Source organism: Condylostylus longicornis, unplaced genomic scaffold (genome assembly GCF_029603195.1).
Source record: "Condylostylus longicornis isolate FDR11 unplaced genomic scaffold, ASM2960319v2 ptg000011l, whole genome shotgun sequence".
NCBI lineage: Eukaryota > Metazoa > Arthropoda > Insecta > Diptera > Dolichopodidae > Condylostylus > Condylostylus longicornis.
Window position 1 is genome coordinate 815588 of NW_026577980.1, and position 288358 is coordinate 1103945.

At 27.3% G+C, this 288358-nt stretch overlaps 14 protein-coding genes across 26 annotated transcripts; 7 read left to right on the top strand and 7 right to left on the bottom strand.

The window, feature by feature from the left end:
* Window positions 1–5376: 5376 nt before the first annotated feature.
* Window positions 5377–11433, bottom strand: LOC129619201 (uncharacterized). 2 transcript variants are annotated; one of them, XM_055534334.1, is made up of 12 exons: window positions 11323–11409; window positions 11201–11271; window positions 10494–10961; window positions 9237–10233; window positions 8821–9096; window positions 8491–8723; window positions 7890–8431; window positions 7724–7827; window positions 7216–7515; window positions 6575–6728; window positions 6001–6077; window positions 5377–5880 (listed from the first exon to the last, which is right to left on the bottom strand). In XM_055534334.1, the coding sequence occupies exons 2-9, from the start codon at window positions 11215–11217 to the stop codon at window positions 7312–7314; spliced, it is 2841 nt and encodes a 946-aa protein (XP_055390309.1). In that variant the 5' UTR covers window positions 11218–11271; window positions 11323–11409; the 3' UTR covers window positions 5377–5880; window positions 6001–6077; window positions 6575–6728; window positions 7216–7311. The 2 variants fall into 2 exon arrangements, with proteins under 2 accessions (XP_055390309.1, XP_055390310.1); XM_055534335.1 differs by lacking the exon at window positions 11201–11271 and having other exon boundaries at window positions 11323–11433.
* Window positions 11434–12020: 587 nt separating this feature from the next.
* LOC129619301 (transmembrane protein 98-like) lies at window positions 12021–13058 on the top strand. The gene is made up of 3 exons (XM_055534489.1): window positions 12021–12241; window positions 12298–12420; window positions 12561–13058. Exons 1-3 carry the CDS (start codon window positions 12096–12098, stop codon window positions 12949–12951), a joined length of 660 nt encoding a protein of 219 aa, XP_055390464.1. The 5' UTR covers window positions 12021–12095; the 3' UTR covers window positions 12952–13058.
* A 343-nt stretch (window positions 13059–13401) lies between these two features.
* LOC129619210 (ATP-binding cassette sub-family F member 2) lies at window positions 13402–16406 on the bottom strand. Of its 2 annotated transcripts, none has more exons than XM_055534348.1 (5): window positions 16311–16406; window positions 14697–15885; window positions 14457–14641; window positions 14043–14394; window positions 13402–13974 (listed from the first exon to the last, which is right to left on the bottom strand). In XM_055534348.1, exons 2-5 carry the CDS (start codon window positions 15876–15878, stop codon window positions 13852–13854), a joined length of 1842 nt encoding a protein of 613 aa, XP_055390323.1. In that variant the 5' UTR covers window positions 15879–15885; window positions 16311–16406; the 3' UTR covers window positions 13402–13851. The 2 variants fall into 2 exon arrangements, with proteins under 2 accessions (XP_055390323.1, XP_055390324.1); XM_055534349.1 differs by lacking the exon at window positions 16311–16406 and adding an exon at window positions 16044–16188.
* A 1654-nt stretch (window positions 16407–18060) lies between these two features.
* On the top strand, window positions 18061–20961 carry LOC129619222 (elongator complex protein 2). The gene has a single exon (XM_055534366.1). The coding sequence runs from the start codon at window positions 18190–18192 to the stop codon at window positions 20569–20571; it is 2382 nt and encodes a 793-aa protein (XP_055390341.1). The 5' UTR covers window positions 18061–18189; the 3' UTR covers window positions 20572–20961.
* A 2766-nt stretch (window positions 20962–23727) lies between these two features.
* LOC129619296 (uncharacterized) lies at window positions 23728–50799 on the bottom strand. Of its 5 annotated transcripts, none has more exons than XR_008697852.1 (16): window positions 50568–50799; window positions 48752–49934; window positions 45059–45121; window positions 43720–44061; window positions 43123–43657; window positions 42865–43042; window positions 42439–42613; window positions 33756–34181; window positions 31967–33643; window positions 31767–31882; window positions 28831–28912; window positions 26872–27489; window positions 26372–26811; window positions 25744–26315; window positions 25534–25669; window positions 23728–25353 (listed from the first exon to the last, which is right to left on the bottom strand). XR_008697852.1 is itself a non-coding variant. In XM_055534480.1 (16 exons), the coding sequence occupies exons 2-16, from the start codon at window positions 49910–49912 to the stop codon at window positions 25258–25260; spliced, it is 6417 nt and encodes a 2138-aa protein (XP_055390455.1). In that variant the 5' UTR covers window positions 49913–49934; window positions 50568–50799; the 3' UTR covers window positions 23728–25257. The 5 variants fall into 5 exon arrangements, 4 of the variants coding, with proteins under 4 accessions (XP_055390455.1, XP_055390454.1, XP_055390456.1 ...); XM_055534480.1 differs by having other exon boundaries at window positions 25737–26315; window positions 48959–49934; XM_055534479.1 differs by having other exon boundaries at window positions 25737–26315.
* A 4660-nt stretch (window positions 50800–55459) lies between these two features.
* Window positions 55460–71779, top strand: LOC129619298 (juvenile hormone esterase-like). Of its 3 annotated transcripts, none has more exons than XM_055534483.1 (2): window positions 55460–55577; window positions 69851–71778. In XM_055534483.1, exon 2 carries the CDS (start codon window positions 69857–69859, stop codon window positions 71489–71491), a length of 1635 nt encoding a protein of 544 aa, XP_055390458.1. In that variant the 5' UTR covers window positions 55460–55577; window positions 69851–69856; the 3' UTR covers window positions 71492–71778. The 3 variants fall into 3 exon arrangements, with proteins under 3 accessions (XP_055390458.1, XP_055390460.1, XP_055390459.1); XM_055534485.1 differs by lacking the exon at window positions 55460–55577 and adding an exon at window positions 59115–59237 and having other exon boundaries at window positions 69851–71779; XM_055534484.1 differs by lacking the exon at window positions 55460–55577 and adding an exon at window positions 69278–69320 and having other exon boundaries at window positions 69851–71779.
* Window positions 71780–78695: 6916 nt separating this feature from the next.
* LOC129619217 (inositol-trisphosphate 3-kinase A) lies at window positions 78696–100627 on the bottom strand. Of its 2 annotated transcripts, XM_055534357.1 has the most exons (7): window positions 100502–100627; window positions 99348–99467; window positions 96690–99090; window positions 80215–80464; window positions 79876–80144; window positions 79696–79806; window positions 78696–79568 (listed from the first exon to the last, which is right to left on the bottom strand). In XM_055534357.1, exons 2-7 carry the CDS (start codon window positions 99449–99451, stop codon window positions 79260–79262), a joined length of 3444 nt encoding a protein of 1147 aa, XP_055390332.1. In that variant the 5' UTR covers window positions 99452–99467; window positions 100502–100627; the 3' UTR covers window positions 78696–79259. The 2 variants fall into 2 exon arrangements, with proteins under 2 accessions (XP_055390332.1, XP_055390334.1); XM_055534359.1 differs by lacking the exons at window positions 96690–99090; window positions 99348–99467; window positions 100502–100627 and adding an exon at window positions 83418–84874 and having other exon boundaries at window positions 78704–79568.
* Window positions 100628–109143: 8516 nt separating this feature from the next.
* On the top strand, window positions 109144–119947 carry LOC129619273 (uncharacterized). Its single transcript, XM_055534445.1, has 6 exons — window positions 109144–109415; window positions 112461–112826; window positions 114509–114658; window positions 114734–118173; window positions 118447–118540; window positions 119058–119947. The coding sequence occupies exons 1-6, from the start codon at window positions 109248–109250 to the stop codon at window positions 119115–119117; spliced, it is 4278 nt and encodes a 1425-aa protein (XP_055390420.1). The 5' UTR covers window positions 109144–109247; the 3' UTR covers window positions 119118–119947.
* Window positions 119948–125938: 5991 nt separating this feature from the next.
* On the bottom strand, window positions 125939–139493 carry LOC129619262 (uncharacterized). Of its 4 annotated transcripts, none has more exons than XM_055534432.1 (8): window positions 139239–139493; window positions 132638–133410; window positions 132372–132498; window positions 129385–129508; window positions 129231–129307; window positions 128772–129153; window positions 128058–128692; window positions 125939–128006 (listed from the first exon to the last, which is right to left on the bottom strand). In XM_055534432.1, exons 2-8 carry the CDS (start codon window positions 133397–133399, stop codon window positions 126985–126987), a joined length of 3129 nt encoding a protein of 1042 aa, XP_055390407.1. In that variant the 5' UTR covers window positions 133400–133410; window positions 139239–139493; the 3' UTR covers window positions 125939–126984. The 4 variants fall into 4 exon arrangements, with proteins under 4 accessions (XP_055390407.1, XP_055390405.1, XP_055390406.1 ...); XM_055534430.1 differs by having other exon boundaries at window positions 132638–133544; XM_055534431.1 differs by having other exon boundaries at window positions 139105–139493.
* A 1070-nt stretch (window positions 139494–140563) lies between these two features.
* On the top strand, window positions 140564–142493 carry LOC129619281 (uncharacterized). Its single transcript, XM_055534458.1, has one exon. It carries the CDS (start codon window positions 140688–140690, stop codon window positions 142284–142286), a length of 1599 nt encoding a protein of 532 aa, XP_055390433.1. The 5' UTR covers window positions 140564–140687; the 3' UTR covers window positions 142287–142493.
* Window positions 142494–142663: 170 nt separating this feature from the next.
* LOC129619304 (uncharacterized) lies at window positions 142664–143562 on the bottom strand. Its single transcript, XM_055534492.1, has 2 exons — window positions 143381–143562; window positions 142664–143320 (listed from the first exon to the last, which is right to left on the bottom strand). The coding sequence occupies exons 1-2, from the start codon at window positions 143541–143543 to the stop codon at window positions 142692–142694; spliced, it is 792 nt and encodes a 263-aa protein (XP_055390467.1). The 5' UTR covers window positions 143544–143562; the 3' UTR covers window positions 142664–142691.
* Window positions 143563–144157: 595 nt separating this feature from the next.
* On the top strand, window positions 144158–149047 carry LOC129619197 (sterol regulatory element-binding protein cleavage-activating protein). The gene is made up of 9 exons (XM_055534320.1): window positions 144158–144666; window positions 144745–145053; window positions 145211–145382; window positions 145445–147055; window positions 147107–147742; window positions 147792–147960; window positions 148017–148228; window positions 148336–148690; window positions 148746–149047. The coding sequence occupies exons 1-9, from the start codon at window positions 144530–144532 to the stop codon at window positions 148922–148924; spliced, it is 3780 nt and encodes a 1259-aa protein (XP_055390295.1). The 5' UTR covers window positions 144158–144529; the 3' UTR covers window positions 148925–149047.
* On the bottom strand, window positions 148980–149701 carry LOC129619198 (UPF0587 protein CG4646). The gene is made up of 2 exons (XM_055534322.1): window positions 149371–149701; window positions 148980–149237 (listed from the first exon to the last, which is right to left on the bottom strand). Exons 1-2 carry the CDS (start codon window positions 149621–149623, stop codon window positions 148999–149001), a joined length of 492 nt encoding a protein of 163 aa, XP_055390297.1. The 5' UTR covers window positions 149624–149701; the 3' UTR covers window positions 148980–148998.
* Window positions 149702–150073: 372 nt separating this feature from the next.
* Window positions 150074–153352, top strand: LOC129619228 (golgin subfamily A member 2-like). The gene is made up of 3 exons (XM_055534372.1): window positions 150074–150225; window positions 150392–151462; window positions 151763–153352. Exons 1-3 carry the CDS (start codon window positions 150178–150180, stop codon window positions 153146–153148), a joined length of 2505 nt encoding a protein of 834 aa, XP_055390347.1. The 5' UTR covers window positions 150074–150177; the 3' UTR covers window positions 153149–153352.
* Window positions 153353–288358: the final 135006 nt, after the last annotated feature.

The following is a 288358-nucleotide window of genomic DNA, read 5'->3' on the forward strand; positions in this document are numbered from 1 at the left end:
TCAACATAAATATGTATTTGTATGATTCGTATACGATATACATAATTATTATTAGACCGTTTTTGTTTTTTTTTTATGATACTTTGTTCTACTTTTTTTCACTTTCTAATATGTTAGAATATTAGATAGTTATGAATGTATGTATGGAATTGTTCTAATTATAATAATAAATAATGATTGTTTTGCTTGTTAAAATGTCTACAGAATAACCTTAATTATGACGGCTGTCAGAATTATTGTGATCAAAATACTTTCTTTCGTTTAAAAAAAATGTGTGCTAAGTGATCTTTTTGATAAATTATATTATGTATGTATATGTATGTACATATGTATATGTTATACATAAACATTACTTAAAACGTATTGTATTGTAATTAAATTTTAAATTAAAAATTAATTGTCAGCAATAATTACTAATTAATTAACTAGTAAATTTCAGATTTTTCGCATTTTTCTTTTTATTTAAGTTGTACAATTTTTCTCACCTTCTGCATACAATGTATTATTGCTAAGGAAGCGCAGTATACAGTGGAATCCGCTTATAGTCAGTACTGTTTATAGTCATAATTCGGTTACAGTCAACAATTTCGTTGTCAACATCTTTTTTATTATATTTTTATGTATTTTCATTTGTTTATAGTCACAAACGTTTATAGTCACATACGGTTATTGGATCGTATTTTTTGTGAACCATATTGCTTAATTCATATATTTGACGTCGCTTATAGTCACATACTCTGAACGCCTTGTTTTTTAAAGCGGTAAGTAGTTTTACTACCTACTTTACGGCAAATAGTTTAATTACAATATTTGTTGTTGAATTTGTAGCGGCAAATTTTGTAACTTAAATATTTTTTTCTGTCACATTTGTGTACTTAATTTGAAATTAAATAAAAAAAAAATAAAGTTTTGAGTTTTATTTATAAATTTTTTTTTTCTACTGACGCTTATAGGCATATGATGCTTATAGTCACACATTTTTATGAAATTTTTTGTGTGACTATAAGCGGACTCCACTGTACATACATATGAGTGTATGTACAGTGTATAATAATTATAAGTATAATAATATTAATTATATGTATGTATGTATGTATATAACAAGCCTTTTTTTCTTTTCTTTTTCCTTTTAAGCTAAAAGAGAAGATGAAATTGTAATTAATAAATATGCATAGTAAGCTTTGGTTTTTCTTATTATTAAAACTTAATATTACATATTATTTTGCTTCACGTGAACATACATATATACGTGCATATGTATGTACATACATACCTATGTATATACATAGATATCTAACATTATAATATTTAATGCAGTAGTGTTTGATAAAAGGGTCCTTGAATTGATCGTTTCTTTTTTTATTAGATTGTACATACATATATACATACATACGTATGCATGTACATAATATTACGTAGATAAAAATTTCTTCCAAATTAGTAATGATTTTCCTTTTCTTCTTTTTCTTAATGTTATTGTTAGTTATTTCTTATATATGTATGTACATATGTATATTTTAATAATAAGAATGACTGACTGTTCTTTTAGAAAACCCTTGAAGAAATAAAAGAATTTAAATGAAGAATAATGTGAACATCGAATATAAATTTAACTTTTTCAACACGTTTATCGTGTCAAGAAGCAAACACTTAAAATTTCTATACATATCCGTCTCCTGTTTTGCATATTATACACACATTTGCATACACATTATCTACATACAGCGTATTTTCTGACTTTGCAAACTTACATGTCAATAACCGATTATTGACTGATAGCGATTAAAAAAGTAAGATGTATATGTACACACAGTCCATTTATGTACATACAATGTTATACTTACATATGTGCATAATGTTAATATTTAAACTTAAATTTTCATGTATTACTTTGATTTAAGGACATTTTAATTCAAATATTGTAAAATGTATAAATTCCAGAATTACCATAATAAGAGATTATGTTTGAAAAATGATGCTTTTTACCAAAACCTTAACACAATTTGTAATCGTATCTGCAAGGCTGATACTTTTCAAGGAAAGTAAAGGATAAAGATTGTTACCATCATCATATACATAAACCATTGAGCGTCCTAGACCAGGTCGAAAGACTATTTACAATGTAAATTAGAACTAGATTTTGTAAACTCGTATTGGATCAGTTAAATATTTTGCAGATATGCCGTATGAATTCAGTAAAAGAATATTTATTAAAAACTTCATTAGAACGGTTATCAAAATTATCAGCGGCTGAAATATGGCTTTAATAATTACATTTAATATATTATGTACATATATAACAACATGTAAATATTCTACCTTGTACTCAGAAAAATAGTGCGATAAAAATAAGCACATTATATTATGAGTTTCAAATTTCAGAGAAGATTATGGAAATAATTTTATAGAAAAATTTTATATATGTAAATATAAGTATGTATATCCAAGTAAATGAAAGATAGTGTCATAGTTCCGAAAGTGTACTCGGATTGGTTAATCACACCTGTGATTTCAGATTGAATTCTCTATTAATAATTTCTCCAACTAGGAAAAAGTTCACGCAATGTAAATTTCTAAATACCTATTAAGAAAAATTTTTTTTTAATGAGAGAAATTTAACTCATATTTTAAATTTATTTATTTATAACAATAATTATATTATTATTTTTTAGTCAATAGTGAAATTTAGCTTTTAAAAATTGGAATTGGAACATTTTTCTTTAGGAAGGAAAATTAAAAAAATATGATTATTTTTTTTTGTTTTTGATACTCTGGACGTTCAAGATCAAATCTCGTATGTAACAAAAAGTTTTTAATTTCCCACACCCCAAAAAAAAAAACAAAAAAAAAAATTTGAAATAAGCCCAAATTGAATATCAAATTATAATTAAATTTGTCAATGTTACGGCATTTAACCATGCAGAACGACATTTTCTATTTACTCTTTATATTGTATGTGTATGTTCATGTATAATTTTATTTTATATTATTTTAAACTTCATACATAAGCACTTATTTATATTATCTACTCTAAATTTTATTTTCGTAACTTTTTAATGCTATATTTATAATTATTTTTCGATGCTGTCGCTAAACACATGAAAAAAAATAATGACATGAGAGGCAAATTTACATACCTATAAGGTATATATGTATAAAAAATTTGAGAACGCAGTTCGGAATCAAATGAAACCTTAAATAATAACAAATTTGAATAAACTGAAATTGTAGAGCATATTCAGACTTGTGAACCTCTTTGCTGAGAAAAGCATGAAAATCAAAAACGATCTAACAGAACATCAGAGTCTTTGCTACATTTTTATGTTTAGCATATATGGTATAAACCACATATGCTCCGAGATGCATTATTTCTCCATAAGAAGTAGTTTGATTGTTTTAAAATTATTTGAAAGTACTGCAATGGCAAACCGTCCCAATGTGCGCCTTACGTTGTCCATTGCTTGTAATGCTACAAAAAATCCTTGTTCTTTTTTATGTAGCATAAAATACGTAAAACTGAGATAGAAAACTCAATTTTTTCGAAATTTTCAATTAAGATACAGAAAACGAATTATTTTAGGGGTATGGTTCATTCATTACTGCGAAAATTATAATTAGAATACAGAGTATTATAGAGACTTGTTGCAAGTCTAATATGTATTTAACTAAATTAAAATTTAGTAAGAATTATATAAGCATAGTAAGGGCACTATATATTTTTTTTAATATCTGTGGTACTAGCTAAACACATTACATATCTGAATATTTATCTCTTACACTCAATTGCAGTAGAAATACGAAATTACATTTATTTTTATTAAATCTTTTAGTTCCGAAACTTTCATAAAGAAAAAACTAACACAAAAATAATTTTAATGAAAACTTTTATTTTCAAGTATAATTAAAAAAAAAAATGGCTTATGTTTTATATGTATCTAGGTATCTATGTATTTCAAGTTGAAATCATGGAAAATATTAAATATTGATGTCCAAATTTACAACTGAAACTTTATTTGGGGCTCTGCGTGGTGGGTACTAGTGCTACTGTATTCTGAAACGATAATCTTAAAGACTTTTATTTGTTTTTAATTTTAAAAGAAAAAATAATGTGTATATGTGTGTATTTTATTTTACTAAAAATTTTCTAATCCACTTCTAGAGTTGTTTACGGACAGCCTTTAAAAGAAATTTAAAAAATTTTAATTTCTTTATTTTAAAACATTCCAAACCATGATCAACATCATAAAAATTAATTATGTGATGATTTTTTTTCTGTAAAATAATTTAAATTTGCGATTCTTATCTTATTTAATCCTTAAAAGTCCTGAAACTAATGAATGTACTACGCTTCCGTAATAATTTACTCATGTAATTTTAAGGAAAGAGAATACATGAAACTATGTATATTTTATTTTGACATCACGTAAGAGAGGAAGGTTTAACATCATCTAAGAGAGGCAGGTTCTTATATTATAACTGTTTAAATCTTAATTTATAACTGTTCAAAATAAAAATAGTGTATGTTTAAACACGCCTAAAAGTTATCAAAAATTCAAAAGTTATCAAAAAGTCCTTTAGGAACTCTCTTACCGGTTTGCCAAACGTCTATATTCACTAAATAGTTTTTAAGTTAAGGCACATTTTTCGAAATCTAGGATATGACATGAAATATAATTGTTGAATAGATTATTGTTGAAGCTAAAATTTAAAGTTTCCAATTTTGAAATAAATTTCCAAACAAAACTGTAGAGCTTTAAATCTTTTGCAACATTAGGCTCTTTTGATTGTTTTCTGCATCTTATCGTCCTCACAGTATAAGGTGTGAAGTTCCCACAATTTTATTTAGGTCTTTGTATTCCAGTTTTCTAGCTCCTATCCCCATTGATAACTTTAATCTAATAAGTAAAAACAATATTTAATCATTTGAAAAACCATGCCTTTAATTAAAACGATATTGGTTTCGTATCCAGTGCGAATCGGAAAATAAATATGTTAATTAATTACGATAGCATTAATAATAGGAGTTCCAAAACGAAAATTGTTTGTCGACGAAAATACTATATTACGCAGATTTGAAGCACTTGGAGAAAAATAGATATACTGCCCACAAATCCGTTTTTAAAAAGAAAATATTTCTATTAAATCAAGATATATGGTAACTTTGTGGCACCCGCCATTACATCATTCCAATATACCAATATGCATTTCTTGCTATTTTTTGGTGGGTACAAAACACCCAACTGGTAATAATTCATTTTAGTTGACACCTTTAATAGATTTTATTATTTTGCTCGGTAGTATTATTTTTAATTTTTGCTTTCTACTCAAAAGGGTGTCACCCAATGACATGAATTCATAGGCCGTTTTAATCAAAAAAATCATTTGTAAATGATTTAAATTATTTAAAAAGAAATATTTTACTTTAAAAACTCGAATTTTTTAGCTCAAAGGTATTTTACGAATTAAGTTTTACAAATAAAAACAATTTATCATAGTGAATAACTTCTTTTTTTCAACAGATGCAGGCGTTCACTTTGATTTGATTCAAAAATAAAAGTGCTAGTTTTAAGCTAATTGTACTGATTGAGTTCCTTTGTGTTTTTTTTTTTTTAATTTGGAATTTGAGTTTTTAGGGAATTTCATATATAAATTGATACTAATGGTTAATAATTTCAATGCGATTTAAAACTAGACGAAAAAGTAATCATTGACGTTCTATATATAAATTAAATTTTGGGGGTTTTTGATCTTTAAATTCTAATTAAAAAAATATATTCTCTTACGATTTCAGCATAATATTTACATACATGTGAACTCAATGCTCAATATGGAATGATTAAGCTCATATTCTTCACTCTTTGTATAATGTACGTTGAACACCTGTAAAAAAAAATTAAAAAATAAAGAAAAAAAAAAAACATTTATCAAACATGATGCGTTAAAAATTTTTTTTTCTTTTATCATAATAAAACAAAATTTTGAAAACCTCTTTAAACTTACGATGTAACAAAAAAGACGATTCTTTCAATCAACCATCAAGTATTTAAAGCAATATAATACTGCATTCATCAAATTTTCTGGAAACAAAAGTATAATTAGAAAAAAAGATTTTTAATAATAAATTTTTCATAATAAAAGGACATTAGTTCCGGACAAAAAATAACGCAAATTTATCAAAATTTCAGAATTAAAGTCTAAATGCTACGATATTGTCTATATAAAAAATAAATAGATATTAAATATGTATTACAAAATATTTATAATTTTTGTATATAATTCAATTATAATTATGTATTTAAAATAAAAAAAAATAAGTTTATAATTTATATTTTTCGAATCAAATTAGAACTAAAAATTATTTTGTCAGTTTTGACAAAAAATTACTCTCTAATATTCATCTTATTTAAATTAATATATATACACATATCATAGCAAATAATTCAATTATTTTTTAAATTCAATGTTCATTTTACACTGTAATTAATTTTATTTCCTCTATAAAAAGTATATTAATATATTTTGATCTTATTAAAAAAAAAAGTCAAACTTTTTTTGTTTTTTAATAATTCACTACCTCTCACTGAAAATGTTTGCCAAACAAAGCACAAATGATCTGCACTTATTTTGAAGAATTTTTATTTTTTAATTGAGAATTTAGTTATACGTATTTGCACATAGCCTTGTTGGCATTATCTGACATCATCTCTTTAATTACAATTTGGCATCTTCTGGAAAATATAATTTAAAAATATTCATAAAACATATAAATAAATATCTTTCAATTAAAACAAAAATTGAACTACTATATTTATTCCATTTGTATCAACCAAATACATATATGTTTGCTAATTAAGGTTTTGAAAAATTCTATCAAACATCGTTTTATTCCTATATCTGTTTCTTTGATAGAATTTATAGATTATTTTTTTAATTTAACTAAATAAAAAAAAAATTATAAAACTAACCAAAAACTAAAAACCATTCTAATATACATTTTTTTTTCTTTTTGTGTTCTGTTTTATGAGTGTACATGAAATTTATAAAAGATTTTTTGAATTCTTAGAACTAATAACTAAAGAATAACATTTGGAGTTTAATCGCTTTTAATTTTTTTTTAAGTCTGCTAAAATATTGAAAAACTATTCGATTATTTACTATATAACTTAAATTAAGATTTTATTTTTATAAAGTTGTTTTTTTTTTTATATTATTTACATGGTTTATATGTATATTTTTTCCCAGAAAATGCTGACTTAGAAAGCGCAACATTCCATTACAATCATAAAATTGATATATTTATCCAGTTGTAGTTTACATTTTTTCTAAAATAAACGCATGTGTTAAAGCTTGATTTAATGAAACTCTCTTAGCAGGATCTAAACAGAAAATAGCATCCAACAAATCCTTCAATTGTGTAACTTTTCTATATTGATCATCTGGTAAATTTTGATCTGCTATAAGCTCCTGTTGCAAATTTCGAATTTGCTTAATTACTGGGATTACAACAACTTTTTCCTATCGAAGAAAAACAAATGTATTTTGATATATAATTGATTTTCCAAAATATTTATACACTTATAGGCATCGTACAAATTTTTTAATTTTACTTTAATTTAAAATATTGATGATAATAATTAAAAATGTAACAGAGACTTTTATAGAAAAATAATTTTTTTATTTCACAGGCCGCAACTAAATAAACATTAAAAGAAAAAATACTTACTCTTTCTGTGATTTTGTCAATTTCATGATAAAGAAAATTGCAATTTTGGTCAAAATGTTGATCTCTAAATTGTCCCTTTCTTATTACCTTATTTGGTATTTTGCCTAAAATCAAATATGAATGTATAAAAATTATTTCGTTTAAGTTTTACGAAAAATCAAATTACCTTTTAAATCCATAAAATATTTTAACATTTGATTATTACTTTTTCCACTAAAAAGAATTTTACCAGTATACAATTCGTATATCGTGCATCCCGCCGACCACATATCAATTCCATAATCGTACTGCATTCCAAGTATAATTTCAGGAGCTCTATAAAATCTTGATACAAGATACGGCGTAATTTCATTATCGCTTACAGTAGAAGCTGAGCCAAAATCACACAATTTTAATATTAAGTGACTTTCATTTACAAGAATATTGTCAGGTTTTATATCGGCATGCAAAATACCAGTTTTTTTAAGCAATTTTAGGGCCAATAACAATTGCTGAGTATAGCTTCGAACTGCTTTTATATGCAATCCAACATTTTTACCATATTTTTTTAATACTTCTCTTAAATTCATAGCCAATGGTTCGAAAACCATGCACAAATGTTGTTTATGAAAGAAATGACGATACAAACGTAAGCAATGAAAACGGTCTTCTGGATCTGCGTCGTTTAATTTTTTCAAAATTTCCAACTCTCGAAGACCTGTTTTATGCCTAAAATTAAATAAAAAAAATTAAGTTTTTTAAAATATTTGAGATCTATGAATATTTACATTATTTCATTGTTTCGTATAATTTTTACTGCAACGTTTGCATTTCCTCTTGCTTGATCTCTAGCTCGAACAACGTTACTAAATACACCTTGGCCTGTGTACCCATACACAGTATATCTGTTATCCAAGATTTCACTTATACGAACTCGATAGTATCCTTCAGCATCATCCCAATTGTCTGTTAGGGCTGGATTTTCAATTTGATTTTTTGTAGAAATTATGGTGTTCGGAGACTGAAGCCAAAAAATTTATTCAGTGAAAAAAAAAAATAATAAATCAATGAAAATTAAGAGAAATTTTTTTTTATCAAAATAATAAAAGTAATCTTACATCGAAATTCGAATCGACATCTTGATCTGCAAACATATCCCATTCATTCTTCTTCGAGCTTATTTTGTTATTTTTATCTTCTTGTTTCGTGTTTGTTTCAGATTCTGAAATATTTCTATTATCGCTATTACTATGTTCTTTGTTCTTTTTTAAAACGTCATCTGGTTTAACCTTTTTCGGCGGTGGGGGAGTTAAAGACTCTTCCTGGTGGACTTCCGACTTTTCCATGAAATAATTATTAGTGTCAGAAGAGATTTCTGCTCCAGTACCTAGTTTCTGCAAAAAATGGATTAGAAAGAATGAGTAAGGTATTTAAAAAACCAGTGGTTTAATAATTTAGCTCATAAATGATTCAATAATTAACGAGGTAGTTTTTAAACATACATTGTCCAAGTAATTTTACTAATAAAATTTACCTTTAAGAGCTCTTCCCTCCGCTTTCTTCGCAATTCAATAATTTTCTCTTCATCATCGGTGTCACTCTGAATATCTAAATCCACATCAATTACTGAATTTTCACTACTTGAAGCTTCAGGCTCTACTTTTTGACCTTCACTTAAAGAATCTTTGTATTTATCTCTTTCCGTTCGTCTTCCACGTTCTCTACTCGACCGGTCGCGCCTATTTCGATCGCGTTCGCGGTCACGACGTTCTCTCTCTCGTCGCATGTCTGATTCTTGTTTACTTCTGCTATGACTTCGATCACGTACACGCCTATCACGTTCTCTATATCGATCATTTTCTCCCTTATCTCCTTTGTCGTAGCGGCTACGCCTGCGATCATAGCTTTCATTCCGACGTAAGCTTTCTCTTCTATCTTCTGCACGATTATCTTCTTTGTTTCTATAATCACTTTCACGTCTATAATAATTACTGTTATAACTGTTACGATAATTAGTTTGTCTTTCGTAATCATAATCCCTATGCTTCTCTTTTTCCTTTTCTCTTTCTCGATCTCTTTCGTGAATTAACTTATCTTTTGCCTTCTCTGTTTTCGATAACTTTTCTTCATTTTCCTTTTTGTTATACTTTTCTCGTTTTTCTCTTTTTTTAACAATTTTTTCTTTGATTGATTTTTCTTCAATATTTGTAATAGGAGTACGATTGTCGTCGCTGGAGCCATCTAAAGAAATTACATCAGGTTTATCTTTAGTTTTGGTGTTGTTTAGAACTAAAGTTTTTGGTAATTCAATCTTATGTGGTAAAACGTCTAAAACATCATTCTCATTTTTATTAAAAAGTTGGCTCGTGTCTTTCTCTTTGTTTTGATCGTCTTTATTATCTTCTCCTTCTGATTCTGACATATAAGCACCTAAACTAGCTTGCAGAAGTGCTTTTTGCCGCATTAATTCTTCTAAGTTAAGATCATCTTCTATAATGGAAACAGCAGGACTGTTTATGTCAGGTGGAATTCTAAATAGAAACGTTTTTATATAGCATTAATTTAGTATTTTACATGGTCAGAAATTTAAACATTAAATTGTTTCACAATAGTTAAACGAAAATTGGAAAAAATTAAAGCTATATTGCAATGATGAAAACTATTACAAACATTTAAAGAATATTAAAGGATTAATAAGTTTTCAAAAAAATTAAGTTAAACGCAAATTTTTTTAGGGCTAAAAACATTGTTATAATTGACAAAGTAAAATTTAAAAAAACAATGAACTTACACTGGGCTTTCAGATCCAGATGAAACAACTTCCATTGTAGGGAGAACTTTCGCTTTTAATGTCCTTGTAATTTCTTCAACAAGACTGCAAGGGTCAGTCGAAACATTTGGTTTCTTAATAATTAGAGGTTGTCCATTCTGTTTTTCAATTAATGTTAATAAAGAACTATCTGTTGATGATTTTTTCATTATTTCACTAAATTTATCTCCAATTGTCATTGGTTTCGGTTCATGCTTTTTTAAATAAGATTTATCAACTTTCTCCTTACTGGAATCAATTTCTTTAGTTTTCTTTTTATTTTTTTTGTGTTTCTTATGACCAGGTCTATTATAATCAGTATGATTATCCATTACTTCGCTTTCCATTCTGGAACCTTTTTTGTGCTTCTTATTTTTTTTATGTTTTTTCATTTTGAAATCAGATTTAGGATACCTTTCAGTATTTAAAGCATCGAATGCAGAATTTGAACTAGTAAGTGCGAAAACATTATGTGCGTACATGTGTATCAAATTACATAAAATTATAAGAAAAAAAAATAAATTTATAATTTGGAAAATATTTTTGCAATTAGAATCTTGAAATTTTTATTAGTTTAGAAGCATAAGTAGTTTGATTACAATTGTTAAATATTTGATGGATATTATGTATAACAAAACAATTTCGCTTTTCACTCTTGAAAAAGGAACAGCAAATATGTATGTACTCACTTTTCCTCTGAAGACATTTTGAACGTTTTTGATAATGGTTTTTTTCAAATTGTTGATGAATGCTAGTACAACTAATAAATCATTTAAAATGAAATATATAAAGATTTGTTGATATAAATTACCATTAAATAATATGTATCTCACGAATATAATTAATATGACAAAAATTATTAAGTTGTTCAAATTAATTTCAGAGTTTTGCTTTTAATCTGAAAATGTAAAACAAAGCCGTCAAAGTGGAACTTAATATTATGTGGAACGAAGTATTGCCATTAAAAATTGAAAACCTTTATTCTTTTGTCATCAGTCATAATCTACGTTTACAAATGAAAAGTCATGACGTTTATGTTTGACGTTAATTCTATACATTTCTCCAACAATTTTAATCGTAATTTTATATGAGATGTTTTTTACACACAAACAGAAAAATATTTTTTTTAATATGATGTCGACCACCTAAAAGCTATAAACATAATTTGTACGCAAAGCTGCGCTAGAAATTTTTTACACATGTATTCAAGTTTTAAAATTGTTTCACATGTATAACACTAATGTGAAACTTCATCATACAAAATTGCAATCAACAACAAAATTTATATCAAATTTTGAACTAAGCGATATCCACTCGTTATGTTTTTTCATATACATAAACTTACTTACATCTTACTCTTAGGATGCGAATAAACTTTATTATGTATGTATACAGATTATGAGTATTGTCAATGAATGTAGGAAAAGTGGTTTGCGCATTGCGCAACTCAAATAATTGTCAATATTTGTATGTATAGTATATACTTTTTTCATAATTTATACATATACACAATCTACATGAATGAAACAATTATTTAGTTACTATTGTTTTTATTTTAGATTTCTGTAGATTTAAAAAAAGAAAATGGAAAATCAAGCTATGGATTTAACAATAGCAGCTGCTATTGGTGCTTTGGCTGCTATATTCTTTGGCGCACTTATAGCATTGGTTCTTGTTTGTAAAAATTCAAGGAAAAAACAAAATTGGGAGCGCTTGGACTATAACTCAACGTAAATATTTACATATATAATTATTAGAAATGATCTTAATTAATTTCTACTTCAAGAAATTTAAAAAAAAATAAAAAACGTAAAGAACCAGAATTGGCCTTAGCCCTTTGTGATATTGGTCTGGGAACTGCGTTGGAACAAATAATAAATAATCAACAATGGGTGGATGATGTTTCTGGGTAAGAATTTTTAAATATGAATATATACAAATCATTTAGTAATTATAAATATGTACACACTTTTGAAGCAGTTTTGTAATCAACTAGTGGTTTATGAGTATTTATAGATCTACATAGTATAAGCGTTATTTTTTTTTTAGACTTATCCCTCACTGTTTATCAATATTACGGACATGTCATAGCTTAACAGAAATGTTAGCTAAATTAGCAATGACCAAAGGACCAGTTTTAAAAGACTCTGCTAATCGTTTAATTGAAGCGGCAAGAAGAATACCGTCAAGAGTAGATGATGTAGTACAAGCAATGTATCCTCCTTTAGATCCTAGGCTTTTAGAAGCAAGAATGGCAGCTTTAGTTTTAGCAGTGGGGCAACTAGCTTTATTGACACAATCCACCGTTGGTGTTAATAATAGTTGGATTGACAAGTCCTTACAAGAAATGGATCAACTGTTAACAGTGCTTAGAGAAGCATGCAGCGAAGATATTGATTTAAAATATAGTGATTATTCTAGAAAATTTGCATTTGTTTAATAAATTTAGTTTATATTTATGATACATTCAGGCATATCTGAAAAAGGTATGTTACAATTATTTAAGTATTTCATATGTTATAAGTTGCCGATAAAAGAATAAAAATATTAAATAAGTCAAATAGTTCATTTAAAATATGTAAGATAATTGCAGATGCACTTGAAAATTAGAGCTTAATAGTAGTCAGTTTGATTTATACAACGATTTGTGTATCATTTCCCGATATATGGCAAATATTAGGAAATGTTGTCATTAATATTGCGAACGAATCATTGTACCGTCTTTAGTAGGCTTAGGGTTGAGTTGCCCACCATTGTTGTTGAATAGACAAATTATTGGAAGTTACTTTGGTTATGTAAGATGCCCGTAAGTGATTGCCCATTTTACAATATACAGTTTAAGATTTACATTATGATTTAAAAAAGTTAAACGGAATATAAACAAAATGACTTCATTTAAACATGAGTTTTTATTTCGAAAGTTAAAGTCAGCATTTTTTCTTGAGTTCGAAAATAAAATAACGTATTTTTGCTTTTTCCGGTTACAATGATTTTAAATTTATAAAATTATTTATTTCAGAAAAAAGTTGGAACATTTTTTGTTTGTTTTCCAGTTATTTGTTAAATTATTGATAATATATTATGTTAGTTTTATAGATATACATAAATATATTTAAAATTTTACTAACTCCAAATTGATCACCAGATGAAAAGTTCTACTATTTATAGCAGAAAACATTAGTTTCCACAGTGCGTTACAAAATAAAATACATAATTTGAAAAGGTTACTTGGATAATATCAAAAAAAAGTTATAATTAAGATAATAATCAAAATTTTAGCTAAATTTTGTATCTATTTTTTAATTACGTTCTCTATTTTACGAAAATGTGCAAAACTTATTCATTTATTTTTTTTCTTTTCTTCTTTCATAATTCTATTCTTCAAGTGTTCCTTGTAGTCTAGAATATTACCCTTCCATTTTGTAACAGTTTGATTTTCACAGACCCAAATTTCTTCAGCAACCTAATTTTAAAGAATAAAATTTAGAATATCCGACAACAATTTAAATATTCCAAATTAAGTATTTTTACCTGATTAATCAATCTAAAATCGTGGCTTACAAGTACCATTCCACCTTCAAAATCATTAATAGCATCAGCCAAAGCGTCAATAGTTTCCATGTCTAAATGATTTGTGGGTTCGTCGAATAGTAATAAATGTGGTACTTGCCAGGCTAGCCAAGCAAAAACTATACGACAACGCTGACCGTCAGAAAGTTGTCTTATTGGACAAACTTGTTGCCGTCCTGTTAAACCATATCTTCCTATGATTTTTCTCATTTCTTCCTTCTCCTTTACCTCTGGAAATGCTTTCATCATGTATTCCAGTGGACTTACATCAAGATCAAGCAGCTCATGTAAATGTTGGTGATATCTTGCAATTCTGCAGTGACACAAGTTTTAATTTATTGAGAACTATTTTGCAAATAAAAATTTATCCTATACCTTAAATGAGAGTTTTTGCGAATCATTCCTGAAGTAGGTACTAGATCGCCATAGAGAAGTTTTAATAATGTACTTTTTCCGGCACCATTAGGGCCTACTAAAGCCAACCTTGTATCTAAATCTATACCGAATTCTAAGTCCTTGTAAATCAAAGGGGTATTCTCATTGTATCGGAAACTAACATTCTACAAAATATTAACGATTTTATTATTTATTTAACAAATATAAAATATTTTTTACCTGGACCATAATAACTGGTGGAGGAATTGTTCCGCAAGATGGGAAATAGAAATTTAAGGCCTTGTCTTCTATGACCCTTTCAGTTAAACCTTGTGCAACCATTTTAGCTAAAGTTTTTTCTTTTGATTGAGCTTGTCTTGCCAACTTGGCTGAACCATGACCAAATCTCGCTATATAGTTTTTCATGTGGGCAATTTGATCTTGCTCCCAATTATATTGTTTCATTTGATTTTCCAGAAGTTCTAAGCGAGTTTTCACAAATGCATCATAATTGCCGCCAAAGTATTTTAATCGTTTTTTGTTCATATGAATTATATTAGTACAAACACCGTTCAAAAAATCTTGAGAATGTGATATTAAAACCAAAATGCGTTTGTATGTTTTTAACTCTTCTTCCAACCATACACATGCATCTAAATCTAAATGATTTGTTGGTTCATCCAATAACAGCAAGTGAGGTTTGACGAATAAAGCTCTGGCAAGAGCAATCCTCATTCTCCATCCTCCAGAAAAATCTTTTGCTTGTTTTTGTTGCATTTCTTTATCAAATCCCAAACCGTGAAGAATTCTAGCGGCTTTTGCCTCAGCACAATCGGCCGCAATGTCATCCAAACGTTCATATACATCCATTAATTGCTCTTGAGACTCATCATCATCATTAGTGATCAATTCTTCAGCCAACTTTTCTAATTTGATTCGTTCTTCATCCACCTCCATAACACATTGCAAGGCCGTTTTTGAACTAGCAGGAATTTCTCTAGTCAAATGAAATATGTCGATGTGATTGGGTATTGGAACTTCGCGATTACCTAATACTGAAAGCAAAGAAGATTTTCCACAGCCATTTAAACCAATTAAACCATAACGTCGGCCGCAATTCAACTCTAACATTGTGTCTTGCAAAAGTTCACTACCGAAAAATGTTATTGAAAAATTTGCAATTTTTATATCTCTCGATTTCTCATGAAGCGCCCAAGATCCAGTACATGCTCGAGCTTCGGCACTGATGCGAGCTTCCTCTTCTAGTTTTGCACAAAGTTTTTCCTCCTCTGTTAATTCTACAGGCTCGGCAGTACCATTTTTTTCTTTATTGATTGTTCCATTTTGTTTATTACTTTGAATTTTTTTGTTACGAGCATCCTTTTTCCGTTGTGCTTCACGTTTTTTTGCATCTGAAGGCATAATTTATCTGCAATAACAATGATTTATTAATTTTATCATTTAAACAAAGATTTATTTTTTGTGTTCAAAAAACACTTATTTTCACTTTGCATTGAAGATGCGCAATACTAGCTCAACTAAATACATATGTACAATGCATTTTCATTGTTCGTGTTCATATTTTACCTTTTACGGAATTATTAAATTCCAGGTTATGTTCAGAAACGAACTATTGTCCTTGACAAAGTATAACTAGTTTAATATAATATGTATTTAAAGCCAATATTATTAAGTGTAAACTAAATTAGATTTAACAAATATTTGGAAGAATTTTTATGATCGATTTTTTTTTTTGAATTATTGGAAACTTCTCTTTCTAGTTTCCCCTACGTGTAAATAAATGAAAATATTTTTAAATTTTGATATTTATTAAAATTTTCAATAATAACCAACCTTAATTTAATATAAAATCCGCTAGAATTTTTTTACTTCACGTGTACTTGCAGAAAAATTTTTCAAGAAAAGAAATGTCAATCAATAATTTAAAATTTAATTTTTTAGATCAGGGTTTAATAATAATAAGGTCTGCTAGATAACTTTGACGTTTGAAAATATGACATCACCGTGAGGAAATCTTGTAAATATTTATGGTTTTCTTTAAGTAAATTTCTGTTTTTGTTTTTTTTTTTTACAAATATGTAAATTGATTATTAAAATTATTTAAGTTAGCATTTTGTATAGTTTTTTTTTCATTGATTGCATTTATTTATTAAAATGTCTTTATCTTCATATATTTTTTTTATCTATTCGCTTTATCTTTGAGTCTGTTACTCTTATAATTTGAATATGTATACAGTTTTTTGATTATATTTAACTCATAACTTATTATTTTTTTTTTCAAATTTAAAACAACTTGTTTGTATAACTTCATATACAACTACGAACAATATTAAGTAACTCTCCTGATGACGTCACATTCGTTCAAGACGACATATATAATCGATAGATGTTAATATTATAAGATCATGCAACTAGATTTATGTTTTGTGAACAGTTGTACCAGTTGAGAAATTTTAAGAGCCATTTTAGTTCATATTTCAAATATATATCAATCAAATCAGCTAAAATTAGCTACATATTGAAACTAAAGTTTTTTATGAATTTTTTTTATTGTAAAATTTGACATTAAATACTTGTTTTACATTCTATTTTTCAATCTACTGTCTATCAATATTTAGGATTTGAAAGCAGATTTATGTTTTTGCAGTTATTTTACCATACAAAATTTTTAAGGTGTCAACCTTTGAAGTATTACTTTGCATTTCGGTTTTTTCGCGTAATTTGCCAAAGTTTGAAATTGTAGCCAATCATTTGAAATGAAATGCATGTTAGCCATTGATACAAAATTGATATTGTGTTGTTACAAAACTAATAAAAAACAGTTTAAAATTATAAAATGTGCCGAATGTAAGGTAAATCAAGAAAATTGAGCCACAGCAAAATAATCAAAAATGGTTTACACGGGCCAAAATGGCAACACTATTTATTTACTAACATAAGAAAAATTAAAGGTAGATTTCCACTCAACATCATGCAACTTTATCAGACGTGCATTTGGAATGAATTTCAACCATAATAAATTTGACGTTTTAAGCAAATCTTGAGTTGAATCTGAGAGAGAGAAAAAATGATTCACTGAATATGAAGAGAATGACAAAATTTCAAATTTTTATACAAATCCATTAGTAACACAAATCAAGAGTAATACAAATATGAAGTTACAGAAACGGCGAATTCCTCTTTAAAGTTTAAAACAATTACATTCGTGTGTATATATAAAAAATGAGCAGAAATATTATAATTTTACAAGTGATAAAAAATACTTGCTAAAAATTTAAGTTTCAAATTACGTATTCTCTCTATAACTCTATAATAAATTTATTAGCCCATTTTTAAACCAAATTTTGCGAATCTATTTTTAAATTTTGTAAAAAAATCTATTTTTAAATTAAAATCTAAATTTTTAATAGTATTTAAAAAATAAGACGTTTTTTTTATATTCTACCTACGTAGATTCCTAAATACATTCGGAATGCAGCGTGGGAAATATCGATAGTCGATTCACAAGTTTGTACTTTTACTATGTCGTGGTTGCATCCCTTCAATATTCCAAATGCAGGTTATGTGTAAATGTCAATTTTGGTTAATATTAAAAAGAACTACATACATATGTACATATTGTTTTTTTTTCTATTAGAATGTGAATCAAAAAATTAATATTTTGTATTTATTTTTCAACATAGAAAATATATTCGGGTACGGGTTAAAGATAATGAAAACAGAAAATATTTATACTTCCGTTGCTTGCAATCGAACACCTGCCTGTTTAGATTGGGGAAACAATGGTCTTGTTGTGTATGGAGCATGTTGCGGCATTTGCTTGCTGAACGTAGAATTTCAACAATCAGCTAAGATAGTAAGAACCTTCGTAAAGCACGAGAAACCCGTGAATTGTGTGAAATGGATACGAAGATTAAATGGAGAAAAGGTAACAAACTTTGTATCTGGCGGAAGTGACGGCCTAGCTATTATGTGGGATATTTCTGACGAAATTACCTGCAACCCAATAATTTTAAAAGGTCATTCAAACGCGGTTTATTTAATCGATGGAATATATAAGGAAAAAGAGATTTTTATAGCCACAGCTTCTTCTGATTCAACAGTTCGATTATGGTCTATAGTGAGTGAAAATGCTGATTGTTTTCAAATATTGAATCTTGGAAAAGGAATCTGCCTAGGATTGGTTGTTTCTATATTGCCAAAATATAATAAGGCAATTCTTGCAAAAGCTAGTGATGATAATAGCATTTCAATTTGGGTAGAAACTGACATTCCAGAGAAAAGTAATTTTCAAAAATTACATAACTTAAAAGGTCATGATGACTGGGTAAGAGGGTTGGATTTTGTCATCACAAATGAAAACGATTTATTATTATGTAGTTCCTCTCAAGATACATTTATTAGGTTATGGAAAATATCACCTAGAACAGATGATGAAGAATGTTCAAATAAAAAAAAAGGAAATAATGAAATCGAAATTGAAGAAAATTTGTTTTCAGTCTCGGATAATTCATATAAAAATATAACAGTTGCCATAAGTGTCGAATCGGTTTTGCAGGGACATGAAGGTTGGGTTTATGGTGTCCAGTGGTATAAAAATAGTGAAGGCATTATTAAACTTTTATCAGCTTCGATGGACAAAACTTTAATAATTTGGGAATTTGATGCAGATATAGGAGTTTGGACTGAAAGATTCCGATTAGGTGAAGTTGGTGGAAATTCCTTAGGCTTTTTTGGAGGTAAATTTTCTTCTGATGGCAAATCTATAATAGGTCACAGTTTTCAAGGAGGTTTGCATATATGGAAGCAGTCTGAAATAAATGAAAGTGTCTGGGAACCAAGGATAACGGTTTCGGGACATTTCCAAGAAGTACGTGATCTATCTTGGGAGCCTGGAGGAGAGTTTTTTTTTTCGGTGTCTGCCGATCAAACAACAAGAATTCATGCTCCATTTAAAAGAACTGATGGCGAATGCAGTAGTACATGGCATGAAGTAGCACGACCCCAAATTCATGGATATGACATGCAAACCATTGCTACTATCGGTAGATACAAATTTGCAAGCGGGGGAGAAGAAAAAATTATAAGAATGTTTCAAGCAACAGTTGATTTTATTAAAAACTTCCGATCTATATGTAAAATTTCGACGGATCAAGAAGGTGATGAGATACTTGAAAGTCTACCTAAAGGAGCGTCGGTTCCGTCCCTTGGGTTATCTAACAAAGCAGTATATATTGCAGAAGAAACGAGTGAAGAAAGGCCCTTGAAAGATGAATATCCTGAAAACTATTATGCTTCAGTTTCTTTGAAAGCTCCTCCTCAAGAAGAAATTCTAATGCAAAATACGCTCTGGCCCGAAATTCATAAACTCTATGGTCATGGTTTTGAAATCTATGCTTTGTCGTCCTCGAAAAATTCCAAATGGCTTGCCTCTTCATGTAGAGCAACTTCTGCCGAGCATGCACATATTTTACTTTGGGATACGGAATCTGGAAAACATGTACAAAAATTGATGTCGCATCAGTTAACTGTGACCCAATTATGTTTTTCACCAAATAACGAGTATCTTTTGTCAGTATCTCGTGATCGAAGTTGGACTTTATTTCGAAATTTTTCAAACAACGGTGAAACGAATTTTATGCTAGAGGCGAAATCTGAAAAATCTAATGGGATCCATACTAGAATTATTTGGTCGTGTGATTGGTCTCATGATTCAAAATTGTTCGCTACATCCTCCAGAGATGGCAAAGTTGTTCTGTGGATCAAAGGAGAAACGGAAAGTCAAAACAGTTTAAAAAAATGGAAAGCGTTGGAATGTCTCGAAATTCCTGGACAATCAATTACTGCGGTATGTTTTGCTCCACATTATTTCAAAGACAATGAAAACGAATATCTAATAGCTATTGGATTTGAAAGTGGAAATATAAGAATTTACAAATTTTTTGATACTTTTGAACACATACGCACAATTCCAAAAGAAGAAGCACATCACCTAACAGTGAAAAAATTACAATTTAGTCCAAAATGTGGAAAAATGCTATTGGCTAGCTGTGGGGAAGATAATTTTGTTAGGATTATTGAACTTAAATGTTGATTTATCAGTAAACTTTTTGTCATTAATAAAATATTTATAGTGAAAGTACGGGAATAAATCAGTTAAATAATTCAAAATTTTTGTAAATACATATGTATATTGTTCTTGGTCTACCTTTTTGATAAAAGTGCTGTTGTAGATATAGTAAATATATATAAATTTCTTGCTATTTGCTGTATGTGCAATAAACCTGATTTATAATTAGTGAACAATAAATTTGGCGTCTCAAGATTTAGCCTATATAACCGATTTACTAAAATATTTTACTAAATATGTCTCAAAATACTATTAATCTTGAATCTAGACACAAATATAAATTATAGTTCTTAACAGTAATGTAAATTAATAAAAAATTAAAATTAAAAACCAAAATAAATGCTATTAAAGCAGGATTATGCGTATTAGTTTCAATTAACACAAATTATTGATTATATCAAAATTTTCCAAACTCTTCAAACAAGTACAACGTATTAAAGATACGAATGATGATAAGAATTTTATACGCAACAAAGAAAAAAGGTCGTACGTATGTGAATTAAAGAGAGTATGTATTGGAAATGTTTGTTTTTTGTTCTGAAATCTTTTTTTTGAACTTTTGAAAGCCACGTAATGTAATAAATGGAACAAACAGTTGATTGAAATATCCTATAAGAGTACCCCGAAAAGAGTTCACTTCACCATGTTCTAATTTCTATAAAAACACACAAAATAATTTACTTTTAGAGAAAAATAGTATTCTAACAAGACCCTAAAACTACTTGTTTTTCGATCTATTGCCTGTTCAAAAAAATAGGTTCCAATTTTTTCTTCATGCTTATAACTTTGAAGTCGTGCAACATAGATAGAACAAGCCTCTATCAATTGTACTCACTAATACGATTTTTTGCTGGAAATTGATCAAAGAATAATCCCTAAAGACCCTGTATATGTATAATATGTAAATTGCAATTGGAAAAAATTTAACATATTTAATTTTATTTTTAAGATTTTTATTTTTAAAAGGTATCACTCACAAGTTTTTTAATTATTTCTAAAATTAATTTACTTTGTTTTTTTAATTAATTTATTAATTATTATCAATAACAATTTTCTTTATCATAATTTTTTTATTTATGTATTTTGAAATTAAAACAATACACTATTGTTTTTCTCCTGCAATATTTCTGATTTTAAAAAATAAAAAAGAAGGTTTCAATCGCGTTGTTTTTGTGTTTTTCAAATGCTTAATAACGTAAATTGATAAATAGAAACTGGGCTTTTTTAATTCTGTAAATAAAATCTTATTTGAAATTAAAAAAAAAAATTAAAACCGTTCTGTTCAAATAAAAATATTTCTTTTGAGAATTGGCCGAACTCTAGAATGCTAAAGTACCTTATCGATTCCGTTTATTAAAACCAAACTTATTAGTATATTATGGGAAATCTCCTTTATGGAAGTTCATCCTTTTAAAAATCATGAAGATTTATTTATATATGAAAGTACATCATATGCATAAATGTTACTTTTAAGATGAAATTCGAATAGTTATTTATTTATTTAGGTGCATACACATTTTTCTTATTAAAAGAAATATTTTTCATTTGAAATTTTATTATTTACATATTATATTATAGTGTTTATACGTATGTATGAATATATATTCTTTACATTATATAATATGTAAATTATATCAATAATATTTTGTTATGTTTATACATTATTCATTTATGTACATATGTATGAACGCTAGGTATTCGAGATACGACGTTTTTTGGTACCAAAAATATAAGTAGTATTGTAAGTTGAGTTGTCGTAAGAGGAGGGAAAATAATATATGAAAGCAAAAATGTAGTTTTTCAATTCTATGTTTAATAAAAATTAAATATAAAATCGATATTATATAAAAAAATATAATACAAAAACAAAATTACATATCGCCAGCTTATTCTAATAGCAAATTCTTATTCTAATTTTGCGCTACTTTGTAAATAAAAATTAAATTATATACATACATAATTTTCATTAATGTTCATCCGATATTCATCCTATCCATTAATAATGTATAAATGTTATTATACGTTATTCAAATTGAAATTATACAAGTATGTATGAAGGTAGCTATAGGAACAGGTTCATTAAAAATTTCTATACATAAAGTATAGTCTTATGTAAAGTAATTTTATTTTTAGTAGATTTATGTTAATAAATCAATAAAAAGTAAAAATAATGCAAAATTTTTTAATTTAGTATCCCGAAATTTATGTCGCAATACGAATACAAAAATGACTAAAATTATATTTTGTCGTAAGTCGAAATGTCGTATTAGAAGACATCGTATCTCGAGGAATCAGTGTACTTATATACATAATAAATGTATGTACTATTGATTAAATATAATGTATGTTATTTATAATATATTTAATCAATGTTTACTCAAATAATATTTTTAACTATTTCACATTTTATTAAAGAATTTCATGATTGGCCCATTTTTTTTACATATTCTTCTTTTAAATAACTTGTATAAATGTTATATATGGGTGTGAATATAATTAAATATGTAAGTGTTTGGTATCTAATGCCAAATTATATTGTTTTATAAAAATTTTTTTTTTATTTATTATTTAAAAGCTTTTTTAATTTCAAAAATTTTTTTAATTTCTAATATCACAAACCTTAAAAATTAAAGCCGTGAATATTTTTAACAATTTTTACAAGTTTTGTTTTTTTTTTATCTCAAAGTTAACAGAAATAATGTTTTTGTTTTGAATTTTTTTCTTTTTTGTTTACAATTTTCAAATGTAACGCTAATATGTAGCGTTGCTTTGCGCGAATAACATTGTAACCACAACTTTTTTTTTTTACTTCGAAAACATATTTTAAATAATTTAATTATAATAATATATTATACATATTTTAAATAATTTTAAATAATTTATAATAAATAATTTAAAATAATATTTTAATTATTTTTTGAAATGACATATAAAAGTTAGTAATTATTCGCAATAGATTAATTTAGTTCTGCAAAAAGAAATATTTAAATCCAAAACTATATCTTATAGGTAATTTTTTAATGTCGCATCTGACATTGTTATTTGCGCGACGGCGCCCAATTGTTATTTAATTTGTTCAAAAATAGAAAACACATTACATGATATAGAGTTACTTTAAAATATAAAATATTAGATAAAAAAAAACTTAGTTTTAGGTTAATATTGGTAACTGCAATTATTATATCGGTTGCAAATCCCATAAAATTCTATACGAAGAGTTACGTTAAGATACTATTGTGTCGATTAAATTATTAGAAAAAAGGAGGGAAAAACATAATAGTTTTAAGTTTGATTGTTTTGTTTAAAAATGACGTGATGATGATACTTTTAGGAGAGACCAACAACTATTATCCCTAATTTTTCAATGTTCAAAAAATTCTTCGAATTAAACTACTTACATATACGCGAGTACATACATACTTTGAACTTTACATTCAGCCCCAACTGTGTAAGTAAAAAATAACTTTCCTATTTTTTTTAACTTAAGCTGAATTAAATAATAGTTAATAATTAATAAAATCGTTTTTAAAATTTTAACTGTATAAATTAAATAACAATAATATTATTAATAAGCTATTTTTAAACAATTGGAATTAAAATTTTAATTTAGTTAAAAATAAATTCTATATGTATTGTGTTATATTGACTAAACTTAATCTATATATGAATTTTAATTAATAAAAATAATTCTATTTGAATGTTGCGAGTAAAATAATTAATTATTTTGTCTACAAATGATTTTAGATTTAAAATTATTATGGTTCTTATAAATTGTGATTCAGACTTAATTGTGATTCATGCTTTTTCTATACATTGGTATAATATTTTAACCGATGAGCATTCCAAACGGATGAAAAATTGAAAATTATTTTCCAAATGACGTGATTTGGCTTGTTACTATATATACGGGTAACTAAAACGAGATAATTCTTCCATGTTGGTATTGTCCACAACATATACACTATATTTCATTACGATACTAGGAATTTCATATTAAGAAAATTTAAAAAAAAAATGCTACTTTCTTATTGCTTAGATATATCTTCAATTCCAATAAATGTAGAATCTAAAAAAAATGATTAAAAATGAATTGAGCAAACAAATATTTAAAAATTTCGAATACCACATTATGGTAACAATTAGAGTATAGTTTCTTTTGTGCATTTGGAACTCTTTATAGTAATATAATCTTCGAATTGTTCAAGCATAATATAAATATTTCAAATAATTTTTCCGTTTATAATGGCCATTATTCGTATATACGAAGGACTTATACAATTATAGCTATGTTTGAATCTTAATTGTAATTTCCATAAAAATTTACAATAACCTAAATCGAATTCCAAAAACTTATACCGTCACGACGGTATGATACTTATTATTCGATTTTAAAATACATATATACATCAACTCGTATCAATATTACAAAGCTGATGCACCCAAAAAATTTTTAAATTATAGGAATTTATTAAATAAAAGTAATACTTTTGATAACAGTTTTTAAAGTGAACGTTTTCAATTTCAAATCTGGTTATTTTCTATGATTTCATTATTGGAAAATTTTTAATAACTATAATTTTATAATTACGCACTACATGAAAAAATTTTTAAATAAAATGGAAAAAATTTATGAAGGAAATATTTTTTATATTAACTAGTTGAAATTTCCGAAAATTGTGAAACAGAATTAGCTCTGCGTCTTTTCGTTAACTGCTTCCAAAATCGGCGATTTAAAGATGGTTTATCCTGTAATTATATAATTAATATGAAAATTTTATTAGTTACAATACACAATTTAGAAAGACGTAATACTTTTGATCAAAATACTTTTGTGATCGAAATGCAAGATAAGTAAAGTATTGGTAACTATAATAGAATCATAAAAAGTTATAAAGTGATGATGGTGAATAGTTATTTTATACTTACATTATCTTTTCTAGGAGATAACAAACTACTAAGACGACGACCTGGCGTACTACTTCCAGTTGATTCACTAAGAGAATTTTGTGATAATATTTTACTTAAATGATTTTCTGAATTTCTTCTTAACAAAAAATTGTACCTGAAAATTTATACATAAATTTGTAAAAAATTTATTTATTATTATCTTATACATTTTTAATGTTTACAATCTACTTGATCTTCCGATTCCTCTATCATTTCCACTTCCTATAAGGCTATCGCTGTCACTGTTATCACTTACTGCCATTGCAAAAGAATTTCTTCTAATTGTTGTCGTTGTTACAGTTGTCGCTTGCGATGACAAAACAGTCGTCATCATTGTTGTCGCGAGCTTCGAGATATTTTTCTCCTTCACTTCGTATTGAAGACTCTTCGCTGGTGATCCACTCCTCAATTGAGACATGCAATACATCTTCTCTTGTTTCGCTAAGAGCTCTAGATCGCTTAATTTGCTCCCGTCGCTGCTGTTGCTGTATTTTCTTTGCTTGTTTTCGTTTCCGACGTCGTTTTTGATTTGATCCACAAATACAGAACTGTTCCATATATTTTGATTTGTTTGACTTTTTTGTTCCTGTATTTGTTGTTGACGTCGTTTGACTGTTGGTGTATCCATTTTGGAATTTCGCTGTTGACAAAACGATATGACAGCCTCTTTTGGCTGAATTCGATTTGTCGTAGAACGGTTCAGTGTCGCTCGATTCAGCAAATCTTTTCCCGTTCGCCGATGATATGTTGACAGATCGTGCCTGATTTAAAAGAAAAAACTATACTAGCAAATAAAGAGGAAACAGGACAATTTTACCCTAGAATTCTTGTTAAGTCGGGACCAGGATTGTAGCTTATTAAATCTTCGTCCCCTAGAATATCGTGATTGAGGGCTAAGCGCATTTCTAACCGAGGGCTTAAACGAGAGAAATTTTGTGCACAGTCCATATCGTCTTTTGCCGTTTCCACCGAAATTTTCTCGGCTTGTTGACGGAATTGTTGGGTCAGCGTACCCTCTTTCTTTAAGGTATTTGCTGATTTCTTCTCCACTTGTACTAGCTCCGCTTTGCTCTTTAATATTTCGTTTTCGGCAAGGCCTATATTTTCCACAGAGTCTTTTGTATTGTATGCACCCTTTTGACCTGTGTGTACAAATCGGTCTAGAAAATGGTCTATTTGATGCGTTGTCGGGGGTCGTTCGATAGCAGCCCCCGAACCAATATCAGCAGTATCGCCAGATTTTTGAGGAAGCTGTATCTATAATAAGTATTTTAATTCTATATTAAGTTGTATTGTTTTCAGAAATCGCCAACTTACTCGATTGTTTACTGTTTGAACACCAGTTTCTTCCAAATTTTGATTTGATTTGGTTAAAAGAAGACGTCGGGGCGGCGGCGGAGGAGGTGAAAATTTTGGATTCTTCATTGGTGCCGTTGTTTGCAAACAAACTTCCCCTACTGATATAGTACTTTTCTCGTTGCTCATTGTTGTAGTAATCGCTGATGTCTTCAAAACTCTCGTCATCGTCAGAATCGGAGCCGTAATTCCACTCTGTTTTTGATTTAATGGTTGTTGTTCTATCTTTGAGTTCAATGGCTCTTTCATTGATATCGATTGTTTTGTTGCTTCGGTTGTTGTAGAAATAGCTGTTTCCCGCATCGGTATATTTTTCGTTGTCATTGTTGATTGTTGTGGCGAAGATGTTATTAAGCCTGCTTCTCTCATCATTAAAAAATTCCGTTTTTGTATTTGCATTTGCTTTAGACGCAATTGAATCGTTATCGGTGTCAATTTTTCTTCTTGAATCGTTTTTTTTTCTATTTTCTTGAAAGTTTGTTGTACTGGAACTGATGTCGCTATCGCTTTTTCCGATTCTTCCTCGCTTGAACTTCCACTGGAACTTTTTAAATCGTGGCCATTTGCCGCTGTTTCCCCCTACCAATTTTTGGGAATAGAATTCAACTAATCAATTCTGGAATTAATTTCTTATTGATTTTATTATTTTTGTTTGTTTTTTTTTTTTTGTTAACATTGTAGCAAGGCAAATTGGTATTATATTTATACTTTAATAGAAAATTTTAAAATTGCTTACGAAAGAAACAGACGTGAGCGCATCAAAATATGAAAAATTTTTGTTTAATATTAGCAGACCTAGGGCGTGCGTCATAATTATAAAAAATTTATTCTTAAATTGCATATAAATTCATAAACTATTGCAATTTTATAATCTCACTACAGTCACTATAACGTTCTAAAAAGATATGAAAATAAAAACAAAAAAAAAAAAAGTAATGATGGCTAATGAATTTATGATGATTATTATTCTGATTGTATGTGATTTTGGATGGAAAGTTATAAGTATGTATGTATGAAAGTTATAAGTAATAATTTTGAAAAGCATACTCTTTGAAATTACGCTGCAGCGATTCCAAAAAAATTGAGATTTATTAGTATTATAACTATTAGTTTAAGAAAAAATACCCGTTTGACCTATTGCATATATTGAAAGTTTAATGTGAAATAAGCGCCCTATAAGCGAAATTATTAACTACTTGCTAATGTTTGGCAAAGAAGCTACGGTGTAGTGTAATCACAGTAAAACATTTTTTCGATGTACGTTTTTGTTTTCGAGTTTTCCTAAATATATAAAAATTACTTTAGAAACCATAATTTGCAGTTCAAATTATTTTGTCAACAGCATTTAAGAAGTTTTCTCATGCTGCAACTTATGAAAACATTATCAACAATTAGTTTTTAGAATTTTTAGTTTTTAGATTTTGAAATTGAAGAATTCGGAATTAGTTTTTGAGATGATATCAAAGTGACATCGGTGATTTTATTTCAACTTTTTCAAATAAAATTTTGACAATTTAGATTACTTAAATTTTTCATTTTTAAAAAATATTAACAATATTTTAATAATATCAAAATTTTTTAATAATTTTGGATAATTTACAAGTTCGAATACGATAATTATTGTTGATTAAAATACTTTTCAAAAATTTTGAGTTTGCTTTTTTATTTTCCTTCCATCCTAATAATATATTATAAGATTGTGTTAATAAATGAAGTGAAAATTAAATAATACTTTAAAAGCTTTCTAAAATATTCAACTGAAATTTGTAACACTAATTAAGACCTACATAAAATAATAAATGATGAAAATAATTTAGTGAAATTAAAAACAAAAATGAATTGTATGAAAACTCTATATAAAATATAATTATATTAAGTGTGTTGTTTTGAAAAGAATACTATCCTGCGAAATTGACCCACCTTTTTTATTTCTTCACTTTCCAGTTGAGTTTTTTCTTCATCACTTTCGGTTTCTTCTTCAAAAAGTGGCTCTAAACGTCGCCTATAAACACGTTGTAGTGATTTTTATGATAATGTTGTAAAATATATGTAAGTAATGTTTAAAAAAAAAAGGAATCACTAAAAAAAAACTCTAAAACATTTAAATTTTAATGTAACAATAATTTACTACATTTATTTTATAAAATCTATTAGGTTAAAAGGTGATCACACACATAAATATATGTATGTATATATTGTATATATATATTATAGTCAAGAACGGATTATTTGTTTGAGAATTTTATGTACTTACGCAGGTATTTATCCATATGTACCCATAAATTGAATTTTTTAATAAAAAATTTCTGAAATGGCTTTCTTTTAATGGCTAAAAACTACTAACCACATATTTCCAAAGTATATACTCAATGCCTTTTTTATTGTATTTTAAAAATCCATCTGCACTCATGCTTATGTGCATTTGTTACAAATTGAGATTATGTTACTGGTTTAATACATTTTTCATAATTTTATTTTCAAAGTAATGCTGTGCCATTTATTAAAAGATATTGGCATTAATTGCCAATGATATTGCAAATCTAAATTGATTTGCCATTATACAAATTGTCATTTGGGAGTGTATTTTTGTTGCACTCAAAAGTTTTTGTTCTTATCCGTTAAAAATTACATTGTTTCATATGAAACGGAACACGCTAATTTAAAACTGTGAAAGTTTATGCGGTTATTGTACATATCAGTTAAGCACTTATTCGTTCTTGACTGTATTTTTAATTAATAAGTTTGCAAAATTTTTTTATAGTTTTTGTCAGATTTTATATTTAATTATTTTTTATATAAATAATAATTATATTCAATATTATTTATAGTTCATTTGTTGAATACCGTTTTGATTTAAAAAGTGTGGAGATAATGTTCACAGCTCAACAGGTATTTAACGTCACTCCTGTCTGTTTTTTTTTTCTGTTTTAAATTTTAGGTTGAATTCCGTTCCTGTGTCAAATAGTCAATATGACATAGAATCACATGACTTTAAAGTTCGAAAAAATTGAATTTTAAATTTTTCATTTAAAAACAAAAAAAAAATTTTTTAGGTGACGTAATAATGTGGTTTTCTCTAAAAGCAAAAAACCTGTCAAATGAGCTTTAGTTTGGTATTTGATGAGACATCTTGTATAATGAGAAAAATAAAGTACAGGTATTGCAAATGTCTTTCATATCAAACATCTACAATAACCGTTAAAAATAATGTCCCTTTTCTGTTATCCAAATGTTCAATTTAACAACCAAGTTTCTCTTGCATCAGATTAATGATCCGGAGAAGAATCTCGGACGTTTTCCATTAATGCAAATTAGTATGTAAGTCAGTTTTGATTCTTATAAATGAAATGTTAAGTTGATAAAGCGTTTGCTTAGTTTCCTAAACGATTATTTTTTTTTATTTTTTTCCTTTTTGCGTATTATGGTTAAAAGTAATAAACACTCTGTTTGAAATCTATGTAATTTTCTAGAAAACTATAATACATTAAAGTATAATGCATGATGACCAGCTTATGAACACTACTAAAACTATTTTTTTTTTATTTAAATTTTAAAATAATAGAATTATTTAAATTAAGTTTAAAATTTTTTCCCTGTAATTTTTATTTCGAAATTGAAAAGTTGTATATTTACGGGTGAGTATGAATATTCTGCTACCTTAGGGTTATACTAGCCTTACATAAATCCATTAATTACTTGTGTGCGTATCATTAAATTCAACAACAGTTTAAGGTTAATTATAGTGTGAGCCAATTGATTGCTGCTCTTTCTTGTTAAATTTAAAACAATTTTTGTTGGGAAAATAATAAATATTAAATATTAAAACTAATATTAAAACTATTTCTATTAAAATTACAACTATTTTTCATCATGTAATAAGGTTTATAAAAATATTTAGTAAAATTATTTAACTAGTCTGTTAACTACGGTATGAATTTTAAATATATAAAAAGTACAAAATTGTATTTAAGCTACAAAATATGATTTAATTATTGTAGGTTCTAATTAATAGTATATTTTAAAATTTTATTAAAATATTTATTTTTAAAAAGAAGATAGTATTACAAAAATAATGGACGGGAAATAAATTAGTAATTACTCTAAATATTTTTAAATATAAAAGTAAAAAATTGTAAAGCTAATTCAATTTTATTAATGTCTTGAATTTTACATTAAGACATTTTTTACTTAGCTGCCCATATTAAAACAAATTTTTTCTTGGTGTTTAAATTTTCAGTATGTGCTTATAATTTCTAATGCATTAGAAGTACATTGAAATGTTTACAGAACATAACATAACAGATGACCGGAACATAATTTAAGGGTTGTCCGTAAGAAATACACACATAGGATGTGATTGTAGGTAGGAATTCTCCAGAGCCTGGATGCTAATAAGGCAGATTGAGCAGTCGCCATTTCACCATTTCTTCTAGTAGACTAAGACATTGGAAAAAGTTGATAACCATATTCCGATGATTGTAATAAAGAAGTTATTGTAAACTGCTCGGGCGAGGGAAGGTGGATGCTCGGTTGCAAAGAATAGGTGAAGGCTCTGCAGCAAAGTGGTGCTGCTTGTAACCTGTGGAGCAGTGAGTTACTCAGTTTTTTTTTCTCAAAGCTCCTCAAAATTGACAAATTGCAGGCATTTTTTGTAATTGTAAAAAACGGCTGTTAAATGTATAAACCACCAAATACCTAAGTTTCGGACCTATTAAAAATGTGGCACTCATTTTTTTATACATACAGTAAAATTATATTTCACGAATCTTCTTAAATCGCAGTTTGTTTATTTTGAATACATATTTGAAAATTAAATATTTTTTTAATTAGAAAAATTTTAATATTTTATTCCTTACCGTGGTAATAATCCTCTGATTGTACTAGCAGTCATCGGTGGTGCCATTAATAGTTCGTCCATCATCAATTCGGTATCATCATCGTCATTTAATGACCCACTTGATTTTGTTGGGGACTGAAATTATGTTTATATGTATACAAATGAATGTTTCATGATTAAACATATAAAATTTTTTGTTATGATTTTTGTTCATTTTACCGATTGTGTTAAGTCAGAATTTGGCATTTGAAGATCATCGTTATCTCCACCACTCGTTGGCGTCCCCCACACTTCTTCACCAGAAGTGCATTCTTCTAATTGCTCTTCTTCATTATCATCATTTTCAGCACTCCATCTACCTAGGTATTTATCAATGAAAGCTCTTGATTCTTCAAAAAATGACATTTTCCCAGCAACATATGACCCAGCCTTTGATGTCCAATTTCTTAAGGTAGTTTGCTGATGATTTGCATCAAAAATTTCTTTAGTAATCACTTTGATGTCTTCTTCATCGTGCTCTAAATCGTTAACATCATCGTCATCGTCTGTATTTTCAGCGTTAAGATTTTCATCTCCAGGTAACTTTTCTAAACTTGATAGAGTTCCGAATCGTCTTAAACCTGTACTCATTGGTCTATAAGGTGGATCTTCATCGAGTGGTGAATCATCAGGTGTATCATTAATATTTTCAATTAACGGATGAATGGGTATAGTTTTAGGATTTAAATTTTTATCTAATTGAAACGTGTGAGATTGCGAAGATTGATTATCCCAAATATTAATACAAGTTTTTGATAATGTATTTTCGGGTGTAGGTGGCACAACGGAAATTGTAGGAACAAAGTCATTTGAATTCAAAAGCTTTGCAGCTGGATTTAATTGAGCTAATCCAATTAGTACTAAAGATAAGTCTTCGTCGCTTTCTTTGTTCTTGAAAAATTCTTCCTTCGCAGTTTTATTGCATATACATTTACAATGCCGATGCAAATCTTTATCACGTGTTAAAATGTTTTTATTGGATGGGGAATCGCTTGAAGACTTGAGAGGAATTTGACTAGACAATATTGCTACATCTTCAATTATTTTACATGTCTCCTGTTTCAGCTCATCTGGACTTAAAGTAGTGTTTGAAAAATCTTCTGGGGTGCATTTACAATTACATGGAATATAATTCTTATCGGATGTATTTATAAATTTCTGACATGCGGAGGATTTCATAAGTAACGAAGATAAACCTAAAGCTGGTGATTTTCTTGTTGGCCCAAATTGATTTTTATCTTTACTAGGTATATTACTAACTTTTTGCATCATTTTTGTGTTTTGATCAACATTTGTGTCTTTTATCGAATTTAAAATGTTTGCAGTTGATGAAACTGATTCTGTTGTTGTAGTTTCGGTGATAGATTTTAATAATGATGTACGAGATATTGATGTCATGGACTCTTCTGTAACACTTCTTGATATATTGCCATTTATTATCTGTGTCGTGGTGATTGGAACCGACGCAACTGAATTTGGATATGAACGAGATGTTTTAATTAATTTTTCACTTGATTTATTTAATAAAATTTCATTGCTATGATGACTGCGATCACCAGTAACAGTGCTAGATTCACTGGAAATACTACTACCTCTAATGATATCATCTTTAGGACTAAATGCATCATTAGACATGTCTTCTACTAATGAAGATGATATCGTAGCTAATCCATTGAGTTTACAACAGCGATTAGGCGATGCTTGGCTATGTTGGACTTTTAGGGAATTAGACAACAAAGGTGGTGAAGATGGTGCTTCTGATGATTTTAATAATGATTGTTTACAATTTTTATGACAATGACGGCATACTGATAGCTTATCTATTATTTTTGGATTTGGACTGGAACGGACTGTTATCTGCGGGAGGTAAGGGTGTATATTTTTTTTGCTTATATAATGATGAGAGCTTTTGACAATAATTAATTACAATATTATATTTATAAAATTTAATCTTGAGTACATGACTTACTTGACTATCTGACGTTGTACTTCTGGACGGGCTTTTTACTTCAGAGTCAACATCACTAAAAGCGACTTCTTCAACACCACTCAATCGTTTACCTCCAAATGCACGATGTACTGGTTTAACACCTGGATTTTCTTTTGCAAAATTCAATTCTTTTGTACGTTTCTCTAATTGTTCTTTGGTCCAAAATGTAATTTTTTCTTCCTCCTCTTCCTCAGATACAAATATATCTTCTTTATCTAAGTTTTCATTTGATTGCATTTGCGTAATTGCTACTAAACGTGCCTGTTCTTGTTGTTTATCTAATTGACCTTTCATCCAATTTGCTAAATGTAGTGCACTAGCTTTTGAAGTACCAGTTTTATTCAAAATACGGCATTTTTCATCGATTAACGTTTCCATATGTTGAGCAACATTTATTTTGCGATGCTATGAAATTAAGAAATTTGGAATTTTCTTTGATGTAAGATTCTTTTTTAACTAAAGGAAGTGAGGTTTCTAGTATTTAAAGGGAAGTTTTATGGGGTATATATGCTCAAGGAATAATATGGTAAAATATATTAAACTCAATATCCAATATATTTTGTATTATATACAATGTTACAGTTCTGTATTGCAAAATTAATTTTTGTTAGGATCATATAAATTGAATAATCATGATTATTTTACAGCATTATTGCGTCTTGTTTTTCTACTGAAATGTCACTGAATTTTCTGCACAATAAATTGTAATTTTATGCATAATATAACTTTAAAGCATTTAAATTTGTGTTGTTGTTTAGAAGAAAAGCGTAGTCTTGTTCACTTCACAATTACAAATACAGTTTTAGCTAAAAACCGAATGCATTAAGCTGTCTTAACTTGTAAGCATACGTAAGTGAGAAATTTTGTATTCTTTAAAAATTCTTCTTGACAGCTTTAATTATTAGTTGTTAACGCAATTTTTAAATTTAATCTCATTACAAAATATGTATATTATTTATAACTAATATTAAGCAACTAAGATTATATATATTGTTAGTACAATATCAAAATGTGCGAAAAATTTAAATATGTCGGTTTTACGAGGATAATGCTTAAAAGTTATTGCACTTTATGTAGTATGCGCGGACTACTTCTTAAGTTAAACTTCTTTATTCTTTAAAAATATGTTCTTCATAATTGAATGGAATTAATTTACATACATATATAGTTAGTGTTGTTTAAAGTGCCAGAATATTTAATACTATTTAAAATGAAAAGATTATACTTTTTACAGAATTTTTCATTTCAATGCGCAAGGGACAATAAATTACATGACAATCACGTGAATCTGATAATACATAATATAAAAATGTCAAATTGCTACTTATGTGAAAATATAAGATTATTTTAATTATTTACAAATACATAAGTGTATTGCACAGGTTTTGTTGCAGATGACATAATTGGAGCTTATTCTGGGTATTGATCACTAAGTGATAGTTGCGGTATTTATCGTAAAAAAATTGAAAAAAAAATTATTACAGACATGAATCATTTCTGTAAATGAATTTTGTTTGTGTTTACAACAATATCAAACTTTTACGATAATATGTCACATACTTATTTGATACTCAGAATAAGTCCCTATTATATAATAATGAAAAAAGCTAACTCTGAAAAATTGATTTATGATTAGTTAAAATGATTAAGAAAGGTTAGTTTTTTTTAGAGGGGAATGTAATGATAAAAAAAACTCTTAATGCTGTGATATTATTTTTTTTTTGTTATTAACTTTTGTTTTTAAGAAATAGCTATTACGGCTAGAAGAAATTATGTATGTACATATGTGTGTATATATTAAGAATATGAATTATATTTAACTTGTTTTTCTATATCACTTTAAAATTAGGGCTTTTATAGAGCAATTTAAAAATTTTTTGCTTGTATTGAAATGGTCTTAGCAAATATTTGAATTCGTACATTCGAAACATAAATATGAATAGATTATTGTTGTAGACGAGCGTTTACGAGGTTTTATTTGAAATACCGAATAGCTAAGTGACAGTTATAAGTATTTGTCGCTAAACTTCAATTTTGTTATTGTAAGCACAAAACAATTCATACAAATGAATCATGTCTACAATAAATATTACCATCACTCTATGATTCGATAATCAGAATAAGTTCTTGTAAAACATACATATATACCTATGCACATTTAATAACACATGATTATGAATATTCATAAAAATAAAGCTCATATTTTTAAATTGATAAATGTTAGATTTCAAAATTATACACACATCACAAAAGAACCAAAAAAAAACTGTGATGGGCTCAATGAAGGAAAAAAAAATTATTTACTTATTGATTATTAAATATTTTTTTTTATATTTAAATTAAATTGGAAAACAAAACTACATATACATGGGGTCTACCAAAATGCAGATTTTTCAATGTCAACAATCAAAATTATATTTCTGAATAAGTCGCGTTTATATTAAATTTGCATTTTTGTTTAACCCTGCATAGTAACATTAAAAAAACAAAAATTAAATTTTGTATAGAAAAAAAAAAATCATAGATAAAAGAAGGAAATAAAATAAAATAAATATTTATAAAACAAATAAAAAAATTTTAAAATATACGTACATTATGCACGTATGAAAGAGATAAACATCTTCGATTAAAAACGCTTGTTTTATTTTAAATATTATTTTTTAAATTAAATTTTTTACAATGAAAAAAAAAAAACTCGAATTTTAAAATTAAAATTATTAATGTAATGTTATTTAATTTTTTCATATTGTACATTTTTATGGAGCAAAATTACAAAAAGGTATTTTATGCTTAATGTGAAATGAAAAATATACTCTCTGACTTTAAAATTAAAATAGTACGGTATTAATACACAATTCAGCAATTATCACTTATTAGCTGAATTTTGTAGCAACATAGTATTATTGCTATTTTTAAAGCCACAGATTAATGTATATAAACATTGTATTTAGATTTAATATTATTTTGTTTCATTAAATTTATGGATGAAAATTTTTGATACTTCAATGATCTTAAAAGTCAATATATAGATTGGGAAGACATATTGTATATATGTAAGTTTAATTATGAAATAGAGATTTACATAATATGATTTGCTTTAAATTTCTAGTTAAAAACGTTAGATATAAAGAAAAACGGTATTGAACAAACTTAAATATTAAATAAATATATACAACTTTCTTGTATTGAAAAATATTGAGGTTGTTCACTAGTTTTAATCTTCCTAACTAAACATAACTTGATCTTTTTCAAATAATTTTCATTAACTACAATAAAACATAGTTTAGCATTACACGGATAAATGTAAAACTCTACTTCATATTTGTTATAAGTGACAACAGCAATGCTGAAACAAATTTTGTCAAATATAACAATTTGTTTTTTGTTTTTATTTTAGTTTTGCTTTTATGTTTTTTTATTGCTTCTATATTTTGTTATCGCATAACAAAAACGTACGTACATGTAAGTATTCAAAATCCTCGAATGTATATACTTATCCGTGCTCTACTGTATATATGTCTATGAAATTAAGTGCAATTTTATTATTTTTTTTTTAAATCTATTCATTTCACATAATAAAATATATTTTTTTTATAATTTAATTTAATTTAGTTCAATTTTATGAAAATAACAAAGAAACAAATTTTTCTTCATATAAAAATAAAATAAAATTAAAATAAAAACATTTAAATTTAAATAAATTTTAATGTGTATATTATGTGTGTGTATGTTTTTTTTGAGTCCATCACAATTTTTTTCTTAATTAATTTTCATTATTAATAATTATTTTAATTTCATTATTTCATATTTTAGCAAAATAATTTATTAATGTTGATTTTTAAGCAAAGAAAATTAAATTAAACAATGAATATGAAAAAAAGGAAATATAAAATTGTGAAAAAAACTCACAAGCGTTTTTATTCAAAGAAATTTATTTTTTATTTTATAATAATGTGAAACATTTGTTTTCTTTCTTTTTATATTAAATAAAAATCAAACTATTTTGGTGTTTTTAATAAAGATTAAAAAGTTGAAAAAAATTAACAAAAAAAAAAAATTAAGAAAAATAGTAAAAGATCTACTTTTTATTTTTTTTTTTTTTGATTTTTTTCAATTTAAATAACAAATCTAAACTAAAATACAAAAATAAACTTATACATTTAATCTAGATGTGGAACATTTTTTTTATATTTTAAGTTTGAATTTTTTCATTATTTTTCATTAATTCTATTTGATTTTTTAGTGCATGGTTCGTTTTACTTTTTAATTTTAATTATAATATATTTTTCAAGCTAGATTTATATTTCATAACTAATTGTTAAATTTTTTGATAATTTTAGAATTTGGCAACTATACTAGCTTTAAAATATGTTCATATACAAAAAATTGACAGGCTAATATCGAAATTGCAGTTGTATGGTATAAATCAATGGATGTCAGCTAAACTTAGTTACATGGTACAAATATTTTGACGTTATATTAGATGAAAAGTTTATACGGGAACAACTAATTGGATACTTTAGCCTATTTTATGCTGCAGTAACCTATACTATTTATATTTTGGGAAACTTGTATAAGAACAACATTAACATAATTCAAACGGTGCAAAACAAAGCTATAAATAATTTATTGTGATATAAACTCAGTAGGAATTCATATGAACAATAAAATATTACTATTTAATTTTTTAGTGAATGTTCATTTTACTTTTTAATTTTGATTAAAATTCCTCTTGCAAAATTTTGTTCACTGACAACATACGAAACTAAATTTTGACTAACTAAAATATATGCACCATAGTTAAAAAGTCTATGAACTGATAATATAAGCATGATATTTTTTATTTTATTGTAAGTTATTTTGACCATTGATCCCTTAGAGATTAATGCAGTTAAAAAATTGCTAGTATTTATAATTTTTGCAAATATTTTGATTAGATACTTATATGACTTTAAACATGCGATGCAAGTTTAACCGAATAATTCATTTAAATCTAATTACAAAATATAAAACTAGCTTAAATTATGAAAAAGAAATTTGTTTAATAACTTTAATTATATGTTTAAGAATATTTTGTGTATCCATTTTGGAATGATAATAATGAGAATACCTAAACTGATTTGTACTTTAACTAAAAATCAAATAATTTTTTTTTAATCAGCAAATAATCTGTGACTTTAAAATTGGAACAATACGGCCTTCATAAACAATTTTGTAGAATTACAATTTTATTGCAATTTTCAAATTATAAAATGTCAGCTCAGAATTTCAGAGGTTTCAAATAATAAAATTGTTTTTTATTTATTTGTGAGTTAAATCTAATCTTCATGTTTCGAAGAGTTATTTTAAAGAATAACAATTCATAACATATAGGGGGGCATTTACAATTTAATTTTGACATAAAAAATTATACGGCCCCGGACATTATTCCGAAAAAATTGATTATTCTTATTCAAATCGAACGATATATGTAAAAATAATAATTTTATATGATGTTTGTTTGTAATTTTTCTTAATTAATTTTGTAGACTTTCATTAAAAACAAATACATACACATCGTCTACCAAATCTAACGTCAACTTGACTTTTTCAGTAATTGAAACTCTACTGCTGAATAATTGAAGTTAATTTTAGATCCGCATTTTAGGAGACTCCCACATATGTATGTACATGTATATCTACACATTTTTATCTTCATACTCTTACATATACGTATGTATGTATATTATTCAAAAAAAAAGATAAAAAAATAACAACGTGATCAATCATTTTGCCTTTAAATTTAAAAGTGCCATATATTAAATTCCTTGATTTCAAAAATGCAGTTGTTATACGGTATAAATACACAATTCAGCAAATAATACTTATAAATTTAATTGTATTTACAAGTTTATAAACACAATTAAGTTTATAAGTTAATTTAATACAGACTTATACTGCAATTTTGAAGTCAGTCATTACTGTGAATAATTTAAACGTGCTTATTAATAGAAGTTGCCAAACTAGATTTATACATATAGCTCATATTATATTCTACATTCCACAATTTCCTAAGAAATTTAGCTTTTCAATTTATTAATTGTTTAGAATTTATTAAAAGAACGTACTTGCTGCTTTAATTCTTTTTAATAATTAATCTATGCGAACAACAAAACTAATTGAGACAATATTTAAGTTATAAGAAATATCAAGCGGTGGCTTTGTAAAACATTAATAAGTTCGAAAATATTGGGTCTTTAATTAGGTTTTATTTAAAATAAGAAAGAAGTATGATGAAACTGTTACCCTATTTTAATTAAGTATATATATATTACACTGGTTTAATCCGATGCGGAACTTTTATTATGTCTTTTTCATAGACATTTTCGCGTATAATAAATATTTGAAACAAATTTTCAATTGACATAAATGAAATTGCTTTTGTACAATGTACATATGTATATGTGTAATTATTATAATTTAGGGGATAAACAATTTATAGTGCTGTTGAAATATCTACAGGAACTTTTGAATACTAAATCTTAACAATTTTAAAATAGTGAGTGTTTATACATTTATATACATATACATAAAATCTTAAAACTATATAATTTTCCAAATTTTTTCAATAATTAATAATATCTAAAAAAAATAGTTTTAAAATGTGTCAAAATTTTTTATACATATGTTTTGAATAATACGAAATTTAGAAGAAAAACCTGTTCATTTGAAAAAGAAATCAACTCACTGACATCTTTTTTTATAATTCTTGTAGACAAAAGTTAGCAAATTAACCTGTCAAAACCAACTATTGTACTATTGTTCTTAGTAATTTGAAGGGGCAGTATGACTTAAGAGAGAACGAATTCGATGTACATATAGGAAATAGAATCAGCTTGATTGTAGCTTAGCTTTTTATTTCGACCGCTTGTAAATTGGTGTACAGACTGGCGGATAGATGGGTCAAAATGAAACTGGAAGCCATAGTTTTTTAATATAATCTAAAAATTATGCACTTATTTATATGGGTTAACCAAAATGTTAACCTTACATCAGAAAAAATGCAATTAATGAAATGGCATTCAAACAAAAACTTTCAATTATAAAAGATTTAGATTAATACAGTTGCTCAAAATCACTTTAACAGTTATTGAAATTAGGTATATGAGCGTTTGATAAAATTATTTTTGGTAACGTTAAGACTTAAATAATTCTAAAAACAATGAATTAATGATCTCACTGATCAACTTTTAAAAGCCACTTGACGATAAAGAAAAAATCATAGATCTAATGAATCAGGTGGTGTGGGACGCGTTGGAAGAACTCCAAAAGGATCATCATCACCTAAAAATACACATTCTTCAACATCTGTATCAAAAGACGGATCCATATTTAGCTGATGAAATTCTAAATCCAATTCCAAAAGATCCCATGATCCGCCATATGTTGCCAATGGTATTCTTTCTATTTTAATAGCATTATTGAAACAGCCATCCTTTTTTTCATTTTTTTCAATACTTTTAGCTTCGTTATTTTTATTTTCAGGTTGAATTTGATTATTGTGTAACGCATTTAAATTTGATTTATTTTGACTGTGCTGATGATAGTTATGAGATTGGTGATGAGTGGAATGAGTGGAAACAAAATCATTTGAAAAACCATCAGAAAGACATCGGTTTGAAGAGGTTGGAGATATATTTGGAGTTGGAGTTTCTGGTGTGGCTATTGATAAATGTGTTGAACTATTTTCATAATTTTCTTGAGTTTCATCTATAAATGAACGGCCTACAGAGCTTAAACTAAATTCTAAAAGGGGACGTGGATTATTGTTTGTTGAAGTTGTTGAATTTGAAATAATTGATTGAATTGAACGTAACGGTGCATTGTTAGCAGCTATCCATTCTGCATATGTTCCGCGTTCATTTGCTAAATCAATTTTTTCGGAATCAGTTAATTTTTTTTGAGAATTAAGATTATTTAGTGTTTCAGGAATTTCACATATTGTTTCCGGAATCGCTGTTAATGATTTAGTACTATTTGATTGTACTTCTAATGGAATTTTGTAGCTTGAACCTGTTTCTAATGAAAATAGTGAGTTATAATTACTAAAAGAACTATTACTGGAATTATAAGTACTTTTTGATTTTTGTGCTGAATTGACTAATTGATTACTTTTATCGACTAATAATTGATTTTGAATTTTTATTAAATTACTACTATTATTTAAAACTAATGATGGTGTACTTTGGTATGATGTATTATGATGACCTGCCATTGAAGTTGCAGGTGAAATAATTTTAGAAATGTAATCATTATAACTGTTATATGGACTATTAAATGAGTAAGTAGCTGTTGTATTTATATTCTGTGTTCCAGTTGTAAATGAAGTTGTTGTAGCTGTTGCTGTTACTGTTGGTATTGTTGATGTATTTGTTGTTGTTAAGGTATAGAAAATTGTATTTGGATTTATATTATTATAAGTTTGATTTGGTAGCTGTTTGTTTTGATCATTTGAAATTAAACGTTTATTATTATTAAAGTTATAATTATTATAGCTTTGTGATAAAAGTGTTGAAGCCAATTTTTGCAAATTTTCATAACTTCCGGGATCAAATAATTCTCTATTACAATTAGTATTTTGTAGAATTGATGTTGAAGTAGATATCTCATTACTGAAACGAACCTGTTGTTGTTGTTGATTTTTTAAATTTAAACTATCCATTGAAGTTAATTTAATGGATGCAATTGATGTGTTTGTAGCTCCAATATCACTCAATGGTACTAAGGTATTTAAAACATCTGGTGAATCTAGTGGACTCGATAGTGGCGTGGAACCTAATGCAGCATTCACTAAAAAACTAAAGAAATAAAATATTAAAAATTGGAATATTTGGTTTTTTTTTGTATCTAAAGAAAATTCGGTACAAAGCAAAAAATTTTTTTTTAATTTTACAAATTTTCAATATCTTGTTAATATGTAGGATAAATAATGTAAGATGTAAACTCAATCCATCTTTTAAACAAATTCGTTATTCAAAAATGAATGTATGCAATGAAAGATAAAATTTTTGAAGAGATTTTAGATATTTATGTTTGCTCATGTACTTACATTTGTCTTTGTAACAAGTTTTGCCAAACTGCTTTTAATTCCAGCGATGGTGCTCTTAAAATCAGACTTTTCCTCCTTGTATTTTTTTTAGGTGTTTTTGTTAAGTCAGGTGCACAGTAAGCTGTTGGACTTTCTATGGAACGCCCATTTGGATCCACAGTAATTCGGAATTCTGTGTCTAAAAGTCACATATAAAAAAGAAGAATTTACGATATAATTAATTTTATTTGAAATTTATTTTCTTTATATTATTTATACTTTTTTTTCTTATGTTAAAACACGAATCAACTATATTGGCAATTGGTAATGGCTCTTCAGTGATGAATAAAACCCGATCACGACTAACTTTAGCAAATACAATAATATCACTAAATAATAACGTCCAATATGGTTTAATTGATCGACCTTCAACACGTGAAAGATCTCCTCCAAAAATCCATTGGCGACCTTGTACGGCCAAAGTGAATGGTTTACATCTAGTAAATACCATTCTTGCTTCTAAATCTTGTAATGTTAACAATGGTCTACCTTCCCCTAAAGGCTCCATTAGACCACCTCCTACTGTAATTTCACGGTAAGCAGCTTGTAATTCATTAATAACACTCGTAAAATTTTTGTGCTCTTCACTATCCACATGACAATGTGATGATAATAATTGCATTAATTTTAAAATTTCACGAAAATGTTGAAGTGGTCTATGTATTAACATAGTTAAATCAGGTCGTCTACGTGGCACTTGTGGTTCTGTAATAAATGACACAAAATCTGATCCTGGTTGTCGTGATTTATTTACCTAAAACGTTAATATTATGTCTATAACAAAAATTAAAATTTTTAAATCTTTTTCAAAATTACCAAAACACAATCGGCTCTTTTAATTCCATTGCAATATTTTTTGTAAGCTGCACATATAGCTGTCGTTTTTGATAGATAAACTCTTGATGTAAAATTCATTTGTGGATCTTGTTCATTATTTTCGTTAACTAACTGTTCTAAAATGTCTTCAGATATTCGCATTAATTCATCTATATTTTGAAATAATGTTCTGTGATCATTAGGCGAAATTAAATCTTTACGCTCTTGTAACGGTGTTATGAATCTTTGGATACCAAATTGTATAGCGCCAACAAAATTTTGTTCTCTACTTATCAGCTGAAGTAAAAAACGTTTTCTCAAATCTGTTACTGGACCTATAGACTATATCAAGAAAAAAAAAAGGAAAATAAAAAGAAATTGACACAAATAATTTTTTTTTTTCATTTGTCAAAATAATAGATTGAAGAGTGCTGACTGTGCTAAATTTCAAAAACTAAATAGTGTTGTTTTTCTATAAACAGTTTATATAAACATGATTGTGTGCTATTTATACAATGGTTGTGAGTGAAAGTGACTTAAATATATCGAAATTTTTATAAGACAATTATATTTTAAGCATTATTGTAGCACATGATTGGTTATGGTGTTGTTAATTCCATAAAAATGACAAGTTTAACAAATTGTTTTAAATTAAACAATTTAAAAATGTGCCTTATAGCTTTGTGTATAGCTAGTTAATAATGGTATACAGAAGACAATTTTGGTAATTACAAAACGAATTCCTTTTTTTGAGGTTATTGAGTAATAGTATTTTAATTTAAAATAAAAATGTTAATAGGAAAAGTAGTTCCATTGTGTAATTGCAAAAATTGTCTTCTGTATATCACTACACACTGCCTATATACACAATGCTTATGGTTAAAAATCTACATTATTAAGATAAAGTAACAACATTTTTCTTAAATTGTTAAAGTCAGAATTCAAAAGCTATGGACACTGTCAACTTTTTAGCCTTAATACGTTCTCTTTGTGTATGTGTTCAAGAACTGCCAGAGTTTAAATTCAAATTAAATATTTCTTTAATAGTTTTGTGACACCCTTATGATGAATATATTTATCATGTAATGAAAAATGAATTGTTATGTTTCCGATATTTTTTTTGAAAATGCATTTGTTTTTTTTTTTATGAATGTTAGTTTTAATTTCATAATATTTTGGAAATTTTTACTCTTTTGTATTTGTAAGAATATAAGCTCTAAGAGGAAAATTAAAAACTCTCTATTACATATACAGGATGATAATATATCTGATGATACAGTTATTGTCTGAATAATTATGTAATACATTTAAAATTTTTTTGAGAGACATTCAAATTAACCTGATTTGGAATTTGTCCATTTTTCTTTTGTTGTTTCAATAAAAGAAGTTTTCTGCGCTCAATCTAAAAAAATATAATTTTATAATTAAAATTACAAAATTAAAATTTATTGCATGTTAAATATTTTGAAATTTCACAAATAAGTAAAATTAAATTTTCAGCTAATTTTTTTTTAACAGACTTAATTACAGATGAATTAATAATATAACGATTAAAATTTTTTTGATATTTAAATCGAAATTAGATCGAGACTTAATAAACAGAAGCTGTGAAGTACAAAGAAGCTGAAAATTTAGATGTTGACTATTAATAAAAATAGAAATAGTAGCAAGTTAAAGGAATCTAAATTAGATTCAAGAAAATTTTTTTTTATACCGGAATCAGAACTCTTTGAATAAATATTTCATTCTACAAGTATCGAGCAGTTGATAACGTCAGTTCTACGTTTTCCCGACTATATATTATGTATGACTAATTGATTTTTAACAAAATAAAAGACGAAAATAAATTGAAAAAGATAAACCATTTTTGGAATTCCCATCTGCTAAGTTAAAATAATTCATTTTAAAGGGTAAACAAATAATGTCTCCTATTCAGGAAGTTAAGGAGATTTTCAAAGAAGAAAAGAAATGATTTGACTAGAATGCTGGAAGGCTATAAAATCAGATCACAAAACAAAAACAAATAATTACTGGTTATCTAAATAAGAACAGCAAAAAGTGGTACATTGACATAACTGTCTGGCTAAGGTAATGTCCGCTTTTTAAAAAAGTTGAAGTGTGCATTAATAATAAAAATATGGACTGTATACGAGAATCGGATAATTTTGTTTTCAAAGTAAAGTTGCTTTAATAATTTCAAAAGTAGGTGACCAATGAGATTAATATCCGACCGTGAAATTTAGATCGAGCAAGGAGAAATTAACTACTACATTACCAAGTTTTTTCTTTGGCTGGCCTTGGATTTACCATGAAAACTTAGGATTTATAAGAAGTTTCGTATTGTTTATGTGCGCAATCCCAATCCCCATTAAAGATTCCAAACACTAGTCTAACGTAGAAATGCAAATCACTTGTATTAATTTAAACAAGATAATTATTATAATTTACCAAGTAAATAATTAATTAAACCTCAACAATAAGTATATATGAAATAAATTAATAAAATTATATAGATATTAAATATATTTTATTAAAAAAAAATCATAATAAATTAAATAAACTTAAACATATGTACATATATATTTATATATATATATATACATACATATATATATAAACATATAAATATAAAAAGGACTAACAAAACATCAGCTTTAAAATGATCAAATTTAAAATATATATATATATATATATATATTTATATAAGAATGCCGTAATAATTGCGAATAAATAGAGTGAAATTAATTTTTAAAAGTAACTTGAAAACATTTTTTTATATAAGATTTTAAAAAATTATTAAGTAATTTTACAATAATATTAAAAGAGTTGTAAACTCAATTGTAATTATAATTTAATGGAATATAAGACTAATAACATGTTTATCTAGAAAAATGAAACATAATTTAATCAATAATTTTTTTTTAAAAGGATGGCGAGGTATTTGAACCACATTAGAAAAAAAACTTACTTACAATGCTTGTACATAACAAAAATTAAATTATAATAATCTTAAATACTAAATGATAAATACATAAATATAATAACATATTAAAAATTAAAACTTAATACAAAATAAATAAATTATTATTGCGCAAGAAAATTACAAAAAAAAAAAGAAAAGAAAATTTAACAAATTTTACGTAACTTAAATTTTGAAAAAAACTTAAAACAAAAATTTCTTTCATTTACTTTATAAAGTCTCATCATATATAAAATTAACTTAATATATAACACATTTTGTGTGCATGTATGTTAAATTAACTTCCCTGATTATCTTAATGAATTGCTACTGATTTAGAATTAGATAAGTCAGTTTCCGAGATTAAAAAAAAAAAAAATACAATTTTTGCAAATATTTAATTATGCCAAACTTTCTTTTATTTTAAAAATAAATTCTTCAGTTAAAAAACGATATGCATTGAATATTCTGTTGAAGAAAATATATGTATGTGGATAAAAGTGTAAAAAATTTTATAAAAGTAACCATCATTCTTCAAATTGTTTCAAAATTAAGCTATCGCAATTAGAGAAGTAGAAATGCGATGTTGCGTAAAATTTCTGAAATGTTTTATTTGCAATGGTAGTTTTCAAAAAAGCTGTTCCACATTTTTAAAAGCAGTACTTTACAGTTTGAGCAGTTCTTATTAAACATATACACTGCAATCTAGTACTAAATTATAACTGCGGTTTCAGAAGAACCTGGTTCTACAATCTAATGCAATTTTTTGTGATTCATTAACCCTGTATGCAACGATAAAATAAAGATATATATATATGTATGTATATATCACTATTATACTAATTTTTAAAAAATCGGCCCAATATTTAAAATTTTACACAATATTAATTAAGTTTAGAGGTTCAAGTAACATAATATGATGAGTTTCAATTAAAGTAAATGTTATTTTTTACATAAATTAAAATAATAACTATGTAAGTAGATATAAATTAAATTTTAAGCGTATATCTTGCCTGTTGTAATAATGTACAATTTGTGAGTTTTTCATTTAAACATAAAAGTTGTAATATTATAAAATGAAAATTAACAATAATATAAATTTTATATGTGCTTTCAGTTAAATTTGTAGTTTTATAGCAGAACATGATAACCGCATTTACAGTATACATTATGTATATGAAAAAAAATAGGTATAAAAATTTTTTAATAACAAATTAATAATGAAACCTTAGTCCAATTGTAATTTGCTTAGTTCAGAGAACTGAAATTTAATTAAGAAGATGAATTTGAAAGTTTCAAGGTGAATTAAGATGAATATTAAAAATTTTAATTTAAGATATTCTAACTGAGAACGAAACAAAATATATTAGTGATGAATTTGACGAGAAGTACAATTTGACAACTTTTCCTGTTAACAAGTTCCATAGTAAAACTACAAAAATGTCAAAGTGTAAATACAAATAAGATTAAAAATTAATAGCTAAATATTTAAACCTATAACATCTTTCAAGTTAATTTTCTGTCTTATATATTTATGTACAAAGCTGAAATGAAAGTCCTAAGGTTATTTAGTTGAAATAAAATTAAGCAGAGAATTTCTTATTTTTTTTTTGTTTGGAATTGCCTAAAAATAGAAGTATGTACATTTCAATAAAATATTTAGGAGTCTATAATTCGTTCCATATAGGTAATTAAATATTATTCAAAAAAAAACAAAAGGTTTTTATGTTATTCAATCCCATTAATTGGTTCAAAATACTTTGGAATTTTTTAAATCATTAAACTGTCAGTTTCATTTAAGCGTTAATAAAGTTGTTTTCTTAAAACTATTACTATTTACATAATCCAATTAAGTCCTTAATGTTTGTCCTTTTCAAAAACATCATAATATTATAATGTGTATAAACAAAAACTTAAAATAAAAAATCAATTAAAATCTCTTTTAAAGTTTTTCACATTAAAATAATAGTATTTGAATATATGTAGGTACATATATAATAGATTTCCTTTTTTTCCGTTTCTTAAAAGATATACAATATAAATTTTATATCAAACTATAACACCTTGTCCTACCTCTTTGCTAAATGTGACCTGAGGTAACTGTAATTTACGTTTAGTAGTTTCTAATGATGCATTTGAACAAGCTATTGAACTACGTGGTCCACAAGTTGTTAAACCACTTTGTAAATTTAATGGTCCAGGATGTCTTAATGCTGGTGATCCAGAATAATCAGTTGTACTAGCAATACTAGCTACCCTAGATTTATTTAAGCCATTTACCATTGTTGTTGAATCACAAACAGAACTATTTGTTGCTGCTAAAACACCGCTTAAACCAGTTGAACGGGTTGATGTTATTGAAGTTAACGGAGGTATACCAGATGACGGTTGTCGACGAAATATTTCTAATGTTAAATTATTACCTTGCGATCTAATTAAGTTTAAAATATCTGCCTCTGGCATTGTAACAACGTTATGCTTATCAACAAATATCACATAATCGCCTGGTAGTATACCGCTTTGAGCAGCTGACAAACCAGGTTCAATTTTTTCCACTCTGGGTGGATGTGTCCATACTATTGAAAAACCAAAACCACGTTCAGAAGTTCGCGTCAGACGTTTTGTTACTGTAAATGGAGTTCGACCACTTAATGATTTTGGAAATGTTGATGTTCTACGTGCTGATGATGTTGCATTTATTGTATTACTTGTTACTATCGAGTTAGCACCGGTACTAGCAGCACTACTCGTTGATACACCTGGCGCTGTTATATTATTTAATGTATCAGTCGGTGGATCAAGTTCCAAAAATCTTAAAAATAAATTTTCATCCGCATCACGTTGATGAATTGCTTTTTTACTTAAAATAACTTGCCCAGTTTGGCCGTCAATAGCATTTGCAGCTGCTGATGCACTATCTATACTAATAACATCTTCATCCTCTAGACTTACTGGACGATTTGTATCTAAATTTGTATTTAATAATAATGAAATTGGTTTATTATCAGCAGCTGCAGCCATTTCTGTTGAACTTGTCGATATATCTGATACAGAATTTTGTTGTAAATTTGTTAAATTGGCGTTTTGGTTTTTGGATGGAGTTGTTAAACTTTGATGAATATTTTGCGAAGTCAACAATATTGCTGGTGTCAAATTTGATAAACAATTTTGAGTTTGCAATTTGTAGGATCCATTTATTTTTTCATGTCTTAATGAATTCAATGAAAATGACATACATCCTAAAAATTCACTGCGCCTAAAATTGAAATATTTTAATTAGTAAACTGAATATTTGTAATAAATATTTGTAAGTAATAACTGGAAAAGTATTATGGAGACAACTTTCGCTTCTACAGCTCTCAGACATTGAGTGCATGAAAAAACCTACTTGGTAAATACTTCCCAGTAAGGATTCAAGTATTGACTACTATTTGTATCACTCGCACCCTGTGTTGTTGTTCTTCTGAGGTATTGGATGCACGTGTTATTAATAGATTACGAGTTTCGTGCACCATACAGTTCTGTAGCGAGCTAAAGGACTTGAGTTCTGTCCAATTAGACCATACTGCCACATTTATATTTAACTCTTACTGTTGTCAGATTCGGTAAATTACAAGACAGGCTACACTATTCCGAAACTTGATTTCAAGAAAAATTTCGTTGCGATTTTTCGACAAGAACGAAATAGAAGAATGATAAGGAATGAAAAGGACGAACCTTATTAAAAATGTGAAACAAGTGTTAAATTTTATTCTAAATTTTATCAGCTAGGTGATGTAGCAGCAAAAATTAAGAAGCAATATTATATTTGGTAAAGAACACAGAGTTGTATTTAAAATTTTGATATATTTCTAGCTTATAATTAAAATTTGATATTATGTATACTTACAAATAAAATTTTCATAGTTCAATTTCATTTTGTCTAACGCAATTTGAACCGTGATTTTTTAAAATTGTGACTGCTTTTACCGTTTAATTTTTCTTTGATTTTTTATAACTTGTGCATATTTGACACTAAAATATTTATTTATGTGTATACGATAACTTTAATAAGTTTCTATGAGTTCATTTTTCTAAATGTTATATCTTTCATTAATATACATATAAGATGTTAGATTTTCATTTTATTCGCTAATTTTTTAAAATTTTTTTAGTTTTGTTTATATTATATATTAATATATGTTAATATAATCGTAGATGACGTATGCAATCATTAGCTTTTATTTTTGTTAATCTCACTTTATTTTTAACCTACTTTGTAAATTTTCTGTAAAAGACCCAAATGGCTAAGTACATATTTTATAGAATAATTAAAAAAATTAAGTATTTCGAAAATAATAATATTATAAATTTAAATATGTATAAATATAACACTTTGTATTAACAATATATATCTGTTTGTACGTCCTAATCAATAGTGTATTAATATTAATCCAATCACAATGGAACTTTGAATTTTTTTTAGAAATATCTATAAACTCTGAAAAATAAACTGATTTTTCGAGTCTATAAACCTTGTCATACTACAAAATTGAAAATTGAAAATATGGAAATATGCAGAAATTGCAGAAAAGGTCTTCCCGAAATCTATTGTTTTATGTTTTAAGAGATTGTTGAAAAAAGGCCTGTGAGGCCAGAATTTCTGAAAATTGTTCAGAAAAAAGCGTAATATACATAGTTCTATATGCAAAATAAAATGCATATAAATTTTATTTTTCGAAAAAAAATATTAAAATGTGCTTGGTTTTATACCTAACATGTATGTATATTAAGACAAAAAATTGTCAGAAAAATTGACAATTGAATATTTTGATTTTGTATCTTCTGAAGTATATATAGCATACATAATATAAACGGTAAGCAGTGTGATGGGAAAATCTTCCAAAAATTTCTCCTTTGATAAGCTTACAAATTTTATTTTTAAAGAAAAAAAATTCTAGCAATAATCATTTTTTGATATATCATAAACATCAATATTGTGGAATGTGTTCTTATTTGTCAAAATGATACTTCAAAATATATCAAAAGCTTTACCATTTTTTTTTCTGCTTTTCAACAACATAAACGCTTGTAAAAGCTTTTCATTGTAGTAAAACAAAGTTATTTAAATGTTATTAAATTTTTTTAACACTGCATTTTGGAAGTTGGGGTTAATTCTCTCGTGTCACTCCCCAATTAGTGAATGTGTATGTATGTATGTACATTGGAGAATAATTTTTTGTCTCGTTTGTCTTAAATTTTATTTAGTTCAATGTGATATTAATTTCATAGTTTGTAGTGTATACACATGCAGATACTGATGTAATATAAGAATGTTACTATATATGTATTAGTTATTATACATTATTATATGTATATATATATATATATATATATTATTATGTATATATATATATATATATATATATATATATACAATAATAATATAAGTATTAATCATATTTTTTCATATACAAAAATAATTATTAAAATACATATTAGAGATCGCGCGATAAATTTATCATTAAAAATACTCATGGTATACTTTATGTATTATACTTATATATATTGTATCATGCTTATTTATACGACCAAATACAATTAATTTAGTTTATTATTTAAGCAAACTTTATATTGCCTACTATATTAGTTATAACATCAATTGTAAAACACATTTTATATCAATCAGTTAAATGCAAAATTTGAAAACAATTTTTAAATAATATTTTTTAACAAGATCCTCGGGGATATTGTTTGATAGAAGTTAGATGACTTTTTTATTATTTTCATTAAACAACACTCATAAAAACATTTTATAAGTGTACATCCTCCAACTTTCTTAAAAAAAAAAATAAGATAGCGTTTACACATCAAACTTTGGTTTAGTATTTTGTTTGATAAGAATTGAACGGCTTCATACAATATTATTTTCGTTTCAAATAACATTCACGAAAATTTGAATAGACCCATTCAAACATTAAAAAAATTTTCATTAGATCAAACAATCCAAGACAAAGCCGTTTATACATTAAAACATGAACAATGTTTAATGTGTAAACGCTACCACCCTTAAAAATTATAATAATAATTTTTCATGAGTTAAACTCTTGACTGTTTTCAAGGAGTTTTGAAAATTCGAAAATGTTATAAAAAATATAATTTATTTTGTTATAATATTTACATAATATATGTATGTATGTATTGTATTTAGAAATAAGCTTTATTTATTTTATTTTTTTATATATACATTTTATTTTTATATATAAAAGTGTATGTATATAAGTTCATAAAACTGTTAAAACAAAATGTTATATTATTGGAATAATATTTTAATTGTTGAAATTTTTTTAGTATGTTATAAAAAATTAGCTATCCTTTATACAAAATTTTTTGGTATATACATATATATTTAGCACACTTTTAAGAATTTTTAATTTAAAGTACTTTGTCATAAAAACAAAACTTTTAATAACTGTTATTCTTAGCTTTTCAATAGTTTTACTTAATTGACCTTTCTACATGCATAAAATATACATATATATATAACGTAGTATATTTTATGCATGTAATGTAATATATACATATATATAAATATGTATAACAAATTGTATTATAATTATGTCTTTTGGTTTTTTGTAAAGGCCAACCAAAAAAAAAAAATAAATAAAAAAAAATTGAAAAATAGGTTCAAAGTTTTTTTTATTCTTTTTCAAAAACTTTTAGATCATTTTTGTAGAAAGCAATTTTTATTTTATTATTTACTTATATTGTATAACAATTTTTGTAATATATTTTTATATGAACATAACATACACATATACATGCACATATTTTTATGTACTCATAATAAAATTTTTATTAATATTTTATAAAGAATTTTTTTCTAATATACTTTTTATCTATGTATTATAATATATTCTACATTATGTAGATGCATAATCTAATGTTACTTCTGTATTATATTATATTTGTTATATTAAATTCCCGTACGACTTTTCTAAAAATTTCACTCAAAATTTTTTTTATTTTAAAAGATACATATAGGTACATTTTTTTTCTTCCTTGAATTGAAAATATATTATTTTCTATATAACTATATATTAATAAATGTATTATGTATTTTTATTATTAATTAATTATATAATTTAAAAATAATTAAGGCCGGAAATTAATAATTTTAATATGAGCTTCCTTTTTTTAATAATAAGGAAAATTTTAATTTAATTAATTTTTAATACTTTAAAATTAATGAAAAAAAAAAAACTTTTTTTTTTTTCTTTATTTTCTTCTCTATAAAAAAAAAAAAAATTTTTTTCTTGTGTCTCTTGTATTTTGTAACGGTATAGTGACTGAACGCGCAATGACAAAAACTAAGAATGGTGAAAATAATAATTTTTCTTTAAATGCAACCTGTATAGAACGTTATTTTTTTTTAGTATTTTTTTTAACGAATATGGATTTTTTAACGAAATTGTGTGTCGTTTTTTTTTCAAAACACCACCACTATCGGCGGGGAAATATGGTAGCTAAATTTTGTAAATATACAATACAAATAATATAATAAAATACAATGCAACTAAAATATTCAAAGAGAAAGTGACAACTGAAATAAAATTGTGTAAAAATCTCTCAGGAACAAACACAATGTGATTTATGATTGGAGAAACTTGTATGATTGGACCAATTTGTATGATTGGACCAATTTGTATGATTGGAGAAAATAATTTGACTGGAAAAAATTGTATGATTATAGGAAATTATATGATTGCGAAGAAATTTGAAGGAGAACTTAGTGTGTTTGTTCCTTATAGTGAATATAATATAAATTTACATAAATATAATATTGTTACTAAATAAGCCCCAGGCCGACATGTAATTCTACAATTGCTGCTACTTGATTTTAAAATAATTACGCTTATATCTAAGCAACTAAATTTATTGCGTCAATGCAAATCGATTACGTTCACTAAAAATTGTAAACAGTTTGTAAAAAACGGTTTATTTGCTTAATTACATGTTATCACACAGTTGCATGCGTGCACGTTTGAGTATAAACCTATGAAATACAAAAAAGCAATCAAACAGTCAGATTTAAATTCAAAAAAGGTCAGATTTAATATTTATCTAATATATATAATTATTTAATATCATAAATATATATTGATAATATTTAATAAATTAATTAATTATATGTTATATTAATTATTTATAGATTGACTTTTATGATAAACATATAATATTGCATTATATAAGATTTAAGATTAAAAGTTCAAAAGTATAATCACGTTTTTTTTTAAGAATTCATCCCGTAAACAATAGTTCCGTTATTTTCGTAATACCCAGTTTTAATCCTCGTTAATATACAGTTGATATAAATTGTGTGACGATTATAGATTTAATACAAATAAAAAACTTAAAAATGAAATAGAGGAATCTAATATTTTAAAATTTAAATGAAATGGTAAACCGCTTCATACCGTTAGAACAATAATACCAAAAAGGCCCCAACGAAACCATTAATAATGCTCAAATATTTTCCTAGTAAAACATTTTTTGAAAAAGTAGGGGAATTTGTGACAACCGATGAAATAAATTTTTACGACAAATAGAGATTAACTTTTGATTTTTATATATAGTTTTTATACTCTTTTTCTCGTATGCTCTTCGTTCGTACGTCTGAAAGCGCCAAATGCGCAAAATCATTTTTTTGTAATCCTAGAATTTTTATTATTAGATTTTTCAATTTACCCGCATAGAAAACTTTTTATTTAATTTGTTTTTACATAAAAAAAAAAAATTGAAAAAAAATTCAGTTTTATAACTTCTCTCAATATGGTACGACGATTTGTAACTGAAGCCCTATTGTTTTGAGCAATAAAGTCAACATATTAAAATAAAACTTTGATCGAAATTTGTGCAAGTAAGTTATACAAATTGTAAGCAAAACAAAAAAAAAAAAATAAATTCACAAATTTGAAAATTTTATCATAAAAATAATAAAAAATAATGTGGAGAACAATATTTGCTAACAATTTCTTCATACCACTGCAATTCAGTTGATGGAGCATCCGCTTGGAAAGCGGTAGTTCGAGGAGAAAAATTAAAAAATTTTTCTGCAGTTATATGAAAAAATTTCATTGTTTATTTCAATGAAAATTGTATTTGATTATGTTACATAACAATATTTCTAAGGATCTCTAAGGATTGTGAAAATTTCATTTAATATTGTTAATCACTTGGTACATTGTTATCAATTTTTAAATTAATATGATATGTTGCCCCAGAAATTGTTCAATTAGAATGGATCAAAAACCGTATAAATCTTGTAAATTAATTAACTACTGATTGTGAATTCCGTAATCACGCCAAATATGTAATATCAAAACTAAAACAATGTCATTTTTTTAATAGTGCTTTATGACATATTCAGAAAACATGAATTTATAAGGTGGGAACAGAACTGTATTCAGAAATTTCAAAAAATTAACCAACTTCTTTATACAAAATTTGAACACCTTTATAGTTTTCTAATTACTACTTCTTATACAACCAAATGTCCAGGTTAATTTTTGGAAACTAAATTATTTTAAGAATAGTATATAAGTTATTCGAACCGTTTCTTAAATTGAACCTAAATTAGATAAAATTCTTGGGACAACGGCCATGTTTTGCAATTTTTGGGTTTTCGAATTAACAACAACAATATAATTTAATCGACTCTGATTTCGTTTAAATTGAAATATTCCACAATAATTAACAATACAGAATATGAATGATACAATAAAGCTATATTATATAGTATCTAAGAAATAGGTTCGTGAAATTGGCGATTCATACTCACTTCAAATTGCGATCACGATGCCAAACTGTCAATTCAATTCTTCCATTATCTATTTCATCTAGATTATTGTTTTTTAATATGAATTTAAATCTATGATTGAAGTAAGGGCGGTTAGAATTTCGATGAACAGCAGTACGTTGACAAACATTTTCCTGTATCCGATGATTTATTTTTAAATTTGCTTTAACATATGCATTTATATTTATGCTTCCGTTCGTTCTTTGCAGTTCGCGGCATCTAATTACTACAATATAACAAAAATTTTTTGAATTTAATTAACTAAATCAAAAAAAATTACTCTTTGTTTACCGTGTACATTCAATTTGTTATTTTCAAAAAAAATAGCTAAATCTAATGATCCTTTAACGTATGGTGTACGACAACTTGAAGTCGTTGAACTTGCTATGGAGCTTCTTTTACTATTACTAAAATATTCTTCATCTGAATCTGGTGAAAATTTTAAGCATCTTCTTATCGAATCAGTTTTATCTTTAGTTGGTGTTGAAAATCCTTGAGGATTTTTATATTCACTTGTTTGTGGGTATAAATCTGTTATTGCAACGCAATCTTGTGGGGTGTCTAATTTAGCTAATTCTTCAGCTTTATTTTGATCAAAAAAAACTTCTTCTGGTGTTTTTGGGCTAGGTATAGATTTTGCTAATGTTAAGCCAGTTAATTTTTTCTCTTTTTGTTGTGATTGATCTTTTAATAATGAGGATTGCATTTTGTGCTTACGTCTAACGACTCTTTGACGTTTTAAATGTGGCGGTGTTTTGACTTCCATTTCGTGTACACTTACATCATTATACAAATCATTTAAAGAGTCATTGATATAATTGTTGTTTTCATTGTTCTTATAACATTCCTTTATTGGTTTTATATAACTTACTTGTACATTTCGTTCACTTTTTGCACTGTTAATGATTGCATCCAACATTTTATCTAACGTAGTATCACCAATTTTTGAAGAGCTTAAAGATTCTTCAATTAAAGTATTCTTACTTTTTTGTGCTAAAGAATCTATTTGTGTAATTTTTGCTATTTTGTTGGAATGCGATGAACTTTCTTTTCGAAAGATTGGCGATGTAAATGGTAATATTTTTTTCTTTTGAGGTGAATCTTTGTTCGAATCTGGGTCAAACCTTAATTTCACAGCATGTCCTAGCTTAGGTCTTTTCGGACTAGATGAAATTGATGTTCGGTTTGGAGATTGTTCAGTGTTTAACATTTTAAAGTTTTTTATATTATTAGTAGTTTGATTATGACGGAAAAATACATCTGCATTTTCTTTATTTCTCTCTTCTAATCGTAAATTTTGTTTAACAGTAAAGCCTATAGTGCGACGACGATTTCTAATTTCATTAATTTTGGTTATATGTTCAATATTTGATTGTGATAAGTCTAACGTTGTCGAATGTCGCCTTTTTATATATACGTCTCTATCAGATATTTTATTACCATAAACGTTAACATTTCTGACGGACGAAGTGGCAGTATTTCCTTGAATTGTCCACTTTAGCATTTTCAGTTAACTAAAATAAATTTAAAAAATATAAAAAAATTAAAATTTTTTAATATATATTTTAATAGGTTTTAAAACTAATAAAATGTGAATATTATACATGTAATAATACACAATAACAATAACAATTATTTAATAAAAATTTAATTAGTTATTCTGCCATCGTAACAAAAATAAAAATACTGCTCTCTAATATTTTGCAAACTGTTACAATTTGAAACTCATCCGAGTTGCCGTATAAGAAAAATTCACCACGAAAATGAACGAAAAAGTCATTTCAATTAACGGTGAATTTAGGAGATTAATTCAGCAACCTGACTTGTTACCAATTTTTACAGAAGTACATGCATAGTTCCTAATTAGTGTTAGTAGAACTACATGCACAAAACTTAGATTTGATGAAAGACTAACTTAGATCTGATACGAAGGTCGTTGTGTAAACACAGGTATTGATGAAACGTCAGACAGCTAAAATTACATCCTACCTATTAAATTTTATTGAACCCCCAATAAAAACGAAAAAAAACGCTGCTGCTCTTTATGTAATAAAAATTTAACATGATACAAATCGGTTTAATTTTCCACTATTTGACATACGAAGTTTTCATCATTTTTAAATATTTTTATAATTGGATCTCTTTATGAAACAAATATTAAAAAACATTTTACTTCAATTTTAATATTAATAATAAGCTTCAAAGCTAGTTTAAAATGAAATGATTAAGAAATAACTAAGTTAGTATAAAATATATGTTAAAATTAATACGACTTGTCAAAAAATTAAATAATTTTAATAATTGCGATTTATACAATATTTCGCTTTTACAAAAGCCAATTGTGAGTAAAATAAAATAAATTCACGGAGCCACTTTGGAAATTACATAATATATCATAAACGATTCAATTTGACGCAAAGTGGCAATGATTGATACAGCAAATTATTTTAATGATGCAAAAATTTATACACAACGATGTAAAAAAAACACCCCTGACACAAAGAAAATTGACTTGCTGTCTTTTGTTTTGAATTTTAGATTTTCTTTTTATTTATAACTTAATTTCTTGACGTTTCAATTTTGTTTTGGCACGGATTTGTTTATCTTATCTTTGAGTTCTTTATATTTGGGTTAATGCAGATATCCATTAATTGTAAATAGTTTTTTAATAAGTAATTGAGTGATAAATGTGATAATTCAAAACAAATTGAAAAATTTCAAGTAAGTTCACTATTTTCTAGAGGCATTTGAAAAATTAATAAATTAAAATGTATTTTGGGAGTAGTCCTTTTTCGGCTTTTAAGTGCAAATTATATTAAACGTTGCTAATAAAATGAATTACAAATGTTGAATTTATTGAATATGAATTTATGTTAATACAAAACAGGAAAACAATAATGTTGTATGTGCAATATATTTTTGTGGAAAAAAAATCATAAACATATGATACATGGACTACCGTACAAAAAGTACACATTTTCAATCAAAAATCGAAAAACAGCTGAGTTATAATTTTTGAATTTTGACAGTTTGGATAAATATTGGACAGTTTTTACTACTAATACATATCACGATAATATACTACTTTTATAAATAGATTTTGTAATATGTATTGATTATTGAATTTAACAATTTTCGAAGACCACTTTTACAATAAAAACTAGTAACTCGAAAATTTAAAGATTTTAAAGGTACTTTTGAAGAGAAAGGAATAAAACCGAGTTCGTAAAGTTTCGGTTATTACTTTAATGAACAATTGTACTTTTATTCTAATATAGAAAATCTGTTACGATATTCTGAATTAGAGAAAATTTTGAAGGATTATATAGATTTAAATAAATAAAAATTCAAATATAATATCCTCAATATCACATTAAGTTGAGCTCAGTCAGTTTTTCCTTATTGTTACAGAACTGTAAAATTCTGTTCTAATACATCTATTGTAATAAATTAAAAGGATTCGATCACCTAAATCACAAAGAATCCAAGAAAGTAAACACTTCGTAACAGTCATGATACTGTATATACCTACATACATTCATTTGTACATATTGTATGTGTATACATATAATTTCCGCATGTTTTATATTTTTAGTCTGTGCTGGGTATTAAATCGAATTGAAAACTTTCTTTTCTTTCCCTAATCTGCAAAATGTAAAAAAGGTAAAATTAAAACAATAATGTCAGCATCCTTTTTTCTTGATTGTGGATGTATTTTGATTTGGATTACTTTTTATAAAGTAATAAAAATAAAGTCTTGTTTAAATTAAAGAGGCAATTTTAGTTTGAATTTTATAAATAATATTCAACTTCCAATTAAACCTAAATAATGTGCGTATATATGTATTCGAATCACCTTTTGATATATATCCAGGTAAATATAAATTTTCCGAAGCAATTTAAATGGTAACAAAAGACAATACATAATATAATGTTCATTCCAATATTTTCTTTCTTTTTCAAAAATTAAGAAGGGATCAATTCGACAAGAAAAGGAAAACGAATTTTTTAGTTTTGTATAAGCTGTAAATTTGTAAAATTGTTCTTAAAAAGAGGATAATCGTTTTGAAAATTTATATGAAAGTATTCCGATCACATTCAAAAAATTTTAAAACATTTTAACTTTAATCTTGGAACAAAACGGAAAATAGTTATTTTAAATATAGTCTTGATTAAATTTACATTTTATAATGAGGCGATCGTATTAATCAGTTTTGCTTGTCAATAACTTACATTTCTTAATTAAAAATGAATACAATTTTACATAAATTACGATATTGTATACGATATTAAAGAAATTTACGCTTCAAAAGGCTCCAATTATTTCGATAAAACGATTATGTATAGAGAACAATAAAAAAATTTGAAAAATTTACGTATTAACAAAAATTGTGATCCGACCATGGTCAGCGAGGCGTATGACATAATTTTGACGAATATGAATTTTTGTTACTTACGATTGGTAAATTCGCCTGAATTTTAAACGTATGACTGTGAAATGAAAATTCTGCTTAAGAAGCTTACAGCAAATGAAAACAGAACAAGGCCCACTTTCCGAAGCGAAATGTCAAAATTCGTATAGAATGCACATAATATATAAATGGGACTATCTAAAATGAAGCAAATTTACCAAAGCGAATTTAAATAACCTAAAATTTATTTTATCGGTGGCGATTATTTTAGTGACATTTTATATTAAATACGAAAAGCGGAATTTGCTGTTCTGCTCTTATTCTGTGTTCAATCTGACGAAAGAAATGATTCACCGATCATAGTTTAAAATGTTACTTAATTCGTCCGATTTATTCAATTCGGTTAGTCGTTCTCAAAATTTTTGGAGAAATATGAATTTGCCATTTTAAAACATAAGTTGCAGCTATTGTCACATACATACTTTTCTTCGAAAAAAAAATTCTTTTAAGTAGAATTAGTTGTATATGAAAAAAGTGTAAAAACACGACTTGTGTCTTAGCATTTACTATCTTAGGATTTTTGGTCTTTTTTCTTTAATATAGTGTAGTTTTTTTTTGGTACCTACACAAAGTATAAGCAGATGTGTGTTAAATCGTCCGTCGCAATTTTCTCTTAATATTCTTATTGTTGTCTTTTTAGCAAAATAGTAGTCTTTTTTTTTGCAATGATTTTCTTAACTGCTTTTAGAAATTGTTGAGAAACACAATAAATACATACATATATGATATACCTATAGGTATTTATTATATAATAACGTTTATTTGGAAAAATATTCAGTTTATTCGTTAAATTTTCTTATGTTATTAAGATTAACAAATGCAAAAAAGATAATGTTCTCAAAAGTATACTATTCGCGATCTTTGCAAATTTTATTTCAAAATGTTAGTAGGTACTCGTACCTATATGAAGATCAAAAATATAAAACTTGATCCAGTTTATGAGAGGATTATACATACATATTTAAAAGTACTCTACTGTTTATCTTCTTATGATTATACTTTTGTGGTTTAAAAAAAAAAGATGCAAAACTTTGCGAATTTTTTTTGTTCTTTTTTTTTTTTTAAATTTGGCGGGAAATAATTTTTTTATATTCTCTTTAAGTTGAACATAAAGTGGGCATATGTACATGCATATGTATGTAAGTATATTTTATTTCCCGAAATAAAAAAGAATATTATGGATTTACTTTTATGGATATTTGATCAGAAAATGGACAATTGTACGGATATAAACACGGTACATACATACATACATAAATATACACGAATTTCAAGTATTGAATTGGGAATTTTAAAATACAAAATAAAATTTAAATGGCCATTCAGGGCAATTATTAAATATGTGCATTTTTAATGAATTATTACCAAAAAAATTCGGAATAAAAGGATCAAGCATTTAAAAAAGAAAAATTTTTATAATATGTAGGTATGTAAGTATGTAATTGAATTAATTAAAAAAAAAAAAAATTTGTTTTTTTTTGTGTGTCTTCTTTTATTTTTGCACGTGAGATCTTTATTTTTTTTGGCAAATATCTTTTTATTATACAAACATATGTACATATGTATGTATAGTATGTCAATAAATATACAAAATATACATATTGTGATTATCAAAACAAAATTATTGTAATAATTTACGCGAATTCTTTTAGTTTAATTTATTCGCTTTTTTATATTTAAACTAACTCTTGTACGTTATAGTTATAATGTAGGTATTTACATAACCATATTTGTAATCTATTCATAATCAAGTTAGTATATTATGTATGTACATACATATGTACACTATTCAGCCCGGACATAATACTTGTTTTTCAAGTTTTTTTTTTCTTATTCAAATAAGAATATACAAAATACGGAAAAAGGACCCATAAGATATGTTGTGGCAAAATTAATGCGAATTGCAAGCGATAAACAGAAAAGGACATCCATAAATAAAATTAACGCACATATATGTTCACATATGTACATAATAAAATATGCGAGATGAGTAAAGCACAATGTGTTTTTTACCATAAAATAACAAAAAAAAAACATGAATAAAAAAATTTATTTCTCTTTATTTTTTCTTTTAGGTTTTAAGTTTCCAAACAGGAATTCTTAGCAATGAAAATAAAAGAAAAAAATATTTATGTATTTCCGAAATTTGCACAAAAAAACATAAAAAAAAACAACTACATTTTACTGCTGATTCGCGCAAATAAAGATTAAACACACAAAATAAAAACAAATTCACAAGAATCACAAGAATCTTATAATAATATAAAAAATAAATAAAATTAAATACCAATACTGTATGTATTGTATAAAGAATGTTCCGCGATATTATGTATGTCGTAATATTTCAAGAATTTACAAATCCCGAAATAAAAAAAAAATAAACCGGGGGTCTAGTTTGAGATTTTTTTATATTTAAAAGAAAACTTGAAAAATATTCTATTTCATTGCCAAGCCCTTCGTATACTGTTGCTATAATAATTTACCTTACTTTTTCTATAATATTGTAATTAAATATTTATATGTTTACAAACAGAGCACTTTAATTCCCTGTAATTCTTACTTGTTTCAACATACTTGAGTAGCCTTAAATAGATAACAATTGATTAAAATTAATCTAAAAAATTTTAAAACAGACTCAAAAATGTTTGTTGAAGAACTTGATACTTGCCTAAAACGCAACTGCTTTGAATTTAGAAACGAGATGTACAAAAAAAACGTCGAGAGTGTCGATGGACAACTCAGTTTCATCACTTTTTATCGAACTATTTATGTCGAAATTGGAAAACAAGATGGACGAAGAAGGACCGATGCCTAGGGTACGGATGCGGTATATTATATATCTTTTCGCAATAGTGGATAATTTTCGGAAAATAAATAATGATTATTGTTCAACGAATTTGATAAGTAAGCAATTAAAAAAACACAATATCTGTATATGAGACCAGCAATAAATATCAATTAAGGAACTTGTATAATTCGGCCAAGGATATTTTGAAAATACATGAAAAAATGTATATATAAAATCAAATACAATTGTTGCGACAAATTTTACATATAGCACAAATTAAACGTGCAAACTAGGAGTTAAAAGGAATTTCGATTCAATGGTTGTCAAACACATTTACGAACCGGATCATAAAATTACCGAGGGAGATCTAAAGGTTATAAAAGAACTAAAAATAAAATGCAGGATAGCTTCATGATAGCATAGAGATATACAAATCTAACAAGGACTACTTATTGAACACGGATGCAATTATGCGGCTTTGCAGCTATTTAAATTAATTAAGGCTCAAAATAGGTATCATTTTAGTTCTATTAGAGTGCAGTTTAACTAACTAACATCTCTTGCAGTCAAAAATTCAATGACGACTTTAATCAAGTCTCTTAGCTATTATATTGTGTTTAAAGGAACAATATTAATTATTACTTACACAAGACTTCATATATTTAAATCAAGAATATATTTTTTCTTTATGCAATTCTAAAAAAATTCTTCTTCATTTTAATTTCGTCAGGAACCTATGTGTATGCAACATACATACATATGTAAAACTGGTTCATTTTAAATGAAAATACAAAAGATGAAGAAGAAGAAGTGACTTTCAAGCTGTGTTTCAAGTTTAATACAAATCACCATATTATAATTAAAGAAGCATCATGACACAATAATTTTCTTTAAAATCACGTTGAATGCATAAATAAATTTGTTTTTTAAATGAAATATATAAGGCATGTAATATGTAGTTAAAAATATAATATTAATTACAATATATGTATGTATATGTGACTGGGTAATGATGAATGTGACTATACGACATTATTGCTTTAGAATGAAAATTATTTAAAAGATTGCTTGTTCATAACAATCAAATACAAATTTTTTGCAAATTTTTTATTGCATTGAATAAAATTTTTTGTTGTGATAGTCAAAGTAAAATAAAAATTCGCGTAAATTTTCTTAAAGAAAAGACAAAGGCTTATAAAAACAACATTAAATTGCAAATTAAAGAAGTAAAGCGAGGTCCCTATTCATCAAATATATATATATATTTTTTTTTTGATGCGATAAGAAATATTATTTTGTGTTCCCATATATATTAGCGTGTATACACATTGAAAGGGTTTTTAGATTTCTGCATAACTTTGCATTTATAATAGCCGTTTGCATTCAAAGGACGATTTTTGTTTTCTTTTGTATCCAGTATCCTTGTTTTTGTTATTTTATTGTTTTTGGAATTATATACAAGTATATGCATTAAGGCAGAACTCAAAGGAGTCTCTTCAGACAAATACTAACTATATGTGCATTAATGTATGCTGTTTTTTTTAACAGTTTACTATATAAAGCAAAAATTTCAATTAAAATTTTAAATTCCTTTCAGATTCCAGATTTAATTTGATTTTTTTTTGGGCAGAAGATTATAATGAAAACAAAATAGAAGAAAGGCAAGAGTTTTGTGTCCATTTTAAAAAATAAATATGCTGTGGATCGGGAATATTCAATATATATATACCTAAAGTAGATATAATTTACAATCATTAGGTGATCATTATATTTATTAGGTAATATGATGTATTACATGTATTACTTTTGAGAAAATATAGTAGAGATACAATATTAGACTTTTTATCAATATGATTTCATATTGTCAGAACAAATGAGAGTCTCATACAAGTGTTATCAAACATATTGATAATGAAAAACAGCTTATAGAACAATATTATAATTATAACTAGTTGCGAAAAAAACTGAAAACTCGTATAGTCATATTTTAATGAAGCATAGTCAAACGGTATTCGACAAAAATAATTTTAAATGGGGAAAATTAAAAAATGAAATTTAGCCTAGATTATTTTTCTATTCTAGATTATTTTATTTTTCGATTAAGAAATCAAAAATGATAAATTTTAAAAATATCGCAAGAACGAATTAATTTTATATAAAATTTGCTAATAAATATAAAGATGCAAAATATAAATTTTGCCAGCATTTTTAATTCCTGGCGCTTGAACTAATTGATCTAATGAATTTTAACTGTATTGTTTAGTTTATTAACAAATTTCTGTATTACAAAACGATTTAATTTTCCTGATTTTTAATTAAGGTGTTCCATATATATAAAATTTGTATGGTATTTGATGCAGACTTTCCTAAGCTTCTTAACTTACTACGAAATATTAAATTTAAATGCTTTGTTATGCAAAGATTTTTTTATTTTTCACATGAAAATCATGTTCAAATAAGAGCGGGCTTTATTTTATTCAATATCGTTTGTGATCGTAGAGAAAAACATTTTTTTTTTCAGCTGATTGCCTTTTTATATAGTTTAGTTTTTTCTACCTGAATATTATATATATATATTTTTTTTGAACATCACCGAAATTTAATTCGAAAAAAAAAAAATTAACTTAATTTTTAACAATTCATTTAACTACCTGAGTTATGATGTAAGGATATGTACATCTGGCTAAGAAAGGTAAACATACATTTTACCTTAAACATACAGTTTACTTAAAGAGGGAAAGATACGAAACTTATTAAGGGAAGAAAATCTGGGATTCCTTTTTATTAAAACTATTTATTTTTAAGGGTGAATATATTGATCGATATTGTAAATTTTTATAGGTATGTAGGTAGATATATGTCTACTTAAAATTATAAGATTGATTTTAAATTATGAATTATATATATGTTTCTACCTACTACTCATTTCAAATTTATACTCATTTGTTCGCTTGATACTCAAAAATTTCTTATTTAAATCAAACAATATTTTTCTTATATGTTATTCAATAATTAAATTTCTTCCCAGAACATTTAGTACATTTTCGTAAAATTTTCAAAATTAAAAGCTAGCTGTAAAATGTGAGTTTCAGAACGAAATTCTGTACTTTTATCCGATATATATGTAGATGTATGTATGTACATATTGGAAAATTTCCAGTTTTTCTTGAAAAATGTGCGAAAGTATTAATCTACTCGGCAATCCATTTTAGTTTCTAAAATTCGGTATTTATACATACTTTTGCAATTACAAGTCATAATTGTTGAATAATTCAAAACATTTATTGTGTACACAATGTTTCGGAAATCAAGAACAATTTAAATTATGTTATTGTTATAAATATACATAATATATAATAAGTTAATATATAAAAAGTAATATAAATTTGCATATATATTTACCTTATATTTTGTGTATTATATTTGTAATATCCTGATCTCTGCTTCCAATAAAAAAAACACAATGTTAAATGTATATGAAGTAACTATGCATTCACTATGAATTTATTTAATTATTTTTTTCATATAAGCATGCCAGTTTATTTCTATATTTATAACAATTTTATAACAGGCATTTTTACCGTTTATTTTTTTTTAATTTCCAAAATATGTGAACAAAATGTTTTGTTTTTTGATTTAATCGAATAAATTAATTTTTAAAAAAACGTTATTTATATTTATCCATTTGTATTTTACACATAAAATTTTATAAAAACATATTTTAATTATATAATAATCACGTTATACGAGAAATATCATAATACCCGTCCTATAACTTCGTGTACATGTACATCCGTTCACTAAGAGTAATATCACACGATTGATTCAAAAATTCTTCCGGTATTCATCAAAACTTACCGGTAATAATAATCAACAAGAAAAAAAACTTGCTTGAAAAAAAAAATGTATAATAATATTATGATGTGTACAAATATCATACACTCATCCAAATGTATATACATATGTACAATCATATTTTGTATGAGGATCACTATAGATTTTGTTACTAGGGGGTGACACACGAAAGAGTAATTGCATGCAATTGTAAAAAAAAAACATTCAGTCCTATAATACAAATAAATTTTTTCATATTCTTGTATTATAAAATGTCAAAGTTTGTGTGTGCAATTGTATCTACATTATATACCATAATTATGCTCTCTTGGGTAACTATAGGATTATATACATACATATATAACGTGTTATAAGAACATTAAATACAATAAGGAGCACAACAAGAAAGTGAACCAAAAGAGGACCAAAAAAAAAAAAAAAAAACGAATCACAAAATTCATGAAATGGAATGAAAAAATTTTATTATAATTATAAAAAAAAATAAAACTAAAGCCTTTTATACACATATTACGTACATTAGGACACATATGTACATACATACATATAATTTTAACTTAAAAATCACTGTTAAAATACAAAAACAAAACTGAAAAGAGTATTTATCTTCTTTGTATATCCAATCAAATCTTCTTTTTACCTGAACTTTAAGAATGAAATATTCTGAACTAGGTACATGTACATATGTATGTATGTATATTTTAATTTTAGGCAATAACGGGTTTATAAGAAATATTTTTTGTTTCTGCAATGTTCTTAAATCTTAACTTATATCCCTGCATATGCATGTATGTATGTACGTGCATGCAATATTTATCTATTCAAACGTTTTAAGCTCCTAAAACATACATACAAATATACATACATATTATGACTGTATGGATATGGATATATTGTTTTTTTTTCCCTGAAAGAAAATGGGAAGAATTTTTTAAGTCCCAGGTAAATAATTTTTTGACCTTGATGTTTTTGAAAATAAAATTAATTAGCAAAAAAAAAATATTTTTTTTGAGAGAGAGAAAAATATACCTAAAATCTTTTCAGAAAAAAAATTTTTTTTTTGTGTGCTGTGCTGTGTGTACAAGCTCGATATCATATGAATTCGTTCAACAAGAAAGCAATTTTTTTTTCAACTTTTTCTCCAGTTAATTTGTCTTTTGTGACAGCGAAACGAGCCATTTAATATTCCATTTATTATGTATGTTTGTATAATTAAAAGCGGAAATCAAATGACAGTTCGAACCTGACGCATTACGGACAATTTCGATTGAAAACGTAATTAAAAATTAATTAGCACTAGAATTATAATAATCGAATTCATTGTAACGGTAGCTCAAAACAAGACAAAAAACAAACTCATTCAAATGTCATATGATTTTTGTTATTTTACTCTTAAAGTTGGATGACTTGACTATTCCATGTGGTGAGATTAACTACTAACTTTTAAATTCAATAGTGAATGAGTTAAAATCGAAAAATATGAGATTTTTTGTCGAAATGTAAAAGTATAAATTTAAATTAATAAATTTTAAAATATTTTTTTTGCAAAATAAATTTTAATGCTATAAAAGTTTAATAAAATGTGTATGACTTCTAGAATAGCACCTGTTACCGCATTCAACTGATAGCTTTATTTGATAGATGTTATTTGTAGCTGCTAGAATAAGAAGATTCCTGTGTCACTATCAACTGGTAAGTGACACGACTCTTGTATTAATCCAAATTATTTTACACTGGCACTTGAAATGTTGTACTCATTTTACTAATTTTTTTTTGTTACAAACGTGGTTATCTTTCAGTGCAATATAAAAGTATAATGTCAGTTTATTTTCATAAGAAAAAATTTAAGAAATAACTCACTTCAACTTTAATTTTTGACAAACAGCTAATTTTTTTTTAAAACTGTGTAGCATTCCCAATCATTTATACACTTTCAAATAAACCTAATAAAAGAACGGAAGTTATATAACTCACTTATTAAAAAATAATAGCCTTCGAGAGTAGTTTTAAAATAACTGAGTTGTTTTTGTTAATGCCAAAGTAGTTTATTGTAAAATTGTGCCCACTTGTCAAAAAATTAAATATCTATAGGTTTTATTTTTATAATTTAATATTGATTATTAGTTTCTAATAAATAAATTATTAAAAGTTGTTATTTATTAAATATTAAGTACTTGTTTTTAAAAACTAATACTATTTTATTACTTTTACTCTATTTTTAGAAAAATATGTCAACGATCGTTACGTTAGATTTACCTCAGGGTAAAATAATGGGAGAAAAAGTAATACTCTCTCATGAGAAACTATATTACAAATTTTTTGGAATTCCATATGCTAAACCACCAGTTGGTAGTTTAAGATTTCAAAATCCCCAACCTCTTGAGCACTTCCCGAAAGAGCTCTTAGATTGTACAAAACAACCAAATTCTTCACTTCAATTCAACGCTTTTACTAAAGAAGTGACAGGTTCCGAAGATTGCCTATATTTAAATGTTTATTCGCCAGATGTTACAAGCGAAAATAAGTTTCCAGTTATAGTTTATATTCATGGGGGAGGATTTATGACAGGATACGGCAACCGACATATATTATATCCAAAATTTTTGATAGAGGAAAACGTTATTTTGGTTACAGTCAACTATAGATTAGGTGCTTTTGGATTTTTAAGTTTACCAGATGGTGGCATTTCGGGAAATTATGGTCTTAAAGATCAGCAGTTGGCTTTGAAATGGATTCAAGAAAACATCACATCATTTAATGGTGATCCAAAAAATGTAACATTATTTGGTCAAAGTGCCGGAGCAGCATCAGCTCATTTTCATTTTTTGTGCAATGAGTCCCGAAAATATTTTCATAAATTAATATGCCATAGCGGTTTGGCCACGATGGAATGGGCAATATCTCAAAATGCACAAGAAAAAGCTTTTAAACTAGCAGAATGTCTTGGTTTCACAGGAAATGCTGTTGATACGGCACATTTTCTTCAAAAATTTGAAAATTCACATGAACTTATTGCAAGTATGTATAAGGTGCTGTCAAAAGAAGAGAGGGGACACTTTTTAAGGCTTCCATTTGGTCCAGTAATCGAATCACCGAATAGCGAGAAACCATTTATTACTAAAAATCCAATCGATATAATAAAAACAGAACAATTTGCCGAAAGTATTCCAATTATAATGGGTTATACATCACAAGAAGGAATAATGCTAATGGCCTATAGTTCGAAAACCGTCGAAGAAATTGATTTAGATTTATCGTGTTTGATTCCAAGCACAATATGCGAACCGGAAAGTCACCAATGTAAAAATATTGTAAATAAAGTTCGAAAATTTTATTTTAATGGAAAATCCATTGAAGATGTTAGTAAGTTGTGCGAAGCTTTGGGAGATATTTGTTTTGTAGTTGATTTTCATAAAACTGTTGAGCTTCATAATGAATATCAGTCTCAATCGCCATTATATTGTTTCAAGTTTGCATATGATGGGAAATTAAATTTTTATAAAGTACGTTACAAATACGAGCACATTAAAGGTGCTTGTCATGGCGATGAATTGTATTATCTTTTTTATCCGAATGAAGCTGCTGAGCATGTGCAACCAAGTGAACAGGATTTACAAATGGTAAAAACTTTGTGCAAAGTTTGGACTTCTTTTTCAAAATATGGAAATCCTACACCAGACAAAAAAGAAAAATGCTCTGAAAATATTGATTTTGTTTGGAATCCGCTATCAAAACTTGAAAATAAAAAGTTTTCTTTCGATTGTTTAGAAATAGATAACAAATTTGCAATTGTTAAAGATCCCGATGGAGAAAGAGTTGAGTTCTGGAAACAATTATTATTTGAAACCAAAAGAAATTACTAAGGTGAAATTTATTATGAATTTGATATGGTTAACAAACTGTTAGTTTTCCAATCCCACCAAACCAAAATCAAGAAATGTTTAATATCTGTATATAATGTTGATTTTTATACAAAATAATTTAACTAAATAAAAATACATTAAAAAAAAGCAAAAATACAACGTTTACTCACAATTTGCTTGGTACTACAAAACGGTTCATTACTTTAAATTTAAAAATTCCATTTCTTGTTTGATTTGTACTGTTTTTCTGGTTAATTGTAAAATAAATATCTTCAAAAATAAATAAAGTTAAATTTCAACGGCCAAAACAAATATTTATAAATATTTATAAATTACTTATTATGTTAATAGATATTTAACTGTGTTGCATTTAACTGCTACATTTTTAATTAAATTCTAATTAGAGAAAAAATTAAAAATATGATCTTTAGCGATTAACCAATTTAAAAAATGATTTGACGATGTCACTTTTATAATAGTTTTTGACATTTATGTGTTAGTTAGTGTTTACATGTAATGACAAAATCTATGAAATAAGACAAAGTCGTGTATGTAAAATTTCTTGAGAATAAATAATGGCGGCTATTTGTTGATAGTTAGGAGCAGCGATCAGCTGACTGTTTTATGATTATAACTTCCGTAACAAAATTTTTAAATTTTGACGAAATATCTGAGCGCCATCAGAAATTTCAGTCTCAAAAGTAAACACTAAACAGTAATAGACTTTATCTATGATTTAATATAACATTTATATGTATTATGTCGTATTTGTAAACAGTATCTTACATTAGAACGTTTAGAGCTAACAATTCGTCTTTTTTTTACGATCAGAATATAACCAGATCGGTTCCACATATTCGAAAAAAAACTTCAGATTTCACAGAGCATATTTTGAAGCTACTGATTTGAAAAACTTATAGCTTAATTGTGTATCTCGCTTTTTTAGATACTTTTTATTCACTTTCAATGAGAAAAAAAGAATTCTCCTTTTTTCTAATTGATATTTCATTTTTCTAATGAGATTACTCATTTTTTCAATTGGATTTTATTAATCTTTCTTATATCTATTTAACTATTGAAATTAACATCTCACTTTCAAAAACAAATTTCCTATAAATTAAAAAAAAAACAGATACATAATACCGAATAATTCTTCTCACTCGAAGGTTACGTTATACAAATACATGATAATTATTCACTTTCTTCTCACTTGCCCAGTAAAATAACTAGTTAAACGTTAAGGCTTCCAAAATTTCAGATCAGAGATTACAAAATTTTCTCAATCGAGCAGAGCGTCGATCACAATTTTTTTTTGCATAAAATAGACAATATTAAATATTTGTAGGTTGACAGACAATACGAAAATTTGTTTTTCGCTTACATTTAAAAAACATCTCAATTTCTACTTTTGTATTTTACTCACCGTTGACAGATATTTCTGGTATGTCAAAATTTTACTAGAAGGAATTTCATCGCGCTAAAAAATTCAATTATTTTGTGAAGCAGAGTTTACAAGTTCTTAGTGATATGTTTTGTGCGCACAAAAAATCTAATTAAATTTTTCTAATTGGAAAAGGAAAATAAAAGTGTTAAGTAAATAGACATTTAAAAATTACTAATTAGAAAAATGTTTCCTTAAACTCATATGTAAATTGTTTTTGTATTCATTTATGTGTATGTACATATATGCATACTAAATTTTGTTTTAAATTTCATATTCAACAAACGTAAGTTTTACATGATAACAAATTATAGAGACCGATTCCTAAGGGATATTAAACAATAGTGATAATTTTTATCATCCTAAATTTTTGCATTTTGGTTTTTCATTTTGAATATGGATAAAAATTTAACAAGAGTTTACATTCCAACCATGTATGTACATACATACATATGTATATGTACACATGTACGGAATGTATTTCTGAATTTGAATGTTTCACAAACGTATGTATGAAAGTAAAAATTGCAAATTTTTTATACATATGTATATGTACATATTTAATTGATAAAATATATTTTATGCTCAAAACCATAAGGATTTCTTACATTAAAATATTTTTTTTTCAATTTTCATTCAAAAATAAGAGTTTCATATTAATATAAACTGTCGTTCATATTTTACATTGTGTGTATTGAATTTTTAATTGCATTATGTACATACAATGTATGTAATTAGAAATTCAGTCCAGTTAAGATTTAAAAATTTTTGTATTTCGAAATTTCCCGAATCTTTAGAATTGAAAGAGTTCAAGGAATCGCAATTCGAATATATCGGCTGAAATAATTTTGATGAAAGTTTGTATCTAAATTAACTGAATTGAATTAATCTGAAAAATGAACTTTTACTACTTGCATTTTTTACTTTTTTGATAATTTTTAGGAAAATATTTAACAGATTATATTGAAAAACTTATTTATATGTGTTAGTATGTAGAAGTTGCTGCTGATAATAAGGAAATTCATCTAGTTGATCAAGGCAATCCTGTGTAAGCAAAAGAACTTTTACTAGAGGAAAATCAATTGATCTAAAGTGAACCTTATTCAAAACGAGATTTTCATTTTTATAGATACCTATACTTTTTAACAAAATTTAACAGGTTTCTTAAAATTTCAAATACTTAATTTTTAAAAATATAGAATACTAGCGCCTATCTACTTACATAAGAATTATATAAATAGGTAAGCATTTCTTAGTTTATAAAATTGGTGATTCAAAATTAAAAAAAAAATGCCTTGTATTTATATAAGAATTTAAAGAAGACTTAATTGCAAGCGTATAATTAGAGAATTTTGTGTAAAAATGGGAAAAACTTATGAACGTTTTTCTCAATTCAATTCCTTGTTCTGATACGAAAAATGATCAAAAAAGGAAATTAAAAAAAATAACTGGTTGTTATAATAAAGGAATACCAATATTATGTGTATGTATTTGAAGTTGGATTTCATTATGGCATTATAAAAATTAAGGTTTGGACATTGGTATTTATTCTATTCTTTTCTAGGTATTAGTGTAATGGTGCTTATATGCAAAATTGTTACGTTGGCCAATTATTAAGGAAACAATGAGCTCGGTGAAATACAAATAAAAGGACTTGTTCCTATATTGTCTAGACCTGGATATTTTTAGAAAAGTTATGGTGTAGTTAGTCATATATGAAAAACGTGGAATACATAAATAAAATTGGAATATGTAAATGTGGTGAACTGTTTTAGATGTGGTGGTATTTATAAACGTGTTTCCTGTAGAAATTAATGTAAGAAAATTTTAAATAGAATTAGTTGATATCATACCGTCGTCGTTAATGTCAAACAATTCTTATTGTAGCAGATACTGTAATATGTGTCTTGTTTAATTAAATAGTTTCTGGTAAAAGTAAAATTAAAAAAAAATGTTAAAGTGGACATCAAGTAATAAATTATACGAAAAACATAACCCAAGTCTTACAACTTCGATTGAAATACAACAAGAAGATAAACCCAGATTAAGATGTTCCACTGGCAAATCCTCAAATACAGAACGTGGAGTTACTGTTTTGGGTCTAAGCCAAACATCACATAGAGAGAATATTATGAAGTCGACACGAACTGAAAAGAATAAAAATTGCAAACAATCTTTAAATTGCACTAACTTTATTTCAACACCATTGAACGAAAATACGCAAGGTTCAAAAAAATTTAATTCATGTGCTATCAATAATTTTGAAGAAACACCTAGAATTTTCAAACGTGAAGTTTATGCATCAACATTACCTAAATATGAAGAAGAATATTCTCCAAATAATTTAATGATACCATCAGGACAAATTATTGCAATGCGAGGATTATTACCAGATACTTTTTTAGCTAATAAAAGATATTTGAATACAACACTACTTACACCACAACAAAATATTTTTATCGATGATAATATACTAACGAAAGAAAATCTTCATTCAAACGATAACAATAAATCATCAAGTACTGGTTATAGAATAAAAAGTAAAGCAATAAATCGTTATAATTCAGTTCAATTCAGGATGAGCCGTTTTAGGAAAAGTTTTCTACAAAAACGTAAATTAAATTTTGAATTAAATGAAGATTCAGTCGTTAGTGAGAAGAATCAGAATTATACGATTACTGATGATAGAAAATTAATTAATGATAAAATAAAAGAATATAAAACATTAATAAGAAAAAGTACTAATTTACGACGACGTAGACAGCCACTAAATTATAATCAAATAAACGGTGATGATTGTGAATTGTCACCTTCATATACACCTGCTGAAGATCCTGCAAACGATTTAAGTTTTAGTGAAAATAAAAAGAGGGAAATTAGTAGAATTTTACATAGTCAAAGTAAAAATAATAATTATACTAATGTGCCTATTAATAATAATAAGTTCGAATGTTCGGAAACCAATATTAATAATAATTATATTCAAGTTGGTGTAGCATCGCCAAGCATTTATATTTGACATTTTATAGAAAATTGTTACGAATATGTAAATTGTGTAAAAATGTGTTAATAATTTTAAATTAAATGTTTAAAGCAATTATAACTATTATAAGAAACTCAAATTTTAATGAATTTTTAAATATCAAAATTTTATGGCAATACTGCCGTTTCTTTATTTTGAGTTTTGCAATAAAAAAGTGGGTGTCATACTATTTTTTTATAAATAAAGAGTTTTTTAATGAAAATACTAAATGCATTTTATTCGGAAATATTTAAATATATTTGTTTGAAACAAAAATATAAAGCTATGGTGCATAATATTTGAATTTAAATTTTATAATTTCATTGTTGTACTTGTATCCTTACGCATATAATACATGAATATTTCTGTTAAGAGTTTTGTCAAGAGTTAAATTTTCAGTTGATTGTTGACCATATGGTCTGTTTTACGTCCATTAACGAATTTGTATCCTGTTCAAAAATTAAAATTCACCTACATAATTCAGCAAATGTACATACATGTGCTCCCACGAAATACGGCATAGTAAAAAAAAACAATTGTCAAGTTAACATATAAAAACTTTTCACGCTCTACTGACCTTATATATATTCATTTGTATGTATATCGTTTCCTTTACATTTCGTTTATTAAGTATGTACAATTTTACAAATATTTTAAGTGCATAATATACATATTTAATGAATAATATTAAATATTCATCGCAACATATTCTTTATTAAAAAAAAAAAAACAAAAAATTAAAATAAATTTTCTTAAATTGTTCTAAAATGCAAAACTATTTTTTATAATAAAATTATTTTGGTTAAAAGGAAATTAACAGGATCAAACAAATGGTTTGTAAAGTAGCACTTTTCCTTTAAATAAGCGAATAGCTACACTTTTTACAAAGGGTTAACATAATGATCTTCTTCAGAGCTACATTAAATAAGTTAGTTGGATGGTTCTTTAATGTGGGCGGTGCGAAAGGTCTGCCTCAATTACAACAAATATGCCATTTTGCTACCACTACCCTGTTAACAGGGAATCGTCATTGAGCATACGATTATAAAATATATATCTACACCACTCGATTTCTTCAAGTGACCAGTCTGACCCTATCTAGAGTCCAACACTCAAAGGGATAGTAAAAAAAGGGGAGGGAAAAAAATGAATATGTAATTATAATTTTCGATGGCGAAACATTTGCCGTTAATCTATTGTATAACAGAAATTCGGAATAGCTTGCAGTTGTTGAAGATTGAAAATGAAAATTTTACTAATTTCATGAGGTGCGAATTTAAAAGGAGGAGGAGGAAAAAAATTTTCTAATGAAATAAATTATTTATCAATGCCTGTCTAAAAAATTAAAAATTAAATTTTAAAAAACAATATTTTTTTTATAATTTTTAATTATGAATTTCAATTACTTCAAATAGTTAATACGGCAGTCTTATGTTTGTTGATGACTTATGACTTATTACAGTAATTTCTTGTTTTTCAGCATTAATATAAAGTACGAATTGCTTTTGTTTCAAATATAAAGCAAAATGAGTTTATAAAAAATTTGAATTTTCACAATTTTGAAGAACAATAAAAAAATATTTATACGAGTAATGGCTAATATCATCATATTATTTGAAAATTAATTAAATTAACATTCCATTTGAGTACTCTTTATAAGACTAATATTCCTTTTACTTATATTAACAATTTGGTTATCTGAATTCCTTTCTGATATTTATTAGTTCATAAGTGTGAGCCTACAATTGTCATACAGTTTTAAGAATAGTAATGCGCCATGTTGGGCTTTAATAATACAAAGGGAAATTATTGGACAAGTATAATAATATTAGTTTATCGATTTTAAAACTTAAATAAAAAAAAAATTAATAAATATGCTTATTATTAAATAAAACACATATTATGGTATTTTAAATAATATTTTATATAAATTACGAAATTGTTTGGTACTTTTCATAGTTGTCAACAATTTGGCGTTCGTCTGAAATAATTTTTATTAATCATTTTAACGCTTCAATCAGGATTTCGTGTTATGATGCAAGCGAAAAAATTTACAGAAATAAATAAAACAGCGCAATCATTTTTTTCGGCTGCAAAGAAAGCCAAAAATTCTTATATTGCTATAATTTTTGTAATTTAAAAAATGTCCGAAACGGAAACAAGGTACTAAATTAAAAATATATAAATGAAGTTAAGTTTTTAATAACAAATATTTTGTAATATATTTATAATTTTATAATACATTTATGTATCTCATAAACGTTCCTTTTATCAATTTAATCAATGACAAATGCAAATAATTTCAAGGACTTCAAGCAGTTGACAACTATGAAAAATACGTATATCTAAAGGTATACCGTTAATTGAGAGTAAATGTTTTCAATATACATTTGGTATCTAATATAATATATTACATAATTTAGTAATTTATATCTACTTTTTAATAATTAACTTAAATATATAATCAGTTTTCTTATGGCTATTAATAATTTTTTTAACTAAAAATTTAATTTTATGACTAACTTAAATCAATGTATACACGATGTGGTTTCAATATAATGCTTATAATGTGACCCTTATGCATACTTATAAATGGAAATCTGCACATTTTAATTTTCAAATTCAAAAATATTTAATAAAAATTTAAATGCCTAATATATTAGGCATAGTTTATCATTTTTTATAACATGAATAAATAACATGAAAATAAATATTAATAATTAACGTTACTAAACTTTTACAATATGACTTAATTTTTAGCTTATTATAATCATGATAAACTTGAATATATATACATATTATGTATACGTGTTTAAAATGTAATATGAATGTAAATAAAAGCGTATATTTGTGTTTGAAATGTATTTTTTATGCAATTAAAAAAATATCTGACAACTATACATGTGCAAAAAAAGTTTTGTAACTTTTGCTTTGTGCCTTTTGATTAAATGATATACAAATTTTAAATTAACTTGAATATACATACATATTTCATAATACCATCGATTATATAAATATGTGTTTATTGAAATTTCAATTAAATAAAAATTCAACTTAATTTAAGTGATCATTAAACATAAGTCAATTAATTAATTTAAAATTTATACTTCATAAAAAAATTGTCTGTGCAACATGTTTTAGTGTCTAGATAACATGTTTGATTGAATGAATTATTGCATTTGCTTAGTTTCTAATTTGAATTTACATATCCTTATATTTGTTTTTTATTTTAAAAATTAATTCTAATTTATAGTGTTATAAATAATTTAAATAAATAATGCGTATTGATAATAATCCCCTAAATTTTAAGATGATTTTTCATCAGAACATACATCGTTGCATAATTCTTGATTTATTTTCGTAAAAAGTTCAATTAAATTATTAATACCGATTAAATAACCATCTTCACGATTTCCAACTTTCCAAGTTGTATTGTGATCAATTTGATAGTTAACAGGTAATGAAACAGTTTTTGCAAAATCTATTAACCAAATATTTGCTTGCTTTTCATCATGTACAAATAATAAAGATGATCCAATAACTTCATGAGTTTTAAAAAAATCTGAACATTCTAAAGTTGCTCTGATTGCTTGCAGCCTTTGAAGATATCTTGGCTAAAAAAATAAAATTAAGAAAAAATTTTAATTTAAATTAGAATCTTTAAATTTCATTATAATTCAGTTCTTCGTGAAAGTATATAATGGACTATCTTAACAATTTTTTATTTAATATACAACTTACAACTGAATGTGGAAAATTTTCAACAAATTCTTTAAAAGCTGCTTTTATTTGTTCTTTTGTTTTTGTTGTTTTAAAATCTTTGGAGCTAGTACCATCACTTTTTTTGATTCCCTATACATACATACAAAATATAAAAGTTAAAATTTTCCTTTAACAATATATACATAAAATATAATTTACTTCAATTCTGAATCCTAATGTTGCTGTACTAGATATAGTTTCTCGCCAAACCATATATCTTGGTTTTGTTACACCTTTTGCTTTGTGTTCTTCATCATTGGGCGCACATGGATCAATTTGAATCATTTTTTCATACATATCCTTTCTTAATTTAGGTTTTTCTTTAGCTTTTAATAATTCTTCCTCTAAATAAGTCCGTACACCTATTTTACAGTCCATTACACATGGTTGATTAAAATCACTAAGAAGATCTTGTAATTGTAAGAATACTAAAAATAATAAAAAATTAAAACTATTTACAAAAAATGAACATCTTTTTTATTAAAATTTTTAACTTACATTCTCCATCTTCACTGGTTACTTGTCCTTTATATTCAGGTACATATGGTCGTAGTACATCTTTCATAAGAATTTGAAAGCATATCTCTTCTTTTCGACAAAATTTTTTTAATACAGTGCCTTGTTCCGGACCAGCTTTGAAATTACCCTGATGGCCTGCCAGTTGAACCCATGGATATCTTTGTTTTTTATATGTTTGAAAGAATGGTGTCCATTGTACGATATTCCGTATTTTTCTCCAACCAGAAGTCTAATGGAGTATAAGAAAAGGATAAAATAATTACATTTCAAACGATTTGTTTTTTGTATTTTTCGTATAACGTAATTAATAAACTGGAAATTGGAAAAGAGTCTGCAACTTTCAAACACACTATTTAAAATTATTTTAACAGTTCAACAAACTTTTAAAACTTTTTTTAAAAAACTAAATTCTATACAGTTGTAATCATATGTTTTAACAATAGTAGCTTACAAAAACAGGCTAGTATAAACAAACACAAAAAAAAACATTACAGTTATTCAAAAAGGTAATAAATTTCTGCAAAGAAGCTGCTTTCCAAATTGTGGAAAAATTTTCAAATCAATATGCGTAAATATATGCGCTATAAATGCGTGTATATAAATAATGTAGCGCTAAAATGAAACTGGAAAAAAAGGGTTTATACTGGATTGAACTAAAAATATTTTATTTTTACCAAATTTTATTGATACAAAGCAGAAATTAATAAAAAAAAATAAATATAATTGGTAAAACCAAAACTTAAAAAATTAGAACTTTACTAAACTTATTTATATAATTTGAAAATATATATACGAGTACGTACATATACATACTTGTGCCTAATTCTAAAGTAACTTTTAATATAAATGTGTATGTATAAATCTATATCCTCAAAAATATTTTTCTGTGACGTAATTGGCACAGGTATGTAAATAAGCGTCTCAGTTTCATTCGTATAAAAACCACAAAACTTTAGTGAAAAACAAAAAAAAAAATGATAAAAGAATAAAAACACAATTTTCACCACAAAATGTGGTGAAAATATTAAACTAGTGGTAAATGTAAATTTTATATTGTGATGTCTTAAAATAATCTGCTGTTTGAGTTCATGAAAAAGTATTGAAAATTTCGAGTTGGAAAATAAAAAAAAAATTTTTCGACATTTTAGAAATTTGAGTTTGAAAATTTTTAAATATGTATACTAACATTATTATTACTTGCTTATATAATTTTATTTTTGATAATTATTTTTTTTTCATAACTAACGGCCTGTGAAACCTATACACTTCATAAAGGCAGAATGCTGTTATAAATACACACATAGAAGGATATAATTTTTTAATATTTCAATAAATAAATTTAAGTAGACATCGCTATACAGATTATCATTCATTCTTGCTAAAACGGGACACGAACGTTTATAGGCAAATCCTATAGCAAATTTTCAATAAACACTACAAACAAACATCAACACCCACTTTACAAGCATTATATCATCGATAAAAGAATCTTGGCGTTTCGAAAAGGACCTTGAACAGTTTTTTAGTGCCGAAATAAAAATATGTATTCCAATCATTACTAATTTTATTAGTTACACAATCACTTAATTTCAACTTTTACCTTTCTATTTAATAGTGAATATCTTTGTCTAATTCGAGTTATTTTTGACATTAACGAATAAGAAAATTTTACATCATTTTACATGAAAAAGTATAAGAAAACTAATTTTTACTTGAGAAAATTGAGGTGTTTAGTAAATAAAAAAGCGCAATTAAAAAAAAATTATTATTATTTTTTTTATTTATTTTCTGTATTTAATACCAAGTTATAAATTATATTGGTGTCAAGACAAAAATACCCAACCAAATTATTTGTGAAAAGAATTACTAGGCGATTATTAAGTTAACCAAAAAGAAAATTTTATTAGAAATATTTAAATCGCTGGAGTTGATCTACGTATAAATTATGCATTTAATTAAGAATATTATTCGGTTAAAAAAAAAAAACTTTCCATTTAGAATTGCGGCGCGTTATTGTGTTTACAAATCTCCTGTTTAGTAAAACACAAAATAATGTCCAGATGGCCGTAACGTTTTTAGGTAATCAAATTTTTACTTTTAAAAAATGCAATCATAAATAATAACTTGATATATTTTTGCCTAAAATTCTTTCATCAAATTAAAAATAATCAGGTGACTTTATACATTTTCTTTCGCACCTTTAATACTTAGACTTCAAACAGTCTACTAAGCGTTCGGTAACATGACAGAATTGGTGTTCTTTTCAATAACTTAATAATATTTAAGAATTTAAATATTAATTTTTTTGTGATATGAATTTTGTCATAATATGTCAATTTTATTCATATGTCTTTTTGTGTTATGTCATTTTAATCGTATATAGATACATATTTTATTTTATATAATTTTGGCATACGTAATTTTGTCTTATGCAATTTTGTCATGTAACCAAAATATTACACTTTTATTGAAATACTTAAATATACTATAAATGACGTCATTAAAAAAATTAACTATAAGTAGGTAAATGTTGAAAAATCACCGAACCGTTTACATTTAAACTTAGATACAAAATAAAAATTTTTTCTGTATTAAAAGTTTATTCGCGTAATTTTTAAACTCCAGAAACTTAGGTATATTAAGTTTCACTTTTCAATGGACACGGCAAATTTATGTCATGTTATATATTATTAAAACTTAAATTAAAAAAATATATATGTATCTGCTTTTGCAACTAAAATTTCTCATAAGTACCTACTTGATTTTATCAGCCAAATTTAAAAGTATTGAGGGTTTGACATTTATTTCCTATATGAAAATTTTAGACCATCTACCGGAAAAAAATGGTCGTTACTTCTGCTGTTATCTTTATAATGGACTTCTGTATATTTGAATGTAAAAAGGCATAGTTCTAAACCATGAAAAAATATCTAGATATCATGAATTATATCTAGATGAATTTTATTTTGCCTTAGAAAAATTCATGTAACTGAATTTTTCGTACAATTTACTCAAAAAAGTCAAATTCGAATTACTTCATATCATTAACGCATGACAATACCGAAAATAAACGTAATCGCGCAGAGTTTCGTAGTGTAAAATTGTTTTTTTCAATAAAGGACAAATTGTACAAAGTTTTTGTTAATGTTAACAAAAAAAAAACAAAAACACACAAAGTTTACCTTAGGTTTTTCATTTTTGGTAACTGGTTCAACAGGTACATCAGAATCCCATTCTGAGCTTAAATCATCACTAGATGCATAACCATAATCTCTTGGTATAGGAACTTCTAAAAGGGAATTTGAATAAGCTGTATAACCGGGACATAGATTATTTGAATTAACTATTGAACACAGTGTTTGATTCATTAAACTTTTCTTTCCTCTTTGATTATGTATATTTTTTAATTTACTACTACTGCTACCATCACCACTGTCACTTGCATTTAATTGATAATCTAATGATAATTTTTTCGTTGATTGTGATATACATGATACAGAATTATTTATACCACGTGCTTCTGCAAAAGCTTTACTACATTTATGTAAAAGATTTTCTCTAGATTTTTTTCTTAAAGTCTTTTTCACCGTATTTGCTGTTTTTTCATTTTTCATTATTAAATTTTCATCATCTTCCTCTTCTTCAATTTCAATAACTTCTTCATTACAGTCTTTATTTAGTACAGATGATGTGGTTGCTTCTTTTTTATCATCAATTTCAGATTCAAAATCTTCAAATTGTATTTGATCATCAATGAATTTTAATTTATGAACTTCTTCTGGAGGTATATCTGGATAATGTAGTAGTTTAACAGTTATTTTAGCACCACTATCAGTAAAATATACTTCTTTGGCACTCATTTTATCAAAATCTTCATATATTCTAACCTGTGGATGTGCATAAATTGACATTTTCAATTTATATTTTGAATATTTTCTTTAAAAGTTTTCCTTGTTTCTATTTGAAAAAAAAAAAAGTTTCTATGGAAGATATTGTGTCCCAACTATATTAAACTAGTTTTTGTTCTAAAAAATTGTTTTTATACTTCACTAGCGATAACAAAGTTTACTTCTTGCCTGTTTGTTTTACTTACATAGAATAAAATTAGTTCTCTAATTAGCATTTCAAATAAATAAAAATTTTTTTTGTATTACACTCAATTTTTGAATCACGTACAATATTGTGTGTTTAAATAAGTATCAAACATGATTTGTAAAAAAGATTCATATTGTCTTGAAAACTTCATCTTAATTTACACAAATTTCTTAATCAATCCAAAAATGTAGTCAAAATAATTTTTTTTCTATAAAGTATAGAATCAAAAAAACATATTAATAAATATTGTCTATAAGACTAAATACACACAAACATATTATTTATTTCGTATATGAGTAGGTATTCCGATCTCGTGTAAAAACGAATTTCCCCGAAAGTTGAGGTTTTTATGCTTAATATGGAATCAAAACTTTTGTCAATTTTGTAGCTGATTCGCCAATTACTTTTTTTATATGCAACGATAGTCTTACGTTGATATTCAACCAAAACCAAATATACAAAGGGAACAACCTTAAATTGCAGGAAAAAAACTAAAATTATATACAAAAAAATGGCCATTTTCTTGAATACAAACTAACCTACATTCACAATTAAATTGCTAAATAAATTTACGTTAGATTGGCATTTATGCAGACCTTTAATAAGTGAGTATGTATTTAAAATCCCGAACTTTGTTTTCACATGCTAGTTTTTTTGAGACGTAATGAATACAACATGAAACCGTTATGTTTTGTTTTTTCACGAATACTGTCATCTTCTCTTAATATACATATATAGCATACATAAATATTCACACCAGTATTATAGTAATGTCGAGATTATATACTTAACAAAATTTACAAATATGAATAAATAGCTTAATTTTTATACAACTTGAGAACTTTCGCCGTTAAAATCTACATACATACATATATTACATACATGTAACGTTATAATTCCTTATGGCAGTGTCAACAAATTAAATCAATATAGGCTATATGCGCATAATGTAAGAGTTTAAATTTTGTTATTGATGTATGTGCATACATACATAATAAGCAAATTCTTTGTTCAAGTAATAAATAACAGATATATTTTATGCATACTTTGAGTTAAATGAAAAAAAAATATTTAAAATAAAATATTTTCAAATCTTTGAGGGTGAGGATAATTGGGAGTTTTAAAAAGAATAAGTTTGCCGCCGTCGCATCGGATACATAATAACTGTAACAATTAACAATATCGTCAGGGATTTCTGCAGTTTTGTGCTCGGAACACGGATACTATAGAGGCGTATGTGGAAGCTACAATAAATCGCGAATGGCTGCGGTGGTTGAAGGACTGTCCTCCTGCCTTCACCCGATACTCCCGAAATTATAAATCTACAACAACAAACAAACGCACAGATTAACAGAAACTAGAAAATAAAAATCCCACCAACAACTTTTCATATAAATGTTTGCCTAGACGAGTTCATCTTCGTATGATTCGCACTGTCAAAATGTTATTTGACCTTATGTATGTACAAACTCTAACTTCAATTCAAACACTAGTTTGAAATATTTTATTAGAACAAAGTTGTTTTGTAAATCGTCCCCAACTTCTTCTGCAACCCGAGTAATTTATCGATTTATACCACAAAGTATGCAAAATATCAATTGCGGGCGGTCAATTTTTGCAGCACTGCAACCTCTATCGAACATTAATAAAAACCAAAATGTACCAGTACGCGTCATCTTACAGCAATATACCGTCGCCGTCATTCGTATTTTCTATAATTGACTGGTTTCCGTTTATTGATTCATGATATTTTTAACAAAGTGATCGTAATTTACGTGATAAAGCATTTATCGAAATTGTTGGATTTGTCTGCAAACAAACCGTTGTTTTAAATTTTGTTATAAAAAAATTAATTTACTATTGAACACCCTATAATTTTTGGATTCTGTTTTGAAATACATTTTTTTTAATTAATTATTATAATTATCTATTTGCATATATGTATGTATGTATATAAATTTTAATTTGGATGTTATGAAATCTAAGTCGTAATTTAAATTAATATAATATGTGCAGATGTATGTATAAACTTATAAAAAGCAAACAAATGTACACCCATCATACGGCGTGCATGCAGAAATTAAATGTAGAAATTTTATGCATGTACGTTATGTACATGTATATGAAATAGTTATTCACTCTTTGATGCAAAAGTCCTCGTGTAAACACAAATAAAAAATCGTTCAAAGTGGCTAATTACTATTATTTTAATTATTAAATTTTCATCATCTTCCTCTTCTTCAATTTTAATAACTTCTTCATTACATTCTTTATTTAGTACAGATGATAATAAGGTTAATTTTTTTAACAAAATTTGTTAAATTTTGCTCTTATTCTAGTAGGATCATCATATTCTTGTGACTCTTCTTTATTTAGTTCATTTTCAATAAATAATAATAATTTTTATTTAAGTACCGCGGAGTTCCGCAAAATAGCTTCGTTTAAAACTATAGGTAAAACTGGATAAAATTGTGAATAAATAAACTATGTATACATATAGACATATATTTGTGTGACTAATTATGTGTGAAAAAATATTTATTAAATATTGACTCAACCAAACATTGGGGAAAAAATTTAAAATATTCATAAAGTGTATTTCAACCGCGAAATGTTGAAATTTAGGTCTCGAGAATTTAAATCCGTATATAAAAAAAAATTACGTATCTGATTAAGGGTTTGATATTACATACGTATTAAATGTTTTAAAGCCACGTATTATTAGCAAAACTGCGCTGTTAGAGAATATGTATAACGTACAGAATAGAATATATTGAATCTATGAGTAGATGAAAGTTACATAGAGAATGAGTAGCAAAAAGATTTTTCTCTGCGGCCCCTAATGTAATGGAGAAGTGCAGACTGTTGGCAAGCTATTAAGATTGCCTAATCATTGCTTCTATTTGTGTTGATAGGCACTGTTCAAGTAGAATAATATTTCCCACCAATTTGGGTTGCCAAATGTAGTGAGTCAAAATCATTGTTTTCTAAATCATTTCGATCAATCAGAATCCATCCTCTCTCAATGTTTCGGCAATACGTTTTTCAATACATTATACTTCTCCGGCTCGCTGTTAAACAGCAACCCACATTTTCTCCAATTGCCGAATGAATTTTGCTTTTGGTAGCAGTACTGAAGCTTTTCGAGAATTACCCACATGACCTTGTGTTTTTTTACCCTTTTGCAGAAATACCGGCAATATAAATTAACATTAGCTGTATAAATAAATTTGGTTATATACTTAAATATGCATGTGTGTGTAATTATAATTTTTTGATTACAAATCAATGAGTAACGGTATTTTTTTTTTAAATTTTGTGTTTTAAATTTTTATTAAACTGCTTATTCCACAATATATATGTTTCACTATTTCCGAAACAATTATTAACAGAACTGTTTTTATATTAATTTTTTTTAATTTGCTTATTTTTTCGCTGCTCACTGTTAATAAGTGATAAAAAGTGCTGATAGTGTTTTATTTTCTTATTTTGTTTTTTATGTAAAACACAAATGAAATTGAAAATATTAAATGTGCACACACATATACAAAATATGTATATTTATACATATTCTGAGTAATTTTATACACAGGGTGATTCTGTGAAGAGTTGAAAATAACACCACCCAAAATTTGTACAAATTAGTGTTAATTAAATAAATACAAAAAAATTCAAAATTTATATTGCTCCCATAAATTAATGTTAATTGAAAGTCATAAAGTCATATTATGGAAAAAAGCGAAAATAGTGGCAAAAATTTGAGTTTATATTTTTGAATAAAATTTTCGAAATTTTGGAAATACAAAATCTTTTTTCAATCTCCTGATTTAAAATTGAATTATAAAATGAAAGTCAGAAACAATACCATGTTAAATGATGACACAAAACAAAAATAAAAAATTTTAAAGATAAAAAACTCTATAACTTCAATGTCCGTTATTTCGAAGCCTTCAACGCTTGAACTACAAAACGAGGTAATGTAATACTTTACATCGAGACATTTTTTCTACCAGAGAAGTAGAATTACTATTCCAGCCTCGATTACAACCCTCTATGGTTATAATAAGTTCAGAAATTTCACAATTATAATTTTTGTCCTGAACTTCCAAAAGTTTGCCTAACCGTAAAATATTGTTTAAAACCGTGTATTTCCGAATCCATCGAGCTGTGAGAGCTACCTCTAAGCAAAAATTATAGCCATATTCGGTTTTTTATATAGTTAAATCACGGTGTATAATGTTCTATACTTTATAGAATCGCTCTGCCTACATACTATGTAATATATATATATATATATATATATATATATATATTTATGTTTATTTATATAATCTAATCAATCAAAAGAAACGAATATAATTAGTTAGTGTTATGCTGAACTTTTTTTTGACTCGCGATCAAGAAAAATGAACAATAAAGAATAATTTACACGCACGATCACGTTCAACACTTTTTCTGAACTAAAAAAATTTTTTCCTCTCTCAATTTTATTAAAAAAAATTATAGTACCTATAGGAATATAAGGAATTTATACCATAAAAGCTTTTTTTAAGGCGACTAAAACCGATTTATATGCTTAATAATTTATAATGAAAAACCAAAAAAAAGACCTAAAGACATACACATACATAAATACATAAATCTATTCCGGCCGGAGAAAATATATAGAGAAAATTTGTAAAAACATTGTTTGTATGTAAGTCTGTATCCATAAAAAGTGAGAAAAATTCCTACAAAAGCAAATATTTTGCCCGCTTGCCGATGTCATACTTAAAATTATAATATTTTGTACATATTATCATTATTATACCATATTAATGTGAGAAAAATGAATGTATGTATGCATATAGTATAAAAATATTTATATAAATATTAAATTAACATATATACAAATATACAAATATTTTTGTTATTGATTCTTCTTACTGCGATTTCCGCAACCCACAAGAAATATGAGACAGCAAATTTTTATGAGTTTCACAACGTAGTCATTCATTTAATCTTTTTTAAGTTTTCATCTTTCTTTCGTTCATTATGTCAAAAATATCAGTAGCGTTTGCTTTTAATTTTTAAAATAATAGATATTAATTTCGAGTTTTTCACAGCATACTTGTACGAAAGGTCATAGGCCTTGTGAAGCTCAATTGCAGTCTTTGTACACACGTATGTAAAAACTCGCCCTTATTTTAATGTCTTCGGAGTCCTAATTCGGATTACCGACTTAATTTGAAAACTATACTTTCCGATCTTCTAATAAGCTAAGAAAACAACAAAAAATCGGAAAAGTTCTAAAAATTGGCATAATTTTCCATATTCAAGTTTTTCGGCAAAATCTAGGAAAAATCAGTACTTTTTTTGAACACAGTTCAGTACCCAAGATACAAAGCTTTACTACACAGTCTGGTAAAAAGAATTATGATGAAATATTTCTAATGATTATGTTATATGATCATTATTTAATCGACTTGATCAAACGCTATGATCAAGTATTATGACGTTTATGATTGTGTGGTTATGATATTTCGATTTCATATTAAATACTATATATGATCAAACAAATTTTTGATCAATTATGATTGATAACAATTATTTAGATCACTGACACGTGATAAATCAATATGAATGAAACTTTCTTTTATGTAAATTCGGTTAAAGTATATTTCAAATGGAAAAACTGCACTTATTAAAAATATGGTAACATCCCTGATGAATTGTGAATGAAAATTAAACAAAACAAAGCTTATACAGTAGTAAACACACACAAAATCATATGCACATTATTACATGTGTCAACATTATACGAACAATCAAATACATCGCAAACAAAAGCAGAATTTTTAATTGAATAACAGAAAAAAACCAACCGAAAAAAGTACAAAAAAGTCAATTAATATTGTATTATGACCAGATAAGTAATTTCGTGACGTCAATGAAAACTAAATAACTTTGATCCAGCTTTATAATGTAATGTGATGTGGATTAAATAAAACGCCACAAACAAAAAGCTATTTTTCATTGAACTTTTGTCAACATCAACAAATAAAACTTTCAATATAGATAATAGATGTCTCTTAAATACATAAATACATATGTAGATATATGTACATATGTGCATGTGTGTATACTTAAATTTGCAGACATAAATACAAGACAAGAATATCTTACATTAGAAAAATAATTCACAAAAAATTTGGGGAAAAGAGATTTGCAGCCGTAGACTCGTCTACAGAAGACATATAGCAAAAACAACAAAAATTTGATCACGAAATGAAAATTTGATCATGAAAATTGAACACGAAATCTAGATTGCAAATATTTATATAAATCTATGTTTTTTTTTGCCAAAAAACGACAAAAAAAAACCGGAATTTTTGTTTAAGTACTAACACAAAAAACGTTTTTAGCAAGATGTTAAAATATTTTTTAAAAAATAATTATTGTCTTACACCACTTCGTTAACGCATAACATTATGCTATAAAATATTGCATACTTTTAGGATATACAAAAAAATAAATGAAGGAAGTGTTAACATGATATGATCGAATTAGACGGTTTGAGGCACGATACATAATTAGGTTAAAACTTAAGAATTCTACAACAACAATTGTAAAATTTAAAGACCATTATAAGTTTTGAGCTAAGTTCACCAAAAGTGAATTGTAAAAATTAAGTGCTAGTTTAGCGTAGAATATGCTAGAATCCTATTTGAATTGGATTTGGTCGAATTGTTCGAGCCCTGTTTTTGAAACCATTGAAGGCAAAATATAAATATTAAATACTTAATGTAGTCGGTTATGTGTTGATTATATCAAAATTTTTATATTACTTCTACTGTAACAGGTATATAATACCATTATTATTATTATTATTATTATTCCCTGAGTGACGTCAACAATGACCTCGCTTATAAAACATTTTTTTTTTTTAAATTTGAAAAGTTATAAAATTATGTAAACTATATAAAAAACAATATTTCATTTGTTGGTCACGATTTGCTTAATTCTTATAATAGCAAAAGCCGAATATTATATTGTTTGCTACAATATGTGATAACGGTTATATGTACAAAATTAGAGGTTGGACCTTTAAACACTCGCCAGGAAGATTTATTGAGAAAACGGACTCTAACTCTTAATTAATTTTTTTTGTTGAGTGACTTTTTGAAGTTAGGTGACGTATTCATGAGTAAAAATTTTGGAGTGAAATTTTGTAATTTTTTGGTAGGTCCGCGGACGAAAATTTCAAAAAAGATTCTTAAACGTTTTTCGAATAGAATATTTTGAGTGCCTATATGTGTACAATTTTTAAGTGTTTTCTCAAATAACATTTTGAGTTTTAGAAGAAAAGCAATCATTTTTTTTTGTAATTTTAATAATAAATTTCGATTTTGATGACGTAGGAAAAGATGTGACATCATTACAATGTCATATAACTAATATATACTTAATACAAGTAACTAATGATAAAATTATATGTGTTAGAAAAAATATACACCTATGAGAAAATAAGATATTTTAATAAAACAATAACTATTGTTTCCACATTAATCGTACACATCAATTCAAATTTCAAGATTAATTAAGAGTTATTAAAATAATAGCAACATCTGATTGTTTCTTTACGATGACTGGAAGCAATAATATAATAATATTTTTATTATTTAATGTAAAATTTATCACAGAAAAATAAATACTTAAAATGTTCATAATTATATAAATATTTAAAATTACGCTTGAACTTTCCAAAGAACGCTAATATTTTACTTCTCATTCAATTTCGTATACACAGGTACAATATAATTAAAAAAAAAAATTAATTTTTTTTAATTTATTTTTATCTTAAAAAATTTTATATACACACTGCATTTTATGTTTAAGATATACAATAAGATAACTATATTTTATCACATTTTTGGTATATTAAAAATATTTGCTCAGATAAAAAATATAAATATTATATATAAACATACATACACATGTATGGCCGCAAGCGCGTTTATCAACTCTTTTCACCATTATATTTTGTTTAAAAAAATATTTATTATAATATTAACTTTTTAGTTATAGTAATTTATCAGAATAGTAAATAATATAGAGATTACAATGTTTAAAAGCAAAAAAAAAAATTTAATAAAAATTTATTGTAGAAATTATAATTTAGTTTAAAAGTATAAATTAGGACAAAATTTTATAATTCAGGTTTACGAAAAATATCGGAAAATTTTGAAATCATTTTCTATAAATTTTTAAAGGATATGTAAAGTATACTTAATGTCAAGCAAGGTAATTTTTTTGTAATGTCAAGTATACTTAATTTTTTTGTCGAATATACGTATACGTATGTATTGTATAGTATTTAATTCTTTCCATTATTTTGACAAAAATATAAATTATAATTTAAAAAATTCTTTACTGTGTTTTTTTCATAATAAACAAAATAAATTATATAACATAAAACGAAAACAATAAAAAAATTTAATATTAGAATTATTGAAATAACAACAACTGTATGTAAGCATATTTACTAAATGAGAATAATAATGAGTTATTATAACATATTACTCTCAATCAGCGGTTACATATTGTATTATAAATATGCGTATGTATTTGTAAAAAAAGTTTTCCTTTCCCTACATAGCGTGTGTTAACATCTAAAAAGATTTATTCAATTATTTAATCACTTTTTAATTTTTGCTTTTTGCTCTAGAACTCAAAACAGAAAAAAAAATTTCAAATCTTGTGTATACATAACCATACTATATGTACATATTGTTTAAAATTCACATTTTCTGTCAAAATATTGAATATTTGTACATATACAGTTAGCCACAGTGAAAATGATAAAAATTATTCTATAATTGTAAAATTGGAAGTCAACAAATTTTCATTGCAGATACATATGTTAACGATAATTTGAAAATCTGAAGCTTTCTTTTTACCAGAACGTCTTTGAACTATTCTTGGTTAGCTTACACTTAATTTTAGTTTGCTGTTTAAAAGCTGAAAAATGTTTGGTCATTCATCCTGTATAACAGTTTTAAGATCTATTTTTTTCGGAACTTTATGATTTCGACCGAACTACATAATTAATTAATAACGTTTATCAAAAACTCTAGATCATAATCAGCTCAAGAATTTGTATAAGCTTAAGCTCATAGTAACCCTCAAAAATTTGTATTACCTGGAGATAGTTATATAGAAGCTATGATATATAGTAATAATAGCAAATGTTAACAGTGAACTGCAATCTCCATTATAGTCGAAAGTATTATTAATATGTATTAAGACAGCTAATTATAGTTTAAAAGGCTTAGTATCCCAAAAACTTCTTAAAACAAGCATGTAAAACAAAATAAAACTAAAAGGTAAAATCAAGTTCAATACAATCAATATACAGTAGAGACAATAAAAGTGTATACATCTCAAAACTACCATTTAGCTGGACCGTCATAAAATACTAACATTTAGCATCAATAATTAGTGTAGTTAGTATACAAGTCAAATAGATTAAGTTATTATTAAACATATATAAAAACATATGAAAAAAAGTGGAACAATGCAAGGATGCAGAGCAAGAACAAGCTTAAAAATAAATGTTAACTCACTAACATCATAACTACACACCCGAAAACACAAATGTCTAGTCACTGTCAAGTAAAACAATGCCGCGGACCAAACTGTCCTTGAGAACAGACTTGCCTGCGAACCATCCAAGTGATTTTCTTATATCTATCAATCAGAAGATTACGCGGGCAGGATGTGATGATATCGCTATGTGATTTGGATAACACAGCTAAAAGGTATGACGCACTGTATGCACTAAGTTATCGGAATCATTGCTTTACATAATTCATACATGCATACATACATATAGTATTAAAATCACTTAATGTTTTAAAGACAATTGAGACCGTGACAGGGAATATACTTAATTATTTTTTATATACATACTGCAATACAAATATATGTATACGGTGTGAGATTATTACATATTACGTTTATAATAAAGTTCATTATTCAAAATTTTCTTTTGACATGTATAACTCTCAAAATTATGTTACGTAAGTTATATATGTTATGTGACTTTCTATATGAGATCTAAATAGCACTTATTAAAATAAATTGTGAAAGAGATATTTACGGAAAGTTTATCGTTGAAATATAAGTTAAATAAATTAAGTAAAAACAAATAGTATACACGCTATAGGTTAAAGTAATGTCTCTTTATCATAGGGGTATCAAAATAAAGATTAGTAAATAATTGTCAACATTTTATATTTTGACGTTAGTGATGACATATGGCAGAAAAAAATTGTTTTTCGAAACCTTGAAAACAGTATGTCTAACCTAACACAATTATTCATACATATATATTATATTATTTTTCGATATATGTACATATGTATTATAAAATTTGCCGAATTTTTCGAAATAGTCGAGTGACTATTAATCGCTGAGTATTTTAATTTTAAGTATTTTTCTATAGGTAATTTTGGGAATACTGAAACTGACAATTTCATATTTTGTAGAAATTGCATTATGTCAAAATACATTTAAGCAAAAATATTCAAATTGGTGACCATAAAAAATGTCATTTTAAACAATGATAGCTAGTCATTATTTTTAAATTCCCTTATAAAATTGAAAAAGCAAAACGAATTATGTGATAGTTTTTTTTTACGGAGTATGTAGTATTCTAAGTACATATGTATGTACATATCTAAACAAATTAATTTTTTTTTAAATAATGTATGAATTCACATATCAAAAAAATATAGATTAGCAAAATGTTATCATCTTTTATGATGACGATAAAATAAAAAAAACTCAAGCTTAATATCAACTAACTGTGTATATGGAACTTCGAGTAAATAAAAAAAAAACTATATTAATATTAGCTTAATAAAAAATTCAATTGACGTCACAGATTTATATTTAAGTAAATTTTTGATATAGAACAGTGGTTTTTTTTTTAAATTTAATTTGATATCTAAACTTTTCAGTTGTCACTGAATCTTATTAAAACGACGTTTGATGTTTTGAATTTTTAGTTTTATAATAAGAAGAAACAAAATGAATATAACGGACTAAAAGCAGAAAAATACTCTATCACGTATCACCTGTAACACTTCGGAACTGTTTTCTGGCACCGTGCGCTTAATATGTACTAATTCAACAGTACATTATAAAGAAAAGTTTATCGGAAAAAAATATTTCCAAAAAATCAGAACTTTTTAAGTTTATTTGAAAAGGCGTGATGGTACCATCATGTTTAATGTCATAGAATCGCAAGAGTTATCAAGTTACAAAACTGCCATCTATTAGCGCACAATATAATTGGGCTTTTAATAGAACACAACTTAAGTGTACTTTCGCCAAGTTTTCGAAATCTATTTTTGGCTTGAAAACAGTTTCCAAGAATCTCTTTAAATAAATATTGAAAAGCTGTTCAAGATCTTTTCAACGATAACAACAATGGTTATTATTAGTGTGCTTTGATTTTAACGCCGAATAATTCGTAACAATTTTCTAACCCTAAACATAAGCGTAATCCAATTTTTTTAGCATTTTCTAACAGACTTCTTTTAAATACCGGTCGGCTTAACTTTTTAGTAGGAGATATAGATTTTACTCACATTTTTTAAAGATATTTTTCAAGATGTGGGTCAAATTTCGAAAATTCCTACACAAATTCAAAAATTTTCGGAACACTTTCCGTAATGAAATATATGAACATGTTTGTTAAATTTTAATCACTCACCCTCTATATCAGATTTCAGACGCATACAAAATTAGCAACATTTAATGAGTGCGTCAATCATATCGTGTTGCTTATCAAACTTATTAGTTTTACTATTTTTCCGCTATATAGACTGTTTTGACGTAATTACAGCTAATACTTAAAAAATTTTTGTCATATATATTTGATTTTGACAGAAAATGTATTTAAAATATGTTTTCCTCTTATCTATTTTAATACATTTATAGATAATTTTAAAAGTAATAAAACTGAAAAATTAAAACAAATTTTTTTCTTTTTATATTACAGAACAATTATTTTAATTACTTAAAATATTTATATCCAATTTTTGTATAACTTAAATCACAGTATATTTGGAAAAGCGACCTCAGATATACATTTAAAATGTGTAAAAATACATACTGCATAATTCATAATACTTTTTTTTATTTTGAGATTATTTAAACTCATTAAATCTTATTTAAACTTAAAAACAAAAAAAAATATGCAATTAAGAGTAAAATTTTCTCTTAATTATTAGACTACATTATTATAATTTTGCATTTTTTATTAATACTTTTTATTTTTTCATTTTTTTTTAGCAAAAATTATATCATACCTTCTTTTTAGATGACGTCTCTCTCTTGTTATTTGTTGTATCTTCATGAAAAATATCATCAGAGCAATCATAACTACTGTCGCCACCTTCTTCATCTTCATCACAACTAATCTGTGATGAATTACTGCATACTGAGCAATCTGAATTTTTACGGAAAATCCTTGTTCGTATACCATTAATATAACAATCTGCACCATCTAAAGCACTTATCGTTGAGCCACAATAATACAAATTACTACATGATGAAGCACCACTAACATCTGATAATGCATCATCTTTTTCTGTTGTAGCAGTTTCGTCAGAAGATCTACGACGCATTCTTTGTTTACGAAAATATTCAATTTCTTCAAGTGTTATACCACATAGAACATCATCAGAATAATCAGAAACGACAACAGATGGAGTACGTACATAACGTTTTGCACCATATTCGCTTGAATTTGTATATTCACTACTACAACTTTGAGCAGATTCACGTCTTGAAGTGTTTATTTGTCCGATTTCATTTGGAATTTCAATAATGCGCTCTTCAATTAGTACTTTACTGGGAACTGCTGTTTGACTAGTAGTTGCTTTTTGCTGTTGTTTTTCTTTTGTCTCGCTTGCGCATATATTTGTTGTATCTGGCAAATCAATAGGTTGCGGCAACGGTAAAAGTGCTGCCCGTAGTGGAATATCTGCTATTGTAAGTGTGTTCCTCCTTTCTTTGCTATTTTGTTTATAAATTTTTTCAGGGAGGAAAAATGATTCTGTTGATTTTCTACGATCAATAAATGCAAGACAAGAAAAATCTTCTTCTAATCCCAAAGCTGAATCATGACTTGTAGATCTCGGTACCTTTTTGGATTTTCTCGTATAATTTCTTAATATATTTTCTTCGGAGTCAGAATAACTTAATTGTCCAATTAAACAACCTTCATCTGAAACAGGACTTATTGTTTTACTTGAATATTCCGTAGTTAAAGATTCTGTGGTTGGTGCTGGTTCTGTTTTTTTAATGTCAATCATTTTTCGAGAATTTAATTTAACAGCGTTCACAATTTTTTCCTCCTGGAATTTTTGTACACATTTCTTTAGATCCGCAATTAGTGGGGATGTTTTAATATTTTCATAAGCAAAATTTTTTAAACAATTTTTCAATTTATTTTTAACCTGTTGTTTCAGATGAAGTTTCGACTTAAGTTTTCTACCAGAAAAATTTGCAAATAAATCCAATTTACGTTTAGTGAGTAACGGTCCTTTCTGAGAAATTGGTTGAAAAATACGAAAATCTTTTTTTGAGCGTTTTTTATTTTTTAAAAAATTTTCAACGTTTTCGTTGAATGTTTCGCAACTTTCTGCTGATTTTAAAAAGCTGTTATCAATTTTTATAATATTATTATTTCTGATGTGCTGACGTCTAGCCCGATTAACAGTAATATCACGACTAATTTTACTCACATAACTGTTTTTATTGTTATCTTTTATATCGTTGAGATATCTATTTTTACTCTGAGAATGAATATTTACCGAACACGACGATGACGATGACGACGACGTTCTTAATAATTCATTTAATTTTGTTGAATACATAGAAAGAGGTGATATTGTCAACGGTGCTAATATATTTTTTTGTGTTTGAAAACCATCTTTAAGCTTTGTAATAGTTTTTCCATTTTCATTTTTATTTATTCTCACAGAAATAAAATCATTAATTCGTGTTTCATCAGGTGTAATTTCAGCGGTAATATAATTGTGCCTTTCTTTATCATATTCTAATTGAGAATTAGATGTATTAGTAAAAATTTTTGAAAATTTTTGTTCAATAGAACCATAATTGCTAAGGTTGTAATTAGTGCTATCTAATTTAACTTTTTCTGTAGGGTTATTGTCTTTAAATTGCATTGAAGTACAATTATTTCCTTTAATCCCAAATGCATTATAATTAATGTTTTGAATATCTTTTGTTTTCATTTTAACTTCTTCAGATTCTGACTGCAGTTTTTTATAGTTATTTAAAAAAAATTTCATATTGCTTTTGTTTTCATTAACATCATCTGATTCATAGATAGTTTTATTTGATTTTTCATAAGTTTTAGACATTAGAATATCTGGTTGAGCTTTTGTTCTTATCACATATTTATTGCTGCTGTCAGGTTTCGAGTTTATGTTTTTTTCATGTTTTTGTTGTTTTTTAAACTTGTTTGAAAAGCTTTTTGGAAAAAAATGTGTGCCCTTATTAACTGATGCTTGATTTATGATGTTGTTTTGTTTTTTCATTTCGGATTCAATGTTCTTATTATGTAATTGTAAATTTGCTTCAGTTAATGTTGATGGTAGCTCTTCAGTTTTTTCATCAAATTTTCCATTTGAATTTGAATTTTTTCTCTCCGGGAAATTTGATAAACTATAATAGAATTGTCTGCAAGAACGAGAAAAAATAACTTTCTAAATATTTTTATTATACTGTGTATGCTGTTATAACATTTGCAATTGCAACACGAAATAAAATTTTACAAAAATACAATCTCAAATTTTAGCAAATTTTTAATTGTGATTTTTTCTTTTTAGATTAAGGTACTTAAAATTGTTGCGATTCCCTGATATAGTGCTACTAATATAATACATGCATATATCTATCATACTAAATTTAAAAAAAATAAATCATAAAAATTTTACCTATGCATAAAGGCCCTTTCTTTTAAACACTGCCTCAAATCTTCAGCTAGACTCTCAGGAGTTTTACTTTTAACAGTTGTAAACGGTATATTTGATGACGACATCGTAATTTTAAAATATCTGAAAAAAGGAAAAATATTTTTACATTTATTAAATATTTTCAATTTTATTTTTACATTTATAAGGTCGCTAAGCTTAAGCTATAAGGTTGATAAGCTTATTATTTCTGGGAAAGGGAATCTATATTTAATACAATAGGGATATAATAGATAGGGCAAGCCTAAAATTTTTGACATTTGGTGTGCACATTGTTGAATAACATTTTTTCTGGTTATTGTGTTCAGGTATGAAAAATGCTATTACATGAAGCATATTACATAAAGCAGAGACATTCCTTGAGCAAAGTTTCCTTTCTTGGCGCAATAAAATTATGTGTATTTTAAAATTACATTTGAAAAATGCCTACTTAAGTATATGTTATACATATTTATTTTTTAGACAAAATGCTAGAGTCGTATACCAGTCGGTGTAAATATACGCACCAATTCAAAAATATTTTGCACTGTTGCACCAACTCGTGAATACCCCTAATATGTATCTGCATAGGCTTTATATAAAACTACTAAAGCAAGGCAACATTTCAAGGATTTGATTTTGTGAAAATTTTGACAAGAAAAATTCCGAAATTGCACTCTTCAAATATTAATAAATATCATCATGCGGCGTATAGTTTACAAATAAGACGAAATGAATTGCTCACCACATGAAATCGGTTGAAAACTAAACGTACACACACACCTAAGTGCAAAAATATACTTGCATACATTCATAAAATCATCTTATTCAAGCAATCCTCCATATTTTTACACTAGCCGCTAATTTTTCCTTTTTTTTTTTGAAAAAATTACAATATTCTCTGTATATCGTTGAATAATGTTATAAAATTGTCATTGCACGCATTATCTTTTATACTTTCTCTTATTTTTGATTTTTTAAGAGTTTTTATGTGAATTTTTAGAACTCGGGCTTTTAAATGAGAAAATAGGGGGGATTGTGGAAGAAAGAGAATTAAAGTTTAATAAAATTTCAAATTTATTAGTTAAATATACATAGTTAAGTTTAGAATTATTATTTCACCTTTAGAAAATACTTACATATACGTTATGTATTGAACAAATTATTTTCATAAATTATTTGTTGAGTTCAAACACTAATTTTATTAATAAAAAATGTAAGTACATACATATATATATATACACATTATGTATGTACATACAAAATCACATATCATATTTTTATATTATAATAAAATACATATATGCATATATATATACATACATAGATCACAATTATTTCATTCAATTTTTTAAATCATTAAACACACATTATACATCCTAAAATATAAGCTATTTTATTTTTTGGCTTGCAATTATCATAAATACAGGTATATATTATGCACATACAAATATACATATGTAATTAATATAATTCATTAGAACAATTGATTATAACACAATTTCATATACACATACCGTAAAATAGGGAGACGTCGTGCGTAACGCAAGTAAACCCGAATGAAACACTTGTTTATTTAAAACGAAAAAAATATTACCGATTACCGTAAATGATTTAAAAAAAAAAGATAAACTGTAATAAAAAAAAACAAATAGTATGTACATGCGAGATAATAAACCTTCCATTAAAATCGTTTTAAATTGACTAGTTTAAGTTACTCAGTTGCTAAATCAAGTAGATAATTTCATTTCGTCTGCCTTAATAAAAACGTACATTTATTAAATGTAGAAGAGAGAATAACAAACAAATAAATTTAGACAGATGCAACATAGTATAGTTCCATATGTACATATGTGTATCGTATACGTACATACATATATGTATGTACATACAAGCTTATACAATTTCATTTGAAGAAATTGTATTAAAAACCCGTTTTCTTATTACTTAAGCCATAGTAAAATAAAATAAAATTATCAATAACAAATCATAAAAAATTAAAAAAATTATAACTTCCCATACATACATGCACATATATATGTATTTATGTATAAATTTTGGTTTGGATATGCTTTTAATTTTTAAACTTATATGATTATTAAACTTACTCCTTTTCTAAAAAAAAAAACAAAAACACAAAAAATCTGATGTGGTTAGCACATAACACAATCTATAGGTATATTCCATACACTAGTTCCGTAGAAATAAGAAAAAATGTAAAATCGGTCCCTTGTTCGGTTTCCGAGCCGTAATTTTTTGAAAAAATTTAAAAATACGTCGTTTTAACAGCCCAAATTTAAATATTAAACTTCAAGGAAATTGTTTAATTATTTCTCTTTAATTTTTCAACCTAGAAAATGGTTCAGTTCCAAAGGCTTGACATATTCCAAAAGCTGATCAGTCCGCGACAAAGCTGAAATAAACTCGAATATACAATTTCGTCGTAATCGGTTCCTTCGTACTTTGAAATATACCCGCACATACACAGACTGATAGAGCAACACCACTTCAAAAATAGTTAATTTAGACTTTCATATACCATGGAGAAATTTGGTGCCATCACATCACCTCCCTTATTGAATGCAGTGGTAAATAAAAACGAAAACAAGTTATATCTATATATGTACATACATACGCATCTAGTATATACATTACTCTAACAATAAATAAATCAAAAAAGAAATTTTATTTGCAAAATGCGAATTGCATACTATTTTTTTTTTTGGATAACTAGAACATCACATACATAATATATACGTATACATATAAACATACACATAATGTATACCTTTATACATACCTACACTAAAAACTTATGCTGGTATAACACGTTTGCCTTCATTTAAATATTGCGTTACGAGGTCTACAATTCGCAATTCAATTGTAAAACAATTATTTTAGTACGTGCTAAGCGACAATAAATAATTAATTATATAGAAAGAGAGTGAAAAAAATATCGATGTTGTATTTTTGTATGTATGTTTGTGCAGATTTAAATATATTTTCATAATTATAATTAACTTTTCTTTCTTAAATTATTAAAGGAAAGTTAATTATAATTAAGTAATAATAAATTTATATAATTAAGTTAATTATAATTATATAATAAATTAATTAAATTTTCAATTATAAAAATTTATAATTAATCAGATCATTTTGAATCCCAGGCTGATTGAAGTTGCTATCAAACATTAATTTGAAAAAGTTGACTATGCTGATTCAACGCCCTTTACTTAAAATTAAAATTAAATATCATTAAAGAACGCAAAACACAGTAACGATGCACATTAAACGCTTTCAAAACATTTATACAAATTGTAAGCCCAAGTCTTTAGTATTTTGAGATAAAAAACTATTTCATCGGATTAATTAATTCACTCGCCCAAGCTTGTTGCATAAAGATTTACTTAAAGTGATGCTCAAGAACACATATGGTAATATTTTTTCAAATATGTATATATGTATATTTTATATATTGTACATATTCATTAGATTAAAACATTCAGTAAACATACACATATACATTTCAAAATACAAATTAAATAAACATATTTTAAGCTGAATTAAAGCTTTATTCCGTTCTAATACTTTATTAATTTAATTTAATTTATGTTAAAATATTCACTTCTTCTGGATATATTTACCCATATACCCATACATACATATATAATAATTGATAATGATTACTTGAACCACTGAAAAATTTGTTTGATTAAAAAAAATATTTTCTTACATAAAATAAAGTTTTGAATAGTCGAAAAAGCATTTTAATGGCAACAATTTTGGCCACTAAAATACTTCTGAAAGTGGTTCCTAATAAGGAAGCTTTTGTAGAAGTTACTCTCCTAAGAGGAAACTGAAAAAAAAGTTATCAATAATAGGTAGCATACATTTTTGTTTTGAATGGTTATTAGTAATTAATTGTGACCTTAATAGTAATTAAATGTCCCGTTGTGCTTGAGTCACAAATCATAATGATGAATTTGATCATCAAAAAGATGTTTATAAATAAAAAAATTGTCTCAAAAAATTACTCATAAACGAATATTTTCCTAAAATACAATGTACAACTCATATAAAATTTATACAGTAAAATACATAAAAACTATACTTATATTGTTTAAGCATATTATTTAAAAATTTCGCCAATATAGAGGACCCATCAAAATAAAAATACTTAAAGAAACACTCAAAAAAGTCACTCGAAAAATTTCACAAAAATAAAATATTGCTCAAAAAATTCTACTCATGAAAATCGTTAAAAATCACTCAAAAATAAAGTTAAAAATTCAGTCTTCGTTCAGACTACGACAAAGTCTATTACCATTTCCACGAAAATTTTAAAAGTTTCTTAAACTTATATTTCATGTGTTTACCAATTAAATACTTCCGAGAATTGCACATAATAAACTGTTTTCTATTTTTTTTATTATTTTAATTCTCTTATCTTCTGTGCAATGTCCCAGCCTACATATTTGTTTGGTTAAATGGCAAAAAATGTTTGATCAAAAACATTCTGCAATCATACAAATTCGTAAATGTAAAATAAACATACAAACATTTGTATTATGTACATTCATACATGTTTTAATATAAATTATTCTAATTAAATTAAACAACTATACATATACAATTATGTTTAAGTACAAAAGTATGTGTAAATATTTACCGTTATTTAAACACAATATAGCAACGATTACTCGAATAATAATCCTTTTTTATTTAGAATGTACCCAATAAAGTATAAATTTTTTTTCTCTCTCATATTTCTCTTGCAATTCCAACTACAAAAAAAAATTTCATTTGCGACAAAATTATTTCTATATCAAAAATGTCGTAACTCAAAAAATAAAAGAAAAAAACGGGTACATTTAAAGAGCAAATTAAACACAGAAAGGAAATTTTTTGTTTTTTATTTTTTTTTTTTGAGTAAATAAATATGTGCGCATGTATATATAAATAATTTATCCTTCCGTTTTATTTTATTTTAGAAATTTTCCCCTTTCGTGAATATTGGCCTTTTTGAATATTTTACCATTTTCATTAAATTGTCTGCAATTTTACTTAGTATTTCTCTTATATTATGTATACTACATATATATATATACCACATGCAATTATATTATTATAGTATTATAATAATAGTATAATATTATTACTTACATACTTTATAAGTATCTATCTATCCTAACCACCCTTCGTGGAAAATACTATAAATATTTTTTTTTCTTTTTTGTATATATTTATAAATTGATTTTGAAGTTAGTCTTCGTTTGAATAAGGGATGTTAAATAACGTGCCGTGCCGGTTGCAAATATTATTATTAATTTATTTATTTTTTAAATTCTTCTTAAAATGTCTTTAAAATTAAAAAAACTTTTAAAATTAATATAAAAAAATTTTTAAAAATATTTTAGTGTTATACTTGCATTGCATAAAATTTTACATACATTTTTATGTGGATATTATATATTTGTACATTATATACTACAATATACGTATATATAGAGAGAAGATATGATAATTTATTGTGTGTGTGTATTCATATAAACTAATATACATATATGTATATAAATTTTTCGTTAAAACATAAAAAGAAATAAAATATAGAGAAATTTTGTTTTTAAAATTAAAATTAACAAAAAAAAAATACACTAAATAAATTAAAAACAAAAAAAAATAATTATTTTTACTTATAAATTAAAAAAATTTAAAAAAAAAGATTAAAGTATGTCTATATAGTTAATTGATTTTTTATAAAAAAAAAAAATAAAAAAAAAATGCACATACATAGAATTGTAATGAAATAAATGTACTTGAATTTTTCACTATTAGTATATACTACACAACAATATAGGTATCTATATAGAATTAATCATAGTTATTGATATATAGCTATATATATATGTATGTATGAATGTATATATATGTATATATTTACTGGTAAATATATTGTAAATTTATGTATGTACATCCATTTATTATATATATGTATATATATATATATACATATATATATATATATATATATATATATATATATATATATATATATATATATATATATAATATGTACTCGTACAAAGGAAAACAAGTAAATATACTTATATTTAAATAATAAATAGTTTTCTTAACCAATTCAGTTTGACTTCTGTACCATCGTCTTATAAAATACGATACTTACATTAGGGTATTCATAGTTTAATCATTATGTACAACTATAATTTAAATATAACATAAAAAATTTTAATATAATGAGATATAAAAAAAAGTATGTATATATACATATTTATGCCTATATTAATAAATTAGAAAATAATATTATAAATGTAATGTATGCAATAAATAATAAATAAAATAATTAATTTTGTAAATGTGCTCCACTAATAACTTAAAAATGACTGCGTTAAAGTAAGCCAAAAACAAAAGCAAAAAAAAAAAAAAAAAAGAAAAAAATTCAAAAAGAAAAACCAAGGCTTAGAAAAAATGTTTTAATGTCAAACTATGATATATGTATGTATATATAATTAATACATATATATATATATATATATATATAAAAATATATATATATATATATATAAGAGTATATTTAAAAATTGGTGACAGATATATATATATATATACATAAGTATATACATAATATAGTACATTTGTATATACGTACATACATAAAAATACACACATTTTGTGTTTAATAAAATATTGCCGAGTTAAAAAAAAATATATGTAGTAAATTTTTGAAAAATCGATAAATCGGTGATGCTTTTGTATAAAATGTATATTGAAAATTTCGTGATAAATTTCGTGTTTGTTTTTACAAACTTAAAATAGTTTTACACGTTCCAAGATTAAATATTTAAAAAAAAAACACACAAAAATATTGTATATTTTATACAATATAATAATATGCATACTAAACAAATATTATAATTACTAAATAATAAACTAATATTAAATTAATTATATACGCTCTGTACGAGCTGCTCAATTTATAGTTCATTTGAGATAAGTTTGAAATAAATACTCGCATACATATAGACATATATATGTATGTTCATTAATAAATACATAAGAAAATTTATTTTTTATTATTTTTGCACTTTATGTATATGCGTTAAGTATATACATAATAGTGTATTTTTGGTTCAAAAGCCAACATACTTTTCATATTATTTAATTGTCACACATTATTTTCTCAACCAAAAAAAAATTGTTCCTATTTTAATTAGAATAATATTACAGTTATAATAGTTATAACAGTTGTAATAATTATAAGAGTTGTAATAATTATAACAGTTATGATAATTATAACAGTTAAAATAATTATAGAAGTTAAAATAATTAAATGTAATAATTGATGTCTTAAAATTTAATTCAATAAAAATTGATAATATTTAGGTATGTACATACATAATATTGTTAAAATTATCTTAGGTTTTGCTTGTAAGTATATACATATATGATATACTTCTTACATTATGTATTTTGCCTTTTTTTCTATATATTTTTTATATAGGTATATACATTATATAAATACATACATACATACACATTTTTACAATTTGTTGTTGCTCGGATTTTTTTGTTTTGTTTTTTTAAATTAATTACAGAAATAATATTAAATATACATAATTATATTATATATATACAAATATAATGTATAATTAAATTTCATTTCATACCCATGTCCAACTTTTTACTTAAGTATGTATACATATGTACAATATATCATGCAAATATTACTCTATCTATAAATTATAATAAATAGAATTCCGTAATACATAATATATGTAATATGTGTAAGTACTTACATATATACACATCTATGTTTGTGTGCTGCATATGCTTGAAAAGAAAAAAAAACAGTTCATTACTCTATTTATTCCAATTGTTTCTTTTTTTTTTTGTCTTTTTTTTTTTTGTTCTTATAATCCTATTTAAAATCCTTTTTCAATTTTTGCAAATAGATGCAAAAAACTATACATACATTCTTATACTATACTACACTAATATACATATAATATGTACATACATACATACATGCATATCTGTATATTTCTTTATGTATAAAGATTAAAGTTGGTTAACATTATGTGTATGAGGAAGTATAGAAAAAAAACTATAAAAAGATGAAGTTAAAATTATACATTTTAAGTTTTAACCCATTAATAATTATGCTTGCAATGGAATTATCATTGTCCATTATCAACACATATTTGACAATTGGTAAAATTTAACAATAAGTAATTGATGTTTCGATTTATGATTGTCAACTATTTTTTGATTGATAAACTTTTTGATATTGTGAATTAATTTTTGAGTGATGTTCATTTCATAATAAATATGTTGTAATTGTGAATAATTTTTTTTTAATTAGTTTTTGATTAATAAAAGAGTAAATTGTTTCAATGAGTTTTATAAAATTTTAAATATAAAGTATAAGTAAAAAGTTGCTACTTAATTAGCTTAATTTAAATTCAACGAATTAGAATTGTTACAAGAATAAAAATGTTGCAATTTTCATTTAACTAATAGTAGTATTTCACCTATTATGAGATCTTTTTTCAGATAACTATATTTTTTTCAAAATTTCATAAATTTTTCGTAGCTCTACCATATGCAAGAGGAAGAATATATGGAGTAATTTTATTGTTATAACCTCATTATTATGTCTGTGTTTGTTTATTGATTTAACCCATTTTCGCCCGTTCCAAAATATTTCATTTATTTCATTTCTCCATTAGAATGCCAGTTTAATCAATTTACTAAAAAAATGTGAAATAATTACATGTTTGTAATTTAATCCTCAAAGCTCACCTTTTGCGTTTATTTTTGTCTCATTAACAAAGGATTTGGTTTTTGAATATTTTACTTTGAGCATATATAAGAGGAAAACACCATAATCTTTCACAATTTCCGAAATATATTATATTTTAACTATAGGGTAATTTTTTTAACTTTTCACTTTTTAGCATTATTATTCAAAAAAAAAAAAAGCTTGAAATTTCATATATCATTACTTTTTAAGTTATTTTGAAGTTGTATCAAATTTTTTTATTGTGCACATTGGCAGGCATGAAGACAGTTTTTTTTTATATTTTGTAATTTGCATGTATGACATTTTCTAGAGTTGACTAAAATTCAAATTAAAAAATGCTAGAAGAGAATATTTGCCATATTATTTGCGAGTGTCTTAATTTATTAAACGTCTTGTAAAATATAAAGGTGCCATATGCATCTCTTAGCCATATCATCTTAACAAACATATTCACAAGAGTTTTGAAGCTGTTATGGGTATTTTATCTCTTTTTTTTTAATTTATATCTCTTAAGAGAGCAATTTTGCTTATATTTGTTAAACTGAGTTTTTTAAATTTGATTTTCTTAACTCTCTGGAACTACTACATACCCGAATTCTCCCCCTTAAGCAATATGCTTCTTAAAAAAACCCCAAAAAATCATCCTTCTCCCCACTTTAGAGTTTTAGAGAAACTGTAGTGAAAAAGTATTTTAATTTTCAATAAAATAAAATCCTATAACAATAATTTTTAAAAAAAACTAAAAAATCACTTATTACTACAAATATGTATATGTCTAATGTATGTATATGTACTTGATTATGACTGTGACATTTACTTGATATGCACATCAAATCCTTGTATTGAATGAAATGTAGAGAAGTACAAAAAAAAATTATTATTTTTTGATATAGTGCTGCCAATCATAATATGCACTCATAATATGCATATAATTAAAATTTTACTGTAAAATTCTAAAATGAGAAAAATATAAGATTTTGTTATCTACATCAAAGAAAAATTAAAAACTAAATAATTGTGAACATTATTTAATAATTTTGTTCTTAAAAAATTAAGTCGGAAAAATGCAAAATTTTGATCCTCGTAAACAAAAACGTTTAGGTCCAGCTCCAATAGCTTCTTTTGAAAAATCATTCGAGGATAATCAAACACATCAAGATCCTGAAATTGAAAATATTAGTTCGAGTGCTTATGAAACACAAACAAGTTTAAATACTGATAAACAAAAAGGTGTAAGTAAATTGATTGCTTTAAATTTTTTAATTGTCTTGTTTTGTTTTTTTGTTTGATGTTATAAAAGTCTACAGGGATTTGCATAATATTCCTAGAATATTATCTATATATATATGTATTTACTTATTTAAGTGTGTTAATTTTGTTTATATATTATTTTATTATAATTTTTTTCTTTTATTTTGAAAACCTTGAGAATTCCTTGAGAAAAAAAATTTGGTATTCATATAAATTTTACGAAATTTACGATTAAGAGGACAATTCTTCAAAGTTCTAAGAAAAGTTCAAACTAAAATACGATCAGCAACTCAAATGTTTCACTTCATTTTTAATTACAATCACCAAAATATTATAACAATATATGGAAACGTCTAGGGGAAGAGTTTCGGAGGGTTAAAGAAAATCCAAATAAAAAAAAAATTCTAACAAATATCTATAACAATTTAGAAGCAATTGAAGTTAGAACAAATTGATGTTCGAAACTTGGTTTATCACTAAATGGATCTATATAACGGTACGCAAAAAGTTAATTTAAGACAATAATAGCAGCTCGGTTTCCAAAATAGTGTTTTTGAATAATATCTACCTGCAAATTGTTCAAAAATAATAAGGGTGCTTTTCGTTTTACTTTGTCTGTCCATCTATCTGTCTGTTTACAAAAACTTTTATATCGATTCAAAATATCTGGACGAAATTTGTACAAAATTTAACTAAGGCAATTAGACATTATTTACTTTTATCGATAAAAGTACAAATATAACGCAATTAATACCATAAAATCAATAGATCCCTTGAGACTCATTAATTAAGTTTATTTTTTATATTTTTGTTTTATTTATTTTTACTTATGATTTTTATTTATTTTATTTTTGTAACAATAATAGCTCTTTTGCCCAAAAATATACTAATTAGCAATATGCAATTCAAGCTATACTTGCGCTTTTCGAGCTTGATTTCACCTTTTAATGCAAAGAAGAATCTGTTATAATTAAAACTCAATAGGATTATAACATAAAACTAAATTTAAAAAATTCGGTTTTATATTTTAATGCCACCGAGTTTTCTAAAGCTCTACTTATAAATATTATCAGATTCTAAAACCGAATTCAAAATATGCTCCTTAATTTATATATTTATACCTTATGTTTTGGCTGACTTTTATTGGCAAAAGCTTAAAATACTAATAAGTACTAATAAATACTAATCAAACTTTGTAAAGCTTTGGATAAAAAAAAGCTTTGGATAAAGTTGAATTTTTGAAAATTCGAAATAGCAAATTAGAAAATTATAAATTATAAGACTTGAGCAAGTAAAAACTTCGTGAAAATTCGTTATAATCTCTGTATTTTTTCTTGTAAATCCTTGAGATTTGACACTTATTCCGGAACAAAAGTTTTATCCATTTTTCATTATCTAACCAATAGTACATATTTTTGTATCCTTTGTGTCTATTTACTTGTGTACTTGGATTTCTGCAGGATAGTCAGTTTAGCCAGACGACTTTTGTTTCTTCTACCCACAGTAAATATATGTACATACATATTTTATGTTTCAGCACTTTGCAATTTTTTCCATTCCAGGCTGCCTAGGGAAGAGAAAAATAATATTCCATTGAAAACAATAATAATAGCACTTTGTAGGTATTTGCCGCTTTCTCAGCTTCGCAAGATACTTTTAGATCCTAAATTAAAACAAATTAATTTTTCAACGAATAAAATAAATTATTTTTTACGTATACATATACAAACTTATATCAAAATAAAATAATTTACACTTACAACCACTTTTTTTCATCTCGCTTAGTGTTGGTCATACTCCATTTGAATAATAACAACATTGGCCATTTTTTAAACAAAATCATATTTTTTTAAACAATATAATGAAAAATTCACTTTTTTAGTACTTTTAATTTAAAAGTTATCGATAACGGTCGTTACATCATATGAAAAGCCTTTCAGAAGTAGCACACGCAATTATTTTGACATTTATGACGGCAGAGTTGGTACCATATCAACTAACATGAAATACTATACTACAATTACTTTTTCATATTTACACGTTATGTTTACTCTAAAATGATTGCAAAACAATAATTGTCATTACTCATTCGTCATCATTATTTATATTTCGTTAACAATGGAAAATAGCTTTTGAGAAAGTTTATTTCTCTCTTTAAACCTTCCCATTTTTTTAAAGACTATATTATCTATTTTTTTAATGCTTTTTTATTTGTTTTTTTAAATATTTTACAAAAATTGTTTTATTACATATTTTAAAAACTTTAAATTAGTATGTATTACATAAATAATTTTATCGCTACAACGTACCGCCTCAGTCAAAAGTTTAGGATCATAGCATGTTTTGTTTTACTTAAGCTGGATTCATTGGTTCGTCGTTTTTGAGCTGAGCTATTTGTTGTTGAAAAGCTGATCGTTTGTTTTATTATGATACATTTATTACTTTTTTGACAAGAATTATATGTAATTGGAATAGTTCAGTATACGTAAGATAAACGCTAAATTTTTAGAAAACCTCCGCACTAAAGTTGAAGTTGATTCAACTTTTGAAGAGAATAACAAAAATTCAAATTTTCATACAAAATACATAAGCAAAAGCGACGAATCAGTGAATCCAGCTCAATAGTTCAATTAGTTTTTTCGGTACGGAGCCTGTTTACATATTTTGTAACGCATAAATTTCATCAAAGAAAGAAAAATAATCATTGAACCATGAGCAACAAATCATTGTGTCATGATTAGTTTTAAAGAAAACAACGTAAAATTAGGAAATGTACCGCTAGATGTCAACGCTAGATCATAACATAATTTTTGATAATTTGATTACTTTTTAATAAATTATGTTGTTTATAAAGATTTTTATTTAAATCATTAATTTTAGATTTGATTTATTTTGCTGTAGAGATTTAATATTCTTTTTTTTCTTTCCTCTATATTTTAGTTTTAAATTATTCATACAAGTCTTTTAAATACATAAAATCATCTCATTTTCAAAGAACAAAAAAAAAATCCTGTATACTTTTGTAGATAAATCCTGAAACGAGTAATTTTGGCAAATCATCTTCAAATATTCAACCGCACGAACAAAAAGATTTAAGTACTGCAAATCCATCACCCACAATTCACGCAATGGAAACTGCTTCTAGTGCAATAAATAGAAATATAACAAAGTCTTCGGAGATAAATAATAGTTCGAATAAAACTATATCACCAATAAAAGTATCCAAAAAGCCACCATTATTACATAGTAAGGATTCAATTCATGATCATCCTCTAAGAGCTCCATTACAAAGTTTAGCACCATTAACACCACGGATAGATATTAGTCGAGCATCTAGTTCATCACAACATGAAGATAGTAGAGAGAGCAGTCCCGAAAATGTTTTTGAACAGGTGATGAATTAATCTTTCGAATAAATGTACAATATTATTTCAAATCAAAGCGTTTACTATAAGGCTTTTAAGTACATTGATATACAATGTACATATATGTGTATTTATGTGCTTTATTCTTAAAATTAAAAGTAAGAAAACAGCTATAGTTCTTAAAATTTTATGATTTCATATTGATTCTATTAATTTTATACCATTTTTATGATATTTTTTTATTTTTTTGTTTTTATTCGCTGTTATTCATTTTAGAGTAAATTTATTTAATCATAAATGACATACTATTCTTCTAAGAGATCTCCAAATTCCTGTTTCCGTCTCAAAATATCTTAAACGTCCATAATTATATTAAGATGAGACACAAATTATTTAAACGTCATAGTTATTTTCCGGTTCAATATTATGTAAAAACTAGCAAATAAATATAAAATACCCTTTTTTCTCGTTTACATCCCATAGGAACTCATCATTTACGATAGTATTGGAATTTCAAAATGTTAAAACCATCGTTTATAGCTAAGCGCCATTGTTTCAACACTAAAACTTTTTAGTTCAAATAAAAAATTAAACCTATAAAATAAAATTATAATCTTATTGAATGTTTGTAAAATGCGAAAACTGCTGGCAATTTAAAAAATTGAGTGCAACTTTTTTCTTAGTATATTTTAAAAGCATGATGTCAGTTTAAATCACTCATGTGCTGCCCACAATAACATATAACTCAAAATTTGTACATTTAAGAAAAACTACTTTTAAAGTGTTAAAATTAATATGTTTTTCTCGTAATAGAATATTTTTTTATATTTTATTGTAAGCAACAATTTTCAAAAGAATTTTTCAATTTTCGACAGAAATAGTGTTTTTATACTAAAAAAGAAATGTTTAAGCGATTATCTCTCTCATAAACTAACTCACATAAATAACTCAGAAATTGTATTTTTCGAGTTATATTACTGTTGCAGCAAATGAGCGAATTATTCTGCTAATAATTCTACGAATTATTTATAGTATTGTAGTATGTAATTAAAGAATTTGAATTCGAAAGTCAATTCGCACCTTAAAATTATTATTGTTAAACATTATTTTATAAGAATTTTAATATTTATGTGTTAACATTTATTTAAACTTTTTAATTATTAAAATTAAAAAATATTTTTTGGTATTACGATATTTATTCAGGTATTTTTGTTACTTTCCCTACAATTTGATAAAAATAAATTTTTTTATACTTATATTACGTATATGTATGTATGTATGTATGTACACAACTTCTCTTATTATCTGAGCGACATAATGTATTAAACTGAGTTTTTGTTAATTCATACACATGCATACATACCTAATTCATCTTTTAAACTTAAAGATAGTTTAAAAATTCACTTATTACATTTTTCTAAAACTTTTCTTTAAACACTAAAACTCTTCTTTACAATACGTGTGTTACTTCATGTTTTTCTTTTAGTTCTTTGATGTATTTTCAAACTTTATATAAGGATTTAGTTGAATTCTCGAAGTCAATTCTGGACTTTTTAATAACACAATTATTTGCTTTTAATTTAAATGCTTGCTGAATGAACTTATTGAAAGATTGTAAATGTTTGTATACTAGTTAATTAAATGTTTTGTTTTTCGCTATCAATGTTTTTAATGTGGAAATATTGAGATAAAACTTTTTACGCATATAGGTTGGTACCGGAACACTACAGGAAGCGGTTAGTCTTGGTTTCCGTGAAGATGGTGCTTTAGATTTGAGAACATCAACTGAAGAATTATATTTTATGGATCCAGAACAAAAGCGTGAAGAACAAGAGAAAATGCAACAGCAACAACAACAAGTAAAACTATTTCATTTGAAAAATATTAAATAAACCGTGTTAATATTATTATAATAACTTTTTTTTTTGTTTTAGGCAAGAAAATCTCCAATCATATTCAAATATGATGATCAGCAACTATATTTACAACAACATCAAAGAAAAGATTCGGCAAGTTCTGAAGTTGCAGCACTTTTATGTATATCAGGGAGAACAAGTCGGGTATCAAGCGTAGGTAGCCAGGGTAGTGCAGTTAGTCGTTTATCAGCAATATCTGCAGTTTCTGGTGTGTCAAGATCACCGTCACCTCATCGTATGTTAATGGAAACATCATTTTGCGGACCAAAACCTCTTGAAAATGTGGTTGAAAGTGCTGCAAATTCAGTAGGTCAAACTGCAGAAATTTTAGAAAATGTTCTACTTTCGAGAACAAAAGACTTAACGCAAGTTGTACTTGCCGAAGGTATAAAAATTGAAAGCTCTCCTAAAAAAAAAACTCTGCCAAATCAAGAAAATTTGAAAAAGAAAATACCAGCTTTCGATGAAATTTCAAAGATTGAAGAAGATAAATTAAATGCAAAGAGTACTTCAAATCGCAAACTTTTGCAACGAAAAGGTGGAACTAATGAAAGAAGAGATTCAACTAAAAAAATTGTTGGTGTAACACCTACTGGTACTGAATATATAAGAATAAATTTAAAACCAGATCATCTATATGCGGACCAAGGAATTGCACCTCATGAGAAAATGATCGAAATTGCGGGCAATGAAACCGCTTCTGCAGACAAGCCGTCAACTTTAAAATTAACGACAGACACTGAAAAATCCCGAAATTATTCTAGTCCTAGACAATCAAGGCATACTATTTTACCAAATGAAGTTAAATTAGGTAGTGATAGTCGATCTCCATCTCCAGCTATTCCTGGTGTTTCAAGAAAGAGTTCATTTTGTTCTTTATTTAAAACCAAAGATTCACCAGATTCGCCACGCGATAGATCTCGTAGTAAAAGTCATGAACGAAGTTCATCTCATTCACAAACTGGAACACCAAATAAGCAAAAATCCGTTTTGGCTATTTTTAAACCTAGAAGAAGTGGTAGCAAATCAAAGAGTTCCTCTCCTATTGAACATGAAACAATGTCAACTTTAGATGGAATTTCACAGGTTGAATTTAAATTTAATAGTGAGATTCAATCAGCGAATAATCAAGAAATATCAAGACCAACAAGTAGATTAAGATATTATGACACCCCACCTGACGGCACAGGAATTCGCATTCCTTTGCATACACCTCCCGAAGAAAAAGAAACGCGGAAAAATCTTCCTGGGATAACGCAAGAAGCAATTATTAAACAAAAGGAACAACTTAGGCCAATGTCTGCCCCTACGACAAAAATAACTTCAGATAATGTTGATAATTCTTCCTCCAATGTTAGAAATATACCAACAGGTGATTCTGTCGAATCAGTCGATATAATTTCTAAGAAAGTGATAGCTGTTGTTGAGCATAACAAGCCATCTACAGTTACTGAAGCAAAACCATTAAAAAATAAACAAGTTGAAAGCGCAAAAAAAATAGAAAATCTAGATGCAATACATACTTTGCCAGACGATGTTAATCAATCAGAAAGAACATGGAGCCTAGAAGTTCATCATCACAGCTCTCAGGAAAGTCAAGACACAGTATTATCGGAAAATTCAGCAAACAATAGTCGTAGGATATCTAAACCTAGCTTGGATAACGTTATTGAAAGCCCTGTAGTAGAAAATGGAATCACTCCCAAAAACATCAATGAACAATCTTTTCCAAAACCCATCACTACAACGGTTACAGTACAACAATCCCAACAACAAAAGCACATTTTTCATGAATCTAAACCACAACCGTTGAATAATGCGCCAGCAATGCAGTCTAATGGAGATGCAATTTCTAAAGAAAAAAAAAGAATCCTTTTTGCCACTCGTCTAGGATCTGGTAGCCAGGAGCAAATATTTAGTACACAATTCAGTTTGTCAAAAACAGAAAGCTTATCTAGTCAACTCTCCGAACAAAATTCAATACCAGAAAGTCCAGCCGAAACGAAAGATTCTTTGCACAGAACTGACACGGTACTTAGAAGACCTGATGACGGGAAGAAAAAAGATAGTGTAGAAGATTTAAAAAAAGATGCACTTTATAAAAATTCTATTGTTAAAAACGACAGCTCGACGGAAGAACATGGGAACTCCTTAAGACACTCGGACAGTATTGAAAAACGACCATCTGTTATTCTAAGAAGAAAAGATTCATCTAGCGAATTCCGCAAAAGAACTGAGGAGGATGACTATAGACATTCAAAATATTTTCAAAACCTAGATATAACCAAATCCATACAATCTGAAAGCAAACCTAATAAAGTTAACCGAAGTGATTCTGAAAGCGCGTCTGTGGCACACATCGATGGTAATGACGAAATTATAATAGCAGATACTAAAAAACCGCCTTCACCTGCATCTGATATATTATGTCCACAGCCAAATGTGTCAGATCGTTTATCAGTTACGTCAACGGATGAACCAGTAGACACATCTGAAAGCGAAAAGGATGCTGAAGCTGACCCAAATCGCTTAAAAAAGCATTTATCCAGACACATTGGAATTATTGATGATCATGAAAGTACTGGTTTAGTTTCACAATTATCTTTCGAAGATGAATTACCGTATGTTCCAACCACATTACCTGAGGAACGACCCCAAGGTATTTCTATAATACCTGTAAAGGAACGAGCCAATATGGAAGTAAAAACATTTTCATTAGATCGGCCCCGTTCAACAACGCCAATGAACCCAGCACATTTAGAAGAATTTCTTGAAATTGTTACCCCAGATTCTGATGGAACCCATGTCCCAGTTCGGGGGGAAAAACTCCGTATAAGCTTGCCGCGAAAAGACTCGAGTGCACAAAATAGACAAAAAAAAACCACTAAATCACCACGAAGAATTTCAAATGCTAGTAATAAAAGTTGGTTTGAATTCGCTGAACAAGGTATTAGGGGGAGTATTACTACTACTACGTCTTCTACCATCTCTGGTGTTATTACAACACCTAAAGATATAACACAAGATCATTCATCTATAGAAAGAAAAAATGCTTATGATAACGTAAGATCACATAAAGACGATAAAATTGCGTCTTCACCTCCGCCACCCCTACCTCCCAGAAAACCATCAGCTACTTCGATTACATCAGGGCAATGGATAAACTTTGAAAATATACCTGAAAAAAGGAAACCGCCTAAACGGATTACTGCTTTACCGAAAGAAACAGTAGATAATATTAATAAAGCAGGTAATGTTCAATATAACTATGTTAAACCCGAAGAATGCCAATGTGAGTGCCATGATAGTGAAAGAGATCCATCTCATCATCAAGGTAGTGAAATAACAATGCCGAAGGGTAACAATTCTATTTCAAATGTTGATTTACTAAAACACAGTAGTGGAGAAGACTTACAACCACTTTTAGATACAGATGGTCGTGATGGTATTTATAGAAGGTAAAATTATATATTAAGCATTGCGTTCGATATTTTCATTCGCACTGCAAAAATCTTGCGTTTCGTAATTGCTTCTTGTTCAAATTCACGATCAATTTTATGAAATTTTTAATATTTTGAGGTTCTAAAAAATGGAATTGATGTTTAACTATTTTCAATTGATTTTTAGTGATTGTCGCTTCAAGATAATAAATTTGATAATATTGAACGCATGAAATTTAAATTATTAAAATATTGATTTTATTAATCTGAAAAAAAAATTATTTATTTTAGTGATTCCTCACAAGACGATTATGGAATTGATGAAAATCAAAAGCGAAAAAATGGTAAAGAATCAGCAAATAGTAGATCAAGTGAATATTCAGATGTAAGTTATTCAAATGTTTATTATTTTATGTCTAGCCTGAGGAAAAATTTAGGAAAATTTGGCAACACAATAGAAGCAATTGTGTGCATTTATTAAATAAAATCTACAGTAGTAGAACTGAAGATATAGTTGTAATTAAACTAAAAGTAGTAAATGCATATATTATTTTATTTTAAAATATAATTTGTATTTAAATTACTTTAATGCATTTAAGAATATCGTAATATTAACGTATCTTTTATTGCTTTATATTTGCCATAATTTTTCAAATAGCATTGTTTCGCTATGACGCATCAAATTCGAAATCTATTTTATGAAAACAATTATTTCTTCAATATTTCCGAAACGTTTTAAAACAATACATTTTTTAGCAATAAGTTTAAAAAATTGTTAATATTTTTACGCAAATGATGACGTTATTTATAAATCTTAACATTTACACTTTGACCTCAAATTCTACATAAATTTTAAAAATTTCTAACAATAATTTTTTGTCTTTTTGCATTTTTTTTTTTAGGAAAACGAATCTGGCGAACGACGTATCGGCTCAAATCGGCCAAGTAAACATTCTTCTTAAACTTTATCGATTTATGTGTACATACTTATACACAATATATAATTATTAAAATAAAAAAAAAAACTTGTTATTAAAATATTAAAATGGTAAACTAATAGCATTAATATTATGTTGTTAACTGTTGGAAAATGCTTTAGCTTCTCATGAAGCACAATTTAATCGATAATTGAAAATAAGAATTTTTTTAATTTGTAGAAATATTTTTCTTACCTCTTTATTCTTCTAAAGAAAAAAATTATTTGAAGTTATTAATTTTCAAAGTAGTTTTTATATATAAAACATACGTATATATTATATTTTAATTTTATGTAGCTTTAAAAACAAAAAAAAACTTCGAAAATTCACAATGGTACGTTGCAATTTTCTTCGAGAATAATTTGAAAATTATTTTAATTACAATAATTGCTTATTAGTTCACAATAAACTTAGCTCTTCCATAATTCAATAACATTCATAAGGTACGTGAGTTTATAAGTGAGAAATAGAGAAGTGTGCTTTGTTCGCAAAATGAACACTAAATTTTTTTTTCATAGTTTGTTAAATTTATTTTGTTTCCTTTCACTTCTTCTTTTAAATTAAATGATTAATTTATTAAAAGTTTAATTTGTATAAATAAATATAAGTTTTTTGTAAAAACATGAAAACATAGATACTCGAAAATGATCTAATTCGGAAGGAAATATTTAATTTTTAAATAATTTTAAAATTTTTTTTTGCATTGTTAAAAACTGTTATATTAAGTCTATTACAATAGTTTAACAAAATATTAAACTGTTACGGTTACTTTTATTGTTATTATTTTATTAATTAATATTAATTTCAGGTTTTAAGTTAAAATAAAATAAGGTTTGAGAAAAAATGCTCAAAAATGTTTTTATCGAGTTGCTTCAAAAATTCTCGAACAGTTTCAAAACTTATGAAAAACTGGTTTTATTGCATCCTACGTCTCGACAAAAGGCTTCAAAAAAAGTTAAAGAGTATAGTCAGCTCCTCCTATCATATGAGTGGCTATTAGAATATATATTTTTTATAAGAGAAAAAATATAAGCCTCTGTTACGGATTTAATTAAACGATTGAATAAATTTTCATATTGAACGAATTTCGATTATGGTAGAGTTTCGATTATGAATTTTATTTAAATTTTAAGAAAAACGTACATATAAAAAAACGTACAAATAAAAGTTCTAAACTCAAACTATTTTAGGGAAATGTGCTATTTTAAGAAACAATGGATTTGATCGACAACAATTTTTATTTTTCCAATGTATTCCTACTTTCAGTTAAATAAACTAGAAAAAGAGTAACCTTTATTTAAAAAGGTAACTGAATGTAAGCTTTATCTTTTGATTATCAGAATTTATACCTGGTGAAGTAAACATACATTTATACATATTTATTTGCTTTTGTTTTCTCTTACTCGGTTTAATAGTCGTATATGCTATGGAATAAAATTACAGAGATACCACCACTTAAAATGAATAATTTACTTCAGGCTACAGTCCACATTTGTATTACAAGCATGCATTGAATTGAAATTTTAGCCTCTGTACATTTTTGTTAATCAGTAATTTGCATGTTATAATTAAAATTGATAGTTTTACATTAAAAGTAATACTGTTTACTTAAATATCTGTCATAGGTCCTGTCATGAGAAAAATATATTTCCTCTTCAGTAGTTAGGGTTAATTATGGCTGTCGAATCGAACATAATTTTTCGAGAGAAATGCTAAAATTCGGTGAATGAAAATTGTATGTGTCAAGAAGTAATCTTTTAGAAAGTTTATTGTTGTTTTATGGAAGTAAAACGTTTGTGAAAAAAGAAGGTAAAGTAATTAAAAGAATTGTAAATTAATTCTAATAATTTTTAAGTAATTGTAATATAAAAGGTAAAAAAAAGTGTTGGTGACTTTTCAAAAAAAAAAAATTGAAAATAATATTTTAAAAGACTTGTAAAATGTTAGATACTTTAAAATAAAATACTTATGTATGTATGCATGTACGGACTTAATCATATACATTAATTTTTAATTTAATGAAAGAAAGAAACTGGAGCTGTACACAGTATTAATGAACTGATGGAAACTAATTGATTTATTTTACAAAATACTATAGGGCAATTCATTTTACAAATAAAAACTTTCCGGATATTAATTTTAATATATTAAAAAATGTACAACTTCGTTCAAGAACAACTCAAGGAAATGAAGAAATAAACTTCAATCAAACTCTACCGCAGTAGACAGATTTCATTCATACATACATAAATACTATTAAATTGAAATGAACTAAAAAATTTTCTCTGTATAAAATAAAAATGCTTGACATGCAAATGTAATTTTGAAAAGCTCTAAAAAAAGATACATACATGGACATTATGACATAATGTAGCTACTGTATACTATATAAATAAAAATATGAAACATTTCAATACATACTGTACTATAAGTGATACTGTGTTACTACATAATTCAGCAACTACAGCTTATAAACTGAATAGTATGTAAATATCATAATTACTACAATTTTGAAATCACAATATGGCCATCTACCAAAATATAGATTTAACGTCAAATTGACTTATTCAGTAATTAAAACAATATTGATAAATAAGTCATGTTGGCATTAGATCTGCATTTTGGTAGGCGCTCTATGATAGAAAATAATTTTTAAATCTAATTTTGAATAAAAAGAAGGAATCACACGTACATACATAATTATATTATACATAATAATATATAAGAAATACAACACATACTTATGAGTTAAAAACTCAAACAAAATAAAAATTGTAATTAGTTTTTAACTAACCCTTATTATTATTATTATTACATAAATTTCGACAAATAAATTGTAAAAAAAAAAAAAAATTTTTTTTAATGATACCAACCGAATATGTTTTCAAAAATTGTGGTTTTGTGCACTTGTAAAATAATGCTGCCAAAATATTTTTATAATTAATTTATGAAATATTATTGAATAAAAACTAACAACATAAATAAATATGTAGTCTTAGAGAATTCGCTATGACTTAGATAGACAAGATACTTAAGTTACGAGTATAAATGTATATTATGGTCACTCTATTTGATACTATGCATTTATGTAAACAGGGATGATTCAGTAATGTTTTTTTCCTATGTCTCTTAAATCACATGGAAAAATTAAAGTTGAAATAACGAAAAAGAATTTCTTGGAATTTCATAAAATTTTAATTCTTCTAAAGTTACAACGCATGGTATTCCGAAAGTATGTAAAATATAAAATAGAGTATAATATGTTGATTTCAACCACTTTATTAGCTCTTTCAAAAACATTTTATTTGAAGCTCCTACCAGCTTTACAAATAAAAATTTTATTAAATATTCTTAAAATCCTGTATTTCGACAACTGTATCTAGTGCTTTGATTTCGGATATTATATAATATTGTATACTTATTACTGAATCATCCTGTAGATATATCAATAATATAACAAACTATAATATTAATTTCATTAAACTAATTTTCTTGTAAAAAATAAATTATAAAAAATTTTATATTCTTACTAAATTTATCTTAAATAACAAAATTAAAATGAGAAGCTTAAATTGTTTTATGTTGATTAGTGTAGTTTCTAAATTAAAATAATTTTCAAAGAATTTATATTGCATATTACATAATATCATATAGTCTGTCTAGAGTAGAACTATTCTAAATTAAAATTTTCAAATTATTCAGGAGAAGATTCATTTGATTTTCATTCAAATTCCCCGAAGCTTAAATATTTTTTTGGAGAGAAATGGATTTAGGATTTGCTCTAAACAGGTGATATTACATAATATTGTTGTATTTATTAAAATCTTATACATACTTTAAATTTTTAATTGTTATGAAATTGTTTTTTAAATGTTATTTAAGATTTAATTGCCCCGTTATGGAAACATAATTTTTATTGTTTTTCTTATTTTATAACCTTACATGTATTTTTAATAAATTGACAAAGAGGAATTGAAAGGCCGAATTTTAAAGCTATTTATTAGAATATTATTGAAAGAAATTTTTTAAAAACTAAATTTATTCTATTAATTTTGTGAATATACCTATAATGATAATTGAAATTTTGTAAAAAATTTGGCTTTTTTAAGTTTTTCTAGTTCTAAAATTAGCATACCATTTTTCTATATGAATATATAAATATAGATTTAATTATTTGTACTTGTAAGAATTTTCATGTCCTGGTTTTTACTTATTATTTCTTAAAACACAGGAAATCATGCCACCGTTTTTAAAATTAACTTAAACATAACAGCTTGTTATAAAAAATTAAGTAACAGTCTCATTAAGCTGAGAGAGTTTTCACATTATCTCTCTCTAATTAAAAGACCATGTTGAGAGTATCCCAAATTTATGACAGTGCGGTTGGAAACGTTCAAAACTTTGCTTTTAAAGGTCACAAAATCACTCGGTATATTGACCAAATGAGAGAAAATCAAGGGATAATCTTATCAGAAAATCAAAATATTCAATTATAAATATGAAAAATCTAACCAGCTCCAAATTTTTCTTCTTATTAATAACTGTAAAATTCAAAAACAAAAAATTTATCATGTGTTAGTGCTCATATGCACATATAAAATTGATTGCCTTAACGGTTTATTTACCTCTTTCTACTTTTGTCAAACACATTATTGTCGAATAATATAAAAACTGTACATGATATCTAATAATTCCATGTACATATTATTTATTTTCACTAAAGTGGCATTATATTTTTTTTTCATGATAAAAATAATAATCGTACAAAATTTTTTAAACACCCTCAACTTTACTTAAAAACGACATGCTGAATATACAAATCAGCTCCCCATTTTATTATAATGTACTCAAACGCTTTCAAACTTAAATTTATTTAAAGACAACAATATGTATGTATTTATATATATTTATGACGCCAGAAATACAGAACCTACGTATGTACGTTAAAAATTAATTAAGATAAACTTTGAATCATTAATGAGCTATATATTATTAGAAAATATATTGCTGCAATGATAACACGTCTATAATATAGGCGAAATAACTCAAATTTTTTTAAGTCACCACTAAATTTAAATTTTCTACCTTGCAATCATAAAAAATATATTTGTGATTAGAATCATAAACGATTAATTTATACCTACATATTATATACTAAACTAAAACTAAATAATACTATAATGAAAAATTAAATAATAGGGGCATCTATCAAAATTGCAGATTTAACGCTTTGCTTAACTTATTGAGCAAATACAATTTCAAATTGCTGAAATTGTAAATCGGCGTTAGTCTGTGGCTATATTTTGGTAAACGTTCATATTGTTTAGAAAAGCAATGTGCAAAAAAAAAAACCACATTTTAATTGTTATTAACAAAATTTTTTTAAATCTAAATTACTTTTATTAAGAGTTCGTTAAAACAAAAAAAAAAAAAAAATATTCTTTTCACGCAATCTTCAAAATGTAAAATTAGGCAATAATTATTTTGGAAATAAAATATGAAAAAAAAAAAATTAAAAATATATATTTCAATTAAAATCAAAATAAAAAAAAAAGCATTATATTTTTAAAATAAATTTAAATTATATTATAAAAATATTAAATTTTAATTGATGAGTAAATATATACATATGAATAAAATGCATTAAAAATTGTGTTTTTCAATTTAATTTTCATTTTTTGAAAACTTAAAGCATGTTAGTAAACTCATGTAAGAGAACTGTATGAAATAAAATTAAGAAAAAGCAGTAAAAATCGTTAAGAGTCGTAACATTTCCCAAGGTAGTTTTAAATTTCCTGAAATCTCTTAATATTTTAAAGATTTCCTCAAATTTGCGTCTTTGCTCAAATATTAATTGTCTTGTTATACTCAAGAACTGCTTTTGCAGCCGGTCCAAAGCATTTGTAAAATTATTTACGGCCCCGATATTTTAGTATGTTTCCGAGTTTTTGGAAAATTTCATTATACATACTAATTCGGTTCCTGCTGCTTAAAGAACCACCTATAAGCAGTAATATTCAGACCTTGCTAACATTAGCCACTTTACTTTTCTGCGAACAGTTTTATATAATGGCTTTACTGCTAGAGAAGCTTATTTATATGCCAGGGAAAAAGTTAACAATTAAAGAAGGATGATTAAAGCTAAAGAAATTAATAAGTGGCTTAAAATTAAAATCAGAAAGTTCGAAAATATAATTACGGAGATACAGTGAAGAAAAATTAATTTCTAGACAAAAAATTTTATTCACTCCAAGTTTCAATATTGTATTACATTCTGAAGTGGAGCATAATAAAACAGCTTTCATTAATTTCTTTTAAAAAAAAATTATTCGAAGCCCCTATCTCTTTTAGTCCGGGATTTATGAGGTAAAGTAATAATTCTAACAAATTTTCTTAAACTTTTTTTTGATTCGCGAACCATTGAGATTTCGTTACTCACTGCGGAATAAAAAGTTTTACTAATTTTGACTCATCTTACATATCCTAATTTAGATTGGTATGAATCTGGGTATGATTCAAATCTTTCTGAATCAAGCTGCCACTTTAAAATTTGCAGTTTCATTATACGTTACCGCTAATATTGATTTTCAGTTTTGAATAGTGTCTAAACCCACTATTCAAAAATGGAAAAAATAATACATACATAAAATTCACAATTTACTTTATGATATATTTTTAAATTAATATTTTTGTATTTCTATAATTATTTCAATGTTTAACGTATTTTGTAAATACATATTTATGTAAATTTTAATTTTTTTTTTGTATACAATCATTTTACCATTCTCCAATTTACAAATTTTTGTTTCTATTCATAAACAATAACATTTTTTTCTTTTAATTTACAGAATTTCTAACAAATAAATTATTTAATTTTACACATTTGTACAAATTACACATTCATTCATAAAAATTCTTAACAATCATGACAATTTACATTATATTCACAAAAATTTATTGTGAATTAAAAAAAAAAAAAAAAGCATTCTAAAATAGAGTAAGGGCTATATAAAACCTCATAGCACTAAGGGCATAATATAAAACCTCAATTTTCCAAGATTAGCTTTTCCAAACTGTTTTAAGTTAATTATAATTTTTTTTGTTTTTTTAAGAAATGAAATATTAAAATTTTATACCAGTCTATTATTTAGTTTCTAATGCAAATTTTATTTATTGCAAAAGTCAGAAGAAAATTTTAAGATTGGCATAAATTCCATTATTTTCACTTATTTATTTTTGTGTTTATCAAACTAAAAATGCTGTAAGTAATAGGAGCATTTTGAATTAAAACATTAAACAAAATGTTTTTTATATTTCCTTTTTTTTTGCTCCTTATTATTCAAAATTTTCAATTTACATTGAATTATGTTGTATAAAAAAAATTCAAACTGCTAAAAAGTATACAATACGATTAAAATAATCTGCACCAATATAAGAAACAAACAATAATTTAAATAGCGAAGTATTAAATTGCACAACAAGCTTTTTCAAAATTATTATAACACCGTCATAGAGCCTATATATACATTATTAAAATAATAACACGTGTTTTTCTAAATGACAAAAATTTTCCTACTAAATGGTAATCAGTGTCGAACTTTTTTGAAAATTTTCTGAAATTCTCAATTGAGAACTGATTTTAATGTTAATTTTTTAAATATTTCTTAATCTTGAGCAAGTTCTAAAAATAAAAGTAGCAAAAGTATAATATAAAAAACCTCACTAGAATAATACAAAAGTAAGCAAAAATAAAATTAATCTAATATTATAAAAGGAATTGAATGATTCATCATAAACGACACAAAAAAAAATTATCCTGTTGCAATTTTTTCTTTTTCATAGGCAATTAAACTTAATTGATATTGTTTTCATTTACTATTTCTGACAGAAGTCTATTTAAACTATCAATTCCGGTTAGAAATCCTCCATCAGGACCATGATGAACTGCTGTGTTATTTTGTGATATTAGACTACCATTTAAATTTGTTGTGTGCATGAAAGTTGTATGAGCAAAATCTATCATTCTAATATCAACCAGTGAACAATTATCATTTTTTTTTATATTACAAGAATTTAAACAAGAACTTGATGCGACTGTTGTCCTATAATTTGATTGCTTTCGATACGGACGGGGAAAACGTCTATTACTTTCAGATTTACTCACATTATTATCATTATATATTGGATTTGTTATACTGAAATTTTTAATACAAGAGCTATTATTATCTTTAATCTTATTACTAAGCTTATTTACTATATCACTATTTTTGGAAGATTTACATGAGACATTAGATCGTTCATTAAGATTCTTATTAATATTTTCATTATTAACACAACAACATACATTATATCTATCACAACTAATGTTACTCTTATTGGATTTTAAATATTTCTTTGATGTTGATGTATTTTCATGAGATAAAATTATTGGTGCGCTTAAGTCTTTAGATGGTGGCGTAATAAATTGCGGTGTTTGAGCGCCAATTTCTCCCAGTTTAGCTTTCAATTCTTCAGATAAATTTGCCATTGTGGTTTTTATATTTGCTGTTATCGACAATTTTTTAGCTACAGATGAGGAATAATTGATCTTATCATCCGAAGATACTTCATCATCTTTTTCATTTCTTACTCTTTTCATGGCCGATTTTATACTTGTTGTGTTACAAAAATCTAATAATTTCTTATTTTTAGCGATTGTTTGATGTTGAACTTTCGGTCTTTGAATTATTACAGGATCACTTCGTGTTATATTATTAAAGTCTTTTGGTGATTGTGGTGACGAGTTTGATCTGTTATATTTACTTAAAATTTCTTCACTATCTTCCAATAAACTATTTTCAAAATCGGAACTGTTATCATCAGAACTATTGTTGCCTAAAATTTTATATAATTAGTTAAAAACAATATTAACAAAAATATTCTTACAAGTTTGCTTTCCAGATGCTACCGCTTTTAAATGCTCTGAAATGCCAGAGTAGTCATCACTGCTATTGCTACTATAATTCATCCATGAATCTCCTGACTGAGGACTTGATGCCAAAATATCTGGAACAGGTGGTTCAGGATCAAGAAAAACTGTCTCTTCAGAAATTGGAAAGAATGTGTGCGCTGATAAATGTTGTTCAAATGTTTTAGATTGGGAATCTGTTGTATGATCAGCAACAGTTTTCGCCAATTCATCGTCCTGACATTCGCATTTGGTAAATCTTTCACAAACGTCATTAGATTTTTCTTCTGTCAAATTCATGTCGAATTTTTTCGGACGTTTTAGGCAATTTCTTGAAGAATAAATAGCCGACTCGTCAAGAGAATTCAAAGAAATACTTATTTCGGTTGAATCATTTGATTGATCGGCGTCATAATGCAAGGTATTCGGATTTTGGTATACACCTAGATTCTTTTCTTTCTGGTCTAAAAGTTTATTATGTGAAACTTGTTTATCTTGTTTTATACTACTATTTATTTCAAAATTATTTTCACTATTTTTATCGCATTCAAAATCTACAAGAGCCGAAGTATCCGTATAATCTTCATAACCTTCATAAACAATTAAAAGTGAGCTATAATGCAAAATATAAATTTTAAAAAAAATTTAGATCTGTAAATAATAGAGTAAAATATTTCATATTTTAATCTTACCATGAATAAAATCTGAAACTTGATTGTTTCTCAATAACATTTCTTAATTGTGTTAATTTTTGGATCACTTTATTAATGATTTTTGTTCTTAATTTAATACCATTATAAAAGAATTTTCGTAAGGCATTTTTAAATCCATCTTCATTCAATTCTCGTCCCCAGTATTTATCACGCTTTATAAACTGATCTAAATCAATTTGATAAACTTGCATTCCACATAATCTTACACCTAATGTAGCAGAGGTACTAGCTGCACATTTTGCCATCTGTTTTGATCTTTTTTCAGCTGATGCATCATCACCATGTTGTCTTGTACCCATTTTTAAATCCAAAATACATGGATTACGAAATTGTGAAGTTATATTTTCTAACATTAAAAAATCTTAAAAAAAAATATCAAATATTAATTGCTATCAAATATTAATTAATTATTTCAAAATTTTTTTAAATAATATTTACATTGTTTATTGGAATTGTCAATTTGTTTAATACTCTTAATTACATCTGCTGCATTTCCATTTTTATGAACTTTCATTCTAAGAAAACAAATAAATGTTCCCACATTATTAAAACATATTTTTTAATTTTTTAATTAAATATTCAAAAAAATTACCTTAATACATCTTCACGTCTTCTTTTAGATACACTAACTTTTTTTATAACATGTTCATCGCGAAAATTTGGTGAATAGCGTTTCTCTAATTTCATACCACCCATAGTAGTTGCCTGCATAACACCTGAAAATTTATAATAAAACAGATATTTTAAATATAAAACTATTATTATAATATGAAATATAATATATTATAAAATATATATTGATTTTTAAGTAAATTCGTGAATATTTTCTAATATTAACTTTTGTATTCAATTAATTTTTTGTTAAAATTTTAAAATAGAAATGAAATTTGTGCGTTTAGAACATAACGTGAGGAATAATATTATGTTTCAAATGAGGAAAGCCAAATAATAAAAAATAAAGCACAAATGAAATAAGAATATAATTTAGATATAAACGCAGTAATGAACTATTAAAATTATAATTTAGCGATTACCGCTTGTAAGCTGAACCGTGTATTAATATCAAATTTTCGAAATCAAAGTTATACATGAAACGTTGTTTTAAATTTTAGAAATTATTTTTTTATCAAGATAAATAATAAATAATAATTTTGAAAAGTCTGCTAAATAAAAATTTAATTAAAAAAAAAAAACATTTACAAATTCTTAGTCACGTATTTTATTGTTTCGTTTAAAATTTTTCAATAGAAAAAATATTCCTCTATCTTATCTCAAAAAATAACTTTAATATAAGAATTTTTCTACAATTTAGTTTTGAATTTTTTTTAGCTTAAAACATAAAATATACGTGTGTATGCTTATAATATGTAATTTAATTTTGTTTTTGTTTTTTTTATACAAACCATTCCTTAAAAATTTCCTGTAATATTTAAGCTTTAAATTTTATTTTTCTAATACGACACTAATATTCTAATAATAAATACATTTTACACAATTTGAACAAAAAATATACCGAAAAAATTAAATCGCTTAAAAAGTTTAATATAAAACTTTCATTTCAATTTTAAGTTATAAAAACCTTTGCCAGTTGCAAAGTAAATTGAAATTTCAAAAATATTGATGTTATTTCTTCAATGTTATCGGTGATGTCGGTGGTGTCGTTCGATGGCCAGATGAATGCAATTTATTTAATCGCTCTTCAATATCTTTTATATTTTTGATAAATACTTCGAATCTCGTTTAAATCCCGATTTTTTTTTTCAATTCTAAAGTCTAATAGTATCACTGGAAAACATTTCAAATAAGTGATAGATGATACCTCCTTGATGAACAAGGATAAAATATATAGAGGGAAAAAAATATATATTAAAAATATTAATTTTTAAAACTATTTTCTTTTATTAAATCTATCATTGTTCTTCATTTATACGCACTCTTATTTTTATTATTTAAATTTTATATTTTTGACTTGAAATATTTAGAAAATATCAATTATGCTCAAACATACATTAATATAATATAGTTGTAATTTTACATTAAATACAAATAAACTTACATTTTTTTAAAATTATATAGATTTTTTTTCACTTAATTTATTTAAAGTTTATGAATTAAATATTTATTATGAAATTGTTCATTTAGTTACTTAATTTTAATCAATATAATTTTTTTTGTTACATACTTATTACCAACTTAATTTTATAAAACTTTTAAAATAAATAAATAAGAAAAAAAAAATCACAATAAATATTGTATAATAAAAGCATTAATACAATTAATTGAATAAATATTTGATACCATTTTAATGGACAATAAATTTAAGATAACAAATAGATACAATAATATGGTTTGAATCAACATATCTAAACACCGGTACTATAAACAATGATCCTGTGTTCTTCGATGAGACAGTAATGATAAAATGTCTAATGTAAAAGAAAAGGGTCTGGTTGAATAATAGTAATTTGATTAATCACATCATTAATTTAATTTTATTGAAATAATGATTGGAATTAAAATTAGATCCTTTTTGGTTGTTGTGAAGCAGACTTATACTCAATTTATAATTTATATTTTTTAAAATAAAGTTAAGGCTAAATTTCCTCTAAAACTTGTATGATTTTTTATTTTTTTTTTTTGTTTGTTTTAATTTTAATAATTTATTTTTTCAATTTAAATAAAATTTACATTACAAAATGTTTACAAACAAAATTTTGCACAAAAAAAAAATTATATAAGAAATTAAATGAAAACTTAAAGATAATCCTTTAATATAAAGTATAATAAATTTTTTGTATATAAATTACTTACAAAATATTTCTAGGCCTCCATAAATTCATAAATTATTCATTTTCTATCTTTACAAAAATACATATACACATATTATACATTATTATCATTAATATTACTAAAATATATTAACAATTTCCGAAAATTGAAATAAAATATGAAAAATTTGTTCAAAGATTTTGTAATAAAAAATAGTTTAATCAATAATAAATAATTGGAATAAGATCACATTTTTAGAATAAAAGACAATGCAACAGTTTTAATTCTATAGGTAGAATTATTAGAGTAACTTTATTAGCATTTATTTATTCTTAAACTCTTACTAAATTATTAATAAATTACATAATTATAGAAAAGAATAAAATTTTAATTATTAAAAGTTAATAGTATTTTCTTTTAACTTTAACTTATTTCAATTATTCAATTTGAATTTTTTAATTTATTATTTATTTTTATTGCATTTTACATGAAATTAAATGGTTAAAAAATAAATAAAAAGTCAAATGATAATTAAAAAAAATGGTTTAAAGAACTAAAAAATAAATGACATAATTGATGAGCATCTGTGTGATAATCTCGTGGGGGCTTTTATTTTGATTTTAATAGGATTTGCTATTTTATCTTGTTATAAAATATTTTATTTGGAAAAATTGCAAGCAATTTGATTTTATTTATTTGTGTATTATATTATGGTTATTTTTGTTTTTTTTTTTTTTGCTATATTTAAAGTTCATGTGCTAAAATTATAAAAGAAAAATGAAGATTAATTAATAAAAAGAATTTATTTACCTTTATATTTTGGAACAAATTTTTGAACTTCTTGTGGAATGTTCTGATAAAAGTCTAGTTCACGTAAATTTAATGGTTTAACCACTGTACTCTGATTAAGTAACATCAAACGTGTATGACCACCAACCTACAAAAGAGAATTTATAATTATACATAAATATTTTGAAATATTCAATAAAATTGTGAAGGTCAACTCTTCAAGTTATTTATGATTCAAATTAATAATTAAATTCATAAAATTTTAAATAATTCAATCTAATAATTACCTGATTTGATAGTGGATGCAAAGCAACCTCATCATCACATCCATCAGTAAAATCCTTAGAAATATTAGTTATCGTAGTATTAGTTGTTGTATTCAAATGTAATTCACTAGTTTCTGTACATACTGCGAATGAATTATTTATGTAATTACTACCAACTCCTTGATCACCATCAAAACTTAAACTGGATGAATCTGAACCTTGAAAATCATTTTGTCTACAAAATGATGTTTTTCGAGGTGGAGAATTTTTTGTTACATCAAATTTATATTGATTTAAATTTATATTAATTGAATTACTATATTGATTTTTGTCATTTATTAAAGAAGATTTTTGTAAATTTGTTGTTGATGTTGTTGTAACTGTTGTAGGTGGGTATCCATTATTTTCTATATTTTTTATTTCACTTATATTTTCATTTAATCCAATTTTATAATTACTACTGTCATTATTTTTTAAAACTGTTGAATTACTGGTGGTTTTTAGAATTTGTTGTTGAAGCGAATCTATCGCATTTTCAATTGTATTAAATTCAGTGGGCTGGTGATCTTGTTGTTGTAAATTTAAGGAATATGATGGTTGATTTATTTGGAATTGTGATTGATTATCATGTCGTAGTTGTTGGTGTTGTTGTTGTTGTTGATCTTGTTGTGAATTACCAAGTGAACTATTGATAAAATTTTCTTGATAATTATTTTGATGTTGTATTTGTGTTTCTATATGTGGAACATGCTGACGATATGACTTGTAGTCAGATTCTCCCATGCCCCAATCACCTAAAAAAAATAACATTCCCTTGTTACCTGTTATTTTAATTTTTAGGTATTTTTTTTTTTCAATAATTTTATTAACGGTTTTGGAATTTAAAACTAGTTTTTTTTTTAAGCCCTTTGTTATTTTTTTTCTAGGCCTGAAATTAAATATAAATATAATTGTTTTTAATTATTTATAATTCGGACATAAATATTCAAATTAAATTATATACTATATTATAATAATAATAAATAAGAAATTAAATGATTGTTTCCTTTTTTAAAAAGAAAGAACAAGATCCTAAAATCTCAACTATAAGACCTACTAAAATCAATTCAACTCTAAAAAACAGTTTGAAAGATACTTTAAAATCTATGGATCCGGCCTGGTTTGTTATTCTAACCCTGGTTTGTAATTGAACTAACCAGGACAGTGGTTCATTCATAAACTTGATATTTTCTTTTCAATTTAAATTTTCGCGTTACAACAATATTATTAATAGCGGATCATATAAGTTCATTATGGAATCCGTATCCGCAAAAGGCAAACGTTGCAGATGAATAAAAAATATGAATGAAAATTTTTGCTTATAGATCTGATTTAAGCCTCAAAAAGCCTAAAAAGAAAATTAAAAAAAAATTATTAAATATTGAACTTGCAAAACATTGATAACAGCGTTTGTTGTGTTAAAAAATAACACTTAGTTTATTATAAAATGTGCTTACACATAAAAAATCTTACTCACTAAACTCGACTCATTGTTTCAAAAGAAAAGAATAATATATGCAGACCGAAAGAAATTATGAGCATTGGAGCTATTTAAATATGCAATTATTTTGTTAAACACACAAAAAAAAAAAAAAAAACAAAAAAAAATTTAAAATTAAAAAATTCCCCGATGACGTCACCTTTTCGAACGTCAGCACCACAGATTGTACTAATATAAAGCTTGTTCGAAAATTACTACAGTGTTCTACAAAGAAAGTAATTCTAAAGTTTTTTGTAAAAAATTATTTTCAGTTAGAATAAATCTTAGTGTAAATAAATTGTAGAATCTTGAGGGCAATTCAAAAAGTATTATAAACAAAGAAAATAATTAGTTTTTCTAGATTTATAATTATGTAAAATAGGATTTTTAAGTTAGAATTTCAAATACATGTCTAAAATTATGGAAAAATCCTCATTTTTCTTGTACTAATAGACAATGAAATTTAATAAAACGTAATGAAATTAATAATGGCATTACATACAATCGTATATACGTAGTATGTGTGTAATAAATTATTTGGTGAGAAACAAAAAGGTAAATAACTTCTATCTAGTTCAACTTTTTTCTTAAAATGAATTAAATTCAACAAAAAATCTGAAAAAAGAAAAAAATATATTGAATTTCCAAAACGAAAATGAAGTATTTAAGTAAGTGTATTGTTCAATTCGTTTTTCATAATCGAAATAAAACAATCAAAGTATTTATTTTGAGAACAAAAAACAAATGATCCAAATGAATTTTCATTTTTCGAACAACAACAATAAAAACAAAATTTTTAATGTACACATTTCCTTATTATTACTGACAAAGAACAAGAACTAACAATAAGAAGAAACGAGGAAAATGAAAACAAATTTTATGTTTTTAATTTCACAACGTTTCCACGAAACATAAGAAGAAAAAAAAAATTTTTCAATAAGATCAATATGCGCCGCACTATTCATAAGTTTTCCCATTTTCCAATAAGTATATGTATATGTGTGTGTGTAAATAATTTTATAAATTTAATAGTTTTCGTTTCAAGTTTTGCATTTTGACAAAATGGCACAAAATTTTGACTGTAAAATATTAATTATAATACGCTCATACCTATTTTTTTTAAACAATTCATTAGAAAGAGGTGACGTGGCAAAAAAATTGTTTTAACTCTTTGTCTAGCAAAATTTTTATAAATAATTAAAGTTACAAAAATTTCCCCCCCTTATTATCAAGGAAATTTTCGATACGATAAACGATAGCTAAAATTTATCACTAATTATCGGTATTTTCGTATTATCAACACATAGATGATAAAAAAATTTTTTCTTAAAAATTGTAGTATAAAATAAGGTTCTACGGGGTCAAATTGTATTCATTGCACAATTGAAATTTTAAATAAAAAATTATGATTTTTCTTTTTTTTTTATTTTAAGAAAAGGTTATTGAATTATGGCCCATTTGGTATTATTGTCTTTTTCTTTTTCCATTCTATTTTAAGTATAAAATTCTTCTAGTCCTAGAAAGTTATTTAATTTATATCTAATTGATTATAATTTAGTAAAACAATATTGGTACTTTCATTTTCAATTAAAAAATTCAGATTAGCCGCCTATCGGTAAGAGAATTTTGAATAAACAACAGAGCAGATTCAAATTTGTCAAAGAATACTTATATCATTTCCCGTTCAAAGCGTTCAAACCTAAAAAGTCGAGTTCGTTTCTATGATCAGAGAATACTGAGATCACACTCGAAATAATTAATATTCTCTTGTTCGAAAAACGTACTCAGATTTCCATAGAATTCACATGCATACTGTTTTGTTAATTCGAATTTGAAAATGTAAAAAAAAATTTACTCTTATCAAATAAAAGTAAAAAAATTGTTTATTTTCTTGTTTTCTTATTTTCTTAATTAAAAAAAATGTTTTATTATGTTAATTAGCTTATTTACGCACGTTTAGAAGAAATTGTGAAAGAACGGAAGGGAAAAAATATGAAAATTTCAAATGCTTATGGCAATTAAACCCAAGTTCATTATTAAAATTCAGTTCTTTCTACGTACATCGCATGCATACTCTGAAGATGCGTAAAATAACAACAGCAAGTCTATGCCAGTTCTTAATTTAGTTAATTTAATTGAGAATTAAAAATATGACATGAAAAAATGGTAGATTGCTTCAATATCTACAATTTTAAAGAAATCTATTGATCACTTCCTTAAATATGGTTTAAAATTCGTATTTGGCTCCTAATAGCAACCCCTTTCTTAAGCTTTAATTTTACCGAAATTTCAATTTTCTATAAAAATGCTAATTTTTCATTTAAAGGCATGTTCGGCCAGAAATTCGAAATATGTATAGGGAAAAAATTGCAACCATCACATTCCTACTCTAACCTTTTTTTTTAATGCGTGACCCCCACTTTATCTCTACCACAATGTTGGCTTACTTTTTTAATGTAATGTAAAGCAATATTCAATTCTAAATTTTTGCTATCTAATCTCTAATATTGGTTAAATTTATTAATTGATTCAAATGAAATTTTAAACATTGTTATCTAATGTTAAACAAAAATAAATATTAATGTTGTGTAAACTAATAACTAATGTACATAATTAAAAATTGTTTTTAAGAGGTTTCTTTAAATATTTAAATAAGAACACACATATGCACATGCAACAATAAAAAAATAAGTAAAATTAAGTTTTTTTTTTAGTTAAACAATTTTAAATTTAACGTTTTAGCATTTTGTAAATACGAAACAATCCATAAATTAGTTTATAAAAGTAGCACATTTCCAAATCAAAATATTTTATCCAAAGAACTATGTTCTATGTTATATTTAAATTGCTCATCACTGATGTGTTTTCATAAAAGTCGGTGGTGCTACTGAATAATGTGTTCTGTATGCAATTTGGTATTTGGTTGAAAAACAATAGTTGTGTTTATGTCGAACAAATTTTTTCAAATGAACGCCTATGGGTCAAAAATGCGCAATTATTTAGCACATTTGAAAAAGTGATTTTGTATCTAAAGTTGAAATTCACTCGTTTTCTAAGTAAGTAATTCAAACTCTTTGATTGCATGAAAATTCGGTGGTTGCAATTAAAAATTTTTTAAAATATTTATTGTGCAGTCATCAAATCTTAAGCTTAGTTCTTAACTTCTGTTAAATATAAAAAAATGAAATATTTTTTGTAGAATGAATTTTTGCATAACTTATTAAAATGCAGTTGCCCTATTATTTTCTCGCCTATAATGATAAATAGAAAATTTTATTTTACATTTTAAACATTATTTTTGCATTTAATAAATATGCATTCAACCGCACGCTTGCTCTGTTCATTTAATTTTAATGATAGTATGTAATTTTATAATAAAATAAAAGTAAGTCACAATACAAAATACTAGTTATGACCTTGTTAATTTTGTGATCGTCTTACTTTATAAAAGTTTTGGTTGTATTCTTATTAGAAAATTGCTTTTTAAAAAAGGGTCTAAAAAATAGAATTTGATTTTAATAATAATAATATAAAGCAGGAACACAATTTATACTTGCTATTCATGGACCAATATCATTTTCACACAATTTAATGTATTAACTTGAGAATTTTACAGGGTGTACATATATCATTAGAGTTAGACGGTTTTTGTGCAAATTTTACAAAATTGTGTGGTAGGGCATGCTAAATTTGATGACCTGAAATAATTACAAAAACAAAATTATTGTGATTTGGAGTTCGGATGCAAAATGAGGGGCTCAGAAGCAGAGTTGCATATGCCACAATGTGGGTTATACCACTTTGCTTTTGAAAAATCACAAAATTTTTACAAAAGCAAAAGTACTTTGGTGAGAAATAAATAGGAAAAAAAAACTGTTTCGAAACTTTGCAGCAGAAAAAATTGTTTTTTTATTATTTGTGGCCAATTTGTGGTATTTTTTGTTACGCCATTCTGATGCAAGTATGCATCTGCATTTCGGTTTGCATTTGATTTTCATGTTTAAAAACAATACCTTCAGTGGTTTAGACTGGTAAAATTTCTAAAACTACCTCTATACGATTGATTTTAAGCAATATAAAATTATTAAAATAAAAATGTTTTACTTAATTAAAATGTAAAAATATTAATATTAATATCTTTGATTCTTGAAGGAAATGCAATTGAAGCAGGAGGGTACCATCTACCGGTTATTAACCAAAATAATTCAAATAGATCACTTTTTTGCTCTTCCTTTTAGACTTATTTTAAGAGCAAAAGTCAAACAAAGACCGAAACATATATTAATTTTAAAAGCTTGAACGAAAAATTTTAAAACTAATTAATAAGTTGCTTTATTTAAAACAAAAATTTTCCTATTCAATAACAAAATCGCTATTAAATTTCCTCCACACTCTCAAATTTTATTTTGTTATATCAATCTAGAAATAATATTGATAATTTTATATAAAACAAAAAACCTTGGAAATTAAAATAATAAAGGTAAATAAATAAGTAAGGTGATAACCTGATGAAGTTAAGAATATTTTTGGAAAGTGCGTACATATATGTACATATAAAACTATTATAAGAGCCTTTATAACGCATGTATGTATGTATTTATGTAACTTATTTATTCCAATTAGATATTGTGCCATTCATTAATATTATTCATGTGACTTAAAAAAAAGTTTATAATTAAACCTTTTTTACAGAACTTAGTTTTAAAATTTTCTATAAATCTAGTATAATAAATCCTGAATTAATTTTTAAAAGAAAAAGACTAAATTATAATAAAATTTATTGCGAATGTATTGTAAATATATTTTATACATTACATATATATATATATATATATATATGTACATCGATCAGTATTTATACACATTATAATATTCTTTTTCTTGATTTAGCAATATTGTGTATGTAGGTATTTTTATATTTGAAAGAGCAATTAAAATTATAAATCTGTATTCCTTCCTATTCACTTACCTTTTTTAAATAATTTTCTTTAAATATTAATAATTTGACCCTTTCTTTCAATTGATATTTATTTAATAAGGAATTTTTCATAAAATATTTATATCTTCTTTTTAATAATATTATGAATAATACCATAGGTATACCTCGATTTTATATGTTAAGTTATAATATTTTATCTATTCAGCATAAAAAAAAAGTAATGGCGGTCCCCCGTATTTTTCTTTTCCAAAAAAAAAAAAATAGTTTTACTATCTTCCGAAATAAACACTAATTATTCACTCTTTATTTTAATTATTCTTATTTGTTTAATTAAATATTGTTTTTATTCTCAATCATCATTACACTCTCAACAGTTTTTTTATTATTTTCTTTTTTATTTTCACTTAAAATTACTTATTTCTCAGCATTTGCAAAATGAACTAAAAAAGGTAACTAAAGTTTGACATTTCTTTTTATTAAATTTTAATTATGATTTACGATTACGATTTACGATACGATTAAACACTATTATTATACAGTATTGCCAATAGTTTTTGTAGACAATCACAAATCTAGAAAAATCGCACTAGACTATCTTGTTTACACTATTATTATTACACTCTTACACAGTATTGCCAAAAGTTTTTGCCGTACCATACAACCATATAAAATCTAGCAAAAATAATAGCTGGAAAAATGAATTTGTTTTTTATGATTACATTAACATTTAAATTTTTTATTTTAAGTATGCAAATAAACTTCGAGTCATGCAACATCTTCATAGTAGGGGTGCGACGAAATGTACATTTGTATGATGTTTCTCATTTGTACCTCACCAATTAATATCTGAACTATCAAAATTTTATGTGCCATTTAGATATTTGTAAAAATGTAAGGTACATTTCAATAGTGTTATAATACAAATGGCAAAATCAATTATTTAAATTAGTCTAATAAAAGTGTGTGCAAAATTTTTGGATAGTGATCAGGCGATTTTAATTTTGCTTGAAATTCAAGATATTATCAGAAAATTTCAATGTGATTTGTAAACAGCCATCAGACTTTATCGTAAACTTAGTCTTATATTTTATCATAATATCTTTACAACAAAATTTAATTACGGTTTTCTTATCAGTTTAACATTAAAATTTAAAATTTAAGTGAATTAGTTTTCGCCAGCGTCAAAAAATATATTGAAATTTAAAATTTAGTTCTGTCTCGTGGGAGGGATTTAATTTAAATAATTTAAATTTTTTTTCAATTTTGAGTGTTTAAAATGTTGATGTTTATATGAAAATCCCTTTACCGATGGTCCATTAAATTCAAATAACAATAACTCTATAGTGTCATGTAGTTACACAGAAACCGCTAGGGGATTTGTTAAAAACTAATCGAATTCGACAATTGACATTTGACATTATAAAGACGTTATGCATGTTGTGCTCCCAATTATTATTGAAAGCTTTTTTGAATTGAATTCAAGAAGCGTTTGAATTGGGTGAAACAAAAAAGCCGCAAAATAATTGTTTCACAGTTTTTTTTGAAAATTAGTGTTTAAAATACAGAGTAAAATGACAAAATTAACTTCTTAATTTTTTCGCGTTAATTTTAGGATGGATAATCTTACTATATACACCGAATCACCAGGAGGATGCAGGAAGCGTAAAAGAGAGTATTATGAAACAGAGCTTCAAACACAAAAAGAAGAAGCAAAGACAGTGTTGAGTAGTAGTTCGAATGGAATCGTTAATCCAGCATTCAGATCATCTACTCCAAACAAGGAGTTTACAAGGCCTATTCGAAAATTTTCAAAACGATTCAAATCTGTTAACCTAAATAAGGAAAATGTTAGAAATATTTCTGCGCAAACGGAATCTGCACCTGAATTACAATCTCAGAAAAACAAAGTCTGCGAGCTTGAGAATCCATTTGAAGTAGTAAGGAAACTCCCCGCCAAAAAAAAGAAACCGGATATAGAAGAATGTTGCTTTGAAAATGCGGCTCTAAATTTAAATGCACCTGAAAAAGTTTTTAATCCTTTTGAAATACGCAGAATAACGTCCCCATCAAAAGAAACAACATTAGTAAAAGATTCTTGCTTTGTTAATAATGGGCTAGACATACGAGTTCGAGATACAAATGTTAATCCTTACGAAGTAGCTCGTTCAAAATCTCCTGTTCAGAATCCTGTTAATGGAATATTGAATCCTGCTTTGGATATATGTTCTCCAAATAAGATCTCGGATCTCAAAAATTTTGCTATAGCATTACCTTTCCAACCGACAACAACTTGCCGAATTGATTTTGGAAATATTCCGCTGGAAAGTTTGTTGAGAGAAGAAACTTCAAATACTTTAAAAAAAACACTAGAAGTGATTGCGGAAGATGATGAAATTGATATTGGAAAAGAATTAGATTGTTATCAATTGGAATTAGAAAACAGTATTAATGAGGCGAAGTTAAAAAAGAGTAGCGCTGAAATAATAAACTCTAATTTGATGCAAGGGGACAGCGAAAATGTCGTACTTGAAAATACACCTATAACAGACAAAATCTCACCTAGTAATATATTGGAAATGTCATTTATAGCTAATGAAAACAAGGGCAGTGATACCAAAAACGAACAAAATATATCAGAAAGCGAACCAGAAATAAATTTATCTCATCCTAATAATATTGTTACGGGTGATCCAGAAAAAACTGTGAAAAATGATCAAGATTCAAATTCATCTATGAGTGGGAACCCTGATTTAGAAGAACCAACACCTTTTGTTAGGTATTACAGAAAGCCTTTAGTATTGAGTAAACCACAAGAAATGGGTAATTTGGAAGATATAGCAGATGAACCCATAAAAGAAGTGAAATTGAAAATTGGCACAGCAATTCGAAAAAGCATACGAAAATTCATAACTCATTCAAATAAAAAAGTGGAAAATGAAAACAATATCGAACTAAGAGAAAATAACGAAGCAACTGATTTAAACCAAAACCACAATATATTTCGTTCAATTCGACAAAGTTTGAGACGTAAACCATCTAAGACTAACCAATTGGATCAAGAACCAAAAATTAACCAAAACGAAATTTCGATTGTTGATTGTACTGAAAGAACTAAAGTTTTTCGTTCACCAAAATTTAAAAATCAAACCAAAGATAATTTAAAAACAGAGAGGTTAAAAAATATTTTTACAAAAAATAAATATAATTTTTAAAAACCCTTATTAAACCCAACTACATCATATTTTAATATTAAATATATTTATAATATGCGTACTGATTAAATATTTATTGATCTTCGATAGTTTGGGAATATCAAATCTCAACCAATCTTTCACGACATTGATTTAAGACTTAAAATAGCACAAAGTAAAAATTTAGTTTACTTTACACAGATTCTATAAATTTTAATTTTTATAATAAAGAAAATAAAATAAAATTTGGTTTTTTTTTTTGCTTACGAAACTTCCAAATTTAATATTTAACTCTTATATAAATACTGTAGTTACTAATATGCTTATTTCTACTTTAAGGAAGAAATTAAAGTAATTTTAAAGTGCAAGAAATCTACGTATATTTTCTGAACCAAAATTAAAATATTTTGTTTTTCTGTAGAAATTTCAACATGCTTTCCCTTTTTGCGACAAACGTTTTATTTTATGAAAAAGTTGAGCAGAAGATTCGTCTCTGGATGGTAAATCAGAATTCAAATCTATGCATAATTTTCTATTATTAAATTTAAAAACTTTATAATTTATATCTTCATCTTGTAATTGATGTATTTTGATGTGTTTGAAAAACTCAAGCCAGGTTTTATATAGAAGATCGCAGCAAGGACACTGAATTACATCAATATTTTTTTGGTTTTTCCAATATGTTTCACCTCGTTGGTGATATCGTAGCTCAAAATGTGAATGAAATAAGTGAGTGGGACAGAAAAAGTTACATATTTTGCAATATGACTCTTCAGGATTTTCTGTTTTTTTCGAAATTTTTTTCAACAAAAACTTCTCTCCTTCTTGATTGTCAAATTTTGACCATCTACTATTATTATTAAACTGATATTCTTGAAAAGTTAAATCATTGTTTTGATAAAATTTGCATGATTTTTGAGAAAACAATAATGCTGGAATCATAAATTTAGTTTCTTTAAAGTATTTCCATTTAGCCTTTTTGTCATTTTTATTTAATTCATAATTATCTATTACTTTGCTTATTATATATCGAATTTTTGCTGAGATTACTGCAACTATAAATTAAAAAAAAACTTTAAAATAAATGTATTTGTAAAATATTTCAATTTACTAACCAGTTAATGGAGGGTCAAAAGATCTTGCTAAATGATTTTTTTCTGTACTTTTTTTAAAAGCGTCATAAAATAAGGGATTGCTTTCATCGTAAAAATATGGTTTCTCTTTTAAAAAATTTATTATTTTTAATATAATTTCATCGTTTTTATTATTTGTAAACATGACTAAAAACGCACTTCAACCTCCTTCAAATTTGAATTTAGTTTACATTATACAGTAGATTGACATAACAAAAATATCAGCTGTGAGCTGTCACAGAAAAAAGAAGACACGAAAGCGACACATTATTGAAACAATCATAGCAACATATTTAGCACATTCAATCGCTCCTATGAAATCATTTGTGATTGATCACAATTATGTTTTGTTGTTATTGAAGTTCTGAAGAGCGGATTTGTGATGATAATGTTATTTTTTGTTGATTCTTGGCTCGTGTAGAGATTTTTAAAAAATTTTTTGTAAATTATTTGTCGTTTCAAAATAATTAATCCCTGAAATTTCTTCCTACAAAATGTAAATAAATAATTCCTTTTTACATATGACAAAACAACAAATAAATTTTTACTTTTACGTTGACAGCTAAATATCTAATAAGAGAAAAAAAATAATACGTCTTGAAATTTGTAAGTTGTATATTTTTGACAATTGTTGGAAATTTAAAAAAAATTCAAAAACATTTACATAGAAATAGTTGATATTAAATTACACAATATTCTGAGAAGGAGACACTATGAATGAACGTATATTTCGTCTGGTACTGTGATTTTTGACAGTTGTGTTGCGGATTGTCAAAAAAAAGAAAATGTTTTTACGTTCTTGAACTGTGCAAATTTCATTTTTTTTTTATACATAAAATAAACTTTGTATCAAAAGTAATTGAATTTAATTTAATTTATTTAGAATCTTAATTTTATATTAGCTATTGAAATGCGAAATACAATTTATATGCTTAATGAATTTAATAAAGAAATTTTAAATAGAGTTTTCTGCCGTTTTATGTTTAAAAAGTAATGAAATCCTCGTGCAAAAAAAACCAAAGCTTATATTAATTTTAGTGAGAGTGCGTTTATTTAAAATATAATGTTAGAAATCAGCTAAACTTTAATAATATATATTAAATTATAATGCAGTAGGAATATTTTAATGAAATGACTAAAGACCATAAAAGGGAAAAACAAGCTCTACCTGAAGTTGTTTCACAGTGGTATTATAAACATGGATTATTTTTGTCAAGTTATCCAACTTGTTCAATTGGTATTGCAGTAATAATATTTTTAATTTCATGGTAAATTAAACTGATTTTTAAATTAAAATAAATTTTTGTTTTGTGTATAAATACTAATTTTTTTTCAATATATTTTAGTTATCCTCTTTTGAATATACCATTGCCAGGAACTATACCTACAAAATTAGTTTATACTTTTGAATCAAATCAAAATCCTTTTGATGATAAAATTCGTAATTTTTCTTTGGTAAAGGATATATTTAACGTTAATACAAGTTTTGATCCCCCATTTCAATGGGCCCAGAATAAACCAGCTTTATACGTTCAACAAATTTTACTACGTACTGGTGTACATCCGTGGCTCAAAGAAATGTATATCTTAGATGCATTTCGATCTCCGCTTTATGAAGTCTTTAAACTACTTGAAATTGTACGGAATCATGAAAGGTAGTTTATTTCTAATGAAATCAAAATGACTTAAAACTGTACTGTATACACTCGTTTGTAACTTCTTATGAGTTGAATTACGTATCAGTATTGTTTTAGTACATTTCAGAAGCTATTTATATTTTTAAAATAATTATGACCTGAATTTTTATAATAGTTCTACTAACTTGGACAATATTTGTCTTCATGTTGATAATGTAAAACGAATGAAAAGTTCATTGTTTCCTGAATATAATTGTTTAGTTTTGTCACCAGCAAATTTTTGGAATCAAGATATTCATAATTTTTCAAAAGATGGGAATATTTTAAATTCAATTTTTCAACATCATGTAAACAAATATTGAAACATTATTGAAATAAATTAAAACTAAATTTAAATTATTTATTTTAGAGTTATCAAAAGGGTAAAGTTTCTGTTGCCGAAATGCTATTGGGAATACCAATGCAAGACACTGGTTTAAAACGCTATCCAGTACGTTCTAGATCTCGCATAATTCAATATGCCATTACTCTAGTTTTAAAACAATATGACAAAAATTTTTTGAAATCATTGAAAAACAAATTACAAAGTCAATATTCGTTATATCAAGACGACAGTGAAATTAAATCTAAAACATCATTAGATAATCCTAATGAAGAAATAGAAAAAACGACAGAGTCAACTTTAAAACGGCAACAACAGCAAACGCAACAAGATAAAACTTCTATAATGTATATTTATTATCCAGGAGAATTAAAAGTTGCTGAATTTATGCCAATTTGCATAGCATTTATATTACTTTTTATATACGTATATTTTTCCGTTCGGAAAATTGATGTTATAAAATCAAGATTCATTTTAGCAACATTTGCTGTATTTACAGTACTTGGCAGTTTAATGATGTCCATAGGTTTATGTTTTTTTTTTGGTTTGACAATCAGTCTGCAGTCTATACAATCGAAAGGAATTTTCCCATATTTGGTTGTATTAGTTGGACTGGAAAATTGTTTAGTTTTAACAAAAAGTATTGTTTCTACAGATGAAACATTTGATAATAAAATTAGAGTTGCACAAGCACTAAGTAAAGAAGGCTGGCATATATCAAAAACTCTTCTAACTGAAATAACAATTTTAACAGCTGGCTTAGCCACATTTGTTCCAGTTATACAAGAATTTTGTGTATTTGCTATTGTTGGGCTAATATCAGATTTTATATTGCAAATGTTATTTTTTTCAACTGGACTTGCGATGAATATAAAACGAGTGGAATATCAATATGAGGCTAAAAATTTACCAAAAATAATGAGTTACGATCATAAGCAAAGGGAATTCAAGAATTTCACTGGCTACAATTATTCACCATTAAACTATAACGTTGGTGGCGGTTTTCATCGTTCCCACTCTTATCCCAAATTAAGTTTGAATGAAATTAATAAAGCTAAATCAGTTAGTGAAAACAAAACCAATAAAAGATTGAATTCAAATAATTCCCAAGAACAAAAAATACCAAAACGCCTCAGAATTGTGAATTTTTGGGCTAGAACAAGATTTTTTCAACGGGCATTTATGGTTTGGATGAGTATATGGATATTTTCTATTGTATATAATTCAGAATTTTTGGAACATTTTTTAGTAATAGATTTAAATAATAGCAGTTCTTTGGGAGAAGATATATCAGTGAGAAATTTTGATTCTAAATTCTCAGCAACACAAAATCAAAAAACAAAACCAAATGGTCTATTTCATGTAGATGTACCTGGCACAAATACGGAAAATTCATTTGGTAAAATGAATTCGTTTAGTGAGACTGAAGAAGAGATCAGGGAACAAAAAAAATTTAAATATCCAGATTATGAAATTAATTACTATTTATCGAATTTCCATTGGTCTGAAATTTTGATCCAATATAATATTTCATTAGCCGAAACATATATAGCTGTTTTACCAAGTATAAAGCTTTCTAAAATCATAGCCCCAGAATCAGCCATTATTATGCGGAATCCAAAAGACGTCGAAATAAAAGTATATTAAATTATATTTTTTGAAATTAACATTTTTGCCATTTTGTTACAGAATTTTCAATGGAAAACTTTGGCTGCTGCTCTCGATCCATTAGATTTTAATGATGAGGGTAAAAATATAGCTAGAGAAAAACCAGTTTTATCGATTGGCACAACAAGTGGCACGCCATTGTACCCAAAAAGTCCAATGGAAATATTTATTGTTGCTATGTTATGTTCCATAAGTATTTTTGTGCTAACATATACCATGGTGGTTTTTTATCGTTGTATATGCACACGAAATTATGCAGAATGGAGATCTAGTTGGAATGAAACTGAACCCATACCAAACGCAGAACAAATTTTAGAGGGTGTTCCACTTCATTTACCCGGTCATACGCATAAAATCGAATGTTTAGTTTCAGATGGGCAAAACATTATAAGTTGTTGTTTAAAGGGACAAATTAAAGTATGGGACGTTGAATGTGGTGATCTTCTTTTAAATATTGATCGCTCGAAATATCAAGAAATTTTGAATTCAGAATCACAAATGCGCAATTTTATAAACAATACTACGAACAATTGCGGAAGAATCTCAAAAAAACGTTTTTCACCAATTTGGTGTATGGATTATTTAAACAATATAGTAGCGTTAGGCTGTGCTAATGGAAGAATTGAATTTTGGGAAATTCCTACTGGTATTTTAAAGGTCTGTATTCAAATATTCTTCTTCAAAAATAAAACAACATCAATTTCAGTGTGCTTATGAAGAAGAAGACAAAGAAAAAAAAGGAATAACGCATATAACACTCGTAGGTGACAGAGTCATAGCAGCTAAACTATCTGGACGATTAGATTTTTATCGTTTAGAAACTTACTATAAGGGTAAACAAATAGATTGGAGCTTCACTTCAGCTTATAGAAGAAGTATTTTAAATATTATATAGACAAAAAAAAATACTCTAAATCAATGAATTTTTTAGCTCATGTGAGAACCAGTTCGGCAGACAGTATCGGTCTCGTAAAAAGAGGTGCAGGTATTAATAACTCTCAATTCATTGTGGACAAAAAAGATGGACAAGAAGAAATTATTTGCACATTAGAAGAAACTAAATCGGCACATCAACAACCTATAACGTCAATGGAAGTCGTGAACGGAATGATATTTACAGGCAGTAAAGACCACACACTAAGGGTAAGTAATTCGATATTAATGAAAAGTATTTTTAGATTTATGCTTAATTAAAGATTGAAGAAAATTGATATTACTAGCTTAACTAACAACAAATTTAATTTTCATAGGTATTTAATATGTATGATTCAAATATTGAATTCACTTTACATGGACATTTTGGTCCAATAACATGCCTTTTTGTGGACAAATGGCAACATGGGAGCGGCGGTTCGGGCTCTCAAGATGGACTTTTATGCATATGGGATTTATATACCGGAGCTTGCATGTACAATATTCAGGCACATGATGGTTCTATTAGCTCTCTAGCATGTGCCCCCAGTTATGTTATATCATTAGGAATCGATGAACGTGTGTGTGTTTGGGAAAGGTTTCAAGGAAATTTATTAACAACCATAAATATTTCAAATGCATATTCCAATCTTTGCATGCTTACTCCATCACTTTTAGTTACTAGTAAATTAGGTACATTTTTAGCTCAAGTTTTGACAATAATTTACAAAGTATATATAAATTTTAGGATCCTTAATTGTGTGGGATGTTAGAAGTGGAGAACCAGCACGAGAAGTAAAACTGGGTAGTGATTTCTCACAAATCTGTCCAAAAATTATGATTTTAGCAAATAGTTCTATAATTTGTGATTATGGAAATCAAATTAGAATAGTTAAATTTCCTATTGTGGCTGATAAAAGTAATTAGATTTTAATAAAATTAATTAAGGCAAAAAAAAAAATTTTTTAAATTAGAGGAAACATTTTGCCATGTAGAAATTTTTATTTCTTTAATTTAATAAACTGAAATTGAAATTCACTTATACCTACAGCAGACTTATTTTTTTCATCATAATCAGCCCAGTCATCCTCTGATAAATCAATATCTTCGAACACCTGACCGTTTTCAACTGATTTAGCAATCCAACCAGTTTGCGGTGAGAATTCAACTGGTTCTGCTCCACGACAATCAAAGGTCACAATGGTTTTAAATTTACCCGAATCATCGAGGGTATATGATTCTGGAATAAATTAGAAAATGTCCTTATATGTTCTCTACTATATACATATCTTAAAACTCTAAACGCTATGGCAGTATTAACGTAGTCAATATGACTACGTTGAATCTTGCAAGATTCAAAATATATGACTTACGATTCGAGTGCTCCACGACATCAACAGAAATTTCTCTACTACATATTTTACATTTCATATAGAAATTAAATCCATTAGGAACACGAGAACTTTGTCCTACTCGTTCAGATTCCGACACATCATGCCATTTATCAGATACCTCACCACAATTGGTACATTTTATTTTAAAAAAAAACCTATAATCTGGATGATTTGTTTTTAATTCTTCAATATTTTCTAACTGAGCATTAATCTGAAGCCCGATTTTGACCATTTTTCCCGAAGCGATTCAAAAATGTTATTGTCCACCAACAAAAACAAAATATTCTTGCACAAAAACCATGCAATAAAAATAAAACGTCAAGTGACAAAAATACAGGCTGGAACACAGATAGAATGACAGTTCAAGAATAGCAAATAATCGTGATGGTATACGTATTATTTTGTAAGTGTAGAAAGAGCGGTTTGGAAAAACACTAATCTTAAACAAAATCAATATTTCATAAATTTTTTAATAGAAAATCTTAAAACTCAATCTTTTTGAATTTTTTTAGATCAAACGTTTATGTAGAAGTACTACAATGAGCAAAATAAAGACAATTCTTCCTGATGACGTCATATTCTCCAAAAATGGCAGCTGTCACCGTTTAAACAGAAAAACTATATAAATATTATTAGACCATGACTCGTGATTGACGATAGTATTTATTACGAAGGTTTGACATTAAGGTTTGATTTCTGTCAATTGCATGTAATTATAAATAATTTCTGTTTTAATGGAACTTTATTGTTCAAATTAAAATTGTAAGAATTAAAATAAATAGAAAAATGGCCGATAAAGAACGAGCTAAAAAGTTGGCTGCAGCCAAAAAGAAGGTATTTTTTAGCAGTTTTTATAGTTTATATTAGTTTTTTATTAAAACAAGACACGTACATGTCAACGTCATAACATTTTAATATGTATATTGCTTTGTTTTGAATAACCATAATTATATATTATGTACATACATATGTAGTTATACGGTTCTTATTTTTCTCCTAGCTAAAAGCCTATAAAGCTGGAGGAGAAAAGCAAATAAGTTCAGATGAAGTTAAACCAACAAAAGAAAATATCCAGGGAAAAACTTTCGAAACCCCTAAATTGCAAAATTATTTCAACAATAAGGACAATTCCAATGATTTTATACTTTCAGAAGAACGATCACCCTTCAATAACATTTCTCAAACAAATGAGAAAACCCCGCAAGAATCTTCTCCTGAATTAGATGCAAAAGAAACTGTTTCGCTTGATACAGTATTGACTCCATTTCAAGTAACTAACCAAAATCCTGATTTTTCTGTAATACCTGATAAAAATGAAAAGGATAAAAACGACAACATTGATAAAATGAATGTGTCCAATTCTTTGGAACTTTTGAAAACTATTGAAGTATTAATTTCTGAGAAGGCTCATCTAATAAAAGAATCTTCAAAATTGCAAATATCTTGCAAAGAAAAAGATTTTGAAATAGAAGAATTAAGAACCAGACTTTGTGGAACTAATAGACAAATCGAAGAATTGGAACAATTTTATTTTAGTGAGCAGAAAAAAAATGTGGAAATGTTAGAAAAAGTTAAAAATTTGGAAAGTGAATTAAATAAATATAAAATTCAGTCTGAAGAATTTTCGGAACATATTCAAGAGTTAAAAAGGGAACTTTCTATAGATAAGAGTCGAATTACCAATATGGAAGCGGAAATGAAAGAAAAAAATAGCCAACTTGAACTTAATAATGTTCAAATTTCCCAAATATCCGATGAAAATAAAATTACGATTGATAACCGGATTGAAACATTAACACAAACGAAATTTATGTACGAGCAACAAATAGTTGATTTACAAAGTATGGTGCAGCAATTACGTGCCGAAAAAGAGCAAGCGAATCAACAGTATCAAAATTATGTACAGCATTTGAACAAAGATGTAGCTTCCTTGTCTGAAAAAAATTCAGAACTAACAGAAGATAATAGAAAGCTAGCAGAAAGAGAACGAGATTTAGTGAATCATATCAGTAATTTAGAAAGAGAGATCCAACAGAATATAACAAAGAATGAAAATTTGCGACAAAATATGGTAATTTTTTTTTAGTACAATAATTTAGAATTTAAGTTTTGCCTTTGAAAGGTATGAAAATGTTCCTCCCCATCCTTGTTTCCTAAGATTTTAAGAATCCAATTAGAATTTGTTTTTTTTTATGTTATTAGAAAAAATTCTGAAAAAGATTTCCATTTGGTTCGGTATGTAAAGCTTTCTCAGAAATAAACGATTAAATTTATATTAGTTCTGAGATAAAAGCTTTTGAAACAATTTTGGAAGAATCATGTATACAATTAACATAATCGCACTCATTTTTAATTCTTTATTACTTTTTAGAAAAGTGTCTCTACTGAAAATATTGGAGAGAGAGTATTACAAGAAAATGAGCTTAAGGAACAAATTACGCATCTTAAAAAACAAGAGGAAACCTTGAAAAAGACAATTGAAGAAAATGAAAAGAAAATTGTGCAATATCGTCAATTAGTCGAAGAAAAATCTGAAGAAATCAATGCTTTATTAGAACGTATTTCAAATTTAGAAGCGGATAGGCCAAATGATGCAAAATTATTAGCCTCCATTGAAAGTGACAAAGTTGCAGCGTCACGTGCAATGTCTCAAAATAATGAACTACGTAAACAACTAGATGAAGTTCAGTTAAAATTGATCGAGCTAACCAATGATAAAATGGATTTAACAAATACTCTAGATTCAGAAAGATTTATTAATAAGCAAACACGACAAAATTTCGAAGACATGCAAAATCAAATTAAAACTTTAAGTGATCAAATGCATTTTAAAGATGAAGAAATGATACGACTAACCCATGAAAATAACGAACTAATTGAAAAATTAAGTATATTACAAAAAACAAATGAGGATATTAGTACTAAGCAAGGATCAGTTTCGCCAGAAATGGTTAATAATGCAACTGAAACTTTAAGTAATGAAGAATGTGTGGAACATTCTCATAATACTTGCGAAACTTTAGAACATTCTGAAAAAAATGACCAAGCTATTCAAATGTCAGATTCAACATCACAAGAAAATTTGAAAAGAAAGGATTCTGATGCAATATCACTTCCAACGTCAGAAGCAATTTTACGTTTAGAAGAACGTTTCAAAAAATTGATGGGTGAAGTAGCTGACTTAACAGATGAAAAACAACAATTGGAACATATTGTATTACAGTTACAGGGTGAAACTGAAACTATAGGCGAATATATCGCTTTGTATCAATCACAAAGAAAAATTCTTAAAAATAAAGAGTATGAAAGAGATGCTCAATTAAAAAAATTATTAGCCGAACGTGAAGACCTACGTACTAAAGCTTTAAAACTAGAATTATTAATGAAACAAGTCGGTTTAAAAAATGTTAATTCAATTAATTATAATTTAACAGAAATGCCTAAAAATCATAATACAGAAATTAGTGAAAAAATTTTAAGTAATGGTCATCAAGAAACTCAAAATGTCGCACAAAAAGACACGGATTATAATAAAATCGAGAATATAGAGAAAACTCATAATTATCAACATCAGATTGAGCATGATAACGTTAATAAATTTTTTCAAGATAACATAACTGAAAGTGATTCACAAAAAATAATTGAAAAAATTCAATCACTTGTCGCAGATTTAAAAAATAATAAAGAGACCTTACCGCTTATTTCTACATCCGTTGATCATTGCGCTTGTTGCTCTGGTAAATTTGAAACAATTTAGCAAGAAGTAGCATAAAAAAAAAAAATAAAAACATTCTTATATTAAAAAAAAAGAAACTATCACGTTCGATTAAAATTATTCAACACCGCTATAAAATACATATGCAATATAATGATACTATTAATTTAAAATTATAATTAAATTGGTTTTAAATATAAACTATTCTAGATTATTAAAATTTTATAATAGTATAATAAATTTATTCTAAATATAATTAATTGGCATAAATTATTTTAGAATTAACAACATGGTTTTAGATAACGTCCCAAATTCCCAAATATTAAACGACTCGGTAGTGAAAAACCAACTTCAAAATATCTAAAAGCAGAGCTTATCGGTAAACACATGATATCTCCTTCAAATTATGAATTTCTTCAGCATAATTTTGGATGAGGTATTAAAGATAAACTCATCCTAAATGTATACAATCATTTAATATATTTTGTTATATTAACGACAGTCATTTAAATACATATAAGTAGGCAGTAGGTTAGTTGTAAAAAAACTTTTTCAATTTCACTCATTCAAGGGAAAAGTGCTTATTTAAAAATTTTCCGTTTGATCCGAATTTATTGGAAGATTTTGGATAATACAGGCATTCTCTGAAAGTTCTAAATTAAATCTTATTAAAATATTTTCACACATGGTTACAAATTTGCAGAAACTGTATATTTTACTTCGAACGCATTTCTATTATTCTTTCCTTCTCTATATTCTTTCCTCTATATTTCTCCTCTTATTAATTGGATAGCAACTAAAGAGGCGAAAAAAGTTTGCATTAGCTAAAAAAAAAATGTAAAATTTCTTTTAGAATTTTAATCCCAAATGTCATTTTCAAAAAAGGTATTTTTGCAAATTTTGCCTAACTTTAAATTGAATTATCGAAAATTCCCCTTTTTTTCACATACTCTTTAAAATTTTTTCCAACAAAGTTAATTTATATTAACTGGCATTACCTTAACATTTCGTAAAAATAATGACAATAAATGCGAATTATTTTGTAACATTCTGTGTACGTGGTTTTTATAACAAAACAACAAAGCTGTCACAAAAATTATCAATACTCATGTGCATAAAAAAACAGCAAAAACAAAACAAAATAAAATCATAATATGAAAACAAGAAAAACAAACTATTGTTTTTTTTTTTCGTTTTTCTTTTTCTTTATTTTATCTGTTATCAAAATGTCATTTTTTTTATATTAGCCAAAATAAAAGAAAATATTTAGCCGCCACGCTATTAAAAACTTAAAAAATTTTATTTTAGTCGACTTAATGTGTCGACTATTCTATTGTTGTTTTTGTTCTATCAAAAACTATATTATTACGGTATTGCACACAAATGAATCAATATTAATAAACAAAAGTTATATTGGTGTGTGTATCAATAACAGTATGATGACTTGATGATGTTTCATTTGATTAGAGAGTAGAGCTCTCATTTCTCAAAAAATGACAAAAAAAAAAAAAATAATATTAAGTGCAATTTTGTCCGGCAAGGTGGCAACACGTACGGTGTAATTACAAATTTATTTTGTCGGCAAAAATAATGAAATTTTAAATAAGAAAAAAAATAAAAATTTTAAAGTGAAAAAAAAAAAAGAGATCATAAAATAAATATTTCAATTATTTAAATAATTATTATATAAAATAAGTAATTGATTGGATAGCAACTAAAGAGGCGAAAAAAAGTTTTTTTTTTGCTAAAGTGTTCAAATTCCGTTCTTTTCAGCTTTTCAATAATTTACAACAAATCATTTTATTTTTTGTTAGTTTTTTAATAAAATTTTATGAAAAAATTACAAATATGCAAAGAAAAACAATTAAAATTTATTTTCTTTAATAATAATTTTTGTACCTAAATGTTTTAAATTGTGCAATAGAAAAAAGGATAAAGTAACTTAGAACACGATTTTTTTTTTCATATTTGAGGTAGGTACCTACCTAGGCAAAAAATTTAATTTTTTTTTTATTAAAATTTTTACAATTACCTTAAGTTTTTTCATTTGATAAGCAAAATTCTAATGCTAATAATATGAAAAAGCCCACATCTTATCTTTAAAAGAACGAAAAAAAAAAAAAATAAAACAAGAAAAAAAAAATATTTTTTTCTGATAAAAAATAATCTAGCTCTAGCATACAAACTAAATTTTATTTTTAAGAATTTCCAATGATAAGAAAATGAAAATTTAAAAAAAAAAATTATTTTAGAAAAATCTAAATTAGAAAAACTTTTTTCCAGTCTTAGAATTTTAAAAATACACAAAAGACATTACAAAAAAATTTCGTCATTTTATTATTGATTTTTCCTAAAAAAAAAAAATAAAGGAGAAAAAAGGACTTTGGGAAATGGGAATAAGAAACAGAACAATAAAAACAAAATAAAGGGTGACTCTCTGAAAACAAAAAGGGAGAAATTTTATAGGGTGAACAAAAAGTATGGTGTAGTTTTGTTTGTTGTAAAAAAAAAATAATATTTAATTCCTGTTATTGACTACTCTTAGTATATTTTTTTAGTGTTCACAAAAGAAAATGGAAAATAATAAAGGAACTATAACTAAAAAGCAACTACAACAACACCAACAGAGAATGAATAAAAGTAGAAAGGAAGTTTTTTTCGTTTTATATACTACGTGTACATAGGCACTGTAGTGCATATGAACTTTAGGATATTGTTATGATTGTATTTCTGATAAATTCTAAACCATGTAATGCAAGAAAATAGAACCTTCTTGCGTTTATATAAATGGAATTGTGATAAAGAGTGTGTATTTATATTATGAATTTTACTAATACAACATCATAGTTGCGGAATCAATAAGAATGTGCCTATTACACTACTAATTTCCATTAAGATAAAGTGTGTATTTAATTTTTATAATACTTAATAATCTAGGAATAATAAGTGAACAGAATTTTCTTAAATCTATAATAAAGAGGAAAAGATTTATTACATAATTATAGGAACTTAAAATTGGATACTGTGTAACACAATTTTATATATGTATTATGTAAAAGCCTTAATATGGTAAATTGCATATTAAGGCATTTACATATAATACCTCTGTTTATATCATAAGCTAAAATGGGACAAGCCACGGTTATGAAAAGGACCAAATAGTTTTCTCAAATGATACTTGCTACATTAAAAATAATATAAATAATAGTAAATTAATAGTAAATTTTAAATATTAGTAATATTGTTAGTAGCTTTAGCTATTTATCACAAATCAATTTTGGATGCTTTGTTACCGCTGACTCAATGATAAATTTCAAAGACAAGTTTAGGAGAATTTGAAACTAGTACTTTCATAACAACAATTTTTTTTGTTTCACTCATTAATTCAATTCAGAGAGTATTCATGTCACTATTTAGAAATATGTAGTAGATACTGAATTTTTATATATGTAAGTACCTAAGTAGGTACTTATTTCCCTAACTGAATTTCCTTAACTACGAACACGTTTGTTTTGTAAAAATTTACAATTTTTAGGAACGAATTTTACATAATATGCTTTGTATTTGTAAGCTTTGGAGCTTTACTAATCATATGTACATATGATGAGTCCATTGTCCATTAAGCAGATTTTGAATCTTGTCATCATAATTTATCATACTGGGTGAATACACAATATTAATGACTATAGAAAAAGCAATTTTTTACACTTACAATTCACGTACATAGGTATTTATGTAAACAACATTATATCTGGCGTGTGTTACTCCTAATTATGTAATAGATAAAGATAACACATTTTGTATTCCCCCTTACACTATCATCATATACATATGTACACGGTTTTCCATTTAGAATTTCTTACATTTTTTTTTCATTAATAAAATAAAAGAATAATATAAAAGAAAATCTCCGGAAAAGTGAAGAAAATTTCCAAAAAAAAAAAAAAATCTTATTGTAAATAAAAACATAATTACATGTTACATATAAAGATAGAGAGGAAATGACGCTTCAAAACAATGTATATAAGTATGTGATATATTGAAAATGTTATACAAATTGTTATACAAATAAAAATTACAATACAATCATACTTATATACGTACTTATTACATTCAAAATTTTTTATATTTCGGATAAATGTAGTAAAAAAAAAAAAAATTGAAAAAAAAAATCTACACAACGTGTTATGTGTGATTCTACGCAGGCGTTCTACTTAATATGCTGTCAGCTGTGTGTCAAAAAACAAAGATATTATACAGCAGAAGCTGAAGTGACATGAAGATGAAATTCCTTTTAATTATGCATTATAATTTTGTAGATACATTGTAAGAATATTTATATATGTATGTATATTTGTGTACATAACTACTTATATACGTTTTGTAAACATTAAATATACGGGGTGGTTCATATGAATATATACATACATACATGTACACGTATGAATTGGGTGTAAAAAAATTGTAAACAAATGAAAATTTTAAAGAAAATTTTTATTTTTGAAAATTTTTCCTTTCATTTTCTTAGGTTTTTGTCTCTTTGCTTCTGTTGTCATACCAAATACAAAAACCAAAAACAGTATAACAACAAAAAATTTAAGAAATTTAAAAGAATTTTTTTTTTAAAGTTTACTCAATTTTTTTTTAAAGAATGGATGGATCGATACTATTTACATACTTATGTATGTATGTATGTATTTTATACCCATTACTTCCCATTCACTGTATTTACGTATGTATGTATATTTCTTCATATTTGTATAAAATATTATAAATATTACCATAAAATTATGTACAAATTTATTAATTTAAAACAAAAATTTAAAATAAATATTGATTTGTTTAGAGTCGTATACAAGTACATATGTACATACAAATATATACAGTAAATATTGTACATACTCTTAAAATACAGTAGAATCTAGTTCAATTTACTTAAAAAATTTTTAAATTTATTTGAAAAACATTAATATGCCGATTAGTCAACTTTTAGATCTTTCGATAAATTCGATCTTACAATTAGATACGTCAAAATATAGTTAAATTATTTTTACGATAATAGTAGAATGGTAATTTCGTAAAAAATAGGATGTCGCTGAAATATGTGGTAAAGGAGAAAATACATACATACATACATGCATATATTCTAAATTACAATTAAAAATTCTATAAAATTCTCTCTTAAATTTAAATTCTAAAACTAAGTGCTAAACCGTAATATTACGGTAAATAATGTTGAGATTATTAATATAATTGAAAGTGGGTTTACTGTGTTTATATAATAGTAATGAATTATTTGGTTTTATTTATAAAATCATTTTAAGGTGTATACATACATATCTGAGTTCAATTACATTAAAAAGCAAAACACAAAAAATATAAAAGAAATAATTAACTTAAATATATTTTTTATTACAATTTTGAACTCGTGTTATTCAGCAAAAAAAATGTGCTTAAATAAAAATTTTCTTTTAATATTTTTGTTTATAAAATTTTCTCATTTAATTTTTTTTCTAAATTTTAAAAATAACTAATTTATTTGGGTATTTTATTTATTTTTATATTTTTTGGGACTATACCATGCTGCTTCTAGTAAATTCAATTAGATGTTCTACATTAACAGTAGAATTTCAGTTCATGATCTTTTAAAGTTCAAAAATAAGTAATTTACATGCAATTATTTTGAAAGCATTTTCCTATTTTAGTTTTTTTTTGCAACTATTTCCGAACGCCTTCAAGTACATTTTTGTCGAAGGGACGCGTTGTATATGATACTTTTTAAATATAATTGCAGATGCATACCTACAATTTACATTTTATAAATCAAAACATTGTGATCATGAAATATTTTATTTTAATTAAAGAAGAAATTTAAGCGGATTTAATTAAAATAAAAGAAGCGGATATTATTATACAGTGTGTTCGACTGTGTTGGACTGTACTTACTACATTATACATATTTACTTCCCTATTCTATGTCCTATTACGTCATATTTACTTTAATTTGCATGCAAATTATGTACATACTTGGCTAATTACTTACAAAATTTTAAAATTATAGAAATTATTTAAGAAATTTTAGCGCATGTACAAGATTTAGGAAGTAAAAAAAATGTAATTTTTATATTTTCCAATTAAAAATTTTCATTAAGTTAAGTAAGTATGTATATGATTTATTAATTACATACATTATGTATGTATATTTATACGGTACACAATTTTACTTATGCATGTATGTATACAAAAATTTCAATTTCAATTGTTATTACCAATTTGACTGATGTTTGTCTTTATAACATTTCTTGAACAAAAATATACAGCAAAAACTTACATATTCATATATACACAAACACCGTATGTCCACGCACATGTTAAAAAATCTACTCAAAAATAAAAAACGGTAATACTAGTAACTGTTTATGACAACTTAATCAAACTGGTTATCTCTTTTTTTTAATTTTCATAGATAAACGAAACGAAACACCGGTTCAAAACAAAATTTTTAATATGCATGCTGCACAATTCCCACTTATCATCATTAAGTCTAACAGATTTTTAATATTTTTTTCTTATTATCGTCCCTAATTTAAAATTTTTAGAATATTAAAGACAATACAATATGGCTATGTACAATATGTGTATGGATGATTGTGTTGATAATATTGTACAATATACATTTTTTTGAGAAGATCAGGTCTCGAACAAACTAGAAGCATTCATTAGAAAATCTCCTCGTAAAATGTAAATTTATTCACTAAGAGACAAATTTACATTTTTCTAATAAATGTTAAATAAGAGATTATTAGTGTCCGAAAATTCGCTAAACTAGACAATATTGCGTGCTGGATTAATGTTCCAACTGCATTAGATTTTTTTACAGTGTCTATTTTAAAATCAAAAGGAGCCTGTTACGAATTATGTACTGTATGCAATGATATTGAATATTTGACGTAATGTTATATTTAATTTATCCAAGTACTTATGTACGTTGTATATACATAAACGCTGCACTTATGTCTGCATATACACAATGATGAATGTATGTTTTGTTATATTCACGTCTAGAATCGAGAAAAATATTTAAGTTCTCATTAGGAACCTTATTTTTTCAATATTTTTGTAATTAAGTTTGTTTTTGTTTCTACATGTACATATATCCCCCTTTGTTTATTATGATTTATGAACGATATCTATGTATGTATGTATATATTGAAAACAAGTTAACAGGGTTACCTTTAAAATACGGATGAGTCCATTTATTACATTTAATATACATATCTATAACAGTATTATAAATATAAATATCAGTATGTATTAAAAACCGGTTTCTATTTCATTTTTATTTTGCCACATTATAAATATGTAGAGCACACAGAAGGGAATCATCAATAATTTTCAATTTCTGCATGATCATATTGTATAAATAAGCTACTTAGGGTGGAACAGAACATATTTTATCGATTTAATAAAAATAGTGTAAAAAAAATGAATGAATTTAAGTATGTGTGTAGTATGTAATGGGATGTAGAAATTTAATTATGTAAACTAAAAAGTATAATGGCATTTTGCCAAACATAGAAGTTTTTGTTTTGTTCATAAAATTTATTGCACCTTAAAAACTTCTTTATTTATTTAGGACAGCCTAATTTTTTTTTTTTTTTTGAAAGTGAATCCTCATATATGTATGTATACATAAGAATATGTGGTAACATGGACCCATAATATGTGCGGAACCAAGAAATTTTGCTCTGACCTTGTTATTTTTACTTAACAGTCGATAAGATTTTAAAATATACAAAGGCATGAACAACAAAATTAAATACTAAAAATACATACGGAAGCATTTATGTTTTTAATTAAAAGTTAGGGAATTAAAATAGATAATTTAGTTATGACAGATATCATACCACAAACAAATAACATTAACGCTTACACAAATTGACAGAACAATGTAAACACAGTACATAATACGTATGTATTTTGTCAGAAAATTATTGCATAGATTTTTACACTCCATTCAACAATTAAGTACATATACATAAATAGAATGAACATAAATTGGAAAAACATAATTTACTGTTAAAATAATGTTTATTTAATGTATGTATATCGAATTATTAGCTCTCAGTAATTTAAGTAATTTTTTGCCAGATCAATGGCAATTTAAAGTTGTTATATAATCAATGATAAGGTGCCACTACATGATTTTTATTGTACGTATGTACATACCTATTTCGATTCTATGTATCGCCGTCTACTTAATGTAGTTATAATGATAAGATGATAAGCATGTTATTTTTAATAAATTTATGAATATGGAAAATTAGTACAAAACAAATGTCATTTCACTACTATTAAAGAAGGAAAATAATAAAATTTCACCATTTTTATTTTGACATAAAACGTGTAGCAATAATAAAAATTATTTTTTATTTATACCTACATATTTTTTTTTTGGAAATAAATTTTCATTTAAATTTTGAACTTATTCTAAACATATTCTTGAACTTATTTTGAACATATTCTAGAGTAATGATGTGTTTTTTTTTTTATTAAAATTTCCACAAATTATTATTTAGACAGATTATTTGAAAATTTTTTAGTGTTTATGTGGCATAATAAATTTAATGGGGTCCACTTAAATTGTAATAAAAAAAAAGTATTGTAGCAATAAAAAAGACATACATATATGTATGTATTTATGCACATGTGTGTATGTATGTATGGCCATGTATTTCACAATTCAATTTAAATCTTTTTTCGATTGCAAAACACATACATACATACATATGTACCACATACTTTTTATCATACTTGTTCTATTTTTGTTTTGTTTTTGATAAATGGCCCATCCTAAAATATTAATTTATTTTTCCCTTCTGACACAATAAAATGGAATCATAAAAATATTGTACATTATTACATATACGTATATATAAAAATTGACGTAATTATTGTGTTATACATACATACATACTTATACATTTTATATACAAATACTATTTTGTTACAATCAGAACTGACCTAAACTCGCTTATTTATAAATATGTAAATACATAAGTGACCATATTAAACGGATTTGTTTCTAAAAATAGGACGAAAAAAAATATAGCAAATTGTATTCAATAAATTCTATTTGAAGTTGGGACTATAGCAGGAATTTTAAACAAATGCAGCATGAATACAGCTTGTAAGGTATTAGTTCCTGCATTGTATTCATGAACAATCAAGTAGTATATTGATAAACAAGTACAAATGGTCAAGTTTAATTCAATCCGAATTTGAAAATATACATAAATGTGTGTATACGTACATATGTACATATATTTTTCGATTGTTGTACAACTGCGAAATCAATCAATTTTTGAGTCAAGCAATTTAATTTTCTCGATTATTATGATCATTTATTAATTTGATAAGTTGCAAGATGTCATTTGACTGTTGTAAACAATCGAGTAACATCTGTCAAATCAACTTATTTTCAAGCGTCATAAACGAAATTGTAAGTGCATAATATGTAGGTTTATTTTAGTACCATAATTCTATTTTAGGTAATTTCCCTATTTATTTTTATTTTTAATACTTAAACCAAAAATCTGTTATTTATATTACTTAAGTATATATTTATTTGTATGTGTGTATAGTCTTCTAAAATGTTAAAACCAAATAACAAAATAATTCTAAATAACAAGAAGAACGTATTTAATAATTTATCTGCCATTTATCAAAGCGGCACCTGTAAAAATAATATTACCCCTAATTTGTACTTATTTATTTACATACATATTTACAGACATACATAAATGTTACATGCATACATATATGTATCTAATTTTTAAGGTTTGTTAATGTTATACCATCCTGTATAAATACAAATTCCAAACATACATACATACTTGGTTTTAATAAATTTTTCGAAAAAAAAAATGCTATACGTTAAATCATAACGTTAAATTGTAAGTATACATACATATACATATATATATATACATAATATAAACAAAATATTTACAAGTACAACACATATAAATTTGGTTTTTCATATTACGTTATTAATTAATTTACTTTTAATTGTGAACAGGCCGGGCAGGCATTGAAAAAAAGTACAAAGACCCCTATTAAAAATTTTACTCTTTTAATATCACATCACCATAATGAACACACGTACATATTTTTATGTAAATAATATGCAGATTTTAACAGAACAGCTGTTTCATATTTCATATATTTTATAATTTTATATATAGCGCAAGTGCATTCACGTATTTGAATAACAAAAAAAAAAATGCTTACACAGTTACACACAATAATATTTAAATTAATTACATAAGACATAATTATTTTCTCTTTCATTTTTTTTTTTCGTTGCTCAATGCTCAATAATATTCTTATTTCTTATGTTTACTCTCTTAATTGATCTTTCATTTGAAAAATGAGAATGCATAATGCATAACATATTAAGCATAACATAAAATTATATCTAAAGCAAACAATTTAATGAATTTTGAAGTTAAAAGAGAGAGGCAAACAATTTTATGAATTTTGAAGTTAAATTAAAAGAAGCCTTTCCCAGTACCGTTGGGTTGTTCTAACAAAATTTAATAATTTTGTATACAGTTTCCTAAAAAGTGGTATGCTCTCAAAATTTGTTCATTGAAACATGTTTTATTTACTTTAACTTTGCTGAAATTTGACTTTTTCAATTGAATTAAGAGAGATTTGATTAAAATTTTAAAAATTATAATTTTATAAGAACAAATTTCAAAATTTTTGCTCTACTGCACTAATGAGATAGACGGTAGTAGTTTTTCAGTTCTTGTAACTTCGTTCGAAAGGCTCCAAATTCCATTCATTCTCATAGAATCAAATATCAATGTTCTGTTTCTGTGTTATATGTTGTTCTTCTCTTTTGTAAAAATAATTCTCATTTAAAATATTTCATGCGAGAATACTGTTCAAAATTCTCTTAAAATTGCTTTTAATTCATTTCTTTCTGCTTGTTTTTTCTTGTCTAATAACAAAATACACCGGCATTATATACTTATTGAGTATATTACAAACGTATAATAAATCTACAGTTTCGTTTAGTAGTTAAATTTTAAAAAATTATGTAGGGGGGAGAAATTATGTAGGTAGCTGGATTTTTTTGAATCATTTTCTTAAATTTTCATTTATTAGCTGGATTTTTTTCTTAGTTTTTCATCTTATACGATACGTTTATACCGTTTTGCATTTTATTAAATTATCGTTGATGTTTCGTTAAGTTTAATCCTTAATTAACACGGTAGTCGGTATACGGCATGCAGTTGTTCAAAAAAAAAAAGGGATTTCATGTGCGTGCGGTGCGGTATTGGAACTAAAAAATTATTTTTATTGTTTTTGACATTTTACTCAAATGTCAGTATTTTAAAGCAATAAATACATATATAATGTAGTGTGGTAAGATTGTGGTCCCCGGGAATCGGAATGGGGTAATTTAATAATTATTATTTATGATAATTTTTAGTTCGTTAATTTGGTTTTTTTGTAGTTCTTATAATTTCCCAGATCACCCCAAAAGCAATATTGTTTCCTCATTTTTATTATTTTTATTGTGAATTTAGTTTCTATGTGTAATTTTTTGTTATTATTATTTTTTTCCTGTTTATTGTTGTTTCATTTTTTTATGATGCTATTGCTTTGCTAGCAAAGCAACATATATACATACATATACTAGCAAAGAGAGGCAAAAATAATGTTATTCTATTAAACACAACACAACGATCAAGGCATTTAGCTCATTTATATGGCTTAGTTGATTTCAGTTGATTTTTAGTGCTCTTCTTTATTCTTGCGCATGGCTGTCGAGTATTCGCTTATTTTTTTCATTTTCATTGCTTAAAAGGAGATCGAAGTGTTAACAACTTATTATATTATATAAAAATACCGAAATAATAATAAGAGAAAAAAAGAGAAGCAAATTTTTATTTTAATAATTTTTTTTTATTTGAAAATATTTTAATCGAATTAAAATTAAAAAAAATCAAAGAGTGTTTTTGTTTTTTTTAAATAATTTTTAGTTATTTCAAAAATAAAACAAAAAATATTTGTCAAAGTTGTGTAGAGGCCAATTAATGTCAATACATTTACAGAATTTGTTAATTTATAAAAAAAAAATTAAGCAAAATCTCAATCATTTTAAATTGAAGTGAACAAAATTCTTATTTACTAATTTTTCTTATCATTGGAAAATTCTAAAAAAATAAGAATTTTTAATATTCTAAATAGAAAAAAAATGAGATTCTAACTGTGTGTGTTTTTTTATTTGCAGAACGTCAGAAAAAAAAATCCAAAATAAAGTAAAATATCCAAAAAGGAAATGAAAGTGCGCTTTTATATGTAGTTTTGATGTATGTGCTCTTTACAATTATGACATGTGGTGTTGTTTACAATTGCAATTAGTATATGAACATGAAGTTAAATCTGTAGCCGCAGTTCACTTTATGTGCAGCTATAATAAATAAAAAAAAAATTTTACTCAAAATTTTGCAGAGTAATTTACTGTAAAAGGAGTTGAAAAAAGAAGGAGAAAAAGTAAAAGAAAGAGTAATCAAAATTTGTTTTTGTAGTACGCTTCAATGCGGCTGCAATATTTAAGTAAACGATTAAAGGAAAAGAAGTTTTTAATAAAATACAAATTTTTTTTTTGAGTGGTGTGGTGTAAAAATTTATTATTAAAAATATTAAAGTAAATAAGTAAATGCTTTTTTGTAGCCAAAATAAAATTAATAAGAAAATATTGAAATTTTTCATAAAATTATTATTTAAAACTTGTAAATAAACTCCAAATAATTAATATATAAATTAAAGAAGCACCGCAGTGGTGTACTAGTAGTGGTGTATTTTAAAATTGCAAAAGAAATTTTAATTATTTTTGCAGAATTAATTTTTTAAAAATTTAAAATCAAAATAGTAGAGTGCTCTTTTTTATATAACCAGTGATTCTTAAACTAATATTATTTATTTTTTTTTAGTTTTTCTGTTTATTTTGTGTTGTAATTAATAAAAATTAATAATATAAGCATAACAAAAGAAAAGAAGGTTTAAATAAGAAAATTATGTGCAATTATAAATCAAAATTTAAAAATTTTAAAATATGTTTTATAATAGTAGTACAACAATATTATTTTTATTATTGAAATTTAAAATAAAAGTAAATCTTTTTAATTTTTATATTAAATAATAATTTGTATTGAAATTAATACACAAAAGAAGAAAAATTGTAATAAAAAAAAATATAATTGAAATATAATTAAAAAGGTGGTCGGTAGGGCAAATTCCTACCTTACCAACCTTATTAAAATCAAATCTTATAATCGATTATCATTTGTAATCGATTCATCTTTAATGTTTATTTTTTTGTTATTATTTTGAATAATTTTTTTTTTGGGTATTTATTTGAATTATTGAAATTAAATAAAAAGAACACTTAATATTTAAAAAAAAAAGAAAATTTATGTACATGTACACATGTATGTACATACATATGTATACAAGTGAATAAAATAAATAACATAATTATTGGAAGTAATTTTTTGGGGAGATTATTATTTTTTATAGAAAAACGCACACAGAAACGAAAAAAGAATAATTAACAACAAAGCTGAAATATTTTTTTGGAAAAATAAAAAATGGATCGAGAAAGTTTAGCTGAATGGGCTAAGGATAAACCATTGAGTATATTACAATTAGATCCAGCTGATCGTGCTGTTCTTAGAATTGCAGGTATGTTTTGTTTATTTTTTGATACTTTCATTATTTTTTTAATTAAAACTTTTAAGTGGTAGCTACCTAGTAGTAAATGAATTTACTATTTATTTATACAAGTAGTGACTAAGAGAGTAATTACATGAATTTTACAGTTAAGTTAAATGAAAATATGTATATCCAATAGGCTTTCAATTATAGATGCAATAAATAAATTATTAGCTGATTTGATAACAAGCAACTTCTAGAAAATTAAAATATTTCATTAGTATGGAATTTTCTTCTATGAAACAAGACTCTGTTCTAAATTCTTGAATAGATTCTTTGTTCTTTAAATTTTTGCTTCTCATCTATTCCTTATTAAATGATGAATTCTTAAAAAAGAAAAGGTTAAAACATGCCTGCCGTATGATTTTTGTTTTATAATTTTTTTGAAAATTACTAATAATGAAACTTTTTGTTCCTTCCAAATATTTAATATTAAAAGCTATTATTCATCTAACAATGTAATTAAGATTCTGGCGTACCTAGAAATACAATTTTTTCGTGTATACAAAAAAAAGTGTTTGATGAATTTTTTGTAATATTTTAAAAATGTTTGTGTGAATAGGTCTCCAAAATGTATTCTCTGTGTGTTATAAACAATTTCATAAATAGTTTTTATTAACAATAAAAATTAGGCACCTAAATTATGGTGAATCACAAAGATTTTTCCAAAATTTATTTTTAATATTAAAAATATTTAGTGTCTGTTGTAAATAAATAATGAATAATGAATGAATTTCCTTGAAATAGAATGAATTTTTTTGACACAAGCTGTCTTCTTGAGGAAATCGGAATGACTTTTATTGGATTCCGAGTGTTCATTCAACATTTTTGTCTCGTTTTACATTAATTTTTTGGTAAAATATAAACGGTTACAAAAACAGGACATTTAGGGCAGTCGTGTCTAAATATTTTATAAATTATTTTTAATAAAATTCTGTGATTAAGCAAAATTTCTTCTGTTTATTATGAATATTATCATGACAACATAATATCATTGTTAGAATATACAATAACTTTTCAAACCACTTTTATTTTTTTTGGTATAGTGTATGTACATTATACCCAGCCTAATATACACCATGTATTGTATCAACAAAATGCTTGTAGCAGTATGGTTTTTATTTTTATATGTATGTTTCCTCCTCAGTTATAAGTTTTACAAGTACCTAATAGTTATATAATATCTAATGCCGGTATAATATTGTTAATTACGCAAATATAACTAAAAATATGCACAATATAATTAAATTTCAACATTATAGCTTATCTATTTGTAATCATAAATAATAAGTACTGTTATAAACTATATTTAGAACAGTTAAACTAACTATATTTTTTTACATTTTTTCTCTGAATAAAAATGTGTGTGTACATAGGTAGATTTGTAAAAGTATATAGTTAGAGAAACATTTAAAATTTTTTTACTTTAATTTTTTTTTGTGTTTTTGTTATGTTAATTATCATATCACATATCTCTGCCATACCGTGAAATCTCTAATTACTGATTAAAGGTGCAAATAGATAGAGTTGGAAAATTATAATATTAAAAAGAATTATAAATTAAAGTACTGTTGTTTTTCAGTAAGTAATTTTTTTTATTTTTACAAGTGCTTAAATTCAAAATTAACTTTTCCGACTGGTAAAACTGGTAATACATTAAGAACATAAGCAGAAGAAATTTTAATATTTTTGAAATAAGTTTTTAAATTAAAGAAAATTTTTCAATTTAAAGTGATTTTTTAGCACAGTTTAATCTTAATCACAGATTGGAGAATTTTATTTATAAAAATAACGGTAACAACGGGGTTTAAGAATTTATTAAAAGCAGTGAGTTGCTTTTCACGATGCTCTTTACTTTGCATTCCAAAACTGTTTTCAAATAATCTGCAATTGAATGCTTTGTCAAAATTTCTGAATAAACAATGAAAGGTGGTATTTTACATATGTTGAGGCAGTTTTTTACAATATAGAAATCAACAATATTCATCTATTTGATCTTTGTATACCTAAAATGAATAACAAGTGTTTATTTCTTATATGTTGTACAAGAATTTATGTAAATAATTTTTTTTTATTAAATACATATTTACTTAATAACATTAAATTGTTCAATAATGTGTTCAATACTGTTGTTTCATAACAACAATATCGAAAATTCTGAACTTACAATAGAATCAATTTAAAGAAAATTATTCTATATACTTACTTAAGTAGTTTCTTTGGTTTATAAGTATCTAGTATCTACATATTTATGTACTATATTTTACATTTTGATAATAATGAAGATAATGACATAGATATCATAGTTAACTATTTAAATACAAACATGATGACTTGTAGAAAAAATATTTATATATATGTATGTATATGTATTGGTGCTTAGTTATGCTTGGACTCTGAATTGTGTATTAAAATTTATAAATACCATTATATAGTTATGTAATATGAATATTTGTTTCAGATAATATAACAATCATAAGCTAGTTACAAGTACCTTGCATATATATGAATTTTTTGAATAATTCTACGTTTGTAAGCAATGGAAATGTAAATTTAAGGGTATTGATTGAAATTTCAAATTTTTATTTTACACACAAACATATATTTATTTTTGCATATTAATTTTAACCTTTAGATTACTAAGTACATAATGCTTAGATCATATTTTTGTTTATTTTATTATTGATTTTTATATTTTAGGGGTTGTTGAATTCTTTAAATTGAATTATATAGGTATATATTTCTTATGTTCAATTATGTAAGAATGTAAATATTAATGTAATTTTAAACCAATGGTATGGGTTGCATTAGAAAACAAAATTTTCTTGGAAATTTTTCTTGTATGTATACCTACATTTTTGTGCCTTTTAAGATTTTTGAATATATGCAAATAGGAAAATGACAATATTATGAGGTTTTCTAATACTTATATACTATAGTGGTTGTACTATGATGGTCTACGCATATAATTATGTCGAATTTGAGTAAACAAATTTATTTTTTTTATTGATATTATTTTTTATGATTTAATTTCATGCTAGGCTCTATTAGGAATATAAGAGTATTTATTTTTTTTTTTGTTATTTTTTACTTATCTGATTAAAATTTTTTTAGCAACAAAAAGATTTTATTACGTGCATAACAATTTATTTTTTTTTTTTAAATTATTGATTTAGAAAAAGTGAATTTTTTGTGAAAAGAGTTTTTAAGGTCTGAGTAAGCTCTTGTTGCATTCGTTTTTCCATTTTGGTTTCTTGTTTAAGTAAATAACTGCATTTTATTGAGAAATTAGATGATTTCAATGATATTCAGTTTTTTATTAAAATAGGAAAAGTAGTAAAAGTAATTGGTACAAATGTACAATAAAAGGCCCTGTACAATTGTGCTCCATAATAACTGTGGGCAACATGGATTTAAAATACCGAAAATGTAACCAAATAAAGGATAAAGGCGCCTATTTTTAAATTTGTTTCTAGAATCAGAAGCCCATTCTTGCTTTTTGAAATCCATGGAAGCATTTTCAAAATTTATGAAGGTTTGTAAAAACGTAAGCGTATAGTTTTAAGAAAATGGGTGTCGAAATTCTATGTGCGTATATGGTGTGTATATATACATTTTAAAAAGGGTACTGCCATATAACAGAGTCGCTTAAGAGTGATAAACATTTTTGTATGGAGCCAGTAAACGCGTCAAAATAGATCCTGATATAATTGCAGGTTAGGGTGAATGTGGACTTATTTTTTTGTAATTTTGAGTGTGATTGCGTTTCTATAATTTGCAACGGTGTGTACCCCCTTATAACTTTTGTATACTTAAGAAAGTAAACGGAAACAGCTTGTTTAAACCAATGCGGAATACAACGGAATTGCTTGTGTGAGAAAAATAAAATCGAGCGTTATCGTCAAGGTCGCCCTTTTTATTCCACATAATTTATTTCAACTTTACAAAAAATAAATTTTAAATATTTTTATTGCAACTTTTTTATTTGAGAAAATATTTGTGTAATTTCTTTAAAATCCATAAAAAATATTTTATATGTATAAAGTGTAATTAAACACGCAATATTTTTACTTAATTAACAAACAATAGAAATAAACAAATTTTTAATACAATAATTTTACATTTATATATACATACACATATATATAAGCTTAAGTGTGTGTGTAGTGAAATGCAAATTTCAAAAAAGAACATGAATTTTAAGTGATATTTTATTATTTAAGATTATAAAAGTGAATACGTAACATTAAGCTCTGTGTGAGCCAATATTTATCTGCACGCCTAAGTTTACAAACTATATAATTTTATAAGAGTCATTATAATTTTATAAGACCATTGTCGAAGAATTCCGGTCAACGATTGTACAAGATAGAAAGGGAAAATTAAGCAATAAAAACAATTAGTTTAAAATTTAATTATTTTTTTTTTTTTTTTGTAAATTTTTATTGAAGAAAAAAAAAGGAAAAATGGCAAATAACAGAAAATTTGTTTTCGTAAATCTTTAAGTACTTAGTCTTAGTTTGGAGGATTTGCGTAGAAAATTTTGAATACTTACAAACAAAGTACGAGTAAGTATAATGAAATTATTCTTTGATTGTTTAATTTTGGAGCTCATTTGTTAAAAAATTAATATTCTTGACAACATATTGAACACCTGCGCGTCCTATAACTACTTAATTTATTTTTTTGAGTCTTCAATTCAAATTAAATGTAAGGTATTTGGCATGAATTAAAAACAGTGCTGACCAACTACTTAAATGGTGCATTCAAAAGGAAAAAAAAAATTTAAATTATTCAAAAAATTAAGTGAAAAATTTTGGAATAATGATTACAATTTTGATTACACAATGATTACTTTCAATGATTACATTACTTTGAAGAGAAGTAATTAAATAAGTACTTACTATACTAAGTAATACGGAACGTTACTTATAGCGGTGAATTGGCATTTCAACCGATTTAGGGAATAAGGTTTTGATTTTTGAAGGCAAAATTTTGATATTGGTTGATTCTTATGAATGTGAACTAAATACGAGTATATAAGTTTTGGTGTATTATATATAACGGTATTTTAAAGCCATAAGGTGGTGCAGTAGGCTATTCAACACGCATACTTATACAATACACTCAATAGAATTTGCTGTTCAGACATCAATCGTTTTAAAAACACAAAATTAATTGTTGAAAATGTTTTGATTTTGACTTTAAATAGCGAATTTTTTTTAAAATGTGTCACAAAATAATAATTTTTCGGGGAAACCATATATTTACGCCCATTAATTTTATTAATAGTAACATTTTTTTGCGGTAGCTTCTACAGTTTGTGAAATACGTTAAATCGGAATAAATCTTTAAAAAATTAAGTATTTGAATCAAAAATAAAATTTTTTTGAAAACAATGGGTTTTTTTTTTTATTTACGGCCTCTTAGGGCCAATTCATCAATGTACCACTCTATGAAGGACACTGTATACAAAATCTAACGTATTTTTGTCAAGTTGTGTACTTAGTTAAAACATTATTATAAAATAAAATCACAAAATTTAATATAGAAAAAAAAATTTTAAAATAATCGTGTTTTTTTGGAAACTCTTAAAATCCAAAAATAATCTTAAGCTCTATATAGTCTATACAGATTATTTATATTTATCTCTAGCAAGTACTTGAATAAATCTAAATCACATTGATTTTTTTAATTTACTTACATATTTCAATAAACGTCTAGATTACTGTATACATAAAAAATTTTATTGGTTTTAATTGATTTATATATGTACTTATTTAATTGTAAAAAAAAAATTGCATAATATCAATTGTTTACAACTAATTTCACAATAATTGTTTACAAATGTAGATATAAGATATTGTTGTGTAAACATCCAAGTATCAATTATAATATAATATTGTAATCAGAAATAATAATTTGAACAATTTTTTTTTATAATGCACTCAAAATAAATTTAATTATGAATAAATTTCAATTTGTTTTATATAGCCTTCCAATATAGCTCTATACATTGTATTTTTAAATACGAGTATATGTAGATAATAAAGATTATTATTGTTTAGATAATTTTTTAAGGATTTATTGGTAAACAAAGTATTGAAAATTCTTAACAAGATTTTCGATTAATGTTTCATTTATTATAGTATTATTAAAAATTCAAATAAGTATTAAGAACTTTATTATACCATACTTAATTATTATAATCAATAGTAAAAGAATGTTATGTTAAATCTTATACAATTCACAGTACTTTTCAAAATTAAATAATTACATAATTTCAATTTGATTACTTTCGAATTTGTGTACTCTATCCTGCAGTAGCAGTACTAATAATTTTACATTTATTTTATCCATTCTCTATAAATAATTTTATGAGCAATTTATTTACATTATTATTGTATATGATAAATAATTCTCAATATGATTTTAATTATTTTCAACTACTAGATATAATAGAATTGTTTTATATATATGTAACATATATTTTGATCTTTGTAGCATAAGTTATTCATGATTTTTTTTTGTGTATAAATTCCACAATAAATTTACTTAACTCTGTCGTTCATTTCGTATATCGAAATTATTTCATATATTTCGTATCGAAATCAATTTCAATAATTCATAAATTTGATTTTTACTTATACATACCTACATTCTTACTTATATTTGTTATTACAGTTTATCTTAATTTACTATGGCCTAAAGCTATTTGCTTACTTGTAGACAACAAAATCAGAATATTTTAATTTTATTACTCGTAAAAAAATTTATAGACATTTTTTAATTGAATAATCTTAAAAATTTTACAAAAAAAAAAACAAGTAATAATTTTTAACCTGTTATTGTTAACTACTTTTATAATAGTCATTTTTTTTTTTTGTTCGACATTATGGCTAATAATTTTTTAAATTTTCAAATTGGGTACATAATTCATTTTATTATCTCATCTGGATCAGTTATTTTTCAAAATAATTGGATTAGGTAATTGTCTATTTAAAAAAAAAAAAAAACGAGAATATGTAGAGTTGACTGTGTTAATTCTGGGATTTATGTATGAATCAACGATTGAAAGAGTTCTATGTGATATTGCTAAACTGCTCTATGCTGTTTATTTTTAGATTTGTGATATATTTTTGAAAATGTATAGCAGTAGCCGTATGAATTTAGAAAATTTCAATAATTTTTATAGCAAAGGTAATGGTCATATTTTCAAATAGTCGTTTAATTTCAAAATTTCGAAAGGTCAGATAATTTCTTATAGATATAAACATAACAGCCCTAATAAATAGTATAATAAAGATCCTAATAAGTTTGAACAAACTTTTAAAATAGCATTAATAGTTTTTGAGATATGGCCGCATCAATTTTGAAATTGTATGTCAGGTAACCGAAACATTGTCCTGATTACATCCAATTTAAATAGATTTCTAGAATTTACTATATTAAAAAATTTGTAAGAATTTGATGATCTTAAGTCAATTAGTAATAGCTAAATCAACTCAGATTAGCTCAATTGACCGTTATTTCTTAATGTTACAAACGTAATGGTAAATTTATAATATTGACCCTTTGAATATACGTTCGTACGAATATAAAAAATTAATTTTTGTAAATATTTTATAAATTAGTTAATTTTTTATATTTAAATTACTTTGTATTAATGCTATCAGGTTTTTGATAAGTAAGTAAATAGCAACAATTTTTTATTATTGCAAGTAAGTAAGTACTTTGTTTTAAACATTTGAATATTATTAATAGAGTACAAATAATTTGAAATGAAAAATACATGTTAATTTTATTTAAGGATTTTAGAACAGGTTTTGTGTTTTAGTTTATAGGCTACTTACTATGACATATGATTTATAAATTACTTATAAAAAAAAATTAAATTGTTCTTAAAGATTAGTTCAAACTATCCGTTTACTTAAACTTTAATTTCATACAGATATTTGAGTAGTACATTTTGATTACTTAAAAGTAACTGATTGATTACATATAAGTATTTAATACATTTGCTTAATTAAACAATATAAATTTCTTCATTCGTTTATTTCTGATTGGATATTTGCAGTCTTCTTGAGCAAATTCAATATTAATGCACTCCACAAATTAATATTCTTACATTTACAACTTAAGAAAGCCGTCCTCTTCGTTAACAAACCTAAAATATAAAAATATATAAAGTAAATTAGTTAAATATTATAAATATGTAGTTAAAATATAAGTAAAAATATAAAATCCTCAGTCAGATTTTGCTAATTTTTCTAAAAATTCAAGCAAATAATTCGAATTATAGATGAAATTCTTCTATATTTAAATTAAATTCGGGTTCTTTTGCTTTAATATTATATTGTACAATTAAATGATTGTCCACAATATTTTAGATGCCCAAATAAAAAAACATGACCTATATCAAAACCTTAAATATTAGTTGGATGACATTCATTCATTTTCCATCCACGAAACCTGTAGGAATAAGTAAACGTTAATATTATAGAATTTGGTAGCTTTCACAACTTCTTTTGATTTTATTTCTTATTCATTTCTATTAATAATATCCAACATGTAGGTATATAACTGAATTATATATGCATATTTTCGTTTGGGATCTAGGTGCAGAGATTTAATAATATCCGCATTTTATATACACGTATGACTCATAATATTAATAAATAAGAATAAAAAATGATTCAGAATTGAAATGAGTGAGATTCGCGAATTCAAAATTTCGGTTATAATCTTTTCAAAAATGTACTTACCGTAAAAATAATTTAGACTTTAGCAGTTATCAAATTGCTTATTCTTGTTTTTTATTACTAAATTTAAGCGCTTATCGTATTTAAAGTTATAAAATTGTTAAAAAAAATAAAATTTTAAATTTAGGATAGAATTTTATGCATAATGAACAAAATGTTAAACCTTATTTTTTTTTCACAAATTTTTAGTATATTTGGTAGGTAAAACAAAAATATTTTGGAAAATTTTTAAATATATGCAAAGATAAAGATTTTTAAATGAAATTAATGAGTGTGACAAATTAAAATGATTACGTAAGTATAGATAAATTTGAGACCTACCGAGTTTTTGACATTGTTGATTTAAATTTTTAATTGTTTATTCATTTGCATATTGATTAAGTAATTTTTAAAGAGCTAGAAAGTAAGAATTGAATATTACGAATGGAAAGAGTGAATACAAATGCAAGTGAATATGTGTGTGGCACGGGTAAGAACACGCAATCATTTTGGTTTTCGAAAGCTTCTCGATATTGTTCTCTTCACTGAATTTAATTAGACTTTATTTTGAAAATTCGAATGCATCACAGAAATTGAACGAGTTGATAATTCGTTTGAGCGGGAAAATCAAATCTAAGCACCTTTATTATACTTAATTTAAATAATTTTTTAGAATTTTAAATTAATTATAAGTACTTAAATATTTACACATTTGTAACTTGAAGGTCATCCAATTCTTATCAAACAATCACAAAAAACACTTAAAATCGCTCTATCTCTTCTAGTGTAGCCAGAAAATGCGTTTAAAGTTTTGCAAAAAATTTTTTTAAATATCTCCAAAAATATTTTTGCTACAGCCTATTATCATATATTGGCGGAATCTGTGAACTCCCAGTGATCACAAAAAACAATTAAAATCGCTCTATCTCTTCTAGTTTAGCCAGAAAACGCGTTTAAAGTTTTGCAAAAGATTTTTTTAAATATCTCCAAAAATATTTTTGCTACAGCCTATTATCATATATTGGCGGAATCTGTGAACTCCCAGTGATCACAAAAAACAATTAAAATCGCTCTATCTCTTCTAGTTTAGCCAGAAAACGCGTTTAAAGTTTTGCAAAAGATTTTTTTAAATATCTCCAAAAATATTTTTGCTACAGCCTATTATCATATATTGGCGGAATCTGTGAACTCCCAGTGATCACAAAAAACACTTAAAATCGCTATATCTCTTCTAGTTTAGCCAGAAAATGCGTTTAAAGTTTTGCAAAAATTTTTTTTAAATATCTCCAAAAATATTTTTGCTACAGCCTATTATCATATATTGGCGGAATCTGTGAACTCCCAGTGATCACAAAAAACAATTAAAATCGCTCTATCTCTTCTAGTTTAGCCAGAAAACGCGTTTAAAGTTTTGCAAAAGATTTTTTTAAATATCTCCAAAAATATTTTTGCTACAGCCTATTATCATATATTGGCGGAATCTGTGAACTCCCAGTGATCACAAAAAACACATAAAATCGCTCTATCTCTTCTAGTTTAGCCAGAAAACGCGTTTAAAGTTTTGCACAAGATTTTTTTAAATATCTCCAAAAATATTTTTGCTACAGCCTATTATCATATATTGGCGGAATCTGTGAACTCCCAGTGATCACAAAAAACACATAAAATCGCTCTATCTCTTCTAGTTTAGCCAGAAAACGCGTTTAAAGTTTTGCACAAGATTTTTTTAAATATCTCCAAAAATATTTTTGCTACAGCCTATTATCATATATTGGCGGAATCTGTGAACTCCCAGTGATCACAAAAAACACATAAAATCGCTCTATCTCTTCTAGTTTAGCCAGAAAACGCGTTTAAAGTTTTGCACAAGATTTTTTTAAATATCTCCAAAAATATTTTTGCTACAGCCTATTATCATATATTGGCGGAATCTGTGAACTCCCAGTGATCACAGAAAACACATAAAATCGCTATATCTCTTCTAGTTTAGCCAGAAAACGCGTTTAAAGTTTTGCACAAGATTTTTTTAAATATCTCCAAAAATATTTTTGCTACAGCCTATTATGATATATTGGCGGAATCTGTGAACTCCCAGTGATCACAAAAAACACTTAAAATCGCTCTATCTCTTCTAGTTTAGCCAGAAAACGCGTTTAAAGTTTTGCAAAAGATTTTTTTAAATATCTCCAAAAAAATTTTTGCTACAGCCTATTATCATATATTGGCGGAATCTGTGAACTCCCAGTGATCACAGAAAACACATAAAATCGCTCTATCTCTTCTAGTTTAGCCAGAAAACGCGTTTAAAGTTATGCACAAGATTTTTTTAAATATCTCCAAAAATATTTTTGCTACAGCCTATTATCATATATTGGCGGAATCTGTGAACTCCCAGTGATCACAAAAAACACATAAAATCGCTCTATCTGTTCTAGTTTAGCCAGAAAACGCGTTTAAAGTTTTGCACAAGATTTTTTTAAATATCTCCAAAAATATTTTTGCTACAGCCTATTATCATATATTGGCGGAATCTGTGAACTCCCAGTGATCACAAAAAACACATAAAATCGCTCTATCTCTTCTAGTTTAGCCAGAAAACGCGTTTAAAGTTTTGCACAAGATTTTTTTAAATATCTCCAAAAATATTTTTGCTACAGCCTATTATCATATATTGGCGGAATCTGTGAACTCCCAGTGATCACAAAAAACACTTAAAATCGCTCTATCTCTTCTAGTTTAGCCAGAAAACGCGTTTAAAGTTTTGCACAAGATTTTTTTAAATATCTCCAAAAATATTTTTGCTACAGCCTATTATCATATATTGGCGGAGTCTGTGAACTCCCAGTGATCACAAAAAACACTTAAAATCGCTCTATCTCTTCTAGTTTAGCCAGAAAACGCGTTTAAAGTTATGCACAAGATTTTTTTAAATATCTCCAAAAATATTTTTGCTACAGCCTATTATCATATATTGGCGGAATCTGTGAACTCCCAGTGATCACAAAAAACACTTAAAATCGCTCTATCTCTTCTAGTTTAGCCAGAAAACGCGTTTAAAGTTTTGCACAAGATTTTTAAATATCTCCAAAAATATTTTTGCTACAGCCTATTATCATATATTGGCGGAATCTGTGAACTCCCAGTGATCACAAAAAACACATGAAATCGCTCTATCTCTTCTAGTTTAGCCAGAAAACGCGTTTAAAGTTTTGCAAAAGATTTTTTTAAATATCTCCAAAAATATTTTTGCTACAGCCTATTATCATATATTGGCGGAATCTGTGAACTCCCAGTGATCACAAAAAACACTTAAAATCGCTATATCTCTTCTAGTTTAGCCAGAAAATGCGTTTAAAGTTTTGCAAAAAATTTTTTTAAATATCTCCAAAAATATTTTTGCTACAGCCTATTATCATATATTGGCGGAATCTGTGAACTCCCAGTGATCACAAAAAACACATAAAATCGCTCTATCTCTTCTAGTTTAGCCAGAAAACGCGTTTAAAGTTATGCACAAGATTTTTTTAAATATCTCCAAAAATATTTTTGCTACAGCCTATTATCATATATTGGCGGAATCTGTGAACTCCCAGTGATCACAAAAAACACATAAAATCGCTCTATCTGTTCTAGTTTAGCCAGAAAACGCGTTTAAAGTTTTGCACAAGATTTTTTTAAATATATCCAAAAATATTTTTGCTACAGCCTATTATCATATACTGGCGGAATCTGTGAACTCCCAGTGATCACAGAAAACACATAAAATCGCTCTATCTCTTCTAGTTTAGCCAGAAAACGCGTTTAAAGTTTTGCACAAGATTTTTTTAAATATCTCCAAAAATATTTTTGCTACAGCCTATTATGATATATTGGCGGAATCTGTGAACTCCCAGTGATCACAAAAAACACTTAAAATCGCTCTATCTCTTCTAGTTTAGCCAGAAAACGCGTTTAAAGTTTTGCACAAGATTTTTTTAAATATCTCCAAAAATATTTTTGCTACAGCCTATTATCATATATTGGCGGAATCTGTGAACTCCCAGTGATCACAAAAAACACATAAAATCGCTCTATCTCTTCTAGTTTAGCCAGAAAACGCGTTTAAAGTTTTGCACAAGATTTTTTTAAATATCTCCAAAAATATTTTTGCTACAGCCTATTATCATATATTGGCGGAATCTGTGAACTCCCAGTGATCACAAAAAACACTTAAAATCGCTCTATCTCTTCTAGTTTAGCCAGAAAACGCGTTTAAAGTTTTGCACAAGATTTTTTTAAATATCTCCAAAAATATTTTTGCTACAGCCTATTATCATATATTGGCGGAGTCTGTGAACTCCCAGTGATCACAAAAAACACTTAAAATCGCTCTATCTCTTCTAGTTTAGCCAGAAAACGCGTTTAAAGTTATGCACAAGATTTTTTTAAATATCTCCAAAAATATTTTTGCTACAGCCTATTATCATATATTGGCGGAATCTGTGAACTCCCAGTGATCACAAAAAACACTTAAAATCGCTCTATCTCTTCTAGTTTAGCCAGAAAACGCGTTTAAAGTTTTGCACAAGATTTTTAAATATCTCCAAAAATATTTTTGCTACAGCCTATTATCATATATTGGCGGAATCTGTGAACTCCCAGTGATCACAAAAAACACATGAAATCGCTCTATCTCTTCTAGTTTAGCCAGAAAACGCGTTTAAAGTTTTGCAAAAGATTTTTTTAAATATCTCCAAAAATATTTTTGCTACAGCCTATTATCATATATTGGCGGAATCTGTGAACTCCCAGTGATCACAAAAAACACTTAAAATCGCTATATCTCTTCTAGTTTAGCCAGAAAATGCGTTTAAAGTTTTGCAAAAAATTTTTTTAAATATCTCCAAAAATATTTTTGCTACAGCCTATTATCATATATTGGCGGAATCTGTGAACTCCCAGTGATCACAAAAAACACATAAAATCGCTCTATCTCTTCTAGTTTAGCCAGAAAACGCGTTTAAAGTTATGCACAAGATTTTTTTAAATATCTCCAAAAATATTTTTGCTACAGCCTATTATCATATATTGGCGGAATCTGTGAACTCCCAGTGATCACAAAAAACACATAAAATCGCTCTATCTGTTCTAGTTTAGCCAGAAAACGCGTTTAAAGTTTTGCACAAGATTTTTTTAAATATATCCAAAAATATTTTTGCTACAGCCTATTATCATATATTGGCGGAATCTGTGAACTCCCAGTGATCACAGAAAACACATAAAATCGCTCTATCTCTTCTAGTTTAGCCAGAAAACGCGTTTAAAGTTTTGCACAAGATTTTTTTAAATATCTCCAAAAATATTTTTGCTACAGCCTATTATGATATATTGGCGGAATCTGTGAACTCCCAGTGATCACAAAAAACACTTAAAATCGCTCTATCTCTTCTAGTTTAGCCAGAAAACGCGTTTAAAGTTTTGCAAAAGATTTTTTTAAATATCTCCAAAAATATTTTTGCTACAGCCTATTATCATATATTGGCGGAATCTGTAAACTCCCAGTGATCACAAAAAACACATAAAATCGCTCTATCTCTTCTAGTTTAGCCAGAAAACGCGTTTAAAGTTATGCACAAGTTGTTTTTAAATATCTCCAAAAATATTTTTGCTACAGCCTATTATCATATATTGGCGGAATCTGTGAACTCCCAGTGATCACAAAAAACACTTAAAATCGCTCTATCTCTTCTAGTTTAGCCAGAAAACGCGTTTAAAGTTTTGCACAAGATTTTTTTAAATATCTCCAAAAATATTTTTGCTACAGCCTATTATCATATATTGGCGGAATCTGTGAACTCCCAGTGATCACAAAAAACACTTAAAATCGCTCTATCTCTTCTAGTTTAGCCAGAAAACGCGTTTAAAGTTTTGCACAAGATTTTTTTAAATATCTCCAAAAATATTTTTGCTACAGCCTATTATCATATATTGGCGGAATCTGTGAACTCCCAGTGATCACAAAAAACACATAAAATCGCTCTATCTCTTCTAGTTTAGCCAGAAAACGCGTTTAAAGTTTTGCACAAGATTTTTTTAAATATCTCCAAAAATATTTTTGCTACAGCCTATTATCATATATTGGCGGAATCTGTGAACTCCTAGTGATCACAGAAAACACATAAAATCGCTCTATCTCTTCTAGTTTAGCTAGAAAACGCGTTTAAAGTTTTGCACAAGATTTTTTTAAATATCTCCAAAAATATTTTTGCTACAGCCTATTATCATATATTGGCGGAATCTGTGAACTCCTAGTGATCACAGAAAACACATAAAATCGCTCTATCTCTTCTAGTTTAGCCAGAAAACGCGTTTAAAGTTTTGCACAAGATTTTTTTAAATATCTCCAAAAATATTTTTGCTACAGCCTATTATCATATATTGGCGGAATCTGTGAACTCCTAGTGATCACAGAAAACACATAAAATCGCTCTATCTCTTCTAGTTTAGCCAGAAAACGCGTTTAAAGTTTTGCACAAGATTTTTTTAAATATCTCCAAAAATATTTTTGCTACAGCCTATTATCATATATTGGCGGAATCTGTGAACTCCCATTGATCACAAAAAACACTTAAAATCGCTCTATCTCTTCTAGTTTAGCCAGAAAACGCGTTTAAAGTTTTGCAAAAGATTTTTTTAAATATCTCCAAAAATATTTTTGCTACAGCCTATTATCATATATTGGCGGAATCTGTGAACTCCTAGTGATCACAGAAAACACATAAAATCGCTCTATCTCTTCTAGTTTAGCCAGAAAACGCGTTTAAAGTTTTGCACAAGATTTTTTTAAATATCTCCAAAAATATTTTTGCTACAGCCTATTATCATATATTGGCGGAATCTGTGAACTCCCAGTGATCACAGAAAACACATAAAATCGCTCTATCTCTTCTAGTTTAGCCAGAAAACGCGTTTAAAGTTTTGCACAAGATTTTTTTAAATATCTCCAAAAATATTTTTGCTACAGCCTATTATCATATATTGGCGGAATCTGTGAACTCCCAGTGATCACAAAAAACACTTAAAATCGCTCTATCTCTTCTAGTTTAGCCAGAAAACGCGTTTAAAGTTTTGCAAAAGATTTTTTTAAATATCTCCAAAAATATTTTTGCTACAGCCTATTATCATATATTGGCGGAATCTGTGAACTCCCAGTGATCACAAAAAACACATAAAATCGCTCTATCTCTTCTAGTTTAGCCAGAAAACGCGTTTAAAGTTATGCACAAGATTTTTTTAAATATCTCCAAAAATATTTTTGCTACAGCCTATTATCATATATTGGCGGAATCTGTGAACTCCCAGTGATCACAAAAAACACTTAAAATCGCTCTATCTCTTCTAGTTTAGCCAGAAAACGCGTTTAAAGTTTTGCAAAAGATTTTTTTAAATATCTCCAAAAATATTTTTGCTACAGCCTATTATCATATATTGGCGGAATCTGTAAACTCCCAGTGATCACAAAAAACACATAAAATCGCTCTATCTCTTCTAGTTTAGCCAGAAAACGCGTTTAAAGTTTTGCACAAGATTTTTTTAAATATCTCCAAAAATATTTTTGCTACAGCCTATTATCATATATTGGCGGAATCTGTGAACTCCCAGTGATCACAAAAAACACTTAAAATCGCTCTATCTCTTCTAGTTTAGCCAGAAAACGCGTTTAAAGTTTTGCACAAGATTTTTTTAAATATCTCCAAAAATATTTTTGCTACAGCCTATTATCATATATTGGCGGAATCTGTGAACTCCCAGTGATCACAAAAAACACATAAAATCGCTCTATCTCTTCTAGTTTAGCCAGAAAACGCGTTTAAAGTTTTGCACAAGATTTTTTTAAATATCTCCAAAAATATTTTTGCTACAGCCTATTATCATATATTGGCGGAATCTGTGAACTCCTAGTGATCACAGAAAACACATAAAATCGCTCTATCTCTTTTAGTTTAGCCAGAAAACGCGTTTAAAGTTTTGCACAAGATTTTTTTAAATATCTCCAAAAATATTTTTGCTACAGCCTATTATCATATATTGGCGGAATCTGTGAACTCCCATTGATCACAAAAAACACTTAAAATCGCTCTATCTCTTCTAGTTTAGCCAGAAAACGCGTTTAAAGTTTTGCAAAAGATTTTTTTAAATATCTCCAAAAATATTTTTGCTACAGCCTATTATCATATATTGGCGGAATCTGTGAACTCCTAGTGATCACAGAAAACACATAAAATCGCTCTATCTCTTCTAGTTTAGCCAGAAAACGCGTTTAAAGTTTTGCACAAGATTTTTTTAAATATCTCCAAAAATATTTTTGCTACAGCCTATTATCATATATTGGCGGAATCTGTGAACTCCCAGTGATCACAGAAAACACATAAAATCGCTCTATCTCTTCTAGTTTAGCCAGAAAACGCGTTTAAAGTTTTGCACAAGATTTTTTTAAATATCTCCAAAAATATTTTTGCTACAGCCTATTATCATATATTGGCGGAATCTGTGAACTCCCAGTGATCACAAAAAACACTTAAAATCGCTCTATCTCTTCTAGTTTAGCCAGAAAACGCGTTTAAAGTTTTGCAAAAGATTTTTTTAAATATCTCCAAAAATATTTTTGCTACAGCCTATTATCATATATTGGCGGAATCTGTGAACTCCCAGTGATCACAAAAAACACATAAAATCGCTCTATCTCTTCTAGTTTAGCCAGAAAACGCGTTTAAAGTTATGCACAAGATTTTTTTAAATATCTCCAAAAATATTTTTGCTACAGCCCATTATCATATATTGGCGGAATCTGTGAACTCCCAGTGATCACAAAAAACACATAAAATCGCTCTATCTGTTCTAGTTTAGCCAGAAAACGCGTTTAAAGTTTTGCACAAGATTTTTTTAAATATCTCCAAAAGTATTTTTGCTACAGCCTATTATCATATATTGGCGGAATCTGTGAACTCCCAGTGATCACAGAAAACACATAAAATCGCTCTATCTCTTCTAGTTTAGCCAGAAAACGCGTTTAAAGTTTTGCACAAGATTTTTTTAAATATCTCCAAAAATATTTTTGCTACAGCCTATTATGATATATTGGCGGAATCTGTGAACTCCCAGTGATCACAAAAAACACTTAAAATCGCTCTATCTCTTCTAGTTTAGCCAGAAAACGCGTTTAAAGTTTTGCAAAAGATTTTTTTAAATATCTCCAAAAATATTTTTGCTACAGCCTATTATCATATATTGGCGGAATCTGTGAACTCCCAGTGATCACAAAAAACACATAAAATCGCTCTATCTCTTCTAGTTTAGCCAGAAAACGCGTTTAAAGTTATGCACAAGTTTTTTTTAAATATCTCCAAAAATATTTTTGCTACAGCCTATTATCATATATTGGCGGAATCTGTGAACTCCCAGTGATCACAAAAAACACATAAAATCGCTCTATCTCTTCTAGTTTAGCCAGAAAACGCGTTTAAAGTTTTGCACAAGATTTTTTTAAATATCTCCAAAAATATTTTTGCTACAGCCTATTATCATATATTGGCGGAATCTGTGAACTCCCAGTGATCACAAAAAACACTTAAAATCGCTCTATCTCTTCTAGTTTAGCCAGAAAACGCGTTTAAAGTTTTGCACAAGATTTTTTTAAATATCTCCAAAAATATTTTTGCTACAGCCTATTATCATATATTGGCGGAATCTGTGAACTCCCAGTGATCACAAAAAACACATAAAATCGCTCTATCTCTTCTAGTTTAGCCAGAAAACGCGTTTAAAGTTTTGCACAAGATTTTTTTAAATATCTCCAAAAATATTTTTGCTACAGCCTATTATCATATATTGGCGGAATCTGTGAACTCCTAGTGATCACAGAAAACACATAAAATCGCTCTATCTCTTCTAGTTTAGCTAGAAAACGCGTTTAAAGTTTTGCACAAGATTTTTTTAAATATCTCCAAAAATATTTTTGCTACAGCCTATTATCATATATTGGCGGAATCTGTGAACTCCTAGTGATCACAGAAAACACATAAAATCGCTCTATCTCTTCTAGTTTAGCCAGAAAACGCGTTTAAAGTTTTGCACAAGATTTTTTTAAATATCTCCAAAAATATTTTTGCTACAGCCTATTATCATATATTGGCGGAATCTGTGAACTCCTAGTGATCACAGAAAACACATAAAATCGCTCTATCTCTTCTAGTTTAGCCAGAAAACGCGTTTAAAGTTTTGCACAAGATTTTTTTAAATATCTCCAAAAATATTTTTGCTACAGCCTATTATCATATATTGGCGGAATCTGTGAACTCCCATTGATCACAAAAAACACTTAAAATCGCTCTATCTCTTCTAGTTTAGCCAGAAAACGCGTTTAAAGTTTTGCGCAAGATTTTTTTAAATATCTCCAAAAATATTTTTGCTACAGCCTATTATCATATATTGGCGGAATCTGTGGACTCCCAGTTATCACAAAAAACACATAAAATCGCTCTATCTCTTCTAGTTTAGCCAGAAAACGCGTTTAAAGTTTTGCACAAGATTTTTTTAAATATCTCCAAAAATATTTTTGCTACAGCCTATTATCATATATTGGCGGAATCTGTGAACTCCCAGTGATCACAAAAAACACTTAAAATCGCTCTATCTCTTCTAGTTTAGCCAGAAAACGCGTTTAAAGTTTTGCAAAAGATTTTTTTAAATATCTCCAAAAATATTTTTGCTACAGCCTATTATCATATATTGGCGGAATCTGTGAACTCCCAGTGATCACAAAAAACACTTAAAATCGCTCTATCTGTTCTAGTTTAGCCAGAAAACGCGTTTAAAGTTTTGCACAAGATTTTTTTAAATATCTCCAAAAGTATTTTTGCTACAGCCTATTATCATATATTGGCGGAATTTGTGAACTCCCAGTGATCACAGAAAACACATAAAATCGCTCTATCTCTTCTAGTTTAGCCAGAAAACGCGTTTAAAGTTTTGCACAAGATTTTTTTAAATATCTCCAAAAATATTTTTGCTACAGCCTATTATGATATATTGGCGGAATCTGTGAACTCCCAGTGATCACAAAAAACACTTAAAATCGCTCTATCTCTTCTAGTTTAGCCAGAAAACGCGTTTAAAGTTTTGCAAAAGATTTTTTTAAATATCTCCAAAAATATTTTTGCTACAGCCTATTATCATATATTGGCGGAATCTGTGAACTCCCAGTGATCACAAAAAACACATAAAATCGCTCTATCTCTTCTAGTTTAGCCAGAAAACGCGTTTAAAGTTATGCACAAGTTTTTTTTAAATATCTCCAAAAATATTTTTGCTACAGCCTATTATCATATATTGGCGGAATCTGTGAACTCCCAGTGATCACAAAAAACACATAAAATCGCTCTATCTCTTCTAGTTTAGCCAGAAAACGCGTTTAAAGTTTTGCACAAGATTTTTTTAAATATCTCCAAAAATATTTTTGCTACAGCCTATTATCATATATTGGCGGAATCTGTGAACTCCCAGTGATCACAAAAAACACTTAAAATCGCTCTATCTCTTCTAGTTTAGCCAGAAAACGCGTTTAAAGTTTTGCACAAGATTTTTTTAAATATCTCCAAAAATATTTTTGCTACAGCCTATTATCATATATTGGCGGAATCTGTGAACTCCCAGTGATCACAAAAAACACATAAAATCGCTCTATCTCTTCTAGTTTAGCCAGAAAACGCGTTTAAAGTTTTGCACAAGATTTTTTTAAATATCTCCAAAAATATTTTTGCTACAGCCTATTATCATATATTGGCGGAATCTGTGAACTCCTAGTGATCACAGAAAACACATAAAATCGCTCTATCTCTTCTAGTTTAGCTAGAAAACGCGTTTAAAGTTTTGCACAAGATTTTTTTAAATATCTCCAAAAATATTTTTGCTACAGCCTATTATCATATATTGGCGGAATCTGTGAACTCCTAGTGATCACAGAAAACACATAAAATCGCTCTATCTCTTCTAGTTTAGCCAGAAAACGCGTTTAAAGTTTTGCACAAGATTTTTTTAAATATCTCCAAAAATATTTTTGCTACAGCCTATTATCATATATTGGCGGAATCTGTGAACTCCTAGTGATCACAGAAAACACATAAAATCGCTCTATCTCTTCTAGTTTAGCCAGAAAACGCGTTTAAAGTTTTGCACAAGATTTTTTTAAATATCTCCAAAAATATTTTTGCTACAGCCTATTATCATATATTGGCGGAATCTGTGAACTCCCATTGATCACAAAAAACACTTAAAATCGCTCTATCTCTTCTAGTTTAGCCAGAAAACGCGTTTAAAGTTTTGCGCAAGATTTTTTTAAATATCTCCAAAAATATTTTTGCTACAGCCTATTATCATATATTGGCGGAATCTGTGGACTCCCAGTTATCACAAAAAACACATAAAATCGCTCTATCTCTTCTAGTTTAGCCAGAAAACGCGTTTAAAGTTTTGCACAAGATTTTTTTAAATATCTCCAAAAATATTTTTGCTACAGCCTATTATCATATATTGGCGGAATCTGTGAACTCCCAGTGATCACAAAAAACACTTAAAATCGCTCTATCTCTTCTAGTTTAGCCAGAAAACGCGTTTAAAGTTTTGCAAAAGATTTTTTTAAATATCTCCAAAAATATTTTTGCTACAGCCTATTATCATATAATGGCGGAATCTGTGAACTCCCAGTGATCACAAAAAACAATTAACATCGCTCTATCTCTTCTAGTTTAGCCAGAAAACGCGTTTAAAGTTTTGCGCAAGATTTTTTTAAATATCTCCAAAAATATTTTTGCTACAGCCTATTATCATATATTGGCGGAATCTGTGAACTCCCAGTGATCACAGAAAACACATAAAATCGCTCTATCTCTTCTAGTTTAGCCAGAAAACGCGTTTAAAGTTTTGCACAAGATTTTTTTAAATATCTCCAAAAATATTTTTGCTACAGCCTATTATCATATATTGGCGGAATCTGTGAACTCCCAGTGATCACAAAAAACACTTAAAATCGCTCTATCTCTTCTAGTTTAGCCAGAAAACGCGTTTAAAGTTTTGCACAAGATTTTTTTAAATATCTCCAAAAATATTTTTGCTACAGCCTATTATCATATATTGGCGGAATCTGTGAACTCCCAGTGATCACAAAAAACACATAAAATCGCTCTATCTCTTCTAGTTTAGCCAGAAAACGCGTTTAAAGTTTTGCACAAGATTTTTTTAAATATCACCAAAAATATTTTTGCTACAGCCTATTATCATATATTGGCGGAATCTGTGAACTCCCAGTGATCACAAAAAACACTTAAAATCGCTCTATCTCTTCTAGTTTAGCCAGAAAACGCGTTTAAAGTTTTGCAAAAGATTTTTTTAAATATCTCCAAAAATATTTTTGCTACAGCCTATTATCATATATTGGCGGAATCTGTGAACTCCCAGTGATCACAAAAAACAATTAAAATCGCTCTATCTCTTCTAGTTTAGCCAGAAAACGCGTTTAAAGTTTTGCACAAGATTTTTTTAAATATCTCCAAAAATATTTTTGCTACAGCCTATTATCATATATTGGCGGAATCTGTGAACTCCCAGTGATCACAGAAAACACATAAAATCGCTCTATCTCTTCTAGTTTAGCCAGAAAACGCGTTTAAAGTTTTGCACAAGATTTTTTTCCAAAAATATTTTTGCTACAGCCTATTATCATATATTGGCGGAATCTGTGAACTCCCAGTGATCACAAAAAACAATTAACATCGCTCTATCTCTTCTAGTTTAGCCAGAAAACGCGTTTAAAGTTTTGCGCAAGATTTTTTTAAATATCTCCAAAAATATTTTTGCTACAGCCTATTATCATATATTGGCGGAATCTGTGAACTCCCAGTGATCACAGAAAACACATAAAATCGCTCTATCTCTTCTAGTTTAGCCAGAAAACGCGTTTAAAGTTTTGCACAAGATTTTTTTAAATATCTCCAAAAATATTTTTGCTACAGCCTATTATCATATATTGGCGGAATCTGTGAACTCCCAGTGATCACAAAAAACACTTAAAATCGCTCTATCTCTTCTAGTTTAGCCAGAAAACGCGTTTAAAGTTTTGCACAAGATTTTTTTAAATATCTCCAAAAATATTTTTGCTACAGCCTATTATCATATATTGGCGGAATCTGTGAACTCCCAGTGATCACAAAAAACACATAAAATCGCTCTATCTCTTCTAGTTTAGCCAGAAAACGCGTTTAAAGTTTTGCACAAGATTTTTTTAAATATCACCAAAAATATTTTTGCTACAGCCTATTATCATATATTGGCGGAATCTGTGAACTCCCAGTGATCACAAAAAACACTTAAAATCGCTCTATCTCTTCTAGTTTAGCCAGAAAACGCGTTTAAAGTTTTGCAAAAGATTTTTTTAAATATCTCCAAAAATATTTTTGCTACAGCCTATTATCATATATTGGCGGAATCTGTGAACTCCCAGTGATCACAAAAAACAATTAAAATCGCTCTATCTCTTCTAGTTTAGCCAGAAAACGCGTTTAAAGTTTTGCACAAGATTTTTTTAAATATCTCCAAAAATATTTTTGCTACAGCCTATTATCATATATTGGCGGAATCTGTGAGCTCCCAGTGATCACAGAAAACACATAAAATCGCTCTATCTCTTCTAGTTTAGCCAGAAAACGCGTTTAAAGTTTTGCACAAGATTTTTTTAAATATCTCCAAAAATATTTTTGCTACAGCCTATTATCATATATTGGCGGAATCTGTGAACTCCCAGTGATCACAAAAAACACATAAAATCGCTCTATCTCTTCTAGTTTAGCCAGAAAACGCATTTAAAGTTTTGCACAAGATTTTTTTAAATATCTCCAAAAATATTTTTGCTACAGCCTATTATCATATATTGGCGGAATCTGTGAACTCCTAGTGATCACAGAAAACACATAAAATCGCTCTATCTCTTCTAGTTTAGCCAGAAAACGCGTTTAAAGTTTTGCACAAGATTTTTTTAAATATCTCCAAAAATATTTTTGCTACAGCCTATTATCATATATTGGCGGAATCTGTGAACTCCCAGTGATCACAGAAAACACATAAAATCGCTCTATCTCTTCTAGTTTAGCCAGAAAACGCGTTTAAAGTTTTGCACAAGATTTTTTTAAATATCTCCAAAAATATTTTTGCTACAGCCTATTATCATATATTGGCGGAATCTGTGAACTCCTAGTGATCACAGAAAACACATAAAATCGCTCTATCTCTTCTAGTTTAGCCAGAAAACGCGTTTAAAGTTTTGCACAAGATTTTTTTAAATATCTCCAAAAATATTTTTGCTACAGCCTATTCTCATATATTGGCGGAATCTGTGAACTCCCATTGATCACAAAAAACACTTAAAATCGCTCTATCTCTTCTAGTTTAGCCAGAAAACGCGTTTAAAGTTTTGCAAAAGATTTTTTTAAATATCTCCAAAAATATTTTTGCTACAGCCTATTATCATATATTGGCGGAATCTGTGGACTCCCAGTGATCACAAAAAACACATAAAATCGCTCTATCTCTTCTAGTTTAGCCAGAAAACGCGTTTAAAGTTTTGCACAAGATTTTTTTAAATATCTCCAAAAATATTTTTGCTACAGCCTATTATCATATATTGGCGGAATCTGTGAACTCCCAGTGATCACAAAAAACACTTAAAATCGCTCTATCTCTTCTAGTTTAGCCAGAAAACGCGTTTAAAGTTTTGCAAAAGATTTTTTTAAATATCTCCAAAAATATTTTTGCTACAGCCTATTATCATATATTGGCGGAATCTGTGAACTCCCAGTGATCACAAAAAAACAATTAACATCGCTCTATCTCTTCTAGTTTAGCCAGAAAACGCGTTTAAAGTTTTGCGCAAGATTTTTTTAAATATCTCCAAAAATATTTTTGCTACAGCCTATTATCATATATTGGCGGAATCTGTGAACTCCCAGTGATCACAGAAAACACATAAAATCGCTCTATCTCTTCTAGTTTAGCCAGAAAACGCGTTTAAAGTTTTGCACAAGATTTTTTTAAATATCTCCAAAAATATTTTTGCTACAGCCTATTATCATATATTGGCGGAATCTGTGAACTCCCAGTGATCACAAAAAACACTTAAAATCGCTCTATCTCTTCTAGTTTAGCCAGAAAACGCGTTTAAAGTTTTGCACAAGATTTTTTTAAATATCTCCAAAAATATTTTTGCTACAGCCTATTATCATATATTGGCGGAATCTGTGAACTCCCAGTGATCACAAAAAACAATTAAAATCGCTCTATCTCTTCTAGTTTAGCCAGAAAACGCGTTTAAAGTTTTGCACAAGATTTTTTTAAATATCTCCAAAAATATTTTTGCTACAGCCTATTATCATATATTGGCGGAATCTGTGAACTCCTAGTGATCACAGAAAACACATAAAATCGCTCTATCTCTTCTAGTTTAGCCAGAAAACGCGTTTAAAGTTTTGCACAAGATTTTTTTAAATATCTCCAAAAATATTTTTGCTACAGCCTATTATCATATATTGGCGGAATCTGTGAGCTCCCAGTGATCACAGAAAACACATAAAATCGCTCTATCTCTTCTAGTTTAGCCAGAAAACGCGTTTAAAGTTTTGCACAAGATTTTTTTAAATATCTCCAAAAATATTTTTGCTACAGCCTATTATCATATATTGGCGGAATCTGTGAACTCCCAGTGATCACAAAAAACACATAAAATCGCTCTATCTCTTCTAGTTTAGCCAGAAAACGCATTTAAAGTTTTGCACAAGATTTTTTTAAATATCTCCAAAAATATTTTTGCTACAGCCTATTATCATATATTGGCGGAATCTGTGAACTCCTAGTGATCACAGAAAACACATAAAATCGCTCTATCTCTTCTAGTTTAGCCAGAAAACGCGTTTAAAGTTTTGCACAAGATTTTTTTAAATATCTCCAAAAATATTTTTGCTACAGCCTATTATCATATATTGGCGGAATCTGTGAACTCCCAGTGATCACAGAAAACACATAAAATCGCTCTATCTCTTCTAGTTTAGCCAGAAAACGCGTTTAAAGTTTTGCACAAGATTTTTTTAAATATCTCCAAAAATATTTTTGCTACAGCCTATTATCATATATTGGCGGAATCTGTGAACTCCTAGTGATCACAGAAAACACATAAAATCGCTCTATCTCTTCTAGTTTAGCCAGAAAACGCGTTTAAAGTTTTGCACAAGATTTTTTTAAATATCTCCAAAAATATTTTTGCTACAGCCTATTATCATATATTGGCGGAATCTGTGAACTCCCAGTGATCACAAAAAACAATTAAAATCGCTCTATCTCTTCTAGTTTAGCCAGAAAACGCGTTTAAAGTTTTGCACAAGATTTTTTTAAATATCTCCAAAAATATTTTTGCTACAGCCTATTATCATATATTGGCGGAATCTGTGAACTCCTAGTGATCACAGAAAACACATAAAATCGCTCTATCTCTTCTAGTTTAGCCAGAAAACGCGTTTAAAGTTTTGCACAAGATTTTTTTAAATATCTCCAAAAATATTTTTGCTACAGCCTATTATCATATATTGGCGGAATCTGTGAGCTCCCAGTGATCACAGAAAACACATAAAATCGCTCTATCTCTTCTAGTTTAGCCAGAAAACGCGTTTAAAGTTTTGCACAAGATTTTTTTAAATATCTCCAAAAATATTTTTGCTACAGCCTATTATCATATATTGGCGGAATCTGTGAACTCCCAGTGATCACAAAAAACACATAAAATCGCTCTATCTCTTCTAGTTTAGCCAGAAAACGCATTTAAAGTTTTGCACAAGATTTTTTTAAATATCTCCAAAAATATTTTTGCTACAGCCTATTATCATATATTGGCGGAATCTGTGAACTCCTAGTGATCACAGAAAACACATAAAATCGCTCTATCTCTTCTAGTTTAGCCAGAAAACGCGTTTAAAGTTTTGCACAAGATTTTTTTAAATATCTCCAAAAATATTTTTGCTACAGCCTATTATCATATATTGGCGGAATCTGTGAACTCCCAGTGATCACAGAAAACACATAAAATCGCTCTATCTCTTCTAGTTTAGCCAGAAAACGCGTTTAAAGTTTTGCACAAGATTTTTTTAAATATCTCCAAAAATATTTTTGCTACAGCCTATTATCATATATTGGCGGAATCTGTGAACTCCTAGTGATCACAGAAAACACATAAAATCGCTCTATCTCTTCTAGTTTAGCCAGAAAACGCGTTTAAAGTTTTGCACAAGATTTTTTTAAATATCTCCAAAAATATTTTTGCTACAGCCTATTCTCATATATTGGCGGAATCTGTGAACTCCCATTGATCACAAAAAACACTTAAAATCGCTCTATCTCTTCTAGTTTAGCCAGAAAACGCGTTTAAAGTTTTGCAAAAGATTTTTTTAAATATCTCCAAAAATATTTTTGCTACAGCCTATTATCATATATTGGCGGAATCTGTGGACTCCCAGTGATCACAAAAAACACTTAAAATCGCTCTATCTCTTCTAGTTTAGCCAGAAAACGCGTTTAAAGTTTTGCACAAGATTTTTTTAAATATCTCCAAAAATATTTTTGCTACAGCCTATTATCATATATTGGCGGAATCTGTGAACTCCCAGTGATCACAGAAAACACATAAAATCGCTCTATCTCTTCTAGTTTAGCCAGAAAACGCGTTTAAAGTTTTGCACAAGATTTTTTTAAATATCTCCAAAAATATTTTTGCTACAGCCTATTATCATATATTGGCGGAATCTGTGAACTCCTAGTGATCACAGAAAACACATAAAATCGCTCTATCTCTTCTAGTTTAGCCAGAAAACGCGTTTAAAGTTTTGCACAAGATTTTTTTAAATATCTCCAAAAATATTTTTGCTACAGCCTATTATCATATATTGGCGGAATCTGTGAACTCCCAGTGATCACAGAAAACACATAAAATCGCTCTATCTCTTCTAGTTTAGCCAGAAAACGCGTTTAAAGTTTTGCACAAGATTTTTTTAAATATCTCCAAAAATATTTTTGCTACAGCCTATTATCATATATTGGCGGAATCTGTGAACTCCCAGTGATCACAAAAAACACTTAAAATCGCTCTATCTCTTCTAGTTTAGCCAGAAAACGCGTTTAAAGTTTTGCACAAGATTTTTTTAAATATCTCCAAAAATATTTTTGCTACAGCCTATTATCATATATTGGCGGAATCTGTGAACTCCCAGTGATCACAAAAAACAATTAAAATCGCTCTATCTCTTCTAGTTTAGCCAGAAAACGCGTTTAAAGTTTTGCACAAGATTTTTTTAAATATCTCCAAAAATATTTTTGCTACAGCCTATTATCATATATTGGCGGAATCTGTGAACTCCTAGTGATCACAGAAAACACATAAAATCGCTCTATCTCTTCTAGTTTAGCCAGAAAACGCGTTTAAAGTTTTGCACAAGATTTTTTTAAATATCTCCAAAAATATTTTTGCTACAGCCTATTATCATATATTGGCGGAATCTGTGAGCTCCCAGTGATCACAGAAAACACATAAAATCGCTCTATCTCTTCTAGTTTAGCCAGAAAACGCGTTTAAAGTTTTGCACAAGATTTTTTTAAATATCTCCAAAAATATTTTTGCTACAGCCTATTATCATATATTGGCGGAATCTGTGAACTCCCAGTGATCACAAAAAACACATAAAATCGCTCTATCTCTTCTAGTTTAGCCAGAAAACGCATTTAAAGTTTTGCACAAGATTTTTTTAAATATCTCCAAAAATATTTTTGCTACAGCCTATTATCATATATTGGCGGAATCTGTGAACTCCTAGTGATCACAGAAAACACATAAAATCGCTCTATCTCTTCTAGTTTAGCCAGAAAACGCGTTTAAAGTTTTGCACAAGATTTTTTTAAATATCTCCAAAAATATTTTTGCTACAGCCTATTATCATATATTGGCGGAATCTGTGAACTCCCAGTGATCACAGAAAACACATAAAATCGCTCTATCTCTTCTAGTTTAGCCAGAAAACGCGTTTAAAGTTTTGCACAAGATTTTTTTAAATATCTCCAAAAATATTTTTGCTACAGCCTATTATCATATATTGGCGGAATCTGTGAACTCCTAGTGATCACAGAAAACACATAAAATCGCTCTATCTCTTCTAGTTTAGCCAGAAAACGCGTTTAAAGTTTTGCACAAGATTTTTTTAAATATCTCCAAAAATATTTTTGCTACAGCCTATTCTCATATATTGGCGGAATCTGTGAACTCCCATTGATCACAAAAAACACTTAAAATCGCTCTATCTCTTCTAGTTTAGCCAGAAAACGCGTTTAAAGTTTTGCAAAAGATTTTTTTAAATATCTCCAAAAATATTTTTGCTACAGCCTATTATCATATATTGGCGGAATCTGTGGACTCCCAGTGATCACAAAAAACACATAAAATCGCTCTATCTCTTCTAGTTTAGCCAGAAAACGCGTTTAAAGTTTTGCACAAGATTTTTTTAAATATCTCCAAAAATATTTTTGCTACAGCCTATTATCATATATTGACGGAATCTGTGAACTCCCAGTGATCACAAAAAACACTTAAAATCGCTCTATCTCTTCTAGTTTAGCCAGAAAACGCGTTTAAAGTTTTGCAAAAGATTTTTTTAAATATCTCCAAAAATATTTTTGCTACAGCCTATTATCATATATTGGCGGAATCTGTGAACTCCCAGTGATCACAAAAAACAATTAACATCGCTCTATCTCTTCTAGTTTAGCCAGAAAACGCGTTTAAAGTTTTGCGCAAGATTTTTTTAAATATCTCCAAAAATATTTTTGCTACAGCCTATTATCATATATTGGCGGAATCTGTGAACTCCCAGTGATCACAGAAAACACATAAAATCGCTCTATCTCTTCTAGTTTAGCCAGAAAACGCGTTTAAAGTTTTGCACAAGATTTTTTTAAATATCTCCAAAAATATTTTTGCTACAGCCTATTATCATATATTGGCGGAATCTGTGAACTCCCAGTGATCACAAAAAACACTTAAAATCGCTCTATCTCTTCTAGTTTAGCCAGAAAACGCGTTTAAAGTTTTGCACAAGATTTTTTTAAATATCTCCAAAAATATTTTTGCTACAGCCTATTATCATATATTGGCGGAATCTGTGAACTCCCAGTGATCACAAAAAACAATTAAAATCGCTCTATCTCTTCTAGTTTAGCCAGAAAACGCGTTTAAAGTTTTGCACAAGATTTTTTTAAATATCTCCAAAAATATTTTTGCTACAGCCTATTATCATATATTGGCGGAATCTGTGAACTCCTAGTGATCACAGAAAACACATAAAATCGCTCTATCTCTTCTAGTTTAGCCAGAAAACGCGTTTAAAGTTTTGCACAAGATTTTTTTAAATATCTCCAAAAATATTTTTGCTACAGCCTATTATCATATATTGGCGGAATCTGTGAACTCCCAGTGATCACAGAAAACACATAAAATCGCTCTATCTCTTCTAGTTTAGCCAGAAAACGCGTTTAAAGTTTTGCACAAGATTTTTTTAAATATCTCCAAAAATATTTTTGCTACAGCCTATTATCATATATTGGCGGAATCTGTGAACTCCTAGTGATCACAGAAAACACATAAAATCGCTCTATCTCTTCTAGTTTAGCCAGAAAACGCGTTTAAAGTTTTGCACAAGATTTTTTTAAATATCTCCAAAAATATTTTTGCTACAGCCTATTATCATATATTGGCGGAATCTGTGAACTCCCATTGATCACAAAAAACACTTAAAATCGCTCTATCTCTTCTAGTTTAGCCAGAAAACGCGTTTAAAGTTTTGCAAAAGATTTTTTTAAATATCTCCAAAAATATTTTTGCTACAGCCTATTATCATATATTGGCGGAATCTGTGGACTCCCAGTGATCACAAAAAACACATAAAATCGCTCTATCTCTTCTAGTTTAGCCAGAAAACGCGTTTAAAGTTTTGCACAAGATTTTTTTAAATATCTCCAAAAATATTTTTGCTACAGCCTATTATCATATATTGGCGGAATCTGTGAACTCCCAGTGATCACAAAAAACACTTAAAATCGCTCTATCTCTTCTAGTTTAGCCAGAAAACGCGTTTAAAGTTTTGCAAAAGATTTTTTTAAATATCTCCAAAAATATTTTTGCTACAGCCTATTATCATATATTGGCGGAATCTGTGAACTCCCAGTGATCACAAAAAACAATTAACATCGCTCTATCTCTTCTAGTTTAGCCAGAAAACGCGTTTAAAGTTTTGCGCAAGATTTTTTTAAATATCTCCAAAAATATTTTTGCTACAGCCTATTATCATATATTGGCGGAATCTGTGAACTCCCAGTGATCACAGAAAACACATAAAATCGCTCTATCTCTTCTAGTTTAGCCAGAAAACGCGTTTAAAGTTTTGCACAAGATTTTTTTAAATATCTCCAAAAATATTTTTGCTACAGCCTATTATCATATATTGGCGGAATCTGTGAACTCCCAGTGATCACAAAAAACACTTAAAATCGCTCTATCTCTTCTAGTTTAGCCAGAAAACGCGTTTAAAGTTTTGCACAAGATTTTTTTAAATATCTCCAAAAATATTTTTGCTACAGCCTATTATCATATATTGGCGGAATCTGTGAACTCCCAGTGATCACAAAAAACAATTAAAATCGCTCTATCTCTTCTAGTTTAGCCAGAAAACGCGTTTAAAGTTTTGCACAAGATTTTTTTAAATATCTCCAAAAATATTTTTGCTACAGCCTATTATCATATATTGGCGGAATCTGTGAGCTCCCAGTGATCACAGAAAACACATAAAATCGCTCTATCTCTTCTAGTTTAGCCAGAAAACGCGTTTAAAGTTTTGCACAAGATTTTTTTAAATATCTCCAAAAATATTTTTGCTACAGCCTATTATCATATATTGGCGGAATCTGTGAACTCCCAGTGATCACAAAAAACACATAAAATCGCTCTATCTCTTCTAGTTTAGCCAGAAAACGCGTTTAAAGTTTTGCACAAGATTTTTTTAAATATCTCCAAAAATATTTTTGCTACAGCCTATTATCATATATTGGCGGAATCTGTGAACTCCTAGTGATCACAGAAAACACATAAAATCGCTCTATCTCTTCTAGTTTAGCCAGAAAACGCGTTTAAAGTTTTGCACAAGATTTTTTTAAATATCTCCAAAAATATTTTTGCTACAGCCTATTATCATATATTGGCGGAATCTGTGAACTCCCAGTGATCACAGAAAACACATAAAATCGCTCTATCTCTTCTAGTTTAGCCAGAAAACGCGTTTAAAGTTTTGCACAAGATTTTTTTAAATATCTCCAAAAATATTTTTGCTACAGCCTATTATCATATATTGGCGGAATCTGTGAACTCCTAGTGATCACAGAAAACACATAAAATCGCTCTATCTCTTCTAGTTTAGCCAGAAAACGCGTTTAAAGTTTTGCACAAGATTTTTTTAAATATCTCCAAAAATATTTTTGCTACAGCCTATTATCATATATTGGCGGAATCTGTGAACTCCCATTGATCACAAAAAACACTTAAAATCGCTCTATCTCTTCTAGTTTAGCCAGAAAACGCGTTTAAAGTTTTGCAAAAGATTTTTTTAAATATCTCCAAAAATATTTTTGCTACAGCCTATTATCATATATTGGCGGAATCTGTGGACTCCCAGTGATCACAAAAAACACATAAAATCGCTCTATCTCTTCTAGTTTAGCCAGAAAACGCGTTTAAAGTTTTGCACAAGATTTTTTTAAATATCTCCAAAAATATTTTTGCTACAGCCTATTATCATATATTGGCGGAATCTGTGAACTCCCAGTGATCACAAAAAACACTTAAAATCGCTCTATCTCTTCTAGTTTAGCCAGAAAACGCGTTTAAAGTTTTGCAAAAGATTTTTTTAAATATCTCCAAAAATATTTTTGCTACAGCCTATTATCATATATTGGCGGAATCTGTGAACTCCCAGTGATCACAAAAAACAATTAACATCGCTCTATCTCTTCTAGTTTAGCCAGAAAACGCGTTTAAAGTTTTGCGCAAGATTTTTTTAAATATCTCCAAAAATATTTTTGCTACAGCCTATTATCATATATTGGCGGAATCTGTGAACTCCCAGTGATCACAGAAAACACATAAAATCGCTCTATCTCTTCTAGTTTAGCCAGAAAACGCGTTTAAAGTTTTGCACAAGATTTTTTTAAATATCTCCAAAAATATTTTTGCTACAGCCTATTATCATATATTGGCGGAATCTGTGAACTCCCAGTGATCACAAAAAACACTTAAAATCGCTCTATCTCTTCTAGTTTAGCCAGAAAACGCGTTTAAAGTTTTGCACAAGATTTTTTTAAATATCTCCAAAAATATTTTTGCTACAGCCTATTATCATATATTGGCGGAATCTGTGAACTCCCAGTGATCACAAAAAACACATAAAATCGCTCTATCTCTTCCAGTTTAGCCAGAAAACGCGTTTAAAGTTTTGCACAAGATTTTTTTAAATATCTCCAAAAATATTTTTGCTACAGCCTATTATCATATATTGGCGGAATCTGTGAACTCCCAGTGATCACAAAAAACACTTAAAATCGCTCTATCTCTTCTAGTTTAGCCAGAAAACGCGTTTAAAGTTTTGCAAAAGATTTTTTTAAATATCTCCAAAAATATTTTTGCTACAGCCTATTATCATATATTGGCGGAATCTGTGAACTCCCAGTGATCACAAAAAACAATTAAAATCGCTCTATCTCTTCTAGTTTAGCCAGAAAACGCGTTTAAAGTTTTGCACAAGATTTTTTTAAATATCTCCAAAAATATTTTTGCTACAGCCTATTATCATATATTGGCGGAATCTGTGAACTCCCAGTGATCACAAAAAACACATAAAATCGCTCTATCTCTTCTAGTTTAGCCAGAAAACGCGTTTAAAGTTTTGCACAAGATTTTTTTAAATATCTCCAAAAATATTTTTGCTACAGCCTATTATCATATATTGGCGGAATCTGTGAACTCCCATTGATCACAAAAAACACTTAAAATCGCTCTATCTCTTCTAGTTTAGCCAGAAAACGCGTTTAAAGTTTTGCAAAAGATTTTTTTAAATATCTTCAAAAATATTTTTGCTACAGCCTATTATCATATATTGGCGGAATCTGTGAACTCCCAGTGATCACAAAAAACACATAAAATCGCTCTATCTCTTCTAGTTTAGCCAGAAAACGCGTTTAAAGTTTTGCGCAAGATTTTTTTAAATATCTCCAAAAATATTTTTGCTACAGCCTATTATCATATATTGGCGGAATCTGTGAACTCCCAGTGATCACAGAAAACACATAAAATCGCTCTATCTCTTCTAGTTTAGCCAGAAAACGCGTTTAAAGTTTTGCACAAGATTTTTTTAAATATCTCCAAAAATATTTTTGCTACAGCCTATTATCATATATTGGCGGAATCTGTGAACTCCCAGTGATCACAAAAAACACTTAAAATCGCTCTATCTCTTCTAGTTTAGCCAGAAAACGCGTTTAAAGTTTTGCACAAGATTTTTTTAAATATCTCCAAAAATATTTTTGCTACAGCCTATTATCATATATTGGCGGAATCTGTGAACTCCCAGTGATCACAAAAAACACATAAAATCGCTCTATCTCTTCTAGTTTAGCCAGAAAACGCGTTTAAAGTTTTGCACAAGATTTTTTTAAATATCTCCAAAAATATTTTTGCTACAGCCTATTATCATATATTGGCGGAATCTGTGAACTCCCAGTGATCACAAAAAACACTTAAAATCGCTCTATCTCTTCTAGTTTAGCCAGAAAACGCGTTTAAAGTTTTGCAAAAGATTTTTTTAAATATCTCCAAAAATATTTTTGCTACAGCCTATTATCATATATTGGCGGAATCTGTGAACTCCCAGTGATCACAAAAAACAATTAAAATCGCTCTATCTCTTCTAGTTTAGCCAGAAAACGCGTTTAAAGTTTTGCACAAGATTTTTTTAAATATCTCCAAAAATATTTTTGCTACAGCCTATTATCATATATTGGCGGAATCTGTGAACTCCCAGTGATCACAAAAAACACTTAAAATCGCTCTATCTCTTCTAGTTTAGCCAGAAAACGCGTTTAAAGTTTTGCAAAAGATTTTTTTAAATATCTCCAAAAATATTTTTGCTACAGCCTATTATCATATATTGGCGGAATCTGTGAACTCCCAGTGATCACAAAAAACAATTAAAATCGCTCTATCTCTTCTAGTTTAGCCAGAAAACGCGTTTAAAGTTTTGCGCAAGATTTTTTTAAATATCTCCAAAAATATTTTTGCTACAGCCTATTATCATATATTGGCGGAATCTGTGAACTCCCAGTGATCACAGAAAACACATAAAATCGCTCTATCTCTTCTAGTTTAGCCAGAAAACGCGTTTAAAGTTTTGCACAAGATTTTTTTAAATATCTCCAAAAATATTTTTGCTACAGCCTATTATCATATATTGGCGGAATCTGTGAACTCCCAGTGATCACAAAAAACACTTAAAATCGCTCTATCTCTTCTAGTTTAGCCAGAAAACGCGTTTAAAGTTTTGCACAAGATTTTTTTAAATATCTCCAAAAATATTTTTGCTACAGCCTATTATCATATATTGGCGGAATCTGTGAACTCCCAGTGATCACAAAAAACACATAAAATCGCTCTATCTCTTCTAGTTTAGCCAGAAAACGCGTTTAAAGTTTTGCACAAGATTTTTTTAAATATCTCCAAAAATATTTTTGCTACAGCCTATTATCATATATTGGCGGAATCTGTGAACTCCCAGTGATCACAAAAAACACTTAAAATCGCTCTATCTCTTCTAGTTTAGCCAGAAAACGCGTTTAAAGTTTTGCAAAAGATTTTTTTAAATATCTCCAAAAATATTTTTGCTACAGCCTATTATCATATATTGGCGGAATCTGTGAACTCCCAGTGATCACAAAAAACAATTAAAATCGCTCTATCTCTTCTAGTTTAGCCAGAAAACGCGTTTAAAGTTTTGCACAAGATTTTTTTAAATATCTCCAAAAATATTTTTGCTACAGCCTATTATCATATATTGGCGGAATCTGTGAACTCCCAGTGATCACAAAAAACACATAAAATCGCTCTATCTCTTCTAGTTTAGCCAGAAAACGCGTTTAAAGTTTTGCACAAGATTTTTTTAAATATCTCCAAAAATATTTTTGCTACAGCCTATTATCATATATTGGCGGAATCTGTGAACTCCCATTGATCACAAAAAACACTTAAAATCGCTCTATCTCTTCTAGTTTAGCCAGAAAACGCGTTTAAAGTTTTGCAAAAGATTTTTTTAAATATCTCCAAAAATATTTTTGCTACAGCCTATTATCATATATTGGCGGAATCTGTGAACTCCCAGTGATCACAAAAAACACATAAAATCGCTCTATCTCTTCTAGTTTAGCCAGAAAACGCGTTTAAAGTTTTGCGCAAGATTTTTTTAAATATCTCCAAAAATATTTTTGCTACAGCCTATTATCATATATTGGCGGAATCTGTGAACTCCCAGTGATCACAGAAAACACATAAAATCGCTCTATCTCTTCTAGTTTAGCCAGAAAACGCGTTTAAAGTTTTGCACAAGATTTTTTTAAATATCTCCAAAAATATTTTTGCTACAGCCTATTATCATATATTGGCGGAATCTGTGAACTCCCAGTGATCACAAAAAACACTTAAAATCGCTCTATCTCTTCTAGTTTAGCCAGAAAACGCGTTTAAAGTTTTGCAAAAGATTTTTTTAAATATCTCCAAAAATATTTTTGCTACAGCCTATTATCATATATTGGCGGAATCTGTGAACTCCCAGTGATCACAAAAAACAATTAAAATCGCTCTATCTCTTCTAGTTTAGCCAGAAAACGCGTTTAAAGTTTTGCACAAGATTTTTTTAAATATCTCCAAAAATATTTTTGCTACAGCCTATTATCATATATTGGCGGAATCTGTGAACTCCCAGTGATCACAAAAAACACATAAAATCGCTCTATCTCTTCTAGTTTAGCCAGAAAACGCGTTTAAAGTTTTGCGCAAGATTTTTTTAAATATCTCCAAAAATATTTTTGCTACAGCCTATTATCATATATTGGCGGAATCTGTGAACTCCCAGTGATCACAAAAAACACATAAAATCGCTCTATCTCTTCTAGTTTAGCCAGAAAACGCGTTTAAAGTTTTGCACAAGATTTTTTTAAATATCTCCAAAAATATTTTTGCTACAGCTTATTATCATATATTGGCGGAATCTGTGAACTCCCAGTGATCACAAAAAACACATAAAATAGCTCTATCTCTTCTAGTTTAGCCAGAAAACGCGTTTAAAGTTTTGCACAAGATTTTTTTAAATATCTCCAAAAATATTTTTGCTACAGCCTATTATCATATATTGGCGGAATCTGTGAACTCCCAGTGATCACAAAAAACACTTAAAATCGCTCTATCTCTTCTAGTTTAGCCAGAAAACGCGTTTAAAGTTTTGCAAAAGATTTTTTTAAATATCTCCAAAAATATTTTTGCTACAGCCTATTATCATATATTGGCGGAATCTGTGAACTCCCAGTGATCACAAAAAACAATTAAAATCGCTCTATCTCTTCTAGTTTAGCCAGAAAACGCGTTTAAAGTTTTGCACAAGATTTTTTTAAATATCTCCAAAAATATTTTTGCTACAGCCTATTATCATATATTGGCGGAATCTGTGAACTCCCAGTGATCACAGAAAACACATAAAATCGCTCTATCTCTTCTAGTTTAGCCAGAAAACGCGTTTAAAGTTTTGCACAAGATTTTTTTAAATATCTCCAAAAATATTTTTGCTACAGCCTATTATCATATATTGGCGGAATCTGTGAACTCCCAGTGATCACAAAAAACACTTAAAATCGCTCTATCTCTTCTAGTTTAGCCAGAAAACGCGTTTAAAGTTTTGCAAAAGATTTTTTTAAATATCTCCAAAAATATTTTTGCTACAGCCTATTATCATATATTGGCGGAATCTGTGAACTCCCAGTGATCACAAAAAACACATAAAATCGCTCTATCTCTTCTAGTTTAGCCAGAAAACGCGTTGAAAGTTATGCACAAGATTTTTTTAAATATCTCCAAAAATATTTTTGCTACAGCCTATTATCATATATTGGCGGAATCTGTGAACTCCCAGTGATCACAAAAAACACATAAAATCGCTCTATCTCTTCTAGTTTAGCCAGAAAACGCGTTTAAAGTTTTGCACAAGATTTTTTTAAATATCTCCAAAAATATTTTTGCTACAGCCCATTATCATATATTGGCGGAATCTGTAAACTCCCAGTGATCACAAAAAACACTTAAAATCGCTCTATCTCATCTAGTTTAGCCAGAAAACGCGTTTAAAGTTTTGCAAAAGATTTTTTTAAATATCTCCAAAAATATTTTTGCTACAGTCTATTATCATATATTGGCGGAATCTGTGAACTCCCAGTGATCACAAAAAACAATTAAAATCGCTCTATCTCTTCTAGTTTAGCCAGAAAACGCGTTTAAAGTTTTGCACAAGATTTTTTTAAATATCTCCAAAAATATTTTTGCTACAGCCTATTATCATATATTGGCGGAATCTCTGAACTCCCAGTGATCACAGAAAACACATAAAATCGCTCTATCTCTTCTAGTTTAGCCAGAAAACGCGTTTAAAGTTTTGCACAAGATTTTTTTAAATATCTCCAAAAATATTTTTGCTACAGCCTATTATCATATATTGGCGGAATCTGTGAACTCCCAGTGATCACAAAAAACACATAAAATCGCTCTATATCTTCTAGTTTAGCCAGAAAACGCGTTTAAAGTTTTGCACAAGATTTTTTTAAATATCTCCAAAAATATTTTTGCTACAGCCTATTATCATATATTGGCGGAATCTGTGAACTCCCAGTGATCACAAAAAACACTTAAAATCGCTCTATCTCTTCTAGTTCAGTCAGAAAACGCGTTTAAAGTTTTGCACAAGATTTTTTTAAATATCTCCAAAAATATTTTTGCTACAGCCTATTATCATATATTGGCGGAATCTGTGAACTCCCAGTGATCACAAAAAACACTTAAAATCGCTCTATCTCTTCTAGTTTAGCCAGAAAACGCGTTTAAAGTTTTTCAAAAGATTTTTTTTAAATATCTCCAAAAATATTTTTGCTACAGCCTATTATCATATATTGGCGGAATCTGTGAACTCCCAGTGATCACAGAAAACACATAAAATCGCTCTATCTCTTCTAGTTTAGCCAGAAAACGCGTTTAAAGTTTTGCACAAGATTTTTTTAAATATCTCCAAAAATATTTTTGCTACAGCCTATTATCATATATTGGCGGAATCTGTGAACTCCCAGTGATCACAAAAAACACTTAAAATCGCTCTATCTCTTCTAGTTTAGCCAGAAAACGCGTTTAAAGTTTTGCAAAAGATTTTTTTAAATATCTCCAAAAATATTTTTGCTACAGCCTATTATCATATATTGGCGGAATCTGTGAACTCCCAGTGATCACAAAAAACACATAAAATCGCTCTATCTCTTCTAGTTTAGCCAGAAAACGCGTTTAAAGTTTTGCACAAGATTTTTTTAAATATCTCCAAAAATATTTTTGCTACAGCCTATTATCATATATTGGCGGAATCTGTGAACTCCCAGTGATCACAAAAAACACATAAAATCGCTCTATCTCTTCTAGTTTAGCCAGAAAACGCGTTTAAAGTTTTGCACAAGATTTTTTTAAATATCTCCAAAAATATTTTTGCTACAGCCTATTATCATATATTGGCGGAATCTGTGAACTCCCAGTGATCACAAAAAACACTTAAAATCGCTCTATCTCTTCTAGTTTAGCCAGAAAACGCGTTTAAAGTTTTTCAAAAGATTTTTTTTAAATATCTCCAAAAATATTTTTGCTACAGCCTATTATCATATATTGGCGGAATCTGTGAACTCCCAGTGATCACAGAAAACACATAAAATCGCTCTATCTCTTCTAGTTTAGCCAGAAAACGCGTTTAAAGTTTTGCACAAGATTTTTTTAAATATCTCCAAAAATATTTTTGCTACAGCCTATTATCATATATTGGCGGAATCTGTGAACTCCCAGTGATCACAAAAAACACTTAAAATCGCTCTATCTCTTCTAGTTTAGCCAGAAAACGCGTTTAAAGTTTTGCAAAAGATTTTTTTAAATATCTCCAAAAATATTTTTGCTACAGCCTATTATCATATATTGGCGGAATCTGTGAACTCCCAGTGATCACAAAAAACACATAAAATCGCTCTATCTCTTCTAGTTTAGCCAGAAAACGCGTTTAAAGTTTTGCACAAGATTTTTTTAAATATCTCCAAAAATATTTTTGCTACAGCCTATTATCATATATTGGCGGAATCTGTGAACTCCCAGTGATCACAAAAACACATAAAATCGCTCTATCTCTTCTAGTTTAGCCAGAAAACGCGTTTAAAGTTTTCCACAAGATTTTTTTAAATATCTCCAAAAATATTTTTGCTACAGCCTATTATCATATATTGGCGGAATCTGTGAACTCCCAGTGATCACAAAAAACACATAAAATCGCTCTATCTCTTCTAGTTTAGCCAGAAAACGCGTCTAAAGTTTTGCACAAGATTTTTTTAAATATCTCCAAAAATATTTTTGCTACAGCCTATTATCATATATTGGCGGAATCTGTGAACTCCCAGTGATCACAAAAAACACTTAAAATCGCTCTATCTCTTCTAGTTCAGTCAGAAAACGCGTTTAAAGTTTTGCACAAGATTTTTTTAAATATCTCCAAAAATATTTTTGCTACAGCCTATTATCATATATTGGCGGAATCTGTGAACTCCCAGTGATCACAAAAAACACATAAAATCGCTCTATCTCTTCTAGTTTAGCCAGAAAACGCGTTTAAAGTTTTGCACAAGATTTTTTTAAATATCTCCAAAAATATTTTTTGGCTACAGCCTATTATCATATATTGGCGGAATCTGTGAACTCCCAGTGATCACAAAAAACACATAAAATCGCTCTATCTCTTCTAGTTTAGCCAGAAAACGCGTTTAAAGTTTTGCACAAGATTTTTTTAAATATCTCCAAAAATATTTTTGCTACAGCCTATTATCATATATTGGCGGAATCTGTGAACTCCCAGTGATCACAAAAAACACTTAAAATCGCTCTATCTCTTCTAGTTTAGCCAGAAAACGCGTTTAAAGTTTTGCAAAAGATTTTTTTAAATATCTCCAAAAATATTTTTGCTACAGCCTATTATCATATATTGGCGGAATCTGTGAACTCCCAGTGATCACAAAAAACACTTAAAATCGCTCTATCTCTTCTAGTTCAGTCAGAAAACGCGTTTAAAGTTTTGCACAAGATTTTTTTAAATATCTCCAAAAATATTTTTGCTACAGCCTATTATCATATATTGGCGGAATCTGTGAACTCCCAGTGATCACAAAAAACATTTAAAATCGCTCTGTCTCTTCTAGTTTAGCCAGAAAACGCGTTTAAAGTTTTGCACAAGATTTTTTTAAATATCTCCAAAAATATTTTTGCTACAGCCTATTATCATAACTCCCAATGATCACAGAAAACACATAAAATCGCTCTATCTCTTCTAGTTTAGCCAGAAAACGCGTTTAAAGTTTTGCACAAGATTTTTTTAAATATCTCCAAAAATATTTTTGCTACAGCCTATTATCATATATTGGCGGAATCTGTGAACTCCCAGTGATCACAAAAAACACATAAAATCGCTCTATCTCTTCTAGTTTAGCCAGAAAACGCGTTTAAAGTTTTGCACAAGATTTTTTTAAATATCTCCAAAAATATTTTTGCTACAGCCTATTATCATATATTGGCGGAATCTGTGAACTCCCAGTGATCACAAAAAACACTTAAAATCGCTCTATCTCTTCTAGTTCAGTCAGAAAACGCGTTTAAAGTTTTGCACAAGATTTTTTTAAATATCTCCAAAAATATTTTTGCTACAGCCTATTATCATATATTGGCGGAATCTGTGAACTCCCAGTGATCACAAAAAACATTTAAAATCGCTCTATCTCTTCTAGTTTAGCCAGAAAACGCGTTTAAAGTTTTGCACAAGATTTTTTTAAATATCTCCAAAAATATTTTTGCTACAGCCTATTATCATAACTCCCAGTGATCACAGAAAACACATAAAATCGCTCTATCTCTTCTAGTTTAGCCAGAAAACGCGTTTAAAGTTTTGCACAAGATTTTTTTAAATATCTCCAAAAATATTTTTGCTACAGCCTATTATCATATATTGGCGGAATCTGTGAACTCCCAGTGATCACAAAAAACACATAAAATCGCTCTATCTCTTCTAGTTTAGCCAGAAAACGCGTTTAAAGTTTTGCACAAGATTTTTTTAAATATCTCCAAAAATATTTTTGCTACAGCCTATTATCATATATTGGCGGAATCTGTGAACTCCCAGTGATCACAAAAAACACATAAAATCGCTCTATCTCTTCTAGTTTAGCCAGAAAACGCGTTTAAAGTTTTGCACAAGATTTTTTTAAATATCTCCAAAAATATTTTTGCTACAGCCTATTATCATATATTGGCGGAATCTGTAAACTCCCAGTGATCACAAAAAACACTTAAAATCGCTCTATCTCTTCTAGTTTAGCCAGAAAACGCGTTTAAAATTTTGCAAAAGATTTTTTTAAATATCTCCAAAAATATTTTTGCTACAGCCTATTATCATATATTGGCGGAATCTGTGAACTCCCAGTGATCACAAAAAACAATTAAAATCGCTCTATCTCTTCTAGTTTAGCCAGAAAACGCGTTTAAAGTTTTGCACAAGATTTTTTTAAATATCTCCAAAAATATTTTTGCTACAGCCTATTATCATATATTGGCGGATTCTGTGAACTCCCAGTGATCACAGAAAACACATAAAATCGCTCTATCTCTTCTAGTTTAGCCAGAAAACGCGTTTAAAGTTTTGCACAAGATTTTTTTAAATATCTCCAAAAATATTTTTGCTACAGCCTATTATCATATATTGGCGGAATCTGTAAACTCCCAGTGATCACAAAAAACACTTAAAATCGCTCTATCTCTTCTAGTTTAGCCAGAAAACGCGTTTAAAGTTTTGCAAAAGATTTTTTTAAATATCTCCAAAAATATTTTTGCTACAGCCTATTATCATATATTGGCGGAATCTGTGAACTCCCAGTGATCACAAAAAACACATAAAATCGCTCTATCTCTTTTAGTTTAGCCAGAAAACGCGTTTAAAGTTTTGCAAAAGATTTTTTTAAATATCTCCAAAAATATTTTTGCTACAGCCTATTATCATATATTGGCGGAATCTGTGAACTCCCAGTGATCACAAAAAACACATAAAATCGCTGTATCTCTTCTAGTTTAGCCAGAAAACGCGTTTAAAGTTATGCACAAGATTTTTTTAAATATCTCCAAAAATATTTTTGCTACAGCCTGGCGGAATCTGTGAACTCCCAGTGATCACAAAAAACACATAAAATCGCTCTATCTCTTCTAGTTTAGCCAGAAAACGCGTTTAAAGTTTTGCACAAGATTTTTTTAAATATCTCCAAAAATATTTTTGCTACAGCCTATTATCATATATTGGCGGAATCTGTGAACTCCCAGTGATCACAAAAAACACTTAAAATCGCTATATCTCTTCTAGTTTAGCCAGAAAACGCGTTTAAAGTTTTGCAAAAGATTTTTTTAAATATCTCCAAAAATATTTTTGCTACAGCCTATTATCATATATTGGCGGAATCTGTGAACTCCCAGTGATCACAAAAAACAATTAAAATCGCTCTATCTCTTCTAGTTTAGCCAGAAAACGCGTTTAAAGTTTTGCACAAGATTTTTTTAAATATCTCCAAAAATATTTTTGCTACAGCCTATTATCATATATTGGCGGAATCTGTGAACTCCCAGTGATCACAAAAAACACATAAAATCGCTCTATCTCTTCTAGTTTAGCCAGAAAACGCGTTTAAAGTTTTGCACAAGATTTTTTTAAATATCTCCAAAAATATTTTTGCTACAGCCTATTATCATATATTGGCGGAATCTGTGAACTCCCAGTGATCACAAAAAACACTTAAAATCGCTCTATCTCTTCTAGTTCAGTCAGAAAACGCGTTCAAAGTTTTGCACAAGATTTTTTTAAATATCTCCAAAAATATTTTTGCTACAGCCTATTATCATATATTGGCGGAATCTGTGAACTCCCAGTGATCACAAAAAACATTTAAAATCGCTCTATCTCTTCTAGTTTAGCCAGAAAACGCGTTTAAAGTTTTGCACAAGATTTTTTTAAATATCTCCAAAAATATTTTTGCTACAGCCTATTATCATAACTCCCAGTGATCACAGAAAACACATAAAATCGCTCTATCTCTTCTAGTTTAGCCAGAAAACGCGTTTAAAGTTTTGCACAAGATTTTTTTAAATATCTCCAAAAATATTTTTGCTACAGCCTATTATCATATATTGGCGGAATCTGTGAACTCCCAGTGATCACAGAAAACACATAAAATCGCTCTATCTCTTCTAGTTTAGCCAGAAAACGCGTTTAAAGTTTTGCACAAGATTTTTTTAAATATCTCCAAAAATATTTTTGCTACAGCCTATTATCATATATTGGCGGAATCTGTGAACTCCCAGTGATCACAAAAAACACATAAAATCGCTCTATCTCTTCTAGTTCAGTCAGAAAACGCGTTTAAAGTTTTGCACAAGATTTTTTTAAATATCTCCAAAAATATTTTTGCTACAGGCTATTATCATATATTGGCGGAATCTGTGAACTCCCAGTGATCACAAAAAACACTTAAAATCGCTCTATCTCTTCTAGTTTAGCCAGAAAACGCGTTTAAAGTTTTGCAAAAGATTTTTTTTAAATATCTCCAAAAATATTTTTGCTACAGCCTATTATCATATATTGGCGGAATCTGTGAACTCCCAGTGATCACAAAAAACACATAAAATCGCTCTATCTCTTCTAGTTTAGCCAGAAAACGCGTTTAAAGTTTTGCACAAGATTTTTTTAAATATCTCCAAAAATATTTTTGCTACAGCCTATTATCATATATTGGCGGAATCTGTGAACTCTCAGTGATCACAAAAAACACATAAAATCGCTCTATCTCTTCTAGTTTAGCCAGAAAACGCGTTTAAAGTTTTGCACAAGATTTTTTTAAATATCTCCAAAAATATTTTTGCTACAGCCTATTATCATATATTGGCGGAATCTGTGAACTCCCAGTGATCACAAAAAACACTTAAAATCGCTCTATCTCTTCTAGTTTAGCCAGAAAACGCGTTTAAAGTTTTGCAAAAGATTTTTTTAAATATCTCCAAAAATATTTTTGCTACAGCCTATTATCATATATTGGCGGAATCTGTGAACTCCCAGTGATCACAAAAAACAATTAAAATCGCTCTATCTCTTCTAGTTTAGCCAGAAAACGCGTTTAAAGTTTTGCAAAAGATTTTTTTAAATATCTCCAAAAATATTTTTGCTACAGCCTATTATCATATATTGGCGGAATCTGTGAACTCCCAGTGATCACAAAAAACACATAAAATCGCTCTATCTCTTCTAGTTTAGCCAGAAAACGCGTTTAAAGTTATGCACAAGATTTTTTTAAATATCTCCAAAAATATTTTTGCTACAGCCTGGCGGAATCTGTGAACTCCCAGTGATCACAAAAAACACATAAAATCGCTCTATCTCTTCTAGTTTAGCCAGAAAACGCGTTTAAAGTTTTGCACAAGATTTTTTTAAATATCTCCAAAAATATTTTTGCTACAGCCTATTATCATATATTGGCGGAATCTGTGAACTCCCAGTGATCACAAAAAACACTTAAAATCGCTCTATCTCTTCTAGTTTAGCCAGAAAACGCGTTTAAAGTTTTGCAAAAGATTTTTTTAAATATCTCCAAAAATATTTTTGCTACAGCCTATTATCATATATTGGCGGAATCTGTGAACTCCCAGTGATCACAAAAAACACATAAAATCGCTCTATCTCTTTTAGTTTAGCCAGAAAACGCGTTTAAAGTTTTGCAAAAGATTTTTTTAAATATCTCCAAAAATATTTTTGCTACAGCCTATTATCATATATTGGCGGAATCTGTGAACTCTCAGTGATCACAAAAAACACATAAAATCGCTCTATCTCATCTAGTTTAGCCAGAAAACGCGTTTAAAGTTTTGCACAAGATTTTTTTAAATATCTCCAAAAATATTTTTGCTACAGCCTATTATCATATATTGGCGGAATCTGTGAACTCCCAGTGATCACAAAAAACACTTAAAATCGCTCTATCTCTTCTAGTTTAGCCAGAAAACGCGTTTAAAGTTTTGCAAAAGATTTTTTTAAATATCTCCAAAAATATTTTTGCTACAGCCTATTATCATATATTGGCGGAATCTGTGAACTCCCAGTGATCACAAAAAACAATTAAAATCGCTCTATCTCTTCTAGTTTAGCCAGAAAACGCGTTTAAAGTTTTGCACAAGATTTTTTTAAATATCTCCAAAAATATTTTTGCTACAGCCTATTATCATATATTGGCGGAATCTGTGAACTCCCAGTGATCACAGAAAACACATCAAATCGCTCTATCTCTTCTAGTTTAGCCAGAAAACGCGTTTAAAGTTTTGCACAAGATTTTTTTAAATATCTCCAAAAATATTTTTGCTACAGCCTATTATCATATATTGGCGGAATCTGTGAACTCCCAGTGATCACAAAAAACACATAAAATCGCTCTATCTCTTCTAGTTTAGCCAGAAAACGCGTTTAAAGTTTTGCACAAGATTTTTTTAAATATCTCCAAAAATATTTTTGCTACAGCCTATTATCATATATTGGCGGAATCTGTGAACTCCCAGTGATCACAAAAAACACTTAAAATCGCTCTATCTCTTCTAGTTCAGTCAGAAAACGCGTTTAAATTTGCACAAAATTTTTTTAAATATCTCCAAAAATATTTTTGCTACAGCCTATTATCATATATTGGCGGAATCTGTGAACTCCCAGTGATCACAAAAAACACTTAAAATCGCTCTATCTCTTCTAGTTTAGCCAGAAAACGCGTTTAAAGTTTTGCAAAAGATTTTTTTTAAATATCTCCAAAAATATTTTTGCTACAGCCTATTATCATATATTGGCGGAATCTGTGAACTCCCAGTGATCACAAAAAACACATAAAATCGCTCTATCTCTTCTAGTTTAGCCAGAAAACGCGTTTAAAGTTTTGCACAAGATTTTTTTAAATATCTCCAAAAATATTTTTGCTACAGCCTATTATCATATATTGGCGGAATCTGTGAACTCTCAGTGATCACAAAAAACACATAAAATCGCTCTATCTCTTCTAGTTTAGCCAGAAAACGCGTTTAAAGTTTTGCACAAGATTTTTTTAAATATCTCCAAAAATATTTTTGCTACAGCCTATTATCATATATTGGCGGAATCTGTGAACTCCCAGTGATCACAAAAAACACTTAAAATCGCTCTATCTCTTCTAGTTTAGCCAGAAAACGCGTTTAAAGTTTTGCAAAAGATTTTTTTAAATATCTCCAAAAATATTTTTGCTACAGCCTATTATCATATATTGGCGGAATCTGTGAACTCCCAGTGATCACAAAAAACAATTAAAATCGCTCTATCTCTTCTAGTTTAGCCAGAAAACGCGTTTAAAGTTTTGCACAAGATTTTTTTAAATATCTCCAAAAATATTTTTGCTACAGCCTATTATCATATATTGGCGGAATCTGTGAACTCCCAGTGATCACAAAAAACACATAAAATCGCTCTATCTCTTCTAGTTTAGCCAGAAAACGCGTTTAAAGTTTTGCACAAGATTTTTTTAAATATGTCCAAAAATATTTTTGCTACAGCCTATTATCATATATTGGCGGAATCTGTGAACTCCCAGTGATCACAAAAAACAATTAAAATCGCTCTATCTCTTCTAGTTTAGCCAGAAAACGCGTTTAAAGTTTTGCACAAGATTTTTTTAAATATCTCCAAAAATATTTTTGCTACAGCCTATTATCATATATTGGCGGAATCTGTGAACTCCCAGTGATCACAAAAAACACTTAAAATCGCTCTATCTCTTCTAGTTCAGTCAGAAAACGCGTTCAAAGTTTTGCACAAGATTTTTTTAAATATCTCCAAAAATATTTTTGCTACAGCCTATTATCATATATTGGCGGAATCTGTGAACTCCCAGTGATCACAAAAAACATTTAAAATCGCTCTATCTCTTCTAGTTTAGCCAGAAAACGCGTTTAAAGTTTTGCACAAGATTTTTTTAAATATCTCCAAAAATATTTTTGCTACAGCCTATTATCATAACTCCCAGTGATCACAGAAAACACATAAAATCGCTCTATCTCTTCTAGTTTAGCCAGAAAACGCGTTTAAAGTTTTGCACAAGATTTTTTTAAATATCTCCAAAAATATTTTTGCTACAGCCTATTATCATATATTGGCGGAATCTGTGAACTCCCAGTGATCACAGAAAACACATAAAATCGCTCTATCTCTTCTAGTTTAGCCAGAAAACGCGTTTAAAGTTTTGCACAAGATTTTTTTAAATATCTCCAAAAATATTTTTGCTACAGCCTATTATCATATATTGGCGGAATCTGTGAACTCCCAGTGATCACAAAAAACACATAAAATCGCTCTATCTCTTCTAGTTCAGTCAGAAAACGCGTTTAAAGTTTTGCACAAGATTTTTTTAAATATCTCCAAAAATATTTTTGCTACAGGCTATTATCATATATTGGCGGAATCTGTGAACTCCCAGTGATCACAAAAAACACTTAAAATCGCTCTATCTCTTCTAGTTTAGCCAGAAAACGCGTTTAAAGTTTTGCACAAGATTTTTTTAAATATCTCCAAAAATATTTTTGCTACAGCCTATTATCATATATTGGCGGAATCTGTGAACTCCCAGTGATCACAAAAAACACTTAAAATCGCTCTATCTCTTCTAGTTTAGCCAGAAAACGCGTTTAAAGTTTTGCAAAAGATTTTTTTAAATATCTCCAAAAATATTTTTGCTACAGCCTATTATCATATATTGGCGGAATCTGTGAACTCCCAGTGATCACAAAAAACAATTAAAATCGCTCTATCTCTTCTAGTTTAGCCAGAAAACGCGTTTAAAGTTTTGCAAAAGATTTTTTTAAATATCTCCAAAAATATTTTTGCTACAGCCTATTATCATATATTGGCGGAATCTGTGAACTCCCAGTGATCACAAAAAACACATAAAATCGCTCTATCTCTTCTAGTTTAGCCAGAAAACGCGTTTAAAGTTATGCACAAGATTTTTTTAAATATCTCCAAAAATATTTTTGCTACAGCCTGGCGGAATCTGTGAACTCCCAGTGATCACAAAAAACACATAAAATCGCTCTATCTCTTCTAGTTTAGCCAGAAAACGCGTTTAAAGTTTTGCACAAGATTTTTTTAAATATCTCCAAAAATATTTTTGCTACAGCCTATTATCATATATTGGCGGAATCTGTGAACTCCCAGTGATCACAAAAAACACTTAAAATCGCTCTATCTCTTCTAGTTTAGCCAGAAAACGCGTTTAAAGTTTTGCAAAAGATTTTTTTAAATATCTCCAAAAATATTTTTGCTACAGCCTATTATCATATATTGGCGGAATCTGTGAACTCCCAGTGATCACAAAAAACACATAAAATCGCTCTATCTCTTTTAGTTTAGCCAGAAAACGCGTTTAAAGTTTTGCAAAAGATTTTTTTAAATATCTCCAAAAATATTTTTGCTACAGCCTATTATCATATATTGGCGGAATCTGTGAACTCTCAGTGATCACAAAAAACACATAAAATCGCTCTATCTCTTCTAGTTTAGCCAGAAAACGCGTTTAAAGTTTTGCACAAGATTTTTTTAAATATCTCCAAAAATATTTTTGCTACAGCCTATTATCATATATTGGCGGAATCTGTGAACTCCCAGTGATCACAAAAAACACTTAAAATCGCTCTATCTCTTCTAGTTTAGCCAGAAAACGCGTTTAAAGTTTTGCAAAAGATTTTTTTAAATATCTCCAAAAATATTTTTGCTACAGCCTATTATCATATATTGGCGGAATCTGTGAACTCCCAGTGATCACAAAAAACAATTAAAATCGCTCTATCTCTTCTAGTTTAGCCAGAAAACGCGTTTAAAGTTTTGCACAAGATTTTTTTAAATATCTCCAAAAATATTTTTGCTACAGCCTATTATCATATATTGGCGGAATCTGTGAACTCCCAGTGATCACAGAAAACACATAAAATCGCTCTATCTCTTCTAGTTTAGCCAGAAAACGCGTTTAAAGTTTTGCACAAGATTTTTTTAAATATCTCCAAAAATATTTTTGCTACAGCCTATTATCATATATTGGCGGAATCTGTGAACTCCCAGTGATCACAAAAAACACATAAAATCGCTCTATCTCTTCTAGTTTAGCCAGAAAACGCGTTTAAAGTTTTGCACAAGATTTTTTTAAATATCTCCAAAAATATTTTTGCTACAGCCTATTATCATATATTGGCGGAATCTGTGAACTCCCAGTGATCACAAAAAACACTTAAAATCGCTCTATCTCTTCTAGTTCAGTCAGAAAACGCGTTTAAATTTGCACAAATTTTTTTTAAATATCTCCAAAAATATTTTTGCTACAGCCTATTATCATATATTGGCGGAATCTGTGAACTCTCAGTGATCACAAAAAACACATAAAATCGCTCTATCTCTTCTAGTTTAGCCAGAAAACGCGTTTAAAGTTTTGCACAAGATTTTTTTAAATATCTCCAAAAATATTTTTGCTACAGCCTATTATCATATATTGGCGGAATCTGTGAACTCCCAGTGATCACAAAAAACACTTAAAATCGCTCTATCTCTTCTAGTTTAGCCAGAAAACGCGTTTAAAGTTTTGCAAAAGATTTTTTTAAATATCTCCAAAAATATTTTTGCTACAGCCTATTATCATATATTGGCGGAATCTGTGAACTCCCAGTGATCACAAAAAACAATTAAAATCGCTCTATCTCTTCTAGTTTAGCCAGAAAACGCGTTTAAAGTTTTGCACAAGATTTTTTTAAATATCTCCAAAAATATTTTTGCTACAGCCTATTATCATATATTGGTGGAATCTGTGAACTCCCAGTGATCACAAAAAACACTTAAAATCGCTCTATCTCTTCTAGTTTAGCCAGAAAACGCGTTTAAAGTTTTGCAAAAGATTTTTTTAAATATCTCCAAAAATATTTTTGCTACAGCCTATTATCATATATTGGCGGAATCTGTGAACTCCCAGTGATCACAAAAAACACATAAAATCGCTCTATCTCTTCTAGTTTAGCCAGAAAACGCGTTTAAAGTTTTGCACAAGATTTTTTTAAATATCTCCAAAAATATTTTTGCTACAGCCTATTATCATATATTGGCGGAATCTGTGAACTCCCAGTGATCACAAAAAACACTTAAAATCGCTCTATCTCTTCTAGTTCAGTCAGAAAACGCGTTTAAAGTTTTGCACAAGATTTTTTTAAATATCTCCAAAAATATTTTTGCTACAGCCTATTATCATATATTGGCGGAATCTGTGAACTCCCAGTGATCACAAAAAACACTTAAAATCGCTCTATCTCTTCTAGTTTAGCCAGAAAACGCGTTTAAAGTTTTGCAAAAGATTTTTTTTAAATATCTCCAAAAATATTTTTGCTACAGCCTATTATCATATACTGGCGGAATCTGTGAACTCCCAGTGATCACAAAAAACACATAAAATCGCTCTATCTCTTCTAGTTTAGCCAGAAAACGCGTTTAAAGTTTTGCACAAGATTTTTTTAAATATCTCCAAAAATATTTTTGCTACAGCCTATTATCATATATTGGCGGAATCTGTGAACTCTCAGTGATCACAAAAAACACATAAAATCGCTCTATCTCTTCTAGTTTAGCCAGAAAACGCGTTTAAAGTTTTGCACAAGATTTTTTTAAATATCTCCAAAAATATTTTTGCTACAGCCTATTATCATATATTGGCGGAATCTGTGAACTCCCAGTGATCACAAAAAACACTTAAAATCGCTCTATCTCTTCTAGTTTAGCCAGAAAACGCGTTTAAAGTTTTGCAAAAGATTTTTTTAAATATCTCCAAAAATATTTTTGCTATAGCCTATTATCATATATTGGCGGAATCTGTGAACTCCCAGTGATCACAAAAAACAATTAAAATCGCTCTATCTCTTCTAGTTTAGCCAGAAAACGCGTTTAAAGTTTTGCACAAGATTTTTTTAAATATCTCCAAAAATATTTTTGCTACAGCCTATTATCATATATTGGCGGAATCTGTGAACTCCCAGTGATCACAAAAAACAATTAAAATCGCTCTATCTCTTCTAGTTTAGCCAGAAAACGCGTTTAAAGTTTTGCACAAGATTTTTTTAAATATCTCCAAAAATATTTTTGCTACAGCCTATTATCATATATTGGCGGAATCTGTGAACTCCCAGTGATCACAGAAAACACATAAAATCGCTCTATCTCTTCTAGTTTAGCCAGAAAACGCGTTTAAAGTTTTGCACAAGATTTTTTTAAATATCTCCAAAAATATTTTTGCTACAGCCTATTATCATATATTGGCGGAATCTGTGAACTCCCAGTGATCACAAAAAACACTTAAAATCGCTCTATCTCTTCTAGTTTAGCCAGAAAACGCGTTTAAAGTTTTGCAAAAGATTTTTTTAAATATCTCCAAAAATATTTTTGCTACAGCCTATTATCATATATTGGCGGAATCTGTGAACTCCCAGTGATCACAAAAAACACATAAAATCGCTCTATCTCTTCTAGTTTAGCCAGAAAACGCGTTTAAAGTTATGCACAAGATTTTTTTAAATATCTCCAAAAATATTTTTGCTACAGCCTATTATCATATATTGGCGGAATCTGTGAACTCCCAGTGATCACAAAAAACACATAAAATCGCTCTATCTCTTCTAGTTTAGCCAGAAAACGCGTTTAAAGTTTTGCACAAGATTTTTTTAAATATCTCCAAAAATATTTTTGCTACAGCCTATTATCATATATTGGCGGAATCTGTGAACTCCCAGTGATCACAAAAAACACTTAAAATCGCTCTATCTCTTCTAGTTTAGCCAGAAAACGCGTTTAAAGTTTTGCAAAGGATTTTTTTAAATATCTCCAAAAATATTTTTGCTACAGCCTATTATCATATATTGGCGGAATCTGTGAACTCCCAGTGAAACAATTAAAATCGCTCAATCTCTTCTAGTTTAGCCAGAAAACGCGTTTAAAGTTTTGCACAAGATTTTTTTAAATATCTCCAAAAATATTTTTGCTACAGCCTATTATCATATATTGGCGGAATCTGTGAACTCCCAGTGATCACAGAAAACACATAAAATCGCTCTATCTCTTCTAGTTTAGCTAGAAAACGCGTTTAAAGTTTTGCACAAGATTTTTTTAAATATCTCCAAAAATATTTTTGCTACAGCCTATTATCATATATTGGCGGAATCTGTGAACTCCCAGTGATCACAAAAAACACTTAAAATCGCTCTTTCTCTTCTAGTTTAGCCAGAAAACGCGTTTAAAGTTTTGCAAAAGATTTTTTTAAATATCTCCAAAAATATTTTTGCTACAGCCTATTATCATATATTGGCGGAATCTGTGAACTCCCAGTGATCACAAAAAACACATAAAATCGCTCTATCTCTTCTAGTTTAGCCAGAAAACGCGTTTAAAGTTTTGCACAAGATTTTTTTAAATATCTCCAAAAATATTTTTGCTACAGCCTATTATCATATATTGGCGGAATCTGTGAACTCCCAGTGATCACAAAAAACACTTAAAATCGCTCTATCTCTTCTAGTTCAGCCAGAAAACGCGTTTAAAGTTTTGCACAAGATTTTTTTAAATATCTCCAAAAATATTTTTGCTACAGCCTATTATCATATATTGGCGGAATCTGTGAACTCCCAGTGATCACAAAAAACACATAAAATCGCTCTATCTCTTCTAGTTTAGCCAGAAAACGCGTTTAAAGTTTTGCACAAGATTTTTTTAAATATCTCCAAAAATATTTTTGCTACAGCCTATTATCATATATTGGCGGAATCTGTGAACTCCCAGTGATCACAAAAAACACTTAAAATCGCTCTATCTCTTCTAGTTTAGCCAGAAAACGCGTTTAAAGTTTTGCACAAGATTTTTTTAAATATCTCCAAAAATATTTTTGCTACAGCCTATTATCATATATTGGCGGAATCTGTGAACTCCAGGTGATCACAAAAAACACTTAAAATCGCTCTATCTCTTCTAGTTTAGCCAGAAAACGCGTTTAAAGTTATGCACAAGATTTTTTTAAATATCTCCAAAAATATTTTTGCTACAGCCTATTATCATATATTGGCGGAATCTGTGAACTCCCAGTGATCACAAAAAACACATAAAATCGCTCTATCTCTTCTAGTTTAGCCAAAAAACGCGTTTAAAGTTTTGCACAAGATTTTTTTAAATATCTCCAAAAATATTTTTGCTACAGCCTATTATCATATATTGGCGGAATCTGTGAACTCCCGGTGATCACAAAAAACACATAAAATCGCTCTATCTCTTCTAGTTTAGCCAGAAAACGCGTTTAAAGTTATGCACAAGATTTTTTTAAATATCTCCAAAAATATTTTTGCTACAGCCTATTATCATATATTGGCGGAATCTGTGAACTCCCAGTGATCACAAAAAACACATAAAATCGCTCTATCTGTTCTAGTTTAGCCAGAAAACGCGTTTAAAGTTTTGCACAAGATTTTTTTAAATATCTCCAAAAATATTTTTGCTACAGCCTATTATCATATATTGGCGGAATCTGTGAACTCGCAGTGATCACAGAAAACACATAAAATCGCTCTATCTCTTCTAGTTTAGCCAGAAAACGCGTTTAAAGTTTTGCACAAGATTTTTTTAAATATCTCCAAAAATATTTTTGCTACAGCCTATTATCATATATTGGCGGAACCTGTGAACTCCCAGTGATCACAAAAAACACTTAAAATCGCTCTGTCTCTTCTAGTTTAGCCAGAAAACGCGTTTAAAGTTTTGCAAAAGATTTTTTTAAATATCTCCAAAAATATTTTTGCTACAGCCTATTATCATATATTGGCGGAATCTGTGAACTCCCAGTGATCACAAAAAACACTTAAAATCGCTCTATCTCTTCTAGTTTAGCTAGAAAACGCGTTTAAAGTTTTGCAAAAGATTTTTTTAAATATCTCCAAAAATATTTTTGCTACAGCCTATTATCATATATTGGCGGAATCTGTGAACTCCCAGTGATCACAGAAAACACATAAAATCGCTCTATCTCTTCTAGTTTAGCCAGAAAACGCGTTTAAAGTTTTGCACAAGATTTTTTTAAATATCTCCAAAAATATTTTTGCTACAGCCTATTATCATATATTGGCGGAATCTGTGAACTCCCAGTGATCACAGAAAACACATAAAATCGCTCTATCTCTTCTAGTTTAGCCAGAAAACGCGTTTAAAGTTTTGCAAAAGATTTTTTTAAATATCTCCAAAAATATTTTTGCTACAGCCTATTATCATATATTGGCGGAATCTGTGAACTCCCGGTGATCACAAAAAACACATAAAATCGCTCTATCTCTTCTAGTTTAGCCAGAAAACGCGTTTAAAGTTTTGCACAAGATTTTTTTAAATATCTCCAAAAATATTTTTGCTACAGCCTATTATCATATATTGGCGGAATCTGTGAACTCCCAGTGATCACAAAAAACACATAAAATCGCTCTATCTGTTCTAGTTTAGCCAGAAAACGCGTTTAAAGTTTTGCACAAGATTTTTTTAAATATCTCCAAAAATATTTTTGCTACAGCCTATTATCATATATTGGCGGAATCTGTGAACTCCCGGTGATCACAAAAAACACTTAAAATCGCTCTATCTCTTCTAGTTTAGCCAGAAAACGCGTTTAAAGTTATGCACAAGATTTTTTTAAATATCTCCAAAAATATTTTTGCTACAGCCTATTATCATATATTGGCGGAATCTGTGAACTCCCAGTGATCACAAAAAACACATAAAATCGCTCTATCTCTTCTAGTTTAGCCAAAAAACGCGTTTAAAGTTTTGCACAAGATTTTTTTAAATATCTCCAAAAATATTTTTGCTACAGCCTATTATCATATATTGGCGGAATCTGTGAACTCCCAGTGATCACAGAAAACACATAAAATCGCTCTATCTCTTCTAGTTTAGCCAAAAAACGCGTTTAAAGTTTTGCACAAGATTTTTTTAAATATCTCCAAAAATATTTTTGCTACAGCCTATTATCATATATTGGCGGAATCTGTGAACTCCCAGTGATCACAAAAAACACATGAAATCGCTCTATCTGTTCTAGTTTAGCCAGAAAACGCGTTTAAAGTTTTGCAAAAGATTTTTTTAAATATCTCCAAAAATATTTTTGCTACAGCCTATTATCATATATTGGCGGAATCTGTAAACTCCCAGTGATCACAAAAAAACACTTAAAATCGCTCTATCTCTTCTAGTTTAGCCAGAAAACGCGTTTAAAGTTTTGCTGAGCACAACCACACTACCCGAAACAAATAACATAGCTGCAGAGAATGTAAATTGCTGAGCTCAGTTTTTGCTACTCCTGAGTAATTTGAACAGTTCCTAGTGTTCAAAGAAATGGAGCACAAATAATATTATTCATAATTTTATGATTTTAAGCAAATTCAATTCATTTTTAAGATCATACTCAGTCCAACTACTTTGTTCATGTACATATATGTAGGTTTCAACAAATTTGAATGTTTTACACATAATTTGAACCTGATTCAGTGCGACTCATTTCCAAGATCTTATCAAAAGATTTTTTCAGAATTTTATACACAAAAATAGATGCAATCAAATATCTTATTGGAAAATAAATTTCTAGGCGCACCCCAATAATAAAAAAAGAAAAACATAAAAACAAATTTAAAATGTCGAACCCATATTTATTTTTCAAAAAATTTTATCATCCACGCTCAGTAATAAACCAGGAATTTTATATAAACCGTGGGTGATATTAAAATTTTCCATTACAAATTCTTATTTTAATATCAAAAATATTCTTGGAAACGTTTGCTAGTCAAACAAAAAAAATCATTACAATTTGTTTGTTTGATAATAAATTTGTTAGTCAGCGTTAACACATCAAACTTTGTTCATACCCACGACATACATGTTCTTGTATGTCGTTATTCATAACTAGATTTTGTTTGATAAGAATTGAATTACCTTCTACTTTTTTTAATTAAAGAAGAATCCACAGACGTTTACACATTGAACTTACATCAAATGTTCATAAGATCAAACCAATTTCATAAATATTTTTTAAAGTGTCAACGCTACCTTACTTACATTTGTATTTTTAAATGAGAACAAATTTTCATTAAATTGTTGCGTTTCTATTACTGTTTGAGAATGAAGAGAGTTTTAATTTGACAGAATTTTCTCGTGTAAAATTTTAAGGTAAACACTGTTTATAACATGTTATCGAGAATAGCATCTTATTTGCTATAGTGTGAACAAGGTGTAAGATAAAGAATATTTTGAATAACTCTTTTCGAATCATAATAAAAAAAAAGTATGAGAATTTGTAATAAAAATTCAAAATCAGAATTTAAATTAAATTTTATGAAAAGAAATTAAATAATAAAAAAAAAATAATAAAAATAATAAGAATAAGAAAAAAATTTGCAATGCAATTTTCAGTTTACGTAAAATGAACTTTGTGTATATAAATGACTTATGATTACTGCAATGATTTTCATTCAATTGAAAGAAATTGCAAAAGAAAATTTTAATTTAATTTAAAAAAAAATATATTGAAATAAATGTCATTACGTAATGTGACAAATTGCATATGAAAAATAAGTATGAGTGCTTAAGTACTTGTTCTTGCACAGGAATTTTGTTTTATTTAAAAATTTTGTTCCATTTTACATTTTCAGTGTTTAAAAATATAGCACCATCTACCGGAATAAATACACGTTACTTCTACGCTTCATTATTTCTTTATATAACAACTAGTGAATATTTTAAAATTTAGCAACTAGTGTATATGCTGAAGTGTTATACGTTTAGAGTTTAATTTAGCAAAAATTATCTCTTTAGTGGAAATTGTCTAACTGCATTCACAAATATGTGATATTATTGATTGGAACATTTGAAATATGTAGCCCATAAAACAAGCATCGAGGACTAGCAAATTAACAAGTACTTTTGTATAATATTATTATTCTCATCAAATTATTGCAATATTTATATAAATTTTTTAGTAAACAGTTATAAAGCAAAAACATTTCTGCATCTGTGGTCATGTTAAATGAAGTAAAACCATAATAATAATAACTATAAAAAAATAATGCAAATTAATACTTTTAAGTGCATTTGTATTTATAATAAAATATGACGAGTCAATAAGTATAACAGTTTGTAAATGTACTCCTAATCACTTTATTTATAGATATGCAGTTATGAAGTTTGTTTAATAAAGTTATTGCAAAATCACGGAAAAAAATTAAACTAAATAAGTCATACTTATACTTAAATGTGCTTAGAAGGGAAAAGATTTGAAGCCGTTCATATTATATTTATGATATAACAGTTAATCTAGATTCTAGAACATGTTTTTAACTAGTTTTTATACATATCAAGTTTGAGCAGGCGTGAAATAATTTCAAAAATTTTAACTTTTCATTTCATAATTTAAAATAACTTTTTTGATTCCTATTGTTTCCATAATTTGTAGAAGAAAGTACTTACTTAATTAAAGGACGTGCTTTTAAGAAGATAAAGAAAGGAATTGCCAATTTACATTCAAAAAAGTTATCGCAGAAATTTAAATAAAAACTTTCTTTTATAGCTTTTGGAATCGAAATTTAAGACAAAATTAGGCCGGGCCATACAGGAAAGAACTAAAGCAAGAGTTTCAACCTGGTATTGATTTTAATTTAAAAGTTGTTGGTAACAGTAGTTTTTCAATAATTTTGAATACCAATTAAAAAAATCTTAAAATTCTGTTATTATTATTTATATGGTGTTATGTAACTATGTATATCATGTAAAGAAATTAAATATTTATACCTGCACATGCGAGCATACTTTAATAAAAAGAACCTGATGTGGTCAACACATAACCGACCATAAGGTGTATTGTCTAGTTTAATGAAATTGCTGTAGAATATTATTAAATTGACTTCTTTCAGATTTTAAGGATGTTAGTAAGCTTTTAGTCAACATGTTTAGAAAAATATAAATCTTCACTTGTCACCTCTTAGAGGAGGCTCATTTTATGCAATTCGAATTTCTTGAAAAGTTCATCAGTTACTTCCATTAGAAGGCAGAACTAAAGGTCCAGTTCCCGAGACTTGACATGTTTCAAACGAACATCCGCTGATCAAACCGCGGCATATCAAAAGTAAATTCATATGTGGATTTCCATCAAAATCCGTATAAGCCCAACTTTAGATTTCACACACAATAGTTTATTTACGCTTCCCTACCGTGGAAAAATACGCTTCCATCGAAAATACAACATGCGAATTTTGGTGCCATCACACAACCTTCCTTATTATATACAATACGGTCAGTAATAATAATTTTTTGTTATCATAGTTTATTCTATTTTTCCGCATCTTCTAATTTTATACGATTTCTTCAGTGAATTCTATTAAAAAAAAAATATGTAAGAGAACCGGATTTCTTTTAACATATTTTACTCACGGCGGTTACACAAGTTACAATGTTGAATGTACAATCGTTACATGATGATTATTATAAGTGTATAAGTAGTTTGTTTTGCGTGCTTTGTATCTTGTTATTGGGTTCTATATAAAAATATAGTAAAGAAAATTCAAAGAAAATTGGAAAAAAAGTACGAAAAAACAATTTTTAATTCTATCCTTGCTTTAATATTTGCCTCAAGTAAAACAAAAGAGAATAACATGTATGAATGTACGTTGAATCGAGTTGAGGAATTAATCTTCTATCCATCTTAAAAATCATTGAAATTCTTAACTATTTACGATAGTATAATGTAGCGGATTTTTATGTAAACTTTTTATTCTCATCTCTTCATCGATTTTTAAAACAAAACCATATTAAATAAAAATAAAAAAGAAACTTAACAATTATGATATCAAATTATGGAATTATTTTTTCTGTTTTTTGAATTTATATTAAATTAAAACCATGAGAAATAAAAGACAATCATTCTTAAGGGTATACACATAAGATAATATTAAAATTAATAAAGTAGCTATGGAGCTGGATGATTGAATTATGTAAGAATATGTAGAATTTTTTATTTATTTTTGTTATTCTGCTCATCTTTTTGTTTTTACAAATTAAAATTTCTTTTACAGAGAAATAACTACATAATGTATACGAGCCTATATTAATTATCCAAATCGAGAGTTTCATATCCAATCAGGGTCTTGTCGAACAATTAAATTGAGTTTTTCACAATAACATAAATTTTTTTTTTAGATATAAATAGTTGAACATAAATAGTTTGATCGTAGTAGGCGATCGATTTGATTTGAAAATTAAATCAATTGAGCGGTTGGGAGAATTTGAACATCTTTAAGTAGAAGAGCATTTTACTGATATGTTAACAGCAATATACATATATGTATAACATACAATCAGTGTTCGAAAATTATCTGATACATGTTTGATGGTGGATCATACAAAATTTCTCACAAATGTTTCGTAAATTCGAAAAGTTTAAACTTTTAGAATTGTTCATAAGTTTGTAAAGTACATGTTTTTTTAATTTTAGAATTATTTGTAATAATTTAATTATTATCAAACAAACCTACTTTCATACATGTTTGAATAGAGAATGTAATCAATCTTATTAAGACTCTAGAACAAGAAAAAACAACGTTTTTTAAAATAAGTTTTTAGGAATTAAGGTCTCAAGATAATCAGATGACAATTCTTACAGGAGTCTTTTTGATAGCTAAAATATTGCGGACGCAAAAAAAAATGTCTTGTTTAAAGTATATTTGATCCGACTCTGATCTTTTAATGCATATGTAGATATATAGAATTATCATCATAAATTTTCTTAAAATGGCGTCATAAATGTCAGAATATTTTATTTTTCGATTAAGAGAAATTAATCGTTTTAATTAAAAAGTCTATTTATAATAAAGTTGCCGAAAAATAGAAAATTAAAATGAAAGTGAATAATAAAATTTTTTTTAATTGTTACATAATTATTTTTTTTTTTATTTTTTACTTAAACAAAAATTAATTTGCATGTTGTCAAAAAGCACTTACAGAAGTTTGAAAAGGAAAAGCCTTAAAGAGGAACTTCACTTTTAAATTTAAATTAAAATTATCACGTGAAATATTTTTATAAAATAGTTTAAACTATGCCCATTCATCAAATGCTTATCCGATTTTGTATAACAGTTGAATCATTTCTAAAATTTTAAATTGTTTGGAATCCAGTTAGTTATATAATAGAACAATTTTTCAATCTAAATTATTTAATTACATTGGCAATGAACAATTTGTTAAATAAATTCAATTTTATTGTAATTCTAATATACATATAACAATTTTCTTTTACCAATTTTTTATTTAAATAAGAACACAATTTGCTTATGTTATAAAGATTGCTTAGGAATAATTTGATTTTATTATTAAATTTCCCTTTTACATTTTTTATGCACCTTGTGTCGTAGTAGACTAATTGGACTAAGTATTTGATTAGTTTACTCTATTAAATTATAATATAATATTTTTATAATAAAAATACATAAATAGAATTTTAAACTTGGTTATATTAATTTATAACTGTTATACTGAATGTAAAGCTATACAATTCTACACTATATACGCGAGCATAAAATAACGTACAAAATATGCAAATTAAAATATAATTTCTCCTTAATAAAATATAAATACTATCAAAACTGGAAAAGTATATGTCATGCCATGCGTTAATACTAGTTACACATCTGTCAGCTACCCATTTATTATTCATTTATTAATAAAATAAATTGAGAAAAAATATTCAATCAAATTAATATTCATGTGTACAATTATACTTGCTATTAACTGTTATGATGACAATAAGAAACCACACAAATTGTCTTTAGTATATATGTATACATTGAACATTATTTCATGAACTTCTCCAGTAGTGTTAATAAAGAATGCTGTAACTTCTTTTGAAATCTTGAAATAAAATGCTACTCGTATTTCTAAAATGAAAACTGTTAACTAGTATTTAATATTGAAAAAAATTTAACAAGTGCCTTCCCAATGTGATTAATTTTCAATCGAAATCAAAATGACTATTTAACAATGAATGATTTGTTGGATGCACGCACATAATATTGATCAGAAAATTGTTTAAAATAGTTGATATATAAGTATGCTTACATTCAAACATGTTATGTAATTATGTACGTAAGAACAAAAATATTGTAACTGAAGAGAGTAAAAAAAAAAAATAAAATTCAATGATAAATCCGAACTCTCCTCTATGTGAAAAACTTTTCATGTATTTACAATGGAAAATAAAATTCTTTTGTAAATAATCGGGAAGCGCAAAACTATTCAAGCTATAAAAGATTTATGAATTTTTTTTTAATACTGTAAACAGGTACATAGGTTGGTATTTTGAATCATGAGAAAAATTTAAATTAAAGCATTAATTATTTAATTATTTATTCATAATTTATAGGAGCAAGAGAGCGAGAGAGAAATGAAATTACACATTTTCCATTTTTTAAGCAGTTTACGAATCTATTAAGTTGTTATTGTTAATTTTGATTCAAATCAAAAGAATCAATAATATTCAATTAATAAAAATAAAATTGCACAAATTGAGCTCAAATCTATTTAAACTAAATATTTATTTAAAATATTTAATTAAATTAAAGTCATAACTAAATGGCGCATATGACTCATATTTTTATTATAGGTCATTGATTAAATGTGAATAAAAAAAAAAAACAATTAAACTCATTTTATTCTCTTTTAATTACAAATACTAAAAATTGCATGTAATTATGAATGAATATAAATATAATAATTAATTGCCTCTTCCATATTTAATCTAAGAATTTCTATGCATTTAGTATCATTCTAAAATATTCGAGTATGAACGTTGTATGAAAAATATTAACTAATTTTAATTTTATTTCATACATACATACTGTATTAACTATAAAGTTTTTTATGTTCAAAAAATTATAGAATAATTAAACTAAATATTGTTGTATATACAGTTAAACCCGAATTACATTATTTTCGTTTGTTTGGTCTTCGGCTTTTCTTATAAACGAGTTCAGTTATAAGCAAAAATTTTGCTTCTAAGCGAGTTTTCATTCACTAACATTAAATGAGAAAATGGCATTTCGAGTAAATATTTTGTTTCAGCTCATAGCAGTAAAATTTTTTGTAATATTGTCATGTCAGAAGTGAGTTAGATGAAATTAAAAAAAAAAATTTTTGCTAAAGTAAAAATTTTTTTTTGCCGAAAATTTTTTTTTTTGCTCAAAAATTTTTTTCTTACAAAATAACTTTGATTAAAGAAAGAAAATGGTATGTAAATGCTTTCTTGAAAAACCATTTTTTTTTTGCTAATAAAACGTGTTCGACTGTATCTGAATCGACTGTATATATAAGCACATAAAATTGTATAATAATGTAATATGTAAATACATATAAGTATGTATATGTACCATTTTTAATAGTAAGAAGAAAAAAAAAATAACTAAATTTAGTAATCAATCAATCTGTGTCAATAAAAGCCATTCATTCCACATAAGTTTGTGAACTCAGAATAAAATAAAATTAACTGGGTATATGGAAAATAATTTCAGAATCAGATTCAGATGAATAATTTGTTTTTTTTTTTTTGTTATAACGCTGAAAATTAAATAAAATTGCATTTTTTCAACTCGCAATTAATTAATAATAATAGAAAAATTTTTTATATAAGGTGCGAAAATGCTATATTTAATTCTCAAACGCGTACAAACGTGCGCACGGGTATAAAGTCATATATGTATAAGTACATACACATACGTATGTTCTATCGGAGTTCAAAGTTTGTACGTATGAAATTAGCTTTGACCCATTTATGGTTTGTCATTTTATTTTTTATTGTTGTTGTTTGTTTTTATATTATAGAACTTTTCGAAATTAAATTAAATTAAATCAAGACAGAAAAAAAATTAAAAAAAAAAATTTTAATAAAGTGGCGACACAACAATAGTGAGAATAAAATAAAAAAAAAATTTGATGAAGGTTAAGAACAAAAATAGCTTTAAAAATAGATGTAGGTCCACAATTATATATGTACGTATATAGTTGTATGGACTTGTTTTTCATATGCATACATATACATGATAAGTACATCATACAAAGATATCATACATTTAAATACATACATAGATTTTGTATGTAAAAAGCAAAAATTTATTGCTGCAATCAAAGTATAATTAGAACTTTTTATCAAGTTTTTTGTTTTCAAATTTCTTTATTCATTCTTTTTCAATTTTTTTTTTTTGTATTTCAATTGTATAAAGAAAAAATTTATATGCACATTTATGTATGTACAGTTATAATTAACAATCGAAAATAATTTTTTGTTGTCGAAAGCGACGATTCGAAAACAGGGCGCCGACTATATTTTGAATCAGAAATGTGTAAATGTCAAATTTCTATACAAAAGTATAAAAAAAATTTTTGCTGCACAAGCTGCATTACGATATTATACTGTACTTTTATTTATGCTTTAATACACTCTATTTACGTTGAAAATGTTTAAACACCGGAGTTGTATATTTTTGAAACTCTATTTTATGGCCAAATACTGTCAAAAATTGTACGTATGTATGTCTGGAACGTTGTTTACGTGGAAAATAAAGTTGCTTGCGTATGTATGTATGGAAAAAAAAATAAGTATAACAGGTGGGCTGAAAAGTCGGTATCGTTTCAATGAAAAAATATTTTTTTTGACAAATTTCGCTTTTATTATTCAACATAGTTGCCTTCAAGAGTGATACAGCGATTATAACGGTCTTCAAGTTTTTCGATACCCTTCCGGTAGTAATCCTTCGGCTTGTCCTCAAAATAGGCTTCAGTTTCGGCGATGATTTCTTCGTTGGTGTGAAATTTTTTTCCAGCGAGCATTCTCTTAAGATCCGAGAAGAGGAAAAAGTCGCCCGAGGCAGAGTCCGGATAACACTCATCAAGCCATTTCTTGTATTCAACGGCAGTTTTTTTCATCAAAAAATAATGTTTCATTAACACACGAAACTCTTGACTTTTCATGGTTTTCAAAAATAACAAAAGTAGCGTCACTCTCGATACGATAACTCACAAGCTAATGATCCGACAGCTGTCAAATTTTGACAGGCATCTTTTGAAGGTTGGTTTTACCTAAGAAGAGTATCATAGAAACGATACGGACTTTTCAGCCCACCTGTTAGTTGTTGCTGTTTCAATAAATTCTGTACTAAATTTTTTGTTTCACTTTTTCTTAACAATTGTGCTAGCAAAACCTTGAATGAATCTAGTACTTCAAATAAATTTTGAATGATTAAATTTATTATTATGCTATTAAAATTAAATTGCACCACAAACCGCAACATAAACTTGGTAACTGTTTAAAAACATTGCTCCTCTGTGTGATATTATCACCGCATTTTTCATTTACTCTTAACTTTTATTGTCTTATTAAAAAAAATTTTTTTTCTCTCTCAAAACTTATACTTACATAAAAAAATTTATTATTCGGATTTATTCACTTCTTATCTACAACAAAGTTTTGAAAAGAAAAGTTAACAACAATTTTTCTTTTTTAACATTTTTTTTAACTTTAAATGTTAATGTTAAATTACAATTGCTGTTACATGATGGACTAAATTTTCATCTTCTTTAAATGACATGAGAATAGCCATTTTAAATTTTTTTGACAAGAATGAGTCAGCGAATACAATAGTGAAAACAATTAAAATTAAAACATGAAATATTTCTCAATTTTAATTTTAATTACATTTATAAATTTTTGGTAAATACCAAACGAATAAAGCAAGATTTGAGTCTCTATGTTCGGTTTCTCTTCCCTTTCCCTGCCTTGGTAATAGGAGTTGAAAAATAAGTTTGCTCTTCACAAATTGATTAAAAATAGATTCTATTTCTATGGATTTAATAAAATTATCATGAATTTTATATTAAGTAACTACATACTTATGTAAATATAATATACGAATATAAAATTCTAACTAAATACACAAAATGAGGACATAATAATGATAATGAGGACATTTTTTATTTGATTTTTTATTCCTTAATTTTTAACAAAACTTTTAATACTAAATCGAATATTATTTTGCAAATTCTGGAAAAAATCCAATAGATTATTATGTGAATAAAATACAAAAGTAGAGAATAATGGAATAATTTTTTGGTTTCCAAAATAGGTTGATATACAAAATAATGCAGCATTATGTCCATTTAAATTAGTTTGACAAAAAAAAAAAAGAAAGCAGAGGAAAAAAACTAGAAAACAAGTGATTCTGTCTAGTATGATTTCCATGTACACACAGGCACAGACAAAATGCTCTGCATTATTTTAATAAGTATAACAAAATCCGAGTATAACAATTTTGTTATAATAGTTTTAAAACAAAATGCACCACAATGAGCAACGAATTTTATTTTAAATTGGGAGGATTAAATATCCTTGTTATTTAATTTTTCGTATTTTTATAATTTAAAATTACAGATTATGTAATACTTAATAATAATATTTGCAAATACATACATAGTTTATATACATATAATAATTTTAGATATTATAATTTGTGTGGCATTTAAAACGCCACAAATATTGAAAAAAAGAATAATTTAGTCAGTGAAAATTGAATGTCAATTTAAATGTCGCGTCTGTGGTAGTAAATTGGTTAATATAGGAAAATTTTTATAAAAAATTTTTGGCAAAAGTTCCATAAACATGTAAATTAAGAAAAAACAAGTAATTTTAAATTTTTTTAAGGGCTCATAAAATTATTGGAAGCAACAATATTATATTTATACATTTTTGGTTAATTGAAAAGATCTGGAACTCAAATTTAATTAAAAGTGTGATTTGTAAACATTTTGCGGAATTTGGGGCAATTTGCGGGGACCGTTTGTCTATAAATTATGCCATGATGAAGATGAGGTGGTCGAGTATATTCCCCGGTTTTGTAAACCATTGGCGACTAGTTCATTTGTGAGGGATATGTAGTGGCACTTTCGAACTTGTGGGAAGTGCTGCTTGAACGAATCTATAATTGCGTGAGAATTAAAATCCCAAGTTTTATAAAAAGTGGGATGTTACAATAAGTCTTTATGGCTGCAGTAACCTGGTCTAAGCTAATAATCTTAAACTGCTTATAATAAAACTAGAAATTCCAAAAGGGAGCCATTTCAATCAATTATGAGTAAATTCAACGTCCAGGTTTTAACAACTATTTCAGTTCCGCTCGTAAATTTCTCTTAAATTAAATTTCTTATATAAGGTTTGCGGATGTTGGGAGATTATTTTTCTTGATTGAAAATTAAGTCATAAGTTCCACTTATACCCACAATAATAACAACAATTAAGTATTTATAAATTTAATATCTACCGCTTTCCTTAAGTTCTTTTTTATAGATAGAAGCTAAAGATATTTAAAATTCTTTGAAAGAATGACTTGTTCCATTTTTACAGTAGGTATAGTAGATAATATGGGCACAGTTCAATAGAAAAAAAAAACTGTTCAAATTTTCATTTACCAAGAGAAACCTCATAATACAAAAAAAAAATGACGATTTAAAAAAGCATTAAGCTGTTACTAAAAAAAAATAGACCCAGGTATTTTATGGTATGAAAAGTTTTAATATAAAAACAAAACAAACTTTACAAAAAAATCCAGTTTTTTTTTTCATTGAGCGGTTTCCCATTTTTTTGCCTTAATCCAAGCTTTACAGTTCTTTTTCTCAGATTAAAGATTTTTTCAATTTCTGCTTTTCTATACAGAGAATCAGAGATGAAAATATACATGAAAATTATCGTATGAGAAATGTACATATGGTTGTGTATAAATGTGTGTGCAAAAACAGAAGGTATGAATGAATGAAGGTGAACTAAAAGAAAAGAGAATAGCAACGCGCGGCAACGAAAAGAAAATCATTTTTAGTTCTTTATTTTTACTCCATTTTTTTAACTATTTGTAAAGAATAAGAAAAAGAGAATGACTGTAAAGGAGAGGAGTGGGGATAGGGAGAGAGGGAGGTAATTGTATTATTATAACTGTACTTTAAGGTATTTTTATTACTTGAGTGAGTTGAAAAAAACAGAGAAAAACAAGAGTAAGTGATTCTTTGTTTTTATTGTGTTCACTATGCGATATTTTTTTATTTTTTTACGTACATTGCGCTTCTGATGCTTTCGTATTCACATACGTACGTATATGTAAATGTGGGTATAGTATAGAGTAGACCTTTTTTGTTAAAATATAAAATGTATAACATACTCATTACTTTCTTATTTAATCGTACATTAGAGTTCAAAAAACAAAAAAAAAAATGTAAATAAAAAAAGGTTAAATAAAATTTAAATAAAAGCTTCTTTTATAACTGTTTCTAAGTATAGGAAAAAATAAAAGTAAAATTTTGTTTTTGTACATTATTTGGAAGCTTGAATTTTTCTCCATAGTTCCAGAGGGAAAAATTACTGTAAAATTTCGAAATTGTAAAATTTTTAAACATTAGCCGCTGGCATCTTAGAGCCCAGTATTTTGTTTAGAGCACCGCTGTGTGACCCACGCTTTTTTGATGCCATTTTTCTATGGAAACATCCTGCAACAACATACCCGCGAGCGAGAGCCCACGCAAACTGTCTCTTTCCAAGATCTTATGGATCAATGCTTCACACTCATTAAGAAGATGCGGTAGAGTTCCCTCCTCTTTCTAAAAGAACTTGTTAGATAATACGTCAGTTCCTAATCCCGATGTTTCTTGAGCCTGCAATACAGTGTCCCGTTAGAAAACAAAGTCTACCTTAGTTCTTTTTCATCAAAAGAAAATACAGGCCGAAACTAGGGCTCTACTTAGTGGGTAAACTTTTCAAACCATTTTAACGGAAAAAAAAATTTCAAACTATTCTTAAAATGTACTTTTTTGGGAAATTTTTCCAAACAGCCTATGGAACCGTTCTTTCTCTCGGTATAAAATTCATCAAAATGAACTTTAGATTAATTTTCATTTCAAAAATGTTTTCTCTTTGTTGTGCTTCTTCTCTTCTTTTCATACTTTGCTGTAGAATAGCAACAAAAGTCTTAAATGCTGATGCCAATTTTCTATTTTAACTTCATTCTTTGATAACAACACTACGTTTAAAAATGAATTTAAAAAAAAAAAGTATGTAAAATGTGAATAGTAAAATAAAAATGTACATAAACAGAAGCAACAAAAGCAAGTACCAACAGCAGCAGCAGCAGCACTAGCAACCAACTTCTTTTTATGCTTAATGTATAAAAACGAAATAAAAGCAAAATGTTAAAGTAAAAAAAAATGAAAATTTTCATTTCTTTGTACCTATGTACTTCTTTTATACGTTTTTTATTTATTTTGTTGTTTTCCTTTTCCTGAAATTTAAAAATGATTCCCCTGCATTGCCAACAGCAGCAGCCATACAATTATAATATTGATGAAGCAAATATGGAGTCATTTTTTTTTTTTTACTAAAATGAAAACTCAAATAACTAAGAAAAAAAGCAATTTTTATAGAGAGAAAAAACATGATAGTTACTCCCATATCTTAAAAAACTTTTCTTAGGAATAGGCAAAGATAAAATAGAAAAGAATTCCCAGCACAGCTGCCAGCCAGTTGCCACTCCATAAGTCCATGTTTTCTGTTTTTTGTTTTTATTTTATTTTTCTAGATCAAAAACTAAAACGATTCCGATGATGATATTTTAGTTTCGTAAAATTCCGCATATTAAACTTAACTATACTTACTAGCATAGGTATATTTTTTGCAGAACACACACAGAAACATATAAGATAGAGTGAGTTTTTAAGAATATTAGATGAAAATTTATTCGTATTGTAATTTGAACTTCGCTTTGTTAATACTTTTTGTTGTTTCATAATGTCAGGCATAAAGGGCAAAGTGTTAACTTATAATACATACGTTTTACAACAAAAAATTTTCTCCATCAATAAGGTTTTCTCCAGCAATATGGTTAAGTATATTGTAGTAAATCATATGGGAATTTTCCATATACAATGCAATTTTCTTGTTCAAAGTCAATTTAAATAAAGAATAATGAAAGAATATTGTTAATAAAATTTATGGTTAGTAAAATCTTTGGTTTGTGATTAATATAAGTTGAAAGGTAATAAAAGAGATGATTGAAAGAACTCATTGAGCCAAGTAAAAAAAACAGTACATAAAATAAGTCAACCCACATAATTATCACTTAATTACGATTTATATATGGGAATATCGGAGAATGAGTTGTGTGATGAAACCAAAGGGAAATACTAAGTTTGTGTACTAATTTTTATTTCGTTTAACCTGAAGAGTCATATAAAATGCGGTTATTTTATTTCCTTATTTTATTACTCTTATATAACATAGAAATCGTGCATTATACCAACCTATAGGTAGGTAGGTATGTAAGGTACTTAAATTTCTTTATTTATATATAAGACCTAAAAACCTACTTAAGTTATCCTAGAAGAAAGATGTTGGTTGATATTATTTATTTATTTTTTTTTTTGCTTCCTCATTGCTGTGCACTTAATGTATTCTTGCATTTATGTTAAATATTGTCACTCGTAGTCTCCCATTCATTCAATATGGGAGGGGGGAGAGGTGGAAGATTGTGGGGAAATTGAGTTTCATTAAATTTTTTGCATTAACTTTGGAAGGATTTATAAACAATTTCATATTATAAGTAAAAAAAATAATTATGAAAACTAAATACTTACCATATTTTGTAGATTTTTGTCAGAAAATCTGGTTAAGTATTCCGTATATCATTTGGTCGACCAGTATGATATTTGTGTTGGTATAGCTTTTATGATTTCTTTCAAATTTTGATACCAAATATTTTTTGTTGCTTAAACGAAAGAAAGCCAAGCTTCACTATAGAGTTAAAATCAAGGTCATTCTTGATCTTCGATGAACTGGAATCTTTCAAATGAAAATATACAGATAACTATACAATGTATCACATATCGAAAACCAATTTTCGTTAAGTTCTCAAACTGAAGCGTCAAAATTCAGCTTTTATTAATGTAGCTGCCTTTTTTCTAAGAAGTTGAGCACTATAATAATATGTTTGAAAAGATACGTTATCAACTTCACTGCCCACATAATTTTTAGTGCTGTTTTTCGAAACGTGTTATCCCGAAATTAATTTCCAGTTTTCGTGCAGTTCTTACTCCTTTTTGGAATCGATGATATTTCATCTAAAAGAGAATTTATATTTAAATGTTTTTTTCAATCTTTCGAATTCTTGCCTGTATTCAAGAACATAAAAAGCAATTTAAACCAAAACCAAATGAAATTTCGTGGAAAAGTGAAGAAGAATTAAAGAATAATTTTCTTCCTTTCATATTTGCATTTATTTTTTTTTTATTGTTCTCTTTTCTCTTCTTTCTTTCTTTTGACGTAAGATTAACTTTTTAATTGAATTAAAGTGCACTTGGTGTGACGAAAATTTCAAAAAATCGCATTCAGCTTGTCATTTTTTACTTATTTTTTACATTTTTTTTTCTTTATTTATTTTTTTGAAATTAATTATTACCAGAATATATTGTATGTAGAAGTTTTGAAGTTTAAAAAGTGATTTAAATCCATAGTATTTAACAATAAAGTATGAAAATTGAATTGTTAGTTTGTTTTTTGTTTGTATTCAAGATAAAGGTGAATGTGTTGAGTAAACATTCAACTTCTTTTTCCTTTCATATATTAAGTAAGTACAAACATATTTAAATTCTTATATGAGTAGTGCTGTCGACACAAAATTCGATATAAATCAGAAAATCAACTGAAGCGTTTTTCCTGCACTCACAATACAATACATGGTTATAGTGTGCAGTACGGCTGTGTAATGTCGTCTACTTTTTTTTTTAATTTTTTTAAAATTTTAATAATGGAAAACTTGAGATATTTTAAGGATTCATTAACACTTTATTCTATTTTTGTAAATAAATGCATTGAGAAAATTGAAAATGGAAGTTGTGAGACAAAAAATAGAAGAATTTTTTCTTAATTAATAATTTTTTTTATATTTACCTTTTTTTTCGTTCGGTTTGATGTCACATAAATTTCAAATTTTAATTAATAATAAAAGAAAACATTAAAAATTTATGGTATACTCTGCTATATTTTTAGAAATGAGTTCAATTACACTTTTAATATGTTACAGATAATTACGTTCGTCTATTGATTCAAAAAAATCTTGAAAGAAATTGCTTTTTTTTTAATTACAGAATTGTTAGTAGTTCTATTTTGAGTGAGACACTTAGAAAATAGGACTTTGAGAATCAACAAACGCATGTGAAGGGATATTTTTAGTACGAACAACTAGTGACGGGTTTTTCAATAAGCTGCCGCCCGACACTGTACTGCAATTTTGTTTTGTTACATTTCTATATTCCTTTAAGTATAAAGCTTTGTTTATCTTTTCGTTATATTCGTTTTCTTCTTTTATCATTATATTTAAAAATAAATTCATTATATTTAAAATTTTCCCGAATAAAGATTAAACTTTTATAAATTGGCGCCTGACGTTGTACTTGAAATATATTTTATGAAATTTTGATGTTGTTCAAAGTACATAAAAGTGCCGCCTGACTAGGGCAACTCATTCAAAAACTGCCGCCCGACCTTACACTTCGTTTGCGTATTCCAAAGTTTTAAAATTTACATGCCTTCTATAAATCTAACCTTATATTGTGCAATGGCAACCCGCTATATTTAGTTCAATGAACTTTTCAAATAAAAAAATTTCTAAGTATACCAACGTAAAGTAAATAAGTATTAAAAATTGTATATAAAATTTTTACACACATAATAATTATTTCTGTTCCATAGAAATACTACAGGGTATATTTAAACATTTTAATTCATGCGAAAAGCTAAATATGAAATATTTTTAACTCCTAAAGGTAAAAACAAAATAGAAAAAAGACAAGAAAAAATAATAAAAATTCCTTTTGATTCTCTGAGACAGACAGAAGGAATACAATTGTTTTATATAAGGAGACGTAAGTACGTGAAAACAAAAACTGAAAAGTCCTTGCTAGTAAAAAAAAAAGCTGTTTTATATTAGCATGTAAATAATAAAAATGATTTTTGTGTTCCTCTTATCAAAATGACTCATTCAACAAATGAATTTATTATATATGAAGTTGTGTAGGTGTGTTACTATGTACACACAGTTTACAGTTATTTAAAGTACATGTCAAATATAAACAGTTAGTCATTCATATATTTAAAATTATTACAAATAAGTAAACAATGCGTGTATGTATTAGACGTATACGGTGTGTCACACGCAAAATTAGTATTATAAAAAAAATCGATATTCTGACTGTTATATTTCGTTTTTAGGTAAATTATAATAATGTTGGGTTTTTCTGAGAAGGATAATAGTTGGAAAACAACGTAAAAAACGTGACATAATTAAACTTTATAAAAGAGATTTGATTGCAAAATTTTATTTAAAATTACAATTATAGTTAATTATTGAATTTATCTGAAATTTAAGCAATTAAGGGTTTTCAGCTGTTTGGAATTGAATTTATTAAATCCGACGACCCTAATTTTATTTATACTATCAAATTTAAGAAAATATTTTTAATTTTAGTTCATCACCTATACAAATGTACGTGCTTTGTGTCCCTTTATATAGTTAACACGATAAACTAAAATAGATAATATAAAATTTCCTTTCCTCAAACCATTTAACAAAAATATTTTGTAAATAATCCGAAATCCGAACCCTAAACTAACTGTAATCATTTCATAATCTTGTGTAGATGACTTTGACTATTGTAAAAAATTTTTTTTTGTTAATTCATGCTAAATAATTATTAATTAAATAATTAATGACTTAATTTTCGTTTAGATACTGTAATATTTTATTTTGAACGAAAAAGTTTTTTTTTTTAACTAAAATTAAAATGATTTTTGCAATTAAATTAGAAAACATGATAAAATTGTGTTTGAATTGCTCCAACCATTAGAAAATCAAACACTATAAATCAAAAATTTGCAAACTTTTATTATTATTTGAAAATTGGAAAAATTAAAATTATATTTGATGTACAAATAATTGCAAATGTACAATTATTTTTTTACTATTGAAAATATATGAAGTTGTCTCATTGCTTCTATACAAATTAAAGACGCACGGGCGCTCGTACTTTAATGATGTCAGAATTTATTTATTTACTTTTATTTATAAAGCAGCAATTGTTATTTTGCATTGTTTTTATATTGTTTTCCGTTTAGGTAAGAAATTTTATTTTACAATATTATTTTTTATTTTCTTTATTTCTTTACTTTTTTCATTTGCTAATTTCTTTTGCGATACCGAATAAAATTCAATGGACGATTAATTAGGAACACCTTACAACTTCCGTTTTTTTTTAGTTTTTCCTTTCAAAGATGTATATACAAATATGCTTGTGCCCGCTTAGAGACATATTTTATATGAGCTGCCGCCCGACTGTGTACTTGTGTAATGTATACATATATATATATATATGTTTATAAAATATTATGTGTGCTTGTGATATTAAAGAGTGTAATTTAAATATTTTAATTTATTCCTATTGTATTCAAAGTACTTGTACTTATTAATATAAAATGGCATAAGTAAAAGACCTCAAGTGCTAATTGTTGTCAACTTGTGATTGCCGAACAGAAAACAAATGTTTTAAAGGCTTATATGTACAAAAAAAATGATGGCATGATGGTACTCTCTTATGTATTATGACCGGTTTTCTAAGGTTTTTTTTTCGAAAGACAAAGATAGGCGAATCCAAACTTATTTTGATAAAATAAAAATATTATCCCGTCAAATGTTCGGAAATTCGCCGATTTTATTACATTCGATTAAATTCGCTTCGCCGATTATATCGTAACACCGTAACTCTTTAATTTTTGACAAAATATTCTTGCAAGCAATAATTTAATCAACTGTTATGACTTGATTTCTGTAGAACAGCGCAAAAACTTTCAGGTTTTTTTATGACAATAATTATTTTTGTTTTTGTATTAGTATTCAAATTAATTGCTTAACATTAACCTTGAGTAATCTTCGTAAATATTATCTTTTCTTTCTAAATTACAACAACAGATATGTATAATTTTTGTGATATCATTTTAGAAATTTAAATTGTTTTTAAGAATTTCGAGCTTTGATCTTGATGACTACATACACATATAAATTTTATAATTTAAATAATTCTTATTTGCTTACTTAATACATTTTGTATAGAACTTGACTTTTTAAGGAATAAAAACCTATAAAAATCCTAACTTAAACTCATAAATTTTTGAAATTAAAAATAAACTTAAGTTCAAATTAAGATTTTCTAACTTTGCTTATTAAAATTTTGCTAATTTTTTTTTTATTTTAACTAATCCAAATCTGCGTTAATTGCTTCAGAAACTAGCCTTTTTCTTAACATAATTTATTCATTAAAAATTATTTTTTTCTTTTATTAAAGCTACATTTTTTTTTTGTTTATTTTTACACATTCTCGTTTTGGAATAAAATCCTGTGATCGGGTTGAAAATTTGATGAGGCTTGATTATGATTAGGAAAGCAATTACGAATATTATAAGATTTGGGACTATGGTTACGAATTCGCCTGCATTTTAAGCAATTCGGTTAAAAATTCGCTTCGCCGACTGTAACAAAGCCAATAATTACCATTAAAAAATAATTTACATTATTGCTTACCAACTATGGATACAAGAGACGAAAAACTTGACTGTTTTATAAAACGTTGTAGCAGGGTTAACAGTGAACTGAAAGCGTGACAAAAATTTAAATTAAACTCGAAATTCTCAAAATATTTAAAACATGAGGAGCTAAATCGAGAGAATTACGAAATTTTGTAGTTTTATTTATTTTGTAATTATGATCGAATAGATTTTTTAAAAAGAATAAAATTATACAAATAGAGGCTTCCGGTGGTACGCTTAATTATAAATTCTCTTTCTTCTTTTATATTTTTTACAATAATAACGCATTAAATTAGCATATAAATTATATTTAAAGAAACCGGTCTTTAAATTTACAATTTTCTAAATAAATTTTTTTTTTCGGAATCATCATCAGTTTATTTATGATCTTTTAAGATCTTTAAATAATAGCAAAATAGAAAAAAATTGTAACAACAAATGTGAATAAGAAACGTCAACAAGCCATTAAAATAATGTTAAGACAAAATGTCACACGCATTAAACGTTAAAAATCCAGGCAACACGATTGTAAAAAAAAACTCTTGTCATCATTTCTTATTAAATTCCCGGTTCTTTTTTTAACGGAAAAAGTAAACAAAAACTAAAAATAAAAATCTAATAAATTAATTTAAGTTCATTTGTTTTTTTTTTTTTTCAAAAAATCAAGCTTTGAAATTAATTTATTCAATGTAGTTATGAATTCTAAGTTGAGGTCGTTTTTGTTTCTTAAATATTTTTTTTGAATATAACCAAATAAATAGAAAAATTAAAACGATATAAAAAGCCATCACCTTTACGGGGAATACAAAATTGGAAAAAATAACAACTTAAAAAGAGGATCCCATTAATTTTAATTTCGATTCAATTATTTCTGACATGACTTGATCAACTTGATCTTGGGTCAATTGTGTTTCATTAAAAGTATATTTTCAAAATGGAGCAAAGAATACCAACATGGTCCGTATACTTGTCCTGTTATCCAAATCAAAATTAAATTTCCATGCGTGATACGGTTGTTTAAAAAAACTTGGTTACAAGTGTATACAACCGAATTTGCCAACCGGCAACCGATTCGAAGCGTGCGGTTTTGGAACTAAAAAATTATTTTTATTATTTTTGACGTTTTATACAAACGTTATAACAATAGATATAGTAATTTTTATTAACACCTACCATGTTCCATAACGATTGTTGTCTCTTCCTTCTTTCAAAAGTTTCTGTTCGGTCTCCAATCTTAAAACAAATAAAAATCAAAAGTTCTCCTCTCATCTATCAATTGATCGTTCAATACTTAACATTATCTTTACAAATCATGATATTAAACACTTCCTTGCACTCTCAAATGACTAAAATTAATTTCTTCTTAATGTTATGCTAATTTAATTTTTTTTTTTTTAATTTTCGTTTTGGTCATTCTAGCCGTGCACGAAAGCCACGATTGAAATATCAAAAACAGTTCCTACCTACTACCTATATATATTTTTTCATTTGTACATTAATAAAAAAAAACATTCCTTTAATGTGAACAGCGTTATTTTGAAAATTGAAAAAAACGAAAAAATTAAGATGAAAATGTCAAAGTTTGCATGCGAACTATTGTAGAATGAATTTAGTTAAAATAATCATTAAATAGACATAGACAAATGACCAGAAAATAAGTTTATAACCAAATAAATCTAGATATGTTTCAGTTTTTTTCTATTTTTTATATATAGGCATATATGTATAAGTATTCTTAAATGATTGACCAGCTAAAGCGGCAAAAGATATAAAGACATGCAATCTAATTAACACGTTTATTAAAAAATAAAATTTTTGTACTGTTTTAACCCTATTCTACATAAGAGCTTTTATTATGTACAAGTTTTATTTGCAATTTAATGTAAATACATATTGCGGTACGAATATATGTATGTATTTGAAAATTTAAGCAAAATTAATAATAAGTTGCTAGTTTGTTAATTTCAAAAAATTTCACCACACTTGAAAACTCACCACATTTGAAAACTCACCACAATTTACAAAATGTGGTGAAATTTTTTAAAATTGTCAGGATTTTAGTTTACGAAACAAACTTCTTATTTTAAAATCCACAACAGATTTCTTAGTTAAATTAATTATAAAAACTTTCGCAAGTGTGGTGAAATTTATCGAAATGTCGGGGAGTTTAGTTTTCAAGACGATTTTTAATTTTAGAAGCTCTAAGAGCTATGTTATGAATATGAGACTCTTGTAGAGACTTTTCAAAGTTAAAGATTATTACAAATGATTGAATAGGTGTAGAAGGAAAGTCCTCTTAAAACTCAATTTGAATTTATTCAAATAGGTTCAGATTGAGTTAAAACGATAACTTAATATTTTTTTAAAGATATTATCCGGCAATGGGTTAAAAATTAGATACTTTTCAAAGGGATTATTATCTATGAAAACAAAGATATTAAAAAATGATAGTCAAGTTCGAGGTGAATTGTGTTGTAAATCGATCGAAAAAAAAACAAATTCTCTTTTCTAATTTTTTCTTCGTATTTTGTTGTTATTTTGCATGCATTAACTTTGAATGTGGTTCTTGTTGTTTATTGAAGTCGACAACATTTCAATTTTTTTCTATTTGTCTTCTTTTTCTTATTTTTAATTTTTTGTTAGGATTTCATTCAAGTTTGTGATTTTCTTTTTTTGATGGCGTCATATTTTAACCGTTAAGAATGCAGAAAATATGCAAATTTCATTCTGTTTTGTTGTTTTCCAGAGTTTTGTTTACTCTCTACTATTTTATTTGTGTATTTAGAACGCTTTTTATGTTTTTCTCTGAATGATTGCATTTCTTTTGTGTTGAACAACGCTTTTTTTTTATTGTTTTAACAATTTTTATTTTTTTTTTAATAGCTAATATTGATTTTTCTATATGAAATGAGTTCGACAGTACCATACACACATATACAATTTGCAAATTCATTTTTTCATGCATATTTTTTGTTGTTTTCTGAGGCATTTAAGTTTTGAAAACCGCACTGAAATGAAACAAGATTTCAATAGGGTGTTTTGTTGTTGCATTTCTATTGTATTCGATACTTATAGTAGAAAATGTTAACAATTTGGTTGAAATTGTATTAATTTTTTTTGGTCATATGAAAAAAATAAGCTTTGTTAAAATTAAAAAATTGAAAATATTGTTATAAAATGCAAAAATAATTTGCATGAATTTTCAATGTGAATGGTTTGTTTTTATTCTTTAAGGAAAAACATTATTAAGGAAGCTGTTTTTTTTTTTTGTGTTTCTGGTTAATACTTTTGAATTAATAACAAAAAAATGCTCATTTAAAATTAAAATTATTAAAATTGAACAGAAATTTTGACTTAAAACTAGAAGTTTTTTAATTTCTTTTTATTATAACTTCTACTTATTAAATTCAACATTGGGAATTGTTATTAATTAAATATTAAACAATCGACAGCGCTTTGAGCTAAAAAATAAAAATCATACAAATTCTTAATGCAATACCTTAGACCGTCACGCGGCAAGCGGTTGTCAAAATTTATTTTACTTTGCCGCACAATAATCTCGTTTAAATTCGAATTTCCAATTCCAAGCGAGCGTCAATTGAATAAAAAACTTGTCGCTGTAATTTACATAGGTACAAAGCACTTATTTTCATTGAATTTCATTACATTTTTTCTTATCGGCAGATTTCTACCATTCCGAAACAAAACAAAAATATAAAACAAATTTAATTTGAGTATAATTTCATGACAACAGGAAACATATTAAACCATCAAAAAACATTTACTTAATAAAATACTCAAAATGTTTAAAAATCTCTCTGTCTCTACATTAGTTCCAAAAATTACCACATATGCCCAATTATTCCTCTTTTTTTAAATTTTCTTTAAATACAAGATGCTTTTAAGCTTATTTAAATCACTTTAAAAAATTTCATTTTAATTCTAAATTACTACAATATTGTTGCAGGTCTATTAGAAAATTTGCCATAGGCAATTTAAAAACTATTTTGCACCATATATAGCAATTTTCTCATCACAATGACAACATCAACATTATATAGAGTACAATAAATTGTGATTAAGCATTTATTTTTCGAATAAAATTTCTATTATAAAGGGCATGACTTTTCATAAAATAATTTTTTCTTTATTTTTTTTAAATTTAAATAGGATTTTAGTCAAAAAACAAAAGAGGAAAGGTTCAAGAACAGAGACAGAAGCATAGAAAGTAATATGAGATTCGTGATTTTTATCGACCGATATCACCAAATTTCAAAGCATGTTGAGTTTTCGGTGGAAATGCCCTTCTTCATGATATTGAAGCTATAATAAACTATTTTAAGTCCTTAGCGTCCCTCAAATTTGAAATAAGTGTTTAAAAGGTATTTTCTTATTCAACACATTTGCTAAAACTAGACAATACACCATACCGTCATAAATTAATAAGATATTAATTTTTTTTGTTCTTCATTTAATTTCAATTTTTGAAAATCGCGTCCCGTCGCGTCTTTCCACGTGATTTTATAAAAAAGCAAGCAATATTATTGTTATCATGGTAAATTTTTTATTAGGGCAAGATTTTGAGAAAAAAAGAAACAAAAGTGTCGCCTTAAATTTGGCTTTCATTTATGGTATATAACAGCCAAATAAAATAAAAAGACGGTGAATTTAAATTGTGTTTTTTGATAATTTGCCAATATTTTTTTTTAGAAAATTTAAATTTATTTATTTTTTTTTATTATTATGAAAATAACAATATTGCACTCGACAAATATTAGTGTATTCAATGCTATAATGAAAATGAAATGAAAATGCAATAAGTAGGTACTAATGAATTTTTTAGTGTATTCTTTACAAAATTAAAATTCAAATAATATTCGCTTAAATGAGATTAATATTGCAGTTCCACCTACCCAATTCATTTCTCAAAATTTCATTGAGAAATTTGATCCTTAAATTAAATGTAGTTGACCTAAACGTGGAACTTTTTTTTGAGAAATTTTTATTATTGCTCTTTCATAATTTCAAACAATCAAATATATTTACCAATTATAGAAGAGCAACTATTCTATCTATGCTCTAGAGCTGTATTGGCTCATAACTTGAGCCAATGCAGCTCAAAATTTGAGTATTTTAAAAATTTGAGCAAAATCTTCTAATATACTTAATATTCTATCACAGTTTTGTATAGTCGAAAGTTGTTTCAGTGGTTCTTACAACATAGCAAGTTGTTGATGAGTTTGCTAACTCGGTAACGGAATATATTGAAATTTTGAAATATAAGTGCAATTTTACACGCATATGTCAATATAAAAATCATTTGTCATTGAATTTTGAAGGATCAAAATTATTTTATAGCATAATTATACATAGTGATTGTAAATGGAGAGTCATTTAAATCAGTTTTCAATGATAATGTGTTCTTTAATAATGTTTGATTTGACCTCTAACTTAATTTATATAAGTATATTAAATAAATATTTGGCAATAAAGTAGAATTTTTCAAAAAGGAATTTTAACAATTCCCTTGGTATTGCAGATGTACCATTGAACATCATAGGTTTGTGTACCAAATGTATGTGTTGTAATAAATAATAATGAAATTGAAAATGAAAATGAAAAACATAACGGAACATTATATCGTAATTTGAATAAGCACATTGCGTCGATATGAACTTACACATGTACATGTGTATGTAGGCATTTGTGTCATTATTAAAATCAAGGTGAATATGAAGAAGATAAAAACTTATAAATGTAAAATTCTTGAACGAAAGACGAGTAATTATTTTAATTGGTTTTCTTTTTTTTTTTTCTTAAAATACTGCACAGTTAGGTGTGTTTGTAAAAAAGACTTTTTCATGGTTATTGAAAAATATGTGTTTATATATGTGTTCATATAAAATTATTGTTAATGAAAGATTAAAGAAAAAAAAAACGAGAAATTTTTTACAAAAGGAAAATTTTTAATTGACATTTTAATTGAACTAGAATTCTAACCGAACATTCAAATATTATATAAAAAGAAAAAACTATGTCTTCCAAATTGTAAAAAAATCAGTTTTTAAAATTTAAAGACGGTTAACAACTTTTAAACATTAAAATATGTATTTAAACGCTGTAGCGTAAAAAGTTTACAGAATTTTCTTTAAACATTATGTAGCAAATTGTCAAAATCATTTGTTTTGACATTGTCACATATTTAATCTGAAAACTTACCATTAATATTATTACAATTTAAGTTGAAAACAGAACAAGAGCGTTTTTCGGGTAGCACTCTGCTTTTTCCTGCGCATTTAAAACATTTTTTTACAACTTCTGCATAAACAATATTGAAGGCGATATAATTTATGTCGGCTAAGAGGAAAGGCAACTATATTCTTCCCCGAAGCGACACCAAATATGTATCAAAAAATTTTTTTGGTGTTTCCAAATAAATTCGTTAGTAGGTTCTTGCAAATCGTATATGTATATGTATTAAAATTTATAATAAAAGTACTCAATTTTAAATTTTCAAGGTCTACAAAATTTTAAAAATTATATGCAGCCATACACATACTTACATTATGTACATGTGTTATTTGCATGTATTATTCACTATGATTTTATTTTTCCTCTCCGATTAGTAATATGTTACACCAATGTTATTAAGTGTTAAATTAAATAAATTTAAAATTCCGAAAACGAATTCCAAAATTCTCAATAATGTCAAAAAACGTATTATTATGAAATTCTTTTGCTAATATACATACATACATACTTTTTTTCTATAAAACGAAACATATTCCTAGCATACATACACATACACACATGCATGTACATAAATATGTCATAAAATTGATTGAGAAAAGTTGAAAAGAGAAAGAATTCACGAGAATGTAGTTCACTACACCACCCCCGTCACTTCCTATAGTAAATTAACTAAATTATTTATTTATTCCAATAAAAAAAAATAAATTCGAAGAGGAACCCGAAAAAAACGAAAATCAAATCCGTTTTCTTTTTTAAGTTCATTTAAATTTTTTTTCTTATTTACTTTTATTATAATCATCAATTTAATAAAATGTATTCTTACTTCTACTTATGTATGCAAGTATGAAGACAAGTACTCATACTTAGACATTGCTCTGCTAATACACATAATTTAATCACACATGTGCGAATATATTTAAACGAAAAATCTTAAATTTATACTAACATACATATTCTTAAATATATGTTCATAAGTAAGTACATGGTTACTTAAATTTTGGCTACTTAAAATTCATTTCATACATTTGATCTGAATCATACGGAAATCACATTTTATTTTCTCCATTTTATCTGTCACAATTTACAAACAAGCAGTTTAATTCACCTTGAAAATATTCCGAAAATTTTCATTCTCTCAATAAAACAAAAAATTACGAAATTTTTGGCAACAAAAGAAAAATAATAATTTTCTCCATCTTCTTTTTTTAAAATAATTTTATTTTTGTAATGTAAAATAAAAATCAGAGTGCTGGGATATTGTGTATGGTAGTATGGCAACATTGTTAACGTATTTGAAATAAAAAAATTGGAGAAAAAAATATAACAACAACAGTAATATAACCGTATATAAATGAAATGGATAATCTGTAAAGTAAGGAAGGAAGGAGGAAAGGAATGCTCATCATGTGAGAGAGATAAAGATAACATCAAAAATATATATTTTAAATGAACGGAAGAAGAGCAAATGGAAGAGCAAAAAAGTAAAACCAAAAAATGGAATTATTGTTATCACATCAGCCAAAACTGATTCTTGATTAAATTTTTTGCGCAATATTTATAACGGTATACCGGTGTATGGAATAAATTCACTTTGTACATACTTACATACATACTTATACATATATAAACATAAATTCATATTTGTTTTTGTAGAATACGGATTAAAAAATGCTCATCTATTTTTAAAATTCAAATCACGTTTCTTTTTTATTGTTATTTTTTTTTCTCTCTTTTTAGTTTTATTGTTTTTTTTTTCGCTAAATTTATATTTATTTTATTTTAATGATACAATGACATTGCTACTTGTTTCCATTTCTGCACTATCGACAGAGGCAGTCAAACAGCAAAAAAAAGGAGCAAATACATATAATTTTAGGAAAAATTAAGGGATTGCAGCCTACAACTGCATTATTGGATTACTATTCGGTTAAATGACTGACTTCACCTTATACGTAATTACAACAGATAAGGTGAATAATTTTTGCGTAGCTTTTTAGCTCGATCTAAGTCAAATAATATTACAGTCCAGCTTGTTATTAAAATTAATTAAAATAAAAAAATGTTGCGATAATGTTTACATATATACGATATAATGTAAGGTGAATTTGTGGATAAAATATGGCTAAAATAATTACCTGATAGGTCTCATATTTTACGCCAAAACTTACTTATAAACACGGACTTGGATGTCTCAAATGAGACATCCATGTCCGATCATAGGCAGATTAGGTTTGATATCATGGTCTCCGGGGGCCTGGCAGAAGAAATGTGGCCTTCGTCGTACGGGGAAAATTTGAGAGCACTATTTCTGATCTTCTACAGCAAAATTTACGTGTTGTGGAGAGGTGGTGCGAAGCCGTCGGGTTAAATATAAATCCAAGCAAGAGCACTTTGGTCGCCTTCATCAGACGCAGAAGCAGGGATAGATTAACGAACCCAATTCTGTTTGGTAAACTTATTAGTTACTCTAGGAAGGTGAAGTGTCTAGGGGTCGTCTCGTCTCTCCTGGAATACCCATATAGATAGAGATATTGAGAGAGCTACGGCGGCTTTGTGGACGTGTAGGAGCTTCATCGGGGAGACCTGGGGAATCAGTCCCAGGACAGCACTGTGGTTATATACGGCCTTTGCTAGGCCCATCGTCAACTACGGGTCGATTGTATGGTGCCGTAAGGCTCAGCAGGACAGCAACTTCGAAAACAAGTACAGGGTTCTGTTTCCCGATCGATGGACGTGGGATTGGAGTGGTCCAGTACTTGAGCCAGGTTCGAGCGTGTGGTATGCAGGCGGGTCCAAAACGGAGTCGGGTGTGGGTTTGAGTGTATACGGTGTCCGCCCGGACACGCGTGTATATGCAACCCTTGACCCGTACTGCACGGTGTTCCAGGCCGAAATACATGCAATAGAGATCTGTCTGAGAATCAATTTAGAAAGGGGGTATAAAAACCGCACCATCTATGTGTTCTCGGACAGCAGGGCTGCACTGCTGGCGCTTCGTTAAGCTCAGGTGACATCCAAGCTGGTCTGGGGCTGCCTTGCTGCACTTATGGAATTGGCATCGGAGAACAGAGTCACGTTCATTTGGGTGCCGGGCCATAGTGGCCATGCGGGCAACGAAATTGCCGGTGAGCTGATGCTGACTTTGTGCAGCCGCTGCCTTTCTGGGGTCTGCCTTCTTCCGCCATGAGGAGCACGCTTGCCTGCCTGCTCGCGGCGAATTCACCGCAGAGTTGCTGGGGATGGGCAGGAGCCGAGATCGCACTATTGCGAATTTGTTCACGGGGCACTGCCCAGTGAAGTACCACCTGCATAGGCTGGGGAAGTTGCGTAATTTTGAAATGATCCTGAGGCAATGATAATTTCGCGGAAATTGGCTCATTATTGAGCATTTATGAAAATTATAAACAAAATAAAAATTAACTAATCGATGTTCAACACTTTTGCTAAAAATTCATTTGCCGACATTTTACTTTTAAAAAATCTGAGAGTAAAGGTGATGAGAATAGAGTAATTTCAATTATTTTCAGTCAAACAAAGTCTGTTGTCAAACAGAGGTTGCGTATTCTGACGGCTTTCATCAGGCTCATGATTCTCAGATTCATGAATCTTAATTTTAGATTTTTTCTGTAAAAGATTTACAGAAGCGCAATTGTATTTTTAGTATAGATCTACAAAAACAAAAAAAAAGTATTATGGCAACACTGTTTTCATTCTTCTCTATATAAATTGCTTGTTATTGTTTATTTATGCTTTAGTTTATACATTTTAAAGAATATTCTCGTTCTTGAATTTTAAATGTACCTACACTGAATACTTACATTTTAATTCTTGAAAGAATTCACATAATATAATGTGACCATAATAATAAAAATTGATAAAATGTGAGCAGCACCCTAGTGCCAACCAATAATAATTTGAATTGGTACTTGCTCTTGAATAAATATTTCAATATTAGCGTAAATACATAAAATCACATGTTCATAAAAATATGGGCATAGTAATTGCAATTTATTGTCAGTTTGAATATTGCCATATACTTGCACTTGCAAACATACCTATACAATACAATTATGCTATATACAATGTACGTACATGGTTATTATTTGAATGAATAAATGGAATAAATAATATTCAAGTGGATCAGATCAGAAAAAATTATTAAATCGTAATTCTTTTAAATTATTTTTTATTTGACTTGAGACTTCAGGCGCAAAATTGAGGAAATAACTTCAATTTTAATATTCTCTTTATTTTATACTTTTGTTATTATTTTTGTTATCGTAAGAGGTTTGTTTATATGAGTGTGACTGAATAAAAAAAAAATATTGTTAATTATTTTTATGCTCTCGCGCCAACATTTATATTTGATAAAATTGTAGACGAATGCATTTTATTAACTCGAATTATAAAAAATGAAAAAAAAGGGAACATTAAAAGTGCTGCATGCAGCCTATTAAATAAATCATTAAATGTGGAATTTGGAAGCTGATTGAATTATTCGAACATAATATTTTGGTATTTACTTATCGTAAAAAAGATTAAAATGAAAATATTATTATTAAGTGCAGGATTAAAGAAGGGTGGCAATGGTAAAGCACATTTTTTTCTTTTGATTATTGGGAAGATAAATAGTGTGTAATGAAATTCCATAATACGAAATATAGAATTATGTGGGTTGTTTTAGACAAGATTATTTATCCCAATGAATTATGAGTTAAAACGGGATGAAGATGAGAAAAAACAGAACTATTTTTGCGTGTTTGTACATATTTTGTTGTGTGAATTATGATTTTTGGGGAAATTTTAAAATATGTTTTTTATTTTGAAAAGAATTTTAAGTAATTTTATCTACTTATATGAAAATGTGTGTACTTGAAACCTTATTTAATAGTATATTAGCGTGACACTAGGATGTTAATTTATTGATTTATGATTATTTATTTCAAAAAGTCTCAACGAACAGCTTTACTGTACTCGTTTATTATATATGTGTGTATGTATGTGTGCTAAGTAGTTTGTACTATGAATAACTAAATTATTTATCGGGTTTAAGTTTATTATTGTACAATTGAATATTATAATCTTAAATGTATTTTTATTTTATGGAAACTGACACGGCGGAAGAAGGCAGACCCCAGAAAGGCCATTAGCAACTTCGTTGCCCGCATGGCCACTATGGCCCGGCACACAAATGAGCGTGACTCTGTTCTCTGATGCCAATTCCATAAGTGCAGCAAGGCAGCTCCAGACCAGCCTGGATGTAACCTGAGCTGAACGAAGCGCAAGCAGCGCAGCTCTGCTGTCCGAGAAGACATAGATGGTGCGGTTTCTATATCCCCTTTCTAAATTGATTCTCAGACAGATCTCTATTGCATGTATTTCGGCCTGGAACACTGTGCAATACGGGTCAAGGGTTGCATATACACGCGTGTCCGGGCGGACACCGTATACGCCCGAACCCACACCCGACTCCGTTTTGGACCCGTCCGCATACCACACGCTCGAACCCGACTCAAATACCGGACCTCCCCGATCCCACGTCCATCAATCGGGAAACAGAACCCTGTACCTGTGGTCGAAGTTGTATCGCGGCAGACAGGTATCCGACATGGTTATTCTTAGAATCGGATCGCTCTCAATGAAGTCTCTGTGAGTCCTGTGGACCAACTTTAGCTCTGCCCTGTCTTCGCCAGAGAGAAGTCGGTAAGCCGAGCTTTCCCCAATATATGGAGGTGCACTGGCGGCAATCCGATCATCACCTCCAATGCAGCGGTGGGAGCCGTCCGCATTGCCCCGGTCACACCCAGGCAGGCTAGCCTTTGTAGCTTTTCCAGCTTGGCCCGCACTCCCACCCGCTGAGCCTTACGGCACCATACAATCGACACATAGGTGACGATGGGCCTAGCAAGGGCCGTATATAGCCACAGTGCTATATTGGAACTGATTCCCCAGGTCGCCCCGATGAAGCTCCTACACGTCCACAAGGCCGCCGTAGCCCTCTCGATAACTCTGTTTATATGGGTATTCCAGGAGAGACGATCATCCAGGGTTACCCCCTATCCTGTAGCATCCGATTGACCCATCTGCTAGTCGTCGCATCAATCCCTCGTTTATGCAACGACTCACAGATAACATGGTATAGGGTGTTGTCAAAAGCTCCCTCTATATCAAGGAAGCAGCCAACTGCCACCTCCCGCACCTCCAGTGAGTTTTCAAGGACCCCCACCAGACTCTGCACAGCGAGTACAGCAGACCTTCCCGACTGATAGGCGTACTGAGATTCATGCAAGGGATTGCTTCCCAGTGCATCATCCCGTATAAATCTATCAATCACTTTTTCCATTGCTTCAATAGAAAAGAAGTAAGGCTTTGGGTGGTTGCTTGGTCACTTACCCGCCTTCGGAATATACGTCACTTTAGCCACCCTCTATGCCTGAGGGATGTAACCCCAGGCATAGCTGGAACGCGAAATTTCCAACAGTGCTCTGGCGATATGTTGGAAACCCTCTCTGCAAAAATGCAGGATATATCCCGTCATCACCTGGAGATTTGAAGGGCCTGAAAGAGAAAACAGCCCATCTAATCCTGCCCATCGTGAAAACCAGACTAGATCGTTGCCAGTCATCCCTCCCGGGCCAGGATTCCCTTGGTTCAATGACCGCATTTGAGTGATTCCGAAGAATCTCCGAGTCAAGAAAGTGCGTTGACGCCATAAGCTCCAACGGCTGCTTTCCGTTCTCAGTCCTGGAGCCATCAGGTCATTCCATTAGGCCCAACACGCCTGCATACTATTTATAAAGCACCCTGTGAAGACGCGTACTGCTGGAGAGTTCATCAATGCCCTTGCAGAACGCCCTTCACGAAATTCTCTTCGCTTTCCTAATTTCTTTATTGTATTTCGTGAGTGAGTCCTTATACTTTTCCCACGAGCCCGACGCCTTGGCCCTATTGAATAGCTTTCTGGTCTTTAGTCTAAGCCTTGAAAGCTCTTCATTCCACCACGGGCACTTCCTATTGCTCCACCTCGGCTTAGCGCGGCAGCTCCCATGGTAGGCACTAGTAATAGCTTATCCATGAGGAGCGTTTCGAATTGACTCTAATCTGTGGATTGGGATACCCGATACATTTCTTCTGCCAGGCCGCCGGAAACCATGATATCAAACCTAATCTGCCTATGATCGGACATGGATATCTCATTTGAGACATGCCATCCGCCAACCCTATTGCCGATAAACTCAGTGCAAAGAGTGATGTCAAGGACCTCTTCCCTAATTGCATTTATGAATATCGGCTTATTGCCCTCATTCATTACATTACCATTAATTTATTGCTATATATAAATTCAAGTAGGTACTCACCTCTTTTGTTTATATTACTGCTTCCCCAGACGGTGTGGTAGGCATTGGCATCACTTCCTATTATAAGTTGGAATTTCCTCCTTCCACAAAAGTCCACAGCCCCCGGAAGACTTCACCTTCATCAACGCAGCTACCTGATCCTTAGAACAGGAATGAGAAAATACGTTAGCCTTTTACTAAACAAAATGCAAGCCCTAGGCCTGTCCCCAGTTGTGTTATCATACAACAGCTCACCTGTTAGGCCCTTGACCTGATCCTTCACTATGTAAGACTATGCAAGCCCTAGGCCTGGATAAGGGCGATGTCGAGGTGATCCTTCATAAATCTATGAGCTAGAACATCAGTAGATGCCCTACCATGCTGTAGATTTATTTGGATGCACCTCACAGCCATATCATTTCCTCCGGCTCTTGTCTATGGGCTTTGGCCCTTTAGACAAAGGCTTTGAATGAGCCTTGCTTCCCATTGCCGCCTTTTTACGCATCTTGCTGGGCGCCTGCCCTGCCACAGCCTCCTTTGCCGTCCTAGGTGCCACGCTAGCCCCTCCAAAAGCAGATACCGAAGCAGTTCCGGGCTTCCCAATGGGCTTGGGCCCATTTGGTTCACCCGGGACACTTGTATCCGGCGCGCTGGTCGATGGTCCTTCCGTTTCCGCCGTTTTCAGAGCGCCCCCGTCCTTTTCCCTATCCATCCTCAGCACCCTCCAGGAACTCATCTTGAGGCTGGGATTTTGCTTCCATATCCTACTTAGAAATTTGTCGCCGGAGGGACTGACGGTTGTTTCATCTTTTGGCACGTAAGTGACGCAGACATACTTCACTTACGTGCCATGGATGTCGTCGCCATCCAGCACCACGACCTTGCAACAGTCCCAAGGCTTTATGCCGTTCAAGCGGCCTGCCGTTATGAAGTGAATCGGTTTCACAGCCCGCTAATTGTGAAGACAAAATAAATCAACAAAAACACTTTATGAAGACATATACTTATGTATATGTAAGAAGCGACTTATATTTCTTAATATGTTTAGTAATAAATATTTATTATGTTTATTACATCCACTTAATTCGCGGTTTTTTAAATAATTAAGTTTAGTTTTTCGTACATGTAATATAATTTTATAAATTGCGGTTTGTTAAGATTATTATGCCGCCAATTATCTAACACTGTTTTAAAGCAATTTTTATCTAATAAACATTTGTGTGTTAAGTATACATACTTGTATATGTGTGTGTATAATATTAAAATTTTTGTTGTATACCGAAATTAGATCGGATATTCCGAATCTAACTATCGGGTTATAGTGAATATGTATTTAATATTTTTTCCAACACGTTTCTAATTTTCCGATCTCATTATAAAAGCGTAATTGTTGCGATCTCATTAAATTTACCGCACGTTCGTATATTTCGTTTGGAATCTTTCGTCTGTTATCAGTTTTGCGTTCTGAAAATTAAAAATGAATGAAAATCTAAAAATTAAATTTACATATTTTGTGATTAATTGCAATTAGTTATAATATAGAAATTGAATAAAAAATTAATTTGAAATAAAAAAAGCTTAAGCCAGTTAATAATGACAGTTAATAATGATTTGTTTTGACTCCAAAAAACAAGAAATATTGGTAAATTCCCAATAAATGATCACATTTAAATAAAATTTTTTATTTAAATATAATTTAGATATCTAAGAGATTTTGATTTCTTTAAAAGAATCTCGAATTTTAAAATAGAATAAGTAGGTAATTAATTTTAATGAAAACTATAACGTAATTCACAAAATGATATCATTTGCGAATTTAAAATCTAAATATTTTTAAATTTAGTTATACTTTTAACAATAAAATATAACACCTAAGTAAATGAGTACTGAATAATTTGATCTTGTGGCAATTAAGTGGCGATTTGTCATGTAAGTCGATTTACACATTAATTATTGAATTGCTCCCTGGGATTGCTTTGAAAAAAAAAATTGCTTCTACAACAGGCGAAAATGTACACCATGTTGTACAACCGGGTTGCTATTGCACCATTTCATGAATAAAGTTTTTTTTCTCTCTTTCTCTCTATATTTTACTTAATTTATTCAATCCAACTATTTAGCCCAATTATAAACCTACTTAATTAGTGTATTATTGGTTTTTAGCCATTTGGCAAATGATAAATTTTTGCAACAAATAATTGGCGCATTTCTATTTCAATTACCAAAGTTAACTCATTTAGTAACATTAATTTTTATTGTTCCATCGCATTTCGGCTTTTAAAGAATATAGTCTTATTTAATGATATTTGCTGATATTATCATAATAATTTGTAATTGAAATCCAAGGAAAATGATATCATTTTACTTAACAGTACTGTTGTTACTTTAATAAATTTACTAATTTCTATAACTGAATACTTTAAAAATCTAATTGAAAAATACCAATTTCTGTATACTTATACTTAATTTCTTAATTACCTTATATAGTGTGATGATACCGCACATAATATAATTAATTAGAGAATAAAAAAAAACTGCACTCATATATAGGATAGTACGAGTCCTACCTTCTAATTTTTGAAATGGTTTAAATTTTTGAAATTATTTTCCAATTGTTAGAGTGAGATGAAATAGTGTTGTTAGTTGGCGAAAATATTCATAACGTAAACTAGAGAATTAGAAGAGGACGAGAGTATTGTTGGGATATGAGATAACTGGCTCGAAATCGCTCCAATGTCTGTCGAGGGTGTTAGAATAATGCGAAGCAGGAGGAAGTGGGACAAGGTGCCTGTTCATCTTTGATCTGGAAGAGGAAGCCCATCCAGCCCGCCTGCTTTTGCAATAGTTTGGAAGACCTGTCGAAGGAGTCTATAGCGGGGTTTTAAAGATTCGCCAAAGCTGTTCATTAGTTTTGATAGATGGGTTTTTGGGATTTGTATTATACTGGGGATGTTTGAGAGAGACGGTCAGGCAGGGTCCTTTTCTCTTACTAATACTACTACTACCACTACTATTACAATTACTACTGTTACTACTATTACTACTAGTACTACTATTATTACTACTACTACTACTGCTACTATTTTTCTGTTATTCAATTCCTTGTACATGGGGGCTCTTATCATTTTACAATAGTTTACAATACAAAGTATATTTTTTAATTAAACACTGTATAATCTTATGAATTTCAATGCATCTCAATAATTTACACGTATATTTTGCAAGAAAGAAAAAAATAAATAAATAGAATATTTAAAGAAAGTTTGTAATTATTGAATTTTGAGCGCAAAATTACCGAAGCATAAATTTTTTACCTTGCATGACAACGTTAATAAATTTCTTACATTACTGCATTTTTTGTTTTCATATTATTGCACCATGTTGCAGTAAGTATGGCAAGTAATCATGTTACATTTTCTAATATTTTTATTTTTTTTTCTAAACGCTTCAGTTATTTATTGAATTTCTTCTTTATTATTTTGCATTTTCTTTGTATAAATAAATAAGTGTACGCCATTGCTAAATGTTAAAAAAAATTGTTATATTTGTCATACTTAGATTGCGTTTCTAATGGAACTCTTTACGAGTATAATTAAGAAATAAATTTTTTTAAAAAAATAAACTGCTATCGAGTACGTTTTCGGAATTATCGGCTATCATCGACTGTCATCGGTAAAGTTGGATTTTTCTGTTAATCGATTTCGAGTGAAGGTCTTTTTCTTTTTTTTGATAATCGGCGTATCTGAAACCTTATTATCAAAATCGACGTATATGAATCATGTGTTCGTTGTATATTTCGTATCACAATTTTCCGATTCCTAATTTCTGATAGTAAACCTCTAAAAAAAACGAAAATTTGATATTACATCGCAATGTTTAGTATTAATCAATTATCTGGGGGAATATACCGCATTCAAAGAGGTCACACAATACATCTTTATACACGGTCGTGGCGTACTGTTAGCCTGGTTGTACAAATCTCCAATTTAGAATCTTTAGTATTGAACCACATAACATAAGTATGTATGCCTATCTTTCAAGCACATCATCAGAATCCTTTATAATTCACAAAAAATATTTATAGATGACTTTCAGAATTTTCAAATTTCGGATTGATAGATTAAAAAGGAAAAAAAATAATAATTTTCTTTTATAAAAGTATTGATTTTTTATCCTACTTTCAATTTATCTAAAAAAGATTATTTTTTTAAATATTTGAATACATAAAATTGAATCATCGGTTTATATACATATATACGTGTATTATAGTTGTATGCATGGAATAGTATAAGTATATTATCTTTAATGCGACGGAGGAGATAATATATTCTACATTTTAATATGTATATTGAATCACGTAGGATTCCGACACATATTTTAATATTTTAAAATTTAATAGGAGAAAAAATCAATATACATACTTATTCAAAAATTTAAAAATAGTTAAAGTGATGCAAATGCCTACACTTAAAATTATATATAAATTTCTATGAAAAAAAAATTATAAAAATTAATTTATTATTAAATTATAGCCCATACACTTAGGATCAACCTTGCAATATCTTAGATTTTAGTATTAGAAATTCAAAATTTCTAATTTTTGTTAAAAAAAATTTAATTTTATGTTTGCCAAAAAGTGTAACGCGACATGGAAGTTGTGGTCAAAGCTAGATATGCATCGCAGAAATTTTTGGAGCCTCATTTTTTTTCCATGTTCAACGAACTTAGCGAATATAAACGTTAGGGATCTAAGCCTTTTATAATTTGACGATCAATTTCATCACTTTAAAGTACTCGTTATCCAAAATTCTGTAACAAAAGAGAGTATGTCTGTATAAGAGTTGTGTGTAATAAAGTGAGAGAGTATGTGAAAATCAGGTCCCACAAGAGAATATGAATCGATTTTCACTTTGGAGGGATAAATTTTTCTTAACAAAAGCCGTGATTTTCCCAAAAGTCAACCTACCAGCAATAATTTTTTCATTTAAAATAATGACATACTTCATAAATGGCATCCATCTTCTATAGATTCCTGAGATAACAGTATAAGTACTTATTTTGTTTAGAAGATTTCCTGCCTAAAAATAAAAAGATCTTATGACATTTTGAAAACAAATTAAATATACGTACTTATTTATAATAAATTTTCTTTTTACCTTTTCATTAAAGTTTATATTTGTTTAAATTTTGTATAACTAATTTTACAAAATGTTTGTAAACACCTTCAATTTCCACCTACAAATACATTTTTTTTAATATTATTGTTAACATCGATTCTTTTCTTGTTGTTCTCTTTTTTTGTAATTACTTGAAAAACTTTTCTAAACGCACCACTTAAAATTAATTAAATTACTTGTATTACAATATTAAAGTATGTACAATTTTATTTGTACTATGAACTTTCCTTAATTATACATTTTGGTATAATTAAATCTCAACCTCCTCTCTTTTTTTTTCAATTCGGATGCTACTACCAAATTAATAGTTATAAGAATAAGTAATACAAATGAAAATAGGAGAAAAAAAAATTTCTTATTCTTTTTGATCGCCGTCTCATGCGCTTCGCCCGCCTGCTTGCCTTGTTTTTAAAGGTAAAGCAAATTTTGTTTTTCTGTCTTCCCTATATTCTTTTATTGCTCTTTTGCGCAAAATCATCCCAGTTCAATTAATCATTGTATGTCTTAACTTTAATTTTCTTTGATGATTTTTTTTTTGGTTTTGGTTTGAAATGTGTTGACAAGAACTAGAAAAATTGCGAATAAAAATGCGAAATTAATTCTAAAATATTAAACGAGATTAAAAATAATCATGAAATAAGAAAAACTTGACCTCTACATGTATGTAATTGCTATATTGGTAATAATTTAATAAAAGATGCCATTCTTCTTCCTAGTAATTGGTATGTATACGTTTATTTTTTTTAAGCTGTATGATGTTAGTAAAGCGTGTTAAATTATTAAGTGTTAAGATCATAATATCAATAAATCGATAAATATCAAATACTTAGTAATTAAATTAAAGTATTGATGAAATAATTTTGTTGATTTTCGTGACGAATTTTAAACTAACCTAAAATATGTGTTCTTATATAGTCAATCTTCCTCATTTATCATCCTCATTATAAATGGTAAAAGCTTTGTTGTATTCAACATCTTGATAGTTGAATCTAACCTTCGACGATTTTACATGCATTTTGTCATTATTTCTTACTATTTTTGAATGAATCTCCCTGTTTAAGAAAAACAGCACATTTGTGTTTATAATATTATTGCACATTGAATACACCTATATTGATTATTAAATTTTTGCTGTGGCCGTGTGGTTGTTCTAGCTTTAAATCCAAATAAGTTCGTAATTGCCTTATTTTGCATCGTTTGAATCAATTTGGTAATTTTATTGCATACGTTTCCCCAAATATTAATAGCGGATGTTACAGCTGAAACAAACATGCTAAAGTTTAGGGATCTTTTTAACTTTTTTTTTTTAATAGCTTTTACCCACACTCTACTCTCTTTTACTTACGCGTTTACTCAATTTACTCTCTTTTACTCACGCTTTTACTCATTCTAGTCTCTTTTACTTATGCTTTTACTCACTCTACTGTCTCTCTTTTGATAAAACATAAGCTCATGCCGCTTTCTCCAAATAATTTCTGGAATTCAATTGCAGTAAAAAAATGGTTTCAAAAAATGATTTATCGGATAACAATGGCTAGTAAAATTCACTTTCTTTCAGTAAGAGCGTTTATAATATTTGCAATTACATATGATTGCCTTGACGTCTTATGTCTTATGATTTTCAATAGTTGTATTCTGTTGACACCATGTAACCTAGAATTTATATTTGAAAAATTACAAAACTATGAGAATTATAGCAACATAACTTACCATTATTTCGATATTTTGTTGTCAATAAGAAAAAGAATTATTATTTATTATTTCCTTCTTCGCTCTCTCATTTTGTTTTGATAGCATAGAGGTATTTTCATTCATAAAATACAAGTTCTTTAACTTTTTCCATATTATACAAATAAAAATGAAGTTTTAATCTCATTTCCATTAAAAATTTTTCAATTCTTAAATTTAATTTCATTAATTTTATTAAGACAAAAAACAAAAAAAACATAAACATAACCACCGAATTGTCATTAAATCGTTATTTTGTCGTGACTTTGATGAATTTATTTATAAAAATTTTTTTTCTTTATTTTTATTTTTTAATAATATATATTTACAAATGTGACCACCAGTCTGCCAAACATGTTGATACAAATTCATACACAAGCACATATAATGTATGTATGTATAAATATTGGGTGTTGTTTTTATGTAATACAATTATTCAATGTGGAGTAGCAGTAGAGTGCAAGTTTTTGTTTTGTCGTTTTGTCAAAATGTGACTATAGTGGAAGTAAAATATCGAATTGATTACAAAAAAGAGAGATGTCAATGACTGATTCACTAACCGCTCACTATTTGATTTGAAGTGAGAAGAGATTTGTTTCTTTTTTTTAGTTATTTTTGTTTTATCGTTTTTTTTATTTTGTCAAATGTTTGATTAATAGTTAGAATTTGATTAATTGTTTAAAATTGATATATAAAAATTACGCGTGGTATGAGGAAGAATTCAGCCAAAGCGTATATGCAGTTATAGGCTTAAAAGACAAATTAATAAGGATTAAATTTTTAATGGATTTTTAAATATTCTACGTTTGTAGTTACACAATTCACAACAGTTCCTATGCGATAATAAAGAACCAATTCAATTAATATAAACTCAGAAATTTAAAGAATTTAATATATAAAATTTTTTTTGTGTATTCTTGCGAGTGGAGCCTATCATGAAGTCCAGTCTGCCACTAACTTCTACATAAAGTGTGAAAGTAATTTCATTGACAAATCGCGGTGAAGCTTCCTGGGTGTTTTCTATTTTTTTTTTCTTTTATCATTTCATAATTGAAGTGTTTATGGCTTAGAAATCTTACGGTGTTCGTCAGAAATACAGTTTTTGTTTATCACCTGAAGGTTCAAGAGGGCTTTGTTCGGAAATCTCGATTTGAGTGAACTTCCGCTCTAAATGTAAAATATTCCCGTCATACGTGTTGTTTATTCATTTTATTTGTACTTAACGTGTCGTCTGCTTATTTAATTTAGATAAAAGAATATTGTTAACTGCTTCTATTACAATAAATTACTCAATTTGAGCACCTTATTCCTTTTAAGAATGTAGAGTGTCGATTGGTTTATCGATAAGGTGCGCATAGAAGTACAATCAAATATAAAAATCTAAAGCAAATGCTATAAAATAAATAATAATTAATTAAAATTCAATTAAATATATGAAATTAATTAAATAAATAAAAGAAAGTTTATTTATATTTTTTTAATAATTTCTAATTAAATTTTTAATTTCTTATATTTTCAGGTATGTTTACACAATAATTAAAATCTAGTATATCAAATCGAATACTTGAACTGATTAAGTTTGTGTACTTAAGTACAAGTAAGTAAGTGAGTAACTTTGAAAATATTGTTTATAGCAGAGTGAAGGAATCTTTTTTAACCTTAGAGGCCATATTTAAAATCATACTAACAAGGGGGCCCGCATAAATTTCAATACCCGCAAATGTAACTTTTCCAAAGTTATTGCTGTTGAAATTCTATTTTATTTTTTAATTTTAAACTCAGTTTTTTCTTCATTTCAATAAAATATTGATATAATATGCATATATTTAAATATCAAAAGGACAAAAACACAAAAATAGAATAATCGAACGCCGTAAATATACAAGATACCGAAAGAGGACGCACACCTCAAAACCACCGGTTCCATACCTCTGGTTTAAAAACTAATTGTAATTAAAAATAAATTCTTGTTATGACAGCAATATGAATTTGCTCATATTTATGATTTTTATCATATCATTCATATAATTAATTAGGTTTGTCCCAAAACTAAATTAATTAGGCAACTTGTTGTTAAATCTTTCAAGGTGAATTAAAAAATATACGAGATATGTGCGTATATTTTCAAAAATCTATAGCTACAAAATTATTAATTAAAATTCCGATGATTATTTGACAAATTAATAATTCTCGTTTTAATTTCAAGTTGTCAAACATTAGGTATGTAACCCTGTACAAGTTATTTTAATTCCTAGTTTTGATTATTAATTTCAGATTAATCTTAATCTGTTAATCTCCATAGCTAGATTTTTATTACAATTTTTTAATCATAATAAATTGTGTAGCGCCATAGTTAATCCAAAATCATAAAAAATTTGTTGGAATTTATTTGACAATTTTCGAATACGCACTTAACAGGTTGTCTATTTCATTTTTATAGAATGTTGATTACGTCATGTTAATTAAGGTGTTATAACCATTAAAATTTTATCTTCTAATTTTTAAAAATGTTACAAATATTTGTGACATATAAATTTTTTGATAAAAATTTAAAATTGTAAAAATATTTGAAATTCGAATTAGATTTCCTAAATTACATCAACATTGTTATTAATCAAAGAACATGGAATGCTAATGAAATTTTTTTGTAGGAATCAACTTAAATTTGACTTATATGTCAATGTCAAAGTTAAGTACATGCTTACAATATTAAAGGAAAAATTCCTAATTGAAATGACATCTCAAATTTTATTGTAATTTTTAGGAATACTTATGATTAATTCAAACTTAGTTTCGTCTATCTCTTCTTCTTTGTGCAGTTTTTTGTCATTTTTTGGTTGGAATAGAATTGCAGAATCTGTAATCGCTGTTAGATGTCTTAATAAAAAATTATTTTTAATTTCGGTTATCTGTTGTTCTTTTAGCCGGCCCTGTTTTAAAAATTGAAGAAGGAACTTGCCCGACTGGGTCTGGTATCAACTAATATCTTTAATGGGCGCAGATTGCTGTCAGATCCATTAGAATCTTAAAAACATACAAATCGCCAGGGGATGTTGGAATTTGTCCGGTCCTGCTGCATAAAAGAATTGATAGAATAACATTTCTTTTATTTAAGATGTTTTCTATTTGATCTGATACTTTTCTCAAATCAATTTGAGCTAGACCATAAGTCATTGAATAACTTCAGTACATGATTCCCAAAATTATATTTTACAGAATAATCTTTTGAAATTTTGCCATACTTATTGGGCAATATAAATTTGTTGTTATTGCCTTCTATATTGAATACTATAAGTGCTAAAAGATTATATACAATTAAAATTGTATTAAAACCATGTTTAGTTGGAAAATTTTTTAATAAAATAAAATTACCTTTTTGCACGATTTCCATTTAATTTCTATTTTTTCTTGTTTTTTCTGTCTTTGAAGCCATCAAAATGATATTAAACTTCTTGTTGACCTAATTTAAATTGCCTTCTCTATTCTCTATAGCCAAAAAGTCTTGTATAGTCATTTTTTTCTTCCTATTTTTCTAAATTTCTAAAAATGACAATAAGATGAAATTAAAACCTTAATAATTCAAATTGTTACCCTTTTATACCACCACAACACCACGTACAATGAAACTATAATAAATGTAATTTTTTCGTATTTTTTCTTATTGTGAACACATTGTTGTTTCATGCGATAAAAATTTCCTCAAAAGAAATTCAGGTGATAGGAATGTCATGCGGTAAAATAAGAATTTTTCCAAGAATAACGTTATTTTTATTTTATTTTGGCTTCAATTTCTTTCTTTTTAGATTCTCTAAGAAAAATTTGTAAGAAAAAAATTGAATCTATAAAAACTCTCAACATATTTTGTATGTGTTTTTTTTTACTGAAGTCTTTAAAGATTTTTGTAAGACTTCAGAATAGTGTATGATTCAGCTTTTTAAGAATTTAAGAATTGTGCTTTTTTTTTGCCTATTTAGGAAATAATAAATTTATATTTGAATTGTAGTTACAGCAAGATGTCATGTCCAAAAAACTGTTTCGGTTTTTTATTTTTTTTTTGATACTTTACATAATAAAGAGTAATTGAAAAACATGTTTTTTATTTCTTTCTGTACAAATTCATGACTCAATTTCTTGAATTAAATTGATCCAAAAGCATAAAAAAAATGTTATAAAATGAATGGACCCAACCGATATTTAACTTGAAAGGAATTGAAAATTTTTCGGAAATTTCACGATATAAAATTTCTATTCAATTGAAATGAAAACGTTTTTGTAGATTTATTTTGGAAACATGACAGCAAATGTAAGGGAATAAATATAACAATTTATAAAAAAAATGTGCACAAGGATTTTTACATCATTCGTAAGTTTTATTGTATTTTATTAACCCTTTAGTAGACCAGAACTAAGAGTTTAGAAGGGCTTCAGGATTAGAATGAATCGAGTGATTGAATTCTAATTTTCCGAGGAGTGCACGTTCTCTCTCATTATTTCACTGATACTAATGAATATTGTTGGCTATTTACTAGAACGGCGTTTCGTATAATTTAACGAAAATAGCAAAAGAAATCAACTCAAAACTTTTATTATTTTGAATTACCTGCATCTTTTCTTTTATCCGTACAATTTTGAAGATTGCAGGAACTTGGCCGACTGGTGCTGGTATCTTTACTGGTAGCAAATTAGTGTCAACAAATTGGAACCTACAAACCAAGCAAGTTGGCAGGCAATGATGAAATTTACTCGTTCCTCATGCAGAAGAGTTTTGATGAAATAACACTTTTGTTATTAAAATTTTTTGAACCGGTCAGGTGTTATCTCATAGCGTATAATTTATATCACATTATATATTCCTGCGTCATTCTTTCTGGGGGCAGAAGAAAAAGTATTGATTGTCATATTAGATGACATCTCATCAAACTAGCAACCACTGCACAAAAGTCAATATACATAGTAAGCGGGCAATTCAATAATAATTGGGAATCGAGGGAAAATTTAACGACAAAACTTGAAGTAAAGGAGGTGCTTGTCGGTAGATTTCTGGATATAGAGGATAACTTTAATAACTCAGCATGTCTAGTATCATGTGAAAGACAAGGAGTAAACGAAAATGCATGTAAATAAATGGGAAAAATGCCGAAACGCAAAATAATAAAACCCATATGTACCGACAAGACATTGTTGATTAATGTTATAAAGGAGTGTTCTTAAAGGGTGGGATGATTTCTCCTTTACTATGGTCATTTGTTGTTGATGAATTGCTGTATATTCTCAGGGAGTCTGGAGCGGAGATAGATGGGAAGTTTTCGAGTTTAAAATGAATATTTCATTTAAAATAATTTTTACGATTCTGAGTTTGATTTCCGCCCAAAAGAACCAAGTTAAATTTAAAATTTTCTATAATGACAACATATCTCTATTGACACTCCCATTTAAACGTTCGTTTTTCATCGTATTATATAAGAATTTTTTGTTTCTCGTAATTATTTGTTTATTTTTTTGGCAAAATTTTAAACCGCAATTTCTCAAAAATAACCTTTCAGCTGCGTTATAAATAATTATTTAAGTTTTTTTTATGCTAATTTTAATATTAAAGGTTAAGAGTAATAATTTTTGGGTTTATTTATTTTTTTTTTTGTTGCCGAACTTTATTATGTCATCTAAATAATTTGTTTATACCGAAAATTTAATAACCATTATTTTTTTCTCTCCTTTATTTATTTGTTTTTAATTTTTTATCAATTCTCGTAGTTAAGACTTTAAGATATCAGCATAGAATTTAGAATAAAGAGGCAGAATAAGAAAAGTTTTTACAGAATAGAACAAAATTGTTATGTTTAAATTGGCAGTGACCTTGTTATGTCTCAACTCAACTCTGATATATGGAGAGAACCGGTCGTAAAAATTTAATAAACGATGCTGACGTTGTTTTAGAATTGGTTGTTTTTTATTTTTGTTTAGTCTCTTGAGTCGAATGTTCAACGAATGCTTGATTTCTCCCTCTACTAGTCTATTAATTAAATTTTTATTATAAAATTATGCTAAGGGATTCTTTTATTATTTTATTTTGGGTTTTATTTTTTTTACGTTTTCAATTAATAAACTGACAAAATTTTTTTTTGGTTCACGGTTTCACTGTTTTCTCTCTAATTAATTAATTTATGGGAAATGGGGTGTCATTTTTCACAAAAAAAATTAAACTTAAATTTTAAAGTTTTTTATAACTGGGGTCGTGTATTTCTTGATGAATATATTAAAAGTTATAAAAAAAAATGACAAATTTAAGTTGTAAAAAATTTTCGTGAGTGTCTCAACGAATTTGACGTATCCTTGAGGAATTTTATAGTTGTTTTCCTATACAACTGATTGTACTGATGTTAAAAAAAAATGAAGTCATAAATTTCAATAACGTGAATTGAAAATTAAAGGCAAAAGTTCTATTGATTTAAAAATTAAAAAAAAAGTTTGTTTAAATTTGTTTTAAAATATGAGATTCTATAAATTTTCCAGACTTTGATTATTAATTTATGTTTTTTTCTGACATAAGGTGACCTAAATTGTAAATTTTAAACTTAATTTGGTCAAAATAAATTTGCTTTTGTTTTTGTTTTGGATGAAGTCATTTTATTGTTATCAATTCTGATAGTCAATAGTTATATAAGACGTAGAATTGTGTAATAAAATTATTTTGGATGTTTATATTTGCATATAAGTCAGTTGACTAGTTGGTAATGCGAGAGATGTTAACACACCTCTAATTCCACCATTCTGTGAAATCGGACCACACACAGTTCGTTGAGAACTAGAACAGGAATCGGAGAGGCGGCGACTAAACGCTTAAGGAATTTTTTTGGGGCCACGGAAGGTCAAGAAATTCTGGGAAATTACTACCAGAAGCGGTTTAAGGAGATTATAGGGTGAATAAGAAACAGGTGAAAAGTCTTACCGTGGTCTGGTTAGGCCACTGCAGACTTAAGAGATATCTCAGTGGGCTGAGTTTGGAAAGTTAAGGCACTTGCAGATTCTACGGGAAAGATAAGGAGAGTTCAGTACAACTTCTGACAAAATGTGACGCTCTCGCTTGTAGGCGAAGCGAAATACTGAGAAGCTCTTACGATGACGAAAATACGATGTTTCGGATTTCACAAGAGGGTTGGCACAATAAATGCCTATACGCGGTCACGACGCACTGTATGAAGATAACAGCTAATTCAAATACTAATTGACAATTTTTAACATAACGTACATAATACTCAATTAAATTTTCAGTGTTCTTTTATCCTCCAAATTTATTATAAAATCCTATCTTCGTTACAGCTCAAATATTAAAGGTATCATTAGTATACTTAAGGGAATGATGAGAAATTATGATGAATGCCATCTTACGTTACTTTCATTTTGTTATAACAAATTTTTAATCATTTAACAATTTTTACCGAAAATCCAAAAATAATAATTAAATGTGCTTCAACCCAATTATAAAATTTCTCACAAAATTTAATAAAAATGAGATTTTTATAGTTTGATAAGAATGTTTCGGTTTTTTAAATTTATTATTGAGAATTTAAATTCATTGTTATTTCATTTAAGACATCATTCTACTGAAATTTTTCTTCAGACGCTAATTTATAACATTTGTTTGCATAAAAGATTTGACATTCTGAAATTTATCGTTAATAATATTTGAAATAATTGAATTCTTTAAATAAAGAGCTAGAAAAGTTTAATAATGAGTGACAATTTATTGCGTACCAGATATAAAGAGTAAAAAGCAGGCAGATTTGCCGGTAAGAAGAACTAGCAAAGGAGTTTCCTCAGCTATTTTGATCACAAAAAGAAATAGGAAATAAAACAGTAGAAACATAATAGTCCGACTTCTTTATAAATTGTGCTAAAGAATGAAAATAATTGCATGTTTGATACGAAAACGGAGAAGGCTTTATTAATATGTTCTCGAGTAGGAAGAAACAATAATTTCAGCGACCAAAACTTTCCTGCAGAAAGGCGATAATCGTGTTGTCATTCCCAGAAAACAACTCGAATTCATCAAGAGCAAATATAATTTTTTTTTTAGCTCTGATTCTTTTTCAATTCTTATGATCTTCCATATCAATTTTTTTCACTCTGATGATTTCTTTCATTCTTTATTTTATTTATTAAATATTTATTTTGGTTTGTTTATAAAACGATTTTTCCCAGTTATTATTTATTTATTCTTGAAACAAAATAAACTCCAAACAAATCCCTCTTAAGAGCCAAAAGATTAAGTTAAGTGATTAATAAAAAAAACAAGAATACGAATAATAAATGAAAAAGAAGGGAAGAAAGAAAGAGAGAATAAAATATAAAAATCGTAATGAAAATGTTAGTGGTCAGCCCAGGTGCTTACAAAAATTTTTTTTTTCAAATTTTATTATTATGGGAGAATTTTTGTATCAACAGGTATGCTTTTATTATTTTTGACTATGTGCTGTCGCTATCAAAATACCCCCCAAAAAAAAGAGTATTAAATTTTAATAAGTAGCTTTAGATTGTAGAACGCTTAAAAGAATAAAGATAATAAATATAGCTTCCAAGAAGATTTGCATAAATTTTTTTTAAATACTAAAATCTAGATTTATTATGTCATTCTGCGTAACTTTTTATTTTATTTTATCAAATGGCAGAAGCACAGGTGAAGGCTAAAGAATGAGATTTAATTTTTTTTTTTATGTCTCAATTTTTATTAGAAAAAGAAAAATTGAAAGTTTTTGTTTTCTTGATGCGAACAATTTTCAAAAAGTTTACGACTTTTTTTTGTTTGTTTTTTAAATTGTTTTGTAAACCGTGCTGTGGAATGAGTATTTGAAATTCAAAAATAAGTAACTAAATGTAACGGGTTTCACAAAGATAATTCATTCAAGAGATGACCGTTCTCTTGAAGTCATAGTTGTATATTCGGAAAAGAATATTGGTATTCTATGCTTTGTTGTATCAAAACATGAGATAGATAGGCATCTGCCGAACGAATTTGAGAAAATCGCTCAGTTTACGTTTTATACGAAAGTGAATTCGTTCAGTTTAAGATGAGCGGTTTTCGATATTGAAAGTGATTTTCGGACATCCTTTTAACTCGTAACAGAATAAATACTGACATTCTTCAGCCGGTCTCTTTATCCTATTTGTTATTGTGGAATTGAAATGACATACAGCATCTGCTGAACAATAGTGAGAAGATTGTTCAGTTCACATTGAAGTATTTATGGAGTGATTTTTCGACATACTTAGATGTATTTCGACTAGTGTCAAATCTAAAGGGTACTGAAATTTTTCAGAGTTCCATCAATTAAACTATCTTGCCAGTTTAGCATTTAGTTTCCTGTTATATACGATTGTTTCATTTAACTGAATTATGGCGACTGTTTTTATATAAAACATAAATGAAATTCAACCCAATGCTTATCTTTTTGAAAATAATTTCTAGATACAGCACCATGTCTAGAATATTATACTAACACTATTATGAAGGTAAATCTTGAATAATTTTAAAATTTTAAAAGATTTATTACCAAAATTATTATCATAGTATTATAAAACGATTTTTCATAAATTTTTAATATTAAAAGATAATCTTACCATTCTGCATTGGATTTTGTTCAATAGCAAAAACAGTCATGGACAAAAATTTCGAAATTCTTTATTACTTACTTAAAATTTATGTTATGTAGTTGATATCGCTGATGGTTACCACTGTTTGCTAATCATTGAAGGGTCAAAAAATGAACGAAGAGCTTCAAGCTAACACGAAAAAGGCAAATGGAAATAACTTCTAATAGAGTGAATTAAGAGCATTCCATGAGTGAATGAGTAAAGTGATATAGTATTCCAAGAATGGATAACAGTCTTTGGTCGAAACATGGTTTTTGCTAGGAGCTATTAAAATATTTTTATAGCTTCGTTTTGTGTTTTTTATACCATCACTGTAATTTTAGCATTTTGCAACTGTATAATGTAAATTTGGATTTATTTTGTCTTTCCCAGACTTTTATTTATTGTAATCACAGTTTTATGGTTAACCTAAATCTAATTTTACTTTTCGAAAATAATTTATATGTTTTTTTTACTCTACATACACACATATTATGTAATTGGTTATCTTGTCTTATAATCCCATACATATGCGCTCTTATAATGTAAGAAAGAGCAATTTTCGTTAGCATCTTATGAATAAATCATGATGATAATAGTTTCCTATTTCAATAGTGCATATATAGAATAAATTGACTTTAATTTAAAATAGGCAAAAAATCTTTGCTTTTGTGTACCATATTATTCTATTTTAAATTACCAGTTTTAAGATTGCAAATTGGTGCCTATTATGCAGATACTATGTAGATTGAAAATTTGCTGATAGACATATGGACTCTGTAATATTTTCCATTGATTATCAATTTAAAAAATTTTCTTTTTTTTGTTATTTTTTTTTTTGCTTTGGTTATTTAAAAATGACATTTTCACCTTTTGTAATATTTGCATAAAATTTTATTTAGAACGAACCCATATGTTGTACAATGAATAAATTTCGAAATATTTTTAATAATATTCTTTTATATGGCAGTGTTTCTTAAAAGGCATGTCTTAGGACCCGAATGGCAAACAATTCCGAGTATAAATATTTAATTAAAAACATTCATGGAATTTTTAAAATTAAAACATATAATTGGGTGACTTATTCTGCGTAAGTAAGGCACTGTTTTTCTCAATTTTCCGACAGCCGATGCTGAATAAGGTATTGACACCGGCAATTTGGATAGATTTCTGAAAAGAGTGACTTATACAGGAGACCTATAACCGAACATTTGACGATTTAATGGCAATTTGACTTGCCACTAAATTGTTGTAGCAAAACAAAAGTAAACTTTTGCTAACTGGAGTGCAGCTGACTTGTCGTGCTAGTAATTGATATGCATACCATATTCAATCTCTCTCTCGGACAGGTAAATCTCGGAACGAGATAGATCCTTTGATTTCCGATCCACATTTGTCTGGAGAAATATTTTGTAACTTTATTTGAAAAAGTTTTTAAAAGACTGAGTAATGAAAATTTATGGAAATAAATTTTATTGAATATGTAAAATAACCTTTCCGATCATTTGTAATTTGAATGTTTGTATGATTTATCCATTCCATTTTTCTATAATAAAAATTTGTTAATATTTTTAGATGCTCTAGACTAGATGAAATTTTGTTGTAAAGCATAACAAATTTGTGATCAAGTCGAAATTTCAACAAAAAATTCGTTTTTTTTTTTTTTGGAAAACAAATTAAAAATATTTAAATTATGGCATATTTGTTAAAGGGTGTGTAAATTGTGAACTCTATAAGTGGCGGCAGGAAATATACAGGAATAAACAAATAGATTTTGTTATAAATTATCTCGACATTATCATATTTATCATATAAATAGATGAATTTCAGTTTTGTGCAGTTCGTAGACCATTGCTTTTCTAGGCAAATCAAATTGGAATCATAGAATTGGAATACACCTCGAATACAACATCGAACTTACATCAGAAAATTAAAAAGAAGACCTAATATATTCGTCAATCTATTAGATGTATATAAAATGGACCAAGTAAATTAATGATTTCAATATATGGAAAATGCAAAGTTTATTCTATTTTAAAATTTGATTATTCTATTTTAAATTTTCTTTAAAATCAATTTGATTTGACTATTAAATCACATCAAAAAATATTTGAACTAAAAAATGGGAAAAACCAATTTTTACACCCACCTTTATTAAAACGGTAAAGAAAAGAGCATTTTCAATCAGTGCGCTTTTAATAGATTTTTTGTTTTACAAGATTTACTATAAAATTTTTAAACACGATCACATTGTATTCGGATCCTTGTTAATTGTTATGTATTGTAGACTTACATAAGTATATGTAAGTAATAAAGAAAACACGACAACCCTATATGTACATGATTTTATAAAATATTCGCCCCCACAATCGACTCAAATGTGGAAATTCAATTAAATTTCGAAATAGTTTTTTGGTTTTTTTCTTTGGTTGTTAACTAAAAATATGGGTAGCTCTCTTAGTCGTTATCTTAAAGTAAATCTATTTAAATAATGCATGTTTTTGAAATAGGTGTTTATGCAGGTTCATATAATATATGTACATTTTAAATAGAAATGAATTCTGGTTGATTATGAAATTTTATGGTTTAAAAATGAAAAACGTTTCCACGCTGTAATTAAATTTTCATTTTGAAAAGTTAAAAAGTTAGTTAAGTTTAGTTAATATAAAGAATCCAAAAATTTCAATATCTGTAGGATTATGTAGGATATTCTCATAATAACTTTTTAAAGATCAATGTTCGGGCGCCACATCAATAACAAAACTTCAGAATCATGAATTAAAGCAAAGGTTTAATTTAATTTTATGAAAGGTTTTTGAAATCCAGAATGGATTATTCCCGAAAATAAATGAATGCATGTATAATATAAACGCATATAACATGTTCTCCATGGTCAATGTTGGGGCGCCACTATAACAAAAAAATTAAGGTTTCATTAATATTTATGAATGATTTTTTTTAATCCAAAATGGATTATTGGGGAAAATAAAGCTTTGGATGACAATTCTATAAGATATATGCTGTACTCTTCTCTGCTCTAGTGGCAACTTGTATTTCAATAAGTATAATATGAACATTTGTAGCATCTTCCATAGGACTAATGATCGGGCGCCACATAAAACTGAAAAATTTTTAGAGTTATGATAACAAGAATTTTGATATTCACTATACAAAATTAAACTAACAACCACTCCGTATTATTTCTATCTCACAATTATTTATTTGTCGCCAAATTAATCCTTCATTTTCTTCTCGACCTAAAAATAAATGGTTATGCTGATGTTGACTTGAAATTTTTTTATTATTGTATTTTGTATAAAGATTTTTAGAAAATCGCCCACTAATAAATCAAATATTAAATATTAATCTCGTTTTGAAAGGGTTAAAGTTTAGTACTCAAATGGAGTAATCAATAAATTTTCAATTCATGATTTGTTTTGTAATAAAAGAATTTTGTTTGTATTATAATAAATTTTTTATTTCTTTTAAGTAATTTGAAACTTTTAATTGTGGTTTTTGATCTATTTGATATTGAATGTAATAAATTTAAGAAGGAATATAAAAAACAACAAGAAAAATACAAAAAAAAAAAGCTTTAAAACCTCAAAATTGTAAATTAAAACTGCGAATCGCGCCAACTGTGTTTATACTAACTCTTCTCTCTCATTTTAAGAAATTATGGAATTAAAAGTCATCCTCTAGTATAAATTATAGAAGGAAATAAAAAAGTAAATAAAATATAAGTAAGGCAACATTAAAAAATGAAAAATCAAAGTCAACGCAAAAAAAAAAAAAAAAGAAAAAGAACGAAGAGTTCATTGCCCTCTGGTCACGATTATAACAGCAAAAAACAGAGATCACAATATTCACAAGTTGTCTATGTAGCTTTTGATTTGAATTCTTGTTTTGTTTTTTCTTTTCTGTTTTTCTCGTTCTTCTTTACACTCGCTTTATTTTTTTTTATTTCTTCACTGTTTCGTCTTTATTTCTCCCTCTCTTTCTTGTTTCTCACCTGTATTGCGTTGTTTTTATTGTTTTTTTTTTATTTTTTCAATTTAAAAAAAATATAATTATGATTTTGCTTTATGTTTTTTTTTTGTTACTATTTTTATTGCTTATATTTACAAAATTTAATTCTTTTTCTCACTCTCTGCCTTGTAACTTTGCTGTTACTGTTAACGATTTTACAACAATTGTAAAACATCAAAGCAATGAAGAAAAAAAACAAATGAGCATGAACATAGAATTGCCAGCTCGCAAGGGGAATAGGAACTGTGGAAGCGTTTTTCTAAGCAGCAAAATAATAGCGAGAAATTTACCACCTCGAGATTCATCAATTTATCAGGAGTATAGGTATTTCTCGAGTGGACGCTTTAGACGTAATAGTATTGGGAAGGGTGGACGCAATAGGTTGACTCCTAAGTTTACGGCACATCGTTACCCTATGTTGAACAACCTACAACTTCAACATCAAATTTTGAAATTAAAAACTGTTCTAACACGGTTTCGTATCCGATTCGTTTTTTTTTAATTAATTTACGATTATGAATTGAAATTAATTTCTTTTATTTTTGAAAATAACAACACTTTGGTAACACTTTAAATGTCAAATATAAAAATAAATTCAATGTGTTTTGTTGTTTGCCACTATCTCTTTTATACTGACATACTTCAACTTCAACATTATCCGAGTGTATATGTAAACTTTTCGTGTATATCAGTTCAATTTATGATAACATCTTCTAAACTTCAACTTTAATCGTGGATACTTATTTGCCAGTCGGCATATAAGCTTTGTATTATTTCTTTTCTACTTGTATTCTTAATTTTATATAACATTTTTAGATCTTAACTTCTAATTGCCATTAAAATTACCATATCATCATTACCATATATTCTTCTTAGAGGCCGTATTTGCACGAATAGTTATTTAAATTTTCTGCATTAAAAACTTTTTAAAATATACGAGCACTTCCTCTTTTAGTGTATAAGCGCAGTAAGTTTCTCATTGTTTTCTTTGCATATATATGTATGTATAATTTATATTCTGTTTTGTATATGAGAAATTGCTTTTACCGGCATTCTGTAATAATAGATTAAAGAATTATCTTGATCTACATATACGATATTTAAATTTTTCAGGTATCTATGAGAATACACACGTCACGTATATATGTATGTGAAGACAATTCAGTTGTACTTAACATATCTCAAGCCAATTAACTTAGACATATTTCTATTTCTAAATTATCTAAAGGTTTGTAAAGAAAATTTTAATGAGTTTTTTACGTTTTGTATACGAAAATATGTGAAACACGTTTATAATAATATATAGACATACTTATACACATACAAGTACTATATGTCTTTAAATGACATAATTTATAAGACATTTAGAACGAAATTCTTTTGTATTCTTTTGAAGATTTTGAATAATTTAGTTAGAAAAAGACATGTAAATTAAAGGTAAAATATGTTACAAATTGTAAACAATGTTAAAGAACAAAAATTACTGTCATAGAGAAAAAAGTAACCCAAAAGTTCTTTTAAGATTTTCTACCTTTAATATTTGTACATGTAGTAGGGTTTGTTATTTAAATTATAGTCATCTCGATACTCAATGTCGTACACGTTATTATAATTTTTAATTTGTACATGTAGTAGGGTTTGTTGTTATTTTTTTTTAAATTACGTTGAGTACATTTAGCTTTTAACGCTTTAAAAAGTAATAAAAGTCCTGAAACACGAGGAAGAAAGCAATAAACAAGTGAAAAACTGAACAGAAAAATTGTAATGATATGTAAAAAAGACCCATTCAAATCTTCAAAAGCAATTTTACAAGAATGTCAGGCTAATGTGAGTGGTAGAACCATACGCCAAATATTGAACAAAAATAATTTATTTGGTCGCGAAGCCCGAAAAGTTCCCTATGTCAGTAAAAACAATATTAAACATAGAAAAACTTTTGCTAAAACTCATTCGGAGTGCAGTGGGCTAGAGGGTGTAAAGAAGTGGCGCAATATCCTTTGTTCGGACGAAACAAAAATTAATTTATTTGGGCCAGATGTTCCTACCTTCGTTAGACGTCCACCAAATACTGAATTAAACCCCAGGTTCACGCTCAAAACCGTAAAACATGGTGGCGGCAATATAATGATTTGGGATTGTTATGAACAAAAATATTAGGTGTTTCTATTATTTTGACCATAGCTGTATGAATGTAATTATTTCTTTGTCTCTGCCATTTTATTAAAAATAATAAATGTACAAATATACATACATACGTAGTAAATGTAATGTCATAATTGTCAATTTAAATTCGTATTACTGTGAATAATTTTTTTAAAAATGTGTGATTCACCTCTTCCCCTACAGCTAAGGGAAATACTCAAATTTAAACAAAAAAATATGAATAGTAAATCACTTCGACGATTGACACTGCTTCATTTGTTCCGTACGTTCCATGTATAGTCCATTAGTTACCAACATTCTGTATGTCGTAAACTTTTGACGAGTTCATCCAAATCAATCAATATAAATATTCGTTGTACATCTAAGCTGTAAGTTCTTCCTGAGACCATTAATTATTTTGCCTCTAACTAAAAAGAATTGAATTCAATCCTTAATCAAATATAGTTTTTTTTGATAATTTTCTTACAATTCTCATAAAATACCGACCAGATGTTTTACTTATAAAATTTTATTTCTTAAATTTTCGATTTTTAAGTACTTACGTACTAAAGAAAATAATAAAAGAACCAATATAAATGTCAAAAGCGCTTAAAGGTAAAATGGTCTAAGTCCGAAAATGGCATTTCGAAATATATTCATTTTAAATTTTCAAAAATATTTAAGTTTTGTGAGCTCAATTTTATGTGTAGCAAGAAAATTCATGCTTGGCAAAATGTAAGTAGCTTTTTCTTGTGTATGTTTAATTATTTAAGATTTTTACAAATTAGAATAAAAAAATGAGGTTTCGACTATTTTATGGTCAAATGTTTAGAAACAAGTCAAAATTTTTATTTAAGAAATGCCAGGATTTATTAAATAAAACGTTGCATATGAATAAATTATGTTCCTAATACTCTTATACGCAATTGGCTACCCCGAAATCAAAAATTTGCGATTTGAACCACTTTGCTTTTAAATACTTCGTATAAGAAATATTTTAACTGTACAATAAATGTAATATATTAAACTTACATAATATTCTACGTGTATATATGTATATTCATGAGGGAGTACATATAACAGTACATAGCACATAATGTGTAGTATAGACGCTATGTAGCTGTGAGTATATAATGTAGAAATTGCGGGATAGAAAATTTACAGGTTAAGAAAAAAGAAAATTGTTTGCTCTGCTCAATAAATTAAATATATGAAAATGTAGATGCACATGTATGTGTATACATGTATAAATATACAATATACTTATACATATGTATGTATGTATGAGTTTAGAGGTATTTCATGTAGTTGTAAGATGAACAGATAAGATTGAAGATAGAGAAAAATTTAAGATAATTTTTTTTTTCTTTAATTTTCATATGCATAACAACATTGAAGAAGAAAAGTTAAAATATAACGGTAAAATTTCTAAAATATAAGTTGGTAAAAATTTTTAAAAGAGAATGCTCAACACACACCTGCGTACGTTGTTCACTACATCATTTGTTTAGTAAATACAAACCGGCAAAATTTAAAAATATCACAAACATAAAATTTTGAAACCGGCATTTAATTTTCATATTATACTGTGGCGAAGTAGTGTAGTTGCAGAAGCAGTAATGATAGAGTTGAAAATCTGCTCTTCTCTAGAGCAAGTTAAAAAATTAATCAAAGTATGTTTAAATTGAATTGTTTAGCCGTGGATGTTTCAGGTACATACGCACATACATATCACATGCCTTAACACATTTACATATATGCATCAAATTTGGAAACTACAAGTTTTGCAGTTATGTAGTATTGTGGGAGTGAGATGTGAATGATGATTCTTTTAAATTTTTCTTTGTGATTTTTTCTTAAGCGAACTCATTTTAACATAAATACATAAAAAGTACTTAATCATCAGACAGCAATAAAGAAATTTTTGTGGTACGATTTTTCAGGAACATACTACATAATACTACATACTATGTGGTACATGATACATTCTCCTCTCATTTTCTATTGTATTTATTATAGTTTAGTGTGACTGATGTTTTTTTCTTCACGTGGTGGAAATTCATTCAATTTTACGAGTTGTGTATATTTTACAGTTATGTTTATGACAACTTGTTTTTTTTCTTCTTTTTTATTGCAATTTTTATAATGAACTGTAAATTTTATTGTTATTAATTTGTATCTATACAACATAAACTGTTATGTTACGTTTAATACTCTTGTTGTTGGGCTTTTTTTGTTTTACCTACGTTTTTTATAAGAATTAAAGGTAATTGTGTATAATTATGATTAATTTTTGACATTTTTTTTTTAATGTAGAAGAGAAGAGAAGAAATTTTTTTTATGCTGCTCATATCTACTTTAAATTATGTATTATTAAATTGATTGAAATTCTGTAAACGTAGCATTATGGAATAGAGAAATTAATCCAAATTAAAAAAAGTAATTTTATTAACGTAAAATTTGACGAAAATATTTTAAAGAATTTGATCAAATTCATAAATAAAATTTTGCAAGAAATATATAGAGAATAGGATACCGTTTTTTAAACAAAACAGTGTTTGTTTGTTTTACGACATCTGTCGGCAATTTTTACTAAATTAATGAATTTGTGAATTTTAATTTACAGTGGTTATTGTTTTTAGTTTTTGCGCCTGTGTAAGTCAATCCAGTATAACTTATGTCACTGACGATGCGGTGGAAATTTTCAGTAAAATGAACTTACCAAAATTAATATAGTGCTATGAAACCTAGTGATTCAATAAATTAGCTTTTAGTATAAGGGCAAATACAGAAGTACTGTAAATTTTGGTATTGTGTTTTAAAAACAAATCGGCAATTCGAATGTTTGGTAGTAGTTAAGATAATAATAACCCTAAAATAACTATCTAATTGAATAATTTATACAAATACGATGTAAGTATGTTGATACGTTTAACCCTACAAATGTTAACATACATTATTTTCACTGTGTTTTAAAACGTTTTAAGTGCGGTTAGAAGCAAGCAATTTTATTTTAATTTTAAACTGTGATATTTTTTATGAAATTGTTAAAGAAAAATAAAATTTATGTCGGTGTTGTATACGTTTTGTATACGGCGTACTACGTGTGTGTTCACACATAATTACTTACATATATACATACATATCCATATATATTGTGTAATTTGATATTATTATGTGGGTTACAGCCCAATATTATTTTATTGTAACTGATTTAAAAAAAAAATATATTGTATAGGTTCTTAGAATTTTATAATGCGTTAATAATGTTACCGTAATTGGTATAGTAAATTAAATGTTGTATGTAAAAATGTATGTAATGTATTTTAATTTACATAATAATGCAATTTGTAATAGGTAGGCATAGGCACTTTTAAAATTCACTTTAATTACAAAATGGAATTAAACAAAACAGTTAAGAATTTTTATTTACTTACATATAGGTTTGCACGTACGTATAGGTACCAATAGGTGTAAAATAAATAGTAGGCCGTTATTTATATTCTAATATGGCAATAGCAGAGGGTATATAACGAAATGTAAATGAAATTGGTAGTATTCAAAGTACACAATTTTACCAAAAGTAAATTTTTGTATGCATTATGCATTTGAATTATTGTGTTTATTATATAATAATTAAAGAATAATAATTGATAATTCAATTATTTTAATTATGTGAATTTATTATAATGAAAATTATTTTTTAATAATTGACTGGAAAGCACGAATATTGTTGATTTTTAATTCACTGTAAATACACACACACACAAACACAATATATAATTGGAACGGAGCGAGGGGATTTTTAATAAAAATATTTTAGAAATTATTGTGCAAGTAATTAGAATTAAAAATAATATTATTAATATAAAAACTAATTTATTAATTACAATTATAATTTGCGTGTTCACACTTTTAAATTTAAAAAATTTAATTTATAAACTTTCAATAAAAATTGAGTGAATTCCAAATGTTACAGTGTGAAAAGTTCACAAAATATTGTGTTTACATTATGAAATTAATTTGAAATAAAAATTATCTAAATGATATGTTTTGTCACTTAATAAATCTTCTAGCGTTCGACAACTTAAATCTTAAAACATTGAAGTACTTCGTCAAAATTTCCCAGGAAAAAATATTGAATACGATAATTTTTTATTTTGACAATAAATAATGTCAACGACCTCCTTTTATTATTATCTGTCACTTTTTTTTTATAACAATCAATTAAGAATGCAAAATTATTCCCGGAAGAACGATATTAATTACATAATTTTGACGTCACGTGGCGCATTTACGTATATGTATATTTAAAAGAATTTTTGTTTTCAGATTATCTGGCAATAAATAAGTACCCACTTGATTATTCAATAATCACTTAACAGACAACCCCCTCCCACAGTCGTTAATTCAACTTAAATTCTTTAATTAATAAAAATTTATTTTGTATACTTTCTGTCATCGATTTTACGCTTTCTACCAAAAACCGCATTTTTACTTATCACTTCTTTTATTTTAATTTATTTTTTTCAATTCTACATACGCACATACATATGTACATGTGTAGGTAGGTACGAAGGTATTTTGGTTTATTTTTGATAAATATAAAAATTATCGCGCTCTACCTTATCTAAAGTATTATTGTACAATGTCTAATCGGGCTTGACTAATCCGATGAGATTTATTAATAAATATGCATACATACTTAATTATTTGATTTTTTTATTTGATTTTTATTGTTTTTTTTATAATCGTCATAATTTTAGTTATCATTATTGATTTTAAGTGTTATAACAAAGTTGTTTAAACATGTATAACAGAATTTATATGTATGTTTGTGTACGATAAAAAATTTTGGACTTTGATAGGTTGAGAATTTATGAAACAAATTATTTAAAGTTATTTCTGGAGAGAGAGATTCACATACATACATGTTTTAGCTAAATAATCTTGAATTTTAGCTAAGTGACCTTGAATTCCATATTGTTTTAATACCATTTTTAAATCGGATTTAATTACTGAATTGCTGCACACGAATTTCTGAATTAAATTTAAAAACCGTATTTTACTACTGTATTATAAAACTCAAGATGAATTTACCCCATTCACAAAAGTATTTTAATAAAATTTGGAAGTACTGCCATTAATTACCTTATTACTTAAGCAGATAATCAATCAATCATTTTGCAAGCGGTAATTAATAATTATTATTATTGAACCTGTCACTATATTTCATATTACACTACCTACACAACAACATTTATTTGTTGCAGAAGCGCACATGTTTATTTGCTATAGAAGAACAAATAACCTGACCTACTACAATAAAAAAATCAAAACATGCTCAATTTTTATGTTTTTGTATTTGTTTTCTTCTGTTGTCAATTTTTATATTGTTTTCTTTTGTTTGTTTTTTTTTCCTAATTGAGGGAAATTTTTATTTTTATATTTCTCCTTCAAAATATTACTCAAATTGAATTATCTCCAATATTGTACTCAGATTAATTTTTGTATATAGTATCTGTAAAAAATTTATACCAAAAATCTTTATACTCATATTTATCTAAGACATAAACCAAATGTTTTTATTATTTTTGAGTGAATTTTCGATAATATCACTCAATTTTGATTTTAATTCAAATTAATAGGTGAAAATTCGAATTTATTTTGAAATTCACGTAACGAAAGTGGACAATACGAAAATTTCAGTTGTGATTTTAATCAATTTTTGCACAATATACTTTGTAACTTCAAAAACGGTTTTGTAGAAAACTTTTAATTTTGGCGCTTTAACTTAAGCTCAAAATCAAAAGTATTTTGTACTCAAACAACCAGAGCAAAAGTAAAACAAACAAAAAAGTGGTAAATATAGAAGGAATGGGTTTGTGTATTTGATAATTTTTTAACTAAGACAAATTTTTATATTTTCTAGTTTACCTTGTTAAATTACCAGATGTCAGGTAAATCAATAAAAATAATTTATATTTGAAATATTAAATTTTCTTTGAAAATTTGTAATCATGATTTCAGTTTTCAATATTTTGTAAAATCACCCAGTTTTCACAGGTTGTTTTTGTTGTTGTATTAAAATTCAATAAATTTGCTAACTAAATTACTGAATATCAGGGTTTATTTTCTATTATTAATTAGACGGAGTAAAATTCAATGATTAATTGGTCTACCGGTCTTTAAGGTATTTTTGGTTTTCATTATTATGAAAGGATAATATGCTTTTATCCATTAAAATTGTTCCAATCAGAACCATTAGGTGTTGTTGGTGTTATTTTTTATGAATTTTGTAGACAATTTTTCATTGTCCTTGTCTTCAGGTGTGTTTTTTTTTTTCTCATTGGAAATTTTCGATGAAAAATTGCATGACAACATATCGTAATTTTTAAATTAATTTCTAATGGCTTGAATGATAATTTATTTTTTCTTTAAAAATATTTTAACAAAAATTTTGAGGTAATGATGTAGGACGTAGGTAATAATAGTTAATTGTTAAATACATAATGTATGCATGTTTATGTTTCATGTGAACAATAATTGTAGACATTTAAGGTGTGTTCTTTTGAAAGGGTTAATTTTTCCTAAAAAGGAGTTTATGAATTTATTTATTTTGTGTTTTCTTTTTTAAAGTTTGTTTCTATTCTCGAATTATTTACTCCTTTTTATGCTTAAAGACTTTTACTTGTATTATGTATGTATGAATATAAGGGAAATTGTGATTTTTCATAATGATAACGGAACTTTTTTTATTGAATGTAAACTCGAAATAAAATCTAATTAAATTTTATTAAATGCAATTATAGTTTAAACAAGTAAAAACGTTTCAGTCGGTATAAACCGATTGAATTATACCCTGCACCTTTCGTTATTGTGTAGCAATTACTCGAACCTCTGAAATCATTCAATAGAAACTTCACGGATACGTCTGATCTATAATCGAACACACAACTGCCAAGTTTCATGAATTTGACTTTATTATTTTTCCAAATATTAAGAATAAGCTTTTAGACTTGTATGGGATCTACTCGAACCTGTTAAGCAATTCCACCAAAACTTCAGAAATATATGTGACCTATAACTCGACATACAACTGCCAAGTTTCATGAATCTGACTTTATTATTTTTCCAAATATGTAAAATAAGCTTTTGGAGTTGTATGGCAAGTACTTGAACCTGTCAAGCAATTCCACTAAAACTTCACAAATATATCTGATCTATAATCGGACACACAACTGCCAAGTTTCATGAATCTGACTTTATTATTTTTCCAAATATGTAAAATAAGCTTTTGGAGTTTTATGGCAAGTACCTGAACCTGTCAAGCAATTCCATCAAAGCTTCACAAATATATCTGATCTATAATCGGACACACAACTGCCAAGTTTCATGAATCTGACTTTATTATTTTTCCAAATATTTAAAATAAGCTTTTAGACTTGTATGGGAGCTACTCGAACCTGACGAGCAATTCCACCAAAACTTCAGAAATATATTTGAGCCATAATTGGACACATGACTGCCAAGTTTCATGAATCTGACTTTATTATTTTTCCAAATATTTAAAATTAACTTCTGGAGTTGTATGGCAGGTACCCGAACCTGTCAAGCGATTCCTCTAAAACTTCAGAAGTATATTTGACCTATAATTGGACACATGACTGCCAAGTTTCATGAATCTGACTTTATTATTTTGCCGAATATAAAAAATTTGCTATTGGAGTTGTATGGCAGCCACCCGAACCGGTGCAGCTATCCCATTATAATTTTTAGGGCATGTGTAGAATATAATTGGACACATGTATACAAAATTTTATATTTATAGCTTTATTAGTTTTTGAAATATTTAAAATAAACTCTTGGAGTTGTATGGCAGCTACCCGAACCCGTTGTCCGATTTAGTCCAATAACAATAGGGTTCGTCCTTGGCACAAAAGAAAAAACTTGTGAAAGTTTGGTGTCGATTGCATTATTCGTTTTTGAGTTATCGTGCGATCGGACGGACGGACGGACGGACGGACGGACGGACATGTCTAAATCGACGCAGAATTTTACGCTGAGCAAGAATATATATATATGTCCATACCGCAGATGACTCCTTCAAGTAGTTACAAACTCCATACCAAAGTTAATATACCCTTCACGAAGTGCAGGGTATAAAAATCCATACATACTTATACAAACATGCAATTTGTTACTTTTCATATAAAAAATTATTGAAAAAGTTTTAGAAAAACTAGGTTAATAGTTGAAATTTTCAACAGTTGTGTGTGACTGTGCATGGATTATAAAACAAAAATAAATTATCAATGATAAGAGAGAAAGAAATCATCAGAGTTTTGTAATAACTGTAATAAAGGTATTTTTTTCTGTTAAATAAAAGCAGTTTATTGTACGATACAGTCGAATACGGGTATATGTACACTAATTTTTTCTGCGGAAGCTGTATAACTGTATGTCTGTAAATTTACATTGAACCATAGGTATATGAACAAGAAAATAGGGTTGAATTTTGAGTTACTATTGAGCGAGTTTTACTTTTAAGCCTTTGGCTTACATATCCGTTCGACTGTACCCACAAATTTAATATAATACAGTTAAACTTCAGTGAACTAAAGTTTTCATTATTATGTTATGACGCTCATTTCCGATACAATTTCAAAATTGAGTCGTTTTTCACTTCTATCGCATTTTTTTCCTTCTGCAGCTTCGTTAATTTCTAAAGATGACAATATTAATGAAGTAAACCTAAAATTGAGAAATTCAGAAAATTGTAGTGATTAAAAAACTTATATGAAAAACTTTCTCTTAAATATATTACAAACTAAATTTCGCCGCAATGAATATAGCAAAGACCTGCTTTAATTTCTATTGTGATAAATCAATTCGCCATATAAATACATCTTTAAAGTCTTTGATATAATAAATTTAGTATTTTGGAAACGTGGGCTAGATAATAAAATAAATCGTACATAAGAATTCTCAACAAAAATTCCATATGCTTTATTA

Excerpts from the sequence above, each read along its gene's own strand:
- LOC129619201 (XM_055534334.1), bottom strand. Across the intron at positions 10,234-10,493 it reads TCTGGATCTGAAAGCCCAGT|AATTCCACCTGACATAAACA; the intron begins GTAAGTTCATTG and ends GTTTCTATTTAG. Across the intron at positions 7,516-7,723 it reads TTGACAAAATCACAGAAAGA|GAAAAAGTTGTTGTAATCCC; the intron begins GTAAGTATTTTT and ends TTTCTTCGATAG.
- LOC129619301 (XM_055534489.1), top strand. The coding sequence starts at position 12,096 with ATGGAAAATCAAGCTATGGATTTAACAATAGCAGCTGCTATTGGTGCT. Across the intron at positions 12,242-12,297 it reads CGCTTGGACTATAACTCAAC|AAATTTAAAAAAAAATAAAA; the intron begins GTAAATATTTAC and ends TTCTACTTCAAG. Across the intron at positions 12,421-12,560 it reads TGGGTGGATGATGTTTCTGG|ACTTATCCCTCACTGTTTAT; the intron begins GTAAGAATTTTT and ends TTTTTTTTTTAG.
- LOC129619210 (XM_055534348.1), bottom strand. The coding sequence starts at position 15,878 with ATGCCTTCAGATGCAAAAAAACGTGAAGCACAACGGAAAAAGGATGCT. Across the intron at positions 14,642-14,696 it reads CACCAGTTATTATGGTCCAG|AATGTTAGTTTCCGATACAA; the intron begins GTAAAAAATATT and ends AATATTTTGTAG. Across the intron at positions 13,975-14,042 it reads ATTTTAGATTGATTAATCAG|GTTGCTGAAGAAATTTGGGT; the intron begins GTAAAAATACTT and ends CTTTAAAATTAG.
- LOC129619222 (XM_055534366.1), top strand. The coding sequence starts at position 18,190 with ATGAAAACAGAAAATATTTATACTTCCGTTGCTTGCAATCGAACACCT.
- LOC129619296 (XM_055534479.1), bottom strand. The coding sequence starts at position 49,912 with ATGTCATTTTCATTGAATTCATTAAGACATGAAAAAATAAATGGATCC. Across the intron at positions 27,490-28,830 it reads AAAGTGAAGAAATAAAAAAG|GGGGAAACAGCGGCAAATGG; the intron begins GTGGGTCAATTT and ends AAAAATTGGTAG. Across the intron at positions 26,812-26,871 it reads TTCAAACAGTAAACAATCGA|ATACAGCTTCCTCAAAAATC; the intron begins GTAAGTTGGCGA and ends TACTTATTATAG.
- LOC129619298 (XM_055534483.1), top strand. The coding sequence starts at position 69,857 with ATGTCAACGATCGTTACGTTAGATTTACCTCAGGGTAAAATAATGGGA.
- LOC129619217 (XM_055534357.1), bottom strand. The coding sequence starts at position 99,451 with ATGTCGTCATCAAATATACCGTTTACAACTGTTAAAAGTAAAACTCCT. Across the intron at positions 80,145-80,214 it reads AACCAGTGAAGATGGAGAAT|TATTCTTACAATTACAAGAT; the intron begins GTAAGTTAAAAA and ends TATTATTTTTAG. Across the intron at positions 79,807-79,875 it reads CATTAGGATTCAGAATTGAA|GGAATCAAAAAAAGTGATGG; the intron begins GTAAATTATATT and ends ATGTATGTATAG.
- LOC129619273 (XM_055534445.1), top strand. The coding sequence starts at position 109,248 with ATGCAAAATTTTGATCCTCGTAAACAAAAACGTTTAGGTCCAGCTCCA. Across the intron at positions 112,827-114,508 it reads CCGAAAATGTTTTTGAACAG|GTTGGTACCGGAACACTACA; the intron begins GTGATGAATTAA and ends TTACGCATATAG. Across the intron at positions 114,659-114,733 it reads TGCAACAGCAACAACAACAA|GCAAGAAAATCTCCAATCAT; the intron begins GTAAAACTATTT and ends TTTTTGTTTTAG.
- LOC129619262 (XM_055534430.1), bottom strand. The coding sequence starts at position 133,426 with ATGTTATTTTTTTTAGGTGATTGGGGCATGGGAGAATCTGACTACAAG. Across the intron at positions 129,154-129,230 it reads TGACAATTCCAATAAACAAT|ATTTTTTAATGTTAGAAAAT; the intron begins GTAAATATTATT and ends TTTTTTTTTAAG. Across the intron at positions 128,693-128,771 it reads AGTTTCAGATTTTATTCATG|CTCACTTTTAATTGTTTATG; the intron begins GTAAGATTAAAA and ends TTTGCATTATAG.
- LOC129619281 (XM_055534458.1), top strand. The coding sequence starts at position 140,688 with ATGGATAATCTTACTATATACACCGAATCACCAGGAGGATGCAGGAAG.
- LOC129619304 (XM_055534492.1), bottom strand. The coding sequence starts at position 143,543 with ATGTTTACAAATAATAAAAACGATGAAATTATATTAAAAATAATAAAT. Across the intron at positions 143,321-143,380 it reads TTTTGACCCTCCATTAACTG|TTGCAGTAATCTCAGCAAAA; the intron begins GTTAGTAAATTG and ends TTTAATTTATAG.
- LOC129619197 (XM_055534320.1), top strand. The coding sequence starts at position 144,530 with ATGACTAAAGACCATAAAAGGGAAAAACAAGCTCTACCTGAAGTTGTT. Across the intron at positions 147,056-147,106 it reads CAAAAGACGTCGAAATAAAA|AATTTTCAATGGAAAACTTT; the intron begins GTATATTAAATT and ends ATTTTGTTACAG. Across the intron at positions 147,961-148,016 it reads CACTTCAGCTTATAGAAGAA|CTCATGTGAGAACCAGTTCG; the intron begins GTATTTTAAATA and ends TGAATTTTTTAG.
- LOC129619198 (XM_055534322.1), bottom strand. The coding sequence starts at position 149,623 with ATGGTCAAAATCGGGCTTCAGATTAATGCTCAGTTAGAAAATATTGAA. Across the intron at positions 149,238-149,370 it reads TGTCGTGGAGCACTCGAATC|AATCATATACCCTCGATGAT; the intron begins GTAAGTCATATA and ends AATTTATTCCAG.
- LOC129619228 (XM_055534372.1), top strand. The coding sequence starts at position 150,178 with ATGGCCGATAAAGAACGAGCTAAAAAGTTGGCTGCAGCCAAAAAGAAG. Across the intron at positions 150,226-150,391 it reads TGGCTGCAGCCAAAAAGAAG|CTAAAAGCCTATAAAGCTGG; the intron begins GTATTTTTTAGC and ends TTTTTCTCCTAG. Across the intron at positions 151,463-151,762 it reads AAAATTTGCGACAAAATATG|AAAAGTGTCTCTACTGAAAA; the intron begins GTAATTTTTTTT and ends ATTACTTTTTAG.